The 270,390-nt window shown below is 41.0% G+C and overlaps 14 protein-coding genes across 19 annotated transcripts; 5 read left to right on the top strand and 9 right to left on the bottom strand.

The window, feature by feature from the left end:
- Positions 1–2,272: 2,272 nt before the first annotated feature.
- On the bottom strand, positions 2,273–17,004 carry acvr1ba (activin A receptor type 1Ba). Its single transcript, XM_054608742.1, has 9 exons — positions 16,798–17,004; positions 8,314–8,544; positions 7,943–8,203; positions 7,430–7,660; positions 7,105–7,272; positions 6,207–6,363; positions 5,505–5,629; positions 5,255–5,385; positions 2,273–4,686 (listed from the first exon to the last, which is right to left on the bottom strand). The coding sequence occupies exons 1-9, from the start codon at positions 16,859–16,861 to the stop codon at positions 4,561–4,563; spliced, it is 1,494 nt and encodes a 497-aa protein (XP_054464717.1). The 5' UTR covers positions 16,862–17,004; the 3' UTR covers positions 2,273–4,560.
- Positions 17,005–20,575: 3,571 nt separating this feature from the next.
- On the bottom strand, positions 20,576–31,813 carry acvrl1 (activin A receptor like type 1). 2 transcript variants are annotated; one of them, XM_054608814.1, is made up of 10 exons: positions 31,732–31,813; positions 25,811–25,882; positions 25,146–25,382; positions 24,590–24,786; positions 24,390–24,489; positions 24,155–24,301; positions 23,761–24,036; positions 23,413–23,610; positions 21,981–22,111; positions 20,576–21,708 (listed from the first exon to the last, which is right to left on the bottom strand). In XM_054608814.1, exons 1-10 carry the CDS (start codon positions 31,805–31,807, stop codon positions 21,562–21,564), a joined length of 1,581 nt encoding a protein of 526 aa, XP_054464789.1. In that variant the 5' UTR covers positions 31,808–31,813; the 3' UTR covers positions 20,576–21,561. The 2 variants fall into 2 exon arrangements, with proteins under 2 accessions (XP_054464789.1, XP_054464790.1); XM_054608815.1 differs by lacking the exon at positions 31,732–31,813 and adding an exon at positions 31,104–31,715.
- Positions 31,814–35,797: 3,984 nt separating this feature from the next.
- Positions 35,798–38,173, bottom strand: ankrd33aa (ankyrin repeat domain 33Aa). Its single transcript, XM_054610017.1, is given in 5 exon segments — positions 35,798–36,315; positions 36,318–36,626; positions 37,425–37,565; positions 37,662–37,791; positions 37,916–38,173. Coding segments are annotated over 5 exon segments (1,356 nt in total).
- Positions 38,174–60,153: 21,980 nt separating this feature from the next.
- Positions 60,154–90,990, top strand: arhgef25a (Rho guanine nucleotide exchange factor (GEF) 25a). Of its 2 annotated transcripts, none has more exons than XM_054608926.1 (16): positions 60,154–60,636; positions 77,002–77,309; positions 77,829–77,939; positions 81,392–81,516; positions 82,279–82,345; positions 83,098–83,201; positions 83,393–83,462; positions 85,038–85,127; positions 85,687–85,779; positions 86,258–86,308; positions 86,422–86,499; positions 86,628–86,819; positions 87,052–87,232; positions 87,706–87,935; positions 88,154–88,288; positions 89,063–90,990. In XM_054608926.1, the coding sequence occupies exons 1-16, from the start codon at positions 60,531–60,533 to the stop codon at positions 89,183–89,185; spliced, it is 2,064 nt and encodes a 687-aa protein (XP_054464901.1). In that variant the 5' UTR covers positions 60,154–60,530; the 3' UTR covers positions 89,186–90,990. The 2 variants fall into 2 exon arrangements, with proteins under 2 accessions (XP_054464901.1, XP_054464900.1); XM_054608925.1 differs by having other exon boundaries at positions 89,060–90,990.
- Positions 90,991–92,806: 1,816 nt separating this feature from the next.
- sp5l (Sp5 transcription factor-like) lies at positions 92,807–94,298 on the bottom strand. Its single transcript, XM_054609963.1, has 2 exons — positions 94,245–94,298; positions 92,807–93,856 (listed from the first exon to the last, which is right to left on the bottom strand). Exons 1-2 carry the CDS (start codon positions 94,296–94,298, stop codon positions 92,807–92,809), a joined length of 1,104 nt encoding a protein of 367 aa, XP_054465938.1.
- An 18,903-nt stretch (positions 94,299–113,201) lies between these two features.
- Positions 113,202–119,602, top strand: slc26a10 (solute carrier family 26 member 10). The gene is made up of 18 exons (XM_054609302.1): positions 113,202–113,596; positions 114,111–114,221; positions 114,358–114,515; positions 114,661–114,825; positions 114,928–115,080; positions 115,176–115,258; positions 115,340–115,487; positions 115,581–115,694; positions 116,168–116,245; positions 116,339–116,434; positions 117,047–117,153; positions 117,487–117,556; positions 117,724–117,906; positions 118,016–118,070; positions 118,253–118,341; positions 118,450–118,504; positions 118,610–118,716; positions 118,817–119,602. Exons 1-18 carry the CDS (start codon positions 113,332–113,334, stop codon positions 118,853–118,855), a joined length of 2,076 nt encoding a protein of 691 aa, XP_054465277.1. The 5' UTR covers positions 113,202–113,331; the 3' UTR covers positions 118,856–119,602.
- Positions 119,603–119,806: 204 nt separating this feature from the next.
- On the bottom strand, positions 119,807–128,758 carry b4galnt1a (beta-1,4-N-acetyl-galactosaminyl transferase 1a). 2 transcript variants are annotated; one of them, XM_054609303.1, is made up of 12 exons: positions 128,734–128,758; positions 128,010–128,173; positions 125,772–125,983; positions 125,499–125,681; positions 125,015–125,121; positions 124,831–124,868; positions 124,537–124,717; positions 123,467–123,559; positions 123,182–123,369; positions 122,941–123,081; positions 121,817–122,054; positions 119,807–121,624 (listed from the first exon to the last, which is right to left on the bottom strand). In XM_054609303.1, exons 2-12 carry the CDS (start codon positions 128,022–128,024, stop codon positions 121,413–121,415), a joined length of 1,608 nt encoding a protein of 535 aa, XP_054465278.1. In that variant the 5' UTR covers positions 128,025–128,173; positions 128,734–128,758; the 3' UTR covers positions 119,807–121,412. The 2 variants fall into 2 exon arrangements, with proteins under 2 accessions (XP_054465278.1, XP_054465279.1); XM_054609304.1 differs by lacking the exons at positions 128,010–128,173; positions 128,734–128,758 and adding an exon at positions 127,927–127,997.
- A 5,229-nt stretch (positions 128,759–133,987) lies between these two features.
- Positions 133,988–139,678, top strand: c1galt1la (core 1 synthase, glycoprotein-N-acetylgalactosamine 3-beta-galactosyltransferase 1, like a). 2 transcript variants are annotated; one of them, XM_054609604.1, is made up of 4 exons: positions 133,988–134,244; positions 134,895–135,146; positions 136,568–137,232; positions 138,603–139,678. In XM_054609604.1, the coding sequence occupies exons 2-4, from the start codon at positions 134,936–134,938 to the stop codon at positions 138,939–138,941; spliced, it is 1,215 nt and encodes a 404-aa protein (XP_054465579.1). In that variant the 5' UTR covers positions 133,988–134,244; positions 134,895–134,935; the 3' UTR covers positions 138,942–139,678. The 2 variants fall into 2 exon arrangements, with proteins under 2 accessions (XP_054465579.1, XP_054465577.1); XM_054609602.1 differs by having other exon boundaries at positions 134,853–135,146.
- An 84-nt stretch (positions 139,679–139,762) lies between these two features.
- On the bottom strand, positions 139,763–141,026 carry tac3a (tachykinin precursor 3a). The gene is made up of 6 exons (XM_054609960.1): positions 140,925–141,026; positions 140,737–140,836; positions 140,484–140,513; positions 140,343–140,396; positions 140,146–140,212; positions 139,763–139,891 (listed from the first exon to the last, which is right to left on the bottom strand). The coding sequence occupies exons 1-6, from the start codon at positions 141,024–141,026 to the stop codon at positions 139,873–139,875; spliced, it is 372 nt and encodes a 123-aa protein (XP_054465935.1). The 3' UTR covers positions 139,763–139,872.
- Positions 141,027–158,678: 17,652 nt separating this feature from the next.
- znf385a (zinc finger protein 385A) lies at positions 158,679–184,043 on the bottom strand. The gene is given in 8 exon segments (XM_054609201.1): positions 158,679–162,080; positions 162,490–162,530; positions 162,533–162,581; positions 162,828–163,012; positions 166,624–166,980; positions 172,744–172,918; positions 177,857–177,967; positions 183,930–184,043. Coding segments are annotated over 8 exon segments (1,284 nt in total). The 5' UTR covers positions 184,029–184,043; the 3' UTR covers positions 158,679–161,813.
- A 34,760-nt stretch (positions 184,044–218,803) lies between these two features.
- Positions 218,804–221,946, top strand: birc5b (baculoviral IAP repeat containing 5b). Its single transcript, XM_054609913.1, has 4 exons — positions 218,804–219,034; positions 220,265–220,374; positions 221,522–221,639; positions 221,743–221,946. Exons 1-4 carry the CDS (start codon positions 218,909–218,911, stop codon positions 221,830–221,832), a joined length of 444 nt encoding a protein of 147 aa, XP_054465888.1. The 5' UTR covers positions 218,804–218,908; the 3' UTR covers positions 221,833–221,946.
- A 6,583-nt stretch (positions 221,947–228,529) lies between these two features.
- Positions 228,530–230,730, bottom strand: neurod4 (neuronal differentiation 4). Its single transcript, XM_054609832.1, has 2 exons — positions 230,567–230,730; positions 228,530–229,606 (listed from the first exon to the last, which is right to left on the bottom strand). Exon 2 carries the CDS (start codon positions 229,598–229,600, stop codon positions 228,530–228,532), a length of 1,071 nt encoding a protein of 356 aa, XP_054465807.1. The 5' UTR covers positions 229,601–229,606; positions 230,567–230,730.
- An 11,557-nt stretch (positions 230,731–242,287) lies between these two features.
- Positions 242,288–248,390, top strand: zgc:153867 (uncharacterized protein LOC337226 homolog). 2 transcript variants are annotated; one of them, XM_054608436.1, is made up of 7 exons: positions 242,288–242,370; positions 242,788–242,815; positions 245,270–245,413; positions 245,578–245,751; positions 245,948–246,025; positions 246,781–246,815; positions 247,789–248,390. In XM_054608436.1, the coding sequence occupies exons 1-6, from the start codon at positions 242,368–242,370 to the stop codon at positions 246,807–246,809; spliced, it is 456 nt and encodes a 151-aa protein (XP_054464411.1). In that variant the 5' UTR covers positions 242,288–242,367; the 3' UTR covers positions 246,810–246,815; positions 247,789–248,390. The 2 variants fall into 2 exon arrangements, with proteins under 2 accessions (XP_054464411.1, XP_054464410.1); XM_054608435.1 differs by lacking the exon at positions 246,781–246,815 and having other exon boundaries at positions 242,289–242,370.
- Positions 248,391–251,730: 3,340 nt separating this feature from the next.
- On the bottom strand, positions 251,731–259,577 carry c1ql4a (complement component 1, q subcomponent-like 4). The gene is made up of 2 exons (XM_054609802.1): positions 259,026–259,577; positions 251,731–251,910 (listed from the first exon to the last, which is right to left on the bottom strand). The coding sequence occupies exons 1-2, from the start codon at positions 259,569–259,571 to the stop codon at positions 251,731–251,733; spliced, it is 726 nt and encodes a 241-aa protein (XP_054465777.1). The 5' UTR covers positions 259,572–259,577.
- Between the last annotated feature and the right edge of the window lie 10,813 nt (positions 259,578–270,390).

Below are 270,390 nucleotides of genomic sequence, written 5' to 3'. Positions count from 1 at the left end.
AAGAATGTTGTCAAGGCATTGACATTTATAGCATCCAGGTTAAACCAGCTGATCAGTGTTTGATTTCACAATATGCAAATGTTAAAAAATCTGGTAGTATGGAGTCAGTTAGAAGTGATCTCAGACCTAGCTGATGGAGGCCGTGTTTCATTAGGGATATCTTTTACTGTCAGACGATTGTTGTAAAGGTGCAATGCTAAATTAGTGGAGTATATTTGAAATGGTCAGGTGTACAACAGGAATGATTACAGAAAGCAACACCTGTTTAGAGCCAATTATCTACATCTATATCTATGTGAGTTAAGGCACAGTCACACCTGTGAAAAATGAACAATCGCCTCTCATTCACTTCCATTCAATGCGAGCAAAGGGGCAAAAAAACATTTGCTTTCAGTGGCAAATCTAATTTGCATTTGAGCATTAAAGTGGAGTTCAAGTTTACTGTACTTTCAGGGGAGTATGTCTATTTTCACATCATTTTTCTTACATTCAGGTTCATCGTTGGAGGACAGCTACTATGTATGAAAGTTGTCCTCCTCACTGGGACAGAAGTGTTCTGGAGACCTTCTTCAGGAGTTGCAAAAATACACTAGAAAATAGACAACTAAGACCAGAAGGGTGATGGTGCTGCTTTTTTTTCGCATTGTAATTTGCCCATTTAATGGTCTGTCTCCAAATGATGGGTGAGAGTCGCCAACGAGTCGCGGCCTCGAGTCAGAGCTCAGTTACGCAGAGAGACGCGGTCAAAAACAGCATGTCGAGCTGTCATACTTTCACATCTTTACTCGAAGAATTATGGATTTATGTCGACCAAATCACAGCTGCTGATTGCTGAACAGTGGAAAGACTAACTGAGATGTATTTTGGTTTATGTCCAGTTTGATATAAGTGCTTATGAGTTAAGTTAAGAAGGCAATCAACGGCTAAGCCTTTCAATTTGTAAGGTGTAAGAGAGAAACTGAAAAAAATACCTTTGTTTTATTCACCTTATGATGTCCTGTCGATTATTTCCTTTCTGGTTCGAATGCATATTTATTCATTCTTAAGGTTGAGAGCTAGTAGACATATGTAAACAACAGAGTGGTGCAGGGATGATGAATTATTGTCAGTCATTCCCAGAAGTTTGCATCGCATTGGTTCCATTGACAGAGAAGCCAATGGGATTTTTCCATAGGATTTTGGATTTTTGCAGAAAATGCTCTGTGGCAAACACTAATTTATGGTTCTCAGATTTTGTTCAGCAAGATTATCTTCACGTATCCCTTGAGGCGTGAATGCAGTGTTTTGCTTTAAACCAGCTAGCCCATGGTCATGGCGTAAACACAACATGTCTGTAAATGCAGACTAGTCAGACTAGCGGGCGTGATGAAGTTTGGTATTCTGATTTAGCCACTCTTATCGTTGTGGTCAACTTGTCTCAAACAACTAAACTTCGAGAAAATGACTGTAATTACAATGATTACCAAACTTTGGGTCAGGTACCTCATGTCTGTTTTGTGACTACCTAAACATCCATTTGGATAAAATATAACCTCCCTTTTAAACCCCAGAATCCTATATGCCTATTATGTGGCTATGAAAAAGATATGCAAATCACCATAAAATCTTAATATCTTCATAATTCACATATGAATACATACCAACATATTTTATGTCTTTGAAAAAAAACCAAAAAATATCTTAGGCTTCTGTTAATCACAGACCTTATTTCAGACATTAACCAAAAACCAGTTCCGAAAATTGACTTGATGAGGTAACTGGAAGTGCAAAAATGCTAAATCCTGTCCGGGTATTAGTACTCATCCCTGCAGCGCTCTACACGGCACCTGACTCCAGATCAGCAAGTTACAAAACAAAATATCAACAGCCGGGTTTCAACCTGTAGAGGGCAGTCGCTATGCTTATCTATTACACATATGTACTATTAAAATGGTTTTCCCAACTTTAGTGTGGCTCAGAATCAGAAAAACTGCAGCTTGCTGAATTTGGAGCAGCTGCTGCAAATTTCCACAGACATTGCACAGCAGCTCACAGCAGGATGCTCTGTGATGCTGCATGGTGTGTTTTTGGAGTTAGAGAGCTTGTAACGAACTTGACGCTTTATCTCAGTGGATTAACCATCAGCACTGATTGGACATTTTTTGTTATGTTATCATTTTCCCTGTTTGCATGTTAACTTTCTATAACTGGAACAGAGATTGACAAAGAACACACTGCATGACATCTTGAATGAGCACCACAGTTGAAGACACAGATAAGAAAAAGAGGAATTTATTGTATATCATCTATATACACTTTTCAACTAATTCTGAAAAGATTTGCACAACATGATTTTTGAAAATCTTGAAGTATACTTATGAACAGGATGTCTGATGGTCATATACCCATGGCAACAAAACCAAACATGGACAGGAGTGTTTTGACAATTTTGGTTCAACTGACAGCAGTCTCCCTATTTTCTCTCCCAGCTCTCCTTCTCCGGTCTGCCTGCTGAACTTCCACCCATGTTAACAGTAGCAGCAACATTTCTGGGGTACACAGCCAACGACCCAATCAAAAAAGGAGCAAAGAAAACAACAGGTAGGGACAGGGAAAAGACAAGTCTTAAGTTTATCTACCTCAGTGCAGAGGACCCAGTGTTTGAGACAGCATGCAAAATGGGATTCTATCATGACACAGGGACTCTGGATCAAGTGATGACATAACCGACATTAACTAAAGCCCATGTGGACATAACAGTGCAGAGCCCTACGGTGACAACTGTCAGTGTAATACTTTCATAGATTTGTCTGCAGACAGACTCAAAGCTGCAGAACGACAAAGTAGAATGAAAACATGCAGTTTAACTTTACAGCATGTCAGTCTTTTGAGGGTAAAATGTAAAACTACTTTTCACATGTATGTTCCCTGTGTGTGAACTGTCAGCAGCTGTCTTTATTTCTGAATAAAAAGCCATTGGCAGTATCAGAATTCATTATGAGGCTCCTAAATATTCCAGTGTCAATGAGAAGGAGATGTCACCCTAGAGGACATTATGTAGAAACAGATCTGCATTACGAAACTCTGAAAAGAACTCAACAAGCAATTCCAACAATTATACATAATAATAATAATAATAATAATAATAATAAACAGGTTGCAGCAAAAGGATCTGGGATCAGTAGTACCACCAAATTGCCATGAGAGGATCAAGTTTAAAAACAAATTCCTGCAGATGACAGTCTATTTCCTGGCACAGTTAGAAACCATGCGGACAAATCAAAACAAACAGACCTCTGAGAGTACCGTTAAAGCAAAATCACTGCTCAGATTTAAAAAGGAAAGAAATGCATGTTTTATATACAAATCATATGTACCCATCATCAGTAGTGTCTAATGTCAAAAGAAAACACCCATCATGATGTCTTTACACAAAACACAAAAATATATTCAAAAAAAAGAAAATAAGTATTTTTCATTGCCATTTCATACGCCTCTTATTTGCTCAGTGTGCACGATGTTATCGCCCGTCACAAACAGGGGGTTATGGCTACATCCATATTTGCGCTCAGGTTCTTGGTGAAATGAATGCAACAACCCCCTTAATCTTAAAAGTCTAAAAGATGGTGAAGACTTGGACTGAACTACAACATTAATTTTTATATCATATTATACTCTGGCTTGTCACATCTCTTCTCACAGTGTTCATCAATATGAAATAAAAACTATTGACAAATAAATAAAAAAATAAAACCATCCCAAACATTATCCCCGTCACATTTTAAACTAACAACAGGACCGGACCACATTGGAGTTATGTGATACCTGCAGGTGAAACACATGAAGAGGAAGCTACAGTTGAGTGCATCTCGTTTCTATTTGAAGGTTTTCAAGTGAGGGATTAAAAAAAGCAAAATCTGGGTGTTCATGCTTAAATGTCCCATTACTGGATTTGTCTAATGAGCTACAGCCTATACCAGAGGACATCTTAGTGTCTTAGAAACATGCTAGTAGTCCAGACACCTTTTACACACAACTACAAACACTGCTTCAGCCTCTCCCCCCCCCTTAGAAACACACACACACACTCACAGCAACATATTGCGATGCTGCATGGCCAGTGTTATTCTTAAAAAAATGAAACATTCTCGACTCTTCTGGTCAAGTTAGTCCGTCGTGGGACATATTTCAGAGAGGTAAGAAAGATCAAACAAAATAAAAATCCTGTCACTGTAGAATAGTAGTAATTCCTGCCATGGGAAATGATAAGAAAGAAAAAAAAGGTTGATTGTGATGATATTAACAGTGTTAGTGCTGTATTGTTGTGGCCCATGGAGAAGGGGATTTCGAAGAGAACGGGGAGGAGACACGGGGAACAAAGGGAGGCGGGGGGGAGAGTACAGTCAAAAGGGGGAGGATGACTCTCAGTAGTTTTGGCTAAAAAGGTGAGGTAGGCCTCGTCACAACTTGGAGTGTGGCTTTAAAACTGGCAGGGTTTTCATTTGCAGTCTGTCTTTAGTGTTCGTTTCCTATGGGAGTGTGGTCTGGTTGTGCGTCTCCAGCACACCTTTTTTGCGGCGCTCACATCTTGACGTCCTCCTCCACGCTGAGCTGAGACAGGGTCTTCTTGATGCGCAGGGCCGTCAGTCTGGCTGCTCCGTTGGCGTACCAGCACTCCCTCATGATCTTACCCATCACACGCAGCGACTGCAGGAAAGGGCACATAGGTTAGATTTACAAAAAAATTGTTTTAGTCCAAAACACTTGAAAACATTGACGCCAACTATCAAAGCTAACTGATAACAATAATTTCTGTTTTTTCCCCCCAACACTGGCACTATTTAATCAAATGGTAGTGATCTATATGTATTGTCCATTATTGCATTAATATTTCCTGTAAAATGCAGCCTGATCAGTTTGATATCTCTGGAAAAAAATAAACACTTACATTTTTTGGGAACAACATTAGGAAAATTAGACCTGTGCATAGTATCAATTTTAAATGTTGAGCCCTGCACTATTCTGAAAGGATACAAGAACTCGGGATGTAGGAAATGGGACAATTTAACACCTTGGAATAACAAAATAATAACAATGGGATTAAATAACACGATGCATTTAATTCTCTCCGCCAACAATGAATTAGAAATTAGCTGCCAGGACGTCCAGTACTGCTTAACTTGAAAATGCCCAACTGATTTTATATGCAGCAACTAAATGTAGTTTTAGAAAAGGTTTCGCTGTTGGTGTAAAGTGTACATTCTGTGTGTAATACCTCGTAGCTCTGCCACCAGTTGGGCACATTTGGCCTCAGTTTCTGGTCACACACCACCTTCCTCATTTCCTCTATGGAGGGGTCAGAGGGTACGAGGTCGAAGTAGGGCAGCTGGTACTCCTCGTGGATACCTGCAGTTCACAATGAGGAAGCCTCATCAGTCGCTAGTTTCATGCTCCTGTTCATTTGACAATTTAATTTATATAAGTAACATTCCCCCCCCTCAATCAGCTGCCGTAAATGGTCTTACCTCCTGCATTGCAGCGGCGCGCTACCTCCCAGTACACAAGGCCCAGCGCGTATATGTCAGCACACTTGAAGGAATCAAAGTGCTTCATGTTGATGGTTTCGTCCAGGACTTCTGGAGCCATATACCTGAAGGTGAATAAAGAGTGATAGAATCAATGAAACGCAAAGGAAACCGATATTAACTAAGATTAGTGAATAGTCTGTAGTCATTGTAATGTTTTGAGATAAAACATTTTTTTTAATAACAGTAATTTAATTTATTTCAGAATAATTCATCAAAATGTATTTTTATTGATTTCCATTGATTTAAAAAACGCCCATGGCTGGTGACATTCTATATCTTTGTTATTAAAAGATAAACAGCAACAATGCGTCTCTCACTACTTTCTGACTTTTCTACCTCAAGCTCATTGGGATTTGCTGAAGATTGAAAAATGGCTCCCAAATAGATAGTATTATTTTGTTAGGTTAATTAATTTACAGCAGCAGGACAGTGTTGAAAGTCGGGCTTTTTCTACAGTGAGCAGTCATTGTTATGAAGGAACATGTCAGACAGTTCAATAGTGTGGCTCAATAATGTGAACTTCTCATGGGATTAGTAGACAATAAGAAAAATACACAATGTAGCTAGACTTAGCCTTTAAAGAAACATTATGTAAACATCCATTTGTGTGCTTTTGACTAAATGACTGGAAACATTTACCTCTTAGTGCCTACGCGTTGGTTCGGCGCTATATCGATTGTGTCTGTGATGGACTCGTGGCGGACTGCCAGGCCGAGGTCAGCTATGGCACACATGCCGTTCTTCTTAACAAGGATATTTTTAGACTTGAGGTCTCGGTGAGCAATGCCAGGCTTACCTGCAGGAGAACAGACAACACATCATTACATTTGCATCAAGAGCTCAGCAGAAATAGCAACTGCTTGCTATGACTTGACTTAACTTTCAAGTCCCCGCTGTGATTATTATTATTATTATCATCATCATCTCGGCCAGAAGGATCATGGGTTTAGTCACATTGGGTGCCTGCATGTGGGAGTGAGTGAGTGATTGAGTGTGCACCTCTATGTCTGACTGCAGCTAATCTCTCATTTTGTTGAAGTAAACTACAGAATATTTTGGATGCCTAGTTATGGCTGCAAACTCTAGGAACTCCTATGGTTGCTGTTAGTCACACTTTCTCAAAACACCTTGTATTGCCTGCATACCTCTCAGCCGCTGCTCTGTAGCTCGCTTTTTGGTTTTGTAAGGCGTATTTGGCCAACATAACTAACTATACCCGCACTACTGTACCCCTCACCGCTCAGCAGCTGCCATGCAGTCGGCCAGCTTGATGAGTTTAATTTTTATTCAGCATGACTGGGTGAGGTGTTTTATAAGATGACTTCGAGCCGATTGCCTGCATACATCACCGCTTGTTTGATGACGTGTTACAACACACTGGTGTTAAGGCTGATCGCTAAGCCAATAGTGGGTTGGTTCACATCAATAAAGCAGTGGTTGTTGCAGACACACCTGGCAGAGATCTGCACTCTATGAAGTGCACCTTTCTAGTTAGTTTATTAATTTTATGCGTGCTTAAAGTGACAGATGATCTCACCCTGAGTGCCGAGGATCTCCATGTGTAAGTGTGCCAGGCCGCTGGCAGCCGACAGTGCCAGTTTGATCATGCCCTCGATGGTGACAGAGTAGCGGTTAAGATAATCAAAAAGAGAGCCATGCTCATGATAGTCTGACACAAGCCAGAGCTGAGTCCATGTACCATTGTCTGAAAAAGAGCAAAAAATTGTTAGAGATCACGCAATTAACTTATTCCTATTCTTACTTACTCGTAACAATGATGTTTTAATTGTATATTTTCGATAAATGCCTAAAATGTGCATTTAAATAGTCCACATCGAGACACAGCCCACAAACATCCTCACCTTTATTGTCTGCTGCAATGAATCCTAAGATGTTTTCATGGCGCAGCATGATTGTCTGGTAGATCTCAGCCTCTCTGAACCAGGAGCGCTCCTCTCTGGATGAGAAGATCTTCACCGCCACATCTCCTCCTCTCCACTTCCCTCTCCACACCTCACCGAAACGACCCTTCCCAATTATCTCCTGCAGCACAATGGTCCGAGCCACCGTCCGCTGCACAAACAGGGGCAAACCTGCAGGGGGCAGTAGAGAGACAAACAAAACATGAGCCAACCTTCCCCGTGGGCTTGTTTTGTATGCGTGGATGTGGTATCCTCAGCAATTTCTAGGTCAGGATAATTTTCCCTGACTGTTGCAATTAAATAGTCATTAATTTGGATATTTATAAAGTGACACAAAAGATTGTTGTGCAAATGTTCTTGCTGATAAAAAAAGGACACAGGCATTTGAGAAAATGCGTATTCCAAACGCTTCATTGCATTAGTATGTCACATCAGAGCGCCGCTTGCACTTACCAGAGCCTGATCCGGAGGTGGACATGTCATAGATGAGGTCCTGCAGGGTCTTGTCCTTAGCCAAGTACAGATGGTCACAGGATGGGTCCTCGACCTCCAGCCGTTGCCTGTGGCTATAGGCCCTCTGGTGATATTGGAACAGGAACACGCCGACCATCAGCAGCACACAGAGGAGGAACACCGGCCCTGCGATGACCGCCACCAGCTCCACCGGCCCCCAGGAGTTCCCTGAGCCAGACCCGTCCCCACCCTTTGTTGGGACTAAGAAAGCAAAGAACGAAAGAGACAGAGAAGCAGAGGCGGTTACTTTAAATTGAAACAGTGCCGCTGTTGAACTGAAAGAGCTCTGATGTTTGATGACTGTGCCTCACCAGGGACTTCAATACTGTTGCAGTAATCTACATAGCAGCAATGTGTGTTGAGCAGGCCTTCAGCGCTCAGACAGTAGAAAGGTTGTCCAGGGGGGACCAGGTTGTCCCGGTTGATACAGATGCGTACGTGTTGCTCCTTCCCCTGGATGTAGGAGGTGGAGGCCATGCAGGCGCCATCCGTTTCACACTCAAAGCCAGTCTTCTCACAGTTTGTGCAGTTGCAACGTAAAGCTGCAAGAAAGGACAGAGAGAGTGAAGTAAATATCAATTCATCAGATAGAGCCATCAGGGTTTAAAAATCTATTTCACTCCCCAATTGTGTCCAGCAGGGGGCAAGCTAACCCCACAGTTTCACCACAGGATCTAGAGATTTAAGTGTCCTATTCAGTTGTGGGCATTTTGTGACATGCAGACACAGAGCTTGGAATTTAGCCGCAGCAGCCAGACGGCCCCGGCGGCCCTGAAATCAGATCCTTCACTGCAGATGAACCCAAACACGCAGGGTGGAGACAGACCTGCCCAGTGGGACAGACAAAGTGAAACCCAACAAGAGGGCTCCTGCCAAATCCCCAATGCAGCAATCGGCTCCATTCCTCTCCTGCGTCTCTCTCACACTGAAAAAGAGAGCTGCCACTGTTTAAGCTAATGAGACAGGAGTTTTATTGAACACAGCACACTCCTGCGAAGGGACCTATTAAAAGAGGACACAATGGTACTCCTGCCGTCGCCATAATAAAACTACAGTGGTCCATTTACACAATCAAAAGAGGTCAGTGCCAGAAAGCCCATACAAATCTTCAACAGCTGAAACAGAGCCAGAGTTGGTTGGGCCATCCCAGAGCAAGAAACTGCAAACTGATTAGATTTGGAATGAATGTGATTTTGAGTCATAGTACACATGCTTCTCATTTAGAGTAAGGTCAGCTCGAAAGGCTACTTCCAAGGTTTTCTACCAAAGAGAGTGCAAAGCAAGATCCGGCAAGGCTAGATGAGACTAGTTTTCACATGGGAAAAAACACTGGGAAGCAGTTCGGCCTTACTGAACCTCTGTCAGTCGTAAATGACGAACCGTCTGACTGAAAACAGGGCTGTTAGTGAGGCGTGACAGACCAATAGCTGATTCTTGGTCACAAAACAAAATAAAACAAAAAAACTAGCACACACAAGACAAAAAACACTGGACTTGGCGCTGACAAGACCATCTTACCGACAAAAACAACAACACAGGAGGAGACACAAAGCAGAGAGGAATTCAAATCCTTATTCCCCCTCAAAAAGAGGAGGCTCAGCAGCGGTTGGACCACTGACAATATCTGGACAAGAGAAAAGAAAAGATTTTAAGAGTGGCAAGCTTCCACTAATCCTCTGTGTCTTATCCTGAGGGCTTTCTTTGACCAGATGAGCTCACTCATCTCCCCTGTTTGTTCCAACTTGGGTGTATGTCAAAAAGGTGTCAGCAGATTTCAGTACATTCTTGAACCTACAGAGTCGTCGCATGATTAAGCTTTTGTTCAGTTCTTTAGAAAAATACCCAGAATGAGTGATCAACCGATTGTGCCATCAGCCTAAACCCAAGTGGCCAAAACCACAAACACGGTGTCATAGGAATGGTTTTCACTAAACTGGATTCTGGGAGGTTGGGTTGTGTGGGAGCATTTTTTGCATGTAGAGTATGATGATGTGTCTATGCATGTCCACTGAGTGGTTACTGGAAATGTAGAACACTTGTTTCAGTAACATTTTGTCATCCGTTTGGTGTTTGCGTGTGTGTGTTGCTCTCCTGGAGGTGAGCGGGAAAGTGGCAGGAACTCTTGGTGGAGTGCGTCCAAATTAACCACAGTTCGCATGCAGATGGAATTTCCTGCAGATTACACAGAGGTGAAGCAGGCTGGGCCTGATAAAGAGAGAAAAACAAGCTGTGTGCCACATCACACTAATCTGCTGCATTAATGGAGCAAATGTTTTTTCCAAATAAAACAGATGACAGGAGTAGCAGCTGTAGGTTAGAAGGCTGGAAGATGTTCTATATCAATCATTAAATACAGACATCTTGAAACCTTTCTTCCATTAAGCCGCCCACTTTTGTAGGCTTGATGTTTTCTGCTTCTCAGTGAAAGAAATCAATCAGCTAGTGAGTCCAGACAGGAGCCATTTTGACTAACCCATCCTCAAAGTATGAGTGACATTTAAAAAAGAAAAATATACATTTTGAGACAAATTGTTCACCTCAACTCACTCAAATTACAGCCACACAGTTTGATCTGATGTCCCTCATTTCTCTCATTAGAATCAAACAGAAGGCTACTAAAATACACACAGCACAGATATTCAGCAACATTAACAACAACAGCGATCTGATAAGAAGACCATGATCTGAAATGAGCTGGCGCATCCATCATGGAGACTGTGTGGTGTAAGACAGATGGTGCACAGACTTACAGACAGAGGCTCAGGAAGGAAACCAAACATGGCTAAAAAACACACAAATTCCCTTCATGAGTCTGCCACGGATGGTTTGTGGTCTACCAAGAGTTTGGTTCGTGGTTAGTCTTCCCTGTCGTTAAAGGCTACCTTGTGGAAATGCCATATGTAGTCTGCTTCCACACAAACAAGAGTCAACACTACGGGTGGCCATGACAGATTGTCATTTTATATATTGGCAGGGATGGAAACCATTTATAGATAAAATAACCCGAATCAGTTACCCAAATACCTAACAAATTAAGGTCATTCATCATGTTGAAGCAAACATTCAATACTGACATTAAACAGTCCTGCTTGTTGAATACAACGTTGCCCTGCAACATTTCCCATTACAACCGATAAAAAAAGAAACATTAAAAGGGAAACCTCTAACGGCTGTCAAATCGCTGTGACCTCACAGAATAAATTATATCACCCAGGCCGTGACCAGATTTTTACAAAAGATGACACAATGTGAAACTAAGATCTAAAAAAAATTAAATTGAAATGAATTTCAAGCAAGACAGTGCACCAGTACATAACTAATTCAAACAATGTGTAAGAAAGAACCCACTGGCATTTACCAAAATGCCATGTTGTTTGCACAGTGCTCTGCATATCTCACTGAATTCGGAGCAGAAGTGTTACAAAGCTAGACTTGAAGGAATAATATCAAGCCTAGATACACATGGATCTGAGTAGAGCCCGGGTGTATGCGGTTTTTGGAGTGAACTCTGCTCTTGTATCCACGTAATTGGTGGTCTTTACACTGGTCCTTTGTGTGAAGATTAAGACAACATGAGGAGGGATTGGACTGGCCCTGCACGAACAAAGAGCGGAGTGGAGTGGGGGAGCGCACTTCTGCGTGGAGCAGTGTGGGGGGATGGGTGGTGCACAAGGGACCGACCAGCATTAACAGTAACAACTCCAATGTTTGGGGGCTGCTCCGGGCCAGACAGGATGGGGGCTGGTCCCAAGTTGGGCAGGACAATGTGGAGGGGAGGGGGGCAGTGAGCAGGACTTACAGGGCCCACCCCCCCAGCTGCGCCTGGGGTCTGCCCAAGTGACCAGCTGCGACCATCATTAAAACCCAGTCTAGACTTTGACTTGCGGGAGGGGGTGAATAACAGGAAAAGGGAACAGTGGAGGAAAAAGGGGAGAGCACAGCGCAAAGAGTAACTCCTTTGAGCTGCCAGTGTGTGAAGTTCCTATCATTCCGTTCGTGTTGAGACAGGAAATGGCAGGCACAGTGAGGAAGAGATTAATAAAACATTGTTGCCACAACCAGCATCGCCTTAACTTGGACCCAACTAAAAACCACAGCATAGTCCCAGTCCAAACACCTTCACACATTAACCTTAATGACCCTGTTCTCTGAGCATGCCAGTGTATACGTGTTGCTCAGACCTTCTCATGCGCAGCAAGCCAGTCAAAAACAGGAGGTGAACTTTCTAGTATGGTAAGATGATAGAGTCAGTGGAAAATACGCGTGCTCACCGCAGGGCATCAGGATTACACAAACACCGTGGGTTTCTGGGAGCTAAAACGACGCAGACAGTCGTGTGTGTGTGTGTGTGTGTGTGTGTGTGGAGCAGAGCACCATTACCAAAATGCACTGGCTGAAATTAAATCCATACAGATACCAGACTAAGAGCTGATCAAGACAAGCAGACGCCACCAGACAGTGTGAGTGCAAACACACACACACACACGGGTGCACACACACCCCACAACTGTGTCCTAATCAATGATAGGGGAAGGAGGAAAGTCATTACCTTTGTCTGCATCTCAGGGTCAGATTACTGATCTGATTCTAAAGTGAAGTCTCTGGGGCTGAGGCTGCATCTACCATCTCTACCAACCACCACCCTCCAGGCTACATCCCATCCTGTCTGTGTCTGCTGCCCTGGATTAGTTCAAAGGAACACAAGTGTGAGCACAGGCTCACTATGGATTTTTTTTGCTGCTGCTCAAATTCCCAAACTGGTCTATGTCACCTCCACTATAATGCCCCAGTATGTTGCAGTACTGTGAGCCTATGTGTCTGCCATGTGACAAGAGTAATAGCAGAACAAGGACTTAGCAATTATGCCCGTTGAAAGAATTTTGGGTTACAGTTACAGCTGAAATCAAACCTAAATGTTTTGGTACAGACCAAAAGAACCTGAAGTGTCAAAAGCTGACATCAAATGTTAATGTTCTTTGACCAAATAGATTGTTATTTAGGCAAGTTATTGTAAATGTTAGATTGTGTTTAGATAAAATTAACAGTGGAGAAATCTGGCTTCCATGTAAACTGAAAAAAGGGTTATACAAAACCGGTTATTTTTCTCATCATAAATTAAGGCCTATCAGGAAAAAAAGGATAATTTAGTATCAGTGCAGAAACTCTGCATTATAAAAAAATAAAATACTCAGCTCTAGCTACAGTAAAAGATAACTTTTTTTTAAAAAATTGAATGATATAAGGATTACCATTAAATAAAAACAACTTTATATTGAAGAGGACAATGGCTAAATGGAAAAACCAAAAAGATGATTATGTACTGTTATTTTGCAAACAATGCATAATCAGATAATGTTCTGACACCATAACAACTTCTTCTGGTTATCATCATCATCCAAGGAGTCCTGCCTTAACGCTGTGTTGATGAAGGAAATACACAGGAACAGCCATAAAGACTCATGTAACATTTTTATACTGAAATCATATGCTCTTAATAAAATTACATTTACTGCCCAAAAAAAGAGCATCATTGCCTTTCGGAGTTTATTGCAAAGATGATTAACTGCCAGGTGAAAACATCCATGTTCTGTTTCAGTCAATGTCAACATTCAAGGCCCAAGAAAGGTGAAAGATAGTGCTTTAAATTGTACTTTTAACACTAGATAGTATACACTCACACTATATTCCCCAAGCAAAAGATGTGTTACCAACTGCCGTTCCCTAGATCACACCAATCAGTCGGCTGCACACCTTCAAGCATGAAACTACGTGGTAGAGCAGGTCTAATTTAGTTTCCTACAATGCCAGAAAAATAAATCAAACACCTCTACAAAGAGACATGTAATGGAGGACGGGTGTCAGGTTCAGCCCTATAGACATTAACTCACATAGCCACTGGGTCTGTCTGGGTGTACTGTGACAATAACAACATTCAAAGTATGGCACAAAAAGAGGACGTCATCATCCCACTGACATATACACTACAAAAATAAAATATATCCTTTAAAAACAAAGACAAAGCGTCCTGAGTAAATCAACAGCATAGATAAGTGTGCAACTGTAGATTGAACCGCTGGCTCTGCGGTGGTAGTAGTAATCCCTTGCGGTCCAACATCAGTAATGGCGGAGCTGGGTCAGTCAGAGGCTACGCTGTCTGCTGCAGCAATAATGGACCCTGTGCCTCCGGAGGTCATTAACGACACTGGCCATTATGGAGGGAAAACTAGACCACCCCAGACCTGACTTGACCCTGACTGGCTCAGTGCCACACTATAGAAGCTGTTGGTAAACACAGATTTTATAAAAAAAAAAAAGGAGGAGGCGGTGTCTGGACCAGGATATAACCTGACATTTTATACAGAGGATGTGCAACTTGATTTAATAATATTATAGCTGCAGGGACACGGCAGCCAAACGATCTGTCTATTAATAACACGCCTCGACAACTGCTACACGTTAAGGAACAAAACAACTTTCTCCACTTTAAGCCTGGAAATACTACCCCCACCCCTCCCCAGTCCAAACTCTTCTCTTTACAGACACACACACACACACCTTTGAACCTGATCAGTTTCAACCTTTTCCCGTACATTCCCTTGGCTCTGATCTAATGGGCAGGTGTACACATGTTCCAATCTGACTAGCTCATGCTTCATCAACCTGAACTCATTTGCATCCAATTTGACATTAAACAGCACCTGTAGCAGAGCTTAGCTGTGCACAGGCAGTTCCCTGAACAGGTTCGAAAGTAGGGACTTATCTGTTTCTAATCACCCCGTCTTTGATTTTACACAAAGGCACATCAGGGAATGACAAGACTGTGGCACAGTCTCGATAAGGGCTACTAAAAGTGTGTGCAGAGTTCAAGAGATAGCAGGAGCTCATCTAACCAAAGGCCTTCCTTTCACCTGGGGGAGAAAAAAAACAAAACACAGCCCATGCTAAAGCTTAATTTGGCACTTTATGGTAGCAGAGAGTGAGTGAAAGCAGAAGTGGGACCACAGATACATTACAGATTAAGTTCTGATAAAGTACCAGGCCTTTTATATTACAGTGATAGAGATTAGGAAGGGCAGGAGTAAAGGAGAAAGAGAGGGACGCGCCCTACTTCACGGCAGTGTGGTTGACAGTGCCCATATCACATTGCTATTGTGTTCAATGCACCCAGGCAGGCTGCGTCACACAGGCATGTAATGCCCATAACACTAGTGACTCCTAATCCTTATGAAGTCAACAACACGTGACAGATTCATCAAAGCTGTGAGTAAAGCGTATTCTCTCAGAAACATACTACGGCGTCTACTCTTGCTCAGCTACTTTCAGGTTTGTCTGGTTTCAGTCCTTGCATGGTGTAATCCATTATATGGTGTGAAACCATGGCTCCAGACAGACTTGTGGGCCCCTTAAACAGCGGACCCCGCCAGCTGGACAAACCCACCGTCAACCCACTGTGTGCTCAGGCCACACACCCAAACCCACTCTCCACTCGCACATCACTGTTAATATTGGAGTAACCCAGTCAAACACTGACCATTCAGGTGTGATCATTTTTCCTAGCACGCCGTAAAAGAACTGATCGGCCTTTTGTGTGCTACACCCTTATCTAAACTAAGCGGGGGAGGAATCTTTATATGATTGGAATGATGACTCAACCGTTTAAAGCACAACATGCACTTGTTTTTTTTTATGACATAGTTTATCTGTAGATTGACGAGTTGCAACATGACAAAGGATAATTGGCAAAAACAAATGGTGGTTTGCGCAACCCAAAACATGCGTGTGTCTCAAATGAAAATGACGAAATTTTGATGAAAAGGTGTGGGGGTTTAGAGTAAAGTAAAAGATGAGCAGACAAAAAGCAAAAAAAGGCAAGTTTAGTTCAACATATGCCTGTCTGAGGCGGTGGTGTGGAGCTGGGTATCAGCTGCCCCAGCAGACGGGGAGGATTCAGACTGAAGCAGCCCCATAACTGGCGCCTCAAAAGACCCCACTTGCCACATTTCCATCACAATGAACCCAGACTTCAACTCTGACTTCTGTCTGGGTTGGCTGAATGCACGGCTGTTGTCACCCTATGCCACCATTCATTTTCTGCTGGAGGCCACTAAGCAGCCTTTTCACTCCCTACAAATGGACACCAATGTGAGAGCTGCCAGTGTTTACTCTCAAACCCCCCACCCCCCAAAAAAACACCCCCACATTTCATGCACAACGTAGGCCAGGCCTTCATTCAGGGACTCCTTTCTGCTCCATCCAGGGCACACAACATGTGACCAGACTGGAAGTGATCACACTGCACATGCCTCACCAGTCTGCCATCACCACAGCACTACAGCACTGATAAAGAGTCACAATCCAACCAGACACTGTTTGGTAAACATGTTAGCAGAACAGCATCAACAGGAGGCTGCCGGTTTATTAATCACCATAATAAATGATTTTAATCCAGTTTTGTAGCTCTAAAACCAGGCACACTTATCGGCCCATATTCAACTTTAAAAGAGCCCATCATCCAGTGAGCTAGCCAAGGTTAGCTCCACCATGTTGTTGTTGTTGTTGTGGTTTCAGCTACTTGTTCAATAAGGAGCAGGCACACGTAGAGTCACAAACACACAAACACACACACAAACACGTGACTTTCGGTAACACCGTGGTTGTGGAGGTCGACGCCAGCTAGACTCGGTGAGCCGGATCCCCGACACGGAGCGCCATGACGGTGAGCGACAACAGGCGATGCCCAGTCCAGGAAAACACGGCGAGACAAAAGCCGGAGAGCCGCTCGGAGGGAAACTTACCGTCACCGAGAGCCGCGGACCCGAGCAGGGCCAGGAGCGTCAGCGCGATCTCTCTTACAGCCATGTCTGCAACATTCCCATCTCTCCGCGACGAAATGCGTCCGATGTGTGTCGTTATCAACACGACCCGACCTGAAACACAACCACAGTCCGACCGCACACACGCACACTCACACACACACACACACACCACTCAGCCAAATACTAGCCAGCCAGCCAGCCAGCCAGCCGGGCGAGTGACGCGTTTAAAGGGGTGTGTGCGCGCGTTTAAAGGGGAGGGCCGCCTGCTGCATGTACCCTTCTGCCACCGAGGTCACGGCTGTGTGTTGTGGATATAAATGTTATCAAAAGATACCATCAAATTATGAGTATATTTTGAGTGAGCAGTTAATACAGCTATAAGTTATCACTTTAATTTCTAAATATGTCATATGATTTTATTGTTTAAACACGCCGCTAAATTGATTGCAGGTGCAATGTATATTTGGATATGTATTTAAAATATGATATTATTTAATTTCTATGTCATTTCATGGATTTACAGTGTTTTCCATGCTTTTACTGTTGAATTTATGAACCATTAACCTTGCTTGAGGTCACACAAAAAATACATTTAGGGAACAAATTGGGTCTAACTGAAGATGTTAACTCACAAAAATGAACAGGATTGTATGTTTTTTAAATATGTAGGATTTTTTCCCTTTCTATTTTTTTTTATTTGGAGAGTTAACTCAGAGTGAGTAGGGCAACATGTTGCATTCTTCCTTTAAAAATGACAAAAAACAAAAACAAATGGGAGGTTATATTAAATCATACTTATGACCTACAAATGGGCTTCATTTAAAAATAGTGCTAAAAAAAGGAAAAAACTATTCTCTTTTGATGAACTCAGTTTTGATTCATTTCAGGTTTCTTCATTTAGTGTTCATTCTTAAGATTGTGCTGGCGGGGAATTGTCTATTTGAAGCAAAAATGTATTGAGTGAACAAACTGGGTCTAGCTTGCCACTTTCCACTGTTTTTTAATGAACATTTTAATCATGAAATCTCTTTTATGACACGAGAAATGAGTTTCACTCATAAAGAGGATTCCAAAGACGATGAAAACAATGTAAATTATAAAATGATGCCATCTTTGTTAGTTGTCCTTCAAAATATGTACGAGGGAATTAATAATTGAATAAAGTAAATATTTTATTAATTAAACAGTAAATTATGAATATATCTTGGTTTAGTTTTTATCATTATGCAACGATGTTTATACTTACTGAACGTGATAGGTAATTTTTTTTTCAAACTGTCCATTGGTTTTATGGCTTGAAACAAACAGCAACATTATGATTTGATTTCATCTGCTAGTGTTAAATTGGTTATTCTTGGTTGATGTATTCCTGATTGAGGTTATTACTCACTTTTGGTGACTGATCCATTTGAAACAAATTTACTCAAAAGACCATCTGGGTCTGCCACTTGGCATTATTACTGAAAAAGGAAAATAATGAAATTACTCTTCTCTTGATATTAGAATATGGTCTTGATAAATACATTAAAACAAACAAAAAAGCCAGAGGTGTTTAACAAATAACATCTTGAGTACACATGGTCAGTTACTGAAATTATGATTCATTTAAACGAGGCTAGTCCCCCATTTAGAAAGTTAAGGTCAGGCATGGCACAGTTCTCTAAAGGCAAATGAAAGAGGAATCCAGTGTAACTGTGACTGACTACTACAAGGCAGCAGGGGAAACGCTGATAGGGCTTTTATGATGGTGACTATGGGACTTCCTGTATTTGTCCTTTTAGTACCAGTATTAGGTTAGTCAGACCATGACACATGTGTCTATCAATCCATATAGAAATGACTAATCAACTGTCAAATAAATCCCTTGATTGATATTATAGCTTTGGGGCAATGCTGTCTAATCTTTACATCGCTCTGCTGTCCCCTGATCAGAAGCTGTATGACAAATTTGGTTTGCATGTATAAAAGAGCCAGCCACAGTTCATTCCTTACTGTTCCAGTTTATCTCAGATCACATATCAGCTGCTATAAAAAGATTTTTGCAAAAGTTACAGCTGCTTGCAGTTTGTAGTGAGAGAGCGTTAAATAACCCTGGACGTAAAGATTGCAAAAGTTTCTCTTGTCCAGTTTAGTCCAGGGTTTTACCTCAGCTTAGAGACCCGACCTGTCTACGCCCCACTAACACACCCAGCAGCCACTGCTTGTGAATATAGCTCAAGTAGAGGTGAATCAGGCTGTAACCAGGTACATTTGGGACTTTATCTGTGCCTACTTTTATCACCTGTTCTCTTGGTAGCATTCTCACTGCTATCCTCAAGCCTAATTGTGTCTGCTGCATAGTGTCCTCTGTGGCTTTACATCCATCCATCATCAGCCCTGTCCAATTTATCTCAGCATTTCTTCAGTGTACGTTGTCTGCCGAACAAATCCCCCTGTCTCTACTGAGCCAGTTGGGGTGATCCCACTGTTAAAAAGAATACACAGAGGGGAGATGGGCTCCTGCACTCACAGAGGGGGAGCTAGGCCTCTCTGATACTTGAACAACCCCCCTGCAGTGTTAAAAATAACCAGCTCTTCATCTGACTGACCAGACAGACTGGGGCTTTGAGGGAGTATTATCTCTCTGCAGTTTGTTCAACAACCAGGCAGACAGAAAACACACACACACACACACACACACACACACACACACACACACACACACACACACACACACACACACACACACACACACACACACACACACACACACACACACACACACACACATACACACACCAAGAGATAAGGGGGGAGCAAAACAACAGATAGAAAACGAAAACACTGGCTTGCAGATATTACATGAAAGAGCAGATACAATTATTTAACCAAGCACTGGGCTATTTGTATTCTTTGTTACAGTGTGGCATTCTTGTTGCATCAAACTTGTTGCTTTTTTCTCCCAACAGATAATTTGTAAAGCAAAAATACTTTTGTTATATACGTGTTTATTAAATCAGATGAATCTGACAGCTCATTTTACACTATGGCTGCTCGGGTTGAAGCTAAAACCAAATGGTTGTGGCTAGGTTTTTGACCCATCTGAAGAGTAAACAAGTGTTTACAAGTAGTTTAAATATGTCATAATTATAGTATCTTTTCAAACAGGATCTATAAATTAGTTTGAAATGAAACTCCCTCAGATTGGATATGTGTGGATATTTGCATTCTTACTTTAAAAATGAGAAATGGAAAGTGTTTTGTATTTTTAATTATTTACAGAATCAATACCCACCAAGAATAGTGCAGACAAATAAATATATAAAATGTTTATTCATGAAGTCAGGCTTGTCTTACATGAATCTATTTATATTTTCTGGTTAAGCATCTCAGTATTTGAGGCTAGTGTGACTGAGAGAAATTGAGAGCATGTTATCTCATCTTTATGACATTTCATGCAAGTGACAGAAGGGCCATTTTGGCTGTTCAAATATGATGTGTGTTAGATGTTAAAAATAATCCCCTGATAACTGATAACTGTTAATTATACTTCAGTGATGCAATTAAATGTTGGTCTAAACTTTTTGTTTAAAAAAATGTACCGAAAAATGAAAACACAATTGCAAAACTGGTGTACAATCACAGTAAATCTCCCAAAGTAAGCTGCTCTACTGAACGCAACATACATAGATGTTTGTCTGTTATCTGATGACCTCTACTGGTCAATGAGAGAATTGCTAACATCAGTGGTGCAAAATTGTATCTACATCGCAATCTGTTGAAAAATACAATCCTTTATTCAACATACACAATATTACATGTCTGTTTGTGAGTTCCTTTACTGACCAGAGTAAAAGTGATGGTACATTATTGGCCTACAGAAATGTAAAAAAATACTTTGAAAATGTTGTGTTGGAAAAAAAGTACATAAAATGTGTCTCATTGTTGAATAATAGACAATAATAGCCCTTTCAAAAATATATTTACAATAAAATCAATGGTTAAACAAGACAACAGCTTCAATGCTGTTAGAATATGTACAACTAAATATCTCAATGTGCCTGTGTGCAGATAATAAATGATAAGTTTATATAAGTTAAATATGCTTACACAACAGGTAATGTGCTTTGGTATGAGCATGTTATTACTTACATATTTCCTCTTTCCATATGGCACAATCAGTGGACACAATTGCACAATGGGTTTTCCTATTGGGAAAACCCATTGTGCAATTTAACTGCATTCCAGAGAAAGTCCAGAATGACGTGCTCTTCCTGTTCTCTATTAAAATGATGAGTTATTTTGCCATGCCAGATTTTCCTCTCTGTCGTGACGATAGGGGATTTAGACAATTATGAATAAAACCGTATGTGTGTAGAACAGCCTATGAATTGTTCGGTTTTTATTTATCTTGATTAAGAAATGTCCTTTAGCTGAACATAAAAAAATAAATATACTTTGATCATTTTTTTGGGGTCTTAATAGTTTTCTCTTTGGGAGCCTTTAAGTCTGAGGCCCCGGAAATATGGCAGATAAAAGTAGGAAATATGGCAGATAAAAGTAAGACTAAGAAAAAAAAAAATAGCCTTGGGAGCCAGTCTAGACACTACTGCTCAAAGTCATGTGATTTTAATATAATGCAGTGACTGTGAGAGTCATTAGCTCAAACCATGCTAATGATATGCACCCCGTGCTTTTGGAATGGTGCATAATCCCTTTTGTTTTTTTCAGTCTTTTGTCCCCGTTTCAACCCGGTGCTCTGGTCTAGATGTCCCGTTTGAGTTTCTCAATGTTGAAGTCACTGTCATGGTCCAGTTTGGAGAGTGTCTTTCTCACCCGCAGGGCAGTGAGGCGGGCTGGTGGGCTCTGGTACCAACACTCCTTCATGATCTTCACAATGGCCGACAGAATCTGGAAACATAAAGACAAATGTCATAAACCATCTGGCCATCCCAGTAGAATGAAACATGTGTGGCACTGTTGTGTGTCCTGCAGAGTATGTTCCCTACACTCTATTATCAGGTGTCTTTTTAGATGTGGTTTCTTGCATATTAAAAAATATGTTTGTGCTAAAGGTGGGAAGTGGTGATAACCTGTACCGAGATTATAATAGCCCTGGAAAATATAATTGCACTTGTGTGAGCATGAGTGTGTGTCTCTGTGTGTGTCATCCGATGGCCTACAGGGTGGGAATGGAGCCTGTTGTGCGGACTGGGCCTCTGCTGGTCCACACACACCACCTTCTTCATCTCTTCAAAGCTGGGATCTATGGGAACCATGTCAAAGAAGGGAGGTCGGTACTCTTCCACGATCCCTAAAACAATCCCAAAAAGAAAAAAGATTTCGTGTCACATTTCTTATCCAGTTTGAGGGGATTCGGTGGGTGCTGTAATGTTATTATTATGTTATTACATTATATTGTAACCCATTATCAACATCATGCGTAGATAACCGTTATACCTCTAATTTAACTTCGCAAACAGTTTCCGAACATACATTCCTTTTCATGCAAGGCTTGAAATAGCACACTTGGAAATTGCGATAGTCCGTTGTGGGAGTTTTGTAAAGTATGTTTGGCTAAACAAGGGAAAGATATCCATTCCCTGGCGAATACATGGGATGGAGATCTGGATGGCTAAGTGTGTCTGTGTGTGTGTCAAAGTTATGTATGTCTATCCATCTGGAGTGTGTTTGTGCCTTTGTGTGTGCGTGGTCATTTGAACTTGGATGTGTGCTTGCATCTGGACTATGTACAAGACAGTGCTGACACCAGATAAGACTGTTTATAATTACTGCAGTGCTAATCATGAGAGAGGATAGTAGAGACAGACACACACTGGGAAAACACTGGAGTGCTGAGAGACATGGGACTGACTGCCTCTTATGTATACACAGACAGATAGACATGACAGAGAAAACACATTTCTCTTTCATATGCCTGATGAATCTGACATCAATTTTTTTATTTTTTTTAAAGCATTTGAGCATTGCCTTTATTTGATAGTGATATTGGAGAGACCTAGAAAATCTCTGGAAAGTATGACATGCAACTAACCGGGGACTCACTGCCTGGGGCATTTGTGCCCATGTGGCATGCGCCTTAGCCACTCAGCTATCGCTTCGCCCAATACATCAACTTTTAAAAGATAGATTGATATACAAATTAATGTGACCATGAGTTCAGATTTGTCTGGGATTGTCTTGGTTTCCAGCTGGGTGTCCCAAGTCTCGACAAATATGTGTAAACCACTAAAATGTCTCAATTTTCACCCCAATTAAAATACAAAAATAAAATAAAATAATAATAATATTGTTTTCAGCGCTTGCATAGACGTTTATCATGCTCTTTCCCAATCATTATTCCCAAACTCAATATAAAGACATAAGATGCAACTCCCGTCTGAATTCAACACTGATTTGTCAGAATTTTGTCCGTTTGTCAACCAATCACTGTGTTGTCAAGGCTGTTGCTATGACGCTTTGGACTCCGACAAAATCAGTACACCAATGGTTTGCTGTAATTCCAAAGAAAAAGTTGGTCTTTTCTAAAGAGCTCCAGGAGGCTTTTTCCTTGCTTTGTACCCAGAAACAAATAATTGTCTATTATCTTCTTACCATTCACTATTGTCCTGCGGGTAATTTCCCAGAATACCAGGCCCAAGGCCCAGATGTCAGTTTGCTTGTAGGACTCAAAGACGTCCATACGAATAGTCTCATCCAGCACTTCAGGAGCCATGTAGCGTTTGGTCCCCACGCGAGGGTTGTTGCCCACATCCAGGTAGTCATGAGACTGAGAGTGTATCACAGCCAAACCTGATGAGAGTAGGCACAGCGAACAGATGCAACATTTCAATTTATAGTGAATACCAAAATCAGCATGAAACAGCTGTTTTTTTTCAATACAATGATCATAACTATCAGCAGAAGTTTGAAACAGATATAACTACAACTCTAACAGATTACCTAGGTCAGCGATGCAGCACTGTCCGTTCCGCTTTACCAGGATGTTTCGGCTTTTCAGATCTCGGTGGGCGATAGCTGGCTTTTCCTGGGAGCTGACAATCTCAGTGTGAAGGTGGACCAGGCCACAGGCCACAGACAGGCACATCTTTAGGCAGCCCTCAGGCTCCAAGCTGCTGTACTGCAGGAAGTCGTAGAGGGAACCCAGCTCATGAAAGTGGGTGACGAGCCACAGCTGGGTGCTGGAATTCTTGGATGTCATGTCTGAGGCAATGAAACCTAAAGCAAGAATAGGAGATAGCTATTTCAACGTCTGATGCTTTTAAAAAATAACACTGCATCTTTCTTTGCACGGAAAACATATTACAAGAAAAACAACTTTTATCTGTTGCCTTACCCAGTATGTTATCATGTCGCAGCTGTACAGTATTGTAGATCTCCGTCTCTCTGAACCAGGACTGCTCATCCCTTGAGGAAAATATCTTGACAGCAACACTCTCACCCATCCAAGTTCCCCTCCACACCTCCCCATACCTGCCTTTACCTGGAAACCAGAGCGACCATTACTCAACTGCAAAGTAATAAACAAAACAAGACAAAGAAGAGCAGCAGTGGTGAGGAAGGAGACTTACCGACACATTGGGCAAGTGATATTTGTCTGGCCATAGTCCTTTGGACCAGATAAGGCAGCCCCGTCCCACTCCCTGATGTGCAGAACTCATCAAAGATATCCTGAGACAAAGACACAGAAATAATCAAAATGCGAGAACTCAAAAAACGTTAACAAATTTTGATGGTATTGTGTGTTATGTCAAACATCAAATGTCTTTACGCCGTATGTGGGGTCATCTCCATTCGGAACCTTGAGCATGGTGACATCATGCTCTTCGACGTTTGTCAGTTTGCCATGTGCACGGCGGAAGCGCAGGAAAAGCACCAGGCCACACATGCTGGCAATCATGATTAACAGCAGCAAAGACAACGTGATCCACAGCTCTGGGCGATAGACCTCTGGGGGCGATGTTGGATCTGGATACACACACAAACACGTTTAAGTTTAAGGAACATTTAAGTTCATTAGACAGGAAGGATTAAAGGAAACATAAAAACTAGTTTCATGACATTAAGTGCATCATCAGTCCAAAATAAGCCACACAGTTCAATTTGCTCTAAGTGACCACAAGGGGGAACCAGTGACTATCTAGACTCTAAACTTCCCTCTAGATTCTAGAGGGAAGTTTTGAATCCCATCAGTACAAAGTAATGCAGGATGTGCTCTGAACTGTGTGACTGTGAGGACTAAATAACTCTAAAATAAGAGGCTCAGGTCCACAGATTCATAAATGTGTTGTTAAAATATAGTAAAGCAAAAGGCTGCGGATACTGACTTATGTTTGGAGGTGGTGTGGTGTAGGCGTTGCACCAATTCTCTCTGCAGCAGTTGACAAAGAAGCGCTCGAAGGAGGTGTAGCACTGCTCCTTGTAGTTTTCCTGGGAGAAACAGCCCCGCTCCTCATGGCCTTTCACCCAGGTGTAAAAGCAGAGGTCTCCTCTGCAAGTTCCGTTCACGCATGTGCTTTTGTCATTATTGCATGTGCACTGCAGCTTCCCATTGTCTTCAGAATCTGAAGCACAAGGAATTACACACAGCCAGTGTTGATAGAAAGGCACGTCTTACAAGTCGATAGTCAGTTGTGAAACCACTGACGATTGTTCTGGGGAAAGTAAAAGAATAGCAAGGCCAAACACACATCACACACATCACTATTCATTTCTGCAGGGAAGGTAGCGTGCACTCTGCCTGTCCGAGCTTGTCTGCTGGAAACAGCAACCTATTGTTTTTCACTGGAGGATAGGTGAGAATCAGGAGACTGAAGCATACTGTCCATGTTTTGAGAACTAAAAGCTGCATACTCAGTGGGTTCTGTCGTGCAAGTGACCCCTTCATGAAATAGTCATGTGATTCATTGTCAGAAATCTTTAATGGAGCTTTCAATGAATGTAACAAATGCTCTTACCAACACTGATTCTTTACATCTGATCGTCAACTCACCTGCAAGGACAGCAGAGATCGTCAGACATGCCACAACCAGCACCACTGTGAGCAGATCAGAGCTTCCCATCTCTGTGAAACAGAAACAAAATATTTAATAACAATTAATGTTATCAAATAATGATCATAGAATTAGGCTTGTCTCTTTATTAGGAGCTGTGAAAACGAGAAACCAAACATTTTATTTGGGGAATTATGGAAAAAAATACGACCCTGACATTTTAACTACTATGTGATTGGAATTAACTGACTCTAACTTAATAGTGTCTATGAGGAGTTGAGCAGTGGTTAAAGACCAGACTCTTAGGCAGAGGAAGCTATGAGGTCAAAAACAACAGTCCGAGGGCCAGCCTGTCTGCCCGTGTTGTAATTGCATTGGGTGGGAAAAGGAGGCTTAGGGGAAGGAGGCTGTAACAGCACTCCAGAGTGTTTGTGTATTTGTGCTGAGACTGCATGTGGCGCTGTGCTACCCAGGCTCCAGGCCTGTTGGCTCCTCAACTACCCTGCTCGCAAAGTAAATATTGATGGCTACGCTTCCTGCCATTGAGTGGCCCCACCCGGCTGGCCGGCGAGACTCGGGTCTGCTCATTGTTTTGGGCTGCACTGCTGAGGGTCACGCAAGCAGGAGGGCCGTCACACACGACTCAGCCTCTCACAGCTAAAGCACACTCTAGTCTGTAACCTGACTCCCAGGTAATCTAGATACGTTACATTTAATTTATATCATTAGTAAAAAGGGACAAAATGTTGTTTAAAACACTGTTTAAATATCTACTGTAACGGATCATATGTTGTTGTTTTATTGCTGTCTACACTGCGCTATTTCTGAAGTCCATAAATTAATGTACGTTTTCTAAAAGCCTCTTCCTTTTTTTTATGTTCTGTGCACATTTTAGACTGTTTATTCTTTGTCTTCAAGGTATCATCAAAAGTAGATATAGAATCAGTATTCCTATCACCTAAAAAGCATGTCTATTGGAAATGCTGTTGTTTGAAAGTCGTTTAATTAGGGGCAGTTTAGTTGGCTAATGTGGTTTCGCACCGTTTGCTCAGACTCAGGATCTACTAGGGCCTGTAAGAGAAGAAAATAATGCTTGCAATCTGTACTATATGCAACAAATGAGGTCTGTCCTGTATCCTCTGAGGTGGGTGTGGCTTATAATAAATCTCAAATTTGTGCAATTGCCAATTGGGCTGTGTGCATTCTGATACACGATACAGCTGCCATATAGGCTGACTGAAGTCCAAATAGGATACAAGGTGGTTCCGACGGCTTACACCTATAACTGGCCCTTTTGAGTCTTTTCCCTGTGTCACTGGCCAAAGAACAATGCAGGATAACATGTGGTTACAAAGTTTTGCAGGTCTAGTTTTGGCTTAAACTCTCAATAGAAATACATATTCACTTCACTTCTAAGATCACTCATGCTGGTTCTAAAGAAAAACACAGGTTACATTGTTTAACCGTAATACATGTTAGCTGCCCTGAAGGCATATATATAGTGAGGAACATTGAATTAGGTACAGACAAACAGGTTTACCTCTTTAACCTGTTTGGCTATACTGAATAAATAATAAGTTTATGCAAATAGAATCTAGATTCAGCTAGTCTGTAAATTACAATGGAAGTATGTTTTCTAAAAAAGGTAAGTTTTCTGGAGTAACCATTTCTTACTACATGTTTATTCTTTCAAATATTCTTATATAAATCTTACTTCACACACAGCTAAAAACCCTTGAACTGGACACATCTGGCAGAGGAACTTGCACCTGTCAGCTCAATACTACGGATATCCTCCTTTAGTTGTGATGCATCTAGCTAGATATATTTAAGTATATACAACAGGAAGCCATCACATTACCTTAGTCATTTCAATAGTGTCAAATGTCACTGAAGAGATACCAGAAAAGTGGAAGAAGTTTACTTTTTACTGACCTGTCACTCTTGGTGTCTGCTTTTTTAAAATTCCAAAGTTAACCTATTGTCTTTAAAATGCATCTATTGTATTCACATGGCTGTTTTATTTGAAAATGAGAACATTTTCGGATGGAGTTTCCCATCAAAGTGTCAAATCAAATGTGAAATCTCTGCTAGATAAGATTTCCATTTGACATTAGCATTGATAATAATGACTGTTTAGCTATATTTAGACTTCCCTCCTATGTGGGTTAGCTTTGAGGCTCAAGCTCAACAAATGAGAACTCACTGCACGATGCTCTACCTCACTAAAACCACAAGCCATATTTTACCCCTCAAAAAAGCACTTCCTGTACCATGCAGCATACACGTCAGTGTAATCTGTGGGTCCAGTGGAGGAATAGCCCAAACACTACTCCACCCGCACATGAAATTATTCCCAGAGGAAGAGCATGACTGTGTCGTATTTCCTCTAGCTATCACTTTTAGCATCCTAACATAGGATATAGCAGTAATCACGTCCTCCATCGTAGGCAGCCTGACTTTAGATTCCAGCACACTTCCTCCCTTAGCTCTCTCCTGTTTGTCTCCATTCTGTCCAATGCTACACCCCCCTGACCCAAGGGGGAAAGATCCATTGTCATCTCTTCCTCTCATCTACAGAGCTTAAACTCTGGGAGGCAGATCTCTCATTCCATCTGGATGACTCTGTGTGGTTAAAGTGGTGGATTGTGGGGGCATGGCAAAGCGCAGCAGCGTCCAACGGCCCCTCAACTGGGCCTCATCATACCAAAAAGTCCTATAACTCTGGAAAGTTACTTTAAGCACTGTTACTGTAAAAGCTTCTATTATGTGGTTTATATGGCAAGACAACATCACATTCTTTTCTTTTCAATGACATAGCCACACATGTAAAACACTGTGTTTTAAATGGTAATAACCTTTTGTGACTGTCTGCTAGTCACACAGCAGACTGATTGTATCTCCATTTCACAGACAAAGCTAGGCTTGGCAGGCTTTATGGCTCAGTTACTGTCTGCATACTCTCACATGCATACCTACGATGAATGCAGGTCTGTGGAAGAAAAGGACATATCTTGTCTTTTTTCCAAGGCAGAAGAAATAAAAGTGACAAATACATGTAGGTATGGGTGTGAGAATGAGTAACACTCTTCTGATGTCCCTGATTGACATCAGCTACCCACCTTCAAAGAGACTGTGACTTCTGTCATGGCCTATACACAAAAAGGGAAAATGTCTCTTGTGTGCGTGTGTCTGGGGAGGATTGGTTGAAACAGAGTGGCGAGTAAACAGCATACAGGAAGGAGAAATGCAGCTTTGATTCATGTTATAAGCTATGCACCAACACCTCCAGCAAATATGCCAATTCTGCAAATGAGAGGAAAGAGGGATGAACTTTTACCTCAAAGTACAGGTCATTGATTTATAAGTATTCTGATTATTTACTTGAGCAGAAGTAGTCATAGAACAATGTAAAAGTGGAATCACATTTAAAATCTTACTTTAAAGAGTAACTGCAAACTTTAATTTGTCTTTTAAGCTATAAACTAAATGGTATGACTGTATTGTGATGAAACACACCAATGCTGGTTTTAATATTGACATTTCTTTCTTTCTTACTTATGGTTGGAAATGGCTCAAAGCTCCTGGCTTCATTTGAGTTGCTGTAGCTGCGATAGTCCGCGTTCGAAACTAGAACTCGCTCTCCTCCTGGCAAAGCAGTCTCCCAGTGGCTGGGAGTAAGGCGAAGGGACTACGTTCACATTTTTGTCTCATTTGTGGTCTGATAAACAGTAAATCTATTAAATTCAGTGCTCCATGCCAAATCGCTTTTTTCCAAACTACTGTAACTAGCTGTCATCAGCTCTGGCTTTCATATTTGTCAACGTTGGGTCAAGGGTTTCACCCAAGCGGCAACCTCCAAGGTCTGCCGAGTGAAGCCGGAAGTGTCTTTAAACTTGCATTCTCTACTAAGCAGCAGGGGGCGACTCCTCTGGATGCAAAAATAACCCAGATTGATTGGAAGACTATGAGAAAATGAGCCTACTTGTCACTTGATTTAATACCTCAGTAAACATGGTAAGCATGAGACTGTGGTCTCAATCGGATGATGTTCATTTAGCAAATTATTGTCCCACTTAGAGTCAAATAGACCATAAAGTGGAGAATGCTTCAGGGTGGGCTTACTGTGATTGACAAGTCCTGTCGCTACAAGAGCCATATCCTGCGTCACTACATCACTCCTCCACAATCCAAATATAGTTACTTCTGTTAATCAATCGGTAGCGAAAAAAAGAACATGGCAAAGGCAAGATGGTGACCGCAAAATCGCCGGGCTCGAGGCTTCATAACTGCAGTTCACAAACCAATGGCTGACATCACGATGCCTACATCTACTTCTTATATACAGTCTATGCTTTCATCAAACCAAAGTGGGCGTGATTTTATCGCTTGCCTACTTTTTGGCATTTTTTTAAATTATGCAATGGGTAGACTTAGATTTATACCTAAGGTTTCACTTTAAGTAAAAAACACATATGTATTTATGATGTACAACACCCCCACTATGCAGCAGAATGATCCAGAAGTGATCCATTATCATGCATTTTATAATTTGATTATTATTACTGATGCATTCTTATTCAAGCAGCATTTTTATTAACTGGTTGAGGGGGAGCTACTTTTAACTCTTTCAAATCCTTTTGGGTAATTTAATCTATAACAGCTCATAATTTTCAGATGGTAATACATTTTAATCTGCTTAATCTGTGAAAGTATCTCTTAATTACAGCCTGACCAATACAGGATTCTTGAGGCTGATACCGAATATGAATATTTTGCATTTATCTATGCTATGTCTCTTTTTGACATCTGCAATAAGCTAATATTGTTAATTGATCAACTTTATTGATTAATCGGTCTAGTAGTTGTACATGTAACTATAGGTAGCCTTAAAATAAATTTAGTGGATTTGAAAAATAAGCAAACTACTTCAATAATTGAGTGTGAAATGTGTTGAGCAGAATCAAATGGAAACACTAAAGTGAAGTAAAAAAGACCTCCACATTGTGCTTGAGAAGGCCTATAGACTGGAGTTAAACACATTTGATTTAGTATCTCTACCAAATTATTTTCATATTAATAACGACACAGGATATGGTTTCAAGAACATCATTCACTGCTGTTCATTTTAGCTTTAGCTCAGGTAGGCCACTTTTTGACACCTGCTGGTTCACATCTGTAAACACGTGGAGTGATGTCAAAGGTGACTTAGCGTCCAGTGTTAACTATAACAACTTAACTTAAAAAACACACAGAGAAAAGAGCAAATAATGATTTCCAGCATCAGCCTACCTGTTTTTATACTCGCCTTTTTTTTTTTTTTTTAACTTGACAGACTCAAACGTCACACGTCTTCCATATCACGGCTAGATTGAAGTATCGCTCCCTCCGTGGCCAAAGTATTACAAATCAAAAGTAAAACTCAACTGGCTCCATTTCGAGAGTAGAGTCAAATCGTTGTACTTTTCTTATTAACTGCTCAATTGCAGATGTTCACATCCTTTCCTGCCTCGCTGAAGAACAAACAAACCCGCCGTCTCTGGGAAAAGTTCCACCGCAGTTTTTTCCCCCCCCTTATTATTTCCAGCGAAAATGAAAAACTGCCCTCTTGTTTAACAAAAAAAAGCGATACCTCTACTTGTGAAATAAGTAAAAAAAAAAAAAAAAAAAAAAAAGAAGAAAAGAACAGGCAGCTGTGTGCTGGCAGGACGCAGCTATCTCATCTCAGTCCAAATCTGCGCTGATAAAAACGACAACATCGTCGTCGGTTTGGAACCAGACCAGACTCCTTCCGCGTTTAGGAACCACACAATTAAAAGCTCTCTGCAAGTCCCAAGTATGAACGTTGATTGTTCTTGTCTACAGTCCCGATCTAAGGGAAAGATTACAGATGTTTAAATAGTATACAGCTTTGTCCCACCCCTTATTGTCCCGCACAGGGTCTGCCTGGAATGTGTTCTCATAGCGGTTTTCCTGTTTCTTGCTAAACCTCTCATTTTCCTCTTTCCCCTGTGGACTGCTGTCTTCACTGCACTGACAGGAATGTGCTTCAAACACCCCACCATATAATAACATGCCTGTGTTCAAAAACAAGAAGTTCTTAGTATCTTGCCAAGTTTGCATCCTCCATTTTTAACCATAATCCTATTTAAAAAATATATATAGAAATTCAGGAGCCAGTGAAGGCTTTTATTATGTGGCTTATTTTAACAACAGCGATGACTTAATGATCCCCTCTAGACATTTTCTAATTTTCAGATGACAATTTTTCGCTAGGAATAATAATTTATGCCTGATACGTTTGTTTTAATACGTATGTATACTCCTTTTATGAAGAAATCCAGAATGATAATGCAAAAGTGCAATAAGGTAAACAATTGACAGTTGATATGGTGATTTGTTAGCGAACAGTTGCTTATTTACACATCCAACTATTGGAGTTGTGTTGCCCTCCTCCTGATGAATGTTAGTCCAGTATTCAGTCTCCATATGTTCTGCTTTTTGTTTCTAACGACATCAGATGCTAAATGCTCTACCATGTTCACCAGCTGGTACAGAGGATTTTTTTAAGCTATATGACTGAAAACAGCTGCCTGCAATGCCCAAAAATGTGATATGAGAGCAGCGAAGTGGGCCACACAACTAAGAACTGAAACTTGCTATGAAGCTGTTCAAAACTGGGGGGGGGGCTCCTCACCACCGCCTCTTTAATTGATGGTTAGAAAAGGGTTCAAGCCCTGAGCTGTCTTCCAGACTCATGACCTCACGAACGAACGGTGCTGCAGAATGTTTGACGGTGTTTTCACGTTGTCATTTGGTATATTGTTATTCTAAAAACTTAGGTTTTAAGTTCCCACATCCAATTTATTTAGGTTGAATATTTGACCACAATGTTCTTCCAGACAAAATAAGTTGTGATGTCATGAAATCATGCTCATACATACAAGTCTTGAACTGAGATTTACTAGCTGAGAGAAACTTTCCACTTTAAATCAGATTAATGTGAAAACAGACTTAATGTCAAAACTTGGACTTACCGGATTCTGCACAGTAAAGGTAAACTTTCATTTGGAGTAATAAGCAAACACATTTCTGAGTGACGTGGCACTTAAAGATACTTTTTTTGTCTAAATTAACTACTATTCCTTGTTAACCAAATTAGGGATAACACAATGTTGCTCAACTGCCTCTCTGTTATTGCGGTTGTGTCCGACAAAGTGTCTCCTAATGGCAATTGCATTTGTCTCTTGGATGCCAGACAGACTCGGCTGTGTGAAAACACTTCATTCAGCAGAGCCTGAGACAGATGTCTTCATGTCTGTAATATAAATCCCCCCCCTTGTTCTCAGGCTCTGTAATCTCTCAGTTTTTGGCTTACGACTGAAGAAACAGCTGGAAGCTCTCACATCAGCTGTCATGTAGAAAAAAGAGCAAATTGTTGTTCTTTTTTTAATCAGCACTGATTTTTCTTTTCTACCAATCTCTGTGATTCAAAGAGCCACACTGTCTTATTCCCTTAAGGTTTTTCTAAAAGCTTTTATTTGTTGTATAATCTGCTGGAGGAAATGTGATTTTGCTTAACCAGACATGTTTTCATACTGTGACTTTTTCATGAGCAAAATCCTGATAAAGGGAAGACTTGTTTTGCTCCCTTGTTTTAAGTAAATAGTCAATACTTTAGCTGACAGACAGCTCGTATTTGTGCTTCACAGTGTGATGCCTCATTTTCAAAAGATCAAAATCTGTACAATCTGGTCCAGCCTATGTGTTCCAACTGTATGAGGATATGTGTTTCCTCTCCATAGAGGTTCAATGTGTTCTTTCATTAAATTCTAGAGAGGTTTTTATTTTAGAGTTGACCTCAAGTCACCAAGTTCCCCCCTGTGAAGAGGAAGTGAGCCAGAATCCTTAAAATATGAGAAAATTTTGAACTTGCTAGCTTTATGTTGACGTAAAGAACTTTAAGTCAAAACAGGAAATGTAACTGTTTTCAAAGAAATAATTCCATAAAATATATTTGAGCACATGAAAGTATCCATCTTGATTTTTATGCTACCGCCAACAAAAGCTAATTGTTATGTAATGGAACTGCACATTGGATTAAAAGATTACAGATCATGGTTCAAAAGTCATCCCATGCCACTCCAGAGAGCGCATTATAGGCCTTCTTAAGAAGCTCAAAGTAACTTTGGGAGAGAGTTACCAAGGTTAAGTGCCAGACAAGAGGCTCATCCGTCACGTGCATGCCTGTTAAGGAAATGTTGAATTTCTAGCTTGTAAATACAATTTATTCATGTCATAAAATGAAAAAATGCTTCAGGATGTATCTTTAAAATCTGTTTCTGTTTCAGTTACTGTACAACAAATGTGTATTATGTCCTGTGACCACACTAATGTACAATATCGTGGTTCTTTCAGATCACCAAATCCGAGGTAGAGGGCAGATAAACAGATTCACTTGAAAAGGTCAGTAAATTTATTCCTCACATACAAACACACATTTTCATCTTTATCAAGATTTAGAAGACCTGAGTTTTTTGTGTCTCTTGTTTCCACTTTTTAAATGAATAACCCCTGAAGTTATGCTCTAAGAATAGTATCTTATTACATTATTTTAATTCAAAACATTTAAATATATTTTGCTGTAATTAGAACAGGTATTGCATTTATAGTTTTTTTTGTTATTAGTTATTATTTCATGAATTACCAAGATGATCGATACAGAGAACATTTTTAAATGCCCCAATGAAAGCAGCACCCCAAAAGAGATTTTCCTTGCCGTGACAGATTTTTCAGGTATAATGCCCAACGTATGACAAAAGATTTCCTGAGTGACATAATGTGCAAATAGTACATATATACATACATACACGTGCATAGGTAACTCTGTACGTGTGAGGTCTGCTGTTGGTGTCAGAACATTTTTGCAAAAAGAAATAAAGGTATCCAATTAAAAGCATTAAACATAGTACATCAAGCTCCAGCAGACTTTTGACTTGAACACCAGTGAGTAGTTTTTTCTCATGATCGGGCAAAAGTTTGAAAAGTTTTTCTGCATCTTCCCTCCTAACATCATTCCACAGTATGGAGTATTAAATTATTTCAAAAACACATAGTAAAAGGCATCAGGTATATGCTACATGTTGCGTACAGTGGAGATTGGATCGCTCTCGGAAATAAGAGTGTTGAATAAATCTCAAAATCGTTACTGATTCTATTAATATATTGCTGTAAAATGGCTTTAGCTTGCCCTGGTAGTCGTATTTGAGGGATTGCATGAAACACTCAAGTATATTGAAATTTTGTCTGCTGATTTAGCAGTTCTGATCTCAATCGGAAAATGTATTATAGCTACGATTTCCTGTTTCTGAATCTTTTCCAACAGCATTACTCCCATTTCAGAGTGGAAAAAGAACATAGTTTATGAATCTTACAAAAGTAAACCATCTTCATCTCTTGGTCTTGTAAAAAGCCGTCCCTGTTACTTTGAGCATGTGGTGTAGAGGAGCAAAGCACATAGTTTGAAGATGTGTTGTCTCTTTTATCTCAGTCGACATTGTCTTTTTGATAAACCAAAATTAATTTGCTGAAGGCTTTTGCTCACATGTACTTTATAAACAGTATTTGCTGTTGCTTTGTTTGTCTTTCAGTTAAATACCATCATTCACAAACACAGATTTGTAAAATCCTCACAAAATGTCATTGCAGGTGTTGTGGTGAGTTTAACTTTGCATCACCATGAGAGTTGATCTTCCACTGGACCTTCCAATCCTCGAAGAAGAAGTCAGTCATACTAAGACATGTAAGACACCGTATGTCTCCAAAACCAAAGAATATTTGGTTCACAATTTTCAGTTTTCCAAAGTTTGTTGTTGCATTTTCTTAGTTTTCTGTTAAAACCTCACTGTAATCACAAAAGCCTCACTGTAATCACATATGCTCATTCCTCATGCGTGACTTTATCACAGTGAAAAGAGAATAGTGGCTCATTTTTTGCTTGATGAACGTTTAGACCCCTTCTGTTTTTTCTCTTGTTCTTTTTCCTTTTCCTGTTGCTGCTTCTTCTCTCTCTTTTTCTCCTCCTTGGCCTCCTTGTACTTCCAGATAGGAGGCTCCAGGTAGCCCTTCTGCCTTTTCTTCTTTTTCTCTTTCTTTGGAGTGGGCTCCCCAGATTTTGTTACTTCAATCTTGGGAATACATCCTGAGGGGAAGATGCTGTTCCTGTGTGCCATGCTGCGGGGAATGAAGCTTCTCGTGTCACCTGTTGTCATGCTTTCCCTGCGCTCCGTGTACTGGCAGCAGGAGGTCAGAGATACAGAGGTGGCTGACACAGCAGCCTGAGAAGCTGAGGTGGTGATGGAGCCTTTACTGTGGCACACTGTGCTCTCCTCCAACTCCTTGCTGCTGTGCTTTTCAAGCAGCTCAAGGACGGTAAACCGTGGCTTGCCAATCTCTGGGGGGCTAGAGGGACAGAGTGGACGGCAACCAGTGACTATCAGGGGCTGTGGAGGCCTGTAGTCATCCGCACCATATGGTCAAAGACCCCATTGTCTTGGGGGTCGTTAGGGAAGTTGAAAGAAAGACTGTCTTTTAAGCGCTGCCTCAGCTTCTGACTGGTTGTTTTGGTGGCTGTGGCCTTTGCTACCAGTTGCTTCAGCTCAGGCCACTCAGGAATGTAACTATCACAGAACTGCTCAGCGACAGAATAAGCCTTCAGGCGGCGGATTCTTCTAAGAGTCTCAAACCTTCCTGTCCTAAGGATCCAATCGTTTAGACCTTTCCCTTGGACCAGATCAACTGCATTCATATCTGCACCTGGGAATGAAAAGGGGAGGAAAAACAAGCAAAAAAGGGTTTTAAACAACGACACACATTGATAATCATTGGATGCTGGGGGATGTGAGGAAATCCAATGATCCTACAGTAAAATGACCCCACCATGTGGCCACTTTTGAAGCACAGTTCATTGAGTAGATGTGCAGCATAACACTTCCAGAAGTGATACAGGCCATTTCCCAACATGGTGATATAAGATATAGATTGCTATTAGGTGAAAACAGTGTACTTAAATCAGGCCAGATTTCTGCAGATTTTCTCTAAAGCTATCTGGTTGTAATAATTCAGTTTAAGTCATTATTTTAAGAATATGTGTCTATTTTTGAAGACTATGATAACCCGCTTAATGAATAAGCAAGGCTTTAAAACAATACCAAGAACACCAGACATATATTTTTATTTTACAAATGGCTCGGTTTGCCTGTCAAATTATCGGTCTCTGACATAATTGAACTCTGAATAGAAAGGGATTGGAGAAAGACCAGATTAGTTCACAGATCAGATATCCCTGTTTTACCCTCTAAATCACTTGTGTACAATGTTTATATTTTTGGTATATTTTCCTGGTCAAATTATGAATTGCACACAACAGTTTTCATTCTTCCATCCATACTGTAAATTTATGTTTTCTTAAACAATTGTCCCATGGGTGATGGTCTGCACGAATGTAAGAACCTGGCCTTATTGCCTCTGAATGAATATGTTGTCCACGTGTGCACACACATCAGATGTTCCTCCTGCAAAGTTTATAGGAGGTCTTATGTAACATTAACTTACCATGCATTAACAGGGCGGACACACACTCGTCTCGGCCCTGCAGGCCTGCCTTAATTAGAGCTGTGAAGCCACGGGGATCCCTGACTTCTGAGTCCACACCAGAGTAGTAGTTAAGGATATAGTTTAAAATAGTGACGAAACCTGGGGAAAAAGAACCAAAACATTATTTCATTATGGTAGGTTGATGAATTGAGACTAGATGTTGAGTTAATGTGGTGTATATGTCATGTGACATACCTGCTTGCGCAGCAATCATGAGGGCAGTGTTGCCATCATTGTCTTGGTGGTTGATGTCTATTAATGGACATACATGCAGCATGGTGACAATGTCTACGAATCCCTTTCCCACAGCCAACATCAGTCCAGTCTGAGGGGGAACATAGAAACAAATGCACCTTCATGACTATCAAACCCTTTTCATTGTAGAAATATAGATTTCTCACTTTGTGTCAAAGCCCCTGTTGTAAAAAAGGAAAAGAAATCCAACTCACCCTGCCATTGATGTCCAGGTCCATGGCCTCGTCTTTAGTGACTCCTCTCTCCAAGATCCTGCGCAGGGACGTGGGGTCATTCCGAGCGCAGGCCTCATACAACGTTTTAGCCGGCTCTGTGTCCTTTTCATCCCTGTCATAGTCGGGAAGCACTGAGTCGTCAGAGAGCACACTCCCTGAGTCAGAATCATCCAGGAGGATCTCCGAGTCCTCAGATGGGCCTTCGCCCAGGTGGGGGTCATACTTTGCAGTGGCCATTGGCCCCCCTTCTGCCTGGGATCACACCTGGGTGTCAAGTCTGCTGCTCACCATCTACATCTTGAATAGGAAAACATTAATAGTTTTTATTGTGGACACAAACAAATGCTGTGTTCAGTGGCCAAATGCTGCTCATATAAACATCTTAAAGACAGCAAGAACTTGAACTGACATATATCTCATGTTCCAATTCAGGTACTGTCAAAAATGTGTGCTTATCCTAATGTGAAAGGTCTTGGTGATATCAAAATATTTGTGTGCAAAAGGCATTTCAGTACTGTATTTTAAATTGGGCCATCTAGGATAGGATTGTGTATGATTTCTCCCCTCAAAATAAGCATCTAATGAAAGTATGAATGCAAGAATAACGGCAATACATTGGCAGCTTTTGAAGTTAGCGTATTAAATAGATCTGTAGGTGCCTTGTGTAAAAGGCACGGTGTCTAAAAGAGGATGATGAGCTTCACCTCACCTCCGCCCTCCTGTTAGAGCGGCTGATCCGCAAGTCTGATTTACAAGATGTGTAAGCTGACTGTGCAACATTCTTTTTGCCAATGCCCGTTCACTCACTCAGCCCATTATAGAACAGAAGAACAGAGAGAGAGTAGTTAAAACTCTGAGAGTGATATTTTCGCTTTTATATACTTTAAGATAATGAATACTCAAATGTATAAGAATGTGCAAAACATGCATATATATCTACAAATAAATAACAGGTATACAGTTAATGCTCAAGAAACATTCTACAACTGCAGAAGTTTGGTCTGTGAAAGTCATGTGAATAAAGGCATGTACAGAGTTGAGAAAGGCCATATGGTGTGCCGGAAGCAATGGGAGGCCAGGCAAGTGACAGCATCTGTCATGGTGTCTTAACCGTGTCACACTTCTCTGCAGTAGAAGTGCACTGGGCTATCCAGTTGTTTTTTTGGTATAAATCAATAAAGTACAAATCTTATGTTTGTATGAAGCATATTTTGAAACCAGTAAAGACACAGTTTCTTAAGGTTCAGGCTTATGGTGGGATAGATTTAGTCATTCTTAATGTTTTTAGCATGAGAAAGAGCTTGATTGCCCTACAAGTGAGGGATTGATGGTTTCAGTATAAAAGCTGCCTCGTTCCTGCACACATCGCTACACCGTATCCAAACTAGGCACAAATTAACACAGATTGCAAAGAAGCAGTTTTGCACCTGCTGACAATGTCAAGTAAAAGCACATTTTGGATAAGCTCTCATTAAATGCCAGATAGAGCTGCTCAACTCCTTTAATCCCACAAACATATGTTCTTATTTCCCCGTTGTGCATGCTGAAGAATGAAGATAACAATCACACAAACTTTTCTCTCTCTTCCTCCTTGTGAACAAATACAGACAGCTCCTATTTTAACTCTGCCTTTGTGGCCTACACTTCCTGCTGAGCAGCACCTTGTAATCTGATCAAGCTTCTTCCTCTGGATCCTAAATATGAGCTGTGGAGTGAATATGTAAAAACATGTGCAACAATTTGTGCTAAATCAAAGTGAAAAAGAAACTTAGAGCAAATTCTCACCCTAAAGCAATCCGTGGATAAGTCTTCTTCTCTTTCTTCTTAAAAAAAATGCTCTCAGTGGTTAAACCATCCTCATTAATTGGGCTTCCCTTCTTCCTGTTGACTCTTGGTAGAAACTGGGGAAGTTTACGTTTCCAAACTGTCTCCAGCTGAATGCCATCCCCCCACCCTCCATCTCTCCTACTGGCCAGTAAGGACTCCTCATCAGCTGGCAATCCGTCCAGGTCCCAACATAGACTGTGCTGTCCTAAGTCAGGCAACATGCTCTCTCCCTCTCATCCTGATTACAGAAGATTTAAGGATTAAGAGAAAGAAACAGACAACAGCCAACCTTGCTCCCCTTACAGTCTGTTGAGCTCGTCGGCTCCCTCTTTCTCCTCTCTCTCACTCCACAGCTCTCTCTGAATCTGTCCATCCACAGCTCTCTACTGTCCGTCTGTTGTGTCAGAGAAAACCTCTCCTAACTGTCCAAATAAGTGCTGTGGCTGAAACATGGAGGCTATGGCTCCCTAAATCTGCTGTGCTGCTGAGGACCCGCTGCCTGAATAATTTCAGTGTGTCTGTGTGAGTGGAGACAGCCTCTTGGGCCTGTTTTCCCATGGAAATCCATTTGCTGGGACAACAAACTAGCCCCGCTGTTACTTTAAGCCAGGGGGCCTTGCTAGTAATTATTCCCATGACAGGGATGACATACACAGAGACATGCATGGAAACACATGGACATTTTGTGATGCGTGCAAACAAATGCTTAAATATAAGACGCCTACATGCAAACACATGGCGTCAAAGTTTGGAGCAACTCATTTGCAAAAAACAAAGCAAAACATATGTTTATTATCTGCTGTTTCAGCATCTAATGGTCTGTTAATTCAGGTTACTTTGCGTCAACAAAAATATCCCAAGTTCATGTATCCCAAATAATCTTATATTCCAATTATTAGAAACCAGTTTAAGATGCTTTAATTAGCTTTTTTACTAGTTTCACATTGGTTCAAGACTTCTGCTTGAACTGTAACCACCTCCCTTTTGTTTTGATTGTCGAATCCCATGTGTGGACAGGAATATTGCGTCAACAGGTTTATTTATAGCATCAGAGACTCAATGACGTGGCATTAAAAGGTGCATGTAAATAGATTAACCCTGATAGTGAATTGGAGTGGGACCAATCTGTGACTTTGTGCATGTGAATGTAGCCTGCCTTATGCAACGACTCCTCTCTGTTAGGGGGATGCACTGTCCCCTTCTGATCAAACTGGGTAATGCAGTGTTGGACATGAGCCTTGTTTATGAAGTTCATCAAGATGTTAAAATAGCTCAAGTTTATAAAATGAATCCTCACTGATGGTTTCAGCTGCTTTCTATATCACCTCCAAAGATATCCGCCAACTTACAACAGGACACATCTCGTTTGCTCTGAACTTACATGTTGCTCATTGCACTTTCAGAAGGAACATACCATTAAGAAGTCAAATGCTTCATGCCAGCACTGTTAGCTAAATTATTTCAATATCAGATGTCCATCGACTGAGAAAAGCCACTGTGACAAATTGTGACTCATTGAAAGCTTTTTGATCCTGAGAATTATAGTTGCTGATCTGCTCTGAAGAGTTAACTAACACAGACATGTTGTTAATACCAGCCATCTGAAGCGGACACACCTCCAACAATATAATCTCACTAAATCCCATCAAATGCCCCGACCAATTACTTATTAGAAGCTGCCTCTTCGACTCTTAACCACCAAATCAGACCTAACACACCACACTAACATGATCCATTACTCAAAAGATGCTATGTTTAGACACAAGAGCATTAGGTGGGACTTGACTTCTTACTGATATGAAACTCAGGAAGAGGAAGAAAGGGGCATGCTCGGGGTTGAGGATTTATAGCTTGGGAAAGGCCCAAACAGAAATGAAGTTGATAAATGCAAAGGAAAGGGAAGTCTGTTTGGCACAACAGCGTGTGGTAATGGTGTGTGTGTTTTCTTTTATTCTGTAAGATATACAAGAATGATCTCTCAGTTTTACCAGATGAGGGCAGCACAGCACACTTCAACAGCAGACATTTTTGTTTATCTCAAAAGAAAATCCGACAGATTTTTAAAACTGATTACTAATCTGATGTATGAGTCAAAGAACATTTTGTTCTGATTCCCACCTCATGATATTCTCACACTTTCCTTTTAGGGTCAGAGTTATTTTCCTCCTTTTCTGCAAATTCCATGCAGAGTCATTCACTCATCATTGCAGAAGGCTGTCCAACTTCTCCCCAGACACCAGAGTACCCAGCACAGGTCAGTGGTAGAGCAATAGAACTTGGAAAGAGGCTTGGGAAGCAATTTACTAAGTTTAGCCAGCTTAGTGACTGATTCTAAAGTCAGACATGTGCTCAGCTAATATTAGAATGTTGGCAGTATCTCCAGGACCAGTCATACCAGCACTTTGCTCGGACTGTATGAGCATCTGCTATATTATTTCCAGCTCTGTGGTTAAAAGACAGAACCCCCCTATGCTCCACTTCTCTAAAAGCCTGCAGGGATCAGATAAATGGAAGGAAGCAAGGAGGAAACAGAGCTAAACTTGTTCATGTAAGACGAGGAGATTCTGGGTGATTTGGCAGAAATGTTTCAATGAGCAGTCTAAGTTTTGGGTGTTTGTGCTTTGACTCAAGGGTGGGTAAATAAGGTATGAACAACAACTACTGCACACTAAGGAAATAAATCATACTACTTTTTCATTAGCCAAAATAAAACTTGCTATGGGCTGGGTTAGGGTTAAGTCGACGAAACAAAAAAGTTAAAATATGCACCATGGCTTCATCAATATAATATTTCACTCACTCCTAATAAGTGCATATACATATTATTTGAATATTTTTTGAGAATGTAACCCACACAGATAATGATAGAGCCCCTAAATCGAGGGGAGGGATATTTCAAGGTGATACGCATTATCAGAAAGTACTGAAAATATTAGCAAATTTTCTAACTCAACAAAGAAATACAAAATCTATTCAGACATTGAGGTTTTTGAAACAGTTCTTGTAGTTTTAGTCTCTTGAAATGTTAAAGATTTTAAGGATTTCTATCAGAAAGCCACACAAGTACAAGTCTGCCTTTTTATTCTTATTTGGGACATTTTATGTCTTCATAGGATAGTGTAGTGAGAGATACAGAGCCTGGTGTGAACCAGGTACAAAAGGCGTGGGGGATTCACTTTTAGCTGCACTGCTTTAGAGTGTCCACTGTCTTGACCCTCATGCAAATTGTCTTAAAAGTTTGTGGAAACTTTTAAGCCATGCAAAGTCATCTCTCCCTAACATTTTGGATGAGAAGCATCTACACGGTTCTATCCCCTGCATACACCCAACCCATTTCTATTGAGCTTTCAGTCAAACAGCGGCATGCCAAACACAAACAGAAGAAATAACCTCCCAGGAGGAGGAGTTGTCAAGTTTCAGTTAACACACCTGAGGCAATTAGAAAACAACACTCCTGTTTAGTTTGATGTGAACTGTTTGAAATGGGTTTCTTAATATTCTACAAAAAACTAACAAAATATTGGAATGCACTCAGATAAACACAACAAAACACTATTCTTATCAATGTACAGATACAAAGAAAACAAATATATATATGGTAAAACAAACACATTGAGGACATGAGACATCGCACAATGACCTGAAAATACATGGGTTGCAAAACTGTCATCAATACCAAAATCATCCATTGTCAACAAAGGATGCCACTCCAGAAAGTCAGAGAGATACAGTAATGGAGTGTTTTTAAAAGTCCTAAGTATGAATCCAGAAAAACCCCCCCAATACTTTGGCCAAGTTTTTCAACCCATATCACCTGTATTTTACATTCCCAAAAACATTAACATGTACCAGTTTTTTTGCTGCTTACCCGCTAAAGGGTGATTTATTGTTGTTATCTGGGTGTTTTTGATGTTATTTACATTTAAAGATTCTCTTGTGATAATATGTATGTTGGCAAAACCTCTAAAAGCCATAAACAACACATTAGTGGAGACAAGGGAGACCAGCAGACACAAAGGTGACAATTATCTAGTGAGTCACTTTAACACATGTTATCTTTGTATTCCTGATTTATGGGTTTGTTGTATTTCAGATTAAAAAATAAAAATATATTAAAGGAACTCTGGCAATGGGAAAATTTATTTAAAAAATGTACCATCACTGTAGCTCTCTGATGTTATGTAGTAGCATTATTTATGGACAGTGGATCATCACATTATATATATATCAGTTTTGAACCACGTTTTTACATGTCCTTATGCTCCGTCTCATGTGTTTGTATTTATTTTGCCTTACATTTTTTTTTCATCCTTTCTGGACAATGTATTCAAATATTTTGCTAGTTTAAAAAAATCTGAAAAGATGTATATAAATATATACATGTATTTCTTTTTTTTTTAACAATGTTACATTTTTAGATTATTTAGGTAGAGGCTTTATATAAGCCCAGTTGGTTTTTCTACCTCTTCCTACACTGTATATTATTTGTTATTCGTGTTATTTGTGTGTATTTGTACATATGCAAATAAACTAACTCTTGTTTAAAATGTTTCACATCATACCTAACAGGTGTGTTGATTTCTGATTGCTTCAAGTGTTTTAATTGAAAATTGACGACTCCTCCTCCTCCTAGGAGGTTATTTCTTCTGTGTGTGTTTGGCAGGACTCTGTTTGACTGAAAGTGCAAATAAACTGGGTGCATTCCCTAGAAGGAAGATGCATTTCATCCAAAATATTCAGAAGAGATGTCTTTACATGACTTGTGGGCCTCACCTTCATCTTCAACATCTTTAAATCTGTTTTGGGAGCAACACTAATAAAATTTAACCAATAAATTACAATAAAACAACATCAAAGGGTATAAGGGACACAAGATTAAAACAAGATTCAAATGACAACACTAAGATACCAGCCGCCCAATCACCCTTGGCTTAGACTGTGTATGACCAAAACAAAACAGCATGAGGATCTCAGGCTGCAGTTGGGCTCAGTGGAACTTAAAAAAACTCTGAGACATAGGTTTTCCTGCAGCAACATATTGGACTGTCTGCAATCTGAAAATACTCAAGTCTCAGACAGTTCAGAAGGATTTACAGAGTTTATAGGCAAAAAAATATGCTAGTTTTCATGTGATAAAAAGACGAATATGGTCTTAATCTACTGATTTGCTGCAAACGTATCTATTTTGCAAGGCTTTGTATGTTTCTCCAGGTTTAATACGTCCCTGTCTTTCTAGCGACTTTTTGATAATTAAAACAACATTTTATGTTTTCACCAGATGTCGGTAACAACCCAAGTAATCCATACATACAAAGAAAACCAAACAAATAAGTTCAGAAATTAAGTTATGTGTAATAAAATGGAATGACACAGGGAAAAAGTATTGAACACGCTTACTGAAATTTATTTAATACTTCGTACAAAAGCCTTTGTTGGTAATGACAGCTTCAAGACGCCTCCTGTATGGAGAAACTAGTCGCATGCATTGCTCAGGTGTGATTTTGGCCCATTCTTCCACACAAACGGTCTTTCCACTCCTCTTCTATGAACTCTGACCTTTAGTTCTTTCCACAGATTTTCTATTGGATTCAAGTCAGGTGATTGGCTGGGCCATTCTAGCAGCTTTATTTTCTTTCTCTGAAACCAATTGAGAGCTTCCTTGGCTGTGTGTTTGGGATCATTGTCTTGCTGAAATGTCCACCCTCGTTTCATCTTCATCATCCTGGTATTTATCAAGAATGTCTCGGTACATTTTACATTCATCCTTCCTTCAATTATATGAAGTTTGCCAGTGCCGTAGGCTGAAAAACAGCCCCACACCATGATGTTCCCACCTCCAAACTTCACTGTTGGTATGGTGTTTTTGGGGTAATGTGCAGTGCCATTTGACCTCCAAACATGCTGTGTATTATGACATCCAAAGAGTTAAATTTTGGTCTCATCTGACCAGACTATATTCTCCCAGTATTTCACAGGCTTGTCTAAATGTTGTGCAGCAAACTTTAAACGAGCTTCAACATGCTTTTTCTTCAGCAATGGAGTCTTGCGTGGTGAGCGTGCATACAGGCCACGGCGGTTGAGTGCATTACTTATTGTTTTCTTTGAAACAATTGTACCTGCTAATTCCAGGTCTTTCTGAAGCTCTCCACAAGTGGTCCTTGGCTCTTGGACAACTCTTCTGATAATTCTTTTCACTCCTCTGTCAGAAATCTTGCGAGGAGCACCTGGTCGTGGCCGGTTTATGGTGAAATGATGTTCTTTCCACTTCCGGATTATGGCCCCAACAGTGCTCACTGGAACATTCAGAAGTTTAGAAATCCTTCTGTAACCAATGCCATCAGTATGTTTTGCAACAATAAGGTTGTGAAGGTCTTCAGAGAGCTCATGCCATCATGAGATGTTTCTTGTGTGACACCTTGGTAATGAGACACCTTTTTATAGGCCATCAGTTGGGACTGAACCAGCTGATATTAATTTGCACTGACAAGGGGCAGGATTGCTTTCTAATTATTGATAGATTTCAGCTGGTGTCTTGGCTTTCCATGCCTTTTTGCACCTCCCTTTCTTCATGTGTTCAATAATTTTTCCCTGTGTCATTCCATTTTATTACACATAACTTAATTTCTGAACTTATTTGTTTGGTTTTGGTTTTGGATTACTTGGGCTGTTACCAACATCTGGTGAAAATTTCATGTCAATAGCACCTTTAGAAATATATTTACTAAGAAAAATGGTGACGTGTTCAATACTTATTTTACCCGCTGTATCTGTTAAAGACATGACAAAGATTGTATTTGAGCCTCTAACAGAATTAGGTTCAATAAAACAAGAATTTCAGACCTTTCTGCATTCAGTAACAGACTGAAATATCAACAACTATTGGAAGGATTGGTGTGAACTTTTGTTCAGGCATTTGTAGTCTCCAGAGGATGAATCCTACTGACTTTTGGCGATACCATCTTGGCAATGGTTGTTTTGAAAGTAATATTTTGGCATATTTATGTTCCCCTTTGGATGAATTTTAATTTATTTGGTGACTTTTCATCTGGTTTCATCATCAAGCCAAAATTGTCATTTGTTAATACTTTGATTTATGACCAAAAACTTTCAGCGAAGCTAATGACACTCCCACCAGCCTCAGCTGTACTTTGTGTCTAGTGCTAATAAGAAAATGTTAGCATGCTAAATTGGGGAACATGGTAAAAATGATTCCTGTTTAAAGGTTCTCTATGCAGAATTAGTAACATTAATATAGAAGCAAATACTAATTTGCTCTATACAATGGAGTAATGTCTGTCTGAGCAGAGAATAAATCCCTCTGTGTGTGTTGCTATCAGTGTTTATCTGTGCTTTCTTTACATAGCCTGACCGGCTGTGCTTGCAGTTTAGTGCATGTGAGAGTATTGTTCCCCCCTTGCTAGTTAATGGAATTAGCAATGCGCTAATTCGGCGGTTACCACTGATGACACTGTCCCGAACCAATGGTGTCATCACGGAAGCATAGCTCCCACCCCCGGGTTTCCCCCCAGGTAAACACTGTTAGCTCTGTCAGCACTGTTGCTGTCTCCATGTTGAGAGCTGTGTGGAGGCAGTTGAAATGTTGTGAATTTACTCATTGTGTAAGATCACATGAGATTTTATGACCGTTCAGTCCTTCGACCATGTCTAGTGCACCCTCATGCCCTGATTCTCCTCAGATGCTTCCATCGGGGTTTCCCAGTATTCACCTGCATATTCCAGGCATAGCTGGACTTTGCATCACATGCTGCCTTTATTTTGATACCCTATTTGTATGGTTTGTTTGCTATATATTGTCTGAGGGATAACGCCCATGAAATGCAACCAGACGTTCATCCAGTTACGTGGGAGCCTGGATTGTAAAGAAAGGAAATCACGGGACGTACTTGTCCCATGAATCCTGTTTGTTGTTTGGCACGATGGGTATGACACAGAAGATAATGTCTTCAGAAACATGGTGGCTGGAAATATTTCCCCTTCAGCGCCATCACTCCGAAGGCTCACTGTTGCTTCGGTCTTTGACTTAGACACTCCCCCCAAAAGGGTCAACTCAACGTAGGCTTGCAAAAGGGTCATATGCAAGTATTTCCAACAGTCCTCATAAAGTGTTAGTAGGGAGAGGGACCATGATAACTTTTCATTTTTGGAAGGCGACATGACCACTCATGAAGGCCAAAAGAGAAGAGAATCTGAATTTTTATGTAGGACCTAACGTTAAAAATCTCTTAAGCTTGTGTTAACCACAAACCGTATTTCAGGCATCTAACCCTAACCCATTCAAAAAAAAAAACTTGACTTTGAAATGAGGGAACCAGAAGTGGATAAATATGAACTTATTTGCATGTTTTAGGACTCATTCATGCACCAGCTAAAAATAGCATTCTGCCAAAGCACAGCCTCATCAAGCAGCCAACTCTTTTGACCCTTTTGACTCTTTTTCTTCTTTTTTATATTGTTCATAACTGTGATGTCACAGTGTGCATTTTCAATAGTAATTCAATAATTCTCAAATTTGTCTAATTTGTGAATTCATTCACACAACTAAACTAAAATTACCTTTCAAGTAGCCAGAATCAAACACTACTGGTTTGATTAATCAGAAGCAGTTAAAGTGGTTGTGTAATGTGTGTGTGTGTGTGTGTGTGTGTGTGTTTTTGTGTGCAATCGGTGACAGTCTCTTAAATAGTTGAGCCTCATGGGCTGTGTATTTATACCTTATTTGGGGCTGCCCCGCTGCTCAAGAGTTCACACAATCCATGTGTTACTGCCTGAGACTTGGGCAAAGATGAAGAGCGACTGTAGGGTGCCAGGATAGTTCAAAGAAAGAGGAAGACATATAGAAAAGATTGAGTTAGTTTGAGATTGGGGAAAAAAATAGGTAGTGCCGACAAGGTGGAAAAATGAAAGACGAGAAGGAATGATGGAAGGAGGAGAGGTTTTGGGAAGGGGGGTGGTAATCCTCTATAGCCAATGAAGAACAAGAAAGGAGGATTTCAGGGTGGGTGATGTGCTCAGTTCTGAAGTCATGGCTCACCGTTACAGCATTCAGACAGAAGGACAGGAGAAGACCAACCTCTCAGAGAAATACCTCCACACTGTCTGGACTCCTTATTCAGAGCGGCGGCTGAGAAGACGACGGTTTACATTGCTGAAGAAGGCCCCAGAAAATCTTCAATCTGAGTTTCCAGGGGAAGCTAATATTTAGAGCACAAGGTGGATATTTTCACTGGACTAAGCCACAGTTAGAGACACCTCCAGTCAGCTTACCTGTGTTTGAATTGGGGCAGTTGAGAGAGGTGGTGAGGAGGAAAGAGCTCTGAGGCTCCTGTCCAGACGGAAACATGCCTCCCTCTTCCAAGATCAATTATTCATATGCATGAGGTTTCCTGTGTATCAGGCTAGAACAAGGCGGTCTGCGGTGACTCGGCTCCAAATTGTGGCACAGTGTGCAGAGAGACAAGAACTGAAGGAGCAGAAAACAAGAGAGGACAAGAGATATAAAGGACCCAGAGAGCCAAAGGGTCACAACAGCAGAGAATAATTTGAGGACAGTTTTGTTTGCCTTTCGGGGAGAATGAAGGCTCTACAGAAGAGTCAGGGACGCACTGACCAGATGTTGGGAGCCATGGCTGATGTGCTTACTTCCGTGGCCATGCCCAATCAACAGTGGGTGAGTTGTGGATCCGACTGTGTGTTTACTGGCTGTTTATATGAAAGCATAATGACACAAAGTCAAAAAGAAGGCACATATGGAGGTATTTTTCAGGGCTTGCAGAGCATGACGCCCAGCTTATCTGTGGCCCATATCATTACATACCAAGTTTATTTTGTGTCATCTCTATAATTTGGTCCGAAACCTAAAATGTCAAGACAGACAAGCAGAGAGAGGAGAGAGGAGAGAGAGAGAGAGAGAGAGAGAGAGAGAGAGAGAGAGAGAGAGAGAGAGAGAGAGTGAGAGAGGGTTGAAAGGATTGCTTGTCTCTGTTCACTGCTTAGGAGGAATCTTGGATGTTTTAGGAGAACAGGAAGCAGAGTAGTGGTGATTAAACCATCTGACCATAAACAAACTCATGCAGGTCTAGCGCCTTATTGCAATCCAGCAAATTGATTTCTCTCTTACTGTTCACCCTTTATCTGCCACTAAAACAAAAGGGTCTACATTACAGGTGATCTGGTTTCCTGAAGTAATGTGTTTTCTGGTTAGTTTGAAGAAACTGTGGCAGCTGAATCAATTTTCAATCTAAAATATAAACATAATTACTGCTATCTTTCTCTTCAAATGCAGTTCTACAAAAACAATATGGAGTCTGACGTTAGCATTTAATGAACTTGATTAAATGACAGTGTGTAGGTTTTGTCACAACATCTGAAAATTCAAACATACAGAGGTCAGAGTGCACTAAAATATCTAAATGGGTATCTTTTTGAAACCCGGCTTTCTCTTTGAAAAATGTTTATCTTGATATATAATTCCCTTACTGGCAGAGAGTGGTAAAAAACACAAGTGATTATAATCTCCCTCCATCCCTGCAGAGGACTGATAACTGCCTCTATTAACTTCTACTCCGGTGCTGCTTAAATAGAATGAAACTGCTGTCTGAGAAACAGTTCTTATCCAAGCTCTGAGGCAGAAGTTGGACCTCAACGATTTCTATTGCATTCTTGCTCAGTGTGTAATGGAGAAAATGATGAAAAAGATGCAGGGAATAGTGGAAAAACACAGCCACTGTTATAATGTTTTGTGGTTATGTGACCATAAGCACGCTGTACAATCTTAACATCACTTCCTCCTTGAGAGGGCTCCACCGCTGACAAAGGCATCTCTGTGTGTAGCTTTCAGAGGGGGTTGAGGCGGACCTCCCATCAAGCGAGGAGGAGAAGGGGCCTGTGCAGGGCCAGTGGGAACCAGAGGGGCTGGAGTGGGAGCAGCAGGCCACTACTACAGAAAACCCAGAACAGAGAGAAAGAACAGGTAAGACCTGAAAGGGCTGCGCTGAGCGTGACAGACCGTTTTGTGACCTCAAACCCACAATGCTAGTCCAAACATCGGCCCTCACCAAACCAGTCAGCTTAGAGACTCACCGAAACACAAACTTCCAAACTCAGCTTTGATTCTTTGTGTGCAACGTCTCAGATTTCTGTGCAGTGACAGCGTCTGAAACCGCCTGCTCAGCCACCTAATCAATCTCATGAAAACTCCTTGCTGCAGTCGGTTTTGCTGTTGAGATAAATGCAGTGAGGATTTCTTGATAAAAAAACAAACTTGAATCATAAATGTGTTTGATCCATGTGAGCTGCCCAGGCCCTTCAGTTTCAGCTCAGGCTGCTCCTGCATGTTAACCATATGCGAATTCAGGATAAAAACAGGCCTGAGTCTCATCAGCCATATCTGATGGTGGTTATTAGGCAGTAATAACTTCAGGAAAAGTTTTAGATTGGAGTCACCTGAGTGCTGGTAGTTACTCTTATTAAACTCCACCCTCTGTATCCTCTATTAGCACTGATAGCACTAAATTGCTTTCCTGTAATTTGCCATACATAAGTATGTTTGAGAGCAAAAGAGTTCTTGTGTGTATACAAATGCAACACTTTCCAGATGGGACACGAAAACATGTTCAGCTGAACTCCCTTCCCCATCCTGCCCCAACGCTGTTGGCTGCAATGGATTTTGCTGTGAATTTTGCTGTGAAACACATTGCTATTTTCCTTGAGTGGAATTGAACAAAAGGATCTTTGTAGCTGGATCTGCGTTTGGGTTGGAGGGAGTGTGTGTGTGTGTATGTATGGGGGGTTTGGTGGCCAGTACCATGTGGCTGGATCACAAACTGTGGAGAGTACATGGCGTACAGAAGGGCGTGAGTGAGGCCAGAGGAAGCTGTCAGCGATGGTTATCTGTAATGGTCTTTCTCAGATGGGGTTTGCTGTTGAGGTTGTGCAAAATATTATTTTGGTGCACAGCTCAGCGCTCAGAAAAGCCCAAAAGTAAAGAAATGCATTACTCAGGGCCATGTAGAAGGATGATGACCAAAAGGGAGATCGTTTTTTTCTATTCCCAGACTAGCTCCTTTGCTCAATTGTTTTTGTATAGCCCAATTTCCCCCGGATGGAAATTGGATGGAAAATCAATGAAGCACAAGGTGGAAAAAACATCTGAACCATATCAACAAGATACAGACGTTGTCTTAGCACAGAGTAGTGCTGGACGAGAAGTGTTTTAATTCATTGGTTGTCCGTATAATTGAACCGTGACAAAATTCCAATGATGTACTATTATGGTTCATGATTTCATTGTTATAAAGAACAGATTTCATTAATAATAGCTTTTCAAATGAGCTTTTCACATGAAATTCATTGCAGTTTGTAGTCTTCAACATGTTGAACATGTGAGACATGTGATAACGTTTAGCTATGGCTTGACTGACAGAGGTCATGGAGTTGTTTCCATCCCTATCTGTGTCAGTGAAAGAGAAAGGGAAAGAGGATAGGCCCCTCCTTTCTTCAAAGATGTGCTTCATGGGGCAATAAGGGCCATCTGTTATATGTTAGACACAACATGCCAGCTAGTGGCTTCCTAAGAATCACAGGACAGTGCTAACCTCCACGAATTCAGATCCCTTTTCCCCATTTCTCAATTACTTTGCTCTTCTTCCCTCCTCTTTGTAGTGAAACTTACTTTAACAGTTTGCCCCCCCTAAACATCTTCATGTTTCCTTCCACTTTCCCTTTTGTTCTCAATCATTATGTATATCTTTTATTTTTCCTTAAAGCAATGTGTTTAACTGTGGTATTTTAAACCTGGCTTCCCCTCCAAGTACACAGAGCTGCTGATCATATTTCTCTCAAATCTGTCTCTTGGCTCTTCAAACTCCCACCAGCTATATAGCTCATGCTCTCACTCTCCCCAGACAATGTGTCTGCAGCGACTGTTTCATAACACCGATCAGTGATAGATGGCTATGTTTGTCCAAACTCTTTTACGATGTTGTCATTTTCAAGGTAAAATGCATGAAGCCACATCAACAGGAAACTGCACTGAACCAGTAAGAATAACAGTGTAGTATTTGACCCATAACTGCATGCACACATTGCTCATGTGTACAGACACACACACTATGCACATCTCTTTTTTTGCTTTTGGGCTAATTTTCACATGCTTATTATAAGTGTAAGAAAAGTTATGCCATTGAATTGTGTTATTTTAAGGAAACATGATATTCTGTTAGAATGGGAAAATAATGAGAAACACTTACAACATACTCTCTTAGCAACAAAGTCCTCACAGTCAATGCACACAAATACAGTGTTTTATTATTACAATTTAATTTTTTCTACAAAGAAATTCCTGAAATTGGAATTTTGGATTTGATATACTAGGATCAAAACATACATTTGTTGAGTCTTTAAGTGTACTTCTAATATTCAAAAGTCAATAAAAAGTCAATAGTCACTTTTCCTGTCTTCTGATGAAAAGCAGACCCATGGAACTTGGTTATGGTTATGAGCACCTCACTTGAGTGCAAATGAAATTGCATCATTCACCATATTCATGAGTAGATGCTAGTTAAACTATGTGGAAAATGCATGCCCTTGTCCATATCGGGTTCCCATGAGAGGCTGGGAGAGTGTGCCATCCAAGGAGGAGTGCTGATCCCAGAGGACCCTGGGACTGAACTGTGTATGTGACCTTAAATGGGCAGCGATCAACCTGAAGCTGCATCATATTGTGTTGTAAGGGCCAGAAACTAGACGGCATTACCTCACACGGGTGGATGGTGTAATTGTGTTTATTTTCATGTTTATAATATCTCACATCGCTTCTATTGTAATGCAAAAAATATATAAATTAGACCTACCTGCATAAATAGCAAATTTTTCCCATGTGTATAATGGCCTATAAATTGTTAGATACGACTGTTATACCGTTTTCATATGTATTTGAAAAGCTCTCAGAGTACTGTGTGTGTTTGGGATGCCAAGATAGTTTGATATTCAATGTCTGTTTTGCAATGTACCTCTAATGTTGCTATAAACATTGGACGGAGAACAGTCCTGATTCTGTTATCTTCACCTTTGACCTATAGATCTGACCCTTTTTTTAAAAGTGTTCTTGCGAAATAATGGCCATTTACATGTATATGTGGACTTCTTACCACATGGATTCAATTTGCCTTGGCAATGCTGATCAAGTTCCTTAGCTTTCTGTTGAGTCACAACAACTGACTTTTTGGCCACTTGGCAGGGGGAACAGCTGCTTATTTACACATCCAGCAGTTACAGAGCAACATTATCAATCATGTGGAGTCGTGTTTGTGAACAATAAGCAGATAGTCCAATATTCACTCTGTTTTAGCTCTGTTCTAGTCCCTACCAACTCCTGAGGGAAATATCTGGTACTTTAGTTGCTAGTCTCTATCTTTGCCTGTCTGCTGTTTGGTGCTGAGCAGGTGTGTTGGTTTCTTAGAGCGTTTTGCTGAATACAGCTGCCTGTTGTGCCCTAAAACTACACTTTAAGAGTGGTCTTGATAGACTGGACAGTTAAACAATATGCTGTACAGCTGAGAGGAACTCTAGATGTGGGTGATCATTTTCTGCAGGTACATCACAATAGGCAACCCCTTCACATTGATGCATCTTTAAATCGTTAAGGACCACAGGTTTATCATAAGCAACACATGTGTGAGTGGCCTCCCCTCTGTGATATGACTGTGAAGCAGTGTCAAAAACTAAAACATGTGAATCACGTTTTACATAAATAATTGGGTTAAAATAATTAAATGTGTGTATTTTCTGTAGTTAAATTGTGGAAGTTCATGTTGTGTTTCAGCGAAGTGGGTCAGACAGGTCTAGCTGGAAGGCTTAGAGCTGGGCAGGACACCTCACAGGTCACTGCTCTGCAGAACAGCTGGCATTTAGACTACAGACTGACCAGGAAGGAAGGAGGCATAAACACAGTGTTACAGGCATGTATCTGCAGACATACATGTATATATATACATCACTGTGCTCTCAAATGTGCCGAATACAACCAGGAAGCCGATTTGCAATTTTATCAGTTTTTAGTGGATTTACAGCATGATTCAGACTTCACTTCATTATAGCAGAAACACTATCTCTAAGACTCTTTTTCCAGCAGAAAATCTCTTTCCCTTGACAGAAAACCTCTGGTCTCAGTAATTATTAATCAAAGATAAAGCAGCAGTGATTCTCCATTTGTGGTCCCTGGGTTTGCTTTTGTTTAATTAACATTTTCTCCTTTGGGTGGCGTTTCAGCTCAGATCTAAGCCTTTAAAGCAGGCAGCAGCAGTCCCACAGTCTCAGTGCTAGCATTGCTACTTCTGGAGCAAGGTTCACAGAGATAAAGAGAGGGAGGGAGGCTGGGGGTCAGGTAGAGAAGGAGAAATCTGACAACGTTTAGATTAAGTAACACTGTGGTTTTCTGGAAAAAGAGGAGCTGGATGGGGAAAGGAGTATGTGTTTATGTGAATGTACAAAGTGTGTTTGTGTGTATGTTTGTAATTGTGGGTGGTACGTGAGTATCGTGAATATTTTGAAAAACAAGTCTCCACGGGTGGTGTAACTCCCCTTTGAGTAGTGCAGAGCTCCTGCTCACTGCATGCTGAGGTACTGAGTGGTAATAATGGTCAAGTACACACACACACACAAATGCATGCACAAACACAGAGCAACCCACTTGTCAGTTTCCCTGGTGCATGCCAGCAGTGTTGTTTAGTCTAATTAGATAAAAACAGCAGACCAGCAGCAGCAGCAGCATAGAAGAGAACAGGACAGTTGAAGTACTCTGTGACTTCTGCTCCATGATGGGACCTCGGCCAAAAAGGCAAAACCTGCCTCTAACACCGGCTTGTCCAGACTGCCAGTTTGCCTTAATTGGCGCTCAGCTGAGAGACGATAGGAGAAAGAAAAAGAGAGAGGAATTAAGGGAGGAAAAAGCGAGGGAGAGGGAGGAAGGAAAATCTAAGTGAAGCATATTTTGGCAGGATTTCAGCTGGCTGATGGGGTGAGGAGAGGCTAATGTCAGTGGGGGGTTGGGGAGCACACTGCGAAAAAGCAACTGCATATCTGCTGGACTGAGACTTTCTGTAGCTATTACTATGCATGCTTATGTAATATCAATTTGGTGTATTTGCGTGTTCCTTGTGCAGTTCAAGTGTGTGCGCATTAATAGTGTACATTATGAAAGCGTTTCCTGTACAGGATGTATTTTGTTTGCAATATCTGTATTCCAGAAAAAACACTATTAGAACATGAGCAATTGTGCAAAACATTGTGTTCATTTACATGAGCTGATTAGCTTATTCATAAATCATACTCAAGATTCCTCTCTGAACACGCCTCCTAAATGTGACTGACTGTCTCCCACAAAGAGTGTAAAGACGATACATTCTCCCTGTTTCGCTGGCTTGGTTCAAACAAAAACACACACATCCATCTACAGGCGAGCTTCTCTTTAGACAAGCTTTAAATCCAGTCCGGTGTGATCGTACATTTCTGGATTTTGTTCATCCTCTATCACTGTCGCAGTCCGGGTCTCTCTCTCAATGTCTGCACAGGCATATGTGTGTGGATGAATCATCTTTAGTGTGTCTCGTGTGGGAAATGGGAGAGAGAGAAGGAAGGAGTGAGGGAGAAAAGATAAAAGGAGAGAGATGAATGGGTGTTAATGCAAGCCTCACCTCACATCCCCCGCTCCCCTCTGCAAGCCAGGGGAGGAACATTTTTTCCATATTTTTTGTTAACATTCAGGGCTTCGTACATGTCTCCTAGGCCAATTTGGGTGTTCACTTATTCAAAGGTTTGATTTCACACTGAGAAAGGGATACTGTATGGGTTGAACGTTTCATCTATGAAAGTAGAATAAAACAAAATGTTCATGTTTTCGGGGAGCTTTGAAGAGGTGCTGCCAAGTAAGTGGACCAACCAATCAACCTTATGCAACAAGTACAAATGCCCCCTACTGGGTACCTTGTAGAAACACACCATCCTTCAACTTAAAGAGCACATGAAAAGATTTCCCTGCATTCACTTCATGAATTTTGTATGCATCTCAAGAGAAGTGTATTCTTCATTATCTCTCTGCTGGGTAGTCTGTGTTTGTGTAAAGCGCAGGCAGCGTTCCCTCAATTTGTAATGCTTTGCCCTCGGATTCTAGTCTTGCTGTCTTCGTTTTATCGTGTTGCTTTTAAACCCTCTGTTCTGCTGTCAAATCCATTGTTTCTCCACCCTTTTTGAATTGTGCTCCTATCCCTAGACAGTATGCGGCAGCCAAATCGGCATCAGACAATTGGAGACATTCAGATGTACTGTTCAATATTCCTCTGGTGAATTGACCCTTCAATCACAGTCGCTTAAGGCATCCATTATAAGCAAAAGAAAGGGAAAGATGGAGGAAGGCCAGGAGGAGGAAGTGGGGGGTTGTGATCTATCTATATCTCTGCAGAGTGCAAGCGTTGCATGTGGAAAACCAGCATGCTGTCTGAACCTTAGAATAGATGATATATCTATCACTGTTGGGTTTCTCTCACTTGTGAAAAACTTTCTTCTTTTACATGCTATAGTTTCTTTAGTCAGCCCTGTGTACTTGTGAGTGACGGTGAGAGAGTTAAGTCTAATGCCACTGAGTGTGTGTGTTTACCCTACTTGTGTGGGTAATGGGTGAGGCAGCCAGGCTTCTTTGTTTACCCTCACAGCCTTCTGTAGATGACAGAAACATCCTGACAGCAATCTGCCACCACCCTGTCACTGTGCAGATGGATGCTGGAGACACAGCACTACCTACCGTTGAAGTACTTGACGATGCACCTCAGGGATGTGCATGCTTGTGCATATCCGTGCACGTTGGTCCGATACTCAGCCTTCTCTTGTTTCCGTCGATGCCACCAAAGAAGAACCTGAGTGGGTGCTCATCTTTGTTGCAGTAACCAGGTGGTGATTTCCATGCAGTCGGATTGTAGCTTGTGTGAAGGAAGCATGGCGTGACGAGTGCTGCAAAAGTAGGATGAGATCACACACTGAGTCATAAACTCAGCAGCTCCAGGCCAAAGGATGATGTGTGTTGGTCAGAAAATAATTGGTTGGGTCTAAGAATTTGCAGCATTTCATAGTTGCATCATCACTAACCTCTTTCATCTTCCTGCCTCTGTTGGTTATGTCCTATGCTGACATGTCAACAGTCTCATCTGTAAGAAAGGCTTATACGTCATCATGTAATGCATAATGTGCTATGATGTAAAGTACACATTTAAATGGAATGTTGCAATGTTAGCAATTACACGACCTCAGCAGCTTCCAGGTTGAACGTAATCATGACGTAGATAATGGAAATCTTTATGAAGAAGATGGATTGGATGTGTTTGTGTGTGGATACTGATACAGTCTTGTGTTTTCACCTTGACTCACACAACCCCTCCATGAGATATGCACACTCATGTCGCTCTGTCTATTCAGCCTTAGACACATATGCACACATATGTGTGTTGTGTCAGATTAGGACTGCACAATTAATGGAATATTAATCATGAACACGATGTTGGCTTCCCACAAATAAATTAACATGATCAACTTTGATAATGACTTTTAAAAAGCCTGCTCCACTCCGAAAACTCTGTGGCATATCAAATCAAGCGCTTCCTTAACTAAAAAACATCAACCAGGGGTTGATCGTGATGTTTTGGTTCCTGTTTGGGGAGCTGTCACACTGCTGCCACTCACACTACAAAACTTAACCAAATGTTGTGACTGCAGTCAACAGTAAAAGAGTAATATACTGTATATTACTCGTTTGACAGAGAGCAGACATGCAAAACTAAAATTCACTGAATTCAGGTAAAAAATAACGTTATTTTTGGTCTTATTTGATGCAAACATTTATTAACTAGCAGGAATATAGTTAACTTCCACGGCAGTGGGATACACTATCATATCACATGAAGATCCATCTTCATGGGGCTTCAAGTAATAAACAAAATGTTTGTCTCATAAGTCAGCGCACGGACCAATCACTGTCCTGTGAAGAGCTTCTGGTAGCTATGGCCGTAGCTTAGGTGTGTGCGAGACGACATGGAGAGGCGACTCGGTCTGAACAAAAAACCTACTGCAGAGGTTAGCGTAGATGCCGCTAAAGAATCAGTTATATCAACGACGGAAAATATGTCCCTTCTCCCAACTGGCTTCTGTAAGAGTTTGATTGACGGACGGTTCATCCAATCTCCTGCTAAGTATTTTTTTAAAGTCCTTTCTAAACAGTTTACAATGACTGCTTCTCAGATGGTACTATGTAAATAGAAATCTGGTGGGTCAGGTTAGTATTGGAGCCTAGCAACATGTGAAAGGGAAAGCAGAGCTATGTTTAAATTTCGGGGTAAAGGGTTTAGCACAATTTTTTTAGTTGTTTCTAGGAGATGCGCTAAGGACCTGTCTTTTTTCGATGCAAAGATCTGTACTTTTGTTTTTTACTGGTACACCATTAAACCTACCATATTGACCATAGTTGGAAGAGCAGGCCTTCGTTGTTGGTAATAATAATAAGTAATGGGTTAACATAGTTTTTTAATCAACATTATAAAGTACCTTGATGTTTCAAACCAAAACTAATATTACCATGCTGTTGTTAAAAGTTTAAATTTCCATAAAATTGACTGTATTATGATAAATATTGATATTACGATTTAAAGTTACAAATCTTGATTGAAGATTTTATCTCCCAGTAAGCCTGGGATCCCTTAAGTCTATGCGTTTCTTTGGTCAGACTTCCCACGATATACTGTAATGAATTGTCAGGCTAAATGAGGCATGTGATGGCTAAATGCACACATGCACACACAAGAATGCCAGCATTGTGAAATTTGAGAAGTCATTATTGAAGCTGTCCCTGTAAGGAAAGCCCTCTATGATCTATGAAGTAAACATTCACACTTAAACTGTCAGTTGAACACACTTATAGACGCCTTACTGGGAAACACATGACACCTTCAATCCAACATGGCCTCTCTTCTATAAATAGCATTATGCATCCTTACAGAGTTACTATTTCAAGGAGCGCTAGATTTCCACTAGAGAGTGTGGCATTTTCCTCTGGTCTCGGAGTTGGATAGCTTGGGACAGTGGGTACGCAGGGAAATAGAAGAAAACCAGCTGAGAAAGAGAAACAGAAGGACAGTAAGAGAGAAAATATGGGGAGTGGGAACCTTATCCTGGAATAGCAGCAACTAGAGCTGCAGACTCCACCCTTCTCACCCCTCCCCTTACTCTCTCTCTCTCTCTCTCTCCCTCCTATCTCTCTCTCTCTCTCCCTCTCTGAAGCAGTCTCCTACTCTGTCATTTGACCAGGCAGTTCACAGAGGCGAGAGCTCAGCACCAAAAAGAAAACAGAGAGAAAAAGACAGACATAGGGAAGGGAAGCACATCCAATATAACGATAAGCTTGCTGGAATGTTTCCTTGGCTGTTTATCACCGTCTGAAAAAACCCTGTGAGTGTGGATTTTTTTTCTTGGCTGCTGCTTTTGTGGACTCTTTCTCTTCTTCTCGGCCTGGATGTGGACTTTAAGTCTGTCTGCGGTCAACTGAGGAGAAAGATCAACTGAACTTTGGGGATTTACACTTTGAGGAGTAAACTTCTTCTTGTAAGGACGAAAGAGGGAGACTTAAGAGACAGAGAGAGAGAAAGAGACAGGGGGAGGGGGGGAAGAGAGGGTGCCGGGCCATGCCCACCTCTGCTCATGGTTCAACAGCATGAAAGGGGGCCACCATCACCATCGCCACCACCGAGGCTGTGGCTGCCAACACTTGTTCCGTAAAGTCCTGGTCAAGTGTGGCTGCTGCTATGCCCGAGTCAGAGGTCAGTGTCAAACACTAACAAATGCAAACACACCGACTCATACATAGTTGGTCTAAGTTTCTTTGCCCTTTTAAGTTGATGCTGTACTTTAAAAATGTGTTGGAGAGTCTGTTTTTGTGTGAGAGTTTTTGTGTGTGTTTTTGTTGATCATTCTGAACTGAAGAGACTCCTCTGCATTTGATACCGCTACATTCCCTCGCTGATTTTCCTCCACGTTTTCTTTCATGTCCACCCACCTCTCCCTTATCTCTCCCTCCATTCCTGCAAGCGTATGCTAATGGTTTAAGTGTAAGCTTCGATCCTCTCGCCTGCTCTCTCCGCCTCCAGCTAAAGCAACAGATGTGTGCCACATACACATCAGAGCTGGCGGAAAAAATAAAGTCCTTTTCTTACAGATGAATACACAGTGAGGATAAGGAAAGGGAAAGAGGACATGCATCATACATTCTTCCATTTAAAATAGAGCGCAAGAGAGAGAGAGAGAGAGTGTGTGTGTGATTTGGAAAGTGACGGTCCTCATTATGATGAGTGTGTGTCAGTCTGGTTTGTGCAGCCCATGGATTGATGAAACCCCAAATAGTGGGAGCTGAACAAAACAGCAGTGATCTCCCCTTTATATCTATATCTATATCTATATCTATATCTATATCTATATCTATATCTATATCTTATCAGTCTTATTTATCTCTCAGCAGCAGCCCATAAAAATAGTAAAGCAGCAGGGGGCATGATATGTTATTACAACATGGCTGGAGTTCATACAAAATTCAAGACCCTTTGTAACATCTATCTGAGAGCAGGAATAAATAGAAATGCTTGTGCATAAACACACACAGCCTCTTGTCACAGTGGCTCGGAAGTTAAAACAACAACAGTGATCAATTCCACAATTTGAGTTTATGCTGTGTTACCATGCTGTGTGTTAGTTACCTTTTTACAGGCCTACATCAAAGGGATAAACAGTGGACCCACCCGCTGAGGCCCTGCACATGGGGTGGGGGTCTTTTCATATTATTGGCCAGCGTTGTTGGATACATACCTCAGATTCCTTCAGTTTAATCTCTTATGTAATGGATATTCTCCCTTTCCATAGCCTGCAGCTCCCCTCTGCACCTCTACAATGTGATCATAGCAAATACACACACACTTAGATCATGATATATAAACATGTGGGGGATCGGAAGAATGAAACATTTCAGGCTATTAAAGGAAATCTCAGTAAACATACAGTAAGATTATCCTTTAACATCCCAGTAGTCTTTGGATTTAACGTATCAGTGGGTTGTTTTGGATCCAACATGTCAAGATGAGATGTTTTTACATTTTACAGTTAGAAGCAGAAAACCTCTTGATCTAATTTTACAATCTAAGTAGAGGAGGAATATGAGAGTTCTACCCCCTCTGGAGAAACCACATTAGAAACCTACAGTAGTCTCTTAGACTACTCTTAACTATTAATGTGAAGCTGTGTGCTCTATAAAACCTCTTCATGGAGCGTGTAAAGTACATTTCTATGTTGCTACCACTGGTTTGGTCCCACTAGGAGCTCACATACGATCCTTTCCAATACTGTAAAGCAGTTTCAATAAGTAACACAGTGTCAAGGGATGATACATTGACTTTTCAAACTCATTTACTGTGTCTAAAACTAAACTGACATCTTGGACCCAGTATTTCCTGTTGTGGTGTTTACAGGAAAAACATCGAACAATGCAGGTTTGACCCCACTAGCCAAGGTCCTCAGAACTTCTGGCAGTCCCAAGACAATGTGCATGCAGGTCAATGATGCCACAGTATCAAATAATGTCTATGTTTGACTGTAGGGCAGTTATTTTTTTTTAAATAAAACACTAGCCGACTGTTTTTTCAGCTAAGATTATCAGTTTCAAAATACACTTTCTGGTGATGGCTGCCAGATTTCTAATGTGTCTCTAGCATCAACAACAAACAAAGATTATCCCCTTTACACTCATTTTCATCTCAGTGACAGGCTGTCTTAGACTATTGTATCGGACAAACTGTTGACGATGCATCCACACCATTCATTGTTTCTAAAAAAGTCACTCCACTGACACAAGAGGAAATGATAGTTTACTGCATGATTCATTCCCTACTTAGGCATAATAACACTTACTTGTACACTGAATGATGACACAGTGCAGTATGCCATTATGCCACACCATATGTATTTTGGGCATGCCCCTCCATTCACACACTCACTCAAATCAACACACTCACAAGAAGCCATCAGCGAATAAATGACTAAACTTGAACTAATTTCAGCTGCTGTCACTCAGATTTAATGACTTGCCCAAGATGACCATCACTTCTAGCCAATTCTCTTGAATGCAAAAAAGGGACTGCAGTGTGTCAGAAAAGCAGGCTAATCAATGGATTTCTGTGGCCTTATACTTCCTAATCAATGTGTAATGAAACAGGAAGAAGAGCATAGAGCCCTTAGCTAAGCATGATAATGTGTGAATGCTGTAAGGGTTTGTTGTTGCAATGTGTGTGTTGCAGGTTTATAACAGTCCTGACAAGTGCCAGATGGCATGAAAAATAGTCAGAGGAAATATGACAATACATAAACATGAGTGCAGGGGGGAGGGGAGGGGAGGGGTGGGATTATTGATCTGAGCAGTACTCAACATGATAGAGGAGCCCAGAAAGATGGACAGGTGGAGAGATGGGTATAATGAAAGAGAAAAGCATGTATCATTTTAGCTCTGATGTTAGCGCTGCTCTGCAATTCACATTAGTAGATTGGCTGCCAGAGGGCCATTAGTGAGGGCTGCTTCCCAGCAAATACTGTTGACTAACCATTTGAAAATAGGTTGGTGAGCCATTGCTTGATATTGTCTTCAGTCAATTGTCTCCATAGGCCAGAGTGAGGAAATACAACCTGTGGATTCACCAAACCAGATCTGTGTTGTGCTTTGAGAAAAGTGTGTAATGTGTGAGGGGAAGTTCGAATAAAGCAAGAAATATGTAATATCTGGAATTTGATAATACATAAAGGCATTTTATAAATTTGGGTGGCTTTTTGAGGATCAAATAGCAGGTTTCAAATTAAAGTAGGAATTCACATAAAAAGCATGGACAAACCCCCAATGATTCCAATGGTTTTCCTTATACATAAGTGGTAATGTTAAACATGATATACCACTGCAGTGGAAGCCAACAGTATCATTTCTACATCACATCTTTACTGCAGCACAGCCTCCCACACACCTAATGGTATTTTGGATGCACCCTTAGGTAAAGCAGACACAGACAGAGGAAACAAATATAATAAAATCACACTTAAACAAGGCAGATTCTTCAGAATGCCTTTGAAAATGCATTTTATGACAAATAAGAAAAACACACAGTATTTCTGTATCTGAAATGTGGTCTTAAAAAGCATACAACCTGAATGTGTCTTAGATATATATGTTACATATATTATATATGTTTTCTGAGTCAATACACTTTTGAATGCATTTAATTGGTTTGTCATACATCTATTTGAAAGACATGAAGGAGTTTGAATGAGGAATACCTGAACATATTGGAAATTAGCTGGAATTGAAAAATTAGTTACAATAATACATTGTCAAAACATAAAGATACACTTTTAGTTTTAGGTGCAAAGTGAACTGTAAATGTATTTTTTGCTAAATATTTCTGGTTTCTTAGGGAATATTATTCAGTGGGTAAATAAAAACTCCAAAGAGTTTGGAGTTTTAGCTCTACAAGAAGGCTCTGATTAGCTGATTACCAACAGTAACAGGCTTATCCGATCTATTTTTTTACTCTCTGTCATTTTTTCTCATATATACAGATATCTCCAGTTATTTGGTTATGTTTTTTTCTCAACATGTCTCTGACCTTCTCTGTTCTCCACAATAAGCAGCTTTTCCTCTGTCTGGGAGTTTAGGTTGAAATTGACTTGACTGCAGCTGTAACAATGGCATAGCATCTAAAACAACGTTTCTATTTGCGGACCAAAAATATCCATCTCTCCTTCCAAAAAATCTTTTTCTCTGTATCTTTCTCCTGTTAAGAAGGAAAAAGCCATGTGCTGCTCTGCACGTGTATTGTGCATCTATATGTGTTCCCTGTGCATCTGTTAGTGTGTTTATTCGAGAATGTTTGGGGTTGGTGTTGAGTCATGCATGCAATGAGTTAAGAACAAGGATCCCCCTTAGCAATGACACACACACACACACACACACACACACACACACACACACACACACACACACACACACACACACACACACACACACACACACACACACACACACACACACACACACACACACACACACACACACACACACACACACACATGCATACAAGTATTGTATGTTTACTTGGTTGAATGGCAGAGACAGAGAGAACAGAGAAATACATGGAAATGGTCAAAGTAACAAACATCTACAATATAATCCTTTAGACCTGTGTTGCAAATTAAGTTGTGAATTTGCTATCTTTAATTAGCTACAACTAACAATTATTTTTATCATCGATTCTGCTACTTATTTCTTCGATTAATCGAGTAATAATTTATCTGTATTAAACTGCATGACTTTTGTTCCAGTTGTTTCATACTTTACAGCTACAGGTAATGTTCAGGTTCAACACCAGCTCATTTGCTGCAGTTTCCAGGCAATTTTTTAATAAAATACTTGATCACTGGAGGAACATTTTTTGTGCCCTTGCCCTCCTTCACAGACCCGAGTGGGTGATGGAGCTATAGCCTCCGGAGGTGCTAGGGCACAATGTCTTGTTCAGATGCAGGAATTTCGATCCCCAGGTTTCCCTGAGACCCCTGAGACCCATGAATAATTTCGATAACAAGTCGAGTTTTCTCCTGACAGAATGCAGCCCTGTTGGCAAACGCATGGGAAAATTGCCGTGACAGAACCGGTGTGTCTTTTTATGTCTCAGCTGGAGAACCGTCTTTGTCATCAGCTTATAAGGCAGACTTCAGACATTATGGAAAAAGCAACAAAAATAGCTGAAATTGAAGGTATGCTGCTCGGCTGCTGTGGCCCAGCCTTGTGTTCGGCAGTCTGAGATATTTTTAAACTTTGCACTCCAGCCCACCCTCGTCCTCGTCATCTCCTCTTGCCCTCCCACCAAAACCCCCAGTCTCCTCTCTGCTGTGCAACTGATCTCCTCCATATTGTTTCTCTCTCACACATGCACCAGAGAAAAGGACAAAGATAGAGCGAGAGGGATAGAAATGGAGTGAGAGAAAGGGGGAGGATACTTTTCTAGACTTGTATAGCAAACCAGTGCTCCCAGTCTCCTAGCTGGATGAAGGAATTACACGGTCTGAATTTTGGGCTGAATGTTGCATGATTTGCTAGCTTGGAATGTGAGCACCAAGTGAAGCATTAGGATCATTCCTGGGGCATTCTCATTTCTCTCACTCTCCTCCTCTTCCCCCCCTCTCTCTCTCTCTGACTGGTCGGCATACAGCCAGTCAGCCAGTTATTAATTATGTCTTCTCCCCTTTTCATTTTAACCATCTCTTTTTTTCACAGTTCATTCTCCTTTCCTTTTCGCTCGGCCTTGCCCTGACATATTTCCAGGTCTCCCATGCCGCTCACCTCCTCTATCTCCAACTTTCTTTCCCTCTCTTTTTTATCCTCTTCCAGGGATGTTTGTAAACCTGCAGAGGAAAAGAATGAGGGAACAAATTATGAAACACAGGAGTGCATTCCATACCTTGTTTAGAAAGAATCCTCCTACAGCGCAGAGGGGGAGAAGAGCCGCTTCCCCCATAAGGTTCTCCCCCCACTTTCAGCCCATATGGCTCTTTATACGTCTGCAGTCTTTAGAGGTGTCATGACATTTGTTGGTACACTATTCAAACTGTTATTACTGTTGCTTTACTCACTCCCTCTTATGTTCGTTCAAATTTAACTGGGCTAGTATGAAATCGCACTGTAACGATTGATTACAGTGTGCATTACATTAGTTCACTTTCTCCTTCAGCCACATTGAAAAATGCTTACTATAAGTCTTAGCGACTTAGGTTAACTACAACGATTGCCTCAGTGACCCCTCAGGCTGTCAGAGTAGAGAAGTACTCTGATTCTGGCTGTTCTCCTCTGCAGTCCTCCCAGGAGAGCATTTGATAGAGGCCTCGCTGAGAAACTTTCCAAAACAGTGCACAAAGCAAAGCAAACAATGGAAAGTGACAATATTGGAAGCAATGTGGAGTTGTGTTGAATAAGTGGGCTTGAGTTATGACTACAATTTAGAGGAACTGAGTGTGCTGATTTTAGATTTACTGATCTTGAGAACAACTGCTTGTTGTGTCTTGATGGCTACCTTGTTCTTAATCACATTTACAGTTATGTTAAGTGTGCAACCAGTAAGTTAAAGGCAGCCCTTAACCGTTTGGTTACACTATAAGTCTACAGATAGCAGATCAGTATATGGAGTATCGCTGTTATGTTCTGACCTGAATTATCCCATGTGTCTCTTTGACAAGAGGCTAGTTGTACAAGTTCATCACTTGCTTAAAAGTGTCTAGTTATTGAGTATCTTTAGTATTACTCAATCACAAAATGTATTATTGGTAAATCGAGACTAATACGTAGCTGATCCAACTTCATCAGACAACCCGTGTCTTGTGGAATAATGTAAAAAGAACAAAACGTTTTTTACCGGAAAATTCTTTGGTAAACTTTCTCCTCTTGTTCCTGGCTGCTCCACTACATTGTCAGCAAAGAAGAATTGATCAAACTTCCTGTCCTTTGGCAGCCGATGACACTGATTGTAGTTTGTCAGCAGGTACCATTGATTGTTACCACAAACACTCTCATGCTCTAGTTCAGAGATAGCTGGCGGCTAGTCTATTGAATCTCATACTTGAGGTTTTGGTCCTGTTGGCCTAGTGGTTAAGACAAAGCCTTCAGATTACTGCTGTGACACAGAATGTCTGTGTTGCATGTCAAACCCTCCTCTCTCTCCTTATGCTTCCTGTCAGCATCTTCACTGTAAACTACTTAATGAATGCAACCCCCCCGCCTCCAAAGACCTTTATAGTCCTTTTTTTTTGTGCAACTGCATTACTCAATTTTGCAGCAAAACTGAGACAGCCATGGCTAAAATAAGACATACCCCTGGGCTATATCAGAATTATGTGTTTCTGTGGTAACATTCAAATGACATCAGCTGACAACTACTGTAGGAGAAAAACATGGTCTTAGTTTATGGTCTGCTAACAAGGATATAGACAGTTTTTAGAGACTGCAGTCACCCCCCTGTCAATATTTGTACCCTTTCTTAAGCTTTGCTTAACTGTCATCATTAGAATTTATTATCCTGAATCGATGGTCCATAAAGTAATCAACACTGTTCAATCCCTGGACTTAGCCCACAGATTTCCAGGTGGACCTGGGCACCAGTTCTCCCTGTCGCACTTGAATGGATTTTGTGTATTCATAAGACACCCTCTTATGACCATATGGAAAGCTCTTGATCCAAATGCAGGATTTGATCTGAAATAGACAAAAGCTGACAGGTGCAGATGGTTTTATTCCATTTGGAATTAGCTTTTCAAAGGCATCCTTTGTGTGCACAGCATTGTTTTACAAATAAGGCATGAACACATTTTGCACTGGGTTACTGTATGAATATTGATGCAAATCTATTCCTAATTATTACACTTTGTGTGTATGTGCCCACATGTGTAGGTTGATTTCATGATGGCCAATCTTTTGTGCTGCTGTCTCCCACTCTGTCTCCCTTCTGGGCTTTGTTGCTATGGTGATTAGAGTGGGGAGAGGTCTAGAGCCATGGAAAGGAATGAGAATGTGTGTCTGGAAAGCCCATCAAGTCTGACTGAGAATAACTGTACCAACACATCTACATCCACAGTTTGCCAGATCAGCATTAGAGCTCCCTCATTTGTTTAATTCTGTGGTTTCGACATGCAAACCTTTAATGCTTAGCTCACATTACCAGTGTCTGAACATGTAGTATGCTATAGACACGACTATATGTGATGCCATATTTGCAGAATTCAGTTTAGGAAGTTCAAACGATGAGGTATATACGGTAGTTTTTGCTACTTGCAGGTCAGAGTAGCGACTTTGTATACAGCCAGCGTGAGAAAACAGCAAAAGATGAATGGACCAGAGCTGTGAAGCAGACTGGGACCCTGAGGAGATTCTCCCATGTCCCAGCAGGCACCACAACTCTGTCTCCAGCTCTCCTCGTAGGCATTCTGGCTGGCACTGCCACAGCGGCCATATGGAATCACAATTGCTTTTAATTTGCGTTGCGTTCACAGCCACCTCGGGCGTAATGGCAGCCTTGTTTACCCCTAAATAGAAGTGTGAGCCACTCTCTCCCTTTCCCTCTTTTAGAGTGTACGTGTGTGCCCAGATAATCATAGTAATGATCAACAGTAGAGTGTATATGCACTGATGCTGCCTTCTGCTAAAGAGGCTGAAAGGGTAGTGTAGATAACCACTACCATTATTTAACACACACGCGTGCACACCAACACTAAAACAGAGTGCCATGTAGACACTGCAAGGTCAAGCAGGATTCCAGGATGTGTTAGCTCCACTTTCACAAGCTGCAACATTAAAATGATGTACACATCGATTAATCCATCAATAGTTCTAATGAGCCATTCTGCACAATGAGTACTTTTACTTTTGGTACATTAAAAGGTTCTCTATACCAGTGTTTGCCACTTTTTAAAAATAACAAACTGTTGCGACCCAATTCTCAAAAGGCCTTACCTATTAATCATGTTAAGAGCAGAATTTGTCCATAAATAAACATTCCTGATCATTTTACTGCCATTTCGGAAACAATATAAACATTCAGGCTCCTTTTGTGTGGCACAAAGGTGTACTGCAAATATTAAGTTTAAATAAAAGAATAAATTTATTTGGCTGCTCTAATAAAATCTGAGAAACCCAAGTGTGGGTCCTGACCCAATCTTTGGGAATGACTGCTTTATTCAACATTCAGGGCATTATTATAGCTTCAAACAACTATGTGCTATATAAAGAGACAGTTGAGTAATGTCTACCTGAGCAGAAAGGGAAAGTGTTCACCGTCAATGTGTTGTATTCAGAGATTAACCCTCTGTGCTTTGTTTACATAGCTGGGTCGGCCACACATGCTTTTATTGCAATAATGTCCTTGTGGAAGCGTCGGGCCCACTAGGGGTGGGCAGATCAATTCAGATATAATGATGCAACAGATACCTAAGTCTCGTTTGAAGTTCAATTCTAGCGTAAACAAGATCAATACAAAAAGGGATCAGTTTCTCTTTTCTACACTAATTTGTATTTCATCGGAGTATAAATGTCTGTGCAGCAACGTTTCCTTGAACTCTTTACTTCTCGCTGCTGTTGCACCCTGACTAGTTACTCAGGACGACAGATGATGGCTGAACAAAAGAGGGGAGCATGTTTGGAGCTATTTGACGGCTGTGAATGATGGTTGATAGAATTTTGTGCTTTTATTTGCTCTTAAAATAAATGTTTGCACTTTGTTTGATTTAAAAAATGTATAATTTTTCTTATTCCATTTCTTCCACCACTGCCATCAGTGAACCATGGGATGTGTTCGTACATCTGTCTTGATATACTAATGGCTCAATAATGATATGTTTATTTATTATGATATTCATATTTATTTCAAGAACAGCATGAAGTTACAATTGGTGAAGTCAATAAGAGACATCATTCAAAATCATACTTACAGAGGGATGGTGAAAGCAGCTGTATAATGTCCTCTGTACCTCTGAAGGTATGGAAGAAAATAACGGCCATTAAGATTTGAATCTTATAAGCATCTGGACACCTATTTTGAAATGTAATCACAACTGAAAACTTTATCTTAAAATTTAAATTCCACTGTGTGTATAGCACTGACATACTCTAATCTCTATATCCATTATTTGATTTCACATAAAGGGAGCTTTTCGAAGTTTGAAAACATCCTGGATTGGGCTCTGGAAATACAATTTTTGCTGTGTTACAAACTTGGGAGGTTGAACTGTCGACATCTACCATGAAGGGAGCATCTAATGAAAGACACATTGCATTTTCGGAAATGTGGAATCAGTTGTTCTTTGTGCTTGATCCATACAAGAGAATACAAGTCAGAATATCTCTGCTGCTCTGATTTGTCTTGATAGGTTCAAAAATGAAATACATGAATGATGATTTGTGTCCATATTCTCCTGTTTTTTGACAGTAAAATGGACCGCGCTGGAACCTTAAGAACCTTCCTTAGAGTTCACATTGAGATAAATAAAGGCAGATGGTGCCAGGATCTTGGCAAGTCTCTCTCTGAATGGCTCTGGAGGATTGTCTGTAGTTTTCAGGCCAAATAACCACAAACATGGTTGCAGTTTTAGACTGCCACAAGCTTGCTGCAGCAGCAGCAGAGGAAAACCAAATGTCTGCGGTGCGATCGCGACTGCTAATGCATCCTTTTTTGTAAACCTTGGTCGAGATGGAAGCAGCAGCTTTGAGGTGTTAAAGCTTAGGACTGTTTCTGTGTCTGAATCACTCTTTCACAATGTTCCATAGACAAAAGGATTAGTGCCTGCGTCATCTATTCATTCTATTGATATGATACTTTATGCTGATGAAAACTACGCCACAGAATATCGACCTTGATGGCTTGTTTTTGTGTCACTTGACTGTGTCTGCTGCGTATTTTCTTCTGTGCTCCTTGTCTCACAGCAGTGTGTGTGTCTGCATAAACTAGGTCAGTAGGAGGACAGGAAATCTCTGTTCACTTGTCTGTCTGACTGCAATGTGTCTCTCTTTGCACATAAATACACACACAATAAGGACAGTGGTTGCGCTTCTAGATACATGTCCATGTTCCTAGATTGCTTATATGCTCTCAAATATATTTGAAAAGCGAGATGTGCCCTAATCACTCTCTCTTCTCCTGCTCCCAGTTTATATCTATGCTTAAGCTTCATTTGCTGCTTGCCTAAATCATGAATGATCCCTGCTCTCCTCATCAGCCCATCTCAGCCTCACCCTCTCTCTGCTGCTCTTTAACATACATTTTAATATTTACTGGAAAGATGTATCAGCCTGATAATCTCACAGGATTTTTAATGTTGAAGGTTTAGTAGTTTAAGTCGTACCATGCATAATCACCACTAGAGAAGAGAAGAGAAGAGAGATTTTCGAAGTACTTTTTCCTTCACTACTGTGTCGCTGTGTCCTCTGCCAGTTGGTTTTGCATGTCAAGCTTGTGCTGGTCTCAGCAGCTTTGGGTAAGAGTAGGGCCTTGAATCAGAGGAGGGTGCTGTGTGTGCTGATCCCAGCACACACAGCTAAAAAACCCTGCAGTGCAGAGAAGGGGAAGAGCGGGTAAGAGTGCAGGAGAGGTGGCGGTGTAAAAAAAAAAGTGGGGGCATGTTGTAAGGGGAAGGAGTCAAGATGAAGAAGGGAAGAGGGAGGACAGGATAGAGAGAGAACAGCCAAGTGCCAGGATTTATTAATCAGAAGCAGTACAAACAAAATACACATGAAACAGCCTGTCGCCAACAGGATAAAATATAATGAGGAAAAGACAAAGATAGGAGGCAAACCATAAGGAGTTTCAAAAAGGCAAAAAAAACGTCTTTTCATTTCGAAAACCACTGCTGACAAGTATAGAATGAGATCTTAAATGTTTCCTTGTTGTTTCTGCAAAAGTTCATCAGAGGACAGTTAAAGGGTTCCGGTCAGATGCATCTGGTACTAAGTGCCTCATTGTTTCACAGGTCTATCAGTCTGCACATCTGAGTGCCTGGGTGCAGCCCAGGTCCTGCTAGTTGATGGGAAGAGTCTCCATTTCCTCTGAGTAGGTGAAATGTAATATATAAGCAGAGCCTGGGCTGAAATGCACAAGGTTGGGAAGGCGATGAACGAGTGAAAGAGAATAAAGAAGATAAGCACGGTGTTCTGTTGAGTTGTTAGCGATGACTCGGGCCGGTGTCTGGTACCTGTGTGTTGACGGCTGCACTCTCATAACCCCAGGCTTGTGATCTTTGAGGTGCTGGCATTGATTGGCAGCTCTAAGAGTCTCTTAGACGCTTGGAGGTTAAAGCTGGACTTTTAACATGTTTGACACTGTGATGACCAGCAGTTTCGCCTGCCTCTGGTTTGCTGTGTTCTGTTTACTGTGACAGATAGATGACACTGGGAGCTCACATCACAAGTGAACAGACTGCGGCCACACATCTGGACAGCTACCCTGGAGAAAATTTGCATGTACCATTTTTGTGCATGTGCAAGTGTGTAGGCACCTGCATGTCTGTCTGTATTAGTGGAGTCCAGTGATGCCTAAATTGCTCACACATTCCCAAGAGGCTGTAGGATTGACAGAGAGCTCCAGAGTGGAGCAGCTGTGAACAAGTTTGCTCCATTACAGCCAACGCTTTTAGCCCGATTTGTTGGCTCAGCAGCACTCACTTATCAACTGATCAATAAAGGGAAGTTGGACCAAACTTCTTCAGGGGGACCAACACTTAAAGCACATCCATCCACATCATCTACCTACACACTGGAGATTGCTTTGCCCTTATTTTCTTTGCCCTTTAGTTTTCTGTTTCAAACATAAAATTGCCAAGAAATACATATTTTATTCAATCAAATCCAAATCAAACCTTTCTGACCTTCACAAAATTATTGCTGGTGTTTTCACTTCCCACATGGAAGTCAGAATAATCCAGATAATCTGGATGGATAATTCGATAATTCAATTCAGCTACAATAAAATTCATAACTTTGCTGAGCAGCCATTGTTCACTATAAACCACATTAAAAAGACAGAAGACCATCAACTGATTAAGAGATGCAACAATCAGAAACAAACTTCAGAAAATGAAGCGGCACCTATTTTGATAATCAATACATTTTTTGTATTGCTGCCCACTCACTGGCAGATCCCGATTCTCAAATGTAACCATTTATGCTTTCCAATGTCAGTAAATCAAATATTTTGAGGTTTTAGACTGTGGTCATACAGAACAAGACATTTGATGAAATTGACTGGGCTTTTAGGACATTTCTGGGCAGTTTTCGGAAGTTTTATGCAGAACAACTTAATCAATACAACAATAAACAAAAATGATTGATAATGAAAGTAATTGTTAGTTGAAGCCCTAAAATGATTAGACCAGACATGATGTCAAAAGCTTGATTTAGTGCAAGAAAAAGAGGTTATGGATAAATGAAGCATAGACTGCCTAATTTAGACTCTTTTAAGTTGTCCTCTCAGGCGATGAGTACTGTCAAACTTCACTATTGTGAGTGAACAGCATCAAGAGGAAGTCTGGATCTACTTTGCAGCAGAAACCCAATCGGCTCCAAAGTAACATGGTGCAGCAAAATTTTGGGCAAGCCTCCCAGCCGGGGCTCCGCTCAGCCTTTCAGACAGTGAGTGGGCGGCTGGTGAAAGCCCAGCATTAACTGATCATCACAGATCAGGCCAGCTTAATTCAGCCCTGTGCCTTTAAATGTTTATTATCACTAGCACATAAACAATAGTCAAGCTGCATTAACAAAATCAGCCTGGGTAATCTTTTCTTAGCAGCGCCATTATGGAGATTAATGTCACTGGGAACTATCAGCATCCAGCAAGACAGAGGCAGAGTGGGTGGGACTTTTTTTTCACCGATTTCCTCTGTGTAGGTGTATAATGGCATCAACTCCTCTCATCTTGCAATGTGTAGGGAGAGCGGAGGCATGTTGCTCCGAGGGGAAGCTCATCATCTCCCTCTGCGTTTTACAGTTTCCTTGCTGTTACTGTGAAAATAAAAAAGCTGTTAATGATGTCCCTGTAGTGGCCTACGGTTTCATAAAAATCCAGAGATGAGGCTTTCCAGGGTCAACAGGGAAACCAAACCATATGCACAATGATCAGTAGGGGAACTGCAGAGTTGCCATGGTGACTGATGCAGATGTAATGATCTTAATTATAAAACCGGTAAATGATGTACACTCTGCACGTTGTAAATCTGTGCATTTGACAGAGTCACTGAGAAATTCTGACGTCAAGTCGCAAATCATGGAGCTGCACTGCTGTCTCCACTCACTTTTAATTGCTTCCAGGCACGGAGAGGGTGTCAATCTCTCATTTTTTTGTTGTTGTGATAAGCTATCTCAGCAGATGTCTGGAGCTGGTTAGAAATGTGTTTCTGCGGCTGTGTCTCTGCACTGTGACCCCTAAACCCTGACTGCCTGAACCTGAGCAGTGAACAACACTGGAAAAGAGAAACCTCTAGGCCTGGTCCTTGTTAGAGGTCAGACGAGCTGAGGTTCGGGGGTTATCACATGTACTCAGTGTCATTTTCACATCCTCTCTGTTCTCTCTAGCTGGGGACCCTCAGAGATGGTGTATGCTTTGCCTCTGGGTTTTACAGCTCCAGCAACAAATACAATAGCTTTCTGATGTTTTTTGATATCCTATTGTCTTCTACAGCTATGACACTTCACAAAAGGCAGAGGCTTGAACTCTGGTTGACTGCTGATCTTTATTATGTCGTCTTACTGTCGATGGACCAATCCAGTGTTTGTTCAAAGTTTCTGGCTACCCCCCGCAGGGTTAAGTCGTCTCCCTTCTTTGTACCCCTCTCTGCTCCAGCCTGTTTCCTCTTTTCAATCCTCCATTCTGCCAGACTCAGATCTCCTTTTACTCTCTCCAACCTTTCATGTGGATTGGAGTGGGGAAGTATGGGGAAATTGGTCACCCTGGGATCACACAAACACACACATACACACACACACACACACACACACACACACACACACACACACACACACACACACACACACACACACACACACACACACACACACACACACACACACACACACACACGCATGATGCCTGTAAAATGTTTGTAGAGAGGAGGACGATTACAGAGGAAATGCTGTCTATGTGGTGAAAATACACATACAGACAATCAGTTTTTTCGCCGGATTCATAAACAATGTATTTTACCTAAATATGTGTGGACTAGCTTTGTCATGTCATGAGTGTGAGTAGTTTTGCTCTGAGGTTAGCCATCAGTCAAATAGTTTGACCAAGGTTTTTGCACCAGAGAATTAGGGACATTTTTCACACAGCTCATTTCCATTGATCGGTACAGTGGCTACTATTGCATTCCTGCGTGGAAAAGCTCAATCTCTTTAAGTACGAAAACTGAGGGCAATTGTGAATTTATTTTGGTTTTGCCTTTGAAGAAGATACGCTCTCAAAATGGGCAATGCTGTGTCAATGTTGCTTCTGCAGTATGGGTCTGAGTCTTACTGCTGAGTTTTGTGATAAGATCTTCCTCTGTGGCTCAGGTCAGTGTTGTCTTTTTATGAACAAATGCATAACAACTTCACAAACTCAACTCAAGCGTTTGCATTTTCTTGAAAACTAAAACTCATTTCAGCTTTGTCACATTCAGATGGCAATTGGGGTGAAATAGGAGCTGTTTTCAAACAATATTAAGCCTTGGCAACAAGAGCGTGTTTCTCCATCTGTAGGAGACTGGTGATCAAGGGTCACAGGTCAGGTCGAGGGCAAGAAGATGAATGGCAAGGCATAACTGAGCTGCGTTTGCACACAACAGATAAAACACTTAAGACACACAGCTTAGAGGAAGAGCTATCTCAGGACTGAGGAAGGGAGGTAGGGTTGGGTGGACGAGGCAGGATGGGAATGGGGGACAGGACAGAAAAACAAACAGTCCCAGGCAAGGATCTTCCCTTCTACAAAGGATTAAAAGTGGATGTCCGGTCCCAGCTCGCCCCCCAAGCTCACTTCCCATGTCCTCCTGACATTACTGTGCAGCAGCCAGCCTGCAACTGGTCTGCAGTATTTTTCACATCCACCATTCTGACCTCCTCTGTCTGCCTTGCTCAGAGTGTGTGCTGGTCATGTGATTGGATTCACAGCTCAAACATACAAAACATGGTCTGCTTGACATGGACATAACAGTACATCTTTTATGGTGCAGCTCACAGCTGCACGGCTGTGTTTGAAGAGGAAGGCTATTTATATATCCACCCTTTGTTTTATTTCTCCCTTAACTTCTTCTCTCCTGTTGTCACCTCTCACTGAGCAGTGCAGCTGCTTTCATTTTATAGTCAATCAAGAGTTCTATTGCCCTAAACAAAAAGCTGTCTTTGCACTGTTGTTTTTGCCTATATATTATTTGTTTCAATGACTGTGGAGGTATTAATGAAGAGAGTCAGAATGTACTCTGCCCTTTGACCCAATAAACTCTTATCTATCAGTTCTCTAACCTCGACTTTGTGTCTCCTCAGACACTCATTGTTTTACCAATAACATTCTGCTCTATTTCTCTCCCTGTCCCTTCTCCAGACTCATACTCAGCAGCAGGCAGTGAGGGCAGCATATCCACCTCTGTGGCGTCACTACCCCCACAGGCCTCAGGCAGCTCGGCCCCGAGCTCCCCGAGCTCCAGACGCTCTGTGAGCACGCTGAAGAAGTGGCTCACGAACCCTGTCCGCAAACTCAGCGTGGGGGCCACCGCTAAAGGGGAGCGTCAGGTCCGCAAACTTGAGGGAAAGCCTCCACCTGTTCTGTCCCACAGCCACAGCCAGGATCTGGGCAGCCCCCCGAGGCATGATGAGACTTTCACCATCCTGCCTGTCACCCATAGAGAACAGGTGAGAAGTGAAAAGTTGTAACAATGATGCATCTTTTTTTTTCTTGGTCACATGAATTAATCAAACAAGGCCTTGCATGCCAGCTTTTAGATGTTTGAGATGAACCGGCTCATAAGTAAACTCATGATATTATTCCCACACCGTCTTCTCATTAAGCCTTCGAATAAACTGGCTCTGAAGTAAACATGCAAAGCTTCAGTATCAATACAAACTAAAGCCAACTTCTTGACAGTGTCTTGTTTACACTAGGTAGCTCAAGACTATTAGTGGAGACACAGGTTTAATGTGGAGCTGATCCATGAAGGAGTACGTATCATGGCAGGTGGCAATGCTGTTACATAAACAGCAGCACTGCTGGCTCATCCCTCAGGAACTCATGGCGCCATGTTCTGTGATTCATGGGCTCTTTTTTGCCGTTGTGCAGCTGCCTGTGTGCCCGACCGCATGAGCATGCTACAGACATTTTGCATCATGTTGATGTTGTGTTATACTGACGCTGTGGATGTGTGTGTGTTTCAGGAGTGGAAAGATGGCCTGGCGAGCCCTGAGGACCTGTCCCCGGCTACACTGCAGTCCCCCAGCTACATAACTGACTCGCTGATTGGCTGCACGTCAATGCCAAACGACCAGGTCTGTTGCCATCTAACCTGTTGTGTCTGTCACCACGCATTATTTTTGTCACATAACATCTAGCAGAGCTGATGTTACTGGCTTTAATAGAAGTAGGATTTTTTGACAGGATACCAGAATACTTCATTGTACCCCCCGCTTTATAGAATCAATGATTAGATATGATGAAAATGAAACTGAGGAGTAAATCCATTTACAATTGAGCATTTTAGCTGACAGTTTACTGTAGACAGTAGCAGGATTATTCTCAGTGAGGACCCAGCCTGCTGGGGAGGTGACATCACTACTGTTTGTCTCCATGGCCCTCCAGCCAGATCTGAAATTGACTAATTCTGCTGCTGCTGGCGGTGTTCAACTATCAGGCAAAACAAACTCACAGATGGACACAGGAGTGCTGCTTTTTGCAACCACACACACACACAAAACCACAGATAAATATATCTAGATAGTATATAGACCCATGCATATGGAGTCTAAGTGAATACAAGGCCCTCTCAGAGCAGATCATTGCACCAGAGGGCAGAGCTTGACAGAGACCTGTGTGATGCACGACTCACATTCAACATGTTACAAAAGGACATGCCTGGAGATAAATAGGATATAGCACAAGACAGCAGATGTGATGAAAGATGACACCGCTTCTATGAGCTGACAAAGAATGCTGTGTGTGCACTTACGCATGCATTTCTCCATCAACACATCAGTTGGAGTCAGTTTCTCGTGGCAAAGGAGCATCATAAGCCGAGTGTTCAGAGGATCTCTTTTGAGTTGGAAGCATGGCAGAAACTGGGATTTGCTTTCTGGAATCACCAGAACCTGAGCTCTATCGATACACAGTAAAACAATAATGATATCTGGGTATTTAAGCATTGTGCAGTGACTCTTGTTGTTGAATCAACACCAGAGCATTTAAATCCTAATTTCAGTCTCAACAACACATCAAAAGGCATTGATGCGATTACATCAGGGGGATGAGGTTAGTGCTTGGTATTAAGAGAGAGAGATGGAGAGGGAGAGAGAGAGGTTGAGAGAGAGAGAGAGAGAAGTAGAGAGATTAAATTACGTAGGGCAGTTATCTCAAAACTGTTGTTTCTGTCTCTGTATTTCACCTTTAATGGCCTCATGTCCAGTGTTATATGCATTGTTGTTTTTCCTCTTTTTTTCACACTAAAGTCTCTAATCTCACAACCACAGCAGAACATAGTTTTTGATGAAATGTTTTGTCGGTCAATGGATAGTTCTTCTGATTGTCAGCAGTTAAACAAAATGTGACGTCAAAAAGGAAGCCAGAACTGCCTAGGACATTATTTATTAAACAGCTTGTCCTGAAGAACAGTTTGTACAGTTTGTCTGTCATCTCGACCCACAAATACGAATGGAGTTATTGTGAGAAGTTGCTGATTCCACTGCTAGAAATGTAAAAAAATAGCAGCAATTATTTCTGGGTGAAAAGCATCACATGTAGAGCCATAAAGAGTAGCATTTCTTTATGTCAATCACTTTAATATTACTTTAATGTTGCAGATTTGCAGCATTTTACTTGTTCCAACAGTAAGTAGTTTCTAAGTCCATAAAGTAGCAATGACCTTGTACATATTTAAGTTATACATTTAAAATAATAGATGTAAAGTACTTAAATAGAGTCAGATAGATAAACAATTAGAAAACAAAGAAATATTTTCATGACAGAACATTTTGCTCTTGGAGAACAAAGAAAACAGCAAAAGCAACACTATAAAACATTTGGCATTTAACAGATTCTTTTTTCTTACTTAAGACTTGAAGCTTATGTTATGACCCATACCACACAAAAATAAAATTGTTACAACCCTGTTCTTGATTGATGGAACTGTTAGGATAGTTTTATTTGAAGATCCTATACCAAAGCATGAGCTCAGCTTTTATTAAAACTGTTGTCAGTCGTTTTCATGAGCTACAGAGTAAAAAAACAAAACTTGTAACAGAGGGAGACGGGGGAGAATTTTTTCCTTTGGGCTTTGCCACAGCACAGCCGGAGATGATTAGGGAGCCAGGGAGACCTGTCAGCCAGGCTGGAACCCTCCTCGTGGGGCAGCGAGGGTCTTTATGGAGCCTCTCTGTCTCTCCCTGCAGCCCTGCCTCTCTACTTAGCTACGCTTTGTCTCGATCATTCTTTTTCTTTCTCTCACACATCACTGTGACAGAACAGAAAGCTTACAACTTGTAGACGACAACTAGTTTATCATGGAGATGGCAGGTGAACAAATTGAACTAGGCCAGAGGGGAAACGGAGAAAGTTCCATAGCTTTTTCCATTTGCTTATATGTCTATCTATCCGATCACTGTAGCCTATTTATTTCTCCAGGGGTCAGCCGCCTGCCAGGGGATTAGCTGTATGTCTGGGGTGTGTGTGTGTGTGTGTGTGTGTGTGTGTGTGTGTGTGTGTGTGTGTGTGTGTGTGTGTGTGTGTGTGTGTAGGTCTGTGTATGTGTTTAAGGTTGAAAGGTTCTGCTTGACTAGGACAATGGGACATGGGATTTAGGTGAGGACAGACGGCTGCTCCTATAAGTTTACACAGTCAGAAGAGAGTGACTAGCCTAAAAAGAAACAGCTGAGAAGCGTGGCTAAAAATAGAGTGGGGAACTTTTGTAAGCATACAATTGAACACAGGGATGTCTGTGAGTCATTGTACAACCTAAATGGCAAAGTGTGCTTATTGTGCAAGAGAAATAGGTTACACAAACATGTTGGTCCTGTGTATCTATTGAGTTAGGGATGATTTTAGTCTTTTCAGGCTTTGTTTTCAGTGTGCACAATGACTCTATATTTGCTCCAGGACCCCCACAGGAAATTATATCAATTCCAGGAAAAAGCATGAATAGGAGGCCACGTTTATAATGCATGAACACAATCTATTACATCAGACTAACCTTGGGTTTTTCCTGCATGCATGTCTATTGGCTCTAGTGCAGAAATAGAAAAAAAGGCAAAGTGTGATGTATTTACATATTGGTTTAAATCCTCAAGTGGCAAAATAGAAAATGTAATATTTATTAATTCACATGTAAATCAGAAATGTAATTGCCAGGGGGCGATAAGTTATTGTACTCATCTTCCTCTAAAGTCAAAACTCCATCAAGAACCTTCTCAGCTTTATTTGTCATCCCTGACAGCTTTGGAGCCTGTTGCTCCTCCAACTCTGTATCTTTTAATCTCTTTCTCTCCATCTATCTGTGGCTGATGTGCACAGCACGGGCCATTAACGGTGACAATCTGAATCTGATCTTCTTATCCTTCAATCTCTGTTCCTCGTGTCTCTCTGCTCTTTCTGGTCACCTTGGCAACCTGCATCATTATCATCTCTCTCCTTCTCTTTATCTCCCTTTGCTTTCTTTATTCCTGGCATGATCCCCATTACTGCCAATGGACCTTTGATAAACAGTTTCTCTGTCTGTCTGTCTCTGTCTCCTCAGAACACTCAGTCCACCAGTGTTTTGCCGGATGATAACGGCTCTGTCTTGATGGACGACACCTCCAGCCAATGGTCAGCTGCGGCTGACACTGAGGAGGAGAGGAGGAGTGCCTTAGAGAAAAGCATGTATGTTTTCTTATCAATGTAAAGAACCAAACACATAATTTATCTCCTATAATATTCCTCATAGCAACCACTATGCTAGTTGTGTCATCTCTAAAAGCAGTTGCTGATTTCCAGAGAAATTTCCCTCAAAGACCCATGAAAATATCGATTTATATGTTAGAATCCTTATACTCCACATTTGTTGAATATTATGCTTGTCTGTACACTCAAGCAGAAATAAATGCTTGGGAAAGTAATGCTTCACTTACTACTAGAGATCTCCCTGGAGCTATAAAACACATCTCACGGTCTTATTCAGCTGCAATCACGTGACCGAAGTTCCACACTCGGGTCATGATGACAGCTGAGTGGTCCCCATGGCAACAGAGCAAACCTTGTTACCTGATAAAGACCGTAAGATTTAATTGAAAGGCCTGGGGAAAAAAAGTCAGTCAGTGGGCATTGAGTTGAGATCTTTTTTTGAAACTACTATTTTCTGGGTGATGTTTGAACTTTTACACTCAAATTCCGCATATTTGCATGGTCAGTCAGACTCTGTAGGTTACACTAATTAATTGGATAAATTTAATAAAAAATGTAATAGTTAAAAAACTGTCTCCATTTTCCCTGTAACTGCTACAAAATCACTTAGCCAGGAAACTTCACACAAAGTAACTTAAATTATTAAGAAACTGGGACAAATGAAATAAAGTGTTTTTGCAGTGTGCAAAATAAATCTGGTAGCATAACTAACACTAATCTGCCTCTTTTGTATCTTTACAGGTATGTGCTGATGGAGCTCATTGAAACAGAGAAGCACTATGTGGTGGACTTGGGGCTCATAGTGGAGGTAAACTTTAAAGACTGCCAGCTAAGAACACACAATCTGCCCTGACAGAGAAGGGGGGATTTACTGTGAATCCCAATACCTATACTACCATACCATTAAGTATATCTGAAAAGATTGAGCATGTCCCAATACATAGTTTGTGAAATGCAGTATGCCAAAATATGAATATGTCCTACTGCATCCGGTCGCATGTTTCCATTTGCAAGCCTGCATGCTTTTCTAGCCATTCTGACCCACAATCCTCAGAGCAGCAGATATATGATCAAGAAGTTAAAAGTTCAAGATGCAATGTTATGACAAAGTAGTATGTCCCAATTGTACGCCTACCGCATGCAACAGTATATAATCTGTAAGGGCAGCTGCAGTACGTACTAAAAGTAAAAAGAAAAAGTCATTTACCCAGTCTGTCAGAGACGGCCCTAAATCCTTATCACAATTCATCCACTTTCCTTCATACTTTGGGCTGCCTCCATCACGCTGTCTCCAATCTTAAGCAGATTTAGTGAAATATTAGCTAGAAGGGTATTATGTTGCAAGGCACTCCATCTTACGGGTGTCTTTAATAAATGGAGTTATTTTGTTTCAGAGAATAATTCTTGCCTCTGAAAGTTAATAAAAAGTCAGTATTAGCTGGTGTGTGATAGTTGCAGGGTGTTATACCAATCTAGCTTTATTTACTGGTGTTATTCAGAGCCAGGTGTTGGTTTTGTTGGTGTGAACAGACATCAGCAGTTCTGTTATTTCCATTGCAGGGCTACATGGCCACAATGCAATCCAAAGGTATACCGGAGGACATGAAGGGAAAAGACAAGATTGTTTTTGGGAACATTCACCAAATATTTGACTGGCATAAAGAGTAAGTCCCTGATCATCTATGCTCCCAAAATGTGTTTGTTCCAGTTGCATTCAAGGCAAGACAAACCGTGTTTTGCCGAGTATTGTGTTTGTGGCCCGAATGGAGGACAAATGAACAATGGGTCAGGAGACAAATCTGATCTTCCATTTTGGGGATGGCTGTGCTTGTGTGTGTATGTTTTCTTTCTGTAGCTACTTCCTGGGAGAGCTGGAGAAGTGTATAGCAGAACCAGAGAGGCTGGCTCAGCTCTTCATTAAACATGTGAGTATGTATAGGCACACACACACACACACACACACACACACACACACACACACACACACACACACACACACACACACACACACACACACACACACACACACACACACACACACACACACACACACACACACACACACACACGTCAGTAAAAGTGTCTGGGTCTGCTCCCTTGTGCTGTTTGGCGTGAGGGTAAATAGAGCTAAGAAAACATGCAGAGCTCCTGTTTATCTTATGCCGTACCTCTCTCCCTCTCTCTCTCAACTAAATGCCAGCGTCTCTCCTTCCACTTCCCTGTTACTGATACGTCTCAGTCCAGGCTGTGTTTTTACACAGCGCACACGGCAAAACACTCACATACACACGAACGACACACTGGCTGATTTCCAGTCTAGGCTGGTCTGGTCAGGAAACACCAGGGAAAAAACAGCTAGAAAAGACAACATGAATAAGACGAGGAATAACAAACTTCAGCCTTCGGTCTTTGATATGAAAGCTTCTTTCCACCCAAAACAGTGACCAACGTCTTCCTGCATACCCTCAAATATAAAGCAAAGTGGTGCATGCATTGAAAGATTCCCTGTTAAGTATATTGTTCTTAGAATAGAATAAAGCCTGAGCAGGGATAGGGTCACACGGCTTATACAGGGAGCTAAATTTGATTTCTATATATTGGACAAGTCGTGGCACATGCAGACTGAACAGACATGATGGGTAATTTGACCAACTTGTCTTTGCTTCTTGTCTGAAGATGATTAAGTTAAATGTCTGTCTTTATTTTGCTATATTCACTCTGTCTGAAGCTCTTTAAACAATTCAATAAGGATCAGCCCCCTGGATGATTCACTTAAAAATCCTGTGGGGGAATAAAGAAACTTGTAACTAAATCTAAGCACAGTGTCAAACTGTGAAAACAAGCAGACTTGGAACATGCCCTAATGAAAAGCAGAAAGCCCAATCTGCTTTTAACAAGCGCTGTGTCACCAATACGCAACATGTGTTGTGCTCACTCACGCACATGCAACATATAAACACATGTAAACATGCAGCCACACTAGTATACTGAGAGCTGGTAGACAGAGAAAGCTTGAATTTCACATGTAGCCATATTCTGCAGTGTTACACAATGTCCATATTCAGGGGAAGCAGCTCACTAGTCTCTAGGTTACAGAGCCATGCAGCTTGTTGCTAGGTACAGCCTTATATCGGCAGTCTCTGAAAGGCTCAGGTTACTATGAGGGTAACCTGGTTGAATTATACATGACCTGATGCTCATCTACATGTATCTCCATTAAGACTCTCAGGACTGCCACGTCTGTGCTCCCATGCATATTAGTCACAGAAGAGTAAGCGCTAACCAGACAGGGTCAGCTTCAAATGCCCCACAAACTCTGAGACAAATCAGTATTCCTCTGCTTAGAAACACAGCCATTGATTGTTGTTTTCACCCAAAGTAAGGTGCATTTGAATTTTTCTGTAATGCAATTAATTAAATTTTTCACTTTGTCACTAATTTGTATCAAAGGTTCAACTAGATGATTTTGCAATGAGATGTTTGTTTGGCTTGTAATGCAGGAGAGGCGTCTACATATGTACGTTGTGTACTGTCAGAACAAGCCCAAGTCGGAACATATCGTATCGGAGTATATTGAGACTTACTTTGAGGTGAGTACCTCTTTTTTCATTTATTCTTAGTTTATAAATGTCAGAAAAGAGTGAAAAATGCCCATCCAAAATTCCTGGAGTGAACGATGACATCTTCAAATTGCCCAAACCCCGAAATATTGCATTTTTAAAGATGAAAAGTCTCACACAAGCCAAGCTGTTGCCAGCAAATGTTTGGGCTTTTAAGTAATAGACTTAAATGATTAATAAATAATGAAAGTTGTTTTTTCAAATTTTCGATTCAGGACAAAAACTTGGATATCTATGATAGAGCAGTCACCTGCCACTCAGACCTGTAGTTAATTAGCCCTTCAATATGCATAGATGTCCCTGTACAATATATTATACATGACCATGTGGGCGTCTTTTCAGATGCCATTTATCATTCAAACTGTAGTCAGTTCCTTTTTAATTGACAATACACACAACACTAATAGACAAACAGTATAATCCCTGAGATATACTGTATTAGAGGGATTATATTGGTCATTAGCTGCTGTGTTTTGTGCTGTGGCTGTCATGTTGACTGGTGTCGTGTTGTGTCCGTCTCCACTGTCAGGAGTTACGGCAGCAGCTGGGCCACAGGCTGCAGCTCAACGACCTGCTGATCAAACCTGTCCAGAGGATCATGAAGTACCAGTTGCTGCTCAAGGTGAAAAGCAGAGCACTGCTATGCTGTTGATCACACACAAACACACAAACACACATACCGGTGTTCCGTGTGCAGCTGTCTGACACACAGCAGGTTCCGTCACAGCATTGTAAACATACAAGTATGCACAAAAATCACACATACACACACACACACACACACACACACAAACAACCACTGCTCTGCACAAAAAACAGGCGCATCTGTTCAGGCTTCTTTTCAGCCAAAGAGGAAAAGAAGGAAATTAGATGATACGATTATTACTATAGGATTTAAATAATAATATGTGAAAGCCTTTGAAGATGATCATAAAATGACATCCTTGGTATAAAACTTTTCCTAAATATAAAACTTTGCCCTTTGGCATTCAAATGAAAGATGGGTTCAACAGCCATAAATACTCCTCCAGATGTCCTCACCTTACTCTGAGCAGTAAACCTGGAATGCTCTGGTGAACATGCTGTGTTTATTTGAGCAGGATTTCCTGAAGTATTACACCAAAGCTGGGATGGACACAGAGGAGTTGGAGGTGGGTGTCCTGATTCATAAATAAAAGGTTTAAAGTGATGATTTGTGTGTGCAAAGCCATACTTTTTTTATTAGTATTCCATTCTAACAAACTCACTTTGGTGTTTTAAACAGAAAGCAGTAGAAGTGATGTGCTTTGTGCCAAAACGTTGCAATGACATGATGAATGTGGGCAGACTACAAGGCTTCGAGGTACGTCTCAGGAATTTAGACCATCCTTCAAAGTCTTCAAACCGTTTCTCATGCCAACTATTCAGCCCAAGAAAATCAACCGTAACCACATCCTCGGTTTATTATGTTTATCTTTGCTATGGTACCAGGGGAAGATCACAGCCCAGGGCAAACTGCTCCAGCAAGACACCTTCACTGTGACCGAGCAGGACAGTGGTTTCTTGTCCCGAGCCAAGGAAAGACGGATCTTCCTGTTTGAGCAGCTGGTCATCTTCAGTGAGCCAATCGACAGGAAGAAAGGTTTCTCACTCCCTGGATACATCTTTAAGAACAGCATCAAGGTGGGACTCAGTGAATTCAGATCAGCTACACAGGATGTTTTAGCAAAATAAAATACCAAAAAATTAAAAGAACATTTTACCCCCAGGTTATAAACTACACAACAGATTCCCACCACACCATTTCTTGCCGGAATCAGCACATATTACATAATCCCAAAGTTTTAGACATTTGCATTTAACAACCTGGCTGGATGGATTCCTAAAAATGCTCATCAGATGTGATATGTTCCAGGTGAGCTGCCTGGGGGCGGAGCCCAGTATAGACGGTGATGACGCCCGCTTTGTGCTGACATCACGCAACCCCGATGGAAGTGTGGTACGCTTCCAGTTGCAGGCCTCCTCCGCTGAGATCTGCAGGGCCTGGTTCAATGATGTGATTCAGATCTTGGAAAGCCAGCGCAACTTCCTCAATGGTCAGTCCCGGCTGAACTACGTCACATCACCCCTGATAAATACATTTTTGTTGAGATGATTTGTTTGTTGATGTAGTCTTGGCCTTTGGAAGGTGTATCACATTTTACTTTGCATTAGTAGTTTTTATCATTGCTAACTTATCAGCCTTTTTCTTGGTGGAAATGGACATCCTTTACTGACTTATTTGTGCAACACGGACAAAACTAACGCTTTACTGTAACCCCCATATACAGCATTAATAGGCACTATATAAACATTTAATAAAATATTTATAACACAGTATAAGTTAGTTGTAAGTAGATTGAAGTGTTAATTAATCACAACTCATCCTGTGGGTATCCAGAAGTGGAGGCTGATGAAATAATGAACAACATTATAGTGTAACACAACTGTAATATGAAAAAATATATCTTTATAGGAGAAGTTCATATTAGAGTTTTATTAGAACTGTCTCTGTTCCTTTGTCTTTCAGCCTTACAGTCACCTATTGAGTACCAGCGACGAGAGAGCAAGTCTAATAGCCTGGGCCGCAGCATGAGGCCCCCTTTGTCTGCTGCAAGTGCCCTGCGGCCACACTCCTCTGCTTCTATTGACCGTCATAAGCTGCCCTCCCTTCACTCTCACAACACCTCCCTGCCCACGCTCTACCTGCCCAGCCAAGGCCAGGGCCAAGGAGCCAGCGAGACATACTCACTGCGGGACGTAGGTTTCTTTAGCCGTCTCTTATTCTGAACCATCATAGGAAACTGTTTTGCTTTAACTACCCACTCAAACACATTATTTCTGTTTATGTCTTAAGCTTTTTTTGGCCACGGGACTGGTCTGTTGCACAAATAGGATAAAAAAAACAACAGGAAATGGTATTGTGTGGTATGCACTGGTGTGTTGGTGAGTGACCTACCTGTTGTTTTCCTCTGCAGCCCACTGTGGTCCAGCCATGCCCTGCTGACTCCCACACTGTTTCTCCATCACATGTCAAACTGGGCTTCACTGCTCAACCAAACTGTCAAGCTGTGTCAAATGGGCTGTACACACCCACCACACAAAGTGCACAGGTAGCGTAACCGGCCATTGTATAACGTTTAACAATTATTACAATGTGCTCATTAAGGGTAATTAAAAGATGAAAGACTTTAGTAAATGACATCCATTTATTTAGACACATACAGTGAAGGGATTTGTCGAGCCATAAGAAGAGTTATCTCTCCCCCTATTGGATGAAAAAGGAATCCTTTTTTCTGAAGGAAATGGATAACAATGCACTTGTTTCAGTTAGTTGAATACAAAGGGAAATACTCACATCTCAGTGTTTTTCACAAAATATGACATTTACTATTTCAGGCCTGTCTGCCCTTGCTTTGAAGGTTTAACCATCTGGCCTGTCAACAATGGGAACATCTTGTTGTTGGACTTTAAATTACCATTAGCAACGTCTCTGTCTGTCATCACTGGGCTGTTATCCTCAGTGAGGCGGTGTTGACAGGGCAGCAGTTGTCGTTCTCCACCTCTGTCCCATCTCTCTCTCTCTGTTTACTCAGGCTGGATAGACTTTGTACATAATAAAACAGGAAGTTTTAAGACTTCTGACAAGGAAGTCAGAAAGAGATGCCTATCAAAGCCAGATGATTGTTTCCCATACTTGTGCTAGGATGAATAGATCGAGCTCTGGCCAGTTCATTTTTAGACTGTGGTTTTAAAGGAATTTCAAGGTTTTATTTATACCTTTACTGTTTGTAGGAAAAGTAAAAAAAAGAGTTTTATTAGTAGATATGTGCATACAGTACATGGAAGTGCTTTGTATCTTTGAATATTCCCTCTCTCCCCAGCAGAGAGCAGGAGAGGGCTGCCGAAGGGGCCAAGCTGCTGATGCTGGGAGCCAGGCTTCACTGTCGGGCCCCTTAGCTGGACGACGCCCCAGCAATCTGGCTCAGCTAGCCGAGGATGACCTTTGAACTCTGCTGCCATCCGTCTCCTGGGTCAAGAGGACAGCAGCCAACGCCACAGCTGTGGAGACAAGAAGACTTGTCTACTGTCTGTCAATGCCAGGCTGAACCCTTACCTGGTTCAGTGACGATTTCTGGAGGATACTTAAGGAACCTGAAGGAACATATGAAGGAATTATCGGCTGCAACTATAAAATGACTTTGCTCCTTTTTTTAGAGAGCCATTTAATTAGAGGTGACTAGCCTTTGCCACCTCGAATGTTCATGAACAGCACCCAGTGAGATGTTTCTGGGTTCAGAGTGAAAAAATTCAAAGGACACACAGCGCTTTTTACCTTTTTGAGAGTACATCATACTCTTCTCTCTTTCAAAGGGGAATTTGTTTGAAGAAATATCCATTCCTAATTGGGGCGGTCACTGGAGTTAAGTGTGTGCCTGAATGCGTCTTTATGCAAAGATGAGTGAATGTGTTTGAGTGCATGAGAGTGTGCAAGTTGTGGCCTTGGCACCTCTTGTAACCTCTGGTAAATTTCCTTGATCAAGTTTTTTTTCCCTGATTCCCCATTGTGAAGACTAGTACATTTTGTCATTCCCCTGCTGACAACTGAGTTTGCTGTTTGTGTGGAAAAGAATGGGAAAGGCAGAACACTTGATGTGAACAAGCCACGAGGACTTTGCTCACTTGAATTTCAAATGAAAGTGAAGAACTTTCTTTCTTGCCACAGCGGTGGGAGCCCCTGTGCGCTCTCTTATTCTCTTTGACCGGCCCTTGTTTGATCTGGACAAAATGAAAGGTGTGAGGGAGCCCCCTGGAGGTTCTCTGAGAGTATGACGTCACTTATGAATACTTTTTTGCTCTTTGGGCAACTCCAGAGGAGTTGCGAGATACAGTAGGTGCATTCAAAGGGACCCAAAGTGTTGCATGCAACATCTCCTTGGTGGTGGACTTTCTTTCCAGGCCGAAGAGTGCTTGTGGTTTAGGTGGCACATGTCCATAAAATTGCATTGGTTTAAAATAATATGAATTGTTTTTATTAGTCCACTGTTGTCATGTCATGGCTGTGCACCATTTCTATAATCGCTGTTAGCTTTTGCCCTCATGGACTAAATACTGTACAGTGCATACCATAAAGGCAATCATACATTTCCACTTGTAAGATGAAGTTTGGCCCAGATATGCCATGAAGTGTTTCAGTTGGTTAAAATGAAGGATGATATGTTGCTGGATAAACAGAGTGATGCTGCTGAATCTGCATGCTCCCTCTTCCTCAGACAACAGTGCCAAAAAAAGTAGCTCACCACTCAGTTTCACGCTCTTACTTATTTCAGTTCGCCACAACTTACAAAACAATCGTAGATAACTGTTACTATCTCGATTGTCAACGCCTAAGTGACAACAAGAGGAGAGTGGAGTAGATGTAGAAGGCCGTCCTGTCAATATCAGGTCAGTTCTGCTCTGTGGCCAGTAGAGGTCCCCACAAGGCTTTCACTTTTAGTTTACTTAGATCATACAGCTGCACCAAAGATCTTTAGGCCTCGTATTGCAGTGCTCACAATGAAGCTTAAGCTGCTCAATAATCTGTCCGTAATACCATTAATTACACAAATTAAACTAAGATGTGAGTGGAGCCATCTCACAGAATCTATCTGCAGTTAATGTGAACTGGTGTGTTTTCATAGGAATTACTGATCAGACAGTGTTTCTTTAATACAAAATAATACCACTATAGAGAACCAAAAGCAAGGACATAAAACCAGGAGAGGGTTGTTTAATGCCATGTACGACTGAGTAGAAACTGTTGTATAATATCAAATAAAAAGTGTCTTTTTGAAACTGTGTCCAGCGTTTGTATTTCTCTACTTAATCTCTTGAATAAAATAACTATACGTTGAATGTCTACAGAGACATATCTCCGCTGTATTAAGGATTTATTTTATACTCTAAGTTCTTTCTTACCCCTCATGACGACTAATTCTGTCATCCTTATACATTCTCACAGCGTGCTAATTTCTTATCAATTTAATTAACAATGCAACTTAAGTATTATTTTTGCTTTAGACCCGATGAAAGTCCCTAGACTCGACTTTTGGGAGCCTCTGAAGAAGACAAAGGCAAAGCACTCGGCTTGCTGTGGCATCCCCCTCGCAGAAAGTTCAAACAGGATTAAAAACAAAGAGAAGAAACCCCTGGATGAGCAGACATCTGGTTGGCTGGTCTTTGAATAAAGCCCCATTCTGGGCAGTAAAGCAGGGCCGATCGTAACACGGCTGTGATATATGGAGGCTGGGGACGGAGGGGGGGAGGGGGGTATAAACTTTCACAAGGGTGCAAAATCAAAGGGAGTTCCTGTCACCACTGAGGGGGTCTCAGCAACAGGGGTCCCATTCACAGGGAATTCCTCTCCAGTGCCCTCTGTTGCATCTGTTGACTCAATCTTCTCCATTGAGAGAAAGAAAACACTCATTAAAAGCCACATGACTGTGAACTTGATTGCAGCAGGCGAGACAAACACCCCCATCAATGGATTGAGTATTTACTTTGAGGTGTGAAAATCTTTGAACAGCCCACCATGTTAGGGCTTCTTTAAAAGCTTCTTCCTTCACACCGACAACAGAACGAGCAGCATTTGTATTCTGAAAGCAATCGAATTATCATTTAAATAAAATGTTGGATCTTAAGGAGCTCCGGGGCATTAGAAATTCACACATTTACTAAATGAGATAAGAGAGTTAAAACCATTGACTCTCAAAGTCAATCTTAGATATTTACTTCACAATAAGTCGCCAAGATGTAAGAAAAAAAATAACATTATTAGAAACAGGGAAATTGTTTCAGCAAGGACAATCTTTATTAAAATTTACATGCGGCCATAACCCCAATAAAATTGTTAATGATATTTATACATAATTTACAAAGAATTTAAACATTTAAAATGTTTGATAATCTGGAGCAACGGTGCTTCACATTACTGCTTCAGAGCAGACCAGCTAAATCTGTAGATCAAAGACTCATATTTCAAAAAAGATCCCTACCTTAAAGCCGACAAATTAGGGTATGTTTTGGAATAAAAATCTAATTAACAGAAACAGAAGTATATTTCCATTCTGAACCTGTTAACAAGGGCAGAATTGTTTTTTTTTTTTACAGCAACCTTTAGCTGTACTAAGGCATACATTTATTTAGAACAAAATATGGACAACATTAAGGTAAACTTTTTGTGATTTCTCTCATTTCTGACACATCCTTCTCAAAATATTTACAAAATGAACACTGAAAATGTTTTGATTTTTCACATCAGTTGAAATTCAAACAAATCTTAAATTGTTAAAGGCATAAAATCTGTTTTGTTTCAGGGAAACATTACACTGAATTCAGCAAAACTCACAATATCACTGAAAACGGCTTCAAGTATCATTTAAAGGTGCATCAAACAGCACACAATAACTTTGATTAAAAATGGTCTTTAAATATATATTTTTATTGTACTACTTGAAGTCAAAAGTCGGGCTTTGACAACAGAAGATTTTCGGGCAGCTTGATGCTCACCCTTTAGTGCCAACCTATGGCAGTGAGTGTAAGTCACACAGTCTGTTCATTGTTGATTATTCTTGAATGGTGGATCACAGAGATTACTCTCTCTTGATATTGGTGAGCAGAGAGTCCGTGCTCTGTGAAGGCTGCCCAGACCGACTCTTCCTGGTCTGGTGGGTCTTGACGTGTTTGGAGAGGTGGTCGCTCCTCATGAACCTCTTGCCGCACTGCTGACACCCAAAGCGCTTCTCTCCGGTGTGCGTGCGGAGGTGCCGCTGTAGCTCGTCTGAACGGGTGAAGCTTTTACCGCAAAAGAGCCAGTTGCAGATGAAGGGCCTCTCCCCGGCATGCCAGCGCAGATGTGCCTTGAGGTGAGAGGTCTTCTTGTACACCTTGCCACACTCTGGGATGTGGCAGATGTGCAGTCTCTTCTTTCCGAACTCTAACCCCCCACCATTGGCCTGGCAGTTGGGGCATTTGCAGCGGCGGCAGCGGCGTGTGGAGCTCAGCAGGCCCTTGGAGGTGCCTTGGAGAAGAGCAGCTATCTGGGGCTGGTGGCCCAAAACCAGCTGCCTGCCTAGGGAGAAGGGATGGTTGGTTGGGGTGGCGTTGGTTTGGGGTAGGCTCCACCACTGCTGCCCTTCATCCACATGGCCTCCAGGCAGGTGGTGCCTGGCTGCAGAGTTCTGGATGAAGCTGGGGAAGTTTTGTCCCACACTGTTGTGCTGAGGGTAATAGGGGCCGGTGGCCTGAGGCTGCGAAGACAGCACTTTGACAGGGGAGAGTTCGAAGGAGTAGGAAGAGGGAGGTTCAGCCGGAGGGGTGAGAGGCAGCTCATGGTGGTGGTGATGATGTGGATGATGATGATGATGATGATGATGGTGACCTAGACCAGGCTGAATGTGTCCCGGGAACTGCACCTTAGGCACTGTGAAGGTCATCTGGTGTGTGCTGAGGGCGGTGCTGGGCGCTATGTCGTTGCTCCAGAGCTGAAACATTCCTGATGTAGAGCTGACGGTGCTTTCGTAGGGGAACTGGGAGCCTTCTGAGCCCATAGTGCCTCCAACCTGCCAGGCCTGGCTACAGGTGGTGGCCAGGAAGGAGAGGGCGTTGGGTGCTCCCTCTGGAGACGAGCTGGGCGTCCGGTCCTGAATGGTGATACACAAAACAAACATCATAAGCCACTGAGCTAAAAAGTTCTGAAACAACATTCATCTTCATATAAACATTTTTTGAATGACATTATACTTAAACGTTCAGATAATGTCAATATATGTAACCCAAAGAGTTTAAACGAATCAATTTTCAATAAACCTTTGTCCTGATATTGTTCAGCCTCTTTTTCTTATCTCTGTTATGTTAAAAAAATATATATATTTTTACCTCATAAACACATTTGATTATGTTCACACAGCGCAAGCAAGTGAAGCATATTCAGTCGTTACGCACAAGTTGCGAAGTGTGTCACTGCAGAAGAAAGCAGATAAAACATCCACATACAAATACATGCGTCAAAAAGATAAATACACCACAAACCTGTAAAAAGGTGTGTAAAAAGTTGTCAGTCCTTTGTATCGCCAGCGCAGCCATCTGTCCTCGAACTCCTTCTTCGAGCACCTGCAACACAAACTGCGCCGGGAGGCGACGACGCACAAAGTCTGAACTACCGCTCGGAGCGCAGAAGAAGAAAAAAAAAATGCTCACAAATCGTGTCTCGGATGACTAAGACACTTTGGCAGAGTACACTGGGAAATGCCGCGTCATTCAAATGTCCCCGAGTCCCCTACTTAAATACTTCTAATGTGCTAGCAGTCCAGGTGATTTGGTGTTGAAGCAGACGAGGATGCCCGTCGGAAGTTAGAGGCAGAGAGGCGCGCAGTAAATCCTTGCGATCATCTCAAAGGCGCCTGAGCTGCATCTTCTCTTTATAGAGAGAAAAGATCCTCTCAACGGGGTCTCCGGTATGATGCAGGAGAGCGAGTCAATAGAGAGGAGATGTGTGGGAGGAAGGAGGAGGAGGTGGGGGGGGGGTCTTGTTAGGTGAAGGGGTGGGCTACTCATAATTTCACTCAATTTCAACCAAATGCTGACCCCAAGAGCTGACTCCTCCTCCAATTGTTCTGAAAAAAAGGATGTAATATCTACATTTGAGAGTATCTATTTGGACCTCTTTGGGCATGGCATGTTATTTCCCACTTTTTAACTTTTAAATAAACCCACAGAACTTTATGATTTTGAAAAAAACAAAAACACATTTCAAAGTGTTAACATTTAGTGTTTCAGCAACTTTCAGCTTTCTACATTTAGGATCACAGTTTGCACGAAAACAAAATGCTTAGTCTGTTAAAAGATCTAAGATTATTACAGCCAGCTTAGTCAAAATATTTTTCACCATGGGAGTATTTGCATACCGCTTCAACTCTGCTGTGGGAATTCAAGTAAAGATAGTAAATACATGGATTTTATATTTTTGGCAAATCAGTGATGCAGTTCTGAATTACAAAAGGTGGCCAAAGTCAACAAATATCAAGTCAAACAAGAAGCAAGATAGAAAATAATTAATTTATAATTACAGGAAAGTGTAGAAGTATATTTCCCTTGTTGTCATCATACATCTTCCATGACTTAAAGAAACAACGTATTAACACTTTAGGTCAGAGAGATTGATGTTTTTTTTGTCCTTGACATTTCTGCCAACAACCCATCCACACATGCACCTTTGATTAAGTCAAATTCTGCATTTTATAATGTGAAGCTTTAGAGTTAATGTGCATCATTCTGTATTCTGCTTAATTGATGTATTAAATGAGCATGAAAAAACTGTTTTTGAACAGTGGTGAATAAATACAAAGACTCTAGTTTGGAAGTCATTTATTTCATTGTTTGATTGTTAGTTTTCTCTTGATGACACATATCACACTTTTTGTTTGTTAATGCTGCAGCAGGCAGCTCCCCGTCCCGGCAGGCGTGAGGCTCACTCACACTATGAAGACAGTAAGAGTATTTTCCCTCACAAAGCTAATTGATAAAACTCAAAGCTTCAGAGTTCTCACCAGTGGGTGACATGTCAAATAGGCTGCCCTGTGTGACATTCTCACATTTCAGAGTTCAAGTAGAGGCCGCTTCAGATCTGCTCCATTAAATGCAGATTGAGGCTTAATCTCATTCTGTAAGTCTGTTCACCATTACAATGTTAAGAGTTTAAATCCAGGCTGGGAACCTGTTTCTCATGTAAATATCTAGTTCCTCACTTATCTGCTGCTCCCTCTTTCTGGATCCCTCTGTGATCCTTAAATAAACATACCTCAAGCAGGAGCCAGCTAAATTTAGAAATAAATTAACTGAAAGATGTAAACTTTATAATTAAATTTGAACCGAAATGTAACAGTTCTTGTATTTCACTTGGTTATAATTGCTAGACTTTACAACTTAAAATAATTGAAGGCAGTAAAGATAATCACCTAACTGTACCATTTGGTTTGGACCTTTCTACAGTTATTGGTATGAAACGGAGCAGACAGAGTGACACTTTCTTTATGTCCTTGACAGAGACACCTCAACTTGAAACAAAAGATTTCTCCAGACTAACAATGACGTGCAGTCTTCAGCTGCAGCGTGCTAATAGATCACACATACTGTGTTTATTTTAGGTGAGGGCATGATGACAGTTATATTTTATATTTAAAATAACTGCAGGATGTTAGACTAGAACAATTAGCCCCTTAAATTATTATTGCAAAAGCAAAAGATGCATCTTGATAAATCATAATTGTCCACATGTTTTCTAATGCCTCTGCCTTGAAATAATAATCTAACAAAAATAATTTCAGAAAGGATGAACATATGCAGGCCCATCTTGCAGTTAAAATAAGAAAACATTGATTTCGTTTGAGACAAATCTCTTATGCAAATGTGAATATGTGTGATGTAACTCCAACAGCATTGGAGGTAAATAGTCTAATTCCTAATTAAAGTGAACATTTAGGATGAAAGAAAAACAGTAGTAAAGGAAAAAGAGAGTGGAGGACTTGAAAATAGGAGTGTTATCTCGGAGGCAGAGGTATACTGTTATGTCTCTGGTTTATTACGGAGCAGAAGTTGTTAATTACCCTGATTCTTATTTCCTGTCCCCTCTCCCCCACACCACCCCACCCCCACTGTACTGCCTCCCAGATGAGTGGCTTTGAAGTGCAAAGTACTCTCTCCTCACTTTGAACTGTGAAAACAATGCTCATGTGGTGGTGCTTACCTTCCCCATGTTACCTCATTTAAATAGACCTGGATACGGCTTCCACAGTTTTCAAGGGAAAACTCATTCCAGAGAAAGAGGTCCCTGTGTTCATTAAACAGCTGGTGAGATTGCCGGTAATCAGGTCCGCTCCGTCATACATTGCAAGGCTGCTCCGACTGGATGGCTACCAGCAAATACAATTACAGAACTAACACAGGCTAGATTCCAACAAGGCGATGCAGCACACAAACATCTGAAACTGAAAATACATACAAGAAAAAAAGAACACACATTACAACTCAACAGGGCTTTTAGTGATAGTGTAATGATCTGAAATCCTTCGATCCTGAAGGGTTTTTAGTCCTTTTGCTCATTGTAAAGAACAAATGGTGCTGTTTTTGTTGCAGACATAATCTTACTCTTAAGCTCAGAACGTAGAATATGCAAGTGGCTCCTCAAGCTGTTTTTATCATGCCTGGGGGGCAGTTTAAAAGCCTCAGATCACTAAATTGTCCCAGCTGTCTTGACCATCTGCACTCGAAAAGGGCAGCCACAGAGGAGAGCTGCTTTTGTACTGGTGGCCATGTCAAAAAGTCAATTTTACAGCACCGTGATGTCTCAATGGCTCTCATGTGACAAATGTGGCCTAATGGATGAGACAGACAGCATGTGAAAGACTGCTGCTAACTGTAGGGCTTCACTCTTTAACCATTCAAATCCAAGACGGGACAATATGGGCTGTGATTACCATGACACTCAGTTTCATTGGGATGAGGAGCAACACCAACAGCTGGAGTTTACAGTGCTACAATTTGAAACCTCATTCAGGAGCCTCTTTCCTGTTTCCTATTGAGTTAGAAATGTATGTGTCTGTTAAGGAGTGTTTTAGAGGGAGTGGCAAAGAGATTGATGTTTAAAATCAGGCGTATTGATAAGGTTTACCTCATTTTATGCACCTTGCTCAGAGGTGCATTGGAGAATTTGCAAATCACATGGATCATGACGCCATGTTAAACTTTTCACTTCAGTCGCATTTCTTCAGTCATGCCACGTCCTCTGTGCACATACACGTCCTCCTCCATCAGTGAACATTGTGGAGAAGGAAAACTGTAAAAGCCCCCTTGGACAAACCTTGCTTCTTGTCAGCCCATTCAGAATTTTTTAACCTAAAAATGACCTCTGTGCCTAGTATCTTTCAACACATATTATTTGGTTCTAAGAAACATCATTTGTTTCTAAGAGGGTGATGGAAAAACAAACTTCTTCTGCTACTAATCACACAGGTATAATGCAATGATGAATGAATCCTGGAGGACTACCTCAGTTAAAAATCTGTGAGTTATTAAATACGTATATTTTTTTCTTGGAAGAGTACTTCAATTAAGATGAAAAAGACTTTGAACATCGATCAATAATAAATGAATACATTTTGGTTATAAGGATAGCAGCTTTCCTAGTTGCTTAGAAATGATTTAATTTAAGGTTCTTATCACTAACAGATGTTTTTACATTTTAGATTTTTTTATTTGCATACTAAATAAACTTCTAACACACATAATCAGAATCTAACAAAACTTAAACAACAAATCCCAGAATTGCAATATTTTTGTCCTAAGTACTCGAGTATCTTGATATCGCAACAGGATTCAGTGATGATTCCCACCCCTGTACTACAGTTTACATTGCTAGGTGTGTGAGAAGTAGAAATCTACAATAATTCCCTCATCTCTTGTCCATTAGCATGTACGAAAACCCCAAAATCTCCAGTCTTGGGCAGACAGCACGCGTCTCCACTTGTCAAAGAAAACTTTTATCAATACGAAAAGCACTTGAAGTTTGTTTGCATTTTGTTTTCCAGCACTCTTAACAACTTCAGAAGTCAGATCACAGGAGTATCTGATCAAAGCACTTCGTGGTTAGTTCTGGAAACACAGGAGTGCTATGCCACGCTTTGATACTCCACATCAATATTTCAATTCAACAATCACTTGACATGCACCCATACTCCCAGAGACGAAAGACGGAAGGGGAGAGAGAGAAATCCAGGGAAGATGGAGGGAAAGTACATAAAAGAAAAGGATTGAAGAAATCGCTGCCTTCTTCACCTTTAGTGACAATGTTATATAAAATTACCTGAGATGCCCTTTACACTACTAATGCAGTCTAATATACTAAAATATTGAGTATGGCAGCCCAAGTTAAGTCAATTAGTTTTATCATGCAACTGATTTCAATCAAAAAAAATGTTGAGCTGCCTGGCAACTTTGTGTGACCAAAAATACCCACAACTTGCATGAACTTTTTATTTAATAAAATCACAATATCCTCACTTAGTATATCAGTGCTGAACCTGAAACACTTGTCACAGACTGGAAATCTGAGCACAGGATGTGTTTCATGTTTTATCAAAGGAAAGTCGTACAGGAACTCTGCAGTGATAAAGATGGATACAGTCCATCTGCCAAATATCAGTGCTTCATAATCATTTCATCATCTCGACAGGAAATGACATGCTTTGAAGGTTTCAACATATAAAATATGGCGTTTGATCTGAAAAAGAGACTTGTGGCATGAAAAGATGTGTAGTCAATCAAGAGATAATACGTGACACTGCTACTAGTAAAGCCTCAAGTGTGGTTTACAGCACACTATTACAGAGAACTAAAGGGAGTCGTTTACTGCTAGTTAAAGGAGTAGTTCAACATTTTTGGGAAATACACTTATTGACTTTCTTGCGAGAGTTAGATGCGCAGATTCATACCACGTTTCTAGTTATCTAGTCTATGCTATATATAATCTTTCCGTTATACATTTTTCAACAACAAGTTAATCCCCATATTTGTTGTTTATGTATATGCATTTTATTTTACCTGTACATAATAGGTATTTGTTTGTCTGCTTAGCTTTCTTGTCTTTGTATCTAGACAGATTCAAATTCCTTACACACGTTAACATACTTGGCTAATAATGGTGATTGCTGTATAATAAAATACACTGACAGTGTGTGTGTCAGTTGTGTCAGTCACCTGAATTTCCTGTTGGTGCTTAAAGTATCCACTGTCACACCCTTTCAGAGACTGATGTGTTTATGTTAATACATATCCCCAACAACACAACATTTAAAATTAATGATAACTAATTTACCAGGAAAAAAAATATTGTTTATTCATAGGGTTTGCTGTGTAAACTCCCTTAAAAGATGAATTCCCTACAATTGCCTGTCTGTACAATGGCACATAAAATTAATAATAAAAAAGCAAACGCAGAGACAAAAGGAAAAAGAAGAAACAATGGGATTATCAATCATGAAGTGTCTCCATACGCATTTAGACAAAGACGAACAGAGGTAAATAATTAGCTGTAACACTTGACAATATAATTTATAGCCATCAATTCAATGTGGGTATTTTAGCATGTAGGGACCCCTGCCAATTGATCTTATAGCTTTGTTCAGTGCCTGTGGGAGATGTGAGCACCTGTCACAGTGATCCTGGCGTCTGATCCAAACTACTGTACTCAGATGGGACTGAATCCAGAAGGAAATAGGAATAAAATCACACGAGTTATCAAAAGAATGGATTCTCTAATGTTCTGTATGCTCATGTTTAACATCACAGGAGAAAAATCCTGTGATGAATATTATTGTTGTGTGTGCAGAAGGCCTAGTGGCATAGAGAAAAGAAACCAAAGCTAAAAAGCTGTGGGTCCCATTTCATAAATATTACCCAGGAAGCCCCAACATACCATCTGGGAAGAGGGACGCACGTCAGTACGGTAACCAGATCTTATGGCAAGGCTCCAGCTGAAATTGGAAATTCAAAGCAGGAGCAGAGATACAAGGGCTACATGTGCAGAGGAGTGCCGCACAGCCAGAGCAGTAGATTTATTTGTAAACGTACGCTTGTGATGCCACTATCTGTTAAGCCCCTCCGTCAGCTCAGCCCGCGTAATGTGAGGGGAAGTGTCACCCTGTCACCGCCATGCCAGGGATCAGCCTGCTGTTTGTGTGTACTGTGAGCCAAGCCAAGCTTTGAGGAGGAGGGGAGAAGATGACACGGAGGCTCTTTCATCTAATCCGTGTGGTGTAATTTGCACCTCAGTAAGTTTAATTGATGACTACTGATCAAATGCTTGCCTTTGAAAATAAAATCTTTGGGATTGTTATTTTCCCCTTCAACCTGCAAAAAGAATTCTTAATGCACCTGATTAAAGGTTTCTAACTGATGGATCAGTTTTTGAGAGTTTGAACTTTGGTACAGTATATTGAGCAACTTACCACAACTCCTGCCAATATCGTATAATATATTTCCTATTATTCAATAGATTAACTTTAGACCTGTACAAACTTCATTAAGCAAACTTGCATGGACTTTTCTTTCTTCGACAGGCAGCAGTAGCATATGCACCTGGGCTCTGTGCATACACGGCTTCCTCCAGAGATCCAACCTGAGCATCAATGTCATTCAGACAAATGGATAGTGACAGGCCAAGCTTATCAGTGTCAACATCAGGCTGCTCTCTGGGACTTTGATTCCGCACTTTCCCACAGCTGAACAGAAGGCTGTGCTTTGCAAAACAAACCAACAAACAGGGAACCTGAAGAGTGTGATGAAAGAGTAAACAACACGGCCCGGTAACATGCCCCACAACCATGACACTTCCTAAGTAGGTTACCACAGAGGGTAACCCAATTTAACACGTGTGTCTGATTGTAGTCAGAACATGCTGAGCACTTCGGGAAGTTCGAAGCGTCCCGGCAGCGTGAGGATGATGAAGATTGATCCGTCTCAGGACCTTGGCCTTGAAAAATCAAATGGCCCCACCACTAATGCCCTTGCACGTGTACAAAGCAGTTCATTATCAAGAAAAATTATAGGGAGTCAATCTATTGATGTTGCCTAACTAATTGTAAAGCAGGGGATTCAAAAGCAGATGTTGCATTTCAAAGCAGTTGTGAGCAAGGAGACAGGTTATGATTTATGCTAAAATGTGTGGCTTCAAAGCGTCGAACGAGGCTTCTAAACAAATTGAACAAGTCAAGCGCTATTCACCCAGGACCAGGAGGGAGCCCGGCGCATGTAGATCAGAGGCGCACGGCTGCCGCTTGTAATATCACTCAGTGGAGGAGGGGTCCCACTGGGGGGAAGCAGCACAGAGAGGCTAACACTGAGCGCTGCTCGCACAGAGAGGAATTATGTACAAATGCAGCTGCAACACCTGCGCAGAAACTACTCCCCCCCCCCCCAACCCTCCTGGAGCATCATCCACACAGGGGGAGTGGAGAGGGGTGGGCAGCACCTTGAGACTTGACATCCTTTCTGTGGATGGCACTATTATTTGGGAGGAGATTGCAGAGTTGGTGGAAGATACGGGGCCTATGTCAACATACTGATGCAATTTTAGTAAACATGGATAAAACCGGGTTACTTGTTGGGAAGATTGGTGGAGGGGGTTTAAATGCGTTTATCCCTGTTGTCTTCTAAACGAGGCAGGCTGTGTGAAATGTCTTTGAGAAACCAGATCATAACCGACTGGACTCCCTACCTGATCTTTCTGTAAAATGATGTGCCAAACTTACTGATTTGGAGAATTATAAATAAGGAAATTCAATAACTGAGAATGATGGATTATAATCATAATTTAACATTTAATGAACAGTTTTCTGTGTGTAAAATATACATTTACAAGTATGAATATAGTCATTAATCATACATCCTGTGTAAAGAATGGCAAGAAAAGTGTAAAGGATTGGTGTATCATCCTGAATTTACATTACAGAAGTGTTCCTCCTTGTTGACGCTGCCATACATGTAAAAATACAGACAGCACGGACTTCTCTCATAAGTCATTTTTCCGTCTGTTTTCTTCTATTTGATGCTGCCTAAATTGGGACAGGAGAAACGAATTGCTAAATTTTTAATTAACTTCATAACATCTGCACTTGTGCTTTGAGAGAGCAGCGAGATTTCCTTTTAACCTATTCCAGCACATTTGCACACCAAGGTAAATCTTGATGCTGGCACTCTTACAGAAAGGAGAAAAAAAAAATCAAAAATGGAAATGAACTCTCACTTGTGTGTGCAGATCAAAGAGGTAGAATTATTCAACTTTTTGCCATTGCTTGATCTTCAAAAAAGAAGAGAGGAAAAAGTAGGGGAGATCTAGATTGAAGAATCAGTTTCAGTCAGTGTTCTTCAGTTTTATGCACTTTCGTTTTCTCATCGGGTATGTTTTCTTGTACATCATCCTGTCTTGTTTTATTGCGCAGGTAAAACAGGCTTGTGCTTATGTATTGCTTTGACTACACTCCAAAGGATTCTTTAAAAACATTGGATACCCTCCCCTCGCTCTCAATTAATTTTACTACTTTAGTTGTTAGTATTTAAGTTCTCCTGTCATTGATGTTTTTCTGGAAAGAAATACTCATTAAGACTGAACAAATATAAATCAAATATTTCCTTGTACATCATCATTTCGAACAGGGATTCATGTATTGATGAACACTTTAACCAAAGTGCCAGTCACACTATTCACCTTTAATACAGTATCATTGGTATAAAATGCATTAGATTCTGGACTTTGTTAATATTGTAAAGTAAAATTTCTATACAGCAGTCCCTTTATACCCATCACTGTACACTTCTGCTGCTCGTTAGCTCTGCTGAAGACCAAATATTGCGGTTCTGATAATGCTGAAATAACCAACTTCATGTTCATGGGGTTTCTCTTCTCTTAGATATTGCAGCAATAACTTTGTGATGAATAGTTTTAGCACAAAGTGACCTCTCTGCTGTAAAATATAGTGCTACGTAAAATAAGGAGAATATTTTTGCTTCACCTGGGACATGTGTAATTTAAATGTGAATTTAATCTAACACTTCTACAGTTTTGATCCACTCCTCCTCCATGTTACACCACAAATTATAACTGAATCTGTTTTTACCAAACACGCTGTGTTACAGTTTGATGCCTCCCCACTAGAGAGGGCTGTTGACAAAGCAACACAAGTAACTGAAAGAAACTATTTTCTGAGACAGGATAATTCAGGATCACATCTCTACAGAAGGCACACATTTACAATTTCACAGGTGGATTTTAAGGAAGGAGGAGATTGATCAATCATTTGCTTAAAGTCAACTGTAATGCGACTCCTGCTAGTTGTGATACCTTCCCCTCTGCTATTACGGTCTTTCCAGTCAGATCAGAAGTCTATGAAATCGGAGCAGGTGAGTCCAGCCCTCCCTCATCCCCCCTGGTCGCAGGCATCTGCACGGGCAGCCCTGACTGATGTGGGTGATATCACAGCACACCAAAGCTCCTTTAACAAATCTCCCTTTGATACAGCACACACAATGGTGTCTCTATAGGAACCCCCTTGCCTCTGTGTGTGTGGGGGGCAGAGTCCCACACAGAAAAAAAATGGCAGAGCAAAAAATAACTAAAAAACAAAAATGCTAAATGAGACAAAGCTGGTTCTGGATTTAGAGGGGGAAAAATGTGGTTTATTTACTTTTACCGTATCCCTCCACAAGAGGACACTGCTCCCATATTGGATCTTGTACATGCTGTCAACATACCAGCTTTTCTCCTGTTTCTTTATTTTTTAGTCCTCTGCATTGTTGCAATTTTTAGACCAGTTGCACTTGCCTGATCTGTATTTAATCCCAAAAATACATTGTATACAACTTGGTTGAAACAAGCAGGTCAAGGTCACACTGACTGGTCTGTATCTCTTCACTACAAATGGCATACATGATATAAATCAACGCACTGTCTAAGTCTGCACGATTGTTTCCGATATGTAAAGGAAAATAAACTATAGAAATCAAGAAAGCAATAATTCATTATAAGGATCATATAATATAATTTTTTAAACATAAAAAGAGTCATTTGGAACTGAACAATAGTAACTCTTTGGTTGACAAAATAAATACCAGTTCCACGTAACAAAGCAACTGATGTTGGTACAGAAAAGGTTACCGTTGCTCTTCCTGATGTTTCTTCCTTTTTTTCCCCTTTAAATTGAGGGTGTCATATGCTACACATATTATAGAAATACTTTTGTTTTCCACACCCAAGTGTTAATGAAATATGAATACTTCAGCATTTCCTGTATATTTTTGAGGAAATCTCTTATTTCCTATCTATACTGTAAGGCCTGTGACAGTAAGATTTTTAGTTATCCAGGTGTTTAAGAAAATCATACAACAGGCAGGTCTTGCATTTTCAGTTCACATTTGACTCTTTGCAGAGGATAACAACTTGATCTTACTGTGCTAAATGACCTAACAATCATACAAGGCTCATGTTTATAGACACTGAATGTGCTATTAATATAATTTAAAAATGTTTGCTTAAAATAAAACTTGCAACTGCATTGCCTGTTTTGGGAACATCTGACCAGTGAGCTGACAAGCTTGTTCCATGTTGGACTGTCCTGGGTCCTGCAAACCCCCTGCAGAGGGACTTCTACCTACAAAAACATATACTCCTTTGTTTGCACAACAATTAAGATGAATTTTCACGTCATCCTACAGCATTTCTACACCTAAACACATGTGTATTTCTCATCATGCCTCTCAGTGTAACACTAATCCATTTGACATGACTGAAAGCAGAAAAAAAATCTTTATTTATAAGTGTTCTTTGATTTTATTCTTTCGAAGAGAAACTGATGTGTTTGTATTGAATTGCTGCTCTATTAGTCACACTTGTAAGCTGATCATTCCACAGGCTTTGTCAGTATAAGTATACCTTGGCTTGCATTGATCAAGTTCCTCCACATCACAAGTAACTACTCCGCTCATATCGCTGTGGCTATGAATTCTGTTTAAAAGGCCCAGAAAATGTGTAAGACCTTTATGCATCTATCAGTTTGCAGAGCTCCTTTCTTAAGCTACTGAAATATTGATAAAAAATTAACAAACAAAATTCAGGAGATCCTCAACACAGCCATTGAGGGGAGGGGGGAGGCCCCAGGCTCTTGGCTTTGTCTGCCTGTTGAGTGGGGCCATCAGATAACAGCCAGGACAATGGTGCTCCATTCTGAGGGCTCTCTTAAAATGGACAGGAAGCGCCGGTGAGTGCCGAGAGCAGGCTTCTGGTGGACTCCCTGGGGTCCGCTCAGCCCTGACGGAGCACGCCACCGCTGAATGGCTGGAGAGCATGAGAGGAAATGAGAAGCTAGTGGCCACCCAGCTGGTGCCAGGGGTGCCCTTTGATGCTGGATAAGTATGGATGGGTGTAAGGGAAAGGTGATGGAGAGTAAAATGAAGAAATAGTGGTATAATAAATTACAGACGCTGATCTCAAGGCATTGTACTTTATAATAATGTCTGAGCAGCATCAGTGTCACTATCATCAATGATGGTATGACCTGGGCCATTTTTGGTTGTTGTATCATGACGTAAGGCTCACCCAGCCTTACATGTTGGGATCATGTGGCTAATAATAAGATGCAGAGTAAACTCAATTAATTCATCTTTCAACTATCTTTATGGTCACCTAAGAGACACTAAGATGACAACACACCATTTATTCTACCACGGCTTTGACAGCTAATTAAAGTGGATGCAGGAGGAAAAAGAAGGTTTCTCACAGGGTAAAAAAAGTTAAGAACCATTTTCTTACAATGCATCCACAATTTATTTATCAACTATTTATTTTATCGAGCTTGTTCTTAATTCTAACACAATGTACCAATACAAACCCCCTCTTTCTTGCATGGTGTGGCAGGAAGGTAGTCTGGCAGTGGCCGCAAGTACGGTTCTTGGTCCACGTCTCCCTGTCCTCCACCCTTCTGCTTTCAGCCTGGTACGTGCTGTAGAGGGTGTCTGGTGATACAGCAGCCCTGTGAACCACTATATAGAGCTCCAAGGCTTTTGTCCGGAAAATTCAGAGATGGAATATTACTGAATGGTATCAGTGACGATAAGGATTACATAAGAAACATTAGAATGTGATCACAATCCCAACTGGGTACTGTTCTGTACTGTGACTATTTATTTATGCACTGGAGAAAGATTAAGACTCTTACTTGCAATAATACAAATTGGAAAACATAACCTTGTTCCTTCTTTGATCAGGACCAAAAATAAAGTCTTTATCGCAAGTAAGAAATTGCGATAAATACTTTATTTTTGGTCCTTAGAGCTTCATCAAGTCATTAAATGAAAGGTGAGTCAAGTGTTTTGCAAGTAAGAAGACCATGTGCAAGAATTATCCCTTCCATTATCAATTTATTTTTTGAACATGTGCACTTGGGCTGTGGGTGAGATACTTTATTTCAGTTCTTAACCTGAGTTAGGAAAGTATCTTCCACACAGGAAATGAAAAGCGCTGGCTCCCATTTAATGGGGGAATACTACGCAATCTACGTGCCAGTCTGATATGCTCCTCTGCTGAAACAGCGATCTCTGCGCGTTTTCTGCGTTTTCCATCAGCATGCAGCCAAATGCCTTTAGAGTGAGGAGCAGGAAACACTCAAGGTATAAAAAGCGACACTATGTCAAACAAAGTCAAAATGGACAAAGACAAAAGGCAAACACATATATAGTCAACCTTAGAACGTTTGTTCTATTCTCATTGGATAATTGGTTGAACAGGCTTTCAAATCTATTGGTTAGTGGATCTGAGGGATGGGACGTTGACAATGGCAACTCCCGCATTGGGATTGTCCAATTACCCAATGAGAGTTGTACACTTGTTCTAGATTGGCTATATATGTGTCTGTCTTTTCTCTTTGTCCCTTTTGAGTCTCATAAAGACACATTACTGCTGAAACGTTGTTTTGTCTGCATAAAAAACGAATCAGTTTGCTCTAGTCCTTTCTTTTCTGCTATAAGATGTGTTCTTTGCCTTTTTAGTAACTCCATGTTAGTGTTGCTGCTGTAGGTAGTAAGCTCAATAGCTGGGCAAACATTTTTTTGAGCAGATAAACCCCCTTTATTGTGCAGACACCGACCTTGAGGATAGCTGTGTTGGTGCACACAAATTCAAACTTCTAAAAGTGTTGAGTCAACATTTTTGGGCACAATATACCTGCAATGAACTCTGTGAGGTGAACCTGTCTGCACCGGTGATTCTTAAGGACCTACTCCATCAGAGTCACACGCACAAGATAAAATACTAGAGTCACTACGGTGGATCAAAATCCCATTCCCTTCAACCCACATCACTGTGGCTGTGTTCACAGTCTGAATATTTGGTTCTGTGTGCATTTTTTGAAATGTTCTTTTTAATTTATAGACTATTTCAAGTGTACATCTGGGACTTACTATTCTTTGTTAATGTACATTCACCAGTTATAAGGAATTTACAGAAGCGTATAGCCCGAGAGCTTTAAAAGACAACACAGGGAAATACGGTTTCTTCGTCGTGTTGAACACTATAAGTGCTCTACAGCTGAAAGTGAATCTAGTGTTGACAGAGGTGGTACCGTGAAGCAGACAATGCGGCAGCCGGTCCTACAATGTGGTTCAAGGCTGTGTCGCCGTTGTGTACTTGAGCTGCACAATGCTTTGGCATGGGCTAGGAAGTGACACATCCCATAACCCAGGCCCTCTGTGGGTCAAAACAGCTCCCCTACATGGTTAAATAAATCTAATTGTTATTCTGTAAGTGAGTGGAAAAAACTGTGGAGCAAAACAGTTTTATACAAAGAATAACATATGCCTCATCTCTGCCTTGAAAAAAGTAGAGATTGTTAGAGTGTTAGTCAGAAAGAGGGGCAACCGTGACTTTCAGACAGAAATACCGCAGATGAGACTAAACACAAGTGTTTTTCTTTTTTTTAATTGTTGCACCATATTCTGACAGGGGACAGACAGGACAGAGACTTTTAACCTTAATGAAGGTCAGATTGGAAACCAGGTCTCACCTCTTTGTTCTGATCAGATGATGAACAGGCTGACATTGACCTTTTAAATTCTTCATGGAAGCAGAAAAGAGATTGTGCTCTTTAAAGTGCACTCCCATTACCCGCCGCACACAAAATAGTTACTGTTCATAATCCACTCTAAGCTTAATCAGATGGAAATGGCAAGACGATCATGTGCTTAAACCCAGGTTGAAATCCATGACGTCCCAAAATCATCATCTTTGTTACCTTCATGAGAACATAAAACTTAATTGTGGAGGATGCTTTGTGAGTGCACTTGGACACAGTTCCTTGGGGAGCCTGTGGATGTTAGGCGGCTGCTGCCCTCCCCGCCCAGGAGATGCATGACACAGATGTTTGATGACTGGACATGATGTAGGTGTGGTGGAGGTCAGGAGACGGTTATAAAGAGTGAACAGGAAATCAACTCACACTGAAACCTACTGGACTCACACAAAGAAAAATAAAACAGGTTTAAACGGGAAAGTAGGAAAGAAACTCTGAAGGCCATCAGGCAAGATGTATAAGAATCTTTAACGTGAGGAAGTGAGGGCAAGTCTCAAAAGATTTTCAACAAAAAGTCATAAGATGTTAGTGTGCTGCCCTATCAAGACATTCCAAATAACAGGTATATTTGTAAAAAAAAAAGATTAAGCAGAGAAAATAGTGTTTGATTTTGGTTGAACAATGCACATCTTGTTTGATTATTGTATTGCCTGAATAATATTGCATGCCAAGCTGCCATAAAATATCCACTTTTCAACGCACATCAAAGGGCCGTTAGATAAATTCCTGGGTTGTGCTCGGCTCTTAAGCCCTGCAGAAACTTTGTATGGTGTGAGTGATAAATTGCAACAAATTCATGAGACAGCAGGAAGAATTCTTCAGAGAGACATGATTCATGAAGTCAAACAATGTAAATACCTGGACAACACAAGGAGAAGCACTAATAGATGGATAGGAGAAGCAAACGGAAAGGGATGGGAGAGGTAGGGAGACAGGGACATAAGGAACGGTTTGGCTGCCAGCGGTCAGCCTCATAGAAAAGGTCATTTCCAAACTAGCATGCCATGGGGGGTCGAGACAAGCATCCCATAAAGCAGATAAAGAACAATAGCAGGAACTATAGGCTGGAGCCTCTCCCTGGACCAGAATAATAGAAAGACCCTGTAAGATCAGGAGACACACGCTAAGAATATAGGAGACAGGGAGGAAATATTTTTATAAAGTGATTAATGCTAATGCAAGAAGCAGAGTGGGATCATGAGTTATGCTGCGAGACATAACTACAAGCCTCGCACCACTCCATGAGTGCTTTTGATGAGTCGAGAATATTTCCACGTTTTCCAGGGAAATGCTGCGCTTTAAGAAACATTAACATTGTTAAATGGAACAAGACACACTACACAGAGAACATAAAATGATTAAAATTCATCTTATATCACCCTTTTAAAACTCGAAGTGATCTTGTGTACCTTGAGATTTCATTGTATTTTAAAGTGTGCTATATAAATAAAATCCATTATTATTATTTTTTTGTGTGACTTCACAGTTAAAAATATACACTTTTGTCAGTCAAAAAATATCATATAACTCAACACATTGTACATTTTCATGTTTCTATTTTAAATTTATTTCTTATATTATTGCTCTGTCTTTACTGTTTACTGTTGCACACCAATCAATAACTTAGCCAAATTCCTTGTATGTGTAACGTACTTGGCAATACACAGCTTCTGATTCCGATTAAGACATTGTGTCCACAGAGGTGCTGATGCCCTCTTTGTTGAACCCACATTGGATCGTAAAAGTGGGTAGGCTGTACTTTGTGGCCCTGTGTGAATACTCAGGTATTCCCATTTTCTTTGTTTAAATTCATAAAGAGCTGTCTGTGTTATGATGGAAAAGAAGGGTTTCCATCTAGTTTGGGGTTAACACTCCATATCCTTTTCTATTCAATGCATTGTTCCTTTTACCACTGATAAATATCTTGTTTAAACAGCCCGCAGACACACCACGCCGTCTGTATGTTCATAAATCCTCTGGAGTTGATCAACACAATGGCCCACATTCCTGGCATTTAAAGGAAGTCCCTTATATCACTGCATCTCCTCTCCACTAGAGACACAGACATTCTAGGAAAATGACACTAACAAAAACAACTCTCCACGCGTGTATGTTGATTTCATTTAGTTTAGGACATTAGTGAGACAGGGACACATCACACTTTAAGGGGGTGTACATCAAGTACTTATCACCAACACCCTGTTTGACTCCAGTTACATCTTTAGCAATGTTTTCTCTTACATGGAATTACAGCATTTTCCTTCAACATTAACCATTGTTTTCCTTTTTTAAATTTAGAATCAATAGTGGTCATTAGAAAGAAATGGAGACATTTATCAGGGTTAAATCATTTGACCTGACTCTAGCATTGTCGCTGTATGTGGGATTACCAAACACCCCCTGCCTATTATGGCTTCTTCTGGGCTGATGAGGTGAAAAAATTTAAAAATGACTTCATATCCATTAGATTAAAATGAATAAGAGCTAATGAAGATTTTTTACATTAACAATGAGTCACAGGTTTTCTTGCAGTGATTGAATCAGTCATCATCCAACTCTACACAGCGTTTTAGCTCCTTTTTAGCTTGTTTTCTTTGATGCTAAATGTATTGTTTGCTTCAGTCTAATATGATAATATCATACATATGGCCTTTGTTTTTGTCAAAAAAAAAAAGGCCGAAACTGACTGCTACCTCTCCAACTCCATACAACATGTCGGAAAAAGTGAGCGTCTACTTTGTAAATAAACTGCTCATTCAAACTGACACACTGATAGCATCAAAATCTGCACAAAGCAGAGGCGAGAGGTGAAGAGAAGCGAACACACTGGAGGCCATAAACACATGATGTAACAAGCCATTGATTGTCAAATACAACCGCTTTACTAAAGGATATGTGTATGTGTATTAAACACAGATGGGCATGACATTATTCAGAAATTGCATATACCTTTTTATAAACCTGTGTAAAGAAAGGTTTTCCCTTTAGCTTCAACCAGCAGCACAGCTTTTGTAGTACTATATTGTAATTTCATCAATATGCTGAATACCTACTCTGATTTGTAAAACATTGATTGTGATTGTTGGGTGGTGCTTGTCAAGTTGACCATCCGGTAAATGCGCTTTATGCTTGTGTTCATGTTACCCCACTGAATGAATGATAAAATGTTCTCCTCAAATAACAAAAAGGCTTTGATGTAAATTGTAACGCGTGGTACATTTTGAAGGGCATTAAACTTTCCGCCCTTCTAGCCAAGGTCAGGGCCCATTGAAGCCCAAATCCTTGGGTGGTGTTCTGTGCAAAAAATAAATAAAATGGTGGCATTGCCTGCACTTCCTCACGTAGCCCCGTGAGAGGGGAGAGGTTCACTCACAGCACCCAACACTGAGCTTGCACCAGAGATGGATTTCCGTTTGTTTTATATCCACCAGTCAGACTGAACCTCTCTTGAGGTTGTAATTTCCTTTTCAAGAAGTAGAGTTCAATTTGATTATTATGATGGTTAAAAGTTACATTTTGCAATCAATATGTTTTCTTCTTTAGACAAGCATATCCAGTTTTTATCTTGTATTCATCCAAAGCTCCCTTGTCCTCACTCCTGTGTGACAAAGAACAACATCTCACTCCTCACACACAATCTCTGTACAGAGTCGAGGTGTGGTTTGATCCATGAACCAGGCTGCCATGTGTGATTGAGTTTCACAGGGGTCTCATGGGTGCCAGACCTCTTTTCCTTGTGGCTACACGGTTTAAACGCCCACCCATTACTGACATCCATCCTTCTCGGAAATGAACTCCTCGCTAACAGATATGGTTTGAGGTTACACCTTAGCTTCACCAACAATACAACTTTGATCTTGTTAGGCATTTCACAGTGGTATACATTGTATGACTTAATTGTGCCTCCTCTGAGCTTGTACCTCCCGTGTAGCTCTCTGGAGGGCACCAAGGAGGATATACTGTGTATAGTGCAAAGGATAGTGTGTGTGTGTGTGTGTGTGTGTGTGTGTGTGTGTGTGTGTGTGTGTGTGTGTGTGTGTGTGTGTGTGTGTGTGTGTGTGTGTGTGTGTGTGTGTGTGTGGAGGGAGGGGTTGTGAGCAAAGGTAAAGCAGTTAGTTTGCCTGACTTTCTACTTTGTGTTGAAAAAAAAAAATCCTTCCAGCAGTAGGACCCAGAGGATTTTTGCAGAAAAAAAACTGGACCAACACACCTTTATGATATCTGAGGCTGGACAAAGATGTGAAAAAAAAAAAAAAGTTGTTCAACAGTAACAAAAAAAAAGGTTGAGCTTTGAGCCATGCCATTGGCTAAGAAGGGTCTGACAGGAAAACACAATGGCTCTTGAGGTCAGCGCAGAGTCTGCTATAAATGTTTTGCCACAGACCCTTACTGACTCTGCAACAAGGCTTGCATGGTGAGCTGTCGTTGCCCATCTCTACAGAGACAATATGAGCGCTTCGGTGGCCGTGTACAGGAATATTTACACGGAGGACCGCTTTAAACAGGCCTACGGCTCCGATGATAACGCGAGTGGAAGTTTGCGGCTCCGGGAGAAGCTCGCCGGGAGGTGCAGGTGTTCAAGGCGAGCCTGCCTTCACCTGTTGAGGGAGAGAGTGCCCATTTTTAACTGGCTGCCAAGATACAGACTGAAGAAATGGATATTAGGAGATACTATAGGGGGGCTGACAGTTGGTATTCTTCACATTCCGCAAGGTGAGTTATTAATCACCATGATCAACAGGCAAATAAAGTATTTGATATGATTGTAATAGGAAATATAATAAGTAATAAAATAATATAAAAATATAATACGATATGAAATTTCATTAAATTCAACTGAGCCAGGATGTTGTTATAATAATTCTATCCTAACAATAGTACCATACAAAATGGCAATAATAATTCATGAGAAAAGGCAACAAAACACAGTTATTACTGATATGATTAAATTAATAATGATTATTCAAAAAAATTTTTAGCAAATATTGGTTAGAATACATGTTGAAACAACTATAAGGCTAAACTTTCAAAATGTAGGTGGTCACAGGGGTGATGTTACATACAGTCTTTATTTGTTGTACAGTCAGTCATTTCTATTATTTTTTGTACTCTATTAACTTTACATACTTCAGCCATATAAACTTATATAAGTGCAGATTTTACATCACATACATTTGTAAAATGTCTTTACTGCTAAACTGTGTTTTTGATTTCCTTCCCTAAACAGGCATGGCCTTCGCGTTACTCACATCAGTAGCACCAATATTTGGCCTTTACACCTCTTTCTTCCCCGTGGTTCTCTATATGTTTTTTGGCACAGGTCGCCATGTGTCCACAGGTAAGACTTGTGTCCACATATTATCTAGTGTATATTCTAGATGAGCTTCATTTATCAACAGGGTTACATTATCTTAATGCATGCACCCAGAACTCAATGTTTTGCACGGTTACTGAGTTGCTAGGTCTGTTCTCAGGTACCTTTGCTGTGGTGAGTCTGATGACTGGTTCTGTGGTGGAGCAGCTGGTTCCCACTCCTCTGGAGATGAACGCAAGTTCACCTGAAGCAGCCGACTTTGAGATCCAGAGGATTGGAGTTGCGTCAGCTGTAGCACTCCTCTCAGGAATTATAATGGTGAGGCAGATGCACAACGTCTACAAATTTAACACAACATTAATAAACAATGCAACTGTGATGGCAGACCTGTCTTTTTATGAACACAAGCAGACTTGATTCCCTGACACAGCTCATAATTATGTGTTTACCTCTTGTGCCCCAGCTCTGTATGTTTGCTCTTCAGCTGGGCTTCCTCTCCACCTATCTGTCAGAGCCAATTGTTAAGGCTTTCACCAGTGCTGCTGCCTTCCATGTAACTGTCTCACAGCTGCAAAACATGCTGGGGCTGCGGCTCCCTCGCCACACTGGGACTTTCTCCCTCTTTAAGGTAGGCAGCGTTTCTCGATTAAATCTTGATGGTCTAATCCACCATGTTGTTGTTTGGGGTTTTTGTGCTGTCTGCTCACAGCTCACCTACTCTTGTGTTCAGACTTTAGCGTCAGTGATGGAGAACCTGCCTCACACCAACATGGCTGAGCTGTTGATCTCCTTGATGTGTTTGGCTGTTCTGGTGCCAGTTAAGGAGATCAACATGCGTTACAGACAAAACCTGCGTACACCTATCCCTGTGGAGATCCTCACGGTTAGTCAACTGGATTTGTGAATGGGCAGGGTACATTTTCTATTTACAATACAATCAACAGGTTATAAGTCAGGGTTTTATGCTTTATTCTTCAGGTGATTATTGCTACAGGTGTGGCCTATGCTTTCTCGCTGGACTGTACTTACAACATTGAGATAGTTGGCCACATCCCAGCTGGGTAATATAAAAAAAATAAAAGACCTCAAAACACTAAGCTCAGTAGATTTTAGTAGTTTGACTTTAATTCTCCTATCCTCAGATTCCCGAAGCCACGGATGCCTACCTTGAGCACTTTTCCTGACATTGCTGGAGACACAGTTGCCATAACATTTGTCGGTTATGCTGTGTCGGTCTCTCTGGCAATGATCTACGCCGATAAACATGGATATTCCATACATCCCAACCAGGTAAAATGTGAGAATTTCACAGCCGTTTGTTGACATGCTAGACTTTTACCAATCTGTTAACTTTTTTTGTATGGAACCTGTGCTTTATTTCAGGAGCTCCTGGCTCATGGTATCTCCAACACGGTGTCTTCTTTTTTCACATGCTTCCCCAGCTCAGCCACTCTTGCCACCACTAATATACTCGAGAGTGCGGGAGGATACACACAGGTAGTGTACATGATATTCAGTAAGTTCTGTGTGGGACACTCACAAGCCATGGTGGCCTTTTGTTTTAATAAAGGTGCATCTGCAATTCAAATATCAACAACAGGGGAACAAAATGAAAAAACTTCACTCTATTATAGTAGATTTTATATACTATAGTAGTTTGAAAGGGCCTTTTAGGTTATTGTGTTTACTGATGCTTTAAACACAGCAGCAAAACAGGATTGTATATTCAATCATGATCAACAGAGGAATACAAAATGCTGGTTTTCATCTATAAACTCTGTTATTTTGTGTTATAATCCACTTGAATGCAGTTAAAATAATTAAGAGTGCATTTACATCGAACTATTTAATGTATGATTTTCTTTCATGTTGAGCTTCCATATTGTGGATGCAGAAAATACTCCAAACCATAAGCGACCCTACCGGGATTTCTAGTAAGGGATGTGTGTTGTGTGTGTTTTTTCCTGCAGCTCTCCGGCTTGTTCACAAGTCTGGTTGTTCTGATTGTCCTGCTTCTGATTGGACCACTGTTCTACTTCCTACCAAAGGTGTGCTTCATGTGTTTGTATCTGTCTGTACAAGAATGGGAGAAAAAGAGAGGGAAAGTTTACTCATCTCATCTTTTATCTCTCTCCCTCCAGGCAGTCTTGGCCTGCATCAACGTCACCAGCCTCAGGCAGATGTTCCTGCAGTTCCAGGACTTACCTGAACTGTGGAGACTCAGCAAGATTGACTTTGTAAGGCAATATATTAGTACAAAAATATAAGTATCCCGCAAAATGGTCTCCATGCATGATAATAAAGGAAGATCATTAATCAGCTCCCTGTAGTTACCATTTGGTCAACAACTGACCCATAAAGCACAGCTAATTGGTTTTATCAGTCTGCTCAGGCTTTGATTCGCTATAAAGCATAAAAACATCCTTATTCACCTCATCTGGAGTCCAATATGATATGCCTCCAGCAACATATAACCTTTTTAATTTTGAATTTAAATGGAAGACAACCACTTTACACTGGACTACATTCTTGTGATTATTTGTAACACAAGTGTTTACTGGTCATTTTAGCTGGAGCTGTGTGAGGTCACACAGGTTTCCATAGTCTGAATCAGCTTCAGTTTAGTTGCCTGCTGACCAATTAATGATGCATGCTTCTTAAAACAATAACAGCTAAGTCACAAGTGCAAGGTCTTTTTACCAAAGATAATCAGTTATCAGGCCATGCTATCATGAGCTAGTAGAGCACAGGTTGCCCACACTAATTGTTTGGCTGAATATTATTTAAACTGATGCGCTTCCATTGTTGTTATATCCTGACATGACTATACGTTATTCTTGCTTGTGTAGATGGTTTGGGTGGTAACCTGGCTCTCTGTAGTGGTCCTCAATGTGGATGTTGGCCTAGCTATCGGAGTGGTTTTCTCTATGATGACCGTCATCTGCCGCACACAAAGGTACATTTTTCATTCCCTCTTCACAAATACTATGACGCAATCCAGCTCGTGCTCTTGTCAATTACTCTATTGTACGAAATACCATGTACATCATAGACGTTGACAAGAACTGTGGCAAGAACTATGTAAAAGTACATTATTAAAGGAATTATAAAACTCCAGAAACAACAGTATTATAATTTACAAGGACATTGGGAGTATTATATCTGTATTGGAGCTCTAAACTAAGATTTATCACAGAGAAGTAGAGGATCACTTTATACTTGTCTATAGCTTTGTAGATCATAAGTAAGAATGTGATCATCTAAGGTTTTTGACTGATGGTTCCAACAGGGCTGGTTGTTCAGTGCTTGGTCGGGCCAGCAACACAGAAATTTACAGACCTCTGGAGAACCACAGCAAGGTGGGAGGACGGTCTTACTGTTAAATACTTAATATTTAATAATTATTCAACTTAAAATTTAGGCACATAAAATTGTTGTTTCTTATTCCAACAAGTGATAATCATAATCTCAGAGACGATGCAGCCCTTCCTAAAATGAAGTTGGGACGATCCTGTTTTCCTTTCAGTGCTATGAGGTACCTGGAGTGAAGATCCTGACTTACAACGGGCCTATTTACTATGGCAACCGTAGCTTCTTCAGGGAGGAGATGAGCAGGCTGCTGGGCCTGACGCCAGAGAAGATCCGCAGCCGGGAGAAAGCTAGGAAGGCCCTGGAGAAAAGGGAGAGAGAGGCCACTGTCAGCACAGTGGTACAACTACTATAATTACTGAATGAGCTGCAATATAAAAAATATTAAGTTCACACTGTAAAATTTGATTTCAGTGTCTTATTTTTTTCTCTCTCTCTCCATTGTTTAGGAAAGAGGAATTGCAAACACTTCCTTTTCTTCAGAAAATGAGTTCTTTAAATCTGGTAAATAATGAGTGTGGGCGATATGATAACTAAAAAACTATAGATTTTAAATGAGGACATCTACAACAGTTCTTTGGCCATTACATATTAAAATTTTTTAGATTGCTCTATATGATTTTTTTGGTTGACGTGCTGCAAATAATTTCAAGCTTTCCTTTCATTAACTTTTTTCCTTTTTGTAGAAACATCTGAGACTGATGTTCAGGCAGTGCTAATCGATTGCAGCAGTGTGACATTTGTTGATGTTGCTGGAGCAAGACTCTTCACACAGGTAAGTCTACTGAAGCAAACATTATGCATCAAACTCCACTGCTTAGGGTTCTCTCCATTTATTTGTGCATTGTGTCAACATGATTGATTGCTTTTGTTTTTTTTGCAGATGTGTACTGAATGCCAGAAAGTTGGAGTTCAGGTATATTTGGCAAACTGCAATGGTAAGGCCTACGTATCTGATTTAATTATTTCCTAGTGGTATTCTATGTTTATAGTTTATTCACTTTCAGGCAGTGAATGCTGATCAATTATTTCTATCCCCTTAGAGAGCGTCCTAAAGATCCTAACATCAAGTGGTCTAATGACCTACATGAACCCTCAACATATTTTTGTTACTGTTCATGATGCAGTGATGTATATTCAACAGCAGAAGGTAAGCTAAAAAGCAGACATTTTCAGAAATATTCAAAAGACTTTTATTTATAATTACTTAGATTGTCCTAAGCAAAAGCAACTTCTGCCGTCTGATGTAGGAAAAACCTCCAGAGAACACCACGACTGTCTGGGTATGAGCCAGGAGGACAGTGACGAGTCATGCTCCCATCAACCAAGTGTCTTGCACTACGAAAGACAGGAGAGGGAAAATGGGTCTTCTACATGTTGTTCTCTTGGCAGAGACTATGTCTCTCTGATGTATAGCAGTGCTCCACTATATGCCAGTGTTTCAAAGAAGCAGTAGCCTGTTGTAGCACATCATGATTACAATAATTATAAAATGACAGTGTTCCCATTCTTCTTATAGTTATTGGACTCTCTTCTGGTACACTTAAATCTGATTTTAGAAGACGGTCATTCAATCAGATCAGGCTGAAAAACAGACAATCTTCTTGTATATTTAGTGTAAAAAGAAAAAAAAACTACAAATATGTCATTTTTGACCTATGCCTATAAAACTGTATATGACAGATGTTCTTTCTTTTGTTGTTGTGAATGCTGGAATATTAGCATAGTGATATTTATTTAGTGTCTGTTTGCAATACAGATAAATATAAAGTGCACTGAATATTTTGTTAAATACTTTATGTATTTATATGTTTTAAAATATGTGCTTGAATATGCAACTATGTAAAGTAAATGCCAACTCATATGTACTTAAAATGTTCTGTCTTTAAACTCCACAGGCACTGCACAACATATTTAATGAAATTACTTTTGTATTTGTCAACAACTGTGCCAGCCAGTGGCTGTTTTGACCATAAATGTATCTCCAATAACAACGTCTTGGTGATTCATAATAAAATATAATAAATTGGGTTAAAGGTTTCTACATCAATACCTGGGTTACCGTTGTTATTGTGTGAGAATACATTTTAGGGGGAGACATTGTGGAATGTGAAGCACGCCACTCTGTCATATTTTGAATAGAGAAGAAGAGCAGTCTTTGTATTTGGTGAGGTATCGTAGACCGTGTGTCTGCTCTGAGATATGATGAAAAATTAGAAATACATGATTCAAATGACACAAAGACAATGGCTTTTATTTTTACCAGGGCACAAATTGGGAAAGTAGGACGCAGGTCATTAGTCCTACAGAATTATGGTTTATTCAACATGCATCATACAAGCTACACTGGTGTCAATTCATATATATTTTCATTTAAACTTAAAAATTCATTTAGATGCAACTTTTTGATCCTGCCTGTTTTACCACTTTTTACAAAAAGCTCAAACATTATAAACAAAGTCTGACTAAACCTTCTTAAAGATGTGCAAGATATGTGTGACCAGTAGTTGTAAATGCCATAACATTGTTTGTAAGTGATGTCTTTGCTCACCGCCATGCTGTCCTCTGCTGTCCAACAGTTAAAGGTTTTCCTCCACTGCTACTCATGGTAATCCTGTTACCTTGACCTGATAAAACTATATGCAGTGTGAGTTCAAACCCAGGATGAAAAAGGAAAAAAAACCTAATTATTTCCTTGCTTGATGTTGGATAGCCAAGTTATTAATTTTTTCCAGTGCATATTTCAAAGAGGCCTCTAGACACTGTACCCTTTGGGTTTTCTCTTTAAAGCTCAAGGAGTGTTTCACTAATTGGCAGGAAGTAGTCCACTTCAATTAGAACATGGTACACAAGGCTCTGGCCAAATGTTTACTAAGCCAGATTCTACCGGCAGACCTACTAACATGTACACAAACATATTCAAAAAGTAACCCGGCAAACTCTTCCAGGAAGACCAGTGACTGAATGACTGACTGAAACTAATATTTACCTATATGAAAAAAGTGGAATATTTTTTATGAAAGGATACAACATGAAGTTATTTATATTAGTTCTTATTAATGCAATAAATAACAATACAGAAACAGCAGAAAACAGCATGCATTGAGATGTACTGGAAAACACAGGCACTCTAATCTAACCATGTGGGTTCATAATTAGTATGAAAATACTAATACTGCTTGTACTTATTCTTCTGATACCACTAGTAGAAATAGTATACTACTTATGATGATACAAATGTTAGGGTAGAAAATCATTCAACTTGTGTGGCATTATTCTCTGATCTTTTGTTTCCATCTTGTGGTGAAACATTGGAATTACAACTGTTTTTAGAACAATGGGTCAAGTGACTTTCTGGTGACAGTTGGCTAATGCAAAGTCGAATATTTTTTATTGTGTATCATAAATGGATTAGGCCTCAATTGTTTTCGTTATCTAATGCAACCCTGTGTTGTAGAAAGACAATAAATTAACCTTAAATGATAAGCTGTATTATATCCTCACTTGTATTACCTAAAGTACAAGCCTAACAAAAGTTAATAACTCAATATATACTACAACAGTATAATTTATATTTAGTTTACTTGCCCAGCAAGACATCACATTTTCATTTTTACACCTAGAGTGCACAAATACAGTCACAATACATTCAAAACATGTTATAAACATCCATGTTACCTGAGTAAAATAACATGATAAATACATGAGCCATGTTTGATTTTGGGAAGACAATGAATATGATTAATAAGCCTTTCAGTGGCATAACATATATGTTGAGTTGTTGCCAGTGCCGTGCAACATGTCACATGACACATATCAGGTGTAGCTAAACAAATAGCATTTGTTTCAGTGACTGGTCATGCACTTGAACCTGTTCTTGAAGTAGAAGTCTTCCTTATGAATGTCATTATCAGCACTGGAAGATGAATAGCGAAATTTGTCATAAGCCTTTTGTGAGTCTGTTTTACTCCAGGGTAGAATGATCTTTGATGCGTGGCTTACAATGATGTCACTACAGGAGCCAACGTGGAGGGAGCCCAGAGCATCGATGAAAAACTCTAAAGTGCCAAAGAAAACATGTTTTATACAATCCTTCCTTGAATTTCCCTTGGTTATGTTCTTTATACATCCTTCCAATCTGAAGCAACTCAAAAGTGTTATCACAATTGTGACTGCAGTGTGTAGAGAAAATAGATAATATAAACTGTTATGTTAATACATTTCATAGCCAACGTTACAGATAGACTCACCTAGATGACCGTGCCGGGCCAGGCGGGGGTTAAATCCTACTTGCTGCACCTTGCTTGTCCTTCCTAGGAAGAAGTTGATGACTGCATCAGCTACCACACAGTTGGGAAATCCATCGATGACATGGTAGTAGCCATTTCTGATATGTAAACAGTCACCATCCTCCCCCCCTTCTTCCACTGAAATGGTGTGACGATAAGTTGCAGTGTAACCGGTCACCTCTCTCACTGCACCACCGACCTGAAGTCATTAAGACAGCAAAAATGTAGAGAAAACTAGATAGACACACACACAGACACAGTCAAGTCACACACTGGATGACAAGAACGCTATAAATAATACTTTTCAAGTACGCTGGCGCGGGGGGGGGCGACCCTGCACAGATCGTCAGATTATCAAAGGGCTGACGCATAGAGACAGACAACAATTCAAGCTCACATTCAAACCTACGGGCAATTCTACAAGCAGACTTCAATCAGCCTAAACTAAGAATAAAAGAAGACCGCCATGCAAGCACATCTTTGGTCTGTAAAATAAATAATAGCCAATCTCTAATTTAAAACATGCTGATCCTGACAAAGATCTAAGTAGAATCGAAATGTTGTCATTCATAAACTTTAGTGGCATGGAGTAAGTGTGCAGGTGTTACCTTTTCCTTTATTAGTGCTACAGTTTAGTGACATGTATCTAAGGCCACTGGGCCACCATACTCCATCTGAAAGAAGGTGAAATTGATCTATCTAAGTTGCCCACAAGTCAATAAAAAATGTATAAGACCAACAAGTGCCACAATTATACCATATCAAGATTTATAGCCCAAAGAAGGGCCAGTCACCTTTGTTTTGGGGTTTAGACCGAAGTACAGCCAACAAAGTTTACAGTAGGGGTTAGAAGCTCAAGAATGTATTTAGACAATTTATTTCACTGGCAGTCAATGAGGTAAAACCACCATCTGGGAGATATTAGCTCAGTGTGTTCTGTGTGGTATGAATGTATCTACGCAGAGTTGTGAGCAAATTCAAAAACTTTCAAGTTAGCAGAGTATTTATTGCTAAAATAACCAGTCACCATCAAAACAGCAGATATCTTCCTTACACATTGTACTGTGTCTGGGCATGCAACTCACCAGATCCAGAGTGGTCTTTTCTAAGATGTCCACCATCCTCTCCACCTTGGTGTTTGCAGTGAAGATGAAATCATCATCCACCCAGAGCACATACTTGGTTGTCACTTGAGACACTGCCAGGTTTCTTCCTGCAAACCAACCCTTTATATAGTAGATGAAGGTTGATCAAAACTTAAAAAACTGTGCTGGTTAATTATTACAATCCATGATACTTAATAGAGACGTAGTAAAACTTCTTTACCTTTTCAAATGGCATGATGTAATGTTCAATGTGAGGCCCGGTCACTGACTGTGGGTGTTCATTATCATCTGCTATCACTATCGTTACGGTGGGATAATATTGCCGAATGCTGTCAATGAGGTCTTTGAGTTTGTCATAGCGTAGAAAGGTCTTGGTGGCAATGGTAACAAGAGCACTAATATTGTACTCTAAATAGAAAAAAAAAAGAAACAACAAAATCATTCCAATGGGTTATTTAAACACTTTGCATATAAAAAAATGATAATGACAAAACTGCTCACAAACCTTCTTGATATCCAGAGTTGTAAAGTTTAGGTATGGTTCCATGTCCAACTTTAATAGTGAAAAATGACTGGTGAACGTCAGTAGCAAACTGAACTGCAGAACAGAATTGGGATAAAGAGATGAAGAAGTGCATATTTCTATCATTGTTAACATAAACATGCCAAGCTGTAATTGCCTATGAACTGCAGTCCTCGTCACTTCTTTTATTGTAATTATGAAATTTTATCCGAATGTAATTTATTTCACAGATATAAAGAACCTGATATTGATTAATACTTCCTTACCATTACCTATTGATAAATAAGATAAGATAACATAAGATAAGATAATCCTTTATTAGTCCCGCAGCGGGGAAATTTGCAGACTTACAACAGCGTAGAGTAAAGTGCACACAAGAGACATAGTAGAAGAAGACAAGCTAAAAATAAAAAATAAAAAATGAAAAATAAAATAAAACAAGTATTAAGCAATATTATATATTATATTATTTATAAGCAATAAAAAAAAAAACAGTAGAAAAAAACAACAATAACTGAAATATTATATTTACAGACAGAGAAAAAAACAACAACTATTTTAGCTATTTTTAACTTTTTTAACTATTATTGTCATGTGGTGAGAGAGATTGTACCGCAGGTCCTTCCATCCTGCTGCTGTCAGGTTGCACAACCAACTCTGCTCTGCTCTCAGCAGACCACATGACCACATGACAATAATAACATGACAATAAAAACCTGTGCAATACATTACACATTACACTGTGCAATAATAGTTAAAAAAGTTACTTGTTGATTCAAAGTGTTGTGTGATACCTCTTATCATTAGAATGAAACTCCATAAGGTTAAATAGCAAAACATAACATTCTACTTTTAGTAAATGGACTGTACTTGTATAGCACTTTTCTAGTCTTCCGACCACTCAAAGCGCTTTTACATTACATATCATTCACACCCATTCATATCCTGCACATCAGGACTCTAACTAACACTCATACAACATCCAAACACCAATGGCACAGCCTTCGGGAGCAACTCGGGGTTAAGTATCTTGCCCAAGGTAGTATCTTTACCTGTATCTGCTGTCTTGGGATGAAAAACAGTGTTTGTATAGGTGACGAACTCCAGCTGCCTGTTCAGAGCGGAGAGAAGAGGACTAGAAAGTATCATGTGCTTCTCTCCTTCTCCTTTAATAGAGACCCTGTCCACTGTAGCAGCAACATCAAAAGTCCCCAATGTTGCTGTCAAATAAACCTATTGCACCATGTGCATGGTTTTGAGGAAAAAATAAACAAACAAGTTTAACATTTAGATAGAAAAAAGTGGGTTTGTAGACCCCAATGAGAACCACAAAGTAAAGAAATTACCAAATGGTTGGATCCTGTTTCTTCTTTAAGACCCAAACCTATGGAAAGAAAGCAATTATTACTGGGAATATCAAGATGGGATGATGGTGAAGCATTTTAAATAACAGACCAAAAGTAGGTTTAGATGTAATTTACAAGCCTATATGTCATGTATAGTGTAATGTTAGTGTTAGATAGTTGTTACCAGGAATAATGATCGTTTTGAGGGGTCGCACCTCCACGCCCTGGGTGGGATACTGAAGAGGACTGTTGGCCTCAGCTACAATAAGCTCATCTGCAGGATTGTAAGACCTTTAAATGCAGAATATATTAGAGGGGAAAGTACCTGTATTTCTAAACCATAGCCCCATTTGTTACTTTGACCACACACTGCACACACAGAAGACACATTGCAAATTTGTTGTATGGTTCAAGTACATCAAAATCAAGTAGCTCTTGAGTTGAACTAACGGAATCTAGTTGCTTTTGCTCGTTAGTACAGTGAGATTTCCTATGACCTGTACGTCTGAGAATGTTTTACAAAACGTAAATAAATGAACCTTGTACCCTGCACTGCCTTTTTAAAAACGGACGTGATTACAAAATATAATCAAGCTGACAGTTACATGAGTACACAAGGGTGTGTCCACTGATTAATTGAGTCATATGGTTCATAATTTGAACTTTACCTCTTCTGAAAGCTGCGGTACTCCTGAGCTCTGTGATGCTTCACACCTTTTGGGTCAGGATGAGACTCTAAGAACGCAAGATCAATGCTGTGGGCCCACACACGTGGGAACAGTAGATTGGAGAATGGCAGCTGAAAGGTCTCCTCATCAGCCTGGCACATACATGTATTTTGAGCCAAATGACTGAAAATGAGAAAAAATGTCCTTCAGTAAATTTTTGGGAATTAAATGAGAATTCAGAGCAGAATTTAGACATGCTGACTTATAACTGACCTTGCCACATCTTCCTTTATATGGTAGGCAATGTCATTGTAGCCACTGAGTGTCTCTTGGATTTTCCCTTGGAGGAGTTTCTGTATTAGACCCCCCTGTCTTCGCTGTATGTCAACTCCTGAGCTGGTCCCAGGGCTCCAAGCAAAAAAAAGGAATAGCAACAGTCCCCCGATCAAAAGCAGACCAAAACACTTCTTATAGGTGGCAGGCATCTAGAATTAAGATTAAAAGAAATGTCAAAATTGTACACATATAGACCTCACAGGAAAATGAAAACAAAGGGGCATGTGAAAGTCCTGTGTTTCACATAGGAGTAACTGGCTTTGATTGGATCGTTGACAATTTGACATGAGCTTGGATTTTTCAGTTCCTCATAGCTGGTTGAATATTTATTTGGAGCTGTTGTCAGAGAAAGAACACCTTAAATCTGCTGAGGCAACAGGCCCATTTGAAGTAAGCTTTTTCATGTATTGCACATGATTGGACCTTTAAGATCACTTAACTATAAACTTTGGAATAATGACATCTGTTTTTAAACTAAATTTGGGTTGTCAAATTTAGAACTGTATCACATTCATATCAAGCTGCAAATGCACCATCAAGCTTATTGGTTGGATGGCATGTAAACAAGGCAATGCACTATTGTTCATAAATCAGTATCATTAACTTCTCCATTCAGAGGATCGGTGGTTCAATAGCCGTCGATGTGTCCTTGGGCAAGACACTTAACCCCAAATTGGTCGGTGTGGACTGGATGTTGTATGAATGTTAGTTAGAGTCTGATGGTGGCACCTTGCATGGTAGCCTGTCATCAGTGTGTGAATGGGTGAATGATATGTAATATACTACTGATTGTAAGTCACTTTGGATAAAAGCATCTGCTAAATGATTGCAATGTAATGTAACTTCCTGCAAAAAGGATGTGGCTGCTGCATCTGCACTTTTGTGGTCAGCATTTCTCAAAATGAAGCCTGTTGAAAAGTACAACAGGCTTTGAGGTAGTGTATTTTCAGCAGAGCGTTATTTTGTTGTGAAATTTGATGTTTACTATCTTAAAGATAGCAAGATTGAAATACATTTAAATCTAGAATCAGGAGCTTTCCGATCTCAGGTAGAAGACCCAGTAGAAGCTCCATAAGACCATAACATAAGTGTTATTAAGCTGTGGAATATGTCTCCTAACAGCTAAAATATTCCATAAATTTGACTGTATAAGGAATATGTGTGTGATTAACACACCGTTGTGATGGCATTTAAACCTGAACAACTTTCCACTACAAGCATACCAGCATGCTTCCTGGTTTTGATCTCGTACCACATTCTCGCCGCAGCACAAACAGCCTGCTCTCATTCACAGGGCCTTTTTATCAGTTTATGTAGTTATAATGAACTAAGAGAGTGTACAATTAGGATTTACATTAACTACGTGTTTACTGAGAACATACGTTAGAAAGTGATGCCAAGGGTTACGTCAAAGCACAAGAATGGGACAAGTTTAGTTTTAGTAATGAGTATGTGTTGGCACAGATCTGGGGAAGATAAGTAGGTAAATAGTCAAACAGTGACTTCCTCCTCGCGAGTTTCACTGTGAATATGTCAAAATGCTTCCTCTTCTCTTCTGTGAAATCGACGGTTGTGTGAAATACAGGTCATTTTAGTACAGATCTGCTCACAATGAACTGCTTTGCAGGTTCCCTCTGCATTTTAACTTTGAGAAAAAAAACTATGCCATTCGACTGGAATGGTATCTTATTGTAGTTTCAATAGTTTGCAATAGTTTTTCACATTCGCCTGCCATGCAAAACAAGATGTTATCTCACTACAAGGTTTGGAATGCTTCTCCATAATTACAAAATCACATAACAGAGGCCATCACAGATACATGTTCAACGTGCATTAAAAAAAAAAGTATATGCAAAAATACTGCTAGTTTAAACAAGTCTCACACAGAAAGAGTGTGAAATATATATATATTTTGGAGCCATTTAAACATTTTATAGTTATGTCAAATATAATTTTAAAATATGATTTGTTTAAGATTACACAAGACAGTTTAAATTATATCCATGGTCAGTTACACGTGGACTGTTTTTATGTGCGAGCAATAACGATCTATGATAGCTGAAAGTTTTTGTTTTACCAAAGCATTCCATACCCAATTTGTCAAACGATGAAAGCAGTTATTCAATGCGATATGCCAAGCAGTCCAGAAAGAAGAGATATGGATATATTTCTTACCGTTGTTGTAATCATAAGATAAATATTTCCAGCGCCTTCAAGTTAACTCCTTTTCCGGTTGTATGACAGTTGTCTGTGCAGTTGCAGGGCAATGTTCAAGCGCATCCTGTGTTGGTTTAGAGCCACTCCTATTGGTTCGTTAGCCCAACCACACACCTGTTATACTGGAGGTGCGTGACTGTTCCACATTCACTTGCCCTTTGCTCAACTTAAACGGACTACATATAAACTTGCTTGTGTGGCATCACAAGTTTGAAAGCCATGGTCCAGTATGCAAAAAAAAAACCAAACAAGAGATGTAGAAACTAAGATACATCTTTTTAGAATTCAAAATAACAATATTTGCACACTCATCGTGTAACTTGAAGATTTTTTTAACTAGGTAAATTGTGTGGAAGAAAACAAACAAGAAAACCAACCAATTTATTTATCCAATCAGAGTATTTTTTATAGTTTACGAATAATTCTGAATATTATAATTACCTATATATAGTTATAATCCCATGAAAATTAAATTACAGATACAGTGCCGCCCGGGTTCTCACCAGGACACGGAAATACATACAAACACATCACCCCAGTCCTCCACTCCCCCCACTGGCTTCCAATAAAAACAACGCATCATTTTCAAAGTGCTTTTCCTAGTATTCAAGGTCATAAACTGTACCGGTCCAACCTACTTCCTAGACCTCCTCACACCCAATCCACATCCAAGACCACTTACGTTAGGCAACTCCAACATCCTTGCGGTTCCCGGAAAAAGCTGGCAAGCATGGGAGATCGTGCCTTATCTTCGCAGGGGCCACGCCTATGGAATAAGCTCCCGGAGAAGATCAGGGCCTTAAACTCCCTCACCACTTTTAAATGAAATCTTAAAACTCACCTGTTCCTCTCTGCCTTCCCCTAAGATCTTGGCTTTGTGTAGTTTAGATTGCGTTTATTGGGTAGTTGTTCAGTTTTAATATATATTCTTAGATTTTATTATGATTAAATTAATTCATAATTAATTCATAAATTAATTCATCTATTTTATTTTTTATTTGTTTTTAGCGTTTTATTATTATATTTGATTATTGTGATTGTTTTACCCTGTACAGCACCTTGAGATTTCATTGTATTTTAAAGTGTGCTATATAAATAAAATCCATTATTATTTATTATTAGTTGCAGCAAGGAAACCACATCCCTTTCAAAATGTAACTCTCATTAAAAAATAATTTTATGAGATGCAGCTTAAAAAAACAAAAAACGTATCTTATGTCTGTAACAGTATTTAGGTCAAGAAACAAGCACCCTTCTTTGGTTGGGAAATCTCACTTCTGGGGCTTCAGGTGATGCAATCTTTCTGTTTTTGTCCATTTTTATTCATCCCATGTCTTGCAGCTTTGTGTCTTCAGGGATTCTGCTAGTTCATTACCACCACTTCCTGACCAAATCCATAATGCAACTCCATCGATTAATGCTGAGTTCTTATTGTGTCAGTAGTGTCTTTTGTTAATTCATTTTGTTGTCATTTTGCTCTGTTATATGAAAATGAAATATAAATCCTGTCTTTATATGACTCATGCGCGTGCATGGCTTGACTGTATTTGTGGCCCATGATTGATTGTAAAATATAAATCCTGCATGGTGTGTCTATATACATGTTTAACCACCCACGTCTTGTATACAAAGTAATCCATTACATTACATTACCTATTCAATATTCATCCATTCAATATGTATTACTTTGTAAAATTTGTATTTGTTTACAATGTACAGCAACATTAAACATTGTATGTTGTGGGTTACTGTTGCTTTATAGTTGTCACAGTTCTTCCTCCATACTGTCAGTAGCTCCATACTCCCTGTCACTCTGTCTCACTCACCTAATTGGCTCACTCTGTTCACCTGCCTGTCACTCTCTCTCTGTTCACTCCGGCCACTCCCATTTCCACTTCCAGCTCACAGCCCCGCCCCCTCTCTCTCTCACCACACTCTCCCTCACTCACCTAATTAGCTTCATGCAGTGCACCTGTCTGCCACACCCACCTCATCAGCACCATCTCTCTCACCTGCTCACTCTGCTGCACCTACACCCTGCAGTATTTATTCATTTTCAGTCAGACTGATTTCCCATTGCCGACCCTGCCTGTCTGGGCTTCCCTGCCTTGCCTGTGCCCCGGTTAACCGACTCAGCCTTCTGTCCCCGACCACGAGTTTAGCCTCCGCTTCCTCTGGTTTCAGCCTGCCTCATCCCCTGCCTGTTTCCCACTGTGAGTCATGTCCTGCCTGCCTGTCTGTCTGCTGTGTTCTCAGCTTCAAATAAAGCTCCAGAACTTTATCTGTCTCCTCGTCGTACTGCTCTTGGGCCCACACACCAGCCGTGACAATAGTCCTATTATTAACATAATTCTATACATAATAGTGCTATGTTTATTTTTTACTTCTTATTGATCAGCTTTGTTGTTCTGGTTTTTAGTTCATGTCTATATCTATCTTACTACAGATTGTTTTTGGAACTCTGCGCAAGTTTTAAAAAGTAATATTTAGTAATATGAGTTCTTATAACCACTTGTGATGTATTGTGCTTGTACTATAGAATTGCTTTTTCAGGGCAGACATAATATATTCAACCTATACAATATGTATCTCGATCACACCTCTAATACATTGCTGACAGTGTTTATGTTCGTAGCTGTAATAAAGTCTTACTGTAGATCACATGTGTCAAACTCAAGGCCCGCGGGCCACATCCGGCCCGTGAATGAATTATCTTTGGCCCGCATGATAAAATCTATTTACTATTAGAGCTGGCCCGCCGGTATATCGCACGCACCACCAAAATACTACAAATCCCACAATGCACTGTCCGTGTGTCGGCACGTCAATCGCGGGCCCGCGAACGCGCGCCTCACAGTCTGTATTACCAGAGAATGTCTAATATGAGGAGAACTGGCACTCGCGGGTTAGTTCCGGGTTTCCGGACTGGTTGCAGTAATAATCTTTGACCATGCGGGGCGCTCGTAGGCGAGTCCAGAATGAATGGGAGCCAACGAGGTTTTATCCTCAGAATCCACTTTTCTCACGATGTAATTTTTTGTCAAGTAATTTGAAAGTAGCTATCAAAGGGTGGGGCTAAAATAATAAACTCAGCTGAATATTGCATTTTTTAAGGTCACGTATCTGTTCTAAAAAGGTGTTCAAAAAATGCGATGACGTCACACTGTCAGAGGTACTGCTTTACGGCAGTTTCTGAATCACTTCACACTTCCTTTTATTAACATATAATAGTATAATATATATATATATATAATATAAATACAGTACGCAAAAATAACTTCGACGGAAAGTCCTCCTTAAGATAATGTTTCCGATGCGCTTCAATATCTCTGGTCGAATTCGCAAGTCCGTCCCTGACCAATCAGCATCATTAGCAGAATGCTTGTAAGAAATCGAAAGGACATAAGTACTCACTCATTTGACTTTTGAACCATAATCTATATTGAACTTGCGGAATCTACAATAAAATTTGCGATATTTCAACGACAAGCAGGTGAAAGAGGCATAATTAGCCGTTTAGCCCGATAGACTCCCATTCAATCTGGACTCTCACCCCCAGTGGATGTCTCATGGAACTACAACCAAAATCGTTGGGCCGTTGTTGGCGTATACGCTAGCATTCTGCTAATGATGCTGATTGGTCAGGGACGGACTTGCGACTGATTACGACCAGAGACCCCTCTTGACGGCATCTGAAGCTGAAGCGCAGGAAACATTATCTTAAGGAGGACTTTCCGTGTTCAAAAATGAAGTTATTTTTGCGTATTTATATTATATATATATATATATTATACTATTATATGTTAATAAAAGGAAGTGCCAGAAACTGCCGTAAAGCCATACCTATGACAGGATGCATCGGAGTAGACTTGTGTGGACTTTGGACAGCCAAGTATCCCAGAATGCATTTCACCAGCAAACAAGAGCCGACAGCGGCGGAGACGGCTCACAACTGTCAGTTATAACTGTCTAAATACTGCTGCTGTTGTGTAACGGAATTTAGTTTTAACATTTTTTTAAGCGAGAATGTAGTTGTTAAGACTTAAAATATGCGGTCGATTTATCAAGATAGAGCCTGTTTGAAAAAATTTGTCGGAGATGATGGTGCTCATGCAGCCCGCTGACAGCAGCCTGATCTCGGCTATCCTCCAGATGTGCCGCTGGCTCCGGTGTCTCTGTGGTTGTGGTTGCAGATGTAACACAAAACATATACATATTAATATTTTCTAAATGAAAACGAAAAAAAAAAGGCAGGGTTGTGTTTTATATCATATTTCGTTTTATTGTCAATATATTTATTTGTATTCTTATTTTTTATTTTATTCTATTTTTATTTTATTGTATAATATGTGTATTTATTATCTGTTTCTGTGTAGTTGAGCTGCTGCAACAAATTTCCCCCATGGGGATCAATAAAGGAATATAATAATAATAATAATAATATATATGACTGAAGATAACCGGAGTAGGCGGGACCGACGAGCTGAGTTGGTGACGTCGTGACGTTGGTGACGTCATCAAGTTCGCTGCTGTTCCAATTGCAAAATGACCGTACTCGTCCTCCCGTCCCCGGAGTTTGTACTCCCGAGTCGAACTATCCAAGTATGAACTTGCAAGTTTGCAAGTCCATACTTGACCGATTGAGAAACGGCCAATGTTTCCGATGCGCTTCAGCTTCAGATGCCGTCAAGAGGGGTCTCTGGTCGTAATCAGTCGCAAGTCCGTCCCTGACCAATCAGCATCATTAGCAGAATGCTAGCGTATACGGCCAACAACGGCCCAAACTGTAAGAAATCGAAAGGACATAAGTACTCACTCATTTGACTTTTGAACCATAATCTATATTGAACTTGCGGAATCTACAATAAAATTTGCGATATTTCAACGACAAGCAGGTGAAAGAGGCATAATTAGCCGTTTAGCCCGATAGACTCCCATTCAATCTGGACTCGCCCGCGATCACCCCCAGTGGATGTCTCATGGAACTACAACCAAAATCGGTACAATGGGGCGTATAGGGAGTGCCCAGGCTCTTCGTAGACGGGCTCTGGTATTACATACCACCAGAGCCCGACATTCTCTGATACCACTTGTGTCAACTTTCAACTATCCCTCTCCCCAAAAAAAGGCTAAACGAAAGGTGGAATTTGAAAACAGGAGTTTTCAAGACAGGTGGGAGGCACAGTATATGTTCGCGGATGTAAAGGGCAAAGCTGTGTGTCTTCTGTGCGGAGAAAGAATACAACATAAGAACAGACATTTTCAGTTTTTAATGTAGTATCATTTTTGCATTTTTTTTTTCTCTTGCTACTACAGGACATTTGATTTTTCTTTGAAGTAAATTATTTTTGGCTGTTTGCCTGTAGAAAATGTTTTCACTTGAAATTACTCTGGAAAAACTGCAGATAGAGCCATAAGCAATTAATGAAACTTATTTTATTACTTTTATTTTTATTTATTTATGTATTATTTATACTTTTTATTTCATTTATTTCATAATTAATGTTGTTTTATAGGCAATACTCTATAGGCCTTGTTAGTTCCAGGTTCAATATGTGCACAAAGGTTCTTTCAATAAGTTTTCAATAAACGTTGAACCCATCTGGCCCTTGACTATCAATTTCTTTATTTCAGCCCACTGTGTATTTGAGTTTGACATCCCTGCGTAGATCTTAAACTTGTAGGCTTTGTTAAGGTGGCACCTAGTGGCCAATATAAAACTGAACAACAGCTTCTACCCCTCTTCCTTTCGTTTTATGTCAGCATTTTCAAATCATACATTTAAATAATAATAATAAATACATGTCAAATAAATCAAACCATCAGTTACATTTTAATACTAATAAATACATATAGAATAAAACAATCAGTTAATTTCCGTTCATCCGTGAAAGGCAGCTTCCTCCATACGTCACCAGCAGCCAGCCAATGGGAGGCCACGTTGTCGGAGCTGAGCCTGTGCTGCAGAAGAATGTAGATCTGCACAGTGGCGTGTTCTGCTCACTAATCATCCCATTTTGGCGACGCAAAATAGGGACGGCTTCAATCAAAAAAACAACCCATCGGATAATGTGAGCATGTGACGACATGACTGACAGGTGTAGCAGATTTGTGCCGATTTTCAGAAACGGGCAAATGTTTCGCTGCTTATGGGTTAAACCATATCGTGCCCATTAATGATAACCCAGCAAAGGTAAATAACACACACACACAGGCCTAGAGGGTAAATCATACTGTTGCTTACGGGAATATATATATATACACATCGCTGCTACTGTGTTTATAACAACATGTAAGCCCTGGATACAACATGGCTTTATTTCGCTGTCGCAGCACTCCCAGTCATGTGTTTTGGGTATAAACTGATGTAATGCCTAGGTTGACTGGATTATCGCCTACTTTATTTATCGTTAGGATAATGAAGGGAATGGAGAGTACATGGAGAGTTATTTTTTTCAGAATAAACATCAGTCTATGAGACAGTAGTCTGTGGTTTTATATTTTCCTGTCCATATGTATTGCAAAGACACACAAGATAAAGCTTGTTTTGAGGAAATATGTCTCTGTGAATGCGGGAGGGGGAGATTAGGCTCCAGGGGGCAATTCTGAAAATATGTTGTAGCCTGTGCCTGAAAAGTGCATCCAATATAACATTAAGCTAACAGTGTGTACCCAAATCACATTGCATCTTTTCATTTTTAATGCACACATCAAAACATGTCTCGCCATGCAAATACCATTGGAGTTTATCGTCTTTTCAGACACAATGATTCACAATGATCTTTTTTAATAACATTTAAGGTTTGGCAGTCCATCAATCTGATCTTGGTGTGTTGCATGTAGACATGCTGTGACTGGGACATCACAGTGGGGTTAGTCTCACCATGAAGGGCTCCAGCTCCAGATGGGCCTTCTCCCTAGGCTTCTTGGTGGGGGCCTGCAGCATCTACTTCTTCCTGCGGCAGGTGTGGTTTGAGAGGAGCTACCCCGTGCTGTCAGAGGCTCAGGAAAAAGCCACAGCGGTGTCTGAGAGACCAACCAGCTGGAGGAAGAAGGGGGCTGCTCTCATCAACCCACTCCATGCTCACAATGAAGGTGATTTACAGTCTTCTACATTACATTACATTACAGTCATTTAGCAGACGCTTTTATCCAAAGCGACTTACAGGAAGTGTATTCAACATAGGTATTCAAGAGAACTACTAGTCACCAGAAGTCATAAGTGCATCTCCTTTCTTAAACAAGCATCTCAAAGCATAAGCCAGAGCAAAAGTATAGTGCAGAGGCAAATTACTACGAAAACAATAATTGCAACAGACTAATCCGAATATAGTAAGTGCTACAAACTACTACGAATAGGATAAGTGCAGTAAACGAATACGAATTCAATAAGTGCAGCGAACTGATACGAATACAGTAAGTGCAACAACTAATACGAGTGCAATAAGTGCTACGAGGAAGGCTCAGGGTAGTACTTCTTGAAGAGGTGAGTTTTCAGCCTGCGCCTAAAGATGGGCAGTGACTCTGCTGTCCTGACGTCAGTGGGGAGTTCATTCCACCACTGGGGGGCCAGGACAGAAAAAAGCTGTGACCGGGTGGATCGGCCGCAGGGACCTCTGAGCGACGGGGCAACCAATCGCCCTGAGGCAGCAGAGCGAAGTGGTCGGGCGGGGTGTAGGGCTTGACCAAGGCCTGGAGATAGGAAGGAGCTGTTCCTTTCACTGCCCTGTAGGCTAGCACCAGAGTCTTAAACTGGATGCGAGCTCTTACAGGGAGCCAGTGTAGAGAACGGAGAAGGGAAGTTGTGTGAGAGAACTTGGGGCGATTGAACACTGGTCCTGTACAGATAAAATCATTTCAAATCGTTTATTCATATATGTGTTGTGTGTGTGTGAGTGTGTGAGAGAGAGAGAGCGCATTTGATACCAAAGCTTTATTACATTTATGCTTATTCCTTCTACATTAAAACGTTGAGTCTCTGACCCAGCATAGCTAGATTTTACAAAATGTACCACTTGATAAATGACTACAGAGCCACTTTAGGCCCTGGATGCTTGTGATGTTGGCGGTCTTGTAGTGGGGAAGCATTTTGGTACGCTAAAAAACACTGATAGACACTGACAGAGCAGATAGGATGTATATTATTTGGTATGGATACTTTGATATATTTGGAAGTAACTTTGGTAAAAGAGGGAAATGCAGACGGAGCCCCAAAAAAAGAGGATTGACTGATACCTGCCCACCCTAAGTTACTCTTAAACAGTTAACTTTCTTTAATAACTTTCTAATCAGTTGTGGTATTTACACTTCTAGGCACTACTGCAGGAAAGTTGACCATGGTTCTTACTCAAGTGTCATCTACATAGCAAAAATAAATAAAGTGATGGACATGGAGCAGTCATGCTCATGTGTGGAGGGCCAGGATTGTGTGGTGTTCCTGATTGAACCACAAGTACGATCGCTCCACTGCCAACCAGTTGACATTGTGTATTATACTGTTTGCTGTGCCCCTCTAGATGAAGACAGCAGAGTGGCAGATGTGTTGTACCAGAAGGTTCGTGTTCTCTGTTGGGTGATGACTGGACCTTATAACCTGCAGAGCAGGGCCCGCCATGTCAGGGCCACCTGGAGCCGCCACTGCAACGTGGTGGTGTTCATGAGCTCCGAGGAGGACCTTGATTTCCCCACTGTGGGCCTGGGCACTAAGGAGGGCCGTGACCAGCTTTACTGGAAGACCATTCGAGCCTTCCATTATGTCTACGAGCACCATGCGAGTGAGGCAGATTGGTTCCTCAAAGCTGACGATGACACCTATGTGGTGGTGGACAACCTGCGCTGGATTCTGTCCAACCACACGCCTGAAGAGCCCATCTACTTCGGCAAACGTTTCAAGCCTTACACCAAGCAAGGCTACATGAGCGGAGGGGCAGGCTATGTGCTTAGCAAAGAGGCCCTCAAGAGATTTGTTGAAGGTTTTCGGACCAAAGTTTGCTCACACACCACACCCGTAGAGGACTTGGCGCTGGGGCAGTGTTTGGAGAAGATGGGCGTTCTGGCGGGCGACTCCAGAGACACTTTGCATCGAGAGACTTTCCACCCATTTGTGCCAGAGCACCATCTTACTGGCAAGTTCTCCAAGAGCTTCTGGTACTGGAGCTATTGCTACTACCCAATTGTTGAGGCAAGTGACTTCACTTATGATTTATTTGTGAGCTAGTGCTGTGAAATGGTACTACAGTACACGTTAGTAGACATGGTTAAAGCAAATAACTATACACCTTACCTATATCTAAAATGCTTTAGAATAGTGTGTCCAGTGTAATAATGGTATGACGCACACCATATCACCCAAACATCCCCAGTTTGCGTCATGTCATACCACCCTCCATCCCCGTATTTCTTTTGTAAATCTATTCTAAAAGCTGTCCAAAAGTGCATAAAATTTCACCATTAAAGCACAAGGTGGTTTACAAATAGCTCTGAGATAAGACAGACATTGAGTGCAGTGGATAAGCCTTATTAGAAAGGGGCAAGTCAGGTTAGTGGACTTGCTGTAGAGGGGGTGAACCTGTTAGTTGAAAATCCTTTAATATCATTAGTGTGTATCTGCACTTCGAGTGAGAGAATTATTTTTAAATTCTGTAATGTACAGTAGTCACCTATTCTCTAACTGAGAGTAAGTAGGGTGCAATATATTTATTTTTCTTTTGATGAATAAATCAAAATGTAAGTGTTGCTATAATCAAAAGGGATAATAACTAAATAAATTATTGTAATTATCTAGCGCAATCGAATGCCGTTCTTGACCCCTGAGTGAATTTAAATAGAAATTAGTTCATTTTAAAGTAGATGATTGCAACAGAGGCAATGTCCTGCCAACAAAGGGAAAATTGGCCAATTTGGCACAGATGATGGAACTACTTTGCAATTAAAATTAGAAAATGCATTTCCTGCAGAAAATGCGTGTGAATGCTGAAATTAATTGCAAAGCATTGCTGAAAATGCAGATACTTTACTGATAAATATTAAAGCCCAAATGCATTGAACTGACCTGCTGAAAATCCTGGTGGTTTAAATGTAAAACTGGCCAAATAAATTCATTATTTAAAGAGGGTAAGAGCTGAAATACATTGATAAGCTGGGGAACTAAACTGTTAAGCTGTCAAAGTAGAAGTAGAAGTAGCAACAGTAGTAGAAGCAGCAGCAGCAGCATCAGTAGTAGTAGCAAAGGTAGTAGAAGTAGTAGTAGTAGTAGCAGCAGCAGCATCAGTAGTAGTAGCACATTTAGTAGAAGTAGTAGTAGCAGCAAAAAAAGTAGTTGGAAGTGAGTATTATAAGGACTTTTCACTTTACAGATACCTTGTGTCTAGTACAACTAGATAGTCAATTTCAATTTTTTTTTAAAGCAAGTGTGAAATCTGGTTGCAGAGTGATGGATGATAGGGACTGCCACTCTTTGTTTCTAATGTTCTAACTTTTAGTATCTGTACATGTGTTTTTTTTTGCAATCCTATGTGCTAACGTGTGCGTTTGTGTGTTATTCTTCCTCAGGGTCCACAGTGCTGCTCTGACTTGGCAGTATCTTTCCATTATGTGGAGGCAGAGCTTATGTACACATTGGAGTACTACACGTATCACCTGAGAGCGTACGGCTACAGGCCACGCTACCGGCCCTCCTTACGCCAGGGTCTGAGCCTCGGCCCACTGTCACAGACAGCCGTGACGGGGGAACTTGAAATGGTTGAGGTGACTGATGGAAGGAGTCACACCACTTCAGCTTTTTCTGTTAGTGGAAACCAAACTAGAGCAGAGATGAAGTCAGAGAAAGGGGGGAAAGACAATCGCGTCACTGAGAACAGGACTGCAGTCACTCAAGGCAGGCACCTCTGATTCTGTGTTTCAGCATCTTCCTGCATCATAAATCGGCTAATGTCCTCTTCTGATAGGCCCTTTTCGATCCAATCCAGCATTATTCCAGCCAGTATGACACTGTAAGCACTCGCAATGAGAGTGGTGAAAATCTGAATGTGATTCAATGGCAGCTCCGAATGGCTTGGCTATTTTTAATCAATATAACATTTTTTATTAGGTTTGACATAATCTTCATTTTAATTTATGAATAGAATACAATGTGCTTGGAGAAATGCAGGAAGATGCACATATATTATTTTAAAGTAGCTGTTCTGAGCTAGTAATGCAGCAGCAGATTTAAAGAAAAGATTTAATCATTTTAAATTATTTTAATTATTTTTTCTTGAAATGGAACGCAGCAATACATTGTTTTGTGTGTATCACAACTTCTCTTTTATTTATGGCCTCTTTGTTTTTCTGATGTTCTGAAACCTCCTGTAATTCTTTTTGAGAACACTGAATCTGCTGATGAACACAGTATATACAAAACTAAAATGGAAACCGCAAGTCATTTTTTATAACCCAACAGTAAACATTCTAGCAGCTGTTATTGAACATTACTGTCTGCTCTGGCATTAAGCTTGAATAATCACTCATAAACAGCTTCAGAAAAATGCACTGATGTTTTAAATGAATAAATGATGTATAAAAAATTATGTTTATTTTGAACTTTTGAACAACAATGAATAACATGATGAAGAAATAAAATGTATCAACTCTCACTACTAATCATGTTTTGTCTTCAGATAAAACAGATACATCTGTGTATGTTATGGTCACTTTCATAAGCCAGCTGGCAGGTTTACAGTGTGCATCACGGCATTTAGTTGTTTCCATGTTTAGTTCCTTATTTGTGTTCTCTGAGGTCTTCTGTCATTGTTGGCAGATCAGAGAGTTTTGTTGTGAATGTCTACAGCCCCTGTAGAAACCTGCAACAAAACACACACACACACACACTCTCATTATTCATGCATTAGATATTTACTTTTTAGAAACAAAAAGCATACAGAGGAAATATCAAAAAGTAATTTGAGTCAGCAGTGTTATTAAGACAGCAGAAATCATGAAAACCTCCTCTGTCCCTTATTGGTTTAATCTTTATTAGACAGGTTAAGTGTTATCTTTGTTTTTTTTAGTAGTGGAGATGTTCCATCTACTGATTTAAAAAATAAATGGCATTCACCTCAGCCTGCACTTGTTGAGAAAAATGCCTCTCCTCTCTGGATACTCTCTCCTCCAGGGACCATTATCTGTGAGAGCAGACATTGCAATTTAGAATAAAGCTATATTCTCCACATGATGAACACCTTGAATCTGTATGCACACAAAAGCCAGCAGGGCTATTACAGATATTTGACGCTTGTGAATTGCCACACTCACCAGGCTCTGAGTTTCTCCTTCCCATAAGACCAACAAAAATGTCATGCATTTCCCCTTAAAAGAAGAATGAGAAACATTCAGTTTTTATGATAAAACATTTTTTTAAAGCAAGCATGTAACTATTAATCTCAAAGGTCTTACTTTTTTGTGGTGACTGTACAGCATTTGCATCTGATAAAAATGAAATCGAAATAAGAAATAAGGTGAACATTTGAGAAAATAATATCAAGATTAAACCAAAATCTAAGAAAGGCACAGCATTTACACTACAAAGACTAAAGTGAGCCTATACTGCCGAATTGACGTTTTTTTCAATTTATTATCATTATCATTAATAATATTATTATTATTATTACTACTACAAACATTTGAATGTAATCAGTGAGAGACTCACCGGCATCTCTTCTTCCCATCAGTCCCACAAAGCTATCATAATCCAAATCGCTAAACCTTTTCAGACTGTTCCGCTTGAGGTTGTCCAAGCCTGTGGTCTGCTGCAATTATAAGAAGCAAAAAATAAATCACTTTTTGTTCAAATATTGTCTTATAATCAGCTTTGTCATTGCGTGCCAAAATACCTACATCTGAAGTTGCTCTGCGCGATCCGGGCTCCTCGCATCTGGACTGGCTGTGTCGAAGTTTCATGATGAGGAACAGAGTCACCAGCAGCAAACCTCTCCTCATTTTCTCAGCAACACCTGTGCGACAGAATTCACAGTTATCCTGTTTCATTAAGTTGTTTCCTTTTAGGCCAAAAATATCGCTGCCAATCAGGAACCAATTATACCTGTTATGTATAAACCCGCTGCGTAATCGGTGCGTAAAAGCGCGCGGTATAGATTTACAAAGATATTGTTCATGATACGTATTTTTGGTGTAATGATTAGATTATTGTTTTGATTGTTTTTTATTATCCAACAAAGACAAAAAACATGACAACAATAATGTGAAGCAGACTCTTTCTGTTTCCTCTCCAAAAAAGTCATGGTAAACCCTTCCACTTCTTCGTGACAGGAAAAGACAACTGCTGAAAATATAATAAATAAAAGATAAACAACATTTTTTTTACTTTAAGCTTTTAAGAATTCATTTTTTTCTTTACCTGTTTTATGTAGAGCAGATAGGTATAGAGGTATAAGAGTCAGTTGCGGGCGTCCTGCTGCAGAGTAAAGTAGGAACGGATAGGTCCTGCAGTGAGATCCAGTCAGGATAAATGAGGCATCCGCGCTTTGGGCTATTAAATAATAGCAGGATACCTGCGTAACGCCAATCAGAAACTGGAGCGTAGGTGGAGAATCGGGACTTACATCACGCTGTACTGAAGGCTACGTAGAATACTCTTTGATTGTCATGATGCTGCCAAGAGTTGTTGCCTCCCCACCACACTCACCAACGTCACCAGGGCATAGGGTTGAGGACTCAAGTCCTTCCATGAACATATTTGGGAATTTTCTTAAAGTTGACACTACAATCGCATTTTGGCTTTGAACAAATAAACTTCACACATTTTTAATTGCAGCTGATCATTTTGTCTGAGATAAAATATGAACTTCTCATATCAACGTCTCATTTATCCACCTCCTTCCCACCATCCTCCTCACATAGTCCTCTGTGCCTTTCCACTCCATTGACCAGTTGACATGGTCATTGACAAGATACTAATCTTTTAAGGAAGTAATTATGTAGACAGCCGCTGCCTCTGCATGTCACTATAGAAGATGGTGATATATGTGACTAGATGGGCTACGCATCTGTGTGTTATGAAAACCTATTCACACAGAAAATTTGAAAAGGAAAACAAACATGCCCACTCATCTCCTCGGGTTTTGGTTAGTTAATGGGTTAACAGGTTTATTTCCAACCATCCTATATGAATTTAATTACAATGAAAATTGATATATATGTTTTTGACAATGCTCAAAAGAACTATAAATATTCTTATTACATACCAAATAAAACACTAGCACACTGAGCTAGGAACACAAATCACAAAGTGAATATTATCAGTACAGACAGACAGGCTGAGCTGTCATGAATAAAATCTAGACACGTATTGACTGGACAGATACATCATCACCATACCAGCATTGACACACTGAGTTACACGTGATTCAGAGGGTCACTTTAAATTGTTTCCATGGCTTCTAAATTCTCTCTTAAACGGCTCTGACAGGTGGTGAGATAAAATGTCTGTCTTGTAACTTGTATAAGCACAGCCTGTGCGACACTTTTTTTTCATAACTTTACCTCCAAGCAGCAACACATGATTGAGTTGTTCAGGCATTGTAGTAAAGACACAATATCATTTCCTATAAAAAAGAAACCTAAGCTGGACAATAGTAATAAGTATTCATGATCCTGAAAAGATGTTTATGTGTATCATGAAAAAAGTATTTTCCCTACATCATCTGCAGCTGAAAACAGCTTAAATATACTAAACCTATAATTTATCTTGCAATTACACAAGCAATTACTGTGTTGGTGTTTGCACATACATTCAGAATGCAAAGTGGCATGAATATTTGAGCAAAGCAAAGTTTGAGCTGTGAAACAGGCACTGGGAACTAATGCAGCTATCAATGGCTGGGGCCTCAGGAGACTGAGTCCTGATAGAAGAATCTATGACACCAACAACAAAGCACCAGGCCTTAATCCAAATCACACGTTTCACAAAAGGTTAACGCTGTTATGTTTTAATAATGACTTCCCACTTCCATATTTGTCCAGTTCCTGTATGTAGTAGCGTGGGGGTTGCAGCGGTGCAGGGGTTCGGAGTGGGAGATCTGACAGAGGTGGGGGAAGTCATTAATTGCATTTGTACATTATTGATAAGTGTTTTTTATCCTCCTTGGTAATCAAAGCAACCCTGATTTTGGACTAACAGAGAGCACAGTGAGAGAGTGCCAGGGGCTGTTTATCCGCAACATGCTGTGGCAGGGTAAGCTTGAGTTGGATTTGCTGCAAGGCTAGTTGGATCATATTCAGCGCTGCTGAACAGTAGGAATTGATACACCCTCGACTGTATTGCATTTAATTGTAGTTCATTACATTACATTACATTACAGTCATTTAGCAGACGCTTTTATCCAAAGCGACTTACAATCCGTAGCTCAAAGCTTATATATATTACATATCATTCACCCATTTACACACTGATGACAGGGCTACCATGCAAGGTGCCATCTGCCCAGGCTCTAACTAACATTCATACAACATCCAGTCCACACCGATGGCAAAGCCTTCGGGAGCAACTTGGGGTTTAGTGTCTTGCCCAAGGACACATTGACTGCCGAAGCCGGGTATAGAACCGCCGATCCTCTGAATGGAGAACGACCCTGCTCTCCACTGCGCCACAGCCACCCCTAGTTCATAATCGGCACATCTCACAATGACAACTCTTACTTAGTATGGGCTCCCCTTGGAGCTGCTGACAGCTGCATAGGGTCTGACAGGTAGGCAGGATGTTCACGGTTGGCTTTCTCATAGCAGGTAGCCGATGGTGGCTATGGGTTGGTCTGAATCAGAGAAGACAAAAATTGAAGGACACAGCTTAGCTTCATTTTGAGATAATTTGATATTTATATGCGTATTAAGGAGTGTGTCTCTATTAAGGCAAAATTTGTGGTGAGAGCAAATACTCATCAGAGCACTGATGAGCAGTCAGTTGGCCAAATATGAAAGCCTTCCTTTGCAATAGTTAAATGTTGCAAAAAGTTCATTAACGTTTTCTGGCTTCATCATTTATCTACTCAGTTATCTGTCTGAAACATGTATCTGCATGTGTGTGAATAGCAGGCTGTCTGAATGTCATATGAAATTTCTTCTAGTTTGACCCTGACATACAATTTCATGAAATTATTTTGCCCATTGATCCTGTTTTTCCTGTACTTGCTTATTGAATTAACAGGCTGAATAGATTGAGATAACCTTGCCATGGAACACATGAAGAGAGAATTAGAGAGGGAAATATTTTTAAAAGGACAGATGGAGACAGAAAAGACATTTTCTATGCGTGTGTGTGTGTGTGTTTGTGTGTTTCTCTTTTGTTAAAACATAATTTGGTGTTTTTCTTTATCTCACAAACTTTATTCAACTCTCCAACATAGCTATGACTGTCGAAGGCCACAAAAAGTTGATAGTGCAAGACGGAAAATTAAGTCTGGCAATTCAGTTTATTTGGAGGTCCATGTAAGGACATGAGAATACAGATTCATTCTTCCGTAGTTATGTGTCCTGTAGAAGAGAGCAGCACATAAAGCCTGGAGGACAGTCACAATCTTATTCCTCTCCTGTCTCTCTAATTGGGCTTGATCATCCATTTTTGCAGACTTTCATGGCCTGAATGGGAAAAGATAAAGTAAGATCCATCCTGTAGTTGAGAGGGCACAATGAGGCGACTGCCCTTATATGGGAGAGATAATATGAAAGAAGAGCAGCCAGAGTGAGACAGAAAAGGAGAGTATGCAACGGTTGGAAAAAAGTGAGATTCCAATGATGTGGGAGACTTTGCAGGGAATAGATTAAGCTACATTTGTAAACAGGCTGGGTTCGGATGCACAGCTTGCAATCTTCGGTCAATAAGTCCAAAGGGGATTCTCCATGTGTGAACTCAGTAACAGGAAAACAGTCCGTCGCACGCTCAGCAGCCATCCTGCTGTTTGTTCTTGCTTGTGGCGACATGATGACTAAAATAAGCAGATCTAGACGATTCAGGGCCTCTCCACGGTATATCATAAGATGCACCTGTCAATAATTGAGTTAATGAGCTCTAATCTAATTGGGGAATTTAACTTGGAGTTCACTTTATACTTCTCCTTGGGGCATGCAAAATTACTTTGATGGATGCAGTTTTTTTTTTATTCCACCCACTCCTTCATGATCTCTGACTTGTGAGGTCCTGAAGTGTCACTTCCATCTAAATGTTAATTCGAAGACTGTTTCTTTAAGACTGGCATGGATGCTGATATGCTTTGAAAGTCTATTTGCATGACACAACGATGGGTATGTGAAACTGTGAGCTGTGGTGTTGCTAAACCAAAAACACAAAGAGCTTCTGAAAGTGTTTTTTTCTGCCCTCTCCTTGTCAAAAGCTTTAGTCCCCTTTAATCTTTTCTTGTGATGTTTTTTGGCACTGAGGCCTATGGGAGAAAATAAGATTCTGATGCTGTTTAAGCTCTTGACTCTTTGTTATGGTCTATCTTGTAACAATGCTGCCTGTTTTGTGCTCATGCTGTGACAATACTCTAGTAGATAGAAACATTGGCATCCTGTTCATCACAGAGGCAACCAGAAACTGATACACAGTCTCCTTCCTACTTCATTTTATTTGCACTGTAGTTTGTTGTGTTTTTCAACCCTAACAAAGTGATTTCCACCCGGAATAGGTGAAGAAGTTTGTTTACAAGGCCTTTGTGTTTTAATATGACAATTTATTGTTAAACAAGTCTCAGATATGAAGATATTTCCTTTGCAGAGGGGTGTTAAATGCTCATTTATTTCTGCTACGATGAGATGGTAATGGCTGCTTCATGCTAAATGTATTTCTTCTGTCATTTGGTCATTACCCCGCTGACACATTTCTAACAACTAACAGATATGTTTTTGCATTCAGTTTGAATATTGTACATTGTTATTTAATAGGTATGCACAGCTATTGATACTGATATTGGATATTGGTTTGATACCTTATTCAAATAGCTGGGTCGGGTATCGGTGACAATAGGCAAATCTGGTATCGGATACTATTATTTTAAGAAATAACAACTCACTACATTTACATCTATGTATTCATTTGTTACATTTTATTTTAAACATTTTACATTAAAGGAGCTGTATTTAACATTCATTTGTCCTCATAGATGGGCCGGCCATGCATGCTTTAAGAGCGTGTTAGTACATGTAAGTATGCCCCACTGCTCTCATAAACCTGTTAGACTGCATCATCGCAGAAGTGTAGAGCATGAAATGTAGAGCCCACCCTCCGGTTCCCCTTCAAGTAAACACTACTAGCTCTGTGAGGAATTTGGGGTTGCTTACAATGTTGGCACTGTTGCTATGAGCAAATGTTTTGACTCTTCATATTGATCTGACTCTACTGAATCACCACCATTGACGCTGAAGAAATCAGTTGCTCTTACTGTGCAATATTGACGTAAATAGTTAACTCATATGCTATCAACTTGGTAAACAATGCTGTAATAAGCTTATTGTACTGATTTGAACGCAACAGCTTGAACCAGCAACCTTAACTTACTACTGAACTGAAGACAGACATGTTCTGCGACGACCACTACCGCATTATGAACAGTGATAACGTTGTGTATTGATGTACGCCTGTCTCCTGAAGTGTATTTGAACGGCTTAGCTCGGAGAAAAGGTGAACGAAGTACACAATCAGTTTACAGCAAGTCTATGAGCTGAACTGAACAGTCTGTTTTTTGTTTGTGTTCATATAGTTTTAAGTCTGGCTGCCATACTCAACAATCAAAAGCTTTGGCGTTATTGTCACTTAAAGTATGTGTGCTTTTTGAGGAGTAGAAGTAGTTGTAACCGACTTGAAACCAGGAGACCAGGCTTTTAATGGATATTTAGTTTTTTATCCATATTGGAGATGTCTATTTTTTGAGCGGTGGGTAGATGATGAGGATAAAGGGTTATATCTCATTACTGTGGTGATAAGAGCCAGTACTATAGCAACTGAGCTTCCATCACACCTGGATATTGCACTGACTGACTGTGACCGGGCTTGACCTCTCTCTGCTGCTTATTTCATTCTGTCCCGCCTGCTCATAAAATTGTGTCAAGGGAAATTATGAAATCATGAGATCAAAGTGTTCAACATAGGGACTGACACAGAAATTGGAAACCATGAAACACTTCACGGTCACATTATTCACCATCTGTAAAATCGGAACATTTGATAATATTAATGTTGTTATTTGTCCCTTTCTGCTGTGCGAGTGTCTATGTGAGCAGACAATACCTTCAAGAAAAAGCACAGACAAACACATCGACATACAAACACTTAAATAAATTAACTTTTTTTATTCAGCTGTGATGTATCAGATAGCCATGAGACAATGTGGAAAATTTCCCATGACAGTGCTGAGAGTGGTATGGGTCACACTGATCTCAGTTCTTTTCTATTTCAATAACGTCGGTCATTTCCTGAGGGGGTTGTATCAGTCCTTTGTTCTATGTTTGCTAATATGCCCACATAATGAACTTAAAGAGGTTTGTGTGAATGAACAACCACTGGTTGATGCCCACTGTATGCTAATGATTGCTGTATTTCAAAAGATAAATCATATTGTAGATTATCACAATGATAATAGAGAAAAGGTGAGTCCTGCATAAAGGTTATTTCAGAGGCAATAAAAAACTTGCCTATGAATGACTGCTGGCGTTTTTGTGCTCCACTCTGTCTCTTTTCACAGGAGACCAAGTTGATGAAACACATTATTCATGGAGCACTCACCTAATTTATCTTCAAGAAACAGATGTTATTGCTTTCATGGTGGAGGGGTCAGCTATTGATAAACTCTGACACATCTCATAAAGACAGTTGTGATTCTCTTTAAGACAAAGCTACAGCAGCGTTTGACAGAACGAGATCATGCTGTCAATGATACACAAACAAGAGGTCTCTTTGCTGTGGTGACTTAAGAAAAGTTTCAAGCTTTCTCGGTTTTATTTGAGGTAGTAATAGATATTTAAATGATATGGATTATTACAAGGTGCAATAGCTGCATCCATAAATATTTTTGAATCAACAATGGCACAAATGATTATGAGTCAAAGGGGTCACCTGCAGTGACAAACCCAGAAAAGAATCAATACCTGCTTAGGTATTGTTGTTTTGTATTCTAAATATTTATGATAATCTATGTCAGATAGCAAAAACAAGCTCAGAAACCACCCTTATGAAGGCAAAATAGCCGAGAACGTTTGGTTAGTATGGAGAACTGGAGACGATTTGAACAATGTGTTTTAATTTTGATGGACCCCTCGTTTATTTAAATGGGACCACACCGTGCAGAAGAATCCCAAAGAGTTTAACCTAATTTTTGCCATAACGCAATGTGATGTCATCCTGCAACATTACGTGTTAGCCAATAAAACATGTGCAAGCCACATAGCTGGTAGATTACGGGCCTGTGAGGATCCACTGACAGATACGGGTGTTGCTTAGGTGTGTGGGAATTTGTTTTAGTTCTACACAACAATAGGTGCTCCTAAAGAGAATAACACAAAACACATCATAAGCATAAAAGCTTCCTATGCGCATCAAATAACCACAAATAAACTGTTGGATGAATAGGTTATTGTAACCCAGAAAAAGTGCAGTTAGACCTCCAAATACAAAGAATCATGTCAATGCCAATGATGATGACAATGACCTCTAGGTAAGTAGGTCCTCCCTTATCTTTAAAGATAGTCTGAATACAACTTACGTCAATCAAATATTTTGAATAACATAACATGAGTGAGTGGACAAAACAAAGTTTAATAAAAAGTTTTATATTTGTATTTTTGATCATAAAACGACAGCTTGTTTGGTAATAATGCTTTCACAATATTGTAATTAAATAAATCCAGCTAATGTTGACAAAATCAGCCCAAATCTCATGTACCAACCGAAAGCTGTTTTTTTCCAGCCCAATTTAATTAAAAGCAGACCAAGTCGGTGGAAATCAGCCCAATCTGGCAACACAATGGAAAATACATTTTCGCTCTTCTCCTAAAGTTTGATTGACAGATGGTTCATCCAATCACCTGCCAAGTTTTTTTTTTTTTTTTTTTTTGAAAGAACCTGCCCTTTTGGAAACAGCTTCAAACGACGGCTAATCAGATGGTTCCGTGTGACAAACCATCCACGCCGGCTTCATCTTTCAATTGTGCTGGATACATTGTGGTTTTGACTTGTGTTTGGCATAGCCTACTCTGTCATGAAATTTGTTATGGTAACTTCCTGACAGATCCTTTTGAAACATTTGTTTTACGCTTGGCAAACTTACACAACAAATGTTTTCACAGTTGCCAAATGGTTCTAACTAGTATTCACATGACCCATACTTTTAGCAGTGTTCGTTATTTTGATGAAGTAGTTCAACAATCCTTTTCATTAGATGTTTACATGATCCCTGTAGCTGTCATGGTGTATGAGTGGTGATTTCCTTTGTGCATTTATATTTAAATGAACAGCAATGAGATCACAGTTGCTGCAGCTAGTCACATCCTAGAACTGTTTTGTTTATGTTATGTATGTAATAGATGACCATTCATTTGTGCTTGTCAGTGTCATTCGGCATACTCCCAGCATTTTCGTTTTTTTTTCTGCTCAGTGATTATATGTGAGGAGCTTTTACTGTGTTGTCTTCCATGGAGCCAAAGACAGATACAAACCTCACCAACCCAATCCCCTCCATACACACACACACACACACACACACACACACACACACACACACACACACACACACACACACACACACACACACACACACACACACACACACACACACACACACAGACACTCACACAGAAACACACTCTGCACTGATGACTGATGGCCCTGGGCTCTCCTCTGTAAATGACAAGTGCCATCCATAACGGGCAGGCAGGGGCTGGTAAAGTGATTACGTTCATAACACACGGTGTCTTGGTAAACACAGCTGGCACCCACGTCTGTTACACTAGACAGGAAGGCAAATTGCTCAGTCCATGCAAATATGGATTGTGTTTTTAGGTTTGTCTTAACAGAGGTTTGTCGTCGCCATGGCAGATGGATGACTACACCTTTATTCCACCTCACTTACTTCAAACTGACTGTCTGAGCCAGAGGATGTCAGAGACGGCCAAGTATGATAAAAACCGATAAGATAGGAGGAGGACACTTTAAGTCTATTGTGAGCACAGGGAGCACATTATAAACTCGTTATACATCGCTCTCTGATAATCACATGCAGTATAATTCATTATAAATCTGACACGACTCTCTAATGAGATTCTTATCTGATAGTGCCATGTCCTGATTATAGCGAATGTACATTGAATTGCTAATGATAATGCACTGTTTAGAAAATACAGAGTCAAAGGCAACTGGACTCCATGTTAGAAAACCTTTTGGATGACTGGTAAAATATTTGCTTACAACAGTAGAAAAGCACAGGTGTTATTAATTAGCTTAGAATTTGAAACTCAATATAAACAGTGTGTAGAATTTTAAAATATGCATACTGTGTGCTCTCCTGTTGATCTTACACAGTACTCATGCAGCAGAATTTTTTATTAAAAATGATCTCCACCAGCAGATTGTGTATTCTGTACTTATTTATGATTGTCTGCTCAATGACCTCTCGTGAGATTGACAATTTTTCATATATATATAGCAAATGTCAAACTGAACCTGGCGTTTTGTACAGCAGAGCATGTCTTCTCAGTCCGGACCGAGGAGAGTTACATAGCTGTTAGCAGTCGCTGGGCAATATTGTCGGTTGGGTTTTTTGGGCCATTTTTGTCATTTCATTTTGCTAATATAATGGTCTCTCTCCGAGAAACGAGAGCAACTCAGTCGCTACTCAGGCAGCGAGGAAAAACAGCATTTTACCAAGATGGTTTTGTGATTTTTTTTTTGTCTGTCAAGTTTAAATGAAGTCGTTTTACAATTAGTTAGTTCGGTGAAAGACAGGAATTTGAATTCCGAAGGTGTCTGTTTGCAGTATTTTGTATTAACTTTGGCTCAATTCTTGAAAGAGAATTCACTTTTTTACAGAACAAGTAGTTCAAATGAACAATTAGTTTGTTGTTCACAACAGATTTAAGTACACTCAAGCCAATTGTGTTTGGCACATGTGCAAAAGAATTTGCACACTAACCACTTGCACATGGCTTACTGATCAAACTGATGAGATGATTCTCAGTAAAATTGTCACACCCTAAAATATCAAAACCTGTCAGACATACATTTATATTCCATAAATATCTATGACATGGTGGTTGATACTGGGAGGACTTTAGTGTGTATCAGTCTCTTTGTGTGGCTCAGTAAGAGAAATGGCCTCAATTTGGAGATGTTCTTCAAATGATAAAATCATGACACCACCCTCATAAATCTTGAAATTAAAATCAGAAATTAAAATCACTCCTAGATTGTTTGCAAGAAAGTAATCCTGTGAAAAAGGGACATTCCCACTATAACTACCCAGCTTCAGTTTGAGCAGAGGTCCAATCAGTTAGAACAAGTGAGAACACCTGTGTGGGTATGTTAGGTGAACAGGAGGAAAGGAGGTAAAACAGAAATAACTATGACATTCACAAAGACTTAATTGTGAATTGGGAAACACAAAAATGATATTGTATCTTTTGAATATTAATAGCATCTAAAATCTATCTAGAGCACTGAAAGGTAGCACTGATTAGTTGATATTTGTTTCAGCTGGGTGTGACATGGCTGACACTATGAGTAAAATAAGGAAATAAACTTTGAGGAAATCATCCTTTAGCCTGAGGTTTGCACATATTGAATGGATCAGCAAAATACAAAACCTTCACATTTAGTTTCCTATTGAATTTCAAAGGCACTAACTTTTAATCTTCCTGTCTTTAATCTCAAAGTTAAACACCTTTTCATAAAAGTTGGTATTTACAGTCTTCATCACGATGCAATTTATTACTTCAATTATTGTATTTATTGTATTTGATTAACAGTGTGTGAAAGTGAAGTATTGCCTTCGACATAAGTAAAGTGAGACTCAGACCTCAGAGGACAGATAGATAATTAGTGAGTGGCTGTCACAACAGGATACTGTTGAATGACAACATTATTTGTTTCCTTCCGCCAGTAACTCATCATCTAATTAAAGTTGGCACCCTATCCTTCACATTACATCCAGCGTTTGACTGTCAAGTCTCAGTGACACTGTTTCCCCCACCATCGTTTTCATCACCATCATTTCCTGATATGCTCCAGGGTTTACGTTGCATTTATTGTGGGAGATTTAAATAGAACATACTTTGGAGGACATCTGTGACTCACTGTGCCCTTTGGGTACCATATCAACAAGGAACTGTACAGTATGGGCAGTAGATCAGTTGGGCTGTAACTTGAATGCCAGAGGATTTGTGTCTAAAAGTGATACTTTTTTTTGTTAAATATAGGTAGAAATCAAAAAACATTTCTAAATACAAAATAATGATATTGAACTATAAGGTAGTTTCATCTGCTGCTCTGCAAATTTTCTCAATTTTCCCTATAGTCTGTTTGACTTGGATTCATTTCAAACCTGGGACTCTGGATCATCCAGTCTGAAGATAATCACCACTGCTTATCACCTGCTCTGCGGACCAGTAACCATACTATCATACTTATATGATATGCCAGAAAAATATTTAGTATGTCAAAGGCAGTATAGCAAAAATACCAGGATGTCATGCCTTACTGGGACACTAGAATAGACCAGAGCCATTGTTAATGTTATAAACAACACCTCTGCGAGTCAAAATGTCTGCTGTGTTGGTCAAACAAAGACTGTTTTATCCCACTGTAAAACATCATGCAAAGATTTTGTGGATTTTTGTGTGGAATCAATCAATTTTTTCTTGTGAACTTTTAAAGTTAATTCAGCCTATTCTTTTTTCTAGATTTTAATTTCAGACCACTTCAGAACATATAAACATGAGTTCTTTTGACTTGAATTTTGTTAACTTGAAATTATGAGTTGCATGGATATCCTGCGAATAGTTAGCTAAACAGAAGCAGACTTCCAGCATTTACTGTTTGAGTAAGACTCTCATGTTTTGTAGTTTGAAGAAAACATTGGGCATTTGCTGTGTCTTTAATACAACAATAAGTTAAGTCAGATGTTTCTGTTTTGTTCATAATAAAGAAAACAATGCTGACCATGATGAAGGTTAGTGTTAAACTCAGTCCATATCGCCCACCACATGTCAACAGTTTAATAATGATTGCATTAATTAAAAAATTGTTAAATCAGATACAACGATACATTAACTCTTCTGTTAGGCCACTCCCACTGTCTTGGAGGTTGTCCTGGCCAACCTTAGCAGGTAATTAGCTGATTAGGGAGAGTCGTCAGCTGATTAAACTCACGTGGGCCCTTAGGCTATAAAAGCTGACCCATGTGTTCGCTCTGTTTCTCCCTTCTTGCAGCTGACATCCACCTCGCTTCACTCATCTTTGTAGCACATTAACCACACATCCATGCACTTTATATAGCCCAATATCACAAGTTTGCCTCTGAGGGTTTTCCAGTTGTAAAGCAAAGGGGACAACCTCGTTTTGTTTCCGCCCTCAGCAAAAGCAAAAGTTATATAAAACAGCAGACATTTGCAAAACATTATAAATCCAGTAACCGTGTGCATATTGTGCTAGCACGAGAAGGGCCAAACGGCTACCCATTCATAGAAAAACATCTCAATCAACTGGACTAAAACTACACTAAAGTGTGCATGGTTTTCTTTGACTCTAAAATGGAATGATACAGATATGATAAAGGATGAGATTGACTAGATATGGCTAAAACTAACGTATACTAAGATTAAATATAAGATGGCAACCCTCTTAACCTTGTTTAAAAACTGTTGATGCATTTTGTCTGTGTTTGGTTCATACTATTATAGTCTTACACAGTTCTCCCATGTGATGAATAATCTCCCAGTATGTTGACTGATGCACCTGAGATTCAAGCATAGATGATATGGCCTGTTTGATTTTGAATATGTATTAGTGCCAGTTTGCAAATGCCACTATTTGGCCTTATTCTAATGTGACACACCACTTTAACAGTCTAATGAAGAACATTCAGGTTACACTATAGTGAAAAGTTTTCTATCACCTGAACAGTATTTTTTAAGTTTGGACAAAACTTGAATTCTTAACAACTGACGTATTTTAAATAAACATACAAAATAAAGAACAGTCTATTCCTTTTATTAAATAATGTTCTTGCTCAAGGCCAAAGAATGGTGTAAGCACACTGCGTAAATTTTCAAATTTTATTGAAGGGCCTCCATTCAGTGCTTGAGAGCAGATAATTCGATTCAGTGCAGCTATGGCCTGTGCTGTGTCAGTCCAGAAGGACAATTTTCCTTGACCGCCTACTACGGCATGAAGGACTGCAGATCGTTCTCTCACAATTGTGGCTTTTGTCTTCGGCTGCTGCCATGCCAACACAACTGAGCCACCCAGTTACCGCAAGCCCAGCCCTCTAAAATGCCTTGTGAGAGAGCAACATTTTGGCAAACTGTCACTTTAGAGCCCTTAATGATTAGCATAGTACGCTCAAATTGTATTGCTATGCGCCTAAATGAATGTTGTATGACATCGTGCCCTTGAATCCAAAGATTAGCTGGGGTTATGTGGCTATTTTATGTGACCCTTGAGTGGGAATTGGGTTATTGCGTGGATTGACTTAATTTCCCTGAAGAGGACAAGACATTAGCCCGAGGACAGATCCCTCTATATAATATTATACTCTACCAAGGCAGCATTGATAAATGTCTGTCGCACAGGATGTTGCCATTAATCCATATAGCAAGAGTATAGACAAAGATCAGTATTGATACTAGATTCAACAGGTGTTGGACAGAATGAAAGCGGGAGGTCAAGTCTGAGATGCTAAAAAGAAGGAGCTTTTTTCTTCTGAGAGAATGAGCATGCACTGTTGTGTAATTCTGGAGAATATTAACAGGTGTAACAACCCAAGTAGCTTCACAAACATTGATAATGACATCCAGTCAGCTGAACAGAAAAGAGCAAGCGCTACAGTTGGTCTCCACACAATTTTGAGACTAGTTATGGAAATTAGATTAGAATCTCGTTTGCGCCGCTGTGTCTTCTCTCCCTCTCCCTCTACTCCCTGACTGTCTGTGTAGCCTGGACTAATTATCTCCTCATTGATGCACCTGAACCAAGTCGTGTTTGTAGAAAGAGACAGGAGTGTACATGCCGGGATTAACCTTTGCTGTAACACCAAGAGAGATCTTTTTCATGCTGCTGATGATGTTCCTGTTCTGTCTCACTCTGTGTCAAAGCATCATGTGTGGGTTTTGACAAAATGCATTGTGATCGCAGACATCAGCTTGATCACTCTGTCGTTGAAATGCAGCACAGTATGTGTACACACTTTCACTCAGTGACATCTTTTTGCTCAGACAATATCTCATAAAAACTAATGGCTTGTTTCTCTTTTTTTCCTTATCCATAAAAGCTTTTTCAAACCTTTTCCATTAATATTCATGTAGTTTGAATAGTACGACTCACCTCTTTCATTTGATATACATTTTGGGCTGGTGACACCTTGAAATTAATCCGTGTCTGCTTGAAACCTTTACTAAGGTTGAATCTGTCTGAGTTGAGAGCTTTGGAAATAACCTAGAAGTAAAACTTTCACAACAAATTAAAACAACTCACCTCTACTTCCATTTACCTACTGTTCTGCATTCAGATTATAGACTAATATCCTGCAGGTGTTTCGTTCTTCTTGCAGACAAGGCTTTATATTGTCAGTGTCAATCTCTTTCATTAGTTAACATTCTGTTCAAGTCTTTATATTCAGACATTTCGTATTAAATATTCTCTTTTAATGAATTATTCTTTATAAATTCTCAACATTTAGTCAGACAACAATGTGAATGTGTGGTAAACAATATATATTATTATCTCATGCTTTACATTGCTACAGTGCATTGCTACAAAATTAAAGTGTCCAAATCCAGTTAGCAAACAACTACAAAGCATTACCAACCAGAAAAAGACATTCATGACTACAAACCAACCAAAAGAAGAAATAAGACAAGTCTCATATCTTTCCTTTGCATGTGTGATGCAAAAAAGAATACAGAGTGTACAGAGCGAAAGCGCCAGTGGGGGAGATAGAAAGGGAGACCACAGATCATGCCCTCTCCTCTCAGGTGCAGACATCCATTTAGAGAAAAGTGGTGGTACGTATCTCTACCTCTTCAGATTCCATTTGAAGCTCCCTGTCTGACCCATCTCACGGTCTTATTGCCCCATCTCAATGCATGGAGCTCTCAAGAGAAGAGCTGCTTCTAGTACAAAACTAGGTCCCTGCAATTATGCTCTAGCTTTCAGGAATCGTGATGTATATAAATAGAAGAAAACAACAAAGATGCGTCACCTTTTTCCATCTTGTTCTGAAAAAAATTATCTTATTAATAGGATAAATATCTGGCACCACATGATGCCGTGATGGAAGTATTAAACATTCAACATTAAGATGGTTGATTGACAAAAAGATACGAAAGGCAGTGTGATATTTATCTATCCATGGTTGGATACTTTACAGTTATGTTAATATACTTTCTTCACTACATTATTTTCATACAATACAACTGTATATTATCAAATAAAAGTGTTTATGTCTAAGAAATATTCTGAATGTAATGCAAGTCTCTCCCCACATAAATACAATTGTTGCTCAACAACATTATGTTCACAAATTTCCAAGCAAGTATGTAAATAAAGACTTCCCTTTTAAATACGTAAACATCAAGTTGAATTAAAAAAAAACCTGTATTTATCTCAGTGGTGTTAACTCTATAAATATATGAGACTGCAGCACTTCAGATAATAACACACCAACTGAATAACCATCTCTGAGTATGACCTTTATTTTCTTTTTTTCTTTAAGGTGCTGCAGAATTCATACGGATCATTTAGTTTTAAAATGTCTTTGACCAGCGTGGCAGAAGGTCTAGCATAGCAACCATCTGTCCAATCTTGTCATGGCCTTTTCTCTGCCACATGGCTCTTAATTGTTCTTTTAAAAGGGCAGCTTTCTATATATAATGTACTATATATATATATTCAGAACAATGGGTGCATATCCATACCGTTCATATCAAGCCTACAGACCTTGAACATCTGTCTTCATTATTGCTTCCAAATTACTGTAGGTAAACTTTTGACTGCTTATAGTTTGCAGAATGGGTTTTACCGCATTGTTTCCAGTGGCTCTGTTTCCCAGTCACAACAGTAGGACCATCTAGTGGATGAGTTGTGTAATGTTACAAGATGTAGAGAACTTCTGGCAAGCTAACACTCTGTTTTTGGGAATGCTTGAAAAAAAAAACAGGGGAACGACATGTGGGCCATCTTATGGGAAACCAGCCAAGCTCTCCAGACAGTACAATGCTGCTCTTCATCAGACAGTACAATGCAGCACCAGTCAGCCACTGCTCCTGCTTGCTGCATCTGCTGCTCAAAAAAGAGATTTAGCAATGTCTAATTGCAGCTGACTCTTAACCTTAGTGTTTAGGCTCATGTTTCTGCTGGATGCATTACAAACACATGTTGCATGGTCATTTACTCAAATGGAACAAATGCTTTATTTTTAAAAACATTTTCTAGTATTGTTTTACAAAGATTCAAAGTTTCCATAGATACCAAATACACTCAGTAGAAAGTTTATTATGGAAAACTGTTTTGCCATAATGGCTAATTTTGTGTTGCTTATAATGTTCAGTTTTTGTGTCATTGAGTTGTTTTGTGCAGCTGTGCCCAATACAATCAGAGCTTCTCTGTGGTTTGTTTGAAAAGCCGGGCTTACCTTTTTAAAGACATAGAGGAATACTTTCATTAAAACAAGTATCGGACCCAAATTTATTTTCTATACTTTCCCATTAATCATTTGGTGACCCCTCCGATTTAACTTTGTAAGCAATTTTCTGATATTAATACAGTGATGTTACTATGGTTTGTAACAGTAGTCTTTAGTTTGAAAGGCACAGAGACAATATTGTATTGTTGAGTTGAATTCATAATGGGACACATCTTGGAGCTTTTCCATGGAAAGTTTATAATAGAGAAACCCTTTCTTTATGGCAATCACGATCTAATTGGGAGTAGTATTTTGTGATTCATAGCTGGAAACCCTGCATTTACAGAATTTAACTATTTTATTCTTAAAGAAAATCTATGAGTCAGTTATTTCCTGTCAATAGATTGAATGCAATAATTCTGTCCTAATGATGTAATATCTTTTTTCTTTTGTATCTGTTTTGTTTTGTTTGTTTATTTGTTTGCTTGATGCAATGAACTTTACAATCCAAAACAATCAAACTAACACAACAATCTGTTTTAGGGTGGATTTTCTCTTAAAACATAAATGTAGTGAGATGTACTAGTACTGTGATAAACTAAGATATCCTGAAGGTACATGCATTACAGATACTGTAAAATATAATGTATAGTATTTTTCTTCATGAGTTATGACAGTTGATGGAAGTGTTTGTGGACCACACAATGATTGATTCATAAAAACTCAGAAGACCTTTGTTTCATTTAATGATTTATTGACATTTACTTTTTATTCCCACCATGGTTCTCTTGATACCAATACTTTTTTACCATAAAGTTTCTTTTTCATTTAAATTACATTTATAATGTTTTACTCACATACACATTTATTGTTTAATTTTCTTATTGCAATAAACAAGAGTAGCCAGAATGAGTCAGGTATTGCTACAATTCGCCATACAAACTCTTTGTCCCCTCTGACAATGAAATTCAAAAATAACTTTATTGGCAAGACAAAATTACACCATAGCCTCTCCATCTCTCTCTCTCCCTCTGCGCCGAGAGAGGCTGAGGGCAGAATAAGGCTAAGGCTATTAGCCTAAACACAGCTAACATGAAATACCTGCCCAGAAAATAGGCAACTAACATTTATTTCCCATATGTGAATCATGAGGATGATTGGGGAGTGGGAATTACCACAGTATGAACATTTCTGTGGTGCTGCTACTTGACCGACCTACAAGGGACAAGATCACTACACTACTTTGATTAGGTCATTGATCAAGATTCTAGAATCCAAAATAATTGATCAATCTTCTGAAATCAAACGTGCAGGTTTCTGTCTCCATTATTGTGTTAGGCCACTTTATATCTCCGGGTTGCTTCTGTCTGTGATTGGTGGGAAGTAGGGAGAGAGCAGGTCCCAAAACACACTAAAATACATGGTACACACACCAACAGGAAGGAGCACGGATCCTGGAATAGTATCTACTCACTAAGTGAACTATGTAAAGAAGGTTTCGTTCAGCAACAAAAAGAGCACAACGGTGGGAGCTGACACCAAGCCAGCTTCTTCTGTAATGGCATTAATATTGTTCCTCAGGATTTTCACTTAAACACATTTCTCACACACACAGAAAGAAAAAAAAATAATGTAAGTCCAAAAAAAAAAAAAAAAAGAAGCCTGTTGAACAACTCTAGCTATAATCCCTTGATACCTGGTGTTGTACCCTGTTCCCCAAGCAGAGATTACCATCGTAAAAAGGCCCTTTAATATGAAGGGCGGTCCCTAAACCCAGCTACACCTCTATCTTTCTCTTAATCCCTGCCAGTATTTGAAGCCTACTCCTCATGGAAGAACTGAAAGGTCTGTCAGCTATCATGCTCCCAGTTTACACATGACTCCAGACAACATGTCACAACATGTTACAATGATAACAAGTCACTCTGATAAAAATTGCTCATTGCATTGCAATATTCAGACATAGGTAAGACATTAGAGCTCATTGCTTCTCAATGAAACGGCACAGTGTACATCTCGTTCAGAAAAGGGTGAAAGTTTTCAAGCTGTCGAGCAAGATAGGTCTGCGGCTGCTTAGCAAACTTTTGTGGCTCCCCGATAAGTTCAGTCGGTCTGCTTGAATGCCAGTCTGTCTGAGTCAACACCATCCAATAATTCCACCCATCTTCTTATTTCTTCATGGATGCAGTTATTAACATTTCCTACCTAAAAAAATATTTTTATTGTGTCTCCTATTTTGCTCTTCTTCATGTGTGATATAGATGCAAACCAAAAATCCAAACCAAACAAAACAAAGTGCTCACAAGTCTTTGTAAAAGAAAACAAATCATGGTGCGTTTCATGGCTTTCATTTGTGAGACGGAAACTATCGGTCGATGCCTTGAGCTTGACGTCTTGGCTCCTTGCCCTTGGCGGCCTTGCCGGGCTTCTGGCTCGGTTGTCACTCCAGCTCAAGATCATTTCTCCAAGAATGTATTTGGCTTTCATCTTCCTCTCTTTAATTTGTTCTCTTTGAGCATTATGTTTGCCAGTGTTGATGTGCCCTGTGCTATACACTCATATGAACCTTTGTAGATGGGGGAGTTGAGGAGGAGATTAGGGCAGCAATGGAAGAGTTCTACCCAATGATGCAGAAGCCTGACCCTGCACGATCTTATTGAGAGGCAGCATGCAGAAACAACATAAATACATCAGTACACAGGGTCGCACCTAAGTCAACCTCCCCACCTACACAGTGAATCAGCCTGCAAATAAGGTCCAGGGAGTTGTTAGGATGTCGATCACTTTCTTTTTGATGGCTTAAGATGTCTGACCAAGTATATATGAACTATGCTCTCCAGTAATTTTCATTACTGTAAGTAAAATAACAGATTTTTGCCATCAAACACAATCTTAGCTAAAGATAGGGATCATGTATCATATACAGCAGTACAGTATGTGCAATTTCTGCTGTTTCTCACATCCTCTTTCCCCTTTAGTGAGACCAATCTCTGACTGATATGGAGGTTGGCAGATGTGCCCGTTGGTGCAGTCTATTTTAAAACACAGATTCGTTTGGGCCTTTGTGTGTGTCTGCATGCTGCCTGGAGTCAATTCATCCACTCACCCTTTCCAACCCTCCTCTCACCTCACAGTCTCAGGAAATGACAGCAGAGTGCAATCCCCCACAGTCACTTTTCTGCTCTCTTTAACCCCCCCACCATCAGACATGTTCAGATGCCGTACCACCTGCCAGTCAGCCCACGTCATGTTGTATCTAGTGAGGACCTAGTGTCACAAACTGAAGGATTGTCGCCTCCGGCGCTGAAGGGGACATGTACAGTACCGCTGAGGCCGCCACAGCTACATGTGGCGCAAAAAGCAAAGACCGATTGAAGCAGCTACCCTACTGACATAACATTATTGTCTTTGTTTTTGAGGTGCATAGGATGAAACGACACGTTGAGCCGTGATGTCAGGAGAAAAACAACCTGGCCCAGAATAATTATATAACACTATGTGCGTTTTAATGTTTCTTGAAAGATGTTCATGTGTTTTTTTTGTCGCTATCGAGGCGGCCATGACAGGGCCACAGTGCAAGGGAGAGGGACCAGGGGAGGTGAGAGATGAACAAGGAAGTTCAATGCATAATAAAAAGTCACTCCTCTGCTCATTCCATCTGCAGATCATTAAGAAGTCTTTAAAATGGAGGGAGAGTTTCAGGTAAAGGGAAGAAAGACATATCCACTCCTTCCTGCTGCTCCTTTCCCTTGCATTTCTCCTTGCAGTTCAGTATTTAAATGGTTAGATTTTTTCCCCTATCAATTGCTGTTTGTTGATCATGTTTGTATCTTCACAGTGTGCTTTTGGAGTGGCTGCTCCTGACTGGCCGAAGTCAGAGGGTGGTGTGTCAGTAAGGGGAGAAAAGGATTGGCCCGTGGGTGGTGCGGATGGGGCCGGGGGCAGGTCTCAGGATGGCGTGGCTGAGAGGAGGGCCTTGCAATAGGTGATGGTGTGGGTGGTGCGGGTGGTGCGGGTGGTGCGCAGGAGCTGCTGCACGCAGAGCCAGCTGGTTCGAGGAAGCTGCAGCAGCCATTGCTGCAGCAACAGCCAAGGGGCTGGGCAAGAGCCCCGCACCCAGACATTTGGTAAGATCCTTGGAGAAGGAGAATGAAGACTGCTAACAGAAAGGGGTGCACACAGAGACACAGGACGAGAGAGAGAGAGAGAGAGAGAGAGAGAGAGAGAGAGAGAGAGAGAGAGAGAGAGGGAGCATAAAACGATTGGTTCCAGAAGGTCAACACATGGAGGGGAAACAGATATAGACATTCCTCTTGTGACTTATGATCTATCATAATGCAGAGGTTTTAGCCCAATTGAGTTAAAAAATTTCAGAAGAGGACCCAGCCTGAATCAGAACAACTGGCGGCTTTTGTAAGGATCAAATAAACTCGCTCTAACCACTCCAGGGACTTACAGACCTCATGTTCTAGATTATCACTGTCTATCTGATCTTTGGATCTCAGGTTTGATGACTGTGTCACACAAGAGGATTCAGAATTCAACAGTGAAACTTGAAATGTTACCGTCAGATCAGCTCCCCTGTGCTTCTTGTGTCGGCTGAGGAGGGGTTAGGCTTGCCCGCCATGCCGTCCCGGTGCCTTCGACTTGATATGTGCTGAAAGAAAGGAACACAGAAACACAACTTATTCACAGTTTCCCTAAGTGGAAATATTTGCCAATTGCCATATTTAACTATCAAGAGTGGAATCAACAGACTCTCACAAAATGCTTGTTGTATGAAAAAGTAATCTTATGACTTCATAAACGTATATTGTATGTAAGTATTCTAATTCTAAATGTTAAATCCAATTCATTCATAACATCATTGGATAAAAATACATGCATAATTTCTTCCTCCTACCTGTTTGAGTTGCAGTTCAGAGTTGACCCGCACATTGCAGATCTCACAGTGGAAGGTTCGTTCCTGAGTGTTGGGGTCCACTGGCCCCCCTCCCTGCTCTCCAATGGGCTTGGGGCCCAGGCGAGGATACGCCTTGATGGGGCCCAGCCCGCTACGTGCCTCCAGTATAGTTTTGTGTTTGGTACCTGCAGGCAGACAGACAGAAACACACACGCAAACAAAAAACAGGTCAGCAACGCCATAAGCCAAGATGAAATTACATACTTAGAAGCTAATAGAATAGAATGAAATAATACAGTGGAGATGCATCATTATGTATAACAAATGACCACCTGTCTGTAGTAAAATGAGTATGGACAGCCTTTTTCTGTAACTCATAACAGTGATTGAGATATGTGACAGTGACAAATATCAGGGTATGAAAGACATTTTTTTTTACCAGTGGCTTGAGTCTCCAATAATGTACCACATATGCACATCATACAGAGCATGTTGCTGTATAAAGTTGTAGTGGTACGTTTTGCCCACTAGAGGGCTGCAGTCAAACAGCTGTGCAGTTGGAAGATGAACTCAAAGCCCTCTCTGATGTTAATACTACAGCGAACGGTTGATATTGTTTGATCAGTGGAGTGGGTAAGATACATTCAAGCAGTGTGCAGCGTAGTGAATTGTATTACCACTTGTGCCAAAATCAATAACAGCTCAGGACTACTGAACCCTTACTGTCGGGATCAATAATTTTGACTGTAAATGTCAAAATTTGAAAATTTAAGGCCGAGTTATTATGAGAAGCAGGCTTGTCTGAAGATATATGAAAGCTGCAGCTCTGTCTCTTGTCATACTGGATACTGGATTCTGAATGAGGTCCATGCTGTCGAACACTTCATTCATACTGCTGAGAAATCAAAACATAACTTGTTTCATTGCAGATGGGAGTGTAACATTGGACACATAACAGTTACATTTAAAACACAACAGATGTGTCTCTTGGCAATACCAAGCAATACATAGTTACATGTAAACTCTGACCTGTCCCAGAGTCCACCCAACGCCCTGCTATTAATCCAATCATGATTCCAACATGAAAAAAACTAGCAAATATATTCAGCAAATCAAAGAAGAAATTCTTTCAGATGTTCAATAAAAGATGTCCACCTGCCCATAAAAGGAATTTACAAGAGATTCAAAGCTGATGCATGTTTAATACATTTACATGAAGAATTTCTATATGCAGTGTTTTCATAATTTGAACCAATTATTATATCCAACTCAAGGGGGCCGCCTTTAAAAAGGAGACGTCAAACAGAGAGGCGCTCTTGCACATTACTTTCCCTTTCAAGTGGTCTGCAAAGAGTGTGCCAGAATACTTTCTCATTAAATAATCACAAATGTTGTTTTGGCTGAATTTTTTTTTGTCTTGCCCCCCCATCGACCCCTATGCCTCTCTACTCACAAAGTAATCCATCCCACTATCTTTGGCTCACACTTTGAGTCACTCTCCAAAATCCCTTTGAAGAGAGTTAAAGTTACAGAAGAGAGAGAAATGGTCGGGTGGTTTGACTAGGGGGCTAACATGGAGGCTGTAGGCTCCACTGGGGAGGAGGGGCTGGAATGACAGATTTTGCTCGTAGCCAGAAAATGTGCTCTTGGGCTGTCTGTTTTTGCATTCGTTCTATTTTGGTCTGATAGTGGATGGCCCAGTGGACTTTTTGCCTTTGTACAGTTGACTCATTGTGTAAGCCAACAAACAAGCATACAAGGCACATTGGAAAACACAAAAATAGGCAATGGGTTGACAGAAAATAACATCACAAACACATCATTTTTTGGCTTTTCTGCTGTTCATTCTCATGCTCATTCTTTGAGAATGACTGAGGGTGATTGTTTCCAGATTGTTCAAACTGCTTCAACTCAATTGTCATTCAGGGTTTGAATTTTGGAGCCAGCTGGCTGATAGCAGGCTGTGTCCCCAGGTCATGTTTAGAAGCTTAAGTTTACAGTGTGTGTGATCTATTTTTATACTTAAATGTAGATGTACATCGTAAACATGCTGGCAGACAGATGTAGAGTAACACACATTTATGGCTGTGTTGTTGGACTGACAATTAATCAACGCTAGATAAAGCCTGAACTGCAAAAGCCTTGCAGAGGTTACTCTAACCATAATGGTTGATGTGATTGCAATTTTATTGATCAATACTTCATCCAACCTTAAGAGGTATTTCTTGTCTGCTTTCATGTTTGGATGAGCTGGCTGCATCGACCATTACTCAAGGCAAATGGGATACAGTTTCACTGGGGTCAGTCCCTCAATGTCTGTAGTTTTTCTTATGTTTAGGAGAGTGTAGAGTGTATCAATAATATGTAGTGGAGGTCAGCAGTCACAAACTGTGCTCAGAGGAATTGAGGTCATAGAGAGCGATAAGACGGATTTAAACAGTGGGCACCTCTGGGGTATTTGGCAAATGTGTTGTCTGGAGTGAAAGTTGTCTGACAGAATGTTGAAGCTGGTATTGTGGTGAACTCCACAAAACATAATTTTATTTTATTCCCTCATGCAGTGGTAACCCGCCTTAACCATCCTCCTCTGCAACTTTTTCAAGTGGAAGGCTTCTGGCTATGGGGAACAGCTTTTATGCTGCTTGCTTCAAGTGACAAGACAAATCATGAAAGTTTGAGTGAGGCACAGTTTTCTTTTAAATAATCACGTCATCTGTGTTGGAGAATAAAGTAGGGTGTGTAAGCAGAGTGCTGCATGAGAGAGCACGGCAAACACACACGCACACACACACACACACACACACACACACACACACACACACACACACACACACACACACACACACACACACACACACACACACACACACACAGGTGAGGAACTTTGACAGAGTTCGTGATACCAGTAGATCAGTGCTCTGTTACATAGGTCGAGCCAGACAGTGTCAAACAGATCAGTTATCTGCTGATCAGTACCCTCTGCTGTGGCGCAGCCAGGTCATTAACTGAGATGGTAGCACTTACAGTAAGGTCAGCCAGAAAAAAAAGACTCCATTGTTCTAGACACCTATTTTAACAACTGTAATTGCCTTTTGAAAATAAAAATCATACTTCTATTAATATATACGCAGCAATTGCAGAAATCCCTGGTGCACTTGACAGCCAGCAATTATTTCTTAAGGATTGTAAAACTTAAAACTGACCTATAAAACGTATGAATATAATTTAAGAGGGAATGTAACTGCAAGTATTGTTTTTTTTATACTAAATTTTCAGCACAACATGTGATATTCTTTATGGCGCAAATGTTGTTTAAAAATAATGTAAATATACCACATCATTTCAAAGCTGTTAAACGTTTGAAGTTGTGAACTAAAACAGGGATTTCAATGAGTCTATTCTCTTTAATTAATCAGTTTTGGATTTTTCTCTGAGTCTATTAATGTCTTCTTGTATTCTTTTGCACTTTAACAGTATTTTTAAATTCCATTTTAGAATATATGAAGTTGCTACAGGGATCATTCTTGCCAAAATTCCTCTTGCCCAGAATGTGACACATTTTGTTTCCAGCAACAACAACAGCAGCTGCAGTGTGCTTTGAGTAAACAGAGAAGAATTCTACCATAGCTTGAAATACTACGGAGAAAGTTACACCCCCCAGAAATTCATATTTCATCAACTGGCTGATCCAAGAAAGTCACAGTTAATTCCACACAGTTTGATTGCCAGGGAACTTCTGGAAAGTCCAGAAGCACTACAGCAATTTCATCATATCAGAACTCACAGATTAACCCACCTTTGTTGTGGGCCTCCAGCTGTGACAGGGAATTGACAGCCACCTTGCAAAGTGAGCAGTACAGCAGCTTCTTGGCCTTGTCCTCCTCCGTCTCCTGATTGGACGGGCTGGACGCTGTGGTGCCGGCGGCTCCCGAAACAGGGGGTCCAGATCCAGGCTGCTCTGAGCTGGCGCTGTTAAAGCCGCAGCCTGGGGAGGATGAAGAAGGGGGGTTCAGGAGAGGAGTCGGGGTGGGCAGGAGGGGGCACACCGAGGGCATAGGAGAGTCCAGGGGTGGGGTAGGCGGGGTGGTAAGAGGGGGAAGGGGCCCCGGGGCCAGCAGGGACCCGTTTAATTGTGATAGAGTCTGTGTTTCATCTGCAAAAAAACAAAGAGAGAAACAGAAATAAGAAATAGAATAAATGTCAAATGCAGTGCAGTGAAAAATCAAAGAACTGATTTTGTGATCCAAAAAGCACATAACTCAGACAATAAAGTGTTTTACTATTGACTTCATTGTCTTTAAACTCAGCGGTGAAGCAAGTCCCAGTGACATACATTCTCTGCTATGTTAAGCCACATCTTTAACCACACCCAGCTGAAAGTGGAAGCCACGGTCTGCTACGTAGATCAGACAAACCAACATAAACCATTTACAGACGGAAGTGTTTTATATTTCCTATACTGTATATAGGACAAAACTGTTAAAAGGTCCTTTTAATTAATGTTACATATAAAGTGGATCAGAGGGGAAAAACATGCATGTCCCATATGTGTCAAGGCATGGGTACGGGTTTAATATGTTTTAGATGTTTTAAAGTTTTCAAGCAATTCTTTCACTGATGTGGTCTCATCTTATTAAAATATTTCCAAAGGGAGAAATAGTAAAAACTTATACCACAGCTTGTGAACGTTTTGACTCTTTCCAACACACCTGTTGTTGTTTTTGGCTGGGTTTCAAACAAAATAGCACTTGCTCTGCCATTAAGTGAGCTCTCCTCGCTCTCTGCTCACTCTCCTTCTGCCTGCTCTTTGTAGTTTTCATTTCTTACTGTTGCATGTGTTTGATTGCATGATGGCTACTCTTTCTTTTTTTTAATCATGGAACATGCTTATACATACAGTGCCAGACACATGTTTCTGGTCAGCCACTCCCATGCACAATACCTTCAGTGCTCTCTAAGCAATGGGTGTTGACTGAAAAAAGACCCCCTAAATTTGGGTTGGGTGTTCAGAGGGGACCAGCAGGCCCTTCTCCAAACTCCACAGGATGTACTGTAGCATAGAGGACAACCAATGGAAACCCCCTGGATTATGGTATTAAAGGGATAACATGGAGTATTTCTAGGAATAAAACAAATATTGACTTAAATGTCCGTTCAAGGATACCATGTGGTTTGACATTTTGTCACATGGCAGAGTCCAGAGGGGTTGTGATATATTTATGTGTTTGTCCCACCCTGTGAGTCTTAAGTGACTATATGATCATCTGTGCTATGTTTACATGCTCTGGTTACTCCATTGCATCATTTCCACTGAAGATGCCATTGTGAGTGCTTTCCATTCCACTGCTATTCAAGGTGAAAACGCTCCCTTATTCCATATTGGAAGTTTCCAGCTGCAAAGTTACTGGCTGCACAGAGAGCTTCAAACAAATGGAATAAGTCTTAGTCTGACTGTAAAGGACATTTAGGAGTCCATAAACCAGGTGCAGTGTGAGGGTAAGTGATCTTTGGAAAGGTTTGTGACTCATAATGTGTTTACTTTGCCACATCGCTGCCTGAGCTGGTTAACTTGATTGCAGAGCATGTACCTACGTAAGTGCAGGAAGGCAAAATTAAAGAGAAGCTGATCGTTCTCTCCATTGATGTTGATGAATTTCGGCCACACACAGGCACGTATGTATGCATGCACATGATTTTATTACAATGTAGAGAAACAAACTCAGAATCCACAGCGGCCATAACATGTGGTCTGAGTTAAAATCAAGTGGGGAGGGATGGAGATGGTTGGCCAAATAGTAACGAAGGATTTCATGATCCATGATGGCCTGGAGGTCTGCCTTACCAAACCATCACATCCAGTCACTGTTTTACCTCATACCACAGTGAAGTTCTTCTACATTCATCATCCTTTGACCAAGTTCAGCTTGGGGTTAACCCCTCAGGGCCTGCACATTAATTCAGCAACTCCAAATTACAAATCTCACCGAGCAGCAAAGTATTTTTCTGTCCTGTTTACTGACTAAAATGCAAAGCATGAAAGATGAATTCTAGATTTGCTTTTCTCTCTGAGTAGCTGGGACAAATTGCTATTTTTATTTGCACTGGGAATCCCACTGTCAGAGTTATTTGAATCCCCAGAAACTAGGGATATGCTTTAAGCCTAATTAAACATTGATAAGGCAGTTATCTGACCTTCTTCCCTGCTAGCGGGCCTCATAGCCAAACAGAAGAAGGCACTATTCACTGGGAGAGGTCAGCAGAGGGAGATAACTCAGTCCAGATGCTTTACACTATAGTCTGGTGTGTCTGTATTGCCTTAATCCACCTCAGGAAATTATAGCTATGTATAGTATGCACTCCATGGGGAGAGGTTTTGTTGATAAAGCCGTGAAATTCAATACAAACTAAGCCAAATTCAGACCAAACCACTTCCGCTGTTTGCTGCAGGAGTAAAAGTTCATGCTGATAGTGTGAAATTGCCCCTGCGCTAACTTCTTAGAAATCTAAAAAAAATCAGATTGCGGAATTAGTGTGAAAAGCAGTATAATAAGGAGTGCTCATGTAATCAAATGTTCTTTGTTGTACAAATAATGTAAGAGATCCCGTTGAGTCGGGAACCTGACAATGAAGCTCTTTGTTGTGATATAAAATGTAAAGTTGGAGGCAGAAAAACAGCGTTACTGCCCTAATCGATACTGGGTGTATGTGGACATTGTGCAGTGATAAGATACATTTAGTTTATTTCAAATGTGTTGCAATTTAAACTAAGGAAACAGAGGCTTGCATGAGTGTTTGAGTATTGTGAGATACTGTTCCTGCTATTTTTAGGAGGTTTAACCCAGGAGAGCATATTGACTGTGTGGGTAAGATAGTTTGCAGGTAGGTATGTTCTGTGTGTGTGTGTGTGTGTGTGTGTGTGTGTGTGTGTGTGTGTGTGTGTGTGTGTGTGTGTGTGTGTGTGTGTGTGTGTGTGTGTGTGTGTGTGTGTGTGTGTGTGTGTGTGTGTGTGTGTGTGTGTGTGCCCATTCTTAATGATTAACGAGCTAAGAAACTCAATGCTGGCCTGACGAGAGCCGAGGCTCATTCATAATGCAGTTGGGTGCCTTTTCCCAGTCTGGCCTGCATCCGAACTCTGAGTCACACAAACACACACACACACACACACACACACACACACACACACACACACACACACACACACACACACACACACGTCTTTTAGAGGCTTGTGTTGATTATTTTAGCTTGATTTAATCAAATAGCTCACTTCCAAGAAAAAAAGTTAACTGGTGAATTCCCTGAAGTCTCCAAGACAAACAACATATTGTGACAGAGCTTGAAAAGGATATCGGCTCTGTGTAACTGGATATGATAGTCACCTCATAGCCATGCAACCCAAGCCCTCACATGAAAGTCATTTGTTTAATTGACCTTGGGTGTGTGTGCGCTTGCGAGTGTTTGTATGGAATAAAGAGTGCCATAATATCAGTGTGGTTTTAACAGGGCCCTTCATTAGAGTGGGAGTGTCGGACAGCAGAGGGATAAAGAGGGATAAAGAGGAAAGGAAGGAGGGAGGGAGGAAGTCAACAGCTGTCTCTCAGCCAAACCTTCAGCTCACCAAGCCAAATTCCCCAAAGCCAAGGGCCTCCTCTTTGGGGGCAACTTTGACATCAAACCCCTTTGAGGGCTATAAAACTCATGACTTTCCCTGTTTTAGCCTTCAGCAAGGTCTCAGTGTGTCCTGATTAAAGGCATCACTGCTGACTGCGTTTGATACTTTAATGAGAAGTAATGCTTTATAAAGTCGGCATACCAAAGCTATCCTGTACTTCGACTGTATCATAGCTGATTGTCTCACAAGTGCTGTTCCATTAAATCCCAGATCAACGAACAGACCATTCACAGGAAAATTACTCAACATCAACAACAAATGCGTCTGTGTTGTGGGAGATTTGCACTATGGGAAATCTTCACCTCGACCTTCCATCTGTGCACTTGCAAGTGCTTGCACACAATGTGTGTGTATGTGTGTATATGTCTTTGCATGCATTATGCATACAGCTTATGTGTCAGTTTCAGAGTTACTGCCCTGTAGTGACCCATGTAAATGTCCTCAAGCCAAACCCCAGTGTCCGTCCTCCAGACGCTGCTTTCCCACTTGAGGCCATGCACAGCTGCCTGAGATCTGTTCCCCTACTGTAAAGCAGGGGGACAGGATCACATTGAGGAAATGCATCCAAACAAACAGTCACACACTCACAAGCAAGCCAACATGCAGGCAGACCAGGAAGAGACAAGGTTCCAGGGTCACGAGAAAGAGGCTTGGATGGAAAAAGGCATTCTTTCACATGTTGCTACTTTCAGATGTCGGTCATGGCAGGTTTTTTTTGGCTCCTCATGCTTTTGGAGCTTTCCCCGGGAATTCTCACTAATGGCGACAGGCCTGGAGCTGATGTCAGATCTCCCATTGGAAAGGAGAGGGAAAAGGACTGGCCCTCTTACTACTCTGGGATGAGCTTAATGAAAATGTTACATTATATTTTCATGCCTAAAAAGATAAAGTGATTTGCTAATGTCCTTTCTCTAGTATGTTGTGGCTATTTGACCTTTAGTGGACCTGTGTTTCATCTTTTCATTCTTCCTATTTGCTCTTTGACCCCCATCAATAATGTGGAAATGTCTGGTAAACAATCAGCTACAGACACCTTTTGTAAATGTCACCAAAACATGGCCGGTCTATTCACTGCCTCTGAAAGGAGAAGGGCAAAGGCCCACCGCAACCAGCCTCTGAAGTGTAGCTAGCAATTGGAAGATGAGAAAGTCAGGGAGAGAGAACGTAAGACTGAGACAACAGAGTCAGGGCTTAAGAGATACTGCTAAAGAAAGAGCTTGCAACTCCTCGACCCATGCCCTCTGTCCTTACCAACTAATAGGTAGAATCTTCCAACTGTGAATTACTCTTCATTAAAGTCAGATCAGCTGCAGTCTCAGTCCTTTCAAATGCTGGATTAGATTCTGGTCAAACTCTTCCACAATGGTGTCATCTTAATTTTCCAAAATAAGTCTTAGCACCACCCTGAGCTCAGGCAACATGGTTTATTTTGACTCTCATGCAAACAGTGTTGCACTTCTAAATAAGTCACTGCAAACACAGACACACAAACACATACACACCACAGTAGGAATCCTTGAAAAAATGCCAAGAAGCTGCCTTGTGTCCATATGCCAACTCACCTGCTCACAGTCTCAATGGATAGGCCCCAGACCATTTTAACATTGCACAGCTGAACAAAGCATTGCTGTGGTTAGACTGGGCTAATACAGGGGCTTGTGTGCGGTAGTGTAATGATGCCTCTATAAACCTGTCACTCATAAAGACGTTTGGTTTGGTGAGTCTATTCCTCTCTGTGCTACTCAGCTGTTGGCCAGACAAGATCAATCAAAGGCATCACTTTTGTGCTAAATTAAATTAAAAAGCCTGTGATCTGAACTAATGAAGCAAGAGTATCTTTTATGACACAGTGCACATTTATTAATTTGTCTGAGCTGCATTTTCTAAGTAAGAAAGAAGTATTAAGTATTACATATTTGGTTAAGTCTGTGCTCGCATAAATTAGTTAGCTGAAAAGAATGCGAGTGAATATGTGAGACACTACTGTAAATGCAAATGTAAGTGCAATGGTTTCTTAGACTTGTGTGACTGTGTTGGCCATAAGCTCTGCTGCAACCGCATTGGACCACACAGAGAGCTGAGATGTTAAGAAGAAGAACAACACACTGCAAAGCCACTGTGATTAGATGCCTTTGTTATTCTTGCACATTTTCCATTCCATTTTCCAACAAAATGATAAGCCTCCAAAAATCCCCGCATGGATTGAAATTATTATTTCTGTTTAATAATTTTCTGCTGTCTCACCCGCTTTGTTTGGCTCGGTGTCTAGGGCAGTGCCAGGGGCGCCGGGCGGGGACGGGGAGGAGGTGGGGGGTACAGTCTGAGGCTTGTCCCCCTCCTGAGGGCGACTCTTAGAGGTCTCGATGCCTTTCACTCTCCTGGCATGCCGGTTTCCTTTGTAATGGGCTTCTGCCTGACTCTATAGGAGAAGAAAATAATCAGTTTATGTTGTAAGTGAACAACAATGCTAACAGGTGAATACAACATTTCAGGCTTGATTAGACACACTGTGACACCCGCACACACATGCACTTGTCATTATGATAGCTTATTATTTTTATATATTTATATTATTATATACAGCAGGCAGGTTGACAGTGGATGGATAAATGGATAACAAGCTTGGGAACAAAAAGATGGAGGGATGATATTCGAGACCGAGACCTGTCTGTCGCCCTTGTCCCTTAGTCATCTTAATGTCAGGTTTTAAGATTAACAATAAATTAACATGCAGTGTATTGGGTCTAACAGTTCATCTCTCTCTGGATTACCCATTTGTCTACTTTGGGCATAACTGCTCCACAGTTTTGACATAATGTACATCATCTGCAGTCTAAGCCCTTATAATACATCGTGACAGTTCTTGGCTCTAGCTTTCAATACTGCAGCCATGCTGACTGACATGCCAAGGGCAGTTGAACTAGGGGTCAGTGAGATGCCACAATATCTACTCTCCTATAACACACACGCATTATTAAAGTACACATTATAAGCAGAAGGCTGGCATACATGGGCTCCTAGTACAACATAAATACTGTGATCGCCCTTCAGCTGCTCCCTGAACTGGCTCAGACTCTTGTCCAATTTAAACATGCAACCAGGCAGCTAAGACCCTGTCTGTAATATCTCATAGATAGATAAATTGCAATGCGGACACTGAGTCTGGAGGTTTTCAGGGACTGGAGCTCATCCTGCATTCTAGCAAGAAAGAAAAAAAAGTGGTGCAGAGATCTATTACAGAAGCTAGTGTGGCTAATCTCATAATGAAAGGCTAGCTACTAGCCAATGTGTTTGTTCAGAGAGTAAACAACTACTCATTCGTCTGGAGATTGCTTGGACATTAGGGGAGTCCTTCTCTAGTCTGTGTATGTTTGTGTGTCTGCACAGAGGTATGTGCGTCTGGAACAACATGGTGTATGAGATGCAGGGTTGCTATAGCTGTCGCTGCCAGCAACCCAGCTTCACAGTATAGTGACTGTGAAACATAACACACACAAATAAACAGTCACATACATGTAGGGAAGGGTGTACAAGTAGCCCTATTTGCTATCTGTTCGCCCATTCTTTATCTCCCCTCCATCATGGTTTAAGTGTCCCTCAATTAAAATCACAAATAGGCTCCTTACTGATACAGACACATTATATCAATGCAGCACTTGATTCAGATTGCTCCCTGCTGTCTCTACAAGTATTTGGTCTGAGCAGATGTGTCACATCCCATTGCTTAATAATCTTTGGATCGAGTGATGAAGGTAATTATCGAGCTAGCTGGTACAGTTAGTTGCCAGGGAGAGAGTATTGAAGAGCGTCTGACAGCTGCCACAGGTGCTGAAAGGCTTGGAGAACTTGGGACATCACACTGTCCACAGGCTCAGGACTGAGGATAGGGATAGAGGTGATGAGGATAGACTGGCCGACTGCAGGGGGTGTTGAGTAATGTTTGTACGCCTGGTTATGTATGTTAGCTGTATGTGTGTGCCTGATGGCATCTGGGACGTGAGCTGGCATGGTAAACCAGGGGCCTTGGCTGAAGAGTTTTAGAAGATCACATGTTTCATGTAAATCATGATGACAAACTGGGCTCTAGACATAGCAGACCCTCTGTAACTGTACCCTGTCAAATGGGTCTTAAGGCGCTGCTTTAGCAAAGCCTGCAGATCAAGGCAGAGACAGCCGTGGCTGCAAAGGGTGGGTGGGTTGGATGGGCTGCTGACAGAGAAGTGATCTCTCAGATAAAAGAAGGAATATGGGGAGATAGAAGAATACATGGTGGTGCATGACGAAAACCGCCACAGAGGCTCTCTAAACCTCTCCCACCAAGCCAAGTGGATAAATTGCCAAGCAGCTGAGCATCAGTGTTAGATCCTGGATGAAGAGAAGAGAAAGAGCGTGAAGGGAAGATGAAGGCGATATGGTGCACAGCCAGGGAACTACAAGAAAAGGAAGGTGATGTTAAGAGCTGGACTGGGAATGATATAAAAGAGACAAAAATCTCAGTGACAGGAAAAGCTGCATCACATCAGCCTGTGATGCCTGTGTTTCATTATGTAGAGGGTTCAAACTGAACAAGTGCTTTCCAGCATATCATTCTGAGGGGAAAGTCGTAATGTTGAAGCATAGCTACAGCTGCAGCTCCAGATGAGACAAAATGGGAAAAAAAGAGAGGAAGTTAAAAGTGAAAGATAATGACAGATAAATTGGGACAATAAACAAGCAAGAAACGGTGTGAGGGGAGGCAGCGGGGAGAGAGAGGTAGTAGAGAGGAAGAGGAATGGAATAAGCGATGTATATCAGCCAATAGTCTAGCTGCAGCAGCTGTGACGTTGGTCAATGCAGCGCGACAGAGCCTATGATGTCACTAATGCAGCACGCCACCAAGGTTATTATAAACCACCGTTTAACACCTCACACCACCACACGACGCAGGGACAGCGGGGCACAAACCCTCCCCTGAATCATTCCTCCTCTCCTCTCCTTCCCCTCCATATCTCCTCACTCCCACTTTCCCAAGATGCACTGGGGCTGTCAGAGCCAGACACTAATCCATGCCCTTGACGAATGCATCTTATAATAAGTAGTGGCAGGCAATTTTAGGCATTTCCACACTGTAAATAATGTAGCATGAGAGAGGGAGACAGACAGAAAGAGGGGAAGATGGTTGCTGAGAGAGAGAGAGAGAGAGAGAGAGAGAGACAGGCAGAGAGAGAAAGATCAAATGTGGACGCATGGATGATGGCAAAATGATGCGTGAAATGAGGGGAGCACGGTGTGTGCAGGAAGGCAGAACTGGATCCCTTTGAAGACAAATACATGGTCATGACTTTACATGGTAAGCCCCCATCACTTTCTTTGACCCAAACAACCCAATCAACCCACAAATGGCAGAAGAAAACTAAGAAATGTCAGCATCAAGGGCAAAATGATTGTTCTCTCACAAGTCAGAGCCACAGACTCGACAAATTAGGTGGGGAATGCAGCAGAGGGTTCTTTGAAGTGTTTCCGGCTGTATTATTTCCAACCTAGAAATATTAATCCTGACTTGACATTATGTAAAAGAACAGTGTGGGTGGGGAGTCATTCTATGGTGATGTAGAGGACAGGTTTTCTCCATTTTCTCCGCCATGCTTAGTAGGACAGCACAAATTACACACAGCCTGCTGCAAGTTTGACATTGCTGGTATACTGCAGTGTACGCTTTTTTTCTTCTTTACACTGGAAGCGAAAGTGACAATGACAGCAGAGAGGTGGTGTAGTCCTGCATATCATAATCCTGAGGATTAACGTGTGTATATGTGTGATGTGTATATCTTTTCAGGAGCTAGAAGAAAAGACAAGGCTGCATACTGTTACCAGTTTCACATGTCCACAAAAAAACATGACATGAGCTTCAGAGTAGAGACCAAATTCTCATGAAACCTAAAAGATACGCTCCAACATTTCTTCTTCTTTATTTATTTTTGATCGTTTTGGAAAATCATACCTGCTTATGCACATCACAGTTTGTTTTATTTGTCTGTTTATTGTTGTGGCAATTTTTTGATGCTGCCCAAGTCTCTCTTGACATTGAAAAAAATGTAGATTAAACCAGTCATACCTAGAGTTTACCAAACGATTCATAGATATTACATTACATTACATTACATACACAGATATAATGGCACTGTGAGGATAAGGAATCTGATGATGACGTGGGCAGACTGTCCAAATATATTAGGTCTATGTCAGAAAACAACAAATGTCAGAAATGATGTTTTGAGAGGTAAAGTGCCGCCTACTGCTATTGACAGTATGTATCCCTCCACTATGCACATGCTTTCCAGTCAGAAATGCTCAACACACATCGTGCTTGTTTTTTTTCTATATTTTAGAGCGGATGTGATGACAAAAATACAGTAAAGTCAGTTTAACCATTAAGTTAAATATTTCAATTCCATCAGGACATGTTGTTAACCACTTGCTGTGGGGCTCAAAGTATTTCATGATATAAACATCTTTGTTTCCTGCGCCTGTGAAGATATACAGCTGAGAAATCTGCAAAGAGTAGGCTTAAGATTACAGCCCTGCAGCTCCCTGACCACATGGAAACCATAATTGTAGACCTGAGGAGTATATATAGCACCGGTCCACTCCTTAATGTTGAGTATTGTGGATAGATGTACGCCCTGGACCTGAAGTCTGCACCACTGAATATGGAGCATCACAGCCAAATTATACACTGCACACATGACATTTGGCACTGATGTTGTCATGTGTCTATCCTATTCGTCCACAGCAAGAAGAAAAGACTAAGAATGGGTTGGTAACACATAAAATACTTCCATAATTTGTGTTTTCTTTAATTTATCATCAGTCATGTATGCATCTTGCCCTGGGGTATAATGTGCTATTAAACTCAAATTATAAACTACACCATATGGACAAAGAGATGAAAATATAGTTGAAATTAATTGATAGAATTATACAAAAGCATGAAAAAAATCAACTTCTAAATAGCTTCCTACTTCATGGAATGCTTGAGTGAAATTAAATTTCCACATGTTGAAGATCTTCTACTGCAGCTCTCTCTCGTCTTTGTGCTGCAGTGATTATTAGAACTAACTCTGCACTGTGTTAAAATAAATTAAATTCCAACGAGGTCGCCACTGCCAAAACACAGCCCAAACAAATGTACCACATACTCTGAGTCAACACCCGCTCTCTGGAGAGCAAATAGGATAGAAAGCCTTCCAACACATTCCTACAGACAAGGTGTATGAGGTGAAATATGGATGCATATAAACAGCAAGACATGGGATATTTAATGCCACTTGGGAAATGCAGACATCCCAAGAAATGGATTTATTCTATATTTCTGTACCTCTGAGTTGAAGCGGATCTGGCAGACGTTACAGGAGATGACTGGCCGCTTGGTCTTGATCAGTGGAACTCCAAACGTGTGGTTGATCACAGCCTTCTGCACTGGATCCATCTGACAGGGAAAATAACAAGGGAAGAGACAAAGAAAGAGAGGCATGTGAGCTATAATTCATACTCTGTTACTACAGTCCTGTGCTCCAGAAGTCACAGTTCTACAAGTCAACAGGCCCGTCCATGCCCTCTACCTCGGATGGTAAAGGTCAGTGTGGCGTGGGGAGGCCCACAGTTTGTCTGCCCAAGAGACTAAATTTAAAAGTCACACTGACCACACGCATGGGTGGACAAAGTGTGTATTTATAGTGTCAATTCAATATTTGTTGGATGTCTGTGTTTACGTTCAGAAAACAGTGGTCAACTGCCGACGTAATGCCGTAATTCAAAACTGAGACACCTGTTGCATCCTACCATAGTTCAGGCTTCTGATCCTGACCAGGTTGTAGTTCATACTGTCCCTTTGTTAATTGTTTCAGCTGGTACGTCCATCATCTACATGGTGTTAAGCACCTCGTATAAATTTAACTTACTCGCTTTAGGAGCTCTACATGGGGTCGACAGCTAAGCTGCCCACTTAAACTCTGTCCCAGACACAAAAGACCCTGCTTGTTCTGATCTAAAAGGGCACCATTCCAATTATTTATCTATGTTTGAAGCTGCATTTATCTAGTGATCAATGTTAATTGACCTTAGCTTTATTCTGGAGTCAATGGCTGCTGAGGATTTCCACCACAAACAATTTTCTGGCACTATGTCTACAACTAAAGCGGGCAAAATGTACAAGATGACGTGGCACTGTATGCATACTAAAAAAGGAATGAAGAGAGAGAAAAGTTCTGGCCTGAATAACACAATGGATATGATGCTGTTTGTTTTGAATTCATAACTTGGGGAATATTCCAGAGAGTCCTCCAAGTCTGATGCAAGCCTGTTGGTTTGGAGAGGGCAACAGACTGTGAATGGCTCAATTTGGCTCATCTCTACTTGCAATTTGGAAAATTACCAAACTTTGCCTGAAGCTATCTTGCACCCAGAGCCATAGTCTCATCTAAAACTCAAATAGCTCAAGAATCTGGCCTGAGGAGTGACGGAGACAAAATAGCCCATAAAATAAATATTCTTATAACTCAAGCACTTACAAATGCAATTTCTGCACGGTGCAAGTTACTCGGCAACTCCAAGGAAACCGGGTAAACAGACAGAGAATGAAATGGGGAGGAGGCCCGAGACATTTAGCGTGACAGGACATTACAGAAACACACCATCTGGAGGGGCGAATGAGTGAGAGAGTGGGAGAGGAAGATGGACCGGGATGGAAAGAAAGAGAAAGGGAGGGAGAGATGGGAAAGAACCCAGAAATAGAGGGAGAGAAAGAGGCCCAGGCCGGACATCCTCACATTGCACATTCTTATCTCATTTGGCTTCTTTCCCATACTCCACGTTCCATGACTCCCTCTATTTCTCTCCCCAGAAACAGCCTAAAGGAGGCTCTACTGCTGCTGTGAATTCAAATGGAGCGATGCGGAGGGCGGATATTGAGCAATGACGTTGGTTGATGAATACTACCTGAGCAACTGCATAAATACCTCAGCTGTGACTCCGCAATAGCCAGCTGAAGAGAATATGAATTCTACTCAACTTTATTGTAAAAATTTTGGAACTCCTGCCCAATGTTACCCCAACTCCCATAATACAAGCAAACATAAATGAAAAGCTGTGTGTCAAAAACTGTATGCCGGTGTCATTACTGTAACCCATCATCAAGTTTAACAAGGGCTCGGTGGAGTAACTGTACACATGAATCATGGGCTTCTCCCCAGTCAGTCATACAGTACTCTGAGTGTGGGTCAGCTATGATCCATCCAGTCTATTCAGCTGTTAAAAACACCGCCCAGCTGCCAATAAGCCTTTTTGGACAGCAGCTCACATGGCCTCCTACCCATTTGCTCTCCAAAACATGACCTCATGAAATAGGAGCTGAACCTCGTGATGTAACTGAAGAGGGTTTTTCCAAAACTCACTCAAACCGCTTTTGACCAATTTTTGAGAAAATCAACAATTGTCTTTTAAATTTGCTGTGTTTTCTGCATCAATAGTTGATGATTTGAATCCCTTTCATGTCTAAAATCTGCGCTTTTATTCATTCATAAAATTAGACCGAGTGAGTTTTGGAAACATGTCAGTTCGAGCTGTTTGAATGTGGTCAGAGCTCTGACAGATTGAAGTAAAGCACACAGTCCATTGACTTAAACATCACTCAGCGGTAACATCAACAGCTCTAGAAGGCCTTAAGACCCCAACTCCTAAATGCCCTTTGTTTACACAGAGTTTTATCTGAGGAGAAACAGACCAAAGAGCAACCAAGCATCTCTCAGCGCACTGCACAACGACATGCACCTAAATTCACCACATTCCAATATTTTACAGTCTTTTTCTTTCATTGTCTCTTCTCTCCACTGTTTATTTTTCAGTCTTACATCCTTTCCTTGTTTTCTGCACGCTCTCTTCTTCTAGTGTGTTTGATCAGTGCTCAGCAACAAAATGTTTGAAAGGGTTGAATACCAGCAACGAGGAATGCACTGTTCTGTGACTCTCGGTGGGACCACTCTGGCAGTCTGCACTCGAGTCGGCACTGTGCCAAATAAAAAACAGCCTTTGAAGCTCTAAATTCTACAGTACTTTTGAGTTGTGCCCAGATTAAGACACAATTGGGTGAAAAAAAGGAACTCCAAGCATTTAGGCACTCACCTTCTTCTCCTCTGTGTCTGATGAAGCTTGGAGCTGCATTTGTCCTCCTGTGTGTGTGCTGCTGGCCAAGGTGTTTGTTTGAGCCTCAGCATGGGTGAGATTGAGAGTGTGTGGTGCACCTTCCTCACTCATTCAGCCCCCCGGTTGGTTGTCAATGCTGAATACAAACTAACTCACTAAGAAAAAAAACCTCACTTGTTCCTTGTGATGCATTGCCAGCTACGATTTCTTTGTTTTTCCCCTTTTGGCACACTCTCTGCTTCTCTCTGAAATGCTGCAAGAGAAGAAGTAAGTGTCTGCTGTAAGGATTTTCTCAAATCTCTTCCTTACTCTCTTTTTTCACTGACACATCACCTAATAAGTTCCTGTCCCCTTTGATCAGACTCCTTCTCCTCTCCTCTCAGCTGCTTTCTCTCTCTCTCTCTCTCTCTCTCTGCCTCACGCTTCCCTGTAGTGCATTTCCCTAAGTTTGCTTTCCAGTTCTCTCCTCCCCTCGCCTTCTCTCTCTCTTTCTCTCTCTCTCTCTCTCTCTCTCTCTCTCTCTCTCTCTCCCCCCCCCCTTCATGCATACAAGATCTGTCCAGATGTAGCCAGGATTGGGTGACCCACTCTCCTCTTGCTCGACTCTCCACCTCTTCCACAAGTTCACACCAAATGTCATCATCAGCCTCTAGAGCTTCTGCCTGCCCCATCAACCCCCTACCAAACTGCATATGACTACACACACACACACAACCGCCCCCACACACGCACACACAGACTATATTTCTTCTCTGGTTTCTTGCTACAGTGGTTTGAGGACATATGTGATGCCTTGTAGCCAGGTGCCATTGGTGCACAGAATATCTGATAAAGCCCTAATCCACACTCTAAATGATTACTATTTGGATTAGCATCAAACTTGTAGAGGCAACAGGTGTGATGACTTGTCAGTCAATTGTTTTGGGGGACATATAAGTGCTGCAATAAGACACCAAATGAGAGTTGTTTAGGAGGAGAGTGAGAAAAGAGATAAGAGGAGCTGGGACAGCAGGTGAGATTCAACAAGTTTGCACACGGCTTTGCATGATTGGACACTTTCATTAGAAATTCCTGACTTTGCAGCCATAGCAAGCCCACACCAGGACATGCATCTCGGCTCGGAGGTGCAAGCAGGTGCGTCTATATCAGGACCAGCTGCTGCAGATAAATAACTCAGACTTGCACTGTCTAGAGGCACATTGAGCATGACAGGCAGGTAGAGGACAAATCACATTAGCTGACCATTAAAGCTGTATATGGCTTTAGGAGTGGCCATTTGTCTGCTATGAGGCTAATAACCCTCAATGTGAGTCTCATTAAGGCTGTACAAACTCAGCACAGATCATTTAATAAGAGAAAATGCTGCTATCTTCTTGCAGGGACATTTCCCAGTGTTACTGCTGCTATAATGCTGTGGCTCCATTGACATAGTGTTCAAATCATACATTTATCCCAGTGTGTGTGTGTGTGTGTGTGTGTGTGTGTGTGTGTGTGTGTGTGTGTGTGTGTGTGTGTGTGTGTGTGTGTGCGTGTGTGCGTGTGTGTGTGTGTGTGTGTGTGCAGAAAGGCACCAGGTGGCATCTAATAAACTGGAAATGGTACCTTTTTAGTGTGATATAATCTTAGTTCAACCTCTATTCATATAGTAGAATGAAATAGATGAGAACCAAACAGTCATGCTCTGATTGTTTAAACATCCTTCTGCCTAAAAGCCCCAAAACACATAAAATATTGTCAGTAATGTAAACAGAGCTGCAAACACTTACTCTATTACTCTGGGGCTTCCTGTAAACTAAATAAAGAATAAAAAACTGTGGAAAACCTGAGCCCTGACATCCTCCATAGGACAGCATAAAGGCAGAGCCCTCACTAGCAGCAACCAAAGATATTGATTTTATTTTAGCATTTTTACGGCACAAAGATGCATTCAATACACGCCTCAGATAAAACAACTGTCTGTGTTGACTGTGCACGACTCTCCAGGCATCCTCCTCTGCCCTTCAGTCAAATATCAACAGTACTATCATGGTCAGTCATTTATCCATTGTTTTTAATGCAATGCAGTAAAAGCATGAAAGTACTGCCCATGTGTACGTGCCAATATGGAGTGGAGCTATAAGGTCAGACTGTCCTCCAAGCCTCTCCTATGGCCCCATCTCCTGGCCACAGGGCTGTAAAACACCATTGAGTGCTGGCTCACAATCTTCAGCAGCAACAGCTATTAACATTCACAGCGTCCCTGTGGACCTTTTTACGTAGCTAACGTTCTGATGAGGAGGATGGGTAGCAGAGGGATGTTACAGAGTGAGGGAGAGGGAGAGGTTCAGAGGGAGTCGTTTTAGAGACAGACTGAAATAAAGAGCAAGCAAGACTGATTTCAGGGCTGCGCTATCAGACGCAAGAGTGGAAACTAAGTGCCTGCGTAATTTCAGTATCTCTATTAATCCATGTCTGCTGGGTACACTGCAGTTTTAACATCAGTGAGAATTCTTCCACTTATGTCATGGCCCGTGGAGGGCTATTAGAAATGACTGTACTGTTAAAATGTGTTTAACAGGGTCTGGACTCCTGTTACTATCCCTGTATTATACGCAGTGAAAGCACGTGCCAGATATTTCCAATTAGTAACAGGGGATTGCTATGTCGCACCTTTGCGAACCACAGCCGAAAATACCAGGCTGACACATGCAGAGAATAACAGACGTGGTCCAAGAATAGCATTGCCCCACATACAGTACATATAAAGTTTACAGATTTTACATATTGCTGACAAGAAATGTGTTGACATTCCCTAATGGAGTCTGGAGGAACAGGCGGCACATTATGCTGAGTTGGTGAAATGCAAAGTGTCTCTACGGACCAATCTAAATGATAAGATGTTAGTCAGGGCCTGGGGAAACAGGAAGATCTCTCTCCTTTGAAATAAATATCACATAAAAAAAACTGTGGGGTTTGAAGTACACAGCTGTAAGGATGGCCGAAGAACTGCTTTTTCATTCTGTGCTTTGAATTAAGGAATGGGACAGAGTGTGTTTACATGAAATAATACAGTCTTAGGGATACCCTTCTTTCCTTGTAGTGAGGCCTGGCTAACACAACATGCATTTGTAATGTGAATACGGCACGACTAAACAATGTTAAAGACAATTTAAAGCATTAGAAAATATATGTAACACATGGGCAGTAATCAAATTATCACTGTATTATAGAGTTAATATCATCACCATGCCCTGCACGTCTCCAACTCTCACCGTGTTGAAGTTGTGGAAGAGGCTCATGCTGTGCGGAGGAGGGGCAGTATCCATGGGGAATTGCAGGAAGGGTTTCATGTCCAGGTGGGGCTGAATCATTGTAGGGGTCCGCAAGAACGTTGGCACCGCCGCCCCGGCCCGGTTTATGCCTCCTGCACACAAAGACGGAGATAGATAAATACAAACGCTCATATGTGTGAAACAGAATTAGAACGGCTTCCAAGCTGTGCGTTCATGCACAAACTATGTGGCACCACAGTGGAATATGTAGTCTCTAAACTGGGAGAAAAAGCAGCATTTGGGCTGTAAGGACGTTTGAATGATTGCTGTGGACACACATTATCGGTATTCCTGACCAGCTAGCCAAGACTAAAGCGCCAAAGTGCAGCAGCACTGCTGTGTAGAAATGCTGTGATACTGACGAAGCATTTCATTATACCAAAACATTCACATTAAATGAAGCAGGTATGCCACAGAGAAGAGAAGAATACCACCGAGGCTGTAGGGATTTCTATTATCCACCTGCCTCTCTTCTCTACTCTCCTCCCCTGGGAGACATCTGCAGCTTGATGATAATGAGTTTCATCTCAGCGTGAGTTACTTTATGTCATCCTGCCTCGTGCACGAGAGTTTGATCACTTAGTGGTTTCCAGTTATGGAATGTATGAATCATGGACTCTGATCCCCCTACTCACGTCTGACACATGCTCGTGGCTTTGACTGCATCCAACGTGCTGTTTGAGCAGATTTGAAAAACAAACAGTCACTGCAAGGGTATCCTACCACACACCTGTATATACACACACAAACACCGGTGCCCCAATGTCAGTGTTTAATTCTCCCATAAAAGCTGGCAAGGCTGCTCTAATGATACACGGCTTCCTATTCTCGTCACTGCTCCCATCTGCCTTCTCTCCCTCCTTTCCTTATCCCTCCTCGTCTCCTCTTTAACCTCTGTCAAGGATGATAGGGATGGGGCCCACACAGTAAAAATCAGCCTCACCAAGCTCTTAGATTAAGCCTCTTAATATCCGCAACTGGATTTCTGTGGCTTTCAAATTCCCTCGAGACTTAAAGCTTTGCCGCTCTCCTTTTTTGGGATTGCTCTAAGCTACTCTCTCACTCGGTTACTTGCTGTCCCTCGCTCCGCTCCCTGCTCCAACTCACTTCTACCTGCTTCTACACTGTCAAATGCTAATTTGAGCATTATTTGACACCTCTGCATTTTCATCAAGCTTTATGTCAACTGAATTTGATCAGAGAAAATAATATGGCTGCTGCATGGAGGAATATGGTGTTAGCAGATCTATGCAGTTCCTAAAGTTTGGATTAGAGAGAGCTGGAGAGAAAGAGATTGACTTTGTCGGACTGAAAGTGCTGCCTCAGCTGAAGCCCAGCTGCCTTCTGCTGCGCATCTGTGGGCCTTGAGGTGAAGAGTAATGCATCATTACCTCTAGCTGGGCATTACATTTCTTCCACTGAACAAACCACAAATATAAAAATGAACGCACATGTATGAATGCAGAAACACATGCTCACAAACACAACTGTTTCTAAACCATGAGAAACAAGTGCCTGATGGTTTTCCAGCTGGTGTATTGTTATACTCATCATCATCATCATCTCAGGCTGACTCAGCACTATTAAACACTGTCAAACTAAAACATTTCTGTTTAAATATCTAAAATTAAGGCTTCTTTGTTTGTTGTTCCTAATAAGAAAGACTCAAACTTTCCAAACAGTCAAAAAAAATGCAGAATTACAAACATCCAGTTTCCTCAGGCAGTCTTTTCAGCTGAGCTCCTCCTAAATGGTGTTTGTTGTGATGAGGGAAGACGGGAGGTCCTTTAGCTGCTCTCTCCTCCTCTACCTCCATGACTGATGAAGGCAGCTCTTCCTCTGGGGCTGCACCACTAACAACATGACTAATACACTTCCTATTCACTGCATTTATCATGACACTATACCACATGTTGATACATGGCTGTTCATTTCTGCGGCTCTTTGTGCAGGAATGTGTGTGTGTGGTTTTTTGGAAGGAGTGCCTCTGTTGAAGATGCACAGTAGTAACATTTGCAGCTCCCCAGTGAGTCTGCACTTGAACATGAAGACTGATGCTGGCACTGGGTCAGCCAGCCTCTGGCAGAAAGACAAGCAAAGAGAGTGGCTGACCCTGGAACAGAACGTGTCTCTGCAGCAGCATGAGGAGCTGAGATCTGAAGAAATGAATGGAGCTGAGGACCAGAGAGAAGAGGGAGGAGGGGTTGTCCTTGTCCCACCGGGGACACTGCGTGTGTGTGTGTGTGTGTGTGTGTGTGTGTGTGTGTGTGTGTGTGTGTGTGTGTGTGTGTGTGTGTGTGTGTGTGTGTGTGTGTGTGTGTGTGTGTGTGTGTGTGTGTGTGTGTGTAGTGCATGTGTGTGTGTAGGCATAAATCAGAGTGTGACTGCTATCTTTTTCCAGTTTATAATTACCCCATTAATTTAAACCTCTCTTTGGGGACCTTCCCACAGTGTAAATCAAACAAATCGCTGTATGGAGCAGAAGTTTGCCTGTGTGACCTGATTTTGGGCATATGTGTGCTAGAGCAGTGTGTGTGAGTGCATGTTTGTATGTGGTCCCACCAGACTCTAATCTGCGCAATGACAAAATCTTGCATTAGAGCCAGAGCTAATAAAATGATAAGCTGTAAGTGTTTTCTATGTATAAAAAAATAATGTTTGTTAACAACAGAACAAGATAACCACATGGCACAATAAAAGCACCGCCAAAGTTCACACTACCGCTACCGTGTACATCTGTAACACTAATGCTGAATGAATTCTTTGATAAATCCACAGATAATTAATTGACGCCCACAAGCAAAAATGCTGTACATTCACAGAAACGTGTTTCTTAAATGTGAGGATTTCTCCCTTTTATATCATTGTACATTTAAAAAATCTGCATTGCTTTACTTCAGTCAAGTAAAGCAATGTTGATTGAAACAATTACACCAGATATTTATTACTGTCACATGAGCTGATACATAACAGTCTCTTTGCCGTAATCCCTTCCTCAGTTCTCCCTTTACTTAATATCAGACAACTCATTGTCAACTCATTACACTCAAACTTGGTGGAGTGGGCGGATTCAAAAGTCTTGACCCAGACAACCCCACACTGGCGTTTGAAGCCCGATCTGTGTGAGTGTCTGTGTGCCACAGAGTGACAGAAAAGCCAGGCTGTAAGAGCTGAGAGGACTTGGACATTGATTTGGATGTTGTTAAACCCTCTGACACGCCAGGAATCCTACCAGACTCGCAGGGGCCATAATCAGAGCTTTTAAACGGCCTGCGGGACACCAACAGAGCGCTTTGTGTTGCAGCAGCTGGCTTGCTTTAAGTGTGTTTGTGCGTGAGTTTTTAGGGTTGTATCTTTGTGAGGGCCATGGTGAGTTTGGACATTGGAAATAAGGAGATCTTTGGTAAAAGTAAGGGTGTGGGTCAGACTTATATTTTTAATAGTTGGCGTTGAGGGCCAGTGAATGCATGTTAATAAGGACTCTCCCAAGTATAGAAGATATTTATACGTGTGTGTGTGTATAAGCACTAATGCTTACACAAAAACCAGCAAAACCCCTTTCTTGTTTACATGGTGGTAATTTAATGATATCTATTTTGTTTATACATTTTTTGGTAAATTCTCTCTTTAAAAGGCAATAAAGAAAGCATAAAAAACATGTCCACACTGTCCAGAGAAAGTAGAACAGTAAGAAAGACAGATAGACAAAGGACCCAACAGGCTATCTGTAGGTAGAGGCAGAGGGGAGAGAATTAAAGATGAAAACTGGTGCCGTACAGGCCGAGCATGGGGGGAGAGGAGGGTTAAAATTAGAGAGCAGGCAGTAGAAAGATCAAAAGCGAGAATGACTGATTCTCCTATTTGGGATAATTCGCCATGCTGCATGGTCCTGATAAATCTATTATTGGCCACATCCCCGTCTTCTTGGGAATATATATATATACATATATTTATGCACATACAGACAAATCAAAGCTTCCCAATCCTATCTTTTCTTGTGTTAGGGTATGAACAAATAGATGAATGATCAGTCAATCAAAATCTATTCAACAATCAAACAAAGGGGTTTCACATGATGATTTTAAAATGAAAGTCAATGTACTGTTTTGTATATTATGAGATATTTGATCAATACAATGTAGGGTTGTTATGCTCTTTCAGGATTATGCTCTCTCCAGTGAATGTCTAACTCTAGAAACTGAAGCTGATATAGGAAAAATCTTATAAAGATCACCATCGGGTGTTTTCCTTGTTTACAGTGCAAAACAAAAAGCTGTTTCTAGAATCTAGGCTAAGAGAATCTTTTCATGTCTTGAGATTATCTAACAGGCTGTGTAGGTTGTGCCACACTGTGTTCAGCCTTCTTTCCCATGGGCGTTGGGTGCATTCAGGGGAGAACAATGGGAGCAGGGTTGTTGGCACCAAGCACGCTGGACAGGCACAGATGTGCCAGGGTTGTTGGCAGCAGAGGCAGAAAGAAGGAGGTGGTAACAGTCAGGCTGCCAACTAGCCTTTCTGACGGGCCGTGAAGCAGGCACCTGTCCTCCACATGGCCCAGAGGGGAGGGTGACTTCAGTTCATAGTTAGTGCTGCAGATATGTTTGATATGGAAATATTACAGAAAGGAGACTGAATACACTAGATAATACAGAATCCGACTTGCATAAACATAATGAAATGACAACTAAGATTTATATTTTTTGACATCTCAAGGTTTGTGCCACGCGGCAGCTTTAGTGATTATCTGTGCAGCGTTCATAATTTACTTTATCGACCTAGTGTGTGCGGCTCATTGAGATTGAGATAACTGCTGGCTCTAAATCCTGAGAGAACCTGTCCTGGGCTTATGTATACATAATTGAAGGAACTCTGAGTCACTGAGATGATTTAAAGAAACCGAAGTCTGCACTGGGACCTTCTTGTACATATTCCCCCCAACGTAGTCTCCCTCATCAAACCCCTTTTCTCTCTCTCTCTCTCTTTAATGCACATGCAATGGAGTACATCAGACTGGTGCTGTAGATACACCATTAGCATATCCTCAGAGCAAGTCTGACAGTTCAGAGGATGGTGGCTGTCTGCACATTGACTAACGTAGGGCAAAGATACAGACAGGGGTTTCCAAACTATATCATAACCACTGAGGGGGAGACTTCCTGTGACCTAAATGACTTATTAGTATTACAGTGTTTGTGGTCAGGTGAAGCTGTCGGACTTCTTTGTTATGTCCCTGCTGGTCTCCTGTTTCATATGTGTTGTAGTGTGTGACGAATGACTGGCCATCTGTCCGTCCGTCTGCATTTCTCCCACCATCCCTCTTTCATCTCGGTCTCATTCCCTCCTTGCCTCCCTCATGATCAGCCCAGTGTGTATTTGGCGCTGAACACAGCTGTGCCCATGGCCTACAGGAATAGCCAATTCATTTCAGCAGTCGAGGCAGCATTTGGACACAGGGTACAAGAGGGAGACACAGAATGAACATTTGGTCATTCAGTATTCCCTTCCAGTCTCGGGCTCAGCAGGACTGTGTGCCTCCCTTTCACCTGACCACAAGCGCAATCATCAGGATCACAAACCAAACCAAGAGCCCTGCACAAATGCACAAAGAAAAAAAGGCAGTCACACACACACACACACACACACACACACACACACACACACACACACACACACACACACACACACACACACACACACACACACACACACACACACACACACACACACACACATACAAAACTCACACTTACACCACAATGCAGCCACTTTTCCACACACAGAGGATTATCCAGCCAGGCACATAAAAGGCAACATTCCTCTGACAGGTCTCTCTGCCTTTATACATTTTCTGTCCCCCATAAAGCAGTTGACTCAGTTTAAAGTTTGCCTCCGCATATACACACCCTCTCATATTCATCCAATGCAGCCTTATGCCTCACCTTTCACCTGAAGATCCTGGAGCACAGAACGCTATACAGGTCATAAGTCCTGAGTGTTTGTCTGGCGGCTGTATCCTCAGCTGCTTACTTTCCTTGATGCTCCTTTTACAGACAGCTGTGGCAGCAGAAGCCTTAGCCTCTGCTAGGAATGAATTAAGAACTCAAAGCCTCTGACTCACAGGTAATGATGCGCTTCATCAAAGAAAGCATGGAGTGCAACAAGGCTCACATAGTGTTCGGAGTTTTAGGGCATATGTGCATGCAAAATGACCCAAAATCTGAGCAAGTGTGACTGTAAGTGTCCACAAGAGTGTGCTGCTGAGACCTCCCCCTCCCCCCTGTAAACTTCAAAGCAGTCACTTCCAGATTTTTTTAGAGCCAGAAAATGAATATCAAATCTAAAAAATGCATGTTCCTATTACATTTTTATCGTCCTCATCTTTTCTAATCATGGTCTGCTAATTCCTAGCTTCCTATGTGCATTGTACATGCACACAAGGTAGGTGGATACAGATAAAAATCTGTTTGATTTGCTGCCTGGAACTGCTGGTGTTATGCTACGCTTTAATGGGAGGATTATCTAGGGAAAGAAAGCTGAAACTTGTTTCCTTGCTTCAAATGCTAGGTGGCCTCTCTGTCTGCATTCATTTTGCATATCAGGTACGTATGTGTGTGTGTGTGTGTGTGTGTGTGTGTGTGTGTGTGTGTGTGTGTGTGTGTGTGTGTGTGTGTGTGTGTGTGTGTGTGTGTGTGTGTGTGTGTTGTGGGTTTTCCAGATAGTGTAAAAAGGTTATGAGAGCTTAGTTACTGTGAAATAATAAAGCAGTGGTTGCTCAAGACTTCGGCACCATGCTAGGTATTTGTCAAAACATGTCTCGGCCCTTAAACTAAATACGCACTTCAATGAGATTTATGAACCCACACACTCAAAAAGATGCAATTAACCCTATTTTATTGCACAGTTTGTGAAATATTTTGTTTGTGTCAGTGTAGCTTTACTGCACAGGCAAGATGTTTGTGTCTGTATACATGTTTATGCATCAGTGGGAGGCTGTTAAATTGTAGGTCCTTAAGAATTTACCCAACCTACCAATTTGAGAACAGCATTTTACTAATAATTTTTTTAAGCAGCGAAAACAAGAATGTCAAACAAAGTTAAAGAAAAAGCTTCAAATAAATGATCAAAGCCATTCAAATCTGAAGTCTCACACACAGAGTTTACATTTTTAGGTGAAAGGACAACCAAGTGTGAGTTCGTCATCCCCATCCTTCCACATCAAACACACACTCAAACATACACACACCAGAAACTCATTCTGTTTCCCTTTGCAATCAGATCAGAGAACTTAATTCCAGACAGGTCCATTTAAAGAACAGCATTTTCTTCCCCCAAAATGCATATAACAAACATCACCAGACATGCACCAGCTCTTGATATACACGCTACCCAGATTAAGCAGGGTATACATTCAGTCTCTTCCAAAAGGGAGTATTGTGCATAATGACAGAGTGGATGAGGTGGTAATGACACCCTAGTGAGATAATATGACAGTGGTAGGCCCCAAAAAGCCCCCCAAAAGATCCTAACTTGATCTATTCTAAGTTGCTGAATCAAGGCTGGGAGGGTTTAATTGCCCGTCTGTCTCTTTGGTAGACACAGAGGAGCTGACTGGGGATTTCAAGAGAGACGGAGAGAAGAAAGATGGGAGCTAAGGGAGGAGGTATGATGCAAAAATAATGGGATGGAATGAGGGTGAAGACAGCCAGCCTCTAATGCCAGCGCCTACTTTACCTGTCAACCATCAACTCCTCAATAGACAATGTCCACAATACAGACCAGGGCCACTGCACGTGTTTGAGCCACAGAAGCAGATGCACACCCCTTAAATCCTTCCAATAAATCTCCTGCTGGCTCTTCGTCAGGCAGCAACTGAACTTTTGGAGGCTGTTGGCTGTTGCTTTTTCTGGGGTTATGGATTGTGTACTGGTAGAACACACACAAACGCAGAGACATGCACATACATGCACACAGATCTAGTGGGCTGATCTCTCTTTGTGACCTTCCTGATTCATGCTGTAGATATGTTGCAGCGCTGTGATCAACTTTGCAAAGCCAAATCCTATGACTCAGTAATTTTCCCTTTCTTTTCACACTGGATCTGATTATCTATCCATCCAAGAGAAGTAAAGGTGGGCCGGTAAAGTGATACAGCTCTATTCCCTCCCACAAGACTGTTTGATTCTGTGTCCACCTTAAATCAATGACAGCTCTGATGATAATTATACTTTGGGAGAGTAGCTAAGTGTTTGGCTTTTTGTTACAACTTGCATCAACCCATTCATGAGAGGATTAATGGACTTAATGAAATATGTCAGAGTTGGCCTCAGTCCCCTTACATTCCAATGTGAAATTTATCTCTATAGCACCTAGCATGATAAAACCATACCATGTAATTAAGTCTGAACTACAGCACAGGCACAAAATGATTTTGCTCCTCTCGTGTTCAGCCTGTGTATGTGTGTGTGTTGGTGTGTGGTGACGGAGAGTGTTTGTGCTGTTTTGAGGTCAGTAATGACAGACAAATAGCTCTCAGGGCTAATGGGAGGGGACAGCAAGGGATGATGGGAACACAGAGAACAGCGCAGCTCAACACAGCCCGACTGTGGAGACAAGGCATACAGCGCTGCTACAGTGTTCACGCAGAGAGGGTCACAATGAAAGCATAAAGAAAACACAAATATACGCAAACACACACCCCTGTGTGGGCACTGGAAGTCTTTCCCTTACCCTATTTTATGTAACCTTAAATCTAAAGTAAACCGGTGCCTTTCAAGGAATACTCCGTCGAAAATCTATGACGCTAGTATAAATACTCACAGTCTGTAGGCTTGAAAGGTAGCTCTGAAAAGATCTTAGCTTTCTTTTCCGAGACGACTGCAGCCGTAGGAGGCGGGAAAAGGGATCTCGCTGTGGTGCTGAGTGATATGAGACGTTTCTATGGACATGTGATACGTTTTGCTGTGACTCACTGTTGGAATAAGTTGTAGCTGCTGTGAATGTAAGCAGATTCTATTTGTTGCCATCCTTAGCAAAGGAGTGAGTGACAGTTGTGAAGTATTTGATTTGCATAATTTAGTGGAGTTTTCCTTTAAGGCCATGTCCACGCATATATTTTGCTACGTTTACAATGGGCGTCCACATTAGGCCGGCGTTTTACGGCACTGAAAACGGATAAGTAAAAATTGCTCCAGAGAAGAGATAAGTTTGAAATCTCTGGGGTTCCCTCCTAGTGTGGACAGCGTAACCGCATGAGTAATCAAGTACACTTTTATTTGTGTTCATTTAAAGAAAATGTAATGTGTGTGCGTGTGTGTGTGAGAGAGAGAGAGAGAGAGAGAGAGAGATAGAGCAAGACCTTCTCTCTATAACTTTCCATGAAATTTGTCTGTTTAAGTTTATAGAGTAAGATTTTCTTGTGCTCTTAAGTATCAAGCACAACCTTTTATTATTAAAGAGTACTATAAAGCTCTGTCTTGTTTTCTGTAACTAAGCAACCAATCTACTTACCTTTTACACCGGCACCCGCATGCCCAGTCTACATGAATAGTCATGTGATATTCATTTTCATGCTTGCAAGTATGGACACATTAGAGTGGATGTAGCCTTAGATTATTGTACATTTCCACACTTATGACAACCCAGGGAGCACTGAGTCTACACACAAACAAATGAACAAACAAAAAACTGTATAGTCACACATTATGTGGGTGAATTACATTACATGTTGATGGTTTTGTTTTAATCTACTGTAACTATTAAGCAACTGGTTTCATAAATGACACTTTAATAAAATGCACAGGAAACAGCTTAAACTCGTTCTCTCCCATCTTCTTTTAAATCCCTAGCTGTCTGTTCTCTTTCTTTCTCAGGTTTCTATCTTTTCATGTATTTTCCTTTTGTAATGAATGCGCCTCCCTTGGCCGAAGGCCAGTCAGGTGTGTAAGATGATCACAGTGTTGTCCAGTGGAGATATGTCTGAATGTCTCTGTCTGTAGGCAATGTCTGAGTCAGTGATGGATAGATTGTTGGATGAGGAGGAACCAAAGCATTGCTTTGTTGTGTCTGTTGAAAGACAGTGATGCACTGCAGCGGAGGGACATTAGACTTATGGCACTGGTAGAAAGGGGAGGGAAAATGCTGTCTATAGGGGAGGGAAAATGCTGTCTGTATATCAGTGCAATGCAGCGGTGAACAGAGGAATGAAGAGATGGAGGAAGTAAACCAGAAAGAGCGAGAGATGGAAAGAAAAAGGACAAGGTGACATTCTTCGCCTGAGAAGGCAGCACAGCAGAGCATGTACCCTTTCTGCTTCTCTCCACCTGTCCTCTGACGTCCGTTGTTTTCCTCTCTGCAGCTTGTTCAAATCCACTCCTACTTGTTTCCTGCCACCCAGCCCCCTCCCAAACCCCTATTTCTCTTCCATCTCCTCTCTTCTTCCCTTGTTCGAGGCGGTGGTCACACCCAGGTGAAACAATAGCCAGCAACTTTATTCCCACACACCTCCCAGAAACCTGTGCCCTCAGGTATGGAATTCTATCACTTAGTCACAATCAGGTGGATCAACCCAAATACACATCGGGGGATGGCAACAAAGGCACCAGATTCTCTCTGAGATTAGACCCCTGCTCTAAGGAAAGAAAAGAGGAGGAAGCATGAAAAGGGGTTGTAGGGGGTGTGAGAAAAACATTTACCTGCTCTTTGAAGAACAGCAACCATAATGTGCACCTGCCCTGTGTTTGCCAGTCCATTTCATTGACTTCCATTCCCAAAGGAGGGTAGAGGGCAATATGCCATCAGCCTAATAGAGTGGGGGAGGACACTTTATGTGGTTGATGGCCACTGCTTTCATTTCAGTCCTGCAGTGTGTCTATGAATATGGAGTAACCCAACATACGAGCATGTCCTCTAACACGGTGCTCTATGTTCCTCCCTGGGCAATCCAACCACAGTCCAATCTCTTTAAGTGCTTGGGGGTCTCTTCTGTAATGTCACTTGTCATTGGTGTGACCACAAATGACACTTTTGCTTAAATCAGCATCCATCAACTCCCCCCTGCAAAGAACTTCTGGCAGCTGGGGAGGTGTGCGCGCTCAGAGAATCAGGGCAAGCCGCCAAGATTTTTTAAAGGTTAAAACAAATATCTGAAATGCAAAATGCTGTGTTGAGATTGTGTGCCAACATATTGTAATTGAGACTTTGTAAGTGAAACACACACACTCAAAGTTCCAGCAATAGATGCTAATTCCCCTGGCATAGCTCATTAAATGAAAGAGGGAAACCTCCTTGAACCAGACCTGAGCTCATTTGTCAAAGTAGAGAGCAGTGTTTTCCCTCTGTCTCATACATAGAAGCTAAGTCAAGAGTAAGCTTTATGCTATTTCATACTTCCTCCCACACCTTCAAGTTCAGCTGAAGCGTATTCAGCATATTTTTCCATGGTAGCAAGTGATGCATTATTCAGTGAGCTCTGGTTGATCTTGGCTGCAATAAATCTGTGGTCTATAGACACATGGACATAAACTCACACACATAGACTTGCATTCTCCAGTGTTGATGCATGATGAATAAAAAAGGAAGTAAGCATCTATGAATCACACCGCCATGGAGAGCTCTTAAACAAAGCGTCCCACAGATGAAAGGAGCTCTGGGCTTTTGAAAAGCTATCCAAAGCAGCATGGTAATGAGAGTAATGAGGATATCAGACATACATGGTGCAATATGCTTGTTAAATGTGACAGCTGAATTACATCAGAGGTTCACCCCTGTGAAGCAAAACACAGCTGAAGGGAATATTACGTCCAATGGCCAAACTTTTCCTCATCTCACCCTGATAGTTTGCACTCATAATCTACAACAGGGGAAGTAGGCAGCGATAGGCAACACTTGGAGGATCACATAACTTCATGCATCATAATTAGTTGAGTAGTCACGAGGACTTCTGTGGCTCTGGAGGGAGTCTGAGATCTCATTTTGGGTTTGGAGAGATTAGAGACTGGAGTATAGACTTTGAAAGATTTAGTTTTATACCAGGCCGTGAGAGCCTAATGAAAGGATGATTTAGTTGCATTATGGGAAAATGTTGAATTTATACTAAGAACTAAAGGTCAGGATGATGCTTCTACATATATTACTATTCTTTTTTTAATCTCTTTTGAGTCCCCCCATGCTATATTAAACACAATACTGAACTTAAAGCAACATTTTGTTCCTTTGTTACTTGTTTGCTCTTTGGGACGAGAGTTGGATGAGAAAGTCGATACCACTTTTTCTGTTGAATATAAGGTTCCAGTCAGCTGCGGGTTAGCTTAGCACAAAGACTGGTAATGGGGGAAACCTTGCTCTGTCAAATGGTAACAAAATCCACCTATCGGCTCGCTGAAAGCTTACTAATAAGCGCGTTAGGCTATATCTTTTCACTTTAATCCGTAGGAGAAATTAAGTGAAAACGCCAATTTGCCATTTTACAGTTAAGTCTTCATTACAGGATTATATCTTGGCTCGGAGTGGTTGCCAGGCAACCAACGGACTCCAGTTAGTAACTAGTTACTAGTACTGATTAAACAAGAAAATATAATTGATATTAGCTTTGCTAGCTGAGCTGTAGAATTACATTAAACAGATATGAACACGGTATCAATCGTCTCATTTGACTCTCAGCTGAAAAGCAAACAAATCTTTTTTCCAAAAAAGTCTTACTATTCTTTTAACCTTCAGCAAATGGCTATTACTGAGTTCTGTGCCCTCTGATTAAGTGTACACAGACACACAGTAACTATAGTGTGTTTCAGTGGGTGAACAAATAACGGATCCTGCTAGTAAATCCTAAAATTGTTATGCAGGAAAGTATCGGGGGATTGACTTTATGTAAGACCTGTAGATGACCTTGTGCTCTATATGGAGCACATATATGTTTGAAAAAATACAAATTAGCTATGTAGAATGTGTGTACATGTAAGCCTGTATGGAGGAGGGTTTGTGGCCAGGAGCCTTGTTGGACACTGACAACACAGCGAGAAAGATCGTGAAAGGTAGATAGGACAGAGTGCTGAGTTGACATCATCTCTTTTTGTCTGTCAGATGATTCAGGGAGTCTACACCCTCATGCACCCTGCCAGTTCTCCACCTCCCCCTCCTCACCACCATCCACCCTGCACACCAGCAGCGCCAATATTTGGTGACTTGGTTTTACTGAAGATTGGAGGGAAGATGGAAGACGGGTATAAAAGCGGGACGACGGACTAGGAGTGTTTAAGGAGATGGTAGAGAGGGGGAGAGAGGAAGAGTTCAATGCCGTGGCTTAGGTGCTGCTTGCGTTTGCAGCCTGGGCCTCATTGTTATTATGATTTATTTTTTAATGAGCAGCACTGCCCTCCCCTCTGCCATACAAAAGCCTGATTGAATCTGGCGTTCCATTAGCATGTTAAAGAGGCCCAGCTTCATCTGTGAGCTGCTGACTGACAGTGGATATCATCTCTGTAATTGCTTGGTATACTGGAGCCAGAGCCAGTAAGAGAGAGAGAGAGAGAGAGAGAGAGAGAGAGAGAGGGGGGGGAGACTGTAGAGGAAGGGGGAGTTGAGGAAAGATAGGGAGAGAGGGATTAGGATTTAAAAAGAAGGGGGGTTGCAGGAACCGAGTTATCTCTGTTTATCTCAATTTGGTACAGATGGGATCCCATGCATAGAGACGGGAATAGTCTGTTTGAATATTTTTATTTTTTTAATGCTGTACTTACACACCATGCCACTGATCAAAGCAACAACAGTGGTAATGTTTCATAACAGAACCCTGCATGTATAGAAGCTGTTATACAAGAAAATTATATTTTAAGATTTATTTTATTAATGTCTCTGCCAAAGTTAAGCACTCAAAGTGAATCTGTTGTATATACCGCTGTACTGTAAGAATATGACACTGTACTTTGATACCTTTACTGACACCTTTATGTGACAGTGTGATTTCGCTCTTCTTGTCAACTCTGCACATTTCACCCCATGTTCTATACCCCCTCCCCTAATCTGTATACATAATGTTTTTTGCTTTTTATTTTACCCTCTATGTTTTCATACTCACTTTATTATCTCCAACTCTTTCACATCTACTTCTTCATCCCTGCATCACTGAACATCCCCCCAACCTCCGTCGCCCTTGCTCTTCTCTTGCTCTGTTACCGTTCTCTCTCTCCATCTTCCTCTCTTTCTTTGTGTCTCTCTCTCTCTCTCTGCAGTAAATGGTAATTGAACAGTGTGGTGGAGGAGAGCTGCAGAAAAGATGGTTATCCTAACTCCACATGCCATGCATCCAAAATTAGCCCCCCTCCCATTCTCTCTCTCTCTCTCCCCCCTCGCTCTGTCCTTGTTCTGCTGTGACAGTGTTACATGCATGCAGTCCCACAGCATTGTCAGCCTCATGTATTAATATTGGAGGACAGCCAAATTGTATGTGTGCAGCAACAGCACATTTCCAAAAGTGACGATGAAAGATGTCAAGCACATTGAAGTACTCATATCCCAAATCTGCCCAACACTGCAAAAGGGAAGTTCAGGTGCTCCATGAACTGTCCAGATATCATTTGAATGAAGTCTAGTAATGGCAGCAACATGTGGGAATAATGGGGCTTCCATATCAGAAACAGCTATGCACAAAGCACATTATATCACAAAGTCAGTCTGAAATAGACTGGATTGATTCACTAATGACATGATTAATCCATCAACCATAGGCTGCTATCAGAGATTAATTTTAATATAAATGTGCTTTATGTAAACAAGCAGCTTTTTGCCAGGTCCTGCTATGAGTATGTATTGTTTAGTTTGGGGTTCTCTGACACACATACAGCTCAATTTACAAACTAAAAGTCATTTTGTTCTTCTTTGGAGTTTTCAGTCAGAGCCAGAGCGCCACTGGACATGCCTTGTAAAAGTAAATATTGATTTCTAAGTTGTGTTTAGTTGTGCTGAGGCCAAGCGTTTATTAGTTACATATGCAGTAAACCCAGAACAGTACTCTTGAAAATAACAAAAAACGGTCACCAACAAAGGAAAAGTATAGTCAAAGCAAGAAGGAATGGTATAGGCGTAATGAATGGCAGTATTTAATCAGACATATTCAGGATTAAAAATGAAAACCCTTTGACCCCATGCGCTTTTCATCATGGCAGAGATAATAAAAAACTTATATTATATGATGATTGTATCAACAATGCAGGACCACTATAAAATAGACTTTTAGTGTTTTTATCCTGCTTCAACTTTAAGCATAAATGGTTTATTTTATATTCTGTTTGCAGTGTTTTATGTTGGCTTTATGCTGTCTTGTTTGTTTTAAGTGAATATTTGACAAGTGATTTAGACTCAATTCAATATTTAATAATTGATTGCCATATCAGCATGATTTACTGAAATTTGTGAGCTGACTGAAACAAGACAGAGGAAGACGAACATAGTAAGCCACTTATTCATAAAGTACATACATGCATGAAACAAAGTATAAAACAGATAGGTAAGTGAGCCATGTGATATCTATTGTATGACAGAATAAAAACACACTAAACCACACACAGGTAAACCTTAAACCAATACATTCCATCACTGATTAACTTTGGCTCCACAAACTGGAGCAATATCAAGTCAATATCAATATTGGTCTCACACAAGAAGAACACAGAGGAGCATGGGCACACTGCCCTTAAACACTTGTATAAAAAAGACCCATTAGATTAATTCAAACATCTTTTGGATAAGCCCCATCTCACTATCATACATCTCTCTTTTCTCTTTATCAAAAAAATGTAAATGCTCCCATTAAAAGCATCATATTGTATCATCATCATATACTCTGTGCATTGAAACACACTTTAATGCACACATGCGCACACACCAAAGTCCTCCTCTCTTCCCCGCAGGCAACCCCTCCTCCACTAACACACCATGAAATCTCTAACGCTCACAACACATTTACATGACATTAACGCTGAAGTGCTATAAAATTGGTGGCTGAATAGCAGCTGCAGAGACACATTGTTTGTGTGCATGTGCGTACTTGTGATAGCAAAGCACAACTGGAGCTTCAGCACCCATTCACATTGTGCTGATTGTCGAAAACATCCTTTTACCAATGGTCTGTAAAATGGAGAATATTAATGTGTGTGAGTGAATGAATTCAACATTTGAGTTGAGATTATAGTCAAGTCCCCTCATCTGATTGTAATGATCTCCTGTGGTCTCCCGTGTGTTGCTGTGGGATTAGCTTGGTAATCATGGAGCATGTTGACACACACTGTTAGTCAGATTGATGTGTTTGTTTGATTGGTGCAGAGCTACACAGCTTTACACACCGACTGACTGCATTAGCCACTTGCTACTAATCTGAGACTTAATGGTTTTCCCCAACGATGTTGTTCCCATGTACAATGTTTTATTCAAATGCTTTCTGGGTCCGTTGGTAAAGTGTTGAGATCTATCACTGTTACTTTCCCTTACACAAATGTTCTATCCAAATCAATGTAGTCAATGTAGTAGGGTCTGAGTTTATCGCCAGCAATTATTCTCCAAGTAATACCCCCTCTCGTCTAGTTTCGGATCAAGCAAATAGGACAAGTCAGAGTTTCAGATTCAATGAATATTGATGCAGCCCCTAAAGCCAACGATGTCATGTGTGTGTTTGTCCAAAGAAGAGGACAAAGAGGGTGAGCCTGGTAGACTGGTTTGTATCTGCAATGATACAAACAGCCGCAGGAAACAAGCAGAGTCTGCATTTTCATTTGACTCCACACTTTTTGCCCAGTTGCTGCGATTTTGAAAATGTGTACTGTGCTTAAATGTCAAGCGCATACCATATCAAAGGCTGCAAAGGTAGTTCTTGGAGGGATTACAGATGTGACCACATCTCTGTACAGCCATGGCAATCAAAGTTAAATATTGATTTTTTTTTTTATATCTTTGGCTTCACTCTTAATGTTCTTATTCTTACGCGTGGCACTTGTAGCCAAATAACCGAAGGCATTGTGGCAGCAACACTAAGCAATGATGTAGTATTCAGTTTGCATGCTTGTACATGTCACTGTGCATGTGGACAGGCCGCTGACACTGTGCTGGAAAGCCTTGGTTATGCCCGACAGTGTGAGTTAGCTGCTGCTCCACTGCTGCTAAAAGGACAGACAGATGTGACGCTACAGTGACGATGACAACAAACCATTATGTAGCCCTTCCTGTTTCTGCCCTGCGTGCTGCACAAGTCCACCGCCCATCCCCTTTACTCTCATCTCCCTCCTTCTCTCTCCGTCCTGCTATCAGAGTCTCAGACTGCGGCAGCGCAGGGCAGTGAAACGGAAAATACAGTGATTGTTTCTGACGAAAATAGAGGGGCTCAGTGAGAAGGAGACGCTAAAAGAGAAAAGGAGAAAGAGAGAGAGGGGTTAAGGGAGAGGGATTCAAAGGATGGCAGAGCTAATAAAGGAAAGGTGGAGGGAGAAAGACAGAGCGTTGAAGTAAACCATTTCTAAAGGCTATACAGGCTCAGGGGAGACTTGTTGAGAGTAACAGCTCTACTGAGAACTCCTGATTCTGTGTACTTTTGTGTGTGAGAGGGTAAGAGAAAGGAAAGGAGGGAAAGAGAGGAAAGAGAGGGAGTGAGCAAGAGCTGGGCTCTACCAAAAGGAGTCTCACCTTGTTCTGCACCATGCACACACAGCACCCCAGCTGTCATCCCGCTTTGCTCTCTTTCGCCATCAGGGCCGGTGGATGCATCATTCATGGGCAGGGACTTATTTGGATGCGTCATCTCATCACATAACTGTCAATAACTTTTTTCTGTCTCCGACTTCACCTTTACTCAGGCAGCAGGGTGTACTGGATGCACAGCAAATGTTCAATGATAAATACCTGAATTTTCCCCCAAGACATAGAGCAAACTGCTGGATGCTGCTCTAACAGTGGTTGGTGACAAAATTGTGGTGCTAAATTATTAATATAGAAAGTTTTTTAAAGGATGAAATACAAGTTATGTCATAATTACATTACATCTTAAAACAAGTCACTATTCAGACATTAAATGGATCCAGATGTTTGTTTGCTCTTGAAATCAAAACACAAACACTTTAATATCACACTGTAGCTGTTGCATGAAAGAGAGTTAGCAGCCACATGTAGAGAGTGTAATATGAAAGGGTAATTATCTAAGAACTGCCGTGTCCTGCCCCCAGCACCCTTTTTGCCCAACCTGTCCTTTTCCCTTCGTGCCTGTGTCGCAGCCTGCTGTGAGGCTGCTTGCTGTGAAGGTCACCCTCCCTGCAGCTATGGATTACACAGACGAGCACAGTCAGGCAGAATACGATATTGCCCTTGAGGGGAGGTCTGAGGCCCAGACTGGCAGAGACGAGCCCCCTGGAACCTCTGGACCCCACGGGGACCAGCCAGTATGATAACGTAGCTACCATCAAGTGATGAAAGGTAGAAGGGTAGAAACGATAAAAAAGAAACAGCTACAGGACTTATAAAAATCTAATTATTTATATATCTATTGGTTCATTTATATATCCATCCATCTTTCTATATATCTTGTGCAGGTGAAAAGAAAAACAGACGTCAGTGTTTTTCATTTCAATGTCCGTGGCTGTTCTGTGTGCCGTATGCTCACCACCAAAGTGTGCGAAAAGAAAGAAACCCTCAGACATCAGAACAGCCTTGATGGGCCAACAACACTGCCAGCAGAGACAAGAGGGGATCTAATACCGTAGTCTTCATCTGGTGATATCAAAGAGCCTTCAAAAGAGCATTCTTCCCTCTGTTTTCTAGCCTGAATTCAAATGGAGGGAATGACACCTTTTATCCTGCAAAATGGTGCAATGAGGGTCACTTTTCCTTTGTGTGGGACAGGAGCCATTTGACAACAGCTCTCTCTTGAGTCATGCCACTGTTTAGAGGTCAGAAGAGACAAAACAATATAGGCAGGCACATACACACAGACACACTTGGCAGATCCCGTTGTCCTTTGCTGGCTCGGCTTTCCCGCTGTGACCTTAATTTGTTCTGTCTTGAGTATGAGTGCGCACCGGGCAGCTGATGCACCTCGAGGGAAAGAACTGACAGGATGTTTGAGCATTAGGTGCATGTGGGTTTGAGCATATGTGAAAGAAAGTCAGAGATCGAATGAGATAGAAAGAGGAGGGTAAAGATTGAGAGTGTATGTATGTGTGGATGGGGTGTGAGTGCGTGATTCCCGAGTGAGCATGCGGCTATGTTCCCAGCTTTAAGCAGAGGAGACAGGGAGGGGAGAAGCCGAGGCTGAAAGGACTGGACGCCGGGCCACCAATAAAAGCAAAAGAACACAAGCTGTCTCCCTGCCGGCTAATCCTCTAATGAAGATTTGTGGCGGTGGTTGGCTGGTGATTATTGGCCCAGCACAGAGACAAAAACTATCTTCAGCGCTACTGTAAATACAATCTCTCACATTTACGAAAGCCATCACTGGCACAAATGAGAAAATTTAGGATGGAGGCAGAAACACTGCTGATACATTGTATATGGCCACTGCTGTGCTCTGACACGCTGTCACACTCCTGATGCTACTTTAATAAGCAATCCCATTACAAGCCCAAACATTAACCGACATTATTCAGATGTGAAGAATGCAATGCAATGTGAAGTCACTTATGTTTATGCTGTTCTTCCTGTCTCATCGGGCCAATTGCACAGATACAGACTATGCTAATCTTATGGAAATGCTTGTCTCCATCTTTCTTCTCTGCCTTTCTCTTGCATTTCATCAGTGCTCTTTTGAACCACATTACAAGCCACTGTCTGAGTTTGAGTGTTGGCTGAGAGCTTTGTTGAGGCAGGAGTTCATCCATCCGTGTATCATACGGACTGCTACTGCATTAGGAGACACCGACAGTGGAGGATTGAAAAGTCAGTCCAGGCTACACTTGGATTTTCACATTCCACAAGCACAAAAATTGCTCCACTAAATGTATGTAAGAACTGACCTTGAAGGAAAATAAGAGCCTAAAATACAACATGTGACAAACCAGCAACAAGATACAAACATAGTAACATACTGTTAATGAATGACCTCAGATACCATATTACCCCTGTGTCCCTTACAGCCTGCTAATCCACACCTCTGGCACCTCACCCTCTCGATCCTCCTTTTCTCCTCCCCCACTCCCCCCAGGCAGGTGCAGGGAGCTGTGATGCAGGTCCTGGCAGGGCCCCTTCTCCTGTTTCTCTCTCACTCTTTCTCTCTCTCTCTCTCTCTCTCTCTCTCTGTCTCTCTCTGTCTCTCTCTCCTTTTCTGAGGGGTAGTGCCGCTTGTTCAGGGACGAACTTGTGTGGAGACAGGTGTGCATACCAGACGCCTGCACTAAGCCCTGCACCACGCAGATCCCATAACTACCTGCTAGCGAGGTTTCCCCGACTCTCATCCAGCGTTGAACTAAACCCCATCTGCTAGCTGAATACAGTTGCTGTCAGTGGGAAATATGCCACAGAGGGCAGGTCTGAGCTCAACCTACTGCCACCTTTTTATACATGTCTTCATCCATCCAGCCACGATACACCATCAAAACACATTGGGACAGATTTAGTTGGCAGGGGGAAAGCGTTAGGGGTGGAGATTTAAGCTATTTTGAGCTGTTCATGTAACATTAAGGATTAAAAGCAAGCTCAAGGCTTCTTGGAAGCTAACGCTAGTACTACTTATTCAGTCTGAATGCCTGCAACCCTGTGGTAGTAAGGTGAGAGCTGTTTGGATGGATGAGGTCACAGAATGAGGAGATGTCCTTGTGGCAATAAGTAAAGTTCATGCAGGGCTGTAGGGTGACATTCCCAACAGTGTGTCAGATATACTGCTCATATTTCCCCTTTGCATGAGTCAGATGATATATAGAGAGATAACAGCTCAATGCATTGCTGATGGACGGAAGCATCTATTCCTCCCCGGCGGCCAGCTTCAACCATAGATCGTCACCCTGTTTGCTCATTTACTCACTGCCTTTATCCTTCAATGCTCCCTTAACTCTCACACCTCCTACACTTCTTGCTCAATCCCGCTCTCCCATTCTTTGGTTGCTTCATCAACTTCCTCCTTTCCTCCTCCTCCTCCTCTTCCTTCTCCTGTAGCTTCCTCCTTTCTAGCCATGCCCCTTTGAATTGACCTTGCTGCATCTCAAGGAGAATTGATTTTTCTTTGGTCTTTGTGTGAAACCTATATCTCAACAGCACTCAGAGGAATTTCCTCTTCCCCCAAGAGCTGGATGGAGCTAATTCTCTTTCATGAGGACACTTTTGACTCCATTTTATCTGTCTGTCTGCCTTTCTCTTTCTCTCTCTTCCCCTGCCTCTTCTACCCCTCTTCTCTTCTGAGCACACAGAAATAGAGCAGGCATGATTAATGCAACATCTATCGCCGCCAAACGTTAGCTTTGCTCAACCTTTTTATGCCCGGCTGCTGTTTGAGAAATTGTTATTCATGCCCCTTCAAACGCTGTTACTGAATTATCACATTAGTTAATCAATAAAACATTTTGGCTTTTTAAATTGGAGGAGCAGGAAAGAGAAAACGAAAGGGCTGGATATGACATTGACAGAACATGTACCTCTTATTTCACAAACTGACATACAGCATGTTATAGCCCAGCAGCAGCATATTTTGGAATTCAGTACTTAAACAGTGATAACGTCGTGATAAGTCGTGCAGTGCACCTGCACTCATACATTGTTGGTATCTGGTTTATATCTGAGTCAGTATTTGACTGATATTTCAGTATCAGTTATGTCACTGAACAGTCCTAATTGTCTCACTCTCAAAAATGTATTTCTGTTATAGTGGAGAGAAAAAAAAACAAGGTTGTGCAAGTATAATGAAAGCATTTAATAATAAAGCCAGGCTTTTGGTCAGGGCAAATTATTGTCACCAGGTTATCCAACACCTGTGTGGGCAAAAGAGTGCACCTTCATGGAAGTACACATGGGAAATATACTTAAACTCATTGGTAGTTCTCAAGATCTAAATGCACGGGAAGTCCTAAGGAACAATGTCACCAAATGAAAAGTTTGGTGATATTGGAAAAACAATGTCAACAAAACAAAAGGCAAATGATTATAAAGATATCTATAAGATATGTCAGAATTAAAGTGCAGAGTGTAAGTAATGCAAAGGCATCAGGAAAGTAGATAAAGGCTGCAGTGCAAACACTAGAGAGCTGCAGTGTGAAGAATCATCTGTGCCTCTTTCCACTTTGTGATCAGAGTGACTGTTGAAGCATACAGAACATTTTCCAGGTTTCATCTCCCAGGTGCCTTGTAGCCCCAGGATCCCCAGTAAGTAGTCAGCCAGGCTGTCTTGGTGAATGCACTAATGTGACACCATAATCACGCACAGGTGCATTTTTTTGCTTCACGGAGCAACAGAAGCGGGCTGTTGGTGCTGGCAGGTGCCGGCACTGGTGTGTGTCGCATAAACAGTGCGTTTTATTTCGAGTGTATGCAAGTGTTGCATCATGTATCATTCAGTGTGTGTTAAGAAGAGACTGTAATTCACAAAATTTAAACATGCGTGCTCTTGCGCCATTCTGGCCTTAATATTTAGTGGATGGTCTTTGACAGAGGGCACTGCAGTGAGGCCAATGAAGCAGTGGGAGTCAGAGAAGAACAGACACCTCCACCTCCCTCTGCTCTGCAGTGTTACACACACTGATGGGCCAAATACACACACACACACATACACACACAGATGCACTCAAAGACACAATAGGTTGCCTTCCCACCAGTCCAATAACAGGCCTATTCATTAGAGTCTCTTACAGACGGTATTGACAACCTGCTGACACACAGTCACTCCAGCATAAACAAATGGAGCAGTAGAGAAGAGCAGGGGAGGGAGGGGAAGAGACCTGTTATAGTGGCTTTTTGACTGAGGAGTCCACTCCACAAACCAGGAGAGAGCAATACTTGGACTAACTCACACTCTCTCACACACACACACACACACACACACACACACACACACACACACACACACACACACACACACACACACACACACACACACACACACACACACACACACACACACACACACACACACACAGACACACAAACACAGTAGATTCTCCCTTCAAAATGAGTGTCATATCAATCTTGCATCCTAGGTCCCTCCTAAAATATGTGGCCTATTCCAATAACAATTAGGGGAATAAGTCTTCCTCAATGAGTGCCATGCCACATAGAGGAGCTATTGAAAGGTGAACTGGGTCTAGTGCAGTGAACTATCTCATCATCACACAGCACTATGTCACAGCCATCCCCCCAGTTGCCAGAAAAAAAATATTCCCTATGAATGGAAACAGAATATTCTGCAAAATAACTTGATGAAATTTGAAACCAGTGGCCCAGTTGCTATAGAAATGTGAAGAGTGCACTGAGTTTTATCTAAAAACATCCAATTTAGCTGTGAGTTTGCAGATTGATTTAGCAGGATTTGGCATTCACAGGTGCTAATCACTTATGTAAGTTTATATCTCAGTATTGCCAAAGCATTAAGCAGTAGCCATGCATATTTTGTTCGGCATGTATTACTGCAGAATTCTCAGGTTTCTAATGCACAAAAGCGTTCCAGATTATATCTTGGATATGCATAAAGAAGCCTAACGGAACAAACTGCCATGCATACCAAATATCTGGCTCATTAAGGAGTTATAATTACTGTGTCACTTTGACATAAACAAAGTGAGCAGAGCAGTCATGGATAATATGTGGGGAAAACTGCTGATGTGTTCAAAGACCCATTCTCCGGTGTCTCTTTGAGCTGACCTGTGTAACCAGGTGAGTGTGTGCAGACTGTTAGAGGAAGGGGGGGTGGAAAGCTTGCTGAATGGAATGAGCTATAGCTATGCAGACAGGTCAACATAGAGACAGATTTTATGAAGACAGATGAGGCCGGAGTAGGCACACAAACACAAAGACAAAGAGACAGATAGACTGCATGGCCCTGCCCTCAGGAGGTCAGCTCGGACTCAAACAGATAGGACAGATGAGACGTACAACAACATCCAAACATGAACTGATCATGACTGAGGCTCCCCCAAAAACTTTGAGATGAAGCTAACAAAGTGGAATGTCCCAGGAATGCTTGTCAGACATCATGCAGCGTTTTGGGTGACAGTGACGGGATAGACACTTCTTATCCAAGAGCAGATTCTGTACCAGGAGCTCGCTGCAGGCATCACTGAACTGAAAGCGTAGGAGGATTTTTTAGACAACATGGTGGCTGATCACAATGACGACACAGTCAATCGAGAGGTTCTACGTCAAGCGGAGCCCGGTGATCATGTTCTCTATTAGCTTTTCATTGTTCTCCTGCTGCTTGGCTCTGTTCTCTGCCCAGATAACACACACACACATTTTAATACATAAACACAAACAGCATCAGCAGCAGCCCCATACCCCTAACTTGGTGCAGAGCCCATGTCAGACAGAGAGTTAAGCTGGCTGCCCGCAGCTTTGTTTAGAGCTCACTGTACAGCACAACCGCACATCCATTGCCATTATCAGCATCAGGGCTGTCATCGCTATCACAGCAGCCAAAGACCTGTGCCAGGGGCCCGGATTGCCTACGAGGCTAGTTATCATGGACTTGTGAATACAACGTCAAGGACACAGCCACACTGGGAACGGTTGTTTGCTCAAGGTCATACAAAACAGAGGATAGAAAAAGACTAATAGCCATACAGACACAGCTGGAAATGTGGTTTACGCAGGCGTACGAACACCATACACACATGAAATGTTATTATCTATTTGGTTTTAATGATATATTTTGCCATTTGTCCAAGATATGTTATCACAACCTTGCAGATTTATATCAGTGTGCAGAATCAGGAAATTTGCTGACTGGAGGTCCAGATCAGCCAGCGTCAAAATTGTAAAGGTCATTACAATGACATTACCCTTTTCAGAGGAGGGAAGCCAGAAATGTCAAATCGCTCAGCAGCCACTTCATAACGCAAATGGAGCAGAATGTTGGGCATTGGAAAATCACAATGATCAGACAGAAATAATGGAAGATGCCTATCTGAGTGACAACTTAATGAGGAGAGGTCTAGGTACGTTTTTTTGGCAGTTATGCAGGGGAAGATTTTATTGACCATGATGTGATGAAAAACACACAGATTATATTAGGTATATCCGAGCTACAGTACATTATTACTTTTTGAACACCATTCAGTCTACTGTAAAAAATCAGCAGTACATGCAGTCAACTGATAGTGGCAGTATTCAGTACTCCTGCAAAGGAAGAATTCATGATTCATTGTATACTGCCTCCAGAAGCACGCAGAAGTCACATTCCATGTTTTATTACTCATACCACAACTGTGCAAAACAGTTAAAATAGACGCAATGTAATAACTACCCTTAGCTTAAACCATTCCTCTTATAAGCAAGTCTGCCTACTGTTAGTTATCGTGAGACAGCTGTGGTATAGCTGTGGTAAAATATCATTTACTGGAGCTGCAAGACAGTGCGTGTCTTACTGTTAAACTAAGTGAGGTCATTTCTCCCTTTTTACCAGAGCAGAAAGTGAAAATGAAGCCAATGCCAAAACAGACAGACACAAAATGACCATGTAAAACAAAGAAAAGAAAAACTTGAGTGAGTGAAAAAGATACCCATTTAACTGTCATTCTCACAGACATGAACTTTACTGTCTCGCTTGGAGCATTGAGCTCACAGGAATAAATATCCCTCATTGTGCACACCTCAAACTACATGCCTCCCTATAATCATTAGAGATGTATGCTGGAAAAACATGCCTGCCGGGAGAGCAGAGGAGCAAAGCTGCGTCTGAATCAGCCCAGGCATGCATTAAAACAAAGCGGCCTCTCCGGCAAAGAACATAGCAACTCACGTGCACGCACTTAAAACAAATAGACACACAATAACCTCACATACTCCCACAGACATACACAAACTAGAAGACTCTAGAACACTTTCACAAGCTGACACGCACTGCGTTGCTTATTAAACACACACTATCCTATCCACAGCAGCACACCAGGATCGGTCACATCACTGGACTTACAGTGGCAAGCTCCCATCCTCTCTATGTATGTGCAAGCTGACTTTGTAGAGCGCAGAGACCGCACATAATCCCCTCTCTCAGACATGCTACTACGAGACCAGAATACTAAAGAAGAAAGTGCCGGCTGACTCAGAACAGAACAGCCCTGTATGAAAACTAAAAGCTATACTGTGCTGCAAACTGTGGACTGAATCTTTTATGGTTTTGTTTAAAGAATGCCTTTCGTGTGATGACATGTTTGCTCATCATTGGTTAGCAGGTTCATAAGGAAATCTTAGGTAGAATCTAGGTGGTAGTGTATCAAATACCTGAGAAAAATATATATACTTGAGGAATTCTGTCTTGACTATTTGTAAAAATTAGCATTCCATCAGTTATCAGTAGGTTGGTCTGAAACCAACCTTTGTCACTTCCCCCCTCTTCTCGCAGGACATGGGAATGGTGGAGCCTGGTCACGTGACCAAACAAACCATAATGATATAGTTCAGCTCCAAACACTTTGACCTTCCCTGTCATCGTTCACACCTGCCATATTAATGGCACACTATTATTGTAATTACAAGCACTAACCACGATTTAAAGGTTCATCCCAGCGGCCAGTATTGACAGATGTCTGTGTGGAATGGAAACCAAGCTGAGCACACTATTAATAAAGAGCTGCTGGCGGCCAAGTTTAAGTAGGGATTAGTGATCCAACAACATGATTGACCTCTCCAAAATGCACCAAAGAACGGCAACTCACCCAAAATCATGATGTGCGTTGCCTTTGGTGTCCCTGGTTTGACAAGTGCTCCTTCACTGCCCCGTCTTGCCTGCTTTCGCCAAGGGACAATGGCTCCAAAAATCTCTTTTCAGAGTTCCTCTCCACTCCCCAGACAGAGCCAACTTAGATAGGCAGCGCTAGATGTGAGGATAGACTGCTGCTGCTGCTGCTACTGCTGTGCACATGCCGTCCCTTGCGCCTGCCCTCTCCAGGTGAAAAGCTGAGTGTGAGTATGAGAGAGAGAGAGAGAGCACGAGGGTGTGTGTGTGTGTGTGTGTGTGTGTGTGTGTGTGTGTGTGTGTGTGTGTGTGTGTGTGTGTGTGTGTGTGTGTGTTTGGAGGAGGGGGTCCAGCTTTTCTGCAGTTGAGGCTCAGGTAAGCCTGAGGACTGTATGGAGGGGGTGAGTAGCAAAGAGAGGGAGAGAGAGAGAGAGAGAGGAGAGAGGTGGGGGTGTCAAAGAGAGGAGGGGGAGCCTAAAGTGTGACAACGAATCATAGGAGGAGGCTACAGAGCGAAGATCTTCTTCTCCACAGCAGCCAGGAGGAATGTGAGTGGTCTCCAACAAAAAGCTGACAAGTAATTTCTTCTTAACTGTGTCATCTCACAGGGAGCTTCAGAGGGAAGGACTTCAATGCACTGTGAAGTCTGCGCTTGCTTTGGTCTCTCTCAGTAAAATGCACACCCCCGTCTCCCACACACTGGCTTTCTCTCCCTCTCTATGCTTCTTGTTTTTGGGGTTGGGTATAACCTAAAGGCACCTTACATGCCTCTGCTCCGATTGGTAGCAGCCTCGACCAATGGTAACAGCGGCAGACACTTGTCATCATGCAGAGTGGAAGTCATGAAGGAGAGATAGAGCTTGACTAAAAAAATGCCTTCTCCCTCAACCACTGTTTCCCATTTCATTTCCCAAATTCTTCTCATCCATCTCCCGCTTAGGGAGAGCATTATTCTCAAAACTGTTAATCGTGTTTGTTGTTTAACCCCCCCTCCCTGTCCTTTTGACGCCATGTGTATGAGGACTTGCTAAGGGATTAACCTTTTAGCTCTGTGGCTCTGTCCTTCTCCCTTTTTCGCCTTCCATCTCTTAACCTGCCCAGGCAAGGTTACGCATTTTATCAACCTCTGTGTTTTCGTCAAAGGGATGGAATTTAGACAGGGAGGGGAGGGGGGTGGCAAGCAAAAAAGCAGAGATGAAATAGAAAGCGACAGAGCGGAGGAAGCAGAAGAAGGAGGGGTAGAGATTAAACTAAATACAACTGACAGAGGGATGAAGAGACCTGGAGTGACAAGAGGAGACGACCGGGAGGATGGAATACAGAGACAAAGACAGTCGCACACAGCAGAACGGCTGCACAGATTTAAACTGTGTGGACCATAGCAATGCAGCCACTAATTGAGGAGGAGCTTCACAGCCAGCTTCCTATGGTCCACTTCCTTCACACCAAGAAACCACTCAAACAACGTCTCCTGTCATGTTAGAGCACTATTCTCTCTCTCTCTCTCCCTGTATGTCTACACTTTCCCCTGTGAAGAGTCAAGATAGCCACAGAGAGACTTTTGAAAATCACAAAGCCACGATGTTGTTGAGAAGCTCGGCGCTTAAGAGAAGGCTTAACAAAGCTGTCAAAATATGCTTGCAAACACACAGATACAAACACGTGAGCCTGGGGCTACAGAAAATGCTGCCTGATGTTCATATTGCCTCCTCTTGTCCTGCTCCCTCTTTCTCTTTTCTATCTCTCTCCTCCCCCCCCCCCCCCAACCCCCTTTTCTCAGGCTCTCAGGCTGAGGCTGTGAGTCACAGGGTGTTGGAGTGAATACTAAGGAGGCAGGCTGACACCTCCAGTACCTCTCTGCACAGCAGCTCCACCGCATACATTTAGGACACTGCATGTACAGTATACATCAGTTGACCCACAGAAATTTTTACATATTGTAAATTTAAGGTCAAATACACTGACTGCACGCTGGTGTTATGGACCACATGGTGGCTCTTAACAAAGGTACACAAAAAGCCTCCTGTCACAATGGCCACCAAGATTTAACACATGCATCAGTAATAAAGATAAGAAATCTTACACAGAGAGTAATTGACTCACATATGTGGAACCAACATTTTTGAGAGCAAAATGCCAAACACACAGGTTAGAAAAGGAATTTGAGTCTGTGGCTCCTTGGATCAAACACAAAAACACACATAGTGTCTGCAGGAAATGGACTGAGTGCTGAGGATATTAGTTTTTGAAAATGGGACACAAGCAGCTGGAACAATAGTTATCATCAATACAGCTATGCGTGCAAGTCCTTCCATGAGCATTTATTTGTGTATGCGTGTGTTTGTGTGTCAGCAAAAGAGCTGAGATAGGGTTTCCTCATTAGTTGTGTTGGTATCAATAATTCAGAGCCGGTCCTTGTTGGCGTTCAATGGGCCGAGTGCTAATGTGCTGTCGGGCCAACGGGGGCCCCGGGCCCAGCGCCACTTTAATGGATGTCATGATGAGAGGGTGAAATCGGAGCACGGAGATCCTGTTTCATCCATAGGTAAAAAGAGGGAGAGAGGACAGGGCAGAGGGAAACAGTGAGGACACATGGGCGGGGTGAAGGCCACTGAGGGGAAGACAGATGGCAGGTATGGGGCAGAGCGGTGGTGGAGAGAAACAGGAAGAAGAGAAAGGAAAGAGGGAAGGAAATTGGGCTATACAGTCCCTCTGTTTGCTATTGGTTACAGATCAGTCATTCTTAGGATGACCTCTATCACCTTTGGATGGGCGGGCATCATGGGGCACATGTTAAGTGGTCACTAGGGGTATATCTTAAATTAATAATGAACTAACATTATTTCATTTGCACTCCACTTATCTCACTGGAGGTACTACACTCAGAGGTAATGCTTTCTTTTACAGGTCTGTAATTTTAAAGTAATTTCCTTGAAACATTTCTGTGTAATGTGGTGATTATAGGGAGAGAAGCATTTAGGGAACTGCCCTGTTCAAATCCATAATTTCTTATCATTCATATATGTTGAACTATTTAACACGTTTTTTTCTATCCTTTGTTTTCTTGCCAAAAAATGATATTGGATACACCAGTAACTAATTGGAATAAATAAAGGAGAAATGTAGCAAAACAAAAAGGTTGAAGAATTCAGTGGATTCAAACAATATACATGACTTTCTAACTCTATTGCAGAAGTTACCCTTCCACACAGACAAACTTGTTTTTGTTATTTGTGTATTCTGAACACAACTGCTGAACCTGGATGGCTTATTGGTAGTTAACTCATGCTGCCCTCTACTGGTGTAAACCTGTAAACACAGGACTCTGGCAATCTGTCTAAATATTCCAGCTTTAGCTACCTTACTAAGAGACAGCAGTATGGAAAAGTGAAAACCATGCCATGAGAACTGAGAGGCTAATATGTTCCCAGAGTTATATGAACACACAGGGTTAACAAAGGGAACCAAACAGACATGAGGCACAGCTGCTTATATTGATGGACTGTCAGAATTAATCTGAAACACCTTACTCATCTATACAACAGACTTGACAGGCTGCTGAGGCCAGTACCTTTACTGGAACTGTTATTATGGGCAGAATGGTGAATTAGGCAAAGTGCACAGATCCTGAGTGTAGCAGGTCAGATGTGACAGGAACAACTGCTGAGTATGAAGGACTAAGAAGGACTTAGACTGCTGATGGGCAGCGACAGCCTGTGAGTGATTTATCAAACCTGAGAGAGACCGACATGAAATGCCTCCATTCATATAATGCTACGATCTGTCTTCCTCATTCTTTCCTGCAAAGGAAAAACATTAAATCTACACTCACTGAAATCTGCTAGACAGACTGTAACTCACTTCTTCACAACAGCTCAAGAGCAGTTTCAAAATGCAACTTCTGTTGATCATAAATTCTAGTCATATTTCATGAGCCTAGGCCTGCAGGTGGTATTTGACTTTCCAAAATGGTTAGCTCATCCTTTTTCTTATTCTAGAGTTTGTTTGCATGGTGTCATGAAAAGCATTTCGGTTGATACAGAGTCCGCTCCTTGGTCATCCATCATGCTTTGGGTGTCTCCTGGCAATGTGGTGGTGAATTTAGAGGCTGCCTATGAATGTCAAAGTTGAGGGGGTGAGGCGAGCTCCTGGTATCAGCATACTTGCACTTCCAGTCATAACGTGGCAAGGCATCAACTAAAGCTACCAGACAATAAATAACAACTTATTAGACTATGAAATGTTTGGAAGCTTTAAATGAATCACTACTCTATATTTACCAAATAATGAGCATGTGGTGGCACACATTCTATTTAATGGCTTCATTAAGAGCATGCATAGCACAGACAACAAGCTTGGTTATTATGAACGAAAAGGACCTCTACATTCCCCTTGAAGTGGCCTGAGTCTGCAAGTCTGACAGTTGAGCATATCACCTTGCAACTGTGAGGGGTAATCATCTCACTAAATTTAGACTATTGATCAGGTGTGGACAGGTGCAGGAAATGTTTCTAGCTGTACATTTCTGATTGTTTCTCACTTTATTAAAGTGTTTTCAGATACAAATTGCATTCATTCAATGATAAACTAATATATTTATTAATTTTAAGTTTTTTCTGAAACAAAAAAAAAACTTTTGTCTGTTTCGGGCTCTCCAATGTGAGAATTTGGTTGCATTTCTTGGTCTTACATTATAGTTAATTTAATTTATTTGGGTTTTAAAATGTCGGTCGGACAAATCAAGACATTCAAAGTGTTGTAATCTAGATATTGTGATCATCATTTTTCATTGCTTTGTGAAATTTTGTAAGCCAACCAATTCATCAACCAATAGAGAATCTTTAAGGAAAAGAAGTTGCAGACCTTTGACTTAATGTTAACGCCTTAACAAAATATTTTTTAATAAAAATGCCATATCAATAAAGCTTCACAGAAATACAAAGATTTAGAGAGCCTGCAGATTCTGGAGGACTCATGATGTGTGTACACAGGTGGGTGTGACCGTCCTGTGAATCCATGCCTGCCTATAGAGATGAAGAATGTTGATGTTGACTGCCACACTCTCACACGTCCCTGACATTTTTACACCAGCACCAGAGGACAGGACGTCTTTCTTTCCAACCACCCTAAGATCACACATTTGCGCCATAACTGCTTGCAGTTCAAACTTGTTGGAACCCCACTAGAATCATTTCTGTTATGTTGCTCCTATTTGTGTAAATACTTTAGACTGACACATTCTTAGTCGTTTTTACACAATGCTGTGTGCATTTTAGAGGACAGCAAATAATATCTTCTCTGCAGATCACAGTCTATTTATAAAGCTCAGACATTCCTCAGCTGAGAGTGATGTGGCAGATGAACAAAATCTCCATGGAAGTCAAAAGTAAACTACATCCCTTCTTCAAAAGTTTGTTCCCCTCACACACTCGTTTAACAAACTACAAATTGTGCACAAATACACACAAGTTAAGATCAGCTTCAACCCAAATGCGTGGTGTTCACTCTCTGTGAGGGTGGCAGAGGACAGGCGGCACTGTCAGGACAGTTGTCAGCTGCACAGGGACATGCATATATTTGAGTCAAGAAAATGAAGACTCGGTATGAAGATCAATTGCTTACATACACAAATTTGTCCAATCATTCATTGAAACAATTGTAATGTTTTGGGCAGCATCCAAGCATTTTATATCACCAAAAATTCACTCAATAATAAACTCAATGTTAGATACACTAATGGGAGCGAAATAATATATTTTTCTTGCTTCACACAGAGACAGTAATAGAAGCAGACAGATATCATAGCATCAGATGGTAATAGACTCTTTTCTTACCTGTGCTCCACATTGCACCTGCTAGTCCTCCTTCAGCTCCTTATTGAGTGATTCCAATCCCCTATCGAGGCACACTGAAAAACAACTATTTCCAATGTGAAATCCCGCCCAGCATGAAAATGGTCAGGTGGAAGAAAAACACCAAGAAGGATCCTCAACTTCTTAAAGAATCCAAGATCTGTGTATTCAAACAGCATAACCCTATGCCTGGCAATGTAAAGGACATGTGGAAATAGCGACCACGAACACATCTATCACCTCCCCTCCACCTCTCTACATCCCATCTCCTCCCTCCCTCTCTCTCACTCTCAGCCCTGTGTGAAAACAAAACTAGGGTCAAGTAGCTAATCGTGGCAGGCCTTAATAAATGAGGGCAGTTGTATCAGAAGAAAGGGAGAGCAGAAGCAGTTGCAGGGAAGATATAAACGTCATTGAAAGCATGACAAGCAAAAGTGAGATGCAGTACACACAGAAATATCAACCTATGAAAAGATGATTTGTGGTATCACATACTATCTAACTGCAAAAACAGTTGCAAAACTGACATAACGGACAACCCAGTAGGAGAGGGAAAGTATAAAATTGCATTTTTTCGCTGGGGCAACATAGACGACCTCTCCCAGCACAAAACTTGGGAATGAAAGAGGACTAAATGGTAAACCTTACACCTATGGTGCAGCAGTGTGGAGAGAAACGTCAATAAACAGCGAAAAATGTTTTGAACCTAAATGGAAAGATTTTTACGGACAACAGTAACACACACATGTGTAAATTCAGACTAAGATGTTATTCTGCAATGTCTGCAGTAAGCAGCCACCCACCATACAGGCCACTTGGAGCTACAGTAACATGACATCAAATGCATAGTCCAACTTAGTCTAGGCCTACTGCTCAATAAGCCATTCCACTGCATCACCGTACACAGTATAAAAAATACACACACTCTTAGCCTTATAAGCAGGCACACTGCATTTCAGCTTTCCCCCATGAGGCACTCTGCTGGAAGATAAGGTTAGAAGGGGAAAAGGACAGCAGTTTACACTTGTAAGCACATTTCAGCACCCAGGGGCCTGAGGTATAGTGTTACAGGGACACACTGCTCACCAGGACTTTCCCTGTCTCTCACATGGCTAGTAAAGTTTACGCCACAAACCATTAAATTTGAAGTTGACTTCCTGGATATAATGTCTTGTTTACATTTCATAAAAATATGCAGCTGGAAACAGTAATTCCAGCCTGAGAAGTCAATAAGAACACCTTCAAAAAGAATGCTTGATCTATATCTTGATTTATAGCCTACTTATACACATCTGTAATGTGGCACTGATTTTAATATAGACTGTATCTCAGACATTAAGAAAGAGCAGAGTAAAACAAATATGTCATTGCACACTCTTTCGTTTGAAGTCTAATTTAAACTTAGATTCTTTAGTTTTCGGGTGTACCTCTTTTGGATGGTTCATTGCATAACAAGACAGGAGTAGAGAAAAATAATAAAATATCAAAAATCATTGCATGGAACAAAATCCTTGAATTTCTCTCAATTTCCAGCAGGGGGAGTTAAGTTTATCCACTTTCCCTTGTGCTCCACCATGAATACACATTCTTTTTTCAAAGCAGTCTAGAATTAATCTTTTATAAAGCAGAATATATTTGTATATGTCTGAGTAACCTAAATGCTTCAGTGGATCAAGTCAGATGAAGGAAAATGGAATTTTGTACTAAAAAGAATGGAATTTTGGAATACACCCTCATGATTTGTCTAACCCAGATGTTATTTTCAGCTGAACAATGTTTTTTTGAGGACTTACCTCAAAAACATAGGTTCATTCATACATCCATTAGTCACGTGCTCATAATATTGAATGCATGAAGATGTGCTACAAAAAAAGCAATAAAGAAAAAAAACACATTAAGGATTAATATTCACAGATTAAAAGTTGGATTATATAAGTATTAAAGTGTATATTGAGTGGATGGGCTGTGCATCTTTTCCTGTACAATCTGTGTAAAAACGCACATACAAAAAAAATAAAAATGTGGCTGCAGTAGGATTTGACCTTTTCGTCCATGGAGTCCGGTGACCTTGCGTACTTACGCACCCATCAGAGTCCCACCCACCTTTCACCTGCGCAGACTTTAATAAGCCAACACTGGAAACACCTGTGAAGCGTGAACGCGCCGTCAGCACATGTTCACATCGGCAGCCACAGTACATTGAGTCGAGACAGTTTGATGCTGAAGCTATGGCCAGCACTGATGTTCTCTCCTCCAGGTTTTCCTCCTATGACCAAATGTACAGTCGTGAAGTGCGCGAGCAAAGCTTTGCGGACTGGCCGTTTAGAGAGGAGTGTAACTGCACACCTGGAAAGGTAAGAAGGCCGCTGAGTCTTGACGCTGCAGAACAGTTGTTGATTCATTAAACCTTTCAGGAATATTTATGATTGATCATTTTGTAAGGTGCAAAGGTAAAATGTGCTATATTAAAGAGGGGAGTTAGTCTGCAATGAAGGCACCGGTGGTGGAAGAAGTTCTCGGTAGCAATACCACAGAGTAAACATACTGTTACAAGTAAATGTACTGCATTAAAAAAACCTCAACATAATTGCATAAAAGTACTGTTAACAGTACTTTAAGTACCAAAATGACTCAATATGCTAACACTTAATATACTGCTAGAAAGATGAATCCATGACAATACATCATATTGTATGAGGTTAGTTGATTTGCATTGTGTATTGATTCAAATCTTCTGTTTAACTTGTAACTAATGTTGTCAAATAAAAGTAGTAAGAATAAAAAGTATAATGTTGGCTTCCAAAATGTAGTGGAGCAGAAGTGTAAAGAAGCATTAAATGGAAATACTCAAGATAAGAACAAGAAATGTACATCGAAATTGTACTTAAGTACAGTGGTTGACTAAACGACTTAGTTACATTCCACCACTGGAAGGCACTAACTACTTACTAGGTAAGTACTACTACTACTACTACTACTACTACTAGGTAAGACAGCAGGATGTCCAACTGGGTTAATGTGAGGGATGTTTCCTCTTAATTTACTCAGGATCTGTCAGACAGCTCTTAAGCTCTTAGGGGGGAAAAAAGAAGCTTATTGACATTAGAAAACAGTTAACATAGTAGATGACTATGGCTGCGGAAGATAATTAGATATACCCCAACCGTGTTTACACTTCAAAGTACGTAATCTTATACTACAGCCTTTTATCCAAGACTGTCACAGCTTGTGATTTACAGTTAAGCAGGTGTCAGATTCAGTTTCATTGCATCGGGTGTCCAGTGCACTGACCCATTCCTTTGACCACCCGTATCATGATGGATAGGCTGCTGACACCCCACTTGATGAGCAACACTATATGCCATGTTACCAGCTCTTAACCCCCCCAAGAGCCAAAAGGAGATCTGCTGGTTTCCTTCTCACTGACACTAATCTCCCTGCAGCATTGGTCTTTTGTTCTTGCATTTATCATATTTGTCAATGAGTTATCAGCCCATAAAATTCCTTAATTTAGTTCTTGTCTTTTATTTTAAAGTATGGTGGAGACATTACAATCTCTGTTGCTGCTTTGTTTGTCTTTGCAGATGGCAAAGGCTGGGTTTGTCCACTGCCCTAGTGAGAATGAACCTGATGTCGCTTGCTGTTTCTTCTGTCTGATTGAGCTTGAAGGCTGGGAGCCAGATGACAATCCTTGGTAAATAAAGCATGTAAATTTCCTCAGACCCTCACCTTTTATCTAACCTACCTTCATGTAAGCTTTGTGTCACTGAATAATATTATGCCAGTAGTATAATGGTGTACAGTATAGCTCACTGATGCCAGAGGCCTTTACAATACTTATTTTCAGTAAATCACCATAGAGTGAAGTTGATTATGATTCTTTTTCTTTTTTATATATATAACTACATGGATGCACATGGCATTGCTGTTTCTTAATCTAATCAGCATAATGACATTTTGGGATTTTTCTTTTTTTGTATTTTTGCTTTTACAGAAGATTGTTTCCCACTTGAGTTTGATTTATTTAAAGTGGGCTCATTTTAAAACAAAAATGGAAGCAGTGGAAATTTGTGGGTGCTTTTCATTTAGCATGTGTGTCTCCTCATCTTTCCTCGCCTCCTCTCCTCACATCTTAGTCCTACCCACGGGAGATGCAAGCGGAAGAGGAGAAGCAAGGAGTCACGGGACATGCATTTAACAAAATGAGACATCCTTGCCTCTGAGTAGTCATCTTAAATAACTCCGACTTATGAATCCATAAGGAATAGTAATATTTGTACAGTCTTGCCATGGTTGGAGATTATTCCAGCTGTGTGTCACTGCTCTTTTACGCCATGAGGAAACATCGGTGTTTCCTCCCTCTCAGCTCCTCCAGAAGCTTCCTCTCTCTTCCCTCGGAAGATCCATCAGATACGCAGAAGGGAAACAATTTCATTAGTTTGGTGATGAGATGCATCTGTGCTGTTATCCTTCAAAATGACTGACAGTGTATCCCTATAGCACTGATTCTGTGGGGTACTTTATATTAGCACCCATGGCAAACATTTTATCTATCAATTAAAACTGCATAGGCTGAAAGTGGGTGCTTTACACTGGGGTCCCCCAGTACACTAAATACTTTGGTATTTAAAAAGTACTATTTGAAACAGAAAACAATGATACGAAGTCATTAAGAACAAATTCATGACAAATTGGAATGATGTCTCAAAAAGTATACCTCTGGGCTTTGCGTGGACCCAAGTGTATGGGATAAGGGTTAAGGATAACAAAGCATTGCTCTGTGTGCCACATTCAGATGTTGTCCCTTCCTCTAATTTCTGCTATAACTTTTCTCTGCCCAGGGCTGAACACTCAAAACGTTCCCCTAACTGTGGATTCTTAACTATGAAGAAAGACTTCACTGAGCTGACTGTGGCTGACTTCAATCATATGGAAAGAGAGAGGCTAAAAGTCTACCTTGTGAGTGTCCCTACAATCTGCGAAGATCGTATGAAATAAAGTGAGGTTTTGTTTAAATACCAGTGTAGTGTTCACACAGCCTGCTTTTTTTTTTTTTCTCCAGAAAAAGGTTTGTCATAAGAAGATGGCATATTTGCGGGATGGCATAGACCATATGCTCGAGAGCCTGAAATCTCAGTTGGACTCTATGTGATATGATTGAAAATAAACCTCCTGTATGTATATTTTGATTTTATGCCACACTCATCTTTAGGGTGTAGCACCAGCCTTTACTCTTGACTCAATAGTTCAATGTAATGCAGTTTATAATATTAATAAAGTTTGTGAAGTATATTGCACTTTGTTTGTAGTATTGCCTTTGCCCACCAGGTGGTGCTTTTGCACTGAGGCTGCAGTTTTCCCCTGCCATGCGCTCTCTTTAGTTTCACATCTTGCACTCAAAACCTTCACAAAGACAATCTTAAATGAAAGCTCACATTGAGCAGGATTACAATGTGGGCTATATTCCCTCTTTTCAAGCGAATACTTACCATTTTCCAGAACGTGCCACCATCTCTACCACCCCTTTTCAAACCTTGACCCTGGACAGATGGCCTGAAGCCCCTCCCTTTCAATACCAACTGTTGCCTCAGTAACATCTGTTACATATAGGGGGACAGTGTGCACTGAGAGGGCTCCCCAGGACACTTGCCTTACCCTGTGACCAGGACTAAGATTTAGGAAACCTTTAAGGATGCTGCTGCTGACAATGGAAATTGTGGCTAGGGTGCTCATGCAGTAAACACTCCCAAGAAAGCCCTGTTACACTGAAATGCATCACTGCTCCTATTTCGCATTTCAAGAACAAAGGTTTAACACTAATGTTAAAGTCTTGAGATTTTTCATATCTTTTTAAATAGCACAACAAGAAGATGTTGTGCGATGTTTGTTTGCGTCCCTCCCTGAGTTTGATGGGTGATGGGAGGTTTGGCTGGTTGGAGTGCAGGATTAAAAGATTGCTATCCCTTCTCCAACCGTCCACTGTTCTGGATTACTGTCTAATGTAACACTCTGGCCACTGAGCCCAGATCAGCTGCTTAATTCTCCTTTATCCGCTCGCTGCAGAACAAATTGAAGAGACTATTTTTACCACAAAAAGTAAACTACCCATAGATGATGTAACATTTCTAATCAAACTTTAATGCTTCCGTTTTACAGGTTGTTTTTTTAGCTCTTACTCAAAGCCGTTTATTCCCTCATTCACATTTTAATTGCATTTAGCTGTCTCGTATGTAGAGCGTCCACTAAATGTACCAGAAACTAATTTCAGTTACCTGATGAGATGTTTGTTCGGACATTTAGCTAGTTGACTGTTGTGGTATTTGCATAACTGCACAGATTATAAGGAGTGTGTTTACAGTAATTGCTAATGTATCTCTAATCAGGGTTTATACCCACAACCCAATGTCAATCCACTTATTTATGTGTGCTCCAGAAAATGAACAGCATGACTTCTATCCCACAGTGGCACAGATGTGATGGATGGGCTTATCTGTGGGAATGGTACAAAACTGTTGATTTGATTGGATCATAACTGAGGTGGGAATTTGGCTTCATATGTTTTCCCCACCCCAGTTTCATAGCAGTTTCAAGTATAAACCCAATTAAAATGTATTTAGATTTTGTCATTAAGTTAATAGGAATCTGCATTGCACTACTGCACATGGATTTGGTTGTTTTTCGGATCTAATTATGTTCCATGACAGAGGGCGCAACAATGGCCTCGTCTGCAATTTTCTAATTAATGAGTTTCTGCTAAACAAAGTGTAAACAGTGAATGTAGCAGATGGACGACCGGACAGATGTTCCCAACAGAAAGTTTACAACCTGAGCTTCCCATCAGGGCCCATCTGTTGCTCCTGTGCCTGGTACCTCCCTCTACCCTCCTCCAATGCTTCTCCTCATCAGCATCTAACACCAAACCGTCTCCCCTGATGCTCCATACACTGAACTGCCCTAAATGGATGACATCAGCATTAACCCTTCTGCCGGACTTTCTTTATCCCTTAATAAACAGTGCCTAAAGCAATGCAATATCACATATGAGCACTAAGAATTTAAAAATATTTCTAATTATATACTAATACTAATTCTTTTTAGTTTTGCTCGCTTGTTCCACTCTGAAAGGTACTTGTGGGGATACATATAGTATAGTAACTTGTATAAAAGCCAGTTGTCAGAGAAGCCACAGTGACAGTTACTGACAGATCACCAGGGCAAAGGGACTCTCCGTGTTACTCTCTTCACTGCATTATAATTAGGAATCCCCTTTTCAGTTTGTCCCTCTCCCTCCTCCACCTCTAATGTTGTCTCACGTCTCTGGCAGTGGGGCATGCTGGCTGCACGTTCTCTCAGACACCACGGCCCTCCTACCTTGGATGTTTTTTGTGCCCTGTTCGAAAGGGACCTCCATCTGTCCCTACACTCGGCCCATTGTGGTGTCCCAAAGCCCAGCAACTTCCACAATGCAGTGGGCGTGCAGGGGGGGAGGGGGGGAGGGTAAACACGACAGCATCCAGATCCCATTAGAAGCTCTTTAACTCCTACACCCTAATACTCTCAGAGAACTCTGGGAGGAGAAGGACCACCCCTTATCCTCATGCACACAATGTCACCTTTTACACCCACTCCTGTTGGTAATGAGTCCGCAAGCTGCCCTCTTTCCTCCCCTCCCGTGTACAACTCCTTTATTTCTCTTTTGCATCGGTAGAACAAGCTGTCACGTTATACCAGTTTTCTATGCATTATTTCCCTCACCATACTAACAAAATTATCTTAAACCTCCATCAAATGTTTACACGAGGACAGTGGTGTTTTTATTGATAGTAATTGGATATTTATTCAAATTGGAATTAATTATTTTCCTGTCTCATTAGAGTTCAGTTGATAAATGATAGTCTAGCCTGATTTGATGTTTTAATAGATGGAACCAGGTTCATTCAGAAAACTTTTATTTATCACTTCCACTATGTTGACCGTGACCAACCCAATCCCTACAACTTCTCATCACACCAGCCTTACCATCTTTTTATTGTTTTATTCAGTCTTTTCCCACATCTCTCTCTCCATCCATCTCCTCAGGCTTTCTTCTACCAGCTGCTCCCCTAAATCGAGGGCGTCTCCATTTCGGGGTGCTCCACCTCTCAACCTGGGCTCTCGTATCCCTATGCTCCCCACAGAGGCATGTGTGTGTACATATGTGTGCATGCGCACTGTTGCCCAAGGAAGGGGGGCAGTTTAAAGGCAGAGGGATTAACGGCACACAGACACTGATTAAAGCCTTCCAGCATCCTATGGCCCCATTAATACAATCCTAATCACAATGCTTTATCCCTCTATCTAGCTCCTATGGATCAGGGCCTTTTCATTTTAGTGGGAGCCACTGTTGTTTGGCCAGTGGATTAAATGTACTGCACACAGAAACAATAATAGAAGCACAAGGGAGAAAGAGTGAGAGAGAAAGGGACCAAGAGAAGGCCGTAATCTGCATTTCAAAAACTAGATTTGTCTTTTACTGTTGGTAATGCCAACCTACCCTGCCAAAACGAATTTACTGAAACGTTATTTTTATGTTGCCATTAGAGCTCATGCTATTGGCATCTAACTTTTAATGTGTATAACGATTAAAAAAACACAAAGACAACAAGTTTAGAAATCAAAAGTTGGAGTGCTGTACCATTAATTCTCTGTGGGCTAATATCTGACATGACCTCACTCTCCCAGGGGATTCAGCCACAGGTCGCGCTCTGCTGCCTGCTGTCTCGGCCAAGATGGCATGACAGAGCATGTGTTCCCTTCCCATTGAGAGACCTCATGCCCTTATCATAGATGAGAGCCACTTGATACACTCAATGTGTGTGAGAGGCCTGTACTGCAGGAACATAAGGAGTGGATCAGGGGTTGAACCTTTTAAAGTATTTTACATATTTTTATTATTTTTTTCATCATTTTCACAAATGATCACAAATTTGATGAAAAAAAAAAAAAATGTAACCTAAAAATCTGAGCAAGAAAATACAAATAGCTTCCTGAATTGGATCTTACTGAATGTAACTATCAAACTTCCTCTCCAGCACTATGCCCCAATCTCCAGAGACTGTCCTGCATCTCTGTGTTTTGTAATCTTGTATCCAAAATTAATTTACGTGGATTATTTCTATATCCACCCACTCATGTATTTGTACGCAGGAGGATAATCCCCATACCCTGCCCCCCACCGTTTTTTGCCATAACAAAACCGCGAAGACACAAAGAGGGTGAACGCCAGCTAACTCTGCCAGTACTTTCTCACAGGCCAAATGTCTGCCTGTGTGCAAAGCTATGTGTCATTCCTCTGCCAAGGCTGACACACAGGAGCAGAGAGGACACACTTGTGAATGGGGAGCAAGGACCTTAGTCACCTCTTCTGCCCTCTCCTCTTCTTTCCTCTTCTCCTTTCCCCCCCCCAAACACCAATTCCCCGTTCCCTCTCTCATCCCTCTCTCCCATGCTCTCACTCGCTTCTCTCTCTCTCCCTAAATTGGCCCAGCTGTCCATCAGCCCCCCCGCAGTTCCCCCAGCTGTCTGCCCGCCCCGAACGAGAAGCCCCACAACAATACGGGTCACAGGTCAAGAGAAAGAACAGGCTGCGTTCACAATGGACCAGTGGCGCCCAGTAAAACAATCATTCTCTTTTTCTTCTTCTTGCCTTTCTACCCTGTTGCCAGGACTGAAAAAGACAAACCTTTGGAGAGGTAGCTGAAGAGGGGGGAAGTCCTCTTGGACAACAACCTCTGAGGCACCTTCCCCTTTCTACAATTGACTAAAGGACCACAATGATAAACACACTTGAACACACCAGCTCTTGCTCTCACCTTTTCATCTTTACACCCTGCCACCCCGCTCTTTCTTTATTTCAAGTGCAATCATTTCTTTCAACACAATCATTAAAGTCAAAAAGAAGTCTTTTGTCGTTAGTTGAGTGATATAAATGTGTTACCTTGCCAGTTTTGGCAACAGAATACTGTATGGTTAATTTAATTATCCTCAACTTAAAAAAAGGTTTTATGATATGTACGTCATGATTACATTATTTTCAAAATAATAAAAAAGTATGTGACCAATTGATTGATAACATCCATATTCAAATGCTGTGTCTGAACAGAAATCTGGTGCTTTTCTCTCTTTTGGTTAATGTGGATGAATTCTTTGAAAACGAGCTCTTGCCCTACAGTGTTTTGGCATGAACTAGATGGGAAAATGGGACATGTGTGAGAGAGACCGAAAGGCAGAGACTCAAAAAAAGCCTCTGTGACACATTCACCTGTTCCCCAGAGCTGTTTTCCCATGGCCCAGAACAGCATCCCGCCTGACCTGATAGAAACCCCGGAGAAAGCCCCTGAATGACATCTTACACACACACAAACATACACACGCATCCTTCAACAGACTTATGCCGCAAAGTTCTCCTTTATTCCAGCAACTTTGTATTAATTTTTTATATGAGTTTGTCCATGGTTGTTATTGTGAAATGAATCTGGACCACTTAACATTCATTTTCTTCAGTCCAAGATTCTATTTTTATTTTTGTGTTTCTGTATTGGAGATGATATGCCTCCCTATCAAATTACTGATAGATGTTCTTACACATGTTAACATTAGAAACCTGCACTTAATCACTGCATATTGTGTGAATTCAGTAAAACACCTGAAACTGAATGTGTGCAAAGAGAACTTTCATTAGGGGAATGTGATATGTATGATGGGATTGAGTTACCTGTTAATATGATCAAATATTTAAAACTGAATGTATTTAATTTGGATTTTGTTGTGAATTTTTTTTTAATCAAAATTACTCTTCTGACTTGTGGTGCCTTATGTATAAAAAAAATTGGTAGCTGTCAAGTATTTCATGATACTTATCACATCAGTTCAATTTTGAAATGCTAAAAGAGCTTTATTTTTATGGAAGCCTCACTACATTATTAAAATGAAACTGGTGTCCACTTGAATTGATGTAGCTGCATATAAGTACCCTCAGCTTTATTGGGAGACGTGCATTTTCTGTTGAACTGAAATTTAGGTACGGGATGACAGCATATAAGAAAACACGTGGCAATTATTGTTACTATGGAAATAGCATATAATATAAGAATATTTATTCAATTAAGTGCGAAACAGCAAAATATTTACAACAGTACAGTATGACAAAAACTGTGACACCAAATGAACAAGTATACCTGAAAGACCTCAAATAAATTAATTAAATACAGTACAGCTGCTAGTGACTGACAACAAAACCAGTAAACAGTGAAACAAAAACGATGCTGAAAAACTATAAAAAAGGACAAGACATTATCAAAATAAATATTAAATACAGATATAAATAAATGCATTGTGTTTCAAATGGAAAGGGGGATATTGGCCGTATGCCTCCGTGCACAATTTAGGTTATAACTTTTTGTTCAATTTCTTTTGATATGCAGACATGCACATCTAACAAATTCATCTTTGTTTATTTTCTACACTTGAAACATCTGTGTAATGCTTTAGTGTGGATATCTGATTTGGTCAAATAATCTTCACTCTAACAAACGAGGGGGCAACTTCTTCAGAAATAATTAAAATCAAAATGAAACATAATCATAACAAAAAATAATAAATAAAATATTAAAGGTTATGGGTGCGTGTTTGTATCAGGTAGATTGAGTTGAGGTGGTGAGTCTCTCTCTGAGCGTTCAGGGCTGTCCCAGAGTACTGGACAACATAATGCAAACCATCTATCTATACCATTGTTTTTACAGCAGTTCATTGAGGAGCCGCTTTCATTGAGGAGTCAATCACTGGGCCTCCTGACTGTTCATGGTCACATTTCAGATGCTGCCCATGTGAGAGGCGACCAGGTGAGACGTGTTATAGGAGTCAAAGGCCACGTCCAGGGGCAGCTCGTAGCGTGCAGCTTGAAAAAGTGGGTGGCCCTGAGGACCTCCTGGTAGGCCCCCAGTCGTGGAAGTGGGGTAATGGTGGGACGAGAGGTAGTGGGCATGGTGGCCAGGGTGGGATGTGTAGGTCCTCTCTGACTCACGGGGAGAGGGCTCCTGCTTCAGGGCAAAGTTGCCACTGATGCTCAGTGGGGGAGTGAGGGGCCCGTCGTATGGTGGAGTGCCGCTGCTGCACTCGTTAGGGGAGGGGTTGTCATACACAGACCCTTTGAATCCCTTCATGTGGAGGAGGTGGGAAGCCTCCAGGGAGCCATAGGGGGGGCTGGGAAGGCCTGGAGACGGGTAGCTGAGAGGATGGCCAGCCTGACCCCCCACACCACCCAACCCCAACCCCGGGCCGCCACACTTATCGTCCATCTTGGTGAGCATCACTGGACTGGGTCCCAGCTGCAAGCAGCCGGCCAGGAGGTTGCTGGTAGGCTGAGACAGACCTTTACACAGCATCTCCACAAAGCCATGACTCTCAGGGGACTGGCCACTCTCAAGCGACTCCGACAGAGCCCAGATGTAGTTGCGTGCAAGCCGCAGAGTCTCGATCTTTGACAGCTTCTGTGTCTTGGAGAAGCAGGGCATCACTCTGCGCAGACTTTCCAGGGCATCGTTCAGTCCGTGCATACGTGAGCGTTCCCTGGCGTTGGCTTTGGTTCGCCGGGCACGAAATCTCTCCTGTCTGGCTTTGGTCATCTTCTTCCTTTTAGGGCCTCTCCTTTTTGGAGCCTGTTCTCCATTTGGTCCAATCTCCTGCTCCTCATCATCCTCCTCCTCCTCCTCTTCCTCCATATCCTCACTGCCCAGTTCTGTGCAGGAGTGGATTCGTCCATCTACAGTCAGACCATGGCTTTCCTCTCCATCCTGAGAGCTGCCGTCATCCTCCTCCAGCCAGCCGAGGGAGCTCACCAGCTCGCTCACATCCCCACTCTTTCCATATTGTTTGGTCATCATTTTGATCTGAAAAATACAGCACAAAAAGTCGGTGATTCAACAGCTACAACTTCAAGTGTGTAATATCTTAAGGCCTTTACTTGTAAATGCATGATGCTTCTCTTTCTCTCTTTTTATGTGATTAGGAGATTTTGTATTGGGATGAAACTGGAAGAAAAAGCAGTGCCTGACATAGTGACTGGCAACTCTTGTCCCATGAATAACAGAATGAGGGCTCTCTTTTCAGCACTGAACTCTGACCAGCTCACTCCTCTTTTCAAGAGCTGGTGGCAACAAACCAAAGTTATTTGGAAGAAGCACTGTAATTATCTCAAATGCATCATAGTGGGATATGCTGATATTAAGTATAGATGGCTGTTTTTAGAATGAATGGCCCCCTGCTGTTATACTATAGTCGCTACAGATTTGTATCTCTAGGGACTCTGTCAATCTGGGACACAACGGGATTTACCATAATGCTCAAAGATTAAATAGGCGACATACAAGTCAACACACATGTGGACAACCGCCCACATCTCAGGGTTTGCTTATTTTTTATTTTTTTTTAACATCTTTAAGAATAATGCATACAGCCCAAAAGTTAGAAGGAATAAAATCAATATATTGTTTCTTTTTTTTTTAATGTCCTGGGACATATGATTTGCTATTGTTTTGAAAGAAAAAAAACTGTCCTAGTTAATTATTGTGCACTGATGCGTAAAAGTGGGACAAATTGCTGTCATTTCTGAATTCATAACTTTAGACTTGGCAATTGTGTCTGGACTATATGCTACTGAACACAGCAAATACAAGACTTTTTTTTTACAACACATTTAGTAAATTAACTGTAGTTAATTTGTCTGCCCCTGAGAGGACAACACAAGTGCATGTGGTCATTTTAGTAGCACAAGTTTGGATCACTAATGAGATCAATTTGGGACATTTTTCTTCATACTGAACTGATGATGAACAAATGTGTAAACTCACCTGTTTGTATTTACCGCTCGCTCTGTGCAAAATAAAAGAAACACTGGTCTAAATAAAAAGAGATCTGCAGCTGAGTGATAAGTCCAGAGTAATTTCGTTTCTCTCTTCAAGCATCCGCCAGTGTCCCGAACTCCTCTGTGTCCTCAGATAATCATGAGTGCGCGTGGAACTTTCATCTACAAATGACACGAGCTGTCTGATATGGTGGCCTTTAACCGGCTAAGCCCCTCCCCCAGGCGCCCCACCCACCACCAACTCAGCCAAACGCGCGTGGCGGGCTCGTGGCCAGAAGTTTCATCCAGCAGATGAGTGAGGGGCAGATAGAGTGCGCGCCCATGTGCACGTGCAGACAGTGTTTATTTGTAAATCACGAGGTCCTTATACACTTGGAGGGATTGAGTCAGTGCAGAAAACGTGCACGCATTGGGAAACAGTTAGATCCTAAACATGCCCATCATAAATGATAATAATGTAAATGAATATATCTGATCTTTAATGGGAGCACATATCTACCCACATACACGGGACTTCCAACTTTTTACCAGCTACAGATTATTTCCCCCATTTGCTCAAACGCCAACTTTCTTAGCTTCATCTCACACTATATATTATCTGCTTAAATATTTAGGCTTCACTCTGTAACATGGTTAGGAATTTTAGTGTTTGGTTGCAATTTTAGCAAAAAGCAAAAATGATCGACATTATTTCTCACAGCACTTGCACTGCATAGATGTTCCCCTAAAGCTTTATTAGCATATACATCTTCCCACATGGAAATGTGTCAATAACCCCCACATATTCCTATATTCGGTTTTAAATCCCTGTGTTAACCATCTTAATCGATTATCTATCTCTTCATTAGTCGGTTGGATTATGAATTTTCCACCTAATTAAACACAGTGTAGGCCTGGTCTTCGCTGAGTAAAGAGACGCTCTTCCATGTGTGCGTATTTAAGTGATGTTGACAGCTCAGTGTGCAGAGAGCAGGTGTGTGCGTTGTTCACCCACTTATTCAATTGTTTTCTTCCATTTTTAGCGTCATATTCTGTCCCCAAGGACTATCTGATTATTGAATCGATTGGAGCTATGATGAACAGACAGGTACTTTATGGTAGGCTCAACAACTGACCCAGTCAGGGGGTATTGTAAACACAGTAACTCCGTATTTGCTACTAGCCAATCAATGAAACATACATTGTCAAGACGGCATATGCCCTCAATTTGTACTTTATCTATTTATTTATGTAGTGTTTTCTTTATCTGTTTGTTGTTGGGTTTTTTTGTATAATAAAAGTTAAGCATAAACACTGCCAATGAATAGACACAATTTATTTCCACGCAATCCGTGTAGGTCTTGAAATGACTATATGGCCTTTGTTGTTTATACACTAATCGTTTCTCAATATTGTACATATTCCCCAAGTTTTGACTATAAATACCACGGCATAATAAACGCCCGCCCATCCTCGTGCGTGGCGGGCCGCAGCGCAGTGGGGGTTTATTGTCATCACTGGCCATTGACAGCCGGGGTCTCGCGAGCCGCACGTGCCCCCGCATTGATACTATTGTGCGAGCGATTGGGCACAGCTGTGTTCGAGACTTAGACTGAACTTTGCCAACTGCACTGTTGGTTCTCCTGTTTCTGAGTGTGCCGTGCAATTTGCATGTCTGAGAAATAAGATGTTGTCACGTGGCTCATCTGCAACATTGCGTAAAAACAGGCACTTATCCAACGATTTATTGAACAGAGCCTAACAGATGGCTGGATATAGGAAGCGTTGGGGTGAGGGGGGGGGAGGAGGCATCTGTTGCTTGGATGCTCACGCGTCACCGCTTGCCCAAGATGATGTCTCGTGCTGAAACAGCATTTATCCACCTCGCCAACGGCCCTAATCACTCCTGGTCAGTGCACTGGCCATAAAGGCATGTGGACAGAGAGAAAAGAGGAGCCCTGCCGCTTGGTTGTGTGTGTGTGTGTGTGTGTGTGTGTGTGTGTGTGTGTGTGTGTGTGTGTGTGTGTGTGTGTGTTGTCCCCATATGATGTGTAAGGCAACAACTCTAATGTGATGTGTCTAAAGGTCCCCAGGTTCATGCACCTCACAACACACAACACACATGCACTATAGCTTTCTGTCCCATGAGTGTGAGCATGGCCTTCACCACACCTGCAGCCTGCATGGGGAATTGGAGTCTCGCAGTCTCCCACAATTCCCATTGGTTTCCCAAATGACTGACTGACTAACAGAGAGGGAATTGTGTCCTACTCCCATTTAAGTAGTAACATAGATAGCCAGCCTTCTGGAAGAGTTCACCGTGGATACATCTGAACATACTTTTGATGACTTTGTATGATTTTTACCTGGGTACTCCAAAATATTCATCTAATAAATGTAAGTTTTACCATAGTTATGAAGTTAATTGCTGACTTTGCATGTCCAAAATAAGTTTCTTACCAAAATAGTGGGTCTACCAGTCGTACATTAGCTATTTCAGTGCTGTTGTTAATGGGGGTAACCTCCGACCTCGCAAAAAACGCTGCCACAAGTGAGTTGTCTCTCGCTCTGGTCCCTTGGGACTCAGAGTGGAATGGGAGGGATTTGTGTGCTGCTCTGACAGATGGGTCCTTGTTCCTGTCTTTTTCTTCATCTCTATCTCCCTCTCCCTCTTTCCCTAAAACACAGACACACTCACACACACCAAGACTGCACGAATACAATAGGAATTAAAGCTCCTCACACATGCTCCCTGGACCGCTTCTGAAAGCTGAGCCCCTTGTAGTGATCATAAAAGATGGAGGGAGCGTAGATTTGCAAGAGGGGTTGGCGTGGTAAGGGGTGGGGGTCATGTCAGGGGATGATGAGGGAGATGAGATTGTATTGTTGTCAAACCAGAAATAAAAGTTTTCTCGTGTCAACCATTTTCCAAGTTTTGTCTGTAACACTTTTTAGAAAAGTTTCTTGAGCCAGTCTATCTTCAGCATATGCACTTTACCTGACTGTTTTCAAGTTTTTCCATTCTATTGCTTAAATGTGTGTGTCTGTATGTGTGTGTCTGTCTGTTTGTGTGCTTGTGTGTGATTGTGTAAAGAAGTCCCAGGGCTCAGTTCTCTCCATTTGCTGCTCATTGAGGCTGAATGTGCTTAAAGCAGACTTTCCTGAGGGAGAGACTGACAGCCTACTGATTCTGCTGCACACAGGGGGAAATCAGTGGTCTACACATACACACACATACACACATACACACACACATAAACACACACACAGACAGTTGTGAATCATGATCTTTTAAAATTAAATCTCTTGATGGAAACTGATTCTTACACCACTCTTTGTTAATGTTTCACTGTAAATCATATTTAAGTGAGATATATTAGATAAGTCTAAATGTTGAATCATTTTAAAAGTTAAACCTCAAGCCAATTTATTTTCTTCATAGAACGTTGGAGATCAAACTATATTAATCATTTAGATCACAACATAAGTTGGAGTTTACGGTTGCAGGTTTTAACTGTGCTATATGCAGCCAATGTACATAATATCTTTACACATGAACACACAAGATGCAAGATAGATACAAATATAAAAGATTCACTCAAAAGAGACTGAATTAATGCCCCACAGACGAACAGACAATTATCTTTATCTCCTTGTGTAGGAATATAATCCCATGTTTTGACTCGACACTAGCATAAACATTTTTTGGGCAAATGGCTCTCCATATCCATAAAACTAAGATGTCAACAACTTAGAGTTTTCTAGTTCACAAAGTGAGTCTTGATAAGATCTAGCAGCATCTCATCCAGGCAATATGAGCAGATTTTGTGCATCTTATTCCTCTTCCTTTGGGCTAATGGATTTGGAAAACATTCCAATTGGGCAGAAATGTAGCTACAGAATGGGAATCTGGCCTGAGGGCAATTCTCACTAAGTGGGGAGAGAGCCACTAAACAAAGGTGCCTGTGGTTTCATATTCAGGATACTTTACAACCTCCGTCCCAGGACATCAACAGTGTTTTTGGGTGTGCTGTTAGTGGGGGCAGACGAGGGGGAGGAGGATCCATCTGCCATGCTGCCGGTCCTCAGGGAGACGGGCATATCCCAGGGGTGTTTTGGAGAGAGAGGGGCTGAAAGGATTACACCCAACCACTAATCAACGACGGTAATCTGTGGGCCCCCGTGCAAAATCCCCACCGATCCAAATAACAATTTGGGACAGAAGAAAAATTCTCAGTGTACAGGGGTATCTAACCGATGTCATACAACCTGACAAATCCAAGGACAAATACAGGTGATTTTTAATTGGGAGACTCAACGGTGGAGGTGTGATTGGCAATGAGCCATAGTGTCTCTGTGATCAGGTGCAAGTGTCCCACAAGTGGCCTCTGATTCCCAGTGTGACCATTATGCAAATACAAAAAAACTAGGCAAGCCTGTAACATAAATTAGTATAACGGATAAAAGCACTTTTCTAATCAAATCAGATTGCAAAAGGTTTTTCTTGCATTCTTTCTGGACGTGACCCAAAATAATAAACTATCAGAAATTGTAAAAATATTTCTTGAGTGTTTCACACATTTATTTATTTTCCATTTCTTTAAGGGAATCAGAAATTGCGATCATTTGTCTGTAGTCTTGAAGATGAACGTCCAACAGCTGATTTCATTTTGGTACAAGGTGAACCCTGCAGAAAAGTTTTCCCTAAGCTGTCCAAAGCGTTTGAAACAGCAGGAACCTACCAAAGGTGCAGCTGCTGAGCGGTTGTCCTGGCAGGTTTTTTCATCTAATAAAAGACTAGCAGGGAATCAAGTTGCCACTAGTTTCATGGTCCCTTGTCAGTATGGTTTTGATGTCTGGAGTCTGGGTGGGGTCTGGATCTGGTAGTGGTGGGTTTAAAGCTCCACAGGACTATAGAAGATGCTGCCTAATGATGGTGCCAGTCCTCCAGGGCATAGGGAACTGGAGCATCCTGGCCTGCACCACCTCTACCTCCTGCAGTATGCCCATTGGCTAGGCAGCCTTTAAGCTGCCTAGCCCCGTAGCCTCATTGTTTAGTGGGCCCAGCACTGTCAATATTAAGCCTGGCTAATGTGATCTAGAGGCAGCTGGAGCAGCCCCGATTATTACCATGACACAGCCGACTGAGGGGTGTAATATCATTAAAAATAAATCAGGTGGTTTGGAGATTTGCTGCAGCATGGGGGACTTTGAATGGCATTATAGTGGGAGAACTGCCATAATTTCATTAGTCAGTTGGGCACCTCAGAGGATCTGTTGAAACATTTCCTTTAAGTTGGAGTAATTGAATTTGCTTTCACAACACTGCACACAAAATTATAGAAAGGGAAAATGATGATAGTAATGTTTCCTATTAAGTGTCTTCTGATTTAGAAAATTTAATTCAGACATGTTAAGAACTATGCAGACACATGGATAGGATAATGTTTCAATTTGCTAATTATGGTATGCTATATTAAAGGTAATCTATTTGAAAGCAGGCATATCGTATATTCCCATTGTTATTATTAGCCTCTTGTGGTGGATTATTGTTGGGAATGATGAGGAAAACGTGAGGCACTGCTAATCTTCTTAAACTGCTTGCCACTGAGCTGTCTGCTCGGCCGACCCATCAGTAATCAGCTGGCATTAGGCTGCAGGCTGACAGAATGTATTAACATTTCAAAAATAAAATAGTAAAAAAAAAAATACACTGTAGCTTTTTTCATGTTGTGTAGATAATCAGGATGGCTTTGTAGGGGGGTCTTTTTTCCTCATTTTGCATGTTCGATCCGCTATTAAAGCGCCAGGAGTGCCGTTGGTCTCGCAGCAAGGGTCTTATGTCGCTATTGTTTTGACGCTCGAGCCACATAAACGGTAATTTCAAGGCCCATTGAGCGCGCGATGGATTGTTCCCCAAACCCACTGAGGAGTGGGTAGCATTGATTATTGGAGGAGCGGGTAGAGTGACGCCAGAAGTTGTTTATCTGTTTTCTCTGCAGTGACGTTAAATGCAATCATTTAATATCGAAATAGTGCGTCACGCTTAAAGCCATAGATACACCTAGATCATTTTACTTAAGTTAAGCACAAACTTATCAGGCTACCATAGAAATGTACCCTTCTTGAATTAGTCCTACCCATGGTCATACTAAAATAAAAATGACTGATTCTGCAGAATGGCCCATATCTATTCATTGTGTGGTTTATATTATATGTTGTATTATTAATCTGAATCTGCGAAGTAACTAGAGCTGTCAGAAAAATGTGGTGGAGTAAAAAGTAACATTTTCCCTCTGAAATGGAGTGGTGCAAAAGTATAAAGTCGCATAAAATATAAATACACATGTAGAGAACAAGTACCTCGAAATGTTGAGTGTTGTAAATGTTCCCTAGTTAAAATAATCCTTTATTACTTTCAACCACTGGATGGATTTATAGACAGAGAGATAGAGATGCAATGCCTCATCATCGTTATCATCGTAAAAATACTGTTCTTTTTGAGTCACAGGCTCTCTGTTGTAGCAAAACATGCATGAGGCAGACCTACAACTCAATTAACGGACGGATTATAATTTGGTTTGAGATGAAGCCCGTTGAAGCAAAAAGCGTTCCGTGGTCGTGTCTTCCTGTTGTATAATAGTGACATCTAGTGGCACTATTCTGAACTACTGTCTCATTTCGGCTCAATCATACTATAAATGTTGTGCACATAAACAGGTGGTGGGAGAAGTATTTTACAGATTCGTAACTTGGCTTATAAGTAAAATAAATAATACCACATTGTAAAAAATACGACATATCAAGTAAAAGTCCTGCATTCAAAACCTTACTTAAGTAAAAATATTTAAGTATTGCAACATCTGCGTAAAGTATCAAACGTTATATTACTCATTCTGCAGTGAAATGGTCCGTCAGGGTGTTATTATATAGTGTTCCTGGATTTATATTAGTGCTGCATTAATGTGTCCGTTGCATTTGCTGCTTAAGATTGTGTATAATCTAACTCCTTGAAATAGTATTGAGTAGTTACATCTACAGCGATGCATTATATTCTACAAGATCATCATGTTTGCAGCGTCACCCTCTGGTGGAAACCATGTATTAATAAAAAGTCAACTTTTCATGAGCTCAGAAAACAGTCCTGTTTCCAGCACTGTGACCATGCTTTTTACAGCCAATCCAAGAGAGTTTTAATAGTTTATTTATTTTAAGATGAAGGGGATCTTCTCAGCCAATAAAGGAACATTTCATCCTTTAGTTTATCAGAAATAAACAAATTATAAATCACCAAGAGAATGGAAGTACCTCAAATTCTATTTCAGTACAGTATTTTGAGTAAATGTACTGCATTCCACCATTTGGGGGAAAATAACTACAGTAGACTAATAGCAGTTACAAAATACCCCCTCACCAGTGGAAAATAAACAATAATAATACATTCAAAAGTTAATTTAAAAAATAAAAGAGCAAAATCAAATTAAAGTGGCAAGATTAAAGTACTCATTATGCAGCAGAATGACCACTGTCAGTGTTATATTAGTATAAATATATTAAGTATATAGTGTTTTAGGTGCAATACTGTTTAAACAGCATTGTAATGTTGTAACTAATTGAGGTGGAGCTTTTTTATACAATTTCATTATTCTCTTTAATCAGACTATAATGATGGATCATAATCTAAAAATGATGATATAATCATTCACATTTTAAATCTTAATCTGTAGAGCACTTATTTATATCTGACAAATAAATATAAGGCAGTGAAAAGAATAACTTACCTCTGAAATATAGTAAAGTGGAAGTATAACATAGCATACAACAGAAATCCTCAAGTCCATGAAAAGTGTACTTAATACAGTTGACTTAATGTAAACCACAAATATAAATGTGTATTGTGTATTGTTCTGTAATAAACAACATGCACATAATATAAATATTTATAAAACAAGGGGGGAATGAGGAAAACCAAGACAAACAAAAACGTTAAAAAAAAATGCTTCATACTATTGTATTTGGGATCGATTTGGATCCATTCGCAAGTGTTGTACAAGCTAAAAAAATACAAGCATTGATTCCCAAAATATCCATTCAAAATATCCACATATGACGGGCCACTCGTAGATCCTTGTGCACTGTTCAGGCAATATATTGCGTATGAATCATCGACATTCAATCCTGCACAGAGAAAAACACATGTTCGATTCTTAATTTGGCTATAATCTTGGTGAATGGTTTCACACCTAGTGTCCTGCTTCTCTTCTTCATGAGCATGTAGCATCAGTGTCAGCAAGTCTGCAGCAAATAGGAGGAAGAGCAGATCTGGGAGCAGAAACAAAGAGAACATATATTTATTCTAGAACAGTTTATTATTAGCTACATGCTGGTTTGTAATGAGACACAGAATATATGACACTCCTTATAACATCTCTTAATGAGTCTGAAAAATAGGCTTTTGGCTAAAATCTTTCAATTGAGCCCCAACACACACACACGCACACACACACACACACACTCACACACATTTCTGACCCAAATAAAAGCATGCGCTTGGAGTCATACAGCTGAGTCTACTTCTTTCTATATCGATCCCCCTCTTCATACATTCGAGCTTTCATCTCTACTCCTCCTACGCTTTGCTTGACAAATTCACTCGAATGCTATTCTTTATGTCCACCTCTGCCTCATCCAACTGCTCCCTGAGCACCATCGGCATCATCAACCTGCTTTTCCTCTCCCCTCCCCTCAGCTCCACAGGAGCAGCACAACCGACACACTTTATTCATAGCTTGATACCTCCTCTCAGCAGCCCATACCAGCAGCTTGTGCAGAGATTTGAAGTTTCTGGCTGCCCAGGACGTTAGGAATGGCTCCTAAAAGAGAATCCTCCATTAAGAAGTCTCCTTCACCGGTGACCCAACCCAGACTGGGTCCTCCTTACCCCTGCATTCCTGTGGCTCATGTAGATCCAAAACCGGCTCTAGAGCAGAAACCTAGGATGCTGCGTCCTTCGGATTCACCATTTGACCCCACTGCTTTGGAGGTGAGTGGAGTTTACTGCAATAAGCTTTTGATGACAAAGCTAATGTGGGGCATTCACTAAATTAAGACTATGTCTAAAAACGCCATGTCCTATTCATCTCATCTATGATTTCATGTATGGTGTCAAGGTATCTTAGCAAGATGGTAAATCAAAACAGTAATTTGTTTGCCAGTTAGTTCTGTAAAAACATGCTATGCTGATTAGTTGCAAAGTAGCTTACTACAATACTGATGCTAATAAACTGTCAGCATCAATCTGGAATGAGACTGAATCTAAGCTAAGTGAAGAAATGGGGCGCTGAAAGGCTGAAAGTGAGAATGTCAGTCAGTGACCTCCTTAGGGATAAAGAGGCTGTTTTCTGCCACAGTGTGTGCTATTTATTTCATCAAGAAGGAGATTCCAACAAATGAATGTGACCTACACACCTATTAATACAAGCGCTATTATTAGGATCAGAATAACAAGACAAATCTCCAATTTAAAATTCAAACTGAGGACATTTTTATTCTTCACTTCATTAATAATTTAGAGAGGTTTTACTTGCCCCATTTTTCAAAGCTAGAAACTGGCTGCAAAGAGAATGGACCTCCCCATACTTCTGTCATGTGACTGAAATAACAGCTCGTTAGAGATACATCACAGATATAAAATGACCGACATGGGGCGTTTTGTTTACAGTCATATTACAGATATAGTACAGCCTCAAATCTTTGTAGTGACAAATGTTGGCTGCTTATGTTATACAACACATAAGGCAATAAGGCATTGAGCAAAGAGGATGTGATTATTTAGAAACTGTCTTCTATATTGTATACTTTAAAAATGAAGTAAATATTAAGTTGATACATTAAGAAAAAAATATAAAATATCAATAAATATAGGAATTTAGTTAACTAAGTAAGTTCCTTGACCAAATAAATCATGTTAACATTTCATAAGTCCGAGCTATTGGTGTTTTCAGGTCAAAGATGCCCACATTAGACTTTGTACTTATATGCTTCATCATTGTTCATGCTTTAGCTTTGCTGCCATCTTCATGTGCTTTAAGTATTACACTGTGATGCTGTTACTGCACGATTTTATGGAGCGAGACTGTCCCATTTAGCCTGTGAGGCTATGTGGGCCATGTTAAGTAATCCACTTCTGCTTACAGTGGGACCACGGACGTGACATGTAGGCCAGAGTTCCTACTGGGCAAAGACAGAGTTTTAGCCACGCTGCTAAAATAAATGGGATCAGTCCATGATCTCACAGGCCTAAAGTAATCCATCATTCCTGCACGGCCAGACACTCATATTCCTTATTGCAATCATGCATTCATTTATCCAAGTGGGATCAAAGTCAAACACACACCACAAAGGGACAACGATTTATTAAAACATCTTTAAAATAATGTCTTAATCAAAACACACATAATTTAACATAGGGTCCATTGACTCACTGCCTACTTTGTAAGGTTAAGCGCAAGCTGCTTTAATTTAATATATATTAAAAATCTAATTTGAGATAAATACTGTCCTTGCAAGGATAACTTGTGTCTGATATGGTTTCTACTCTAAACCAGTGAAACTCTATAAAAGTTCTTAATCCGGAAACCATGAGGATTTACCAGCCTATTTAACTATACCTGACACATGATGTGTACCTCTTCACTGATTTCGTTCTCTAGCTCACTCCGTTTGTGCATTGAAGAATTCCAATTTCAAACACTAATTGTGACGTCACACAATCATACTTGCCTTAGACTCGGGTTTAAGGTGAGCATGAGAAGCAAAGCAACACGTATTCCTGAGTGATGGGGGGGGGCTTTAAGTATTTAAATCCGTTCACTATTCATGTAAAGGCAGGATGATCAGAATAGGTTACATTAAGGCCTTCTCACCTTTGTCTGTTAAGGTGTAGTATATAAGTTGATATCAAAGGATAAAGGAAGATGTCCAGGTCCATTGATGCAGTTTCAACAATTTCTTTATTGAATCAATATCCAATACAGAGATTCAGCATGGACTGAGGCTCTCAGCCTTCAGTCTGAACTCATATCTATGTTGTGCATCCCCTCAATGTGCACAAAGGCATAAAACATATTGAGCAGTACATACATCATTCAGACATCTTGAGACATATACCTTTTGAAATACATTCCTGAGAACCTAGAATCTTCCATCTGTGTAAACATCACTATAAACAAGGTTGTCATGTCGTGTGTTGTTCATGAGGTCATTGTTAGGGCAGTTCCTGAGTACCTAAACGCTCAACATCACACAGCATGCAACAACTGCATGGCCTCAGTGCAGCAAGGTATAGCAGAATATGATAAAATACACTACAAAGGAGTAAACTCAGCTGTTAAATTACATTTGTATTCCAAAAGTTGCAATTTTCATTTAGCCAACTTCAATCATAAAGTGAGCAGTTCAAGTAGCGTTAAGGCATATACTTATTGTAGTGGCCAATTGCATCTAGAATAATTAAACATTACTTATGCATAAAATAACTAAATACTAATATCCTATAAATAGCTCCTACACTTATTGTACTGTATAGGCTATCACAAGCCATACCTTGAGCTCTATTCCTATATATGGAGCGTAGTTGTCCCTCCTCATGCGTGAACGTCGTACGTCATGACGCAATACTGCCGTACGTCATGACGCAAAGCTGCCGTAGGCCGCTAGGTTTTCTCCTTGTCACCCAGCCCTTCCCTGAGAGCCATCACACATTCTTTGGTTTGCCGACTCCTCGGACGCACCTCAGCCAACACAGCCATGGTGGGTTTTCTTGCTCCCCTCGTCTTAGACTAGAACGGCCTATTTTTTTTCTTGTGTGTTTGGTGTGATAGCTTCTTGTCTCGAGAAAATGCTTTTCAAATTCGCTAAGTTAAGTTTGAATGTGTGGTTTTTTGGCTCGCGGGTCGCTAGCGGAAGTGCAACTTTTGAGAAGCTAACATTAGCTTGTAGGCTAGATGGGTTAACATGTACATTCACACGAGACGCGTATTCACGTCGTCAACATACCCTCGTGCACACTAACCGTTGTTGAACGTGCTCCTGTTGTGAAATGTGTTTTTTTGAGTAAATGTAACTATCCGAAAAATGTGTCCAGACGCGGTGAAGTTAACCCGAGCTAGCTGTGTATGGCGATGCAAAGGGCACCATAATAATGTAGCCTGCTTTCTCTCTGAACAGTCTGACTTCTCGGAAGATCAAATTATTGGTGAGTTTACTTCCAGATCTCTCTTGTTTTGCATGCTTCCACTCTTGCCTGGTCCAGATGACTCTCACCCTGCTCTGTGCCCGCCTGTCATAGCTGTCCTGGTTTTAAGGCCACTATTTCCTCCTTTAATTTCTGTACTGTTTCATCCCTTTCCACTTGCAACTGCTTGTCCTTTCCAGATTGAGTTTAACCTGGATCAGATTCATGGTAAGTCAGTGTAAGGGGACCGCCTGAGCACAACCCTGATAGCTATCTCTACCGGAGTGTGTAGGGTGTGATCTGCATGTTGCTCTTTGGGAAACCCTAACGTCAATCTGTCTCAACTGTGAAGTCGAGTCGCTTTGCACTGTTGTCTTGGTCCGTTTAAAGTCAGTCACATTTTTGCATACAACGTGATAATACTTAGCAGCTTTGACCGTGTGTTGCAGTGTTTTTGTATGTGGTCAATCATGCATAAGCAGAACTTATAAATGTAGCCAAAGCTCACATCTGTTATCAAAAGTCAGTCCTGGTTGTGTCAGTTTTCCATAAACTTTGCTTGTTATCTTCCAAACGATGCATCTTCCAGCGTGCCCTTTTTTGGTGCGGGATAAAGTGATGCATGATTTAGTCCCGGGGCTGGTTTGTTTAACAAAGTTGACATAATAGGCTATAGCTACTCTCACTCTCCTCCTACTTTCCTCCACTCCTCTATTACCAAATATGGCGTTGGGAAAAGTGCTCACACCCCAGAAGGGAAGAGGCACATTCCTCAGAACAGGAAAAAACTCCACAACAGTGCCTGAGCTTTTTGGGCAGTAGCTTGTCCCATAACACAAGGACCAGACGGCTGCAATCCGACTCCATGTCTCCCTGATTGCTATATCTTAGCTAAGCTTTTGTGTTTGACTGTTGAGTCTAACTAGTCGGCCTGATGTTGGATCAAAACTACATTATTCAACCTTGTGAGCACTGACATGATTAGATCATTGCTGACAGATGATAACGCCTAGTTATTTCCACTTGAATGACATGTGAATAAAGGCTTAGGTATTTTACAGCCTTATTGACTTTTAAACAGTTCTGTAAAACTTTGATGTCAAAGTAGAACAAACAGTAGGGATGTCAGATGAGGTTTTGGAAACAAGCAACCAAAATCATCCTGTCATATAGACAGAACAATCTGGTAATATTCATAACTAAAACAGGGAGAACTACTGACATTAATTCTTTGATTGATACCATGAAATGGGCACGATATTAAAGATGACACCGGATTGATATAATCCTTATCTTAAACTGATAGGTTGCATTACTGAATAACTTTGGCTTTATTTAATCAAATAGGTTTTGTTTGTTCTATATTTATGCAGATGATTAACTGGATTTCTTAAATGATGTACAGTTTGTGGTATTTGTTGGATAAAGCCTCACAACAATTACAAACAAAACGTTTATTCATTCAATATTTTATTTTGTTTATTAAATATTTAGTTGTATACAGCTTTTCAAATGCGATTTGCCTGCATTTTACTTTTGGTCACACAATATAAGCACTAGATCTAAGGCAACCTTTTAAGATACATGAACATGAGTTTACACCCTTCCTGATCTAAGAGTTTGTAATACAAACTAATTTACAGTTACCCTTATGTTAAGCATTATCTTCAGAGTTTTATATTAAAACAAATCTAACTTACTATATACATACCTGTTTTTTTCCTTCTTTATTTAAGGCATGATAAACATATTAACCATTACAATTGTAACCCATTACCCTGATATTCAGACATATTTAATATTTTTGGAAACTAAACCACAAGTTTTTGCATGTTCAAACTAGAACAACAACAATGATGGAACATGTACTGTTGCACTGGTGAAGTTGTTTCACCTTGTTTTTGTCGAGGTGTCATAGACAAACCAGATGACTAATGTGGACATGCAGAATTTGCTGAATTGAGGAAGTTAGAAGGGTGTTTGCAATGTCAAACAGCAAAGTATAGAGAGCGAGCTGTTTTTTAGTGGTTGCGCCACAGTCTGCCATGCAAACAATAACAGTAATGAGATGTACAAAATACTTTTTCAGCGTTAGAACTAAGCATGTCCATGGAACACGAGTTAGGGTTTGCCCATACATTTGTGCAATTTATTAATATATCTTTTATCCTGGGGAAAACCAGTAAGAGTTATTTTGACTAGAGTGATATATGCAACATACGCAGATGTGTTAGTGCTGTGTGTCCTGTACACTTTAAATGTAGGCCTACCAGCTGAAAACCAGGTCATGTCCAAATCTCTGCTTTACTTGTCTGCCTGTTCTCATTGACTGGCTTTTCTGATTTCATCTATTTCCAGGTCTCTTACTATCTCCATACCTTTTCCTCCATACTTGTCTGCTGATCTCTACATTTTTTTTTTTTACAATAATTCATATCCCTAGCCTAACTCGTCATGTGTCTGTGTATCCTGCAGAGTTTAAGGAGGCATTCCTGCTGTTCGACAGGACAGGAGATGGCAAGATTAGCTTCAGCCAGTGCGGGGATGTCATGCGGGCCCTGGGACAGAACCCTGTCAATGCTGAGGTGCTCAAGGTCCTGGGCAACCCCAAGTCTGAGGGTGAGAAAAAAAATAAATAAAGAATTAATGGGATTTATCTTTTTTTAATTTAACTGTGCTGAAACAAATATTCTCTTATGATCCTAATCTTTCGGTGGCAGTAGTGTGTTTTGCAGCTGGAGGCTCTAAAACTCTCCACATATATTTATTTATTTATTTTACAGAGATGAACTGCAAGATGCTAGACTTTGAGCAGTTCCTGCCAATGTTCCAGGCCATCGCTAAGAATAAAGATCAGGGCTCCATGGAGGATTTTGTGGAGGGACTGCGTGTCTTTGACAAGGAGGGCAACGGCACAGTAATGGGAGCAGAGCTTCGTCACGTCCTCACCACGCTAGGTAAGTAGCATTTTTATCACCCTTGAATAGGCCGCTCGATGGGAGGGCTATCTTGATTTGATTTCATGTATACACACTATTTAAATTGTTCTCACTTACACAAAAATACTGCTGTCCCTACAATGCATAGTGTCAGTGCAAAATGTGTTTGCTGAAGCTGAATTTTTGCACTAATGTTTTAATGTTTCCTTTTCAGGTGAGAAAATGTCAGAAGAGGAAGTTGAGACGCTCTTGGCGGGACACGAAGATGCAAATGGCTGCATCAATTACGAAGGTGAGGGAGAAAGAAATAAACAAGAATGGGATACTTGCCATGATTTGGCCAACGTTGTGAGACAATCCTGTGCCACATACCTGCTACTGTCAATGAAACCTCATACCCAGTCTTGGCAATGTTGGACTGAAACTACAGTCAGGACATGCATTATGCTGTGTTTACATGTGAAATATTATGTGAAGATATAGTTTCAGTTTTCTGTAAAAACCTACAGTGTTTCCCCTACCATTGCCCTCAAGAGGTCTTCTGGCCCCCCTGAAAGAAAAAAACAAATCTTTTTTTATTTAACTACTTTATATGCACTCAGAACTGTGTTTTGTTGTAAATTACTGTCATGCTAGTTTCTCTCCTCCACTCTGTGTTTCACTGAGGGGCTTTGCACACAGCTTGTGTATATGCAAGCAGGAAGATGGCATTTAAACACTGGCGGTCTGCAAACTTCCAATATCAGCCCCTCTGTTTCAATGATGTTAGGCTGAAAAAAACTTTCATTCTGGCTTAAAGTTCTTCTGTGATGTTAAAAGCAGTCAACCTAGGGAATATACTGTCCTACTTATCTGAAGGCAGTCATTGGAAGCCCTTTTTTAACTGCTACACTCTCCTTACAGTAAGCTAATGCTCTAATTTGTCTTACGATGTGGGTATCCATCCATGTTACTGTTAACTGTCTTTTATCTGTCTTTACCCGTGTGGTTAATTGACCGCTGTAAGAAGTCATGTATAACAGTGTGTTAACTGTTCTTCCTCCACAGCATTTGTCCGCCACATCATGTCAGGCTGAAGGCCGGTACGGGCATTTGGTATACCATGAGATTGCACCCCCAGGCTTTCCTGCATTTTAGTTGTTAAATAATCCACTCCCATTAGGGCCTCCCTAACACTTTTTGGCTGTAGTTGTGCTCTTCTACTCTTCAAGTAGACTTGACATGCGGAAAAAGCCTCGTGGTCCCTCTCATATTTAGTCCTGAGGCTTTGATCCATGTGTAGCCTCCTGCTGTTCTGTCTGTCTCTCCTACAGCCCTCTGTCTTGGCCCCTGGCTGCCGCATGCCCATCTGCATGTGTCTGAGACTCCCCTCAGTTTAAAAGGGGGTATGATGGACAGTCAGAGAAGTGACTGGTCTCATTCGGGGAAAGCCTGGTGGCCGCTGTCGAGTTATTTGAACTGATGGGTGTGGAGGTCACAAGGCAGCTTTTCTAATCTCATTTGCATGTCGTTGGCACTATTAAAATAGGCCTTTTCATCTGTTGGTGTTAGAGGTGCTGCTCTTTTCAAACCGATAAAATAGACAGGTCATTACATTGCAGACATTTTCTTTACATTTTAATTTTGCCACCAGCTTTGGGAGAGTGGACCAGTCCCTTTTTCTACTAACCAGAGAAATGCAGTGAGTTGCTCTTGTGCTGATTATTTTCGCCTCTCTACTTATGGAAGCTGAATTTGTAGCTGGCTGCTGTCTGACTGGACTTTAGCTCCCTTGACCTTCTCCCCTTTCCTCTGCTTCTCAACTAGAGGAAAGCATACAGCGAGGATGGCTTCTCTAACCAGCTCTTCTTGGATCATAGACATGGCCAAATGCTTTGGCTTAATAGGAGATAGAGATGATTATCCCACCTCTTTCTCTCCGTACCATCTTTAACCCTTCTCTCCTCCTGCGTGAACAGAATATGGGGGATCTGCCTCCAAATGCAGCATCTCCCACCCAGAATCTAGACCACGACTCTGACACCTGTCGTCTCTCTTTTGACTCTTCTTTTGCAGAACTGGTCAGGATGGTCATGAACGGGTGAAGACGAAGAGCAACCAACTTTTTCTACCCTGTCATATGTACCCTATTTGTTCCAGTTTGCTTCTACAACACCTGCCCCCCCAACCTTTTCCATGGATTGGTTTTTTCACATTCATTTGATTTAAGAAGTGCCTTTACATTCCCTACAAAGACCACAAATGGCCCTGGCTGTTGCTGCCAGGTCCATTCACATATGTGACCAACTTATATGCATTGAGTCTTAATGCTTGCATTGTTTGCAATAACATTCCAAGATGCAGCACTTAAGACAACTTAAATTGATAATGATATACTGTAAATATTGATACTAGTGTGTCAATGTTGTATGGGACATTAATATATATACATATATAAATAATAACATGTGTGGTATACAGCTCTCAGCAACCAACTGTATCATTGGCTAAGAAATTCTTTGGCTGAGGAAATGTGTTCCTCCAACCCTGCGGTAAACCGGTATATTCAAAACCAGACTATCATGAAGTAAAAAGAACCATTTCAAATGGGTTCCCATGTTTTTAATTCACCCAAATTTTGTTGCTGCATTTAAATAAATGTTTTTCCTGAAAACTCATTTTGGTTGTTTTGATCTGATTTGTTTGATCTCGTAGAATAAGGTGCGACCTGTTACTTACTGCCTCGTCTTTTTAAGGTTTTCTGCAATACATTGATGCTTTTCTATCGACACAAGGGGGCAGTGTTGCTGCTGGTATCAGGTAGTCAGAAGGACCGCTGTATTGTTCAGTATATAATGTATGCGGCATATCTTGATCTGCTCTTACTGCTCTTTCATTTTTGCTAAATAAAGAATTTAATGCACATGATGCATGTAAGCTTTTATGCTCAAGTGAATATAATCTTATATTGGCTGTCTGAGAAATGTTAGTTTCTCTTATTGGTTGCCATTGTTTAGGGACAGAGCAAACTCGAATTTCAACACAATACATATTTCATTGTACATTTCTTTTTCGTGGCCATGCTGTAAAGAACATTTGTGGCCATGCTTCTACTGCTCATGATCTGGTGACAGCACCAAGCTATGAGCAGTAGAAGGCTGTTTGGTGGCTTCCTGACCTTTTCTTCATTTTCCTCACAAGCAGCCACAACTATTTCCTCTCATTAGGCACCACAGCTATTGGAGCGTGCAGCTCATGTGTGTGCGGTATGGTTCGGGAGGGTGTCGTAGTCCACGGCTGAATAGGTTGTCCACTAATTACTCGGTGTGTATGTGTGTGGTCGATGGAAGTCAAGGCTATTGATTATTTTAATCCTCCTATTTGTGAGTCTGTGATCCTCGTGGCTCTGCATTCGACAGGGGAATCACTAATGGGCCTCAGCGCAGCCTGTCTCAGACCTCTCCCCGTCCAATTAACTTTCAACTGGAATCTGCCAGTAGAGAGCCGGGGGCCGGGCCCAGGCATGGCTTCGGCTACAATCCTGTTTCACCGCTCAGGAGCAACAGATTCACCAAATCCTTTAAGTCTAGAATGCCGTCATCTCTCTCCTCTAATTAGACACTTTGCTTTCTGTCCGTAATCTAAGAGGTATTCAAGATTCATTTTCTTTAACATGGAGATTACGTCTCTCTCCATGTTTAAGGAACTGGTAAAGTGCCGATAGTGGACATTGGGATCCCTTGAATAATCTTTCTTCTTAATTTTTGGTTTTGAAGAAATACACCTATAATACTGATTATTAGCACATTGACAAAAATAACAGAATAACGTGTGGGGTTACAGTCAGATAGTCGATAGAAAATGAATCATTAATCTGTTTTAACCATTTATCAAATTATAAAATTTTCATGCAAAATAAAAAAAAAAAGAAATATCCACAGGCCCCAGCTTCTTTTGCTCATTTTCTTTCTAATGGTATTACACTGAATGTCTTTGGGTTTTGGGCTGTTTGTCAGACAAAATAAGACATTTTAAATAGTTACCTTGCACTCTCGGAAATCAGCATGGACATGTTTGAAATTTTTTCTCCGACATTTTATAGACCAAACAATAAGCAGATTAATCAAGAAAATGTTTGTCAGATGAATCAATAATGAAAACACTCATTCATTTTAATCAATAATTAATCAAATTTAGGATGTGATAAAGTTTTATTTTTTTATTTCCCGTAGCCCTGTAGATATACTATATCTATTCAATTCAGACATATAGTTTCACTCAAGTGTGTGTGAAGGTGTGTCGGAGAAAGAGCACAGAATGCCTTCCATAAAATCAGGGTGGGATTATCAGTGAATTGAGAGAGATGTACTATATATTATTAAGGAAGTTTTCACAAATACCCTTGATTTTTTTCTTGTTGATGTTGGTGGGCTCTCTAACAAATAATCCTCGGTCAAAATTTTGATAAACAATGTCAAGCCATTGTACGATTTACAACCATTTTAGTTTGTTTTTGTACAATTGATGACTATATTGTGAGATTTGACTTGTATACATTGGCTGGATTTTGTAGATCCTTGGTGTATTATGAGCAGAGATAAATATAGCGGTATTAATGTTTGTGTCCTAACAGTGTCTTAGGACATATTGGAAATCCATGTTGTAGTAGGCAGAGGCTGTGGTCAGCCACTGTTGGTTCGATCTCAGCTGTGAGTCCACAAAGCTATGTCATATATCCGATTCTCCACAGCCAAGTCCAAGTGGTCACTCCAAATAAAACTAAACAAGTGTCTGCATGTATTTATAACAATTTATATAGAACATACATGCCTTTATTCAGCCCTGACCCTCACCACGCCAAAAACAACATGCAAGAACACAGACATGGTAGGTATAGATATTTTAATAGCAGTTGTCTATTCAGCCTATTCAACATAGCAGATAGCCCATCCCAGGATTACTGTGTTGATACATATAATGATACTTTGACAGGGTCTCTCAAAAATAAAGTACTAAGTAGGCATGGCAGGGTCGTTACAGTAGCGTGCCTGTAATGTACTGTACAACATTTAATGTAAGTAAAACACTGCAGCTGTTACTTTTCACTGCCTTATTATATTACAATATCTATGTATCCACTCATACTACAGACCTCACACACACAATATTGTCAATAATGCACTTGGCAATTAAAAACTTCAACACACACAAGTGCCATCCATAAAATGTGATGCCTTGTAATATGTTTGGTTTTAACTAGCAATATCCTGCTTCATGATAGAAACAGGAAAGAGATGTAAAAACATCTGTGTTTATTCAAATGGCCTTATTTTGATCAGTACGGCCCCAATTCAGGGTGAATCACAACAGGGATTTAATTTCAACTGGTGTTATTCACTTTAGGGAAAAATATTTCACGATGAGTTGCAAAACATAAGCAGGCCATTCGATCAGAGGTCACTGGAAGGGAGAGCAGAAATGTATAAGGTAAAGACTGGAATACAGTCGGTATTTATCTGCCTCACCTTAGTCATCGAGATTAATGGCACCCTCAACACCATTATTGCATTGAAAAACAATTATACTGATAGGGTTTGTTATATTGTAGTTCTCACAATGTCAGCTAATATGGAACATATTGAAGTATTTAGATATTTCCAAGCCACAACTTGCAATTGTCATATGCACCGATACTGTACATCTTCTGTTATTCATATTTGCACAAAGGGCGCCAACAATTGCATTTTCTTATGATGATTGGCTCCAAATCACGCAACTCGATTTAATTCCACTTATCTCTGACTTTCACTCGATCTGCGCTTCTGTAGTCTGTTGTAATCTCGGTCTGTCTGTATGTATGTGTTTGCTTGCATTATTGTGTGTATATTTTTTGTCTGTCCATGCCAGAGCATGTGCATGTCTGTGTATGTGCATTGATTTGCATACGTACATTTCTGTGTAAGTGGGATTGTGTCTAAGTGTGTGTTGGTGTCCATTCTCCGTGAGGAAGGATTAGAGTCAGTCTGGGTAGATGAGGAAGCCGGAGAAGGTGCTGTACTTGTTTGTGTTCCCTCCGTGGACCTTCCCTCCGTCCAGCTGCACACACACCTCATCACCCACGTCCAAATGCAGGATCACACTGTTGGAGGCGTAGTCGTAATTCTGATCAGCGTCCTGAGCGATGGCGCTGGCTCTTACCTGTCACCCACAGAGGACATACGCATTGACAATTAGAACATGGACAAAACCGAACAAACACTTGCAAATGTCACTGCTACTTACTCAACAGCTCCAGGAACCCAGCAGCCCTTTAAGACCAAAACCACTATCTCATTCCTTTATCACATTTTTTTCCTTTAACATGATCAATTATTAACAGCCTTTAAATGAGACACTTGAGTATGAAATCCCCTCTGCAACCGTGCTGGATAAACAGATGGGTGAGATTTTGACCTGTGACCCCAAAGGTGGACTGAGAACACGACCACTCTGCCTGTTATTGATCCGCAGAGGCTCACAGCAAAGGACGGAGGATAGAGTTCTGATTGGGTTGTGGCGATAAGGGGAGTCACCGGGGACAACAGGTTGTCCATGGGGAAACCAGCTGAGCCGAAGAAACAGCATCACTATCCACATCAGCTATTGACCTGTTGCTTGTGATCCTGGGCCGGTTCAATATGCATGATATTGAGTGGCTATGCCGAAGCCAGACACTTCCACATTTGCATGCTGTGTGTGGGTTCAGTGTTATTGACCCACCAGCAGTGGATCTTTACTTGTTTGTTAACACATTTAATTGGGTTTACTCATATAGACATTTAAATACACATGCTTGAATTGCAACATACCAAGCAGATATCATTGTATTATTTCATGTTTTTTAAAAACAGGCATGTAAATTTAAGGGGCTTAGAGTGAATAGTATGTGTATGTAGGTCTAGATAGATAGATAGATAGATAGATAGATAGATAGATAGATAGATAGATAGATAGATAGATAGATAGATAGATAGATAGATAGATAGATAGATAGATAGATAGAAAAATAGAAAAGTGTAATCGTACACTGAATTGCATTCCTAAAAACTTCCTAAGTAGGATGTATCAATAATTCTGGTGTAGCAGCTCCAATCATCAAACATATGTCAGCCATCAGTGGCCTTGTGTCTGGCTCAGTGTCCATCTACGGGGGGAGCACTCAATCTGTGTCAGCAACCAGACAAGACACTCACATCATCATGACAGCCACAGAATATGATCTGCAACTCAACTACCATCATGTCATTCCCATCACTGGGGCCTCCTTCTCCCCAACGAGCATGCATCAATTTGAAAACAGTCAATCACTGAGCAACACAGCCTCAATTACTGTCACAGAAAAAGTATGCTCTTATCCCCGTGCACCTATCCATTTTGCCATTGTCTGACTGAGCCATATTGTTGACCATCTATCAACCCTGGAGTTGTGATCAAATTTCATGGACACTATCTATAGGTCTCCTTAAATTAAATGCAGTTCATGGATGTTGCATCCGAGATACTGCATGTTGGTGACCAGTGGTTAAGCATGTCCCTGTCCAGTCTAAAACAGATTGATTGAGGGAGCAGAGAAGTCGATATCCTGAGGCTTCACAGCTCAATAACCACATATTAAAACTGACCATAGATATTGTTACACTTCTACAACAGTCTTGTTGGTTAGATTTCAGATTCTGTAGTCCACAGGGGTGTTTTAAGGCATCCTAGGCTGCCACTGCCTAAAAAGGCTATATTTCTCACTGCAGAGCAGTGTGCACTATAATTTAAAAATAAACATTGACGAAGTGAAAGTCAACCTGTCTGTCTAGATATGACAAAGACTGTCTGGGATGTGGAGAAGTGAAAGACCAGCCTGTGTACGCAGGTGGCCTGTTACAAAAAGAAACCTGTAGATTATAAAAATCACACATATAACTAATTTATTTAGTGTAAGGTATTGTTATCGGTATATAAAACCAGTATGATATATATGGAATGTAGATATGTTCAATGAACCCGTGTCCTAGACTTAAATATATACTATATTATGTAGTGAAATTAAGTTGATTGAAACCAAAACATTAAGTTTGTAACTCTAGGGCCGCCAGTCGTAATCTGGTCTAGAGACACAAAATTATCAAAAGTGACCCTGTATGCAGACACTACAATCGTCCTGTGGTTGAGATGCTGATCAATAAATCTGGTAACAGAATTATTTTATCCCTTTACGAAATTATTCTTGTGTTATCTGACATCTTTTATATCCACGACAGTGTACGGCTGGTATCGTTTTCACCTTGTGAGTCTGTATATCTCTCATCATGGCAAAATGTTGTCTTGGAGTCATCTACAGAAGCGGTTTTGAGTTTTTTTGTCTGTGGACAGATTTTGTCATCGTAATAGCATCACATCTGTGCGAGATGCAGAACAGTCCATAGGTTGAAAGGAAAATTGAGTATTGATAATTTGCTATCCAATCATAGCCATATATATTTATTATTTAATTTTGGGTACCCTTGTGTTATCCAGGCAGCTCAAGTATTATAACTAAACATTGAACATAATCTACTCTTCCTTTGCCCCCTGGACCATCTCTCAAATAACGACACCAATCCATTGTCATCTGAAAAGGTTATATTGTTGTTCTGCTTGACATGTGTAGTGACAGCCAATATCAAATTAGCATCTTTGGCTATGGCTGACAGCTTTGCTGTTGTTGTGACTTCCTATCGACGCAAGGCATATGTCATCCTGCTCATTATTTTGTCCAAATAGTGTAACTAGGGAGATGTAGGGAGATCTTTCCCCCCCTCAGGTCTTCTCAGATTCTCATGACTTAATGCATTAAAGTGCGGCTGAATACTAGCACAAGAGAATAATATTGATCAGAATAGATGTAATTTTGCCAATATACTATATGTGAATGGATGCTTTAGCGTGTGTTGGTGTGCGTTTAGGAAAAATGCAGGCCATCTATTAATGCAGAGACCAGACAGACAGACATGAGAGAGCCGTGTTGGGATTAGGACAGGAAGCCGACGGAGGAGAGGGATACGGCTGGAGGACACAGCCTGATCCGTGTGAACCAGGCAGCACACTGTGCTGATCCTGGAGCTGGAAGGGTTGTGAGCCCTGAGGCAGGGGCCCCCAGGGTTTGCCCGTGGCTGTCTCTGTCTCTGCCTAGCCCTTTCATTATAGGGCCTCCAGTAAACACGCCTGGGAGCAGGGGGGGCCACAGGCAAGGAGGAGGAAGTAGGGAAGGGAGGTGGAGGTGTGGGGAGCAGCTGCAGTGTCATTGTCTATACAAGCAGAGGTGCAGCGCTGAAGACATACAAGGATGGACAAAAAGAAGGAGGAGGAGGAAAAAAAACAAAAACAAGGGCCAGGGGGTTGAGGAAAGGGGAGGGGGGCTAGAGTAACAGACTGATCAAGCGAGGCTATTTTGTGAGACCGATGAGATGTGGGGGTATATGAAGCCTTGTTTTTATCCGTGGGTCTGTGCTCCACTGGTAATAAAACTGACAAGATTCATTCACTGTGATATACTGACCTCTTAGAGTGGAGACAATAGAAAAGTAGCTATTAAACTTACCTAAGGGACTCCAGCACATGGCAGGAGGGTTGGGTACGGGTGGTGGAGGGCAATGTTGTGGAAATGGAATATTTATTGAATAGGTTTTCCCTCTCCTTTGGGAGCCCAGGGATTACGTGGCGACAAGCGCCTGTAGCATTGAACCGTACCTTAGATTGCTATTACCTGCCATTCAGCGTTACAGTCTGTAGCCTGCTGAGCTATAATAGTAAAACCTTTGGACAGTATGAAAGGGAATCGACTTATTTGAATTATGTGTTTTATCAGAAGCCCATTTTGATATCTTATTTAGATCTCTTATGGATTGAAAGACAACATCTTGTCTGAATTATCTTATTAGAACAAATTTTGTAATATATCTTACACTTTCCCTCACTCTGAGGCTAATTATATTTCACCTGTAGCATATCCATGTCTCTGTACTGGGAAAATTAATACAGGTACCGGTCATTACAGCGAGTGATGACATTTTAACACTACTGTGTGAAATAACTTGACCTTTAGCTGAGCTATTAAAAGAGTGTGGTGAAAAAAATATAAGGGGAGAAATGAAATGGGAGCCAAGCCAGTATCTATTTGTCTACATTGGACATTGTAATAAGAATATTTATTATAGATATGCAGTGGTGCACTATTGGAATATAAATGAGTTGGTGAACAGCTCGCCAACCAATTAATGAGGAGAAAGGAAGGGATTGTTGAGAAGGTACGCATGACGTATTACCAACCATCACAGCATCCAGCAGGCCAACATTAGCAAAGACCGTCTTAATAAGATTTGCCACCAATCTGGAATATTAAGTAGCATACAACTCATATATTTTTGACAGTGATTTAGGTATAAAGTGATTAAACACATGTATAATTGCAGTGGCACCAATCGGGAAGCACATTAATAACTATTTTTTTTGAGTGAGGCCAAATCAATATTCAATCATTAAGTATTATAATGATTTATGAATCTTTGCATCATATTTCAAAACTGGGTTACTGTTTCCTAACTATGCATTTAACCTTTAAAACGGGTGAATGGTGTCTAACAGTGTTAAGCAAACATCCACATACATTGGAATTGTACTGTAAGTCAATTACCATTGCATTACAAAGATGGAAGCAAGCGAACTGTGAACCTCTTCAATCACAAATCCCCTAACTCTGAAACCCTGTCATGATGCTGCAATGATTTGTGAAAATTAGATTGAAGTGTGAGCAGGTAGGCTTTACAGAGTGGGGATTTAGTGAAGGTAATAGGTATTGGTTCTGGGAATCCCACAGAAGCCCTGCCACAGCAAGCACATCCTTCTGAGATTCTGGCTTCGCATTATACCACACTCATGTCACATGAGACCCTAACAGCTAAGGCAGTGTGCCTATTTAAACTTCATTTAACTTCAAACAGCTTGTAACCACCAGATCAACTGCATATCGGCTCACAAGAGGTGCAGTAAGAGGTGATTGCATTATCCCACTCAGGAAAAGTGCTTTTAGTCAGTCTGCATTCTCTGTAAAAGCTGCACTAGAATGGAACTCCATCCCAGTGACCATTAGACAATGGGACTCATACAGTTCATTTAAAGATCATTTAAAGAAATGGTTAATTAGCACCCAGCACTGTCATCACTAACTGCGCCTTACTTCCTCTGTGCGGAATTTCCCCCAGTCTGTCTGCTGTCACCTGTCTGTCTGTCTTGATATTGCCCGTCGCCACTCATCAACCTGCAAGCAGGTCTTTTAATGTTGTTTAGCCCTGTCAGACTGAAATGACACTAATTGACATACTCTGCATGCTTTTTAATGTATTGTGCTTCTGATATTTATGTTTTTAGTGTCTAACAATGCAAGATAATCTTGTTTTTAGTCCATGTTCTTTTTAACATAATCTAATATTCTGTTTTTAGGGTGACTTTGTAACATCTGTCTAGGGACTACAGATGCCTCTTGGCTAACTCTGGCACATTTACAGAAATGTTAATTAATGTGCACTGTCCCTACCAAATAAACCAAAAAAAAAATTCCCAATGGAAATCAATTGGTATCCAGAATTAATTAATTCATAGTTTCAATCCACACTTCCTATCTGCAATTGGTGCATAAAAACAGTTTGTAAACCTATTTTCTCTCTTTCTCTGGCCGACCTTGATCACCTGTCAAGCCGAGACGTGTTGAGTGGGTGTCCATTGGTCATCATGCCTGATCTCATCCCGGCCTTCACCACCAGCCTCCCTGATGCCTCGTCTACCAGCCCACTGTCTCCACACCTCCATTAAGTCATCTATCTTCCTCTGCTCCACCCCTGATCATCCCACCAACTCACTTGTCTTGTTTTCACTTTCATTGTCTAACTGTGGACGCCTCGGCATGTCTATGTCATGTCAAGTCTCTTGTGTTTCATTCATTCTCGCTGAACCTGTCCGAGACGTGCAGCAGGTCTGGCTGCCTAACAAACCCAACGTTACAAATGACCTTATCTGTTAGGGTGTAAAAGTTACGACACAAGTGAAAAGGGAAGGTGGCAAATTTGTGGGTATGGCAATCCTTTTTTATTGGGTTTAAAACATACCCAGTGGGCAGATAAAATACCCAAGAAAGCCTCAGCACTTCATAGACACTCCATTGTCATCTACCAGAAGGTCTGTTTGTTAAGATCCTTGTTAGACAACAGAACTGTTTTAGGAGGCCACTGGACGGGTGTAAGATAGACCAGGGTTAAAAAGGATAATTAATGGAGAATCAATGAACAAGCTTGGGAGGGGTAAGGACAGCAAAGCATAGCGGATGTTTATGGGATCTAATTTAAGATGTTATATTATTCAGATTATTTGAATAATGATACATGACATTAAGTAGGCAGCTTTAAACACATATTCACCTTTATGGCACCAAATCAAGTCTAAATTAAATATATTTTTAAATTTACAACTGTCGGATTAAACCATACAGTAGGTACGAGCCTGTGTTAGGCCGTGTGCAGGGCCTAACAGTCCTTGGTGCACTAGAAAGTGTGGTCTGAGCAGAGAGTATTTGCATTTGAAGTCCTTGATGAATGAATGAATATAAAAAACAACTTGAAGAATGTTTCCTGAATTTGGAGTCCTCTGATGAAATCCCTGTGATTTATCCCACCTCTCCTCTCCTCTTCCGCCCATCAGCCCATGTGTCTTTAATTAGTGTCTGGGGACTGAGCGAGTGGATGAGTGGACTGTCAATTTTACATTCATTATTTATTTAGCTGAGATGTAAACTGACTGGTCCACGTACTGACAGACATTTCTCCTGTGCTCTTTTGCACTTCTGTTTAGGCGATAATCAAGCTCTGTGTACGATACTTACTAATTAGACTGTTCCTTTTGGCAGCAGCGGCATTCTGCCACTTGTCATTTAACCAAAGTGCGTATGACAATGCAAATATCCGTAGCTGTGATTTTAGACTGTATAGCAGGAATTTCCCTTAATGAGGAAGGAGATTGCTCTTTCATTCTTTGGCTGTCATGTTGCCACCTGCTAAGTGGAATGTGCTCCGAATCTGAAGAGCTCAATGTTACTGAGGTAAATGCGAGTCAATGGTTACACAGGACGGTCAACTGTGAAAAAAAAAATCTGTTGCATTTGTCGTGTGTGTGCATACATACAAGCACATACATGCAGACCCTCTATTGGACACACACCTTCTTGCATGCACACAAACAAACACACATTTACTAACCAGTCCGTTCTTCTTCAGGTCGGCCCACATGCTGGTTCCGTCACCACCTCTCATTAGAACATGGTAGGTGAAGAAGTAGATGCCCGGTAGAGGACAGGTGAACTTGCCGGTGCTGGGCTCATAGTAGTTACCTACGTTGGTCACCACGTCATCAAACTTCAGTATTTCACTCCCCTCGTGCTGCTTGCGTAGCCCCGCGTAAAAGGCAATTTTGGGAGTGTAGAGTGAGGGAGAATAGCCACCAGGACCGGGACCCTTGGGGCCCTGTGGCCCTGGTTTGCCTGGCTCTCCAGGGGGTCCACGTGCTCCTTGAGGGCCAGGGATCCCTTGAGGCCCACGAAGCCCAGACTTAAGCTTCTTCCCTGAGTAATCCTGGGGGGGTGGAGACACAGCTGCCAGCTCCTGGTCAGGCTGAGATGTAGCATAGGGGTCACATACCATCCTGCAACTTCCAAGCATTTCATAATGGCTCCCTGTATTTCCGCTGTTCCCCCCTTTGGTTGTATGGACCAGCAGGGGAATGGCCACCAACAGTATTAGAACCATGGCCACACCTACAGCAGCTCCAATGACGCGTTTCCTGCGGCTGAGCCGTGAAGCGGCCAGCGTCAGGAAGTCCTCTTCCCCTTTGGCTGGAATAGTGCCGGCCAGGTTGAAGCCTCTAAGAGAACCAGTATGGTATAAAGAGGTTCAGAAGTATGCGGAGCGGAGTGGAAGGAAAACTGTGTATCACTGCGCTTAGTGTGAGAGAGAGCGCAAAATGGAAGTCAGTCAGGAGGGAAACAAGCGGATGAGAGGATCCTTGAAAAATGGTAGATACGTCCAAGGGACCAGGAACACAATATTTAAAAGCCTATACTTAAAAAGCTGAAAACTTTACACGTCACCGTGTTCAAGGAAATAAAAAAATAAAAATGTATTTCTCAGATTTGGGAAGACACTACAGAAAACATAATTTAACTGATTAGGTCTAGTTACATTTTTTTTGATTTCCCTCGTTGTCATCCAGTTCAGTTTATTTTTCAGCATCAGACAGGAACCATGACTGGCACTGAGAGGGTTGTTGTTGAAACAAAGCTTATTAAAAGTATGCTGAAATGAGGGCTGGTGCCAAAATTCAGCTCATTGAGGAGGGGGTGGCGGTATTGTTGTATTGTGTTTTGCTGGATGAAGTATAATTTAAAGTTTTTTCAAAGAAAAATCATCTTTCAAGCCCCTCCGTACAAAGCTCAGGATTTCACTTCATGTGGATGTTTCACTTAATGCCATTACTGTAAGTGACACAAGTTCAGAGATCAGATATCTTTTCCTGACATAATTCTCATGTCACTGTCCACATTAAAAAGGTGCCGTTTCCAGGAAACCAATAACACTTTTAATAGATTCCTCCACTGGCTATATCTGCATCTGGAAAAAAGAGCAAAGAGAGCACAGACACCCTGAATTGATTTGTCCTTACTGTTATATAAATCATTTAACTGTAATATAATTGTATTCATTTAAAAAAATATTAAAATCAAATGATAAAGATAACAATCAAAAGGTATGTTTTGAATACAGATTTTATAAATGTTTTTTTATAAATAAGGAAAATAATCATTTTATTTAGTATTATTGTATTTCCAATGAGCCAACATACAATAATAATAATAATAATAATAACATACAATACGTGATTATCTACAATGCACCATGAACATGTTACTGAATGTTAATGAAACAGTTAAAAGAAATAGAAATAGACAAAGAAAACTCACCATCTTGTCTTTATGATGCAAAAATATCTTTGAAGCAGATAACATTTTTCTGTGAATCCGTACAGTCCACGTCCCACCAAAACGACTGAAGGACTTTGAATGGAGAGTCGGAGAGCCGACGGGCGCGCGGGAGATGACAGGAAAGTGATAAGAGTTTCTTAATCAGCCCTTGATCCCCTCTTTTCTTTCCAGGGAGAAAATAGAGTTTAAATGCCGCTAACTTCGGAAGAAATTAAGCCCAGAAAATACCTGTTAGACCACTTTGACGCAATTCCTAATGAGGGACGCACGGAAACCAGACGCTCCCATCCAGAGTGGCTGTGACTGGATCGCTTATCGCAGTGTGGTCCATGGGCAGCCCTCCTCGACACCTGTTAGAGCTCTCTCTCTCTCTCTCTCTCTCTCTCTCTCTCTCTCTCTCTCTCTCTCTCCTCCTCTCCTCTTCTCTCTCTCTCTCTCTCTCTCTCTCTCTCTCTCTCTCTCCTTAACATCATATTAGCATTTTTTTTTTTTTTTTTTGCTCTGTTATGTCAAGCAAAATGATTGAATTGAAATTGAATGGCAACCACTATATACACACTGGACAACACACCTCAAATCTGCATATTGTTAGAGCGACATTAACCTGTTGTTAGGGACAAACTCTTAGCAAGAAGAAAGGTTTGATAAAGTGTTGCAGAACGAGGGCAGATGTTTTCATCTTCTGTGCACCGCGGAAGGGAGGACAGAGGAAGGTGACTAAGTAAAAGATGCCTCAGCATGATGTGTGAGGAATGGAGAGGAGACACTAAATGTTCCCAAGACCATTGTCTGTGTGTGTGACTCGCATCCCACAGCTTTAAAGCCTCATTAGTGAGACACCCTGCCCCACACACTGTGCTGCTCTTTTTCCTTAACCTAAAGCCTTACGCACAAACACATACAATGCTTGCACTTTGGTATACACACAAATACGCATGCACACACATAGACATATGTGCAGGTATAAATGGACAAACAGTTTTTGCACCATTAGTAGTGGAAGCCATGTTTGGTATTCTTGTATCAATTCTCTCGCTGTTGCAATGACAGTAGGGAAATAATGTGATGCCTTGTGGACTGAAATGCTTCCTGATCACCTTCAATTTCAGTTACATCTTGGCCAAGTTTTTAACTAATATCACCATTTCCTTAGAGTTTTGTGTCACCTGTCTGACACGCACAATCGCAAATCTGCGCATTTAAAGTTTAATGACTGAAGCATTGGGAGCAAGGGGAATAGGTCTACATATTTGATGACACTCTTTTTATCAACTACCACCTCTTCGACCTCTCTTTCCTCAGATATGATTACCACTGTCTGGCCATGTAGGGATCAACCGACCCGATCCCACCGGACATGGAGAGGCACATAATCATTAAGGTGGTTTCCAAGGATAAGGTATTGTGGATGGAAAAATACAGGCAAACATGAAATATTATTTTGATAGTATACGAGGAATACATTTACCCCATGAGGGGTAGTAGGAAGTTGCGTAAACATCGTGAGTTCATCAGTTTTTCATGAACAATCAGAAATTTCCACACTGTCTTCCATTATCAATCATAAGGTTTCATCAGCTGTGGAGTGTATAAAGATGGATTGCTTAGATGGAAACACTGCACAATGCCCGGACAGTATCTGTGACTGTTGAAGGTGATTGTTGACCACTGAAAATGATCTTTTCTCTTCTGAGTCTTGATTACAGAATTTCAAGGGGGAAAGTTTGGGGAGCGATGGCCTGTGATATGTTCTTTGGGAAAAGTTGGTATAGCTGAGCAGCGTAGATGGGAGTTGAAGGCTGTGTGAGTCCCAGTTTGCATGGTCGGTCAGTCTGTCCCACTAGAACAGTACTCAGAGGTCCTGAGCAGCATGGGGCAGATAATCATAGCCAATAGTCAGAGGCAATATGCTCAGGATTGGATTTTTAAAGCCTGTTAAAATATTACTGAGGTGATTAATATTGAAATATGTGCATGTCTTTCAGCTGTCTGTCTCCCTCTCTCCCTATTCTCTTCTTGATTTGTTCCCCTTAGTATTCACACTCACTCAAATTTCAACATTATGCAATATGTTGATGAAATGTCTTTTTTTTTAATTCAGTGCAATTGCTTTACTGTGTCAGTTGACTTCACTTTGACTCACACAGTCTCCACTGTCACCAATAGAAAACAGGCCATAGGAGAATCAGTACTGGGCTGTTTGAATAATCAGTTTGTTTAATAATTAATTTCATATATAATGACACACCAAGAATAAATCTCTGTCTTTTGTGCACACGCCTGCATAATTCGAGCTCTAGCTTTTCTCTCTTCTGTTCGGTGTAAACAAGTAAGAGAGAAGCAGGAACTTATTTATGGCGACATTACTCATGTTGTATTTCTCTTCTGCTATGGCTGGTTTGTCTGCATAGTTTTTTAAAGACAATACCAATTCTTCAATTCAGCCATTCGCAGCAACATTTAAATGACTCTATACGATTTTGGCACTAAACAAAATAAATGTTTCTTGCAAGCGCAGTTGTAATGGGTGGAACAATCTCAGCTATCTCAGTCAGTGATAGGTATATGTCACATATTGTGTTTTGTTTTGAGACTGTGGCACTGTCACACAATCCACACCAGCGCAAGGAGTGTGACCAACACATACTGAGCATCAGCTCTGAGGGATGATGACATATAGTCCCCAAGAGGCACGTTGCTGCCGGAGGGCCGTCGCTCCCAGGGGATCACTGCTCACGTCTTCCACAGTTAACACTGACAGGAATGCAGCTATCAAGCTCCCATTCTTTGCCTTGAGAGATTACTCTCTTGTATATCAATTTAGAGGTCATTAGGGATATGAAGAGGTGATTTGGGGCAAGACTAAAGTCAGGGAATCTTCGAGAACCGCACAGTTGAGGAATAAGATGCTGAAAAAAGACATCTAAATAGCTGCCTTTACATTCATGTCTGTACATGAGGAGTTACATATGAAGATACATGTGATGGTTGTATTTGGTTTGACCCTTGAAAATAAGGGTGCTGTGGGATATATCATTTACCTCATAAAGCAGAAGAAATAGAGGTCTTCACAGAAAATATATCGCGTCTCTAGCAGGATAATTCAAAGATGAATATGAAGTTTGTTAATGCAGGACCACTGGTTCTTACTTTACATTGTGCTTGCACCTTGACATAAATGTATTATTTTCTCTCTGACTTACCAGCGCATGTGTGTTTACTGTACAGTAGATTTGTAAGCAGATGTGTCTACATCCTGGTGCTGTGCTGTTTCATTAAGTTCTGATTATGGGGCCTGATGCAGAGTGACAGTGTGCAGATTGAGTTGCACAGCCACTCTAATTCTCTCTATTAATAACAACCCTCCACACTGCTGTCCTGAACCACATTTATTAATCACAATTTGTCATCTGTCCAATGCTCCACCCTCTCCTTCTCCCTTTCTCGCACCCTCCCTCTCTTTAGCTGTGTTCTCCTCCCTCCCAGCAGGGCCAGTTATCCTCTGCAACTCCCCACCCCCACCTCCTCCCAACCCTCACCCCAGCTCTGTTCGCCTTCAGCTCAGAGACATGGTCTAGCATACAGAGGGATGTTCTCGCTCGCTCCCTCACACATACACACACACACACACACACACACACACACACACACACACACACACACACACACACACACACACACACACACACTCTCCTGCTCGCTCACTTAAACGGCTCTCTGGAAGGAGTCTGATTAATTAAAAGATCTCCAGCTTTAATTGGCTAAATAACAGTTAACAACTTGGATTGTATAGACTGTTTTGGTAACAAGATACTAAAGATTTATTATAATAAATGCTCCATGCCAGCCTTGCAGCACGAATAAAGCTTGTACAGAGTAATGCATCATTATAGAGATGTTCAACAACTCACTGAGATCGCTTGCAGTGGCCTTTTGGAACACATTGATTCAGTTTTTTTGCATTAATCCCAGCCATCTGGAATTTCTATGTACACAAAATGTTGGCATTTAATCAATGTGCTGGGATATTCACGATCTATTATTGGTGAGAAAATATTCTGATAACTAAAATCACATTTCTGCTCATGTCTCAGTCAAATGGCCCTTGACCCCACTCAGAAAGATGATTTATGAGTCAGCTAATCCCCTAGGTCCTGGTCTGCCATTCCAATTTTCAAACTGCATTTATGCTCATTACATTGACACTTTAAGGATATTAAATTACCCAAAACTGCAATTTTACCACACGGCTGAACTTTTCGCGTAGTTTGTTTCCTCAGAAGTTGTTCGAGTCTGATTGTTTACTGCTCAACATCACATCTAAAAAGCAATGCTTCCTCTGCCACCAACCATCCCACAACCCAGATCCCCCATCACACAGAACCAGGGTCCCTCTAATGTTTCCTTTGAGCAGAACGGGTGTTTGGGGGAAACAGAGGCGATTTTCATGTGCAAATGTCAGTCAGTCCGCTCCAAGCAATCACAGGCCTCTCTTCTCCAGAGATCGGGGCTTGAGACACAGCCTGAATAATTTAGCAGCTCTGTGCCACAGTGCTTTAGGGTCGCAACCTTCTAAAGTGATGACAGAAAGACGTTGGCTGTCTTCCCCTCCCATTCACTCCCATTACCACTTATTTACCGTTCCTGATTCCAGGCAGACAAAGCAGAAGGCCACGCTGGGGAAGAGAAATCATCACTGCTGTATAAACTGCGTCAGAAAGCAGAGCACAACCAAACAATGACATTTTCAGAGCATCCCCAAGTCGGTGGCGATCCCCTCCTGTGCCACGCTGTGAAATAAACACACGCCGCACACATGATCACCCAAGCCAGCAGTCACAGACAAAAGAGATGATGGACAGACACGCAGAGAAAAGGTCGACAAGTGCCACACAGCAGGGAAAGATGTCAGAGATAAAAACCTACCGATGTATGAAAGGTGTGGATTAAGATTCAGCTAGTGATGGAAAAAAAACATTCAAATCTTCCATTTCAGGGTAGAAGATATTACAGTGATTTTTACGGTATGACAAGGGAAAGCACGGAGACATAGAGGACAGAGTGAAAGAAATTGATCTGTCCTTCAGTACAGACACACTCTACATTTCTGTCATTCAAAGGGAGACAGACAGCGCTCGGTTTGACAAGAGTGGTCATCACTCGTATGCAGCGGGGCCTTGACAGCAACATGACGAGGATGAATGGACTGGCCAGCTATCCCAACCAAGATATATGCAGTTGGGAAAATGATACATTTATCTGCCTCGTAATCTCTTTCAATCATGATCAAGTTCTTCGGCTCCTGCATTCAATTATCCTTCAGTTCTTTCAAACAATCTGTGGTATCTTTTCATCCTGCAGAATTCATATCCACTTACAAAATTGGCATTGATCTGTGGTCTTATCTCTCTGTGAAACAGGTGGAATTCCAAGATGCAGCTAACAGCATTGGCTGATTCTGTGAGTGTCTCCACAGTACTGAGGGATATTATTGGAATGTAAGGAAACAGCAGTGAATTGTTTATTAGTGATGCAGGGGGACGTTCCCATGGAGATGTCAATTGTGATAGCTTCTTTGTCCAGCCGGTGAGACACAGGATCGCCAAGAAACACTGGGAGGAATGAGCGACACGCAGCGCTTTTCCCTCCACCCCTCCTTCTAACCTGTTGTCATGCACCGCAGCAATACAGTCAGTCGAGTCAAACCTGGTATAGTCCAATTGCATTTATGAAGAGTGTTAATGGGCATGCGGTTTGACCTTGAGTCCTGGGAATGCGTTACAAGGGCAGGCCGAGAGGAAGGGAGGACACGAGAGATCCCACTGAATTATTGAGAGTGATTATTTGGTGACTTATGGTTGGTGGCTGTCAGGCACAGCATGATAAATTGTGCTGAGCAAGAATTACACTTTCTCATTTCTCCTGCTGTCTATTTGTCTGCCTTTCTCTGCCTGACCACCCTTTCTCTCCTGGACATTCATCCTTCTTCCGCCTCTGTCTGTTCTAGTGAGGTCTCAGACTGACTTTTGGGGCAGCATTACCTCAAAAGTTATAAAATGAGGCTGCATGTATAATGACCATACAGTAATGTTCACTTTAGGTTTTGTAGTGCCTTTGTAGTGACTGTATATGTATAATAACAATTATTGGATGGATTTCCATGGACTTTAGTACACATATGAAAGGTCCACTAGAGGATAAAAGCTAATGACTTTGGTCATCCACTGACCTTTTCTCTAGTGCCACCAGCTGGTCAAAGGTTTTTCTTACTCTGTGAAATAGCTCTGGATGGTTTGGAACACAATTAGGTGCAGACAATCATGATTTCCAGAGGATGCATCCTGCTGACAATTTCACACACGTTCACACAATTTCACCCAAAGTGACTTTGGGTAAAATGTCTCGACAACTTTTGGGTGGAAAGCAAAGAAATGTAATTATTAATTTATATATGTCCTCCTCTGGATGAATTGTCATAACTTTTTTCATGATTGATGATGACACTGTCACATTTAGTCTGTCTGTCTGTCCCATCTCTCTAGACACATCTCTAGTTCCCCAAATCAAACCATTGCCATTTTCCATGAGTCCACAAGATGCCCTTGGAAGTCACCCCTCTATTTTCCCCATCACCTGACTGCCACACCCATCCACACACCTGTTCCTACTTCATCAACTCTGCCTGGCCATCACTGCCCATCTCCTCACCTGCATCTCATTTCCTTGGAATGCTTCGTTCTGTCTACTCGTTACCTGCCTGCCATTTGTACTCTCTGCCTGTAAGCAGTTTGCATTGAATTAATCCTGCTTCCTTAAACTCTCTGCATTTAACACAAAAAGAGCTAAGAAGTGAGATAAAACCAGTTATTTGCACTGAAAAAAAAATCATTGTGGATATGGAGATGCTTGCAAGAAAATTATGGATGATGGGGTTTGACTCTGCTTTTTAGACCAGAGAGGGAAGGTCATTCCAGCTTTTGGGAGCCAGCAGGGAGAAGAGTGGTGACCATGTGGAAAAAGGACTGGGAAAGGAGAGCAAAATGGCTGGCAATGGCCGCTGCATATGGCCTTGAGGTAAGAGAGTGTAGGTTTTAAACCAGGACCAGGTCTTTAATCTTACTACAAACAGCCTGCGGCAGCCAATGGATGACCTGCAAGAGGACAAGGGTTATTTGATGAGGGTGAAAATGAGGCAGAAGAATCATTCTGAATGAGCAGTGGTTGGAAGAAGTGTTTGGGAAGGACTAGGAAGGAGGAGTTGCTAGGGAAATAATTAAAGCTTGAACATGGAGCAAGATTCAACATTAAGTTCCCAGTCTGAGGCAGTGCACATAAGTGGAGTTCACTTGGCAAATGGATAAACTGATGAATGAATAGTGGACACACGACACAGGGACCATCTTCACTTTGGTTGAACCCATTAAAGTTGAGAACTCCTTTCTTGGTGTATAATAAACTCCCAAGACCATGAAATTTGGGGTTCTTAAAGACTTTCCATGGCGTGTGTGTTATCCTCTTTCCTCTCCTTGAGTGGATTTGTTTTCCTTTTTATTGTGTACCAGGAGACCCATTTCTAATTGACATTCCCTGTTGCATAATGTTTCTAACTGACTGATCAGGTATCAGAGATGGAGTTCTTTGTGTAAATGCAGTCTGAATAATTCATACAGGGCTGTCAGAGAGAGCGAGAGAAGGGGCATTTTGGAAATCAGCTCGCTAGGCCCCTGACCATGAATAATTGATCTGAACTGATTAAAATTTGCAGTGATTACCCCTCACCTCCCCAACAGATAAAACGCCACACCTGTGTTTGCTGTCTCTTTACTTATTCTCGTCTTTCGCTCCTTCCACTGTTTCAATTAAACACATGCAGTCACACTGTGTGTGGTGGAATGTAAGACACTTCCATATCTTTGCCGTTTTAGGCAGTTGGATTTTCAGCATCAAGCTGAATTTCCTTTAATGTGCATAAGCATGCTCAAGCAGAATTAAGTTAATTAATTAGGTTTGTATTCAAAAACTACTGTTCTCCATGTCCTTGAACAAAAATACAAGTAAGTTCTAACTGCTATTCCAAATATTAAACCTTGATTAGCTGTTGTTGAAGTGCCTGCTCCTCCTCTCTATCGACAGGTAGTCGTAGACACTCCGTCTCAAGCACAACTATAATTGCAACAAGCATACTGTCTGACACTATAACAACTAAAGATACTGTGTTCCCAGAAGAGGCCACCTTGATCAACTTGTCTATACTGGCTGCACATCTGAACATCAGATAACAGACATGCACACTGACACATAGCAGGCTCATTCTGCATTTGGATCGCTTCTCACTTCTCTGAACCTTCAAAGTCCAACTAAAGATAGCACTTTGATCTGTGTTCCAGAGAAGAAAGAAGCGCGTGACAGAGACCGACTTGAAGTTGCGGGGAGAGTCAGGGAGCGGGAGGAAGTGTGGGAGAGTGACAGCTAATGACAGTAGCTACAAGCTGTGACCTTTCGAGCGATCACACAAGCATGACGAACCGGGCTCAAGGTGACAGAGAAACGGGGTACTTTCAAAGAGGATATTAAGGACAACAAAGCATTGTGTGTCTGTGGTTTACCAGTCATGGTGCATCAGTTGTATTGGAGATTATAGGTACGCCAATGATCAATAACACTGCAATGTTTGTCAGAGAACAAAGGTTAACTGTGTGTACATGCAGTTTCAGATAAAACATTTTGTCATAGATTTTACCACCTAAATTTTCTGCTATGGTCCGGTGATTCCAACCAGAAACCTTAAATCTTCTAAGGACTTTAAAGGTGGTTTTGGATGTTTACACCCACAACCTTACAATATTGCTTGCTAACCATTTTTTAAAGATTTTTCTGATTGATTTCAGACTTTCCTGGTGGCTAAATATCATTGTATATGAAAATATCAATGTGAAGCTTGAGATTTGCATGAGATAGGAAATCTATCGTTGGGGTCCAGTTGTTTATTTTTATCAGAGGTATTGTTGTGTAGAGTTGCATTTGTATGCAAGTAGGCCTAGTCTACAGCCATGCAAGTGGCTCTGTGGTGCTATGAGCTAAATGCTTACTTTAGTAAACTAACATGCTGAAACAAAAAGCAAAATTAAGAAATCATTGTTAAAAAAGAAAAAGCCAGGCTTGACCTCGTCTTTTCAGTACATCCTTGCTTTATATGGTTAAACACTGATGCCGAAAAGGAGAAGATGAGCAACAGCTTCTAGTGGAAGTATACAAGGAAGCAAAGCAACTAACTACTCCTCTTGACTGAAACCATCATTATTACCATTCAAAGATTTTGTTGCCTGTTAATTGCACATATTAATGGTTTCACATTTGCCTTAAAAGTGAGCAGTGGAAGTTAGGAACTCAGGAAATTAACCATGAAGATTACCACAAATAACACGCAATGCGGGAATGGATGGAAAGGTACATAGGTAGGCAGGCTGGAAAAGTCATGTCAATCTTATAGAAATACTTGTTTAGGCCATAATGTATAAGAGGGCAGGGATATGGTGCTCAAAAAATATATCACATTTGTAAAAGGACCCAGACAATGTACAGCCAGA

This window comes from Anoplopoma fimbria, chromosome 12, assembly GCF_027596085.1.
Source record: "Anoplopoma fimbria isolate UVic2021 breed Golden Eagle Sablefish chromosome 12, Afim_UVic_2022, whole genome shotgun sequence".
Lineage (NCBI taxonomy): Eukaryota > Metazoa > Chordata > Actinopteri > Perciformes > Anoplopomatidae > Anoplopoma > Anoplopoma fimbria.
Note: the sequence above shows the minus strand (reverse complement) of the source record. Positions and strands in the feature narration are given on the sequence as shown.

Excerpts from the sequence above, each read along its gene's own strand:
- acvr1ba (XM_054608742.1), bottom strand. The coding sequence starts at position 16,861 with ATGGCTGTAAGAGAGATCGCGCTGACGCTCCTGGCCCTGCTCGGGTCC. Across the intron at positions 8,204-8,313 it reads CAACAGTATTGAAGTCCCTG|TCCCAACAAAGGGTGGGGAC; the intron begins GTGAGGCACAGT and ends TTGCTTTCTTAG. Across the intron at positions 6,364-7,104 it reads GGAGATCCTCGGCACTCAGG|GTAAGCCTGGCATTGCTCAC; the intron begins GTGAGATCATCT and ends GTTCTCCTGCAG.
- acvrl1 (XM_054608814.1), bottom strand. The coding sequence starts at position 31,807 with ATGAGAGGTTTAGCAAGAAACAGGAAAACCGCTATGAGAACACATTCC. Across the intron at positions 25,383-25,810 it reads GATCTCTGCTGTCCTTGCAG|ATTCTGAAGACAATGGGAAG; the intron begins GTGAGTTGACGA and ends CTTGTGCTTCAG. Across the intron at positions 24,787-25,145 it reads CACACCACCTCCAAACATAA|ATCCAACATCGCCCCCAGAG; the intron begins GTCAGTATCCGC and ends GTGTGTATCCAG.
- arhgef25a (XM_054608925.1), top strand. The coding sequence starts at position 60,531 with ATGAAAGGGGGCCACCATCACCATCGCCACCACCGAGGCTGTGGCTGC. Across the intron at positions 77,310-77,828 it reads CTGTCACCCATAGAGAACAG|GAGTGGAAAGATGGCCTGGC; the intron begins GTGAGAAGTGAA and ends TGTGTGTTTCAG. Across the intron at positions 88,289-89,059 it reads CCACCACACAAAGTGCACAG|CAGAGAGCAGGAGAGGGCTG; the intron begins GTAGCGTAACCG and ends CTCTCTCCCCAG.
- sp5l (XM_054609963.1), bottom strand. The coding sequence starts at position 94,298 with ATGGCTGCGCTGGCGATACAAAGGACTGACAACTTTTTACACACCTTT. Across the intron at positions 93,857-94,244 it reads TTTTACACACCTTTTTACAG|GACCGGACGCCCAGCTCGTC; the intron begins GTTTGTGGTGTA and ends ATCACCATTCAG.
- slc26a10 (XM_054609302.1), top strand. The coding sequence starts at position 113,332 with ATGAGCGCTTCGGTGGCCGTGTACAGGAATATTTACACGGAGGACCGC. Across the intron at positions 115,695-116,167 it reads GTGCGGGAGGATACACACAG|CTCTCCGGCTTGTTCACAAG; the intron begins GTAGTGTACATG and ends TTTTTCCTGCAG. Across the intron at positions 118,342-118,449 it reads GAGCAAGACTCTTCACACAG|ATGTGTACTGAATGCCAGAA; the intron begins GTAAGTCTACTG and ends TTTTTTTTGCAG.
- b4galnt1a (XM_054609303.1), bottom strand. Across the intron at positions 124,869-125,014 it reads CAAAACGATCATTATTCCTG|GTTTGGGTCTTAAAGAAGAA; the intron begins GTAACAACTATC and ends TTCTTTCCATAG. Across the intron at positions 121,625-121,816 it reads GGCCCGGCACGGTCATCTAG|AGTTTTTCATCGATGCTCTG; the intron begins GTGAGTCTATCT and ends TTGGCACTTTAG.
- c1galt1la (XM_054609604.1), top strand. The coding sequence starts at position 134,936 with ATGAAGGGCTCCAGCTCCAGATGGGCCTTCTCCCTAGGCTTCTTGGTG. Across the intron at positions 135,147-136,567 it reads ACTCCATGCTCACAATGAAG|ATGAAGACAGCAGAGTGGCA; the intron begins GTGATTTACAGT and ends GTGCCCCTCTAG. Across the intron at positions 137,233-138,602 it reads GCTACTACCCAATTGTTGAG|GGTCCACAGTGCTGCTCTGA; the intron begins GCAAGTGACTTC and ends ATTCTTCCTCAG.
- tac3a (XM_054609960.1), bottom strand. The coding sequence starts at position 141,026 with ATGAGGAGAGGTTTGCTGCTGGTGACTCTGTTCCTCATCATGAAACTT. Across the intron at positions 140,837-140,924 it reads CGCGCAGAGCAACTTCAGAT|CAGACCACAGGCTTGGACAA; the intron begins GTAGGTATTTTG and ends TTATAATTGCAG. Across the intron at positions 140,397-140,483 it reads TGTACAGTCACCACAAAAAA|GGGAAATGCATGACATTTTT; the intron begins GTAAGACCTTTG and ends TCTTCTTTTAAG.
- birc5b (XM_054609913.1), top strand. The coding sequence starts at position 218,909 with ATGGCCAGCACTGATGTTCTCTCCTCCAGGTTTTCCTCCTATGACCAA. Across the intron at positions 219,035-220,264 it reads GTAACTGCACACCTGGAAAG|ATGGCAAAGGCTGGGTTTGT; the intron begins GTAAGAAGGCCG and ends TTGTCTTTGCAG. Across the intron at positions 220,375-221,521 it reads GAGCCAGATGACAATCCTTG|GGCTGAACACTCAAAACGTT; the intron begins GTAAATAAAGCA and ends TTCTCTGCCCAG.
- neurod4 (XM_054609832.1), bottom strand. The coding sequence starts at position 229,600 with ATGATGACCAAACAATATGGAAAGAGTGGGGATGTGAGCGAGCTGGTG.
- zgc:153867 (XM_054608436.1), top strand. Across the intron at positions 245,414-245,577 it reads GGGCAACCCCAAGTCTGAGG|AGATGAACTGCAAGATGCTA; the intron begins GTGAGAAAAAAA and ends TTTATTTTACAG. Across the intron at positions 246,026-246,780 it reads TGGCTGCATCAATTACGAAG|CATTTGTCCGCCACATCATG; the intron begins GTGAGGGAGAAA and ends CTTCCTCCACAG.
- c1ql4a (XM_054609802.1), bottom strand. The coding sequence starts at position 259,571 with ATGGTTCTAATACTGTTGGTGGCCATTCCCCTGCTGGTCCATACAACC. Across the intron at positions 251,911-259,025 it reads ACCTGAAGAAGAACGGACTG|GTAAGAGCCAGCGCCATCGC; the intron begins GTTAGTAAATGT and ends TGTGGGTGACAG.